Raw genomic sequence first — 288,358 nt, 5'->3', positions numbered from 1 at the left:
AATGTATTATATAATAATCTATATTTAAATTCAGGCAAAGAATAAAACATATTTTTGTGCTTTTATAGAGTTTAAAATGAAATTAACTCTTAATATACCCTGACTATGGCCATTGGTATATATTTTGAGCCAATTTTAAGTTAAATTCTAATAAAAGAAGGAAATATTTGAAAATATGATGATTTTTGAAGAGGATTCAGTGTGGATCCAATGTTATTTTATAAAAGGTAAAAATTCTAAGTTTTGTTTACATCCTGACTATGGCCATTGATGTAAATCATCAACTTAGAATGGATTACCTCTTACGAAATGGGGCACGTGCCATTCGTGTTGCCATTTATGAAAATTTGAGAAATAAAGACAAAGATGCATGAAAGCAAGCAATTCATGATATTTACAATGCTCATTCATTCTATCTAAAACAGGAAATGTAAATTCTCATTAAGATCTAGCTATTACAATATATGAAATTGAATTTATAACTCCAAATAATGATCTTTTCTACATATCTCCTGCAAAATAATACAGTTAGTATGAAAGCAAAAGGGAATTGCACATTTAAAATATACCAAATGTGAGGTGCCCATATGTCAACATATTTATGATTTAAGATGTAAGAAGTGATATGTACATATCTCCATGCATATACACACATACCTACTTACCAACACATATGTATATGGGTATATATATATATGTATATATATGTGTATATATATGTATGTATATATATACATATATATATATATATATGTATATATATACCTATATATAAACCACATATGACCTACATGCAACATAAGTGGATGAAAACAACGCTGGAGTCTACAAGCCTTGAAAATATAGGAAATTATCATGGTAAAGGAGCTGTAAGTTTTAAACATGGTGAAGTGGCAACCATCTAAGTAGAGATGAGTGTTAGCAGAAGAAGAGGTGATCATGGGTTGTACACTAAGATCATAGGTACTGCTATGCTCCTGTGAAAAATTTACAACAGGGTAAGGGCTGGGAACTAATGATAAAGGCAGCTGGGGTGCAGAGCACACAGTGGGTGCTGTGAAGGGTGCTGCTATGAGCATCTGGTGTACTGCAAACGCAAAACACCAATGCAACAGGGTGTTGTGCGGGGATATAGTAACAATTGTACAGATAGCATAGCTATCAGGAGGTAACTGTAGTTATATTCACATGGTAGGGTATGCAGGTGAATGAAGGAAGGAAATGCAGCAGTGTGTGATGGAATGTTGAGGTTGATAAGTGTGGTGTGTAACAGTGTAAGTGCAGGGAATTACTGTATACAGGACATGAGGGTTTTTGCACAAGGGTGTAATAGGCTATGAAGGGATGTTGTAAGGCACAGAGCACCCGGGTTCATCGGTGCTGGCAGCAATTAGCTAGAAATGATTGAAACTTGAATTTAAAGAACGGTTGACTGCATAGAAGAGTGAAGTGGTATTATCAGCTCATTAGGAACCAGGGAGGGTTGTGGAAGAGAGATCAAGCTTGCTTCGACCTTTAGGCTGTCCCGAGCTAGCTGGGCTGGCTAAACTGGAAGTATGCCCTGAGATGGCTGTATATATGGTGGCATCAAAGCAGATGATGCTGGAATAGATGTTTCAAAGCAGATGATGCTGGAATAGATGTTTGCATTATAGACTGCTGTCTATTCTGAATCTGTGGCTTAGATGAACTGGCATGCCCTTGTACCCCAAGAATAGCAAGAATGGAAGGCATGGCTTGAGCGTTTGGTGATTGTCCCAATGATGAAGATTGTTGGAGCTGCTGAGATGGTGCTTGCTAGTTATTTAGCATCTGGTATATGGGTTGTTATGCAAGTTGCTGAGAAGCATCTGAAGATTGAAAGTCATAACGGGAAGGCAAGGGAGGCTGCTGTTGGTGAGAAAATGGTTGTATGTATATGCACAGGAAAGTCACAGCAGGGAGTATTGTGAAAGTGGAAATGTGTAGCAGTGAAGACTACGTTATGAAGAGGTGGCTAGGCTGTTTCAGGATGTAAAAAAAAAGGGGGGGGGGGGGTTGCGGGGTGTCAAAGGTGGTATTGTAGCTGGCTGGAGATGGTTAGTACTGAAGATGAAGTGGTACTGCTGTAAGAGAATGACTTAGTGAGTGGTGCTGGTGTGTGTGAGAGTGCACTAGTGAACAGCAGGTGTATGGAAGTTAGATTAGGCATTGTATAGTGAAGAGGGAAATGATGTAAGGGATGTGAGGAAGTGTTGTGGATATGTAAATGTAGGTGCCAACAATCACAGTAGAACACATTGGCATGAAAACACTTGTGTGTCACTTGCAGGAATGAGGAAGTTATCACAACAAGTATGCGCCCCAATGAGGCTAAGGATGAGAGGAAGCCCACTATTACTGTTTGAAAAATGATAAGGAAGTGGGTGTGAATTTGGTCTACTATGACAATGTTCAATCTGGGAATGGGTCAACTTCATGCCTATTCTGATCTGAATGAGGGACACAATAGGGGATGTTGCCCTGTGTTTGGATGTAGGTAATGGGCTGAAAGCACAGTGTTGCTACTGTAGGGGTTACAGATAGAGGTGAATCTGATTGTCAGAGCATGTGTTTCAATGATCCAAGATCAACATATATATATATATATATATATATATATATATATATATATATATATATATATATATATATATATATATATATATATATATATATATATATATATATATATACCCCCTCCACACACACACACACACACACACACACACACACACATATATATATATATATATATTTCATATCATTTCAGAAAACTGATTTTTTTGTTTTGTTTTTTTTTTAATAAATGAATCAAAACTTTATACCATGAACTATGGATTTCTACCCGACAAATCAATGAACTTTGGCAGCCTTAATTAACTGAGATCGATACAAACTTGATCAGTTAATCTCGACATATTGAGATATGATATACAGGATGATTTTGTGATTGCACACAGCGTGGTGTGCATATATGGTCATATTTAAAACAAGATACTCAAGACAGGCACCCGAACCAGACCTAAAAGATTAGACGCATTGTCTCTTTAAGGATGAAAAGAGCTAGTGCTTGGCTCAAATTAATATGTGTAGAACCTGTAGCAACAATGGATATCAAACTAGAGAACAACACCTGTATAATATGACTAATAACCTGGGCACTTAATAGTGAAAGAGGCAAGAAAGAAACAACTCAAAACTACAAAAAAAAATAATAAATAACCATCCTGCTGTAATAGCACTTTAGTTTCTATGAGGAAATGATGATATCCTTTCTACATGATACAATATTTGAAAAGAGCATATTAGAGCCTCATCTATGCTCATCGTAGCATCGGCATCACCAAACTTACCACAATAGTGGGGTGCTGAGAATATTGTCACAGGTTATCTGTCAGCAAAGAATTCATAACCACCCTCCACATCTTTATCAGGGCCAAAGATGTATGAGACGCCCCTATCATTCATTCCTCATCCCTGGACATCTTTATTTGGATCAGATCACAAAAGATTGCACAACAAACCTGCATCTAGAACATCAGTTAGACGACTTAAATTCCTAATCTGATCTAAAAAAATGTTATGCATGCAGAGATCCCTGGACATCTTCATTTGGATCAGATTACAAAAGATGGCACAACAAACCTGCATCTAGAACATCAGTTAGACGTCTTAAATTCCTAATCTGATCTGGATTATTCAGATCGGGGAAAAAGAAAAACATGATCCGAATAACAAAAAGCGTAAATCGTAAATGAATGTTACAATATAGGGAAATGCGGGATTCAAAATGGAAATCGATGTACTATTACTAAATATTCCTAATGCACGAGAGAATGAACAGAATTTCATGTTTGCAGGAATGAAATTTCAAAATAAATAGCAAAAGAAACTAAGGAAATACAAGAACGAGAAAAAAAATGTCTGAATACGATGAGTCCGTTGATGTTGCCATGGGTGGGTTGATCCTGCTATATGCAGGTCGATTCCACCCACTTGGCTTTGTAATTAGAGAAAAGAGATGAAGAAAATGAAAGAAATTAGAATATTGAAACATTGAGGATAATAGAGATATTTGAAAGAAAAAAAGAAACGATGGTTACTTACCTGCAAAGGAGACACCGTGAAGAGGGATCGATGACAGCCGCTTTGGAAAAGGGGTACCAAAGAGAAGAGATTGAGAGAGATAGGAAAAACCGAGAAGAAGAAGAATCTGATGGGATGAAGGGCGATTGTGAAGGTGAAGGGACAATGGCAGGGTGAACAACGGATCCCTTCATAGAGGCCTGGAGGTCTCTTCTTAAAGAGGCTCGAATCCTTCAGAAGATGAAGCAGTTGGGGATGGAAGGCCATTGATCGGGAGAGAGGCGATGGAGGGTGCGAACAGGAGTGGCCGTTGCAGTTTTTCTCAAATTCCCAAGAGGGGTCTCCTTTTCAGAATTTTTCTAAAAATGGTTTTTATTTTCAAAATGAGGTTTTAAGAGAGGGTTTTAACAAAACAGTTTTCAAAAAGAGTTTTTAATTGCATATTTTTCTGAATTTTTGGAATCTTTCTATTGTTTTCTTTTTCGATTTTCTTATTTTTTTGTTCTTTTCTTGAATTTTCTACATTTTTTTTGTATTTTTTGAAAACAAAACTCTAAAAACTAAGGAATTTAAACTGATTTTACAAAATTTTAAGATATTTACAAAAGAAGGGTTTTTATGAAAAATCAGGGTTATCTTGGGGAAATTTCTTCAAAAAATCGGTTTGGATCCAGGTTTTGAGAAAACATTCGAGCTTTAAGCCTCAAATTAAGGAATGTAACACGATGGATCCAAACGGATACCGGACGAAGTATCTGAGCCTTTCAAAAGGTTATTTTGGTAATTTTGAAAATTTGATTTAAAAAATAGGACAATGAAGCTCAGATTTGGATCTTTTATCTGGATCCGGATCCGAAATTGAGTCAAATATATAAAATGAATTTTAATTTCAGTAAAATTTGAGAAATAAAATGGAATTTAGATTTAAAAGTGACTCAATTACCCAAAAAATGAAGATAAAGGACAAAAAGGGAATATTTATAGTTTTTGAAAAATTTGGGGTGTTCACAATCGCATACGGCTAAATGTGTTGATCCATCTAAATCATAGATCATAAATCATATATCTTGTCATAGCCCTTCTAAATTCAAGTCTCAAGTTATTTATTCAAAACTTTCTTTCCCCTTTAGGTTAAAGGATAAATCTGAATCATTTTTCTCTAAATTCTCATCAAATGTCTATTCTATTTTCCCTTCAGGATAAGGGATAATTCTGAAACCCCTGCAATCATTCCTGCTTCGATCTCTAAATATCTTAAGAATGTCGGTCTCCTTCACGACTCTCAGTTGGAAAACCCAGTCCTCGCACAGGGTTACCTCTCAAAATCTTTAAATCTAAAGATCAAGTTCATTCACAAAACTCAGTCCGCGTACTGTTTGTCTCTCAGAAAGTCTCAATCTTAGATCAAATCATTAAATCAAAGGTCGTTAAATAAAAAAAAAAATCCCAGCTACTTCGTTGGTCGTTAAATGAAAGGTCTCAGTTTTCACTGGTCGTTAAATGAAAGGTTCTAGCTCCTTCGTTGGTCGTTAAATGAAAGGTCCCAGTTTTTATTGGTCGTTAAATGAAAAGTCTCAGCTACTTCGTTGGTCGTTAAATGAAATGTCCTAGTTTTCACTAGTCGTTAAATAAAAAGTCTCAGCTACTTCGTTGGTCGTTAAATGAAATGTCCCAGATTTCACTGGTCGTTAAATGAAAGGTTCCAGCTCCTTCGCTGGTCGTTAAATGAAATGTTTCAGTTTTCACTGGTCGTTAAATGAAAAGTCCCAGCTACTTCGCTGGTCGTTAAATGAAATGTCCCAGTTTATCATTGGTCATTAAATGAAAAGTCCCAGCTACTTCGTTGGTCGTTAAATGAAATATCCCAGTTTTCACTGGTCGTTAAATAAAAAGTCTCAACTACTTCGTTGGTCATTAAATGAAATGTCTCACTTTTCACTGGTCATTAAATGAAAAGTCCCAGCTACTTCGCTGGTCGTTAAATGAAATGTCCCAGTTTTCACTGGTCGTTAAATGAAAGGCTCCAGCTCCTTCGCTGGTCGTTAAATGAAAGGTCTCAGTTTTCACTGGTCGTTAAATGAAAGGTTCCAGCTCCTTCGTTGGTCGTTAAATGAAAGGTCCAAGTTTTCACTGGTCGTTAAATGAAAGGTTTCAGCTCCTTCGCTGGTCGTTAAATGAAAGGTTCTAGCTCCTTCGTTGGTCGTTAAATGAAAGGTCCCAGTTTTCAGTGGTCGTTAAATGAAAAGTTTCAACTCCTTCGTTGGTCGTTAAATGAAATGTCCCAGTTTTCACTGGTCGTTAAATAAAAAGTTTCAGCTCCTTCGCTGGTCGTTAAATGAAAGGTCCCAGTTTTTATTGGTCGTTAAATGAAAGGTTCCAGCTCCTTCGCTGGTCGTTAAATGAAAGGTCCCAGTTTTACTGGTCGAAATTTCCAAAACCATAGATTCAACTTAAGGTCTCATCAAAATCTATATTGAGTGATTATTTCACACAGAATTCATGAAAACTTTGCCAATTTGCTAAAAAAATGTGTTGATTCCAATATTCTTACGGCATAGAAGAATCGCCTCTGCTTACCTCTAGTATTCTTTCCAAAAAGGTGAAACTTTTTGCGAAAAGGGGATAAAATTCAGATCTTTTTCCCTGTTGATCAACCAAAATGATGAAAGAAATATCCTCAGTATGATTAGCGAAAGAATTATTCAATGATGTTGAAAAGCCAGAAGCGAATTGATATTGATCATGGCTATGACGTATATTTAAAGACGACTATCTGGCAATCAGGCAATGGAAATATCTTGAGCGATAAAAAGAATCCACTCGACCAATGCCTCCTCAATCCATATCTTCTCATTCACTTAAAGTTGCAATCAAATATCTGCAAAAGGGATCTCTCAATTGTCGTCAAGATGAAGACGAATATGCGAGCTAGACCCCCGAGGCCAAAGAAGACCTGGATCATCTCCGAGATGAAAAAGTTTGTGACGGATCCTTCCAGAGAAAGTTCATATCACCGTCGAGATGAAAGTGAGTGTGATGAACCTACCGACAAACCTTAAAGGATATTTGATTTCTGCTATCATCTAAAGACTTTTTGAGTCAATATCATCAATAGAATTTCTGAGAAAAATAAAGGATCAGAACATCTCCAAGATGAAGGAGTTTGTGACGTACCCTTCCCCGAAAAAGAGAGAAAAGTCAGGACATCTCCAAAATGAAGGATGATGTAAAAGCCCGAGAAAGCCCCAAATGACTCAAAAGGAGTGCAAAAAGATCATCATGGGAAAACACCTAGATATCAAACTGCCAAAATTGCCAGAAGTCATCTTTTCTCATCCAAAAATTCTTTTATCAATATATTTTCATTACTTGCTTTTATGAAATTAAGAATATTTTTTATCTTCTCATATCAAGGAAATGGATAGCTTCCTTGAAGAAAATCATCAGCGCTAAAATTTTGAATTTGACTCTTAAGACCGAGGAGTTAACCTCGTTGGAGGAAATACTCTATGTAAAAGAGGGAATATCTTTTGCACATACGTGCACATTTTCAAGCAATTGAATCAAACTACAATTTTATCTTATTGGCAAAATTTTCTAGATATTTCAAGAATGAAATAAATATTCAATATTCATTTTGATGCAACCTAGCGTTGTTTATATCTTCCAGAAGAGTTGCCTCATTCAGTTGAAGTATCTCTTCCTGCCCCATCACGGTTTTTTCATTCAAGAAATCCGTGTGGTCATTCCCACTCACGTTAAGGGTCAAAAACCTGAATTTTCTACAAGAGGTCATTGATTTCAAAAGCTATTTCAGTCTCAACAATGAGACGCCCAAGGTCATCCATTTTCCAGGCTTTAGGGAACCCCATTTTTCTCCTTTCGCAAAACCCCTTTCGGATTTATTCGTCCAAACTCTGAAGGTCCCATCATGGTATCTTCACTTGAGGATTCCATTTGGTCGTCCCTTTCAGGTTAAGGGTTAAGCCTGAACCTCGCCCTCCGAGGTATCTTCTTTTTTTAGGTTTGGGTTAAACTTGAGTCTCGTTCCGACGAGGTTCCTCGTTTTGATGAGGTGTTTTCTTCCAGTCCCATCATGGTTCTTCCCATCGAGGAATCCATGCTTTGTATATCCATCCAGAAAGGATCATGCTTAAGCTTCATCTAATGAGGCATTTTTCCAAAAATGTCCCATCAAAGTCCTCATATATTCCTTTCCTCATTCAGGTTATCTTGAGATATCTTCGCCCCATCCAGGTTAAGGGCTAAACTTGAGTCATTCCAAAAGCTGATCTTGTCTCACCCATGAGATTTGATCAAAATTCTTATCTTTCATCATTTCAGGTTCTTCACCCAAAGTCCCATCACGATTTCTTCACTTTTGTTATCTAGTCATATCATTTTCAAGGATTTTGTCTCCCCAAGGCCATTCAGGATAATGTTTTAAGCCTGAAACCGTGTCTTTCAAATAAATTCTTCCACATCCAGTTCAAATCTGCTAACTGGGGCATTTTCAAAATTTGGAGTGTTATCTTTGCCACTAAGCTCGTCTTTCAACCGACTTAGTAGCAAAAAGGGGCATCTGTGAACACCCCAAATTTTTCAAAACCTTTTAAATATTTCTTTTTTGCCCCTGATTCCATTTTCTGAGTAATTGAGTCACTTTTAAATCTAAATTCTATTTTATTTCTCAAATTTTACAAAAATTAAATTTATTTTATATATTTGACTCGATTTTGGATCCGGATCCGATGTCAGAATCCAAATTTGAGCTTTGTTATCCAAATTTTAAATCAAATTCTCAAAATTACCAAAATAACCTTTTTGAAAGGCTCAGACAGTTCGTCTGATACCCGTTTGGATCCATTGCGTTATATTCCTCAATTCAGCATTCAAAACTCGAATATTTTCTCAAAAATTAGATCCAAACCCATCTTCTGAAGAAATTTTCTACAAATGAATTCGAATTCTCAGAAAAGCCTTCTTTTGTAAAGTATTTGTAAAATTTTATAAATTGTTTAGAAATCCCATAGCTCTAGGATTTTGTTTTCAAAAAATACAAAAAATATATATATAATTTCAAGAAAGGAACAAAAAGATAAGAAAAACGAAAAAGAAAACACAAAAATAGTCTTTTAAAAACACCTTTTTGAAAATAAGGTTTTGCGAAAACCACCCTTTTTTTGAGAAAAACCTTTTTGAAAAACCATTAGTTTGCAAAAAATTTTAAAACTAGGGACTCGATCCGTAAGACTCCCCAACGGTCTCTCATTATAAAAGAGACCGCAGGGGAGTCGAAGAGGATCGTCGATCAGCGCCATTCAGAATTGTTTGCTTCTCTGCTCAATCATTTTTCCTCTCCTTCTTCATCAAAAGGAGCCCAGCCGACAGAGAGACATCCTCTTTCTCTTTTCTTTCAAGGTAAGGATTACCCCCCCCCCCTCTTCCTCTTTATTCTCTGGATCTTGTTCTTTCTTTTTTTTTTATTTGTTTGTTTGTTTCTTATTGTGTTCTTTCTCTTCTTTGATTCCCGTTTCATTAGCATTGGTTCAATACCTCTGCTCCATTAAAAGCAGGATATGCAATGTTGACCTGCTCATGGCAGCATCAACCTACATCTCTGCAACAGAATATTGGTTCTTAATGTTTTCTTTTACAGCAATTTGCTTCCGTTTTCTTTCGTTTTTTTAGTCGTTCCTCTGATTCCCCATTTTACTTTGGTTTTTTCATTTCCTGTTTATATCGCAATCCCTTCTTTGATGTTGAAAATTTCATGTTTAATAGTCAAGTCATTCTAGTTCTCGTTGGCGTGGCGGTTTCTAGCATTTGGATATCTTCTTTCATTTGAATTAACCTTAGCATCAGAAAGTAGATCTGCAAGTTTCATAGCTTCACCTCTGCCTCAACCGGGTTTGGTATCCTTGAAATTCCCTGTGTTCCTAATAGTTAGCAAATGACTTGTGATCACCTCTTTTTTTAATTTTCTATTTTTTTTTCGTTTGATTAAACACTCATCGGTGTTAGGGGGTCCCAAATGACTGTCTCGAATTCAAGGTTTTTTGATGATTTGCATCGCTCTTTTAGCCCTGGTTCGCTTTCTCCATAAATTCAAAACAGTGAAGGCCAGCAAATTGCTTCTGACCATTGTTCATCAGCATTGAACAATTGGTTTTAACCATGGCTGTCGATTCATATCATCATTGGATCATCTCAGAATCCCCTTTATTTTAATTTTTTTTCTCATACCCTGTCTCTGCATTTATGGTGTTTAATGGATTGAGTCCAGACCTGCGAGCTTCCTAGCACCAGGTCGGTACCAATGATTTATCTCATTTTTTGCATATGTGATTTCGTTCATTTGCATTTCCTCTCACCTACATCATAATCCATGGAATACCATGCTAATTCTGCATTGATTCTTCCATGAATCGATTCAGAACCATAGTTTTACAATTCTTAGGTTTTGGATTTCACATTTCAATCTACAGTTAACTTATATTTTTTTTGGAGTTTTGGTTTTCAATCTATATTTACGATATCCCATGGTAGTTGTTAAAATTTTTCTGTTTATCACTTTTATGTCTCTATGTGCTTGTCTGATTCACGTTTTGAATTTTTGGGTTTTACCTTTAGCGCTTGTTTTATACTATCATCCATTTTTTTATTTACTAATGCCACACTCGAGTTTCAGTGTGTTCTATATGTTCTGATATGCTTGATTTATCTCTCTTGTCTGATCTGATTCATTTTTTTTACTCACGTTGCAGGTTTCCTTGATGTTATACAATATCATCATCATGTGATTTTTCTTTTTCTTTTTCTTTTTTTACAGCAACTATGCATCCTTGAGTATATTTTCACATTTGTCAATCTCATCATGGTCCACATTTAGATCATTGAGAATTGTGTTATCTCTGCAGTCTATATATTTCAATCCACAGTTAACTTGCATTTTAACCCACAGTTAGCTTGTATGACAACCTTGTATCGGATGTTGTCATACAAGAATACCTTACCGTTGACACATCTTGATCTTGGTATTCTGATTTTTACAAAACAGAAAGCTGTATTGATTGTTTGTTCCTTGTTGAGCCTTGCAAGAAATTACCAGCTGTTCTTTTCCAGGCAAACCACCACTTTGCTTTAAGTTCATACCCTTGTCTTGGTGACAGCCTCTTTTTTTTTATTATTTGGTACTAGTTTTGATCAGCTCATTGCTAGTTGGTTGAGTAAGGATTGTGGTTAGTCCACATCGCCCTTTTTTTTCAGGCTCATAGATGGTGGAATTCTAGTGCGCTTGCAGTTTTCATCATATATTGGTAAGGTAGTGGTGTTTTCTAGACCATGGGTTTTAGTAACAATACAGATTCTGGCATTGAGCAAAACTGTGGGATTCATCCTCCTCCTAGTTCAAATTTTCTAAATGGTAATGGGTTCTTTAGGTTCATATTCTCAAGCAGGCGTCGGGATCGTCAGGTGCTCGAAGGCATCTTGTCTGAAATCTACATCCTGCTCTGCTTTTGAAATGGTTGAATCATTTTCAAGTTGTTGGGATCCTTTGGTGCTAATGGACGGAAATGCTTGTTTTAGGTGTCTTCTCATCATCAGGGCACTCCTTATCCATTGAATGCTGCTGCATTTGAAAACCAGACCAACATTAACCTGGTTCATTATCATTCTAATCCCACTTTGGTAACAGTTGTCCACTTAAATTGCACACATTTATCTCCTGTAAGTGGTACTATTCACTCTGTCACCATACTTTCCCTGCCATTCCACAAAAAGAATCTGTCAGCAAAAAGGTTAATGGTAGAGCTGTTGTCACTATATGGCAAAACCCTGCGGCAACCCCTACTCGCTGCCATCTTTCACCCGTTACATTGCTACAGTTCACCCATTGCCACAACCTTCACCTTTCAATCATACTGTCACATCTTGGTATCCTTCAGCACTACCTTCAATTTCATCATGTTGTTATCTCTTCAATTGCATCCCCTTCACCCACATTGGCTTCTTTGCATTCCTCCCAACAAGCTTTATCAAATGGACACGAGATATCAGCCCCTGTCATATCAACTGTTCCCAATCTATACCCAACAGCTACTGCAAATGTTGCATCCTCAGTAGAAAACAATGCCTCAGAAGATGCTATTCAGCTCACAGAAGCTACTCGACCATCAAGGAGGCTCTATGTGGAAAACATACCAGCATCAACTTCTGATAAAGCGTTGTTAGAATGCTTCAACAATTTTTCTTGTCCTCTTGTATTGGTCATGTCCAAGGAAAGCACCCATGCATCAGTTGTATGGTAAACAAAGAGAAGAACAGAGGCAGCTGTTAAAACTCCTCCTTCCCCCCACGGCCCCTGTGGCAATATATTGCTATTGTCACCTCTATATGTCCAGTCCCTTCATGATAACAACCATCCAGCTCCAGTCACTTGCTACATAGCATTTCCCATCATATGTTGTGCATGTTCACTCAACCTCTCAGCTGCACATATGTCTGTGAAATTCACTATCACAGAACCACTTTGTACTGAATACCCCTTTCCTTAATGTATTTCTTCTTCCCAACACCTGTAAATAGCACTGTTCACACCTTGACACTGCACCAGCCCATTACTCCATTATCAACACACAACTTCTACAATAATCCTTCACTCCCCAAACATGTTATAGCCTACCCTCTCTCTCTTTTTCTTCAACATTTACCTTCATTTGCCATCATGTTCACATTTACCTTAGATGCATAAATACATAGTCCTCGCATATGTATTATGTCATACACAATTTCCATCTAGCAAGTAGGATGGACATTTTCATCTCTCGTTAAAATATAAGCACATGTTCTCTCTCTTTCTCTCTCTCTCTCTCTCTCTCTCTCTCTCTCTCTCTCTCTCTATATATATATATATATATATATATATATATATGTGTGTGTGTGTGTGTGTGTGTATATATGTATATATAAACATGTATTTTCCATATATGTACATTGCCTACATAGATACATATCAGTTCTTAATACAACATCCATCTATTACATATTCAATGTCCTGTGCTAACTCTGTTTTGCAGGAATGTAAACACCCCAACTTTTCACCCTCATCCAGTGTTTGTCCATTTCATGTGTCATTGCATATCATTACATGTATTCTGCATATCATTTCATCGCATTGCATGTCGTTGCATGTCATTGCATCTCATCTTCGAGATCCAGCACTCCTATTTCAAAACATTCAATCCAGATTTGAATTTTAAAGCTTTTATTTCAAAATCAATTTCAAAACCTGGGTTTTTATTCAATATTCTGTCATTTTCCAACCCCAGGACTTTATATTTCGAAATATTTTCTCAAGGAAACAATCTGGATTCATTTCAAATTCAAATTTTAATCGATTTCAATTCACAGATGAGACTCATTGAGGTGGTGTCGATTCTGAATTCCTCTATTCATCAAATTTCTCAAATTTTTGAAAGTTTCAGTCCGATCAGGACTCTATCTCAGAGTCCTAATCTGGTCAGAAGTCTGTTTTGAAGTCTGTTTTACTTTCATTTTTCATTTATTTCTCTTTTTTTTCAAAATTTAGGTCATTTTACAGAGTCCAGTTAGTTCAAAACTCTATTTTAGAGTTCGGTCGAGTTAGGAATCTAACCCTGACTGTGTTTTCTGACTTATTTCATCATTTCTTGATAAAATCTTTCGAAAGTTCTTTCATTTGAATTCTAAAAATTTAAAATCTCAGAGTCTTAAGAGTTCAGGACTCTAACTCGGAGTTCCAGTTCGCTTGAGACCCTATTTTCAAAGATCTTGAATTTCAAATGTCAATTTTAACCCTTTTTCAAAGTCATTTTCAGTGTTTGTTTCAAAATTTCCAAAACTCGATGTGGGCCCACTCAGTTGGCACCATATCCAGAGGAGTTCTAACCTAGTTAGGACCCTATTCCATTTCAAAAATTATAACTTTGAAGTTTGTCTTTGAAAATCCTTTTGAAAACTCCTTCAATTCAAGTTTTCAAATCGCTTTTTGAAAAACTCAAGTAGGGCCCACTCGGGGTGGCGCCATATTCGAGTCAGTCAGGGCTAGACTAAGGTTAGTTGATGTCTTGGTTAGTGTTAGAGGTTTAGAAGAGTCAAAACCATTTTGAAAAACTCATTTTGAAAGTTAGTTTTTAAAACTAGTGTTTTTAAAGGTTTTTAAAGGTGTTTTAAAAAAAAGCCAAATGTAGAAAATGCCAAGTGGCATTACATTTGGGGAATTTTTTAGGAGAGTCTAGGGGTTAATTAGGTATTAAATAGGATAATTTAGGCTAGGGGTAGGATAGTCTTTACACCCCAAAATCGCCCCCTTAGAAGAGTCCAATTTTTTTAAAACATTTGATTTTTAACCTAAATTTTTTTTATAAATAGAAGGCCATAGGGGGGTCGATTTTTCCAACTTGCTTTCCTTGGGATTCTTGGAGCTTCTCTCTCCTCTCCAGCCCTTCCTCCATTGCAGCCACCTCAAGGTAATTATTTTGTTTAATTTTTAGCTTTTATTTCATGTTTTTAATAGTTTTAAATCAATTTTAGCCATTAATCCCTCCTATTTCATGGATTCAACCATGGTTTAACCTCAAGAACCATCAAGAATCAGAAAGAACGATCCAAGAAGGTGATCTAACCCTGTTTTATGTGATTTACAGGGATTTTAATCCATTAGAATTGATTTTAATATGATTCTTTACATTATTAACCAATAAAATATATGATTTACCCCTTTTAATGGGTTAAATCTATGTTTTAAAGGTGTTATCAAATTCCAGCCGTTGATTCCCTGTTTTTATTTTATTTTCATGGTTTATTCATGTTTGTTTTACGTTCTATAGCATAGAAATAATTTTTATTTACTGTTTTATGGTTTATTTTATTGATTTACATTAGTTAATGCATGGTTTTTCAAGTTTCTTAAATTTCTGTGTGTTTTAGGTTTAGAACAGTAAAGATAATGTTATTTCGGATTGAAGTACTCATTTTTTATTTCTGATTTTTTTATATGTGATGCATGCATGAGTTATTGAGTTACTGTAGAAAAATCAGAGGTTTTGGAGCTCTGGAACCCTGTCAAAAAAATCAGACATCAAACCGGGTTTTTAAAGCTTTAAAATCGTGGTTAAAATCAAGAAGGTAACTTGCTGTGATGATATTTCTCTCATCTTATATCCGATTTTAGATCTGTAAAGTGCTATGGATTTACATTGAATAGATCTATCTGCTGTGAAATTTTCGGATTTTTTGATCACTGTTTAGTATTTTTCCTCTTTCAGAGAATCTGTTTTTAAATTTAAAACTCGTTAGGGTTTACCAAAACCCTAATCAGACTTGTGTTGTTTATAAATCCCAAACCACAGATCCGATTCATGATCTGTAAAAAGTGAGTATTGCTATTTTTCTGTATAATGTTCACCATTAAAATTTCAGAGATTTTTGTTTAGGATTGCTATTTATGTCTGTATTTTCAATCTGAAATAGCTGTTTTAATCCCTGTTAAAAGTGATATATTTTAGCTCAGATTGCCGGAAGGGTTTCTCCCTAACCGGAGATGCTTTTTCCGATCTGTAAATTGGGAAATCTTTGTTTTTCTTCTTAGTTAGTCTCTGTAAAATTTCATAAATTGTCATAGAGATTTGACCCCTAGTTCAGGTCTTGGACTGAGACTAGTTGGTGAATTAGGTCAAAATAGCATATTTTTAGGGTTTAATACAATTTTCGGATTAATTCAATGTCAAAAAATTAATTTTATAATTCCAATTCGACATTAGGGTTATAACAAGTGCAGGTACCAATTTTTATGGATTTTGGAATCCATTTAATGGCTGAATTAAGCAAATTGCAAAACCGGGTTCCTGAAAGATCCAAAAACACTGCTAAAATCACAGTTTTTGTGATATTATTGGATTTTCGTGCATAAGCATATATTTTTAGGGTTTAATCATGTTCATAATCATATTAGGATGCTTTAGGTTTAATTTTGTGCTCATTTGATTTCATTTAGTGCATAAAACCTAAGTTTTTACCAAAATCTATTTCTAAAAACCCTGATTTCAAGGCCATAGTCTTGCTATCGGGGGCAATTTGGTCATTTGACCTAAATTTCGAAATCCCTAACCCTAATTTTCATATTTTAATTCATGTCACATCATATTTAGCTTAGTTTATTCCATTCAAATTTCAAAACTTGCATTTTATCAAAATATCTTTCTAAAAACCCTAATTTCAAGTCCATAGTCTTGTTATTAGGAGTATTTTGGTCATTTTGACCCCAATTTCGAAATTTCATATCTTATCTTCCTTATTTATTCAATTTTATTTCATATTTTATCATTTTTATTTAAGGGAATCATGGCAAAAAGGCTTATATCTAGCAAAATCCAACAATTTCCTGATATTGTTGGATAAATCTAGAAAAGCCAACATTTATTCATTAACAAGTTTTCTAGTTTTGCAGGTACATTGAAGACTTTATTTTTCATGTATTTAAATTTCAATAGTGATTTAATTTGTAATTAAACTTTGGAATAAGAATTTACATTTCCTGCTTAGCTTAGGTTGCATTGCATATAGTTTATTTTTATAATTTTAATGTGTGATGGATGATGATTCATGCATATTTTTACAAATTCACCATGGTCTACACGAATGGCACATGCATTAGCTTCTATGAAGTTTATAAACTTGGTAAAATTTATATTTATGGCCATAGTCAGAATACGAATGATACTTAGATTTATGATCTTCACATTAGCCACATTCAGCCTACACTCTTAGGCTAACTTCAAAATGCACTGCATTTCTCAAAAATACAAAAAGTATTTCTCAATTCCTCAAAATCATATTCATTCATTTCATGCATTTGCCAATTCCAATTCAAATTTCAATTCAAAGAAGTTCATTTTCTCAAAATCTCCTAAGTCTTATAGCAAAATCGATTTTCCCAAAAGCATTGAATTTCAAAGAATATTTCAAGTGTTTTTCTCAAGTTCATAAACTCAATTTTCCAAAGTTATGCAGTCAATTTCAAAGTTTGAAGTTAGAATTTTTCTAAGTCTTATTCAAAAGAATATGGATTTGCCAATGATATTTCAAGTATTTCCAAGTTCCAAATTCAAATTTTCTAAGTTAGAATTTCAATTTCCAAGTTTGAATTCAGAGAAACCAAGTCTCTCAGAATCGATTTTCACCAAATGTCAAGGATTCCTCAAAATCGATTTTATTTCTCTCAGAAGTATATTTCAAATACCAATTCACGATTTTCCAAGATTTACATTTTCTAAATATTTCAATCATTCAAAGCAAACATCATGTTTTCAAAATGTGCATTTTCAGAAATTCATAGCACATGCCTAATTCTATGTGCATTTAGAAATTAGAATATGATTTAGACAAGTTGAATAGAGTAGAGCATAAGATTGATCCTTGGTTCAATTACCTCTGTTAAAGGTGGCAGGAACGGTTGAACCTCGTACTGACAGGCGAGTCCCATTCTTCAGAATTATCCCGCATTTTAAAACGGAGGCGAGTTATTTTCAAAAACTATTTCAAAGGTCAGTTTGATTCGCAAAAGTTAAAAATTTTGCGATGATAACAGGTTTGGCGACCGTGATGGGACCTGTCTTTGCCTGATCAATCTAATGCTCTACTTAGTTCAAATTATCCAAATCGATTTCCATGGAATGTCAGCTTTTAATTTATGCTATCATGTGAACCTAGGAGCCTAGACTTGAACCCAGCTGACATGGAATGCATATAGACTAGGTATGGTTTGGTAGGACCATATTGAGGAGAATTATTCATGCTCACATAGACTTAGGTCTAATACAACACTCCTCAATTTAGGAATTGTATGAAAACAATGTTTGCTCAAATATTTCAAAATTCTATCTCTTTAGGACTTAGAGCCCTCTGTTTTCTTGCATGTGCTCATATTTCAAAAATCACCCTACCTATATTGTCCCGGTCTTCACGTTGCTGGGCTCTCTTCCAGAACCATAGTTCGGGACAGAGCCTCACAACTGGGCCACCTATTTGGGTGAAAACCCCCCTGCCACGTACCAAGGGCCATAGTCCAACGTATATCGGCAGGTGCTCAAGGATGTTGGAAAACTTGAACCTAGAACCGAAGAAATTGATTTTATGCCACGTACATCGAGCCTTGGCTTGAGTATATAGGCATAACTGGATTGGATACAGTTGATCTGAACCTTAGAGTTAGGATTAAGGTCCTGCAGCTATTTCAAAATTTGTGCATCTAGAGTCAGCTTTTAGGGAATGTTGTTTGTGCATACTTGTTTATGCAGAATTTGATTGAATATGTTATTTCCTTTTTATTTTCCATATTTTTTTCCAATTTTCTAAAATACTGGACGATTTTCTCAAAATTCCCCAATTTATGTCCATGTACTGTCCATGTTTTTAAACCTTGAATAATTTTCCAAATACTTCATTTTCCATTTATTTCTTCAAACCCTAGACGATTTTTCAAATTTTCCTTAATTTCCTTCAAAACTCCAGGTGATTTCCCATCTTTCCTGTCTTCTGGATCTCGAATTTCCTACTTTATTTTTATCCTGCCTGCATTTTCCTCAAATTTCCTGTATTTTTCTAAGTCTTATTCCAATTTCCATGTCTTCCAGTCCGATGGCATCCAGTCAGCTTGATTCAGTCTTCCCTGAGGGTCACATCTCCTACGAGGTGCGACAAAGTCTTCCCGAACATCGAGTCCTCAGCACCGGATCCTTCTTTCCCCGGTGGTACTATTCATGGTTAAAGAACTTCTCTCGTATGTTTCCGGACCATCTGGACGAGTGTGGATTGGAACTGGCGTCCGCAGTGGGAAAGCAGACAATCAACGGCAACTTGATCCATGCACTAGCAGAGCGGTGGAATCCGAGCACTTCTACCTTCTGGTTTCCGTGGGGCGAGATGACAATACTGATGGATGAATTTTCAGAGATTATGGGATTGCCCGAGCCAGCCGGTCAGCCTGGAGATCCATTGGAGAAACAGTTTTTGATCAATGTCAAGGGTCTGGATCCCCGAGACTCTTTAGCTCGCATGACAGGACGTAAGTCGTGGCCCTTGATCGAGGAAGATGGGAATGAATATGTGGACCTGCTCGAAATCTACAGACAGTATGGGACATTTTTGGAAGTTAGCTCGTTGTCCAGGACAGCTCGAGAGAGAATTCAGCACGCGATGGTTCTGTGCACGGTGGGATTAGCTTTCTTTCCCGATGGACGGAATTACATGGATATCATAATAGTTCAGCTTCTAAGGAGATGGGGAAGTCGACAGACCAGCCGCCTCTCGATAGCCATGGCCGCACTCGCCTTTCTATACCGAGGGTTGACTCGTTTCGCACTCGGAGAATCAATTCTAGTCGAAGGGTGCACCTACGCGTTGCAATCTTGGTTCCTCCGGCATGTACCAGCCCGAGCCAGTTCATTCAGATACAATGGTGAAAAGCTTCATCCAGTTGCGCGATACCGGTTCTTGATCGACAACCTTCAGGAGGAAGAAGTCGTATGGGACTACTTTGATCGTCAGGAATCACCTCACAGATATACTTATGCATATGGCAAGCGATTCAGGCTACTTGGCCCATTCTTCTGCGCATACTATCATCCAGAGCGGTGTGTCAGGCAGTTCTCTCAGAGGCAGAAGCGCGTAGAGATTCGTCCACTAGCAGGGGTTCTGCCAGAATTCGATCTCGCATCAGATCAGTGGTCCGGAGCATATCATTCTGCCAGACATGGCTGGGATTCCTTTGTCAGTCTTACTATTTTTCCTGGTCCTCGTGTATCTTTTGATTATCCGGAGTGGTGGAAAATTGTTTGTCCCCCTCCCCTCTGTCAAGTGTATTATTGATAAAATCATGTTTTTCCCCTCAATAAAATTCCTTTATTTTACATTTCACTTTGGTTTGACGACCTCGCCTAGGTAACAAGGCATATTTTCAGTTGTTTATCTTGCAAAGAATAGCAACGCAATTGTCGTAATCCCAGCGATGACTCAGTGCCTAGTAATGGGATATTATTTCAATTGTCTACCAAAATTCTCAACAAATATTTTTCTCCAAACCAAATTTCCTTCAGAAGCCTAATCATCAGTTCTACCTTGCAGAGAGCATCAGCAATATCCAAGAGAACATTTGTGATACCCGATGGTTCATACAAGATCCAGAAAGAAAACCACATCAGTTGAAGGCGTCGCGTACTCAGTAGCTTCAGAAGAAGAGATGGACTCACCTCGATCAGTCCAGAGTCAGGGTCAGCAGGCGGATGATGGCATCGATCCCCAAATGTACGTCATGTTCAAAAAAATGATGACCAAGATGCTGGCAGAGCAAGCTGAGGCCAGTACTGAGCAAATTCAGACCAAACAGAAAGATAAGGGTCATACCGTCAAGAGTATCAGCAAAAAGCAGAGTCATCACGAGGAAATGTCTGATGAATCAGAATCAGCTGACGATGCTGACAAGGAATGTGAAAATAAACATGAATTCAAAAGGTCAACTCAGGGCCAGAGGTCGGCTTACAAATCCAAAAATCAGTCTGTTGATGACCCTACTCAGTCACAGCTAAAAGACATGATGAAAATGGTCAAAGATCTGCAGGCCCGCGACAAGGGCAAGAAAGTCTTCACCAGCGAAGACTTCTATGATGGTTTAGATGGGGACGACAATCTGGATAATCTCCCCAGAAAATTTATCAAGTTTGATGGTTCTGGCGACCCTAAGGCTCATCTCGCCATGTTTTTCGCTGAATGTTCACGATTCAAGCGTGACAATCAGGCACTCTTCCTTTGCTTCCCTCGCAGTCTGGAGGGAACAGCAGCTAAATGGTATTCGGAGCACATCAACCCCATAGAGCTTAAAGAATTCGATAAGGTGGTGAATATGTTCATCGAGCAATTCCGCTTTAATGCCGAGGCGCTCCCGACCCTCAGTCATCTCTGTGGCCTGAAACAGAGAGAAAATGAAAAGGCCTGAGATTTTATCCACCACTGGAGGTCAGCTTGCAACAAGATGAGAGACCCCATATCAGAAGGGCATGCTTTGTCCTTAATTCTAAGCAATTTCTCGCAGCCTCTAAAAGGCCTCATCTCCACCGCACCATCCAGAACCTTTATAGAATTAACAGAGCGAGCCGAATGGCTCGAATTGAGTATGGAGAATGGTTTCTACGAAGGTTTCACTTTCACCAAGAACAGCGGCCAGAACGAGTCAAAGAAGAAGACTCACTTCACTAATTCTGTCAGTAATAATAAATGGAATCATCGCAAGGGGCAGAATAGAGACTTCTATTATGGGGCAGGAGGTTTAAACAAGAATGATCAGAAAGGGAAGTCGATCCCGCAATTCAGCAAGCCCCTTCAACTAGAGCAGGGACCAAAACCCCGAGAGAAAGTGAAGCACGAAGGATGGAGCTATGAGAGGAAGTTCACTCCATTAGATCAATCACTCAAGACTGTGCTCGAGTACCTGTTGACCAAGGAGATGGTCAAATTGCCCAGGCTGGTCGATCCTTCCGTTCCTATGGGAAAATTCAAAGATCAATTCTGCAAATTTCATCGAACAGTGGGGCACAATACTGAGAATTGCTTCATTCTGAAGAATATTGTTCAGGACCTTATTGATAAAAATCTTCTGGTAGAAGGTGCGGAAGATGAAAATATAGATATTCTAAAAGAGCCATTTCCCCGCCATTCTACATTAGTCATCACCGAACAGTCGTTTCAACCACAGGAGCATATCAGGCCGTGCTCTGAAAATGACATGCAAGCTCAGCATCAAGTCCTGGTATTGCAGCAGGCTCGGTCCAAGGCCCAGAAGATGGACCTTATTTCAGCTTTCGGCAAATTGAAAGTATCTGACAAGCCCACTGGGATATCTCCCGAGGTAGCCAGAAGTATGCCATGGCTCCCTAAGCATCTCATTAAGTCCACCCCAAAGAAAAGCGAGACATCCACTCTAAAGCCTATTACAGCATTATCCAATGTCTCAATTTTGGACTTAACCCAAGCTTCCGCTAAACATCAGCAAGTATTAAATAACCTGTTGCAGAAAATCAAGGTGAAACCAAGCATAACTCCGGAAGACATGGCCCACATAGTCAATCAGGCCATGACTAATGCTCCAGTTACTTTCTCCGATGAAGATCTCCCTAAGCCTCATGTGTTCCATAACAACGCCTTGTATGTTGTGGTTCGAACCAGAGGGATGACAGTTCCTCATGTGCTGATCGATGGAGGCAGCAGCCTCAATATATGTCCGGAAATGACCGCCAAAGCTTTGGGCATAAAAGAAGAAGAATACATTCCAGATCCAATCACCATTTATGGGTTCGACAATCATGGCCAAACAGTGAAAGGAAAAATATTCCTAGAGATCTTCATTGACTACTCGGTCCATTCAATTCTCTTTCACGTAGTCAATGTGCCGCCCACTTATAATCTGCTTCTCGGGAGACCATGGATCCACAACACAAACGCAGTACTGTCTACTCTGCATTAGTGCATCAAGTGGTCAAAAGGTGGTATGATCACGACAGTCTTGGGCGAGGATCCTGAGCAGAGGCTGGCACAGCCCATGGTTCACAGGCCCTCTTTCACTACTGATATCCCTAGCATTAGGGGTATTGAAGAGATCAGCTTCGAAAAAGATTCAGGAATAATGCAGACGGCAGAGCAACCCGAGCATACAGTGGTTGCGACCCGATGGGGAGGCCCACAGTTCTTCAAGATTGGGGGACGAATTGATTACAGCACACTTAAGGATCATCCGCTATTCTCCCAATTTATGAAAGCTAAGAAGGGATTTGATTTGTTAGTAAAGCATGGCTACCAGCCTTTCCAAGGCTTAGGCAAAAATGAAGATGGTCGTCTTGAACCAGTGATTCCTCAGCACTGCCCTAAAAGGGCCGGATTGGGCTTTAATGGGCGAAGATCTCAGAAAGGGACTGTTTTCATTAAGGGAGCGCATTAGAAGAATTCCTTTGTCTTTCCTTTTCTATTCTTTTGTCGGGATGATATCCCATTTCATTTTCATCATTGTCATTTTGATTAATTCTATCTTTCAATAAAGTTGCCAGTTTCCTTTGTCTATCTTGGTGTCATTTGTCTCTTTACTCCTCAATATTAAATCTTCACAAAATTGAAATCATTTTGCTCTTTTATCTTTCCAATTATTTTCAATAAAAGCAATTTATTTCATGATAAGCAATTTCCCTAAATCAATTTATCCTCCAATTTTCAGAATGTCTTCCCGATCTATCAAGAAGCTCGTCTTTAATCCAAAAGCTTGTTCAAAATCAACAATAATTCATCAGGTCAGAATAAGAGCAGAATGTAGTCAAACTGCAAAGCAGTCAGAAGAATCCGCAGAGTTCGATTCAGCTCTTCAGGAACTGCCAGAATTTGCATCGGTTCAGAAGCAAGATGAGCCATCATCCTTAGTTCAAGATCCGACTAAGGATATCAATATCGGATCAGAAGACGATCCTAGAATTCTCAAGATTGGCAGTGGTTTGAGCCCAGGAGAGAAAGAAAGGCTCACTAATTTCCTCAAGCAGCATGAAGAAGTATTCGCATGGACTTATGAGGATATGCCAGGTTTAGATCCGAAATTGGTGGAACATCGCCTCGTTTTGAAGCCTGAGGCGAAACCAGTCAAGCAGAAGTTGAGAAAAATGGATCCTCGAATCGAGCAACAGGTCAAGGAAGGACTTGAGGATCTGCTTAAAGCAGGATTCATTCGAGCAATTGATTACCCGGATTGGTTGGCGAATATCGTAGCAGTTCCTAAGAAGAATGGGAAAGTGTGAATCTGTATCGACTTCCGTGATCTCAATAAAGCCACTCCAAAGGATGACTATCCGCTCCCAAACATTGATCTCCTAGTCGATAGCACAGTCGGGCATGCTATGTTCTCCTTTATGGACGGATACTCCGGATATAATCAAATCAAGTTGGCCGCTCATGACCAATCCAAAACATCCTTTACCACGCCATGGGGCACTTTCTGTTATACAGTCATGCCATTTGGGCTTAAGAATGCTGAAGCCACTTATCAGCGCGCTATGGCCGTTATTTTCCATGATCAGATGCACAAGACTATGGATGCATATGTCGATGATATTCTGGTGAAATCCAAAGAAGAGGAAGATCACATCGAAGCTCTCAATCAAGTCTTCAAGCGACTCATTCTTTACAAGCTAAGACTCAATCCACAAAAATGTGTCTTTGGAGTCGAATCAGGCAAGTTGCTAGGCTTCTTGGTCAGCAAGAAGGGGATAGAAATGGATCCCGCTAAGGCCAAAGCTATCATTGACATGCCGCCCCCGACTAATCTCAAAGAATTGCGTAGCCTTCAAGGACGCATGCAATCAATTCGGCGATTCATTTCTAATTTGGCCATGAGATGTGAGCCTTTCAATCATTTGCTCAGAAAAGGAGTGAGGTTCGAATGGGGACCAGAGTGTCAGCAGTCGTTCGAACGCATCAAGAAATATCTTCTCAATCCTCCTGTTTTAAAGCCGCCAGAATTAGGGAAACCCCTATTGCTATACATTTCAGTTAATCAAGTTGCTTGCGGCGGATTCTTGGCGCAATACAAAGAAGGCAGCTTGATAGAACATGCCATTTACTATGTGAGCAAGACCTTTACGAGAAGAAATACTCTCAGGTAGAGAAGACATGCCTAGCTCTGGTATGGATGTGTCAGAAATTGTGACATTATCTATTGGCGTCTGAAGTCAAGATTCTATCTAAATTAAATCCTCTCAAGTATGTTCTTGAACAACCATTTCTCAGCGGATGAATCGCCAAATGGCAAGTCCTATTAATGCAATACGACTTGGAATATGTCTCTTAGTAATCTATCAAAGGCCAAGCAATTGAAGATCAATTAGCAGATTTTCCTCTAGCAGAGGATGTTAAAGCTGAGGATGATTTCCCCGATGAGCGAATCTGCAATATTCAACAATCCCCAATTTGGAATTTATTCTTCGACGGTTCCAAAAATATGGCAGGCATAGGAATCGGAATTCTGCTAATCACACCAGAGAAAGAGATGATTCCCTTTTCTCTTAAACTGGATTTTCAGTGCACTCATAATATGGCCGAGTATGAAGCTTTGATACAAGGTCTGAAAATTCTACAGGACTTCAATGTCAAAAGAGTGCATGCTTATGGCGATTCTTTGTTAATCGTCAATCAAGTTCTGGCCGAATGGCAAGTGAAAGATCAGAAATTACTTCCTTACCAGAAGATTGTCTCAGCTCTTGCCAACAAATTCGAAGAATTCCAACTTTTTCATATCAAGAGAGATTTCAATCAAGTTGCAGACAGCTTAGCCAATCTGGGATCCATCATGTCTTTCAGGAGTGGAGAATCTTGTCGCTCATTTGAAATTGGCAGACTTGATCAACCCGCTTTCGTCCCAGTAGAGCAGATAAACCAGGCTGAGCAAAAGAAGAAGCCCTGATATCATGATATCAAAAATTTCATTAAAACTGGCAAATTTCCTCCATAATTATAAAAAAGAGAGCAACGAGCAATTCAACGCATGTCTGTTTGATATTTTATTCTTGCCAACGTCCTTTATCGTCGTGGATTCAGTTTTGAGTATTCCAGATGTTTGGACGAAGAAGAAGCCAAAGAAGTTGTGCAAGAAGCACATGAAGGCATTTGCGGTGGTCATGTTGGCTATCAGACTCTCGTCAAACAAATCATCCGAGCAGGATATTATTGGAGAACTATGCAACAAGATTGCTATCGTTTTGTGAAGAAGTGCGTTCAATGTCAGATGCATGCGCCTTCCATTCATGCGTCAGCGACATACTTGCAATCTGTCGTCTCGCCATGGCCATTTTCCATGTGGGCTTTCGATGTTGTAGGCCCCATCACTCCTTCAGCCTCCAATGGTCATAAATATTTTCTTGCCGCAACAGAATATTTTACTAAGTGGGTAGAAGCAGTCACTCTACACACAGTAGAAGGTCGACACGTGGTTTCTTTCATTCATAAGAATATCCTTTGCCGTTTCGGTATACCGCATGATATTGTGTCGGATAATGGCAGTCATTTCAAGAATGAGAGAATGAGGACATTCTGCTTAAAGTTCAAAATTCATCATCATTTTTCCGCTCCTTATTATCCTCAAGGGAATGGTCAAGCAGAGGCCACCAACAAGATTCTGATTCGAATCCTGGAACGAACTTTAGAAACGGGCCGTGACTGGCATGAAAAGATTCATGATGCATTATGGGCATACAGAACCACCATTCAAACTCCAACGAATGCTACTTCGTCAGAACTTGTCTACAGAACTGAAGTAGTACTGCCTCTACATGTTCAGAAACCTGCTCTGAAATTTGCATCACTTCTAGAATTACCTCTTGATCAGTATCAGCAACAGCGACTGGTACAACTTGATTTGCTCGATGAAAGAAGGCTCAGAGCAGCAGAGCATGCTCAATCCTATCGCCAGAGGATAGCCCAACAATATGCAAAATCTGTCATTGAGAGAAAATTTCGGGTCAATGATCTAGTGCTCAGATCAACAGCTTATCTCAGGCACCGCCCGGGTGGCAAATGGTCGCCAAATTGGGAAGGTCCTTATGTTGTCAAAGATGCACTACCTCGCAATTCATATCGGCTCATCAATGCTGATGGAATAGAATTACCAGATCCCATCAATGCTCGACATTTGAAAAAATTCTATACTTGAACAATTTCCTATTCTTTGTAATTCTTCCAAATTTTCTTCAATAATGATCAAAATTCTTTTTCCCAGTTACACTGGGGCATTTTAAAATTTTGTTTTTATCTATAAATGTCCTATATGCAGGCAGGATAAACAAATCTCTCATTTCACGCACTTGTGCATTCATGTGCATCAATTTGCATTCATTTGCATTCAATTGCATTAATAACGATCTGGTCAGTATTGAGATTTCAACTATCAATCCCATCACAATTCCTAACGATTCAAGATTGAAAGACAATCACCAGAACAGAACCAAAATCTAATATCCAAACTGGTACATTTTTAAAATCGGTATGCATACCGGTGTCCTTTCAAAATCGAGCACTCGTGTTAGTGTTCCACTGAATGGTCATGTCAGTTGACCTCTTGAGTTCAGTCTTCGTGCTGATCACTCATCCAAATTCCAAAATTCCAAATTTCCAATTTCCAATTTCCAAATATCAATTTCCAAATTCCAAAATTCAAAATTTCCAATTTCCAAATATCAATTTCCAAATTCCAAATTTCCAAATTTCCAATTTCCAATTTCCGAATATCAAATTCCAAACTTCCAATTTCTAATTTCAAATATCAAAATTCCAATTTCAAAAATTCAAAATTCAAAATTCAAAATTCAAAATTCCAAATTTCGACCTTTTGGTCACCCAATACCAATTCCAAAAATTTCTCTTGCGAGAGACCCTTTGTATAGGGAGAGTTCGAGGGAGCTCGCTCTTTTCGCATGCTATCTAATTCGTTCACTTAGCCCCTTTTTAGGGAGAGTTTGAAGGGACTCGTGTCTTTGTGAACCGTTTGCAAAACAAAATTCCAAATTTCACACAAGGAACCCTTTTTATAGGGAGAGACTCGACGGAGACTTGCTTTCCTTGTGGCCCCATAATTTCAGACTAGGCCATTTCATCATGAAGGACCCTCTTTTCAGGGAGAATGTGATGAACTCGTTCCTTCATGACCAATTTACCAACCTCACCAATTCCGGCCCCCTTTCCATAAGAGAAGCCTAATGTTAGGAAGTTTTGACGAAAGCTTAATTTCTCTTAGAAAGTTCGTTTTGCAAACACCTCCTCTTCAGGGAAGAGAGGAGTAATTTCCAATTCTAATTTCTGAATCTTCTCCTTTGGGGAAAGGAGAAGAGAATTTTTGTCATGGATGTGTGGCGTTGTGCTTCAAATGCTTGCTTTCACAAAAGGATTTCAAGAAAATTTTGCCAATTTGTCATTAAATATTTGTTGATTTCAAAAATCTTTATTGCACAAAATTATTACTTCTGAATACCTCCACTATTACTTCTGAAAGGGCAATGCTTTCACGAAAAAGGATTCAAAGTTCAAAATCTTTTTATTGGCCAACCAAAAGGATGAAGAATAAATCCGCGATATGGCCAGCAAAGAGAATTCAATGTTGTTGCAAAGCCATGAGTGATTGATATTAATCGCAGTCAATGGCACATTTTTAAAGACCATTCTTGAAAAATAAAGCAGTCAAAATATCCTGGGTGATACAGAAAAATCCACTCAATTTTCATATCTCCTCAATCACCTAAGCTGCAATTAAATATCTGCAAAAAGGGATCTCTCAATTGTCGTCAAGATGAAGGCGAATTAAGCGAGTCGACCCCCGGGGCCAAAGAAGATTTGGATCATCTCCAAGATGACCGAGTTTGTGACGGATCCTTCCAGGGAAAGTTTAGATCACCGTCGAGATGAAGGCGAGTGTGATGAGCCTACCGACAAACCCTAAAAGATATTTGATTCCAGCTATCATCAAGAGATTCCCAACCAATGAGCGAATAACTATCAAGATAATCCCTGAGAGAAAAGAAGGATCGGAACATCTCTGAGATGAAGGAGTTTGTGACGTACCCTTCCAAAAAAAAAAAAAAGAGAGAGACAAGTCAGGACATCTCCAAAATGAAGGATGATGTAATTCTCGAAAAATCCAAGAGAGCTCTGATATGCTTAAAAAAAGAGTGCAGAAAGATCATCATGAGAAAAGAATCCCAGGATATCAGACTGCCAAATCTATCAAGAATCTTCTTTAATTTTGTGAAATTCTTTTATCAATATCCTTTCACCAATAGCTCTCGCAATATCAAGAATATTGTCTTTCCCGTCCATATCAAGGAAATTGATAGCTTCCTTTAAAGAAAGCCAATCGCAAGCAATTTGAATTCGAATCTTGATTCTACGGAGTTAAGCTCAGTCGGAGATAATACTTCAGGTAGAAAAGAGGGAATACTTTCAAAACAATGTGCATCATTTTCAATTATTTTGAATCAACAACAATTTTCAACATTTTGACAATATTTTCTGGCTATCCTAGCATAAAGCGAGAGCTTGAGGTTCATCTTTGGTACATCCTGACATCAGTTGTTATCCCTTTTTAGGACTTGATAACGGGAGTTTTCAAGATTCCTTCCCTTCTTTGGTATAATCTGAGCGCACGGGCTCTCAGATTCGCACATTTCCCTGTGTCCCCACTGTCCCACCATAGACAGTCCAATTTCGGCTTGAGGTTAAGCCACCAATTCCAGCAAAAGGCAATTTCAAAAGTTAATTAGTCTCAGCAATGAGACGCCCAAAATCAATCCCTTTTCAAACTTTAGGGACCCCAATTTCCTTCCTTTTGCAAAACCCCTATCGGATTCATTGTGCGGAAATCCGAAGGTTCCATCACGGTCTCTTTTTTTAGGGTTCCGTCCATTTTTTGCCCAATCAGGTCAAGGGTACAAACCTGAGCCTCACCGTGATGAGGTATTTCATTTCCCAATTAGGTTAAAGGTTAAGCCTGAGCTTCGTTCCATACGAGGTATTTCCCGTCCCATCCAGGTTAAGGGCAAAACCTGAATCTCACTTCTTTTTGAAATAAAATTTTCTACTTATTTTCCATTTCATATCTACCATCATCACTTGAACTAATTCTTTCATACCCAGTCAAATTTATCTAATTGGGCATTTTTATGGTTCAAATTTGGTGTGTTTTCTTTGCCACTAAGCTCGGTTTCTAACCGGCTTAGCAGCAAAGAGGGGCATCTGTAAACACCCCAACTTTTCACCCTCATCCAGTGTTTGTCCATTTCATGTGTCATTGCATATCATTACATGTATTCTGCATATCATTTCATCGCATTGCATAGCATTGCATGTCGTTGCATGTCATTGCATCTCATCTTCGAGATCCAGCACTCCTATTTCAAAACATTCAATCCAGATTTGAATTTTAAAGCTTTTATTTCAAAATCAATTTCAAAACCTGGGTTTTTATTCAATATTCTGTCATTTTCCAACCCCAGGACTTTATATTTCGAAATATTTTCTCAAGGAAACAATCTGGATTCATTTCAAATTCAAATTTTAATCGATTTCAATTCACAAATGAGACTCATTGAGGTGGTGTCGCTTCTGAATTCCTCTATTCATCAAATTTCACAAATTTTTGAAAGTTTCAGTCCGATCAGGACTCTATCTCAGAGTCCTAATCCGGTCAGAAGTCTGTTTTACTTTCATTTTTCATTTATTTCTCTTTGTTTTCAAAATTTAGGTCATTTTACAGAGTCCAGCTAGTTCAAAACTCTATTTTAGAGTTCGGTCGAGTTAGGAATCTAACCCTGACTGTGTTTTCAGACTTATTTCATCATTTCTTGATAAAATCTTTCGAAAGTTCTTTCATTTGAATTCTAAAAATTTAAAATCTCAGAGTCTTAAGAGTTCAAGACTCTAATTCGGAGTTCCAGTTCGCTTGAGACCCTATTTTCAAAGATCTTGAATTTCAAATGTCAATTTTAACCCTTTTTCAAAGCCATTTTCAGTGTTTGTTTCAAAATTTCCAAAACTCGATGTGGGCCCACTCAGTTGGCACCATATACAGAGGAGTTCTAACCTAGTTAGGACCCTATTCCATTTCAAAAATTATAACTTTGAAGTTTGTCTTTGAAAATCCTTTTGAAAACTTCTTCAATTTCAAGTTTTAAAATCGCTTTTTGAAAAACTCAAGTAGGGCCCACTCGGGGTGGCGCCATATTCGAGTCAGTCAGGGCTAGACTAAGGTTAGTTGATGTCTTGGTTAGTGTTAGAGGTTTAGAAGAGTCAAAACCATTTTGAAAAACTCATTTTGAAAGTTAGTTTTTAAAACTAGTGTTTTTAAAGGTTTTTAAAGGTGTTTTAAAAAAAAGCCAAATGTAGAAAATGCCAAGTGGCATTACATTTGGGGAATTTTTTAGGAGAGTCTAGGGGTTAATTAGGTATTAAATAGGATAATTTAGGCTAGGGGTAGGATACACTTTACACCCCAAAATCGCCCACTTAGAAGAGTCCAATTTTTTTAAAACATTTGATTTTTAACCTAAATTTTTTTTATAAATAGAAGGCCATAGGGGGGTCGATTTTTCCAACTTGCTTTCCTTGGGATTCTTGGAGCTTCTCTCTCCTCTCCAGCCCTTCCTCCATTGCAGCCACCTCAAGGTAATTATTTTGTTTAATTTTTAGCTTTTATTTCATGTTTTTAATAGTTTTAAATCAATTTTAGCCATTAATCCCTCCTATTTCATGGATTCAACCATGGTTTAACCTCAAGAACCATCAAGAATCAGCAAGAATGATCCAATAAGGTGATCTAACCCTGTTTTATGTGATTTAAAGGGATTTTAATCCATTAAAATTGATTTTAATATGATTCTTTACATTATTAACCAATAAAATATATGATTTACCCCTTTTAATGGGTTAAATCTATATTTTAAAGGTGTTATCAAATTCCAGCCGTTGATTCCCTGTTTTTATTTTATTTTCATGGTTTATTCATGTTTTTTTTACGTTCTATAGCATAGAAATAATTTTTATTTACTGTTTTATGGTTTATTTTATTGATTTACATTAGTTAATGCATGGTTTTTCAAGTTTCTTAAATTTCTGTGTGTTTTAGGTTTAGAATAGTAAAGATAATGTTATTTCGGATTGAAGTACTCATTGTTTATTTCTGATTTTTTTATATGTGATGAATGCATGAGTTATTGAGTTACTGTAGAAAAATCAGAGGTTTTGGATCTAGGGAACTCTGTCTAAAAAATCAGACATCAAACCGGGTTTTTAAAGCTTTAAAATCGTGGTTAAAATCAAGAAGGTAACTTGCTGTGATGATATTTCTCTCATCTTATATCCGATTTTAGATCTCTAAAGTGCAATGGATTTACATTGAATAGATCTGTCTGCTGTGAAATTTTCGGATTTTTTTATCACTGTTTAGTATTTTTCCCCTTTCAGAGAATCTGTTTTTAAATTTAAAACTCGTTAGGGTTTACCAAAACCCTAATCAGACTTGTGTTGTTTATAAATCCCAAACCACAGATCCTATTCATAATCTGTAAAAAGTGAATATTGCTATTTTTTGTCTAATGTTTACCATTAAAATTTCAGAGATTTTTGTTTAGGATTGCTATTTATGTCTGTATTTTCAATCTGAAACAGCTGTTTTAATCCCTGTTAAAAGTGATATATTTTAGCTCAGATTGCCAGAAGGGTTTCTCCCTAACCGGAGATGCTTTTTCCGATCTGTAAATTGGAAAATCTTTGTTTTTCTTCTTAGTTAGTCTCTGTAAAATTTCATAAATTTTCATGGAGATTTGACCCCTAGTTCAGGTCTTGGACTGAAACTAGTTGGTGAATTAGGTCAAAATAGCATATTTTTAGGGTTTAATGCAATTTTCGGATTAATTCAATGTCAAAAAATTATTTTTATAATTCCAATTCGACATTAGGGTTATAACAAGTGCAGGTACCAATTTTTATGGATTTTGGAATCCATTTGATCGCTGAATTAAGCAAATTGCAAAACCGGGTTCTTGAAAGATCCAAAAACACTGCTAAAATCACAGTTTTTGTGATATTATTGGATTTTTGTGCATAAGCATATATTTTTAGGGTTTAATCATGTTCATAATCATATTAGGATGCTTTAGGTTTAATTTTATGCTCATTTGATTTCATTTAGTGCATAAAACCTAAGTTTTTACCAAAATCTATTTCTAAAAACCCTGATTTCAAGGCCATAGTCTTGCTATCGGGGGCAATTTGGTCATTTGACCTAAATTTCGAAATCCCTAACCCTAATTTTCATATATTTAAGCATGTCACATCATATTTAGCTTAGTTTATTCCATTCAAATTTCAAAACTTGCATTTTATCAAAATATCTTTCTAAAAACCCTAATTTCAAGGCCATAGTCTTGTTATTAGGGGTATTTTGGTCATTTTGACCCCAATTTCGAAATTTCATATCTTCTCTTCCTTATTTATTCAATTTTATTTCAGATTTTATCATTTTTATTTAAGGGAATCATGGCAAAAAGGCTTATATCTAGCAAAATCCAATAATTTCCTGATATTGTTGGATAAATCTAGAAAAGCCAACATATATTCATTAACAAGTTTTCTAGTTTTGCAGGTACATTGAAGACTTTATTTTTCATGTATTTAAATTTCAATAGTGATGTAATTTGTAATTAAACTTTGGAATAAGAATTTGCATTTCCTGCTTAGCTTAGGTTGCATTGCATATAGTTTATTTTTATAATTGTAATGTGTGATGGATGATGATTCATGCATATTTTTACAAATTCACCATGGTCTACACGAATGGCACATGCACTAGCTTCTATGAAGTTTATAAACTTGGTAAAATTTATATTTATGGCCATAGTCAGAATACGAATGATACTTAGAGTTATGATCTTCACATTAGCCACATTCAGCCTACACTCTTAGGCTAACTTCAAAATGCACTGCATTTCTCAAAAATACAAAAAGTATTTCTCAATTCCTCAAAATCATATTCATTCATTTCATGCATTTGCCAATTCCAATTCAAATTTCAATTCAAAGAAGTTCATTTTCTCAAAATCTCCTAAGTCTTATAGCAAAAACGCTTTTCCCAAAAGCATTGAATTTCAAAGAATATTTCAAGTGTTTTTATCAAGTTCATAAACTCAATTTTCCAAAGTTATGCAGTCAATTTCAAAGTTTGAAGTTAGAATTTTTCTAAGTCTTATTCAAAAGAATATGGATTTGCCAATGATATTTCAAGTATTTCCAAGTTCTGAATTCAAATTTTCTAAGTTAGAATTTCAATTTCCAAGTTTGAATTCAGAGAAACCAAGTCTCTCAGAATCGATTTTCACCAAATGTCAAGGATTCCTCAAAATCGATTTTATTTCTCTCAGAAGTATATTTCAAATCCCAATTCATGATTTTCCAAGATTTACATTTTCTAAATATTTCAATCATTCAAAGCAAACATCATGTTTTCAAAATGTGCATTTTCAGAAATTCATAGCACATGCCTGATTCTATGTGCATTTAGAAATTAGAATATGATTTAGACAAGTTGAATAGAGTAGAGCATAAGATTGATCCTTGGTTCAATTACCCCTGTTAAAGGTGGCAGGAACGGTTGAACCTCGTACCGACAGGCGAGTCTCATTCTTCAGAATTATCCTGCATTTTAAAACGGAGGCAAGTTATTTTCAAAAACTATTTCAAAGGTCAGTTTGATTCGCAAAAGTTAAAAATTTTGCGATGATAACAAGGAATATATAAGAAGCATGAATTTCTCTCTTGGACTAGAAATTTTTGATATTTTGCAATTCAAAGTTGTAATAAATTAGGTATAAATGAGAAATTTGCATTTCCAGTTCTAGATTAGAATGAATGAGCAATGTAAATATCATGAATTACTTGTTCTCATTTTACTCTTTATTCCAAAAATCTCACAATGGTGAAACACGAATGGCACGTGCACCATTTTTATAAAAGGTAATTAATCCTACGTTGACGATTTACATCAATGGCCATAGTCAGGATGTAAACAAAACTTAGGATTTTTATCTTTTATAAAATAACACTGGATCAACACTAGATCCTTTTTCAAAATTCATCATATTTTCAAATATTTTCTTCTTTTATTAGAGTTTAACTTAAAATTAACTCAAAATATATATCAATGGCCATAGTCAGGATATATTGAGAGTTAATTTCATTTTAAACTCTGTAAAAGCACCAAAAATGTGTTTTATTCTTCATCTGAATTCCAATATGATTATTATATAATACATTTCAATGACCATAGTCAGGAGTGTATTATATCATCAATCTTATTCTAATTCATTTAAAGAATGAAATAAGATTTTCAAAATTTAATTTCAAATTCCGTCTTCATCCATCATTTAGGATAGAATTATATCATATTTTCAAAATTCTTTTTCAAAACTCCAAGTGATCTCAAATATCTTTCCTCAATCTCTATTTCAATTCATTCTTCTATCTTATTTCAAAGATTTAAATTTCGATTTCAAAGTTCAATTTGACTTTGAGATTTCAAATTCAATTTTATATTCAAAATTCCATTTCCAAATTCAATTTCAAAGTTCAATTAAACTTTGAAATCTCTGATTCATCTTCTGATTCCAAATTCAAGCTTTAAATTCGAAGTCCAATTTGACTTTGAAATTCATTTGTATATCCAAAAAATTCAAATTCTAAATTCAAATCAAATTTCAAAGTCCAATTCAAACTTTGGAATTCTAAATTCATCTTCAGGATTCAAATTCGAATTCAAATCAACATCTCAAAATCAAAGTTTTGAAGATTCTCAAAATTCAAGTCTTTTCTAAATTTTAAATTCAATCTGGGCTTTCAAAACCCATATCCATCTTCAAAAGTCCCATTTGGACTTTCAAAATCCAAATCCAAAGTTAGAACCCAATTCATTCTACGATCTAGAATCCAATTCCATCTCAGATCTCAGGCTTCATATCCAATCCCATTTTAGATCCAGAATTCAACTTTATTTTCTGGTCTCAGACTTAAGATCTAATTCCATTTTAGGATCCAGAATCCAGTTCCACTTTGGATCTCAGATTTAAGATCCAATTTCATTTTAGGATCCAGAATCTAATTCCACTTTGGATCTAGATTTCAGATCCAATTTCATATTGGATTTCAGATTTCAGATCCAATTCCATTTAGGATTCCTAAAAATCAACTTCATTTTGGATCTTAGACTTCAGATCCAGTCCCCTTTAGGGCCTTCGAAATTCAACTTCACTTTGGATTTGAGACCTTAGATCCAGATTCAATTCTAGATCTCAAATCCAAAATCTATCTTGATTTCCAGATTTCAAATTCAATTCTATTTTCAGATCACACATGGACTTCTTAAATCCATTTCTATTGTTAAATACCATTTGGATTTCTCAAATCCAAAATTCCATCCTGATTTCAAAGTCCAAAACTAGAATTCAATTTCACCTCAAATATTCATTTTTTCTCCTAAATCCAAGCTTAAAATTCAAATTCAAAGTCCATTTTTGACTTTAAAACTTCATTTCCTTTTTACTTATCTTCCAATCATTCATTTCAAATTCAAAGATTTATTTTTCCAACTCTAATCATTTCAAAGACTTAAAACTTCAAAATATCTTTTCTAATCTATCTCAAGTTCAAGTTAGATTCAATCATTCAGAAATCATTTCTTCACTCCATTATCAAGTTCATCTCAGAAAACTTGGAAATTTTCAAAACATTTTCTCAAAAGAGCATACATCCTTGCATTGCACAAGCATGATTCTTTGTGCATTTAGACTTAGAATAAATTCTTAGATAATATTTAGGCAAAGCAAAAAGGCATAAATTCGACCCTTGGTTCGATTACCCCTGGTAAAGGCGCCAAAAACGGTCGAACCTTGTACCGACGAGCGAGCCTCGTCTCTCCTAATTCTTCCCGCAATATTTTCAAAACGAAGGCGAGTTATTTTCCTAAATATTTTCAAATCAAGGTCAAGTGAGACCGAGCAAAAGAGTTCCTCTTCTCTCTTCTTTTATTTTCCTCTTCTCTTTTCTTTTCCATCTTCTCATTTTCTCCCTTCAAAAAGGAGAAAATAGAGGTTGGAAAGGAAAGAGAAAGGAAGAGAGAGAAATATCACGAGAGGAAAAATTTTGCGATGATCACAAATACGCCCTCCTAGTTTAAAGAAGTGAGTTCCTTGCCACTGGATCACTGCTGCGACATTCTCTTCTGCCTGGACATCTTTCAGCTCCTACAGTTCCAAATTGTCCCTGAGATTGACCTCATCACTTTTCTTGATATTGAGAATGTCTGCTGTAAATGTTGGACGAGGGATCATTGGTTGTGGGAGCCTCTCATCTGGATCTTTCCCTAAAACTGTGGTGATCATGCCACCTTTAGACCATTTGATACAATGGTGGACGGTTGAAAGAACAACATTGGCATTATGGATCCATGTTCGTCCCAGCAAAAGATTGTAGGTGGGCGGCACATTGACGACATGGAACAGTATTGTGTGTACTGAGTAGTTGATAAAATTTTCTAGGAAGATCTTCCCTTTAGCAATCTGCCCATGGTTATCAAAACCATAGATCGTGATTGAATCTAGCACATATTCTTCTTCTTTCAGGCCCAAGGCCTTGGCTATCATTTCTGGGCAAATATTGAGGCTATTGCCTCCATCAATGAGCACATGTGGGACAGTCATGCCCCTGGTCCTTACCACAATATATAGTGCATGGTTATGAAAAGCGTGAGGTTTTGGCAAATCCTCATCAGAATAGGTGATACGCGCATTGGTCATCGTCTGATTCACAATTTATGCCATGTCTTCCGGAGTAGTGTCTGGGTTTACTTTGATCTTTTTTAGCAGTTCATCTAGCATCTCTTGATGCTTTGGGGATTCATGAATCAACTCCGAGATTGAGACATTGGAAAGTGTTGTAACTGGCTTTTGCAACAAATTGGCTCGCTCTTAACTGCTTTAGAGGTTTCTGCTTCTTCTTTTTAATGAACTTCTTGAGGAATCCTGGGACCCTTTTGTTCTCAGCTGACGGGTTCATCTGACTCAGGATTGAGATGATGTTCATTTTCTTGGGTGTAGGCTGGTCCCAATGCAGAACCATGACCTGATGTTGAAGACTTATGTCCTCACTGGAGCATGGGTATATATGGTCTTGTCGTAAGAAAAGATATTCTTAGATGGTTGTCGTGGAATGATTCAGGAATGGAGCTGATAGTATTTTCAGCTTACTTTCCTCTTCATCTTCTTCAAGAAGATTTTTATCGATACAGTCTTGTATAATATGCTTGAGAACAAAGCAATGCTCTGTATCGTGCCCCATTGTCCTGTGAAATTTACAAAATTGTTCTTTAAATCTCTCCATGACTATGGGAGGATCTGCAACCTTGCTGAGTCAACATGTATTCCAAGACCTTTTCTAGGGGTTGGTCCAAAGGAGTGAATGTGTGATCTCTACTCCAATTGATATGTTTGGGCTTTTCTTGAAGATCCACTTTCTGTTGGGGGCCAGTTAGAGGAAGTTTCTCATTGTTCCTAAAGAGCTTTCCTTTTTGTCCCTTGTTTTGGTCTGCCTTTGGGCCACTACCACTGTTGTTCTTATTTCCCTTCCTATCACTACCATGACTATTGCCAGAGATATCGGCTGAATAGGTGAAATGTGCTTTTTTCTTTTGATCTTGGGCATTCTTGACCAGTGTAATGCCTTCATATACTCCATTTTTCATCCTCATTTTGAGCCATTCGGCTCGCTCTGTCAATTCGATGAATGATTTTGATAAAGACATGAAAATGAGGTTTCTTAGTGACTGTGAGAAATTGTTGAGAATAATTTGGAGGGCATGCTCTTCAAAGATGGGGTTTCTCATTTTGTTGCAGATATTTCTCCATTTGCGGATGAAATCTTTGGCTTTCTCATTGTTTTCTTGCTTGAGATTGTATAGATGATTGAGTGTGGGTAGAGCTTCTGTGTTAAACAGGAATCGCTTAATGAACAGGTTAACAACCTTGTCCAAATTTTGCAATTCAATGGGGTTGATGTGTTCTACATACCATTTGGCAGCTACGCCTTCCAAACTGCGAGGGAAGCATAAGAAAAGAGCACGGTTGTCTTCCTTAAATCTGGCACACTCCGCAAAAAACATTGCGAGGTGGGCTTTGGGATCGACTGATTCATCGAACTTGATGAATTTCCTGGAAAGGTTTTCCAAGCTTTTGTCCCCATCCAACCCAACATAGAAGTCTTGTCTGGTATATACTTTCTTACCCTTGTCTCGGACTTGTAAGTCCTTGACCATCTTGGTTAGTGCCTGGACTGGGTCTTCTGTAGGGATCCTCTGTCTGGGTTTGTTTACTGATTCATGCTCTTCAGCCACCTTCTTGGATTGTCGCAGATGTTTCGGGATAAACACAAGTTTTTCTTCTTCGGAATCCTCTTATGCTGATTCCGTATCCTCAGAGGTGTTATCCTGCTGGACTTTCTTTTTACTGATCTTGATAGGCCTTTTCACGGACTTCCTTCTGATCTTGCTTTTTTAGGACACTTTCTTTGGACCTACCCTAGCCTGTTCAGATATCATCTTCGTCATCATTTTCTGGAACAATTTATATATGGTCGAATCAACATCATCTTCCGTCTCTTGACCTTGTCTCCTGAATGATCTGGGAGGATTCATCCCTTCTGCCTCACTGTCGTTGTGTTGTCGAACCGTCTTCTTTCCTGCTCTTATTTGAACCATGATGAAATGTCAATATTTTTTGCGTAATAAAGAAGTGGTTAGAGCACAAAAGAAGCTTTCAAAACCAAATTCTGAGAAAAGGAGAAGAATGAGAGGAATTGGTAGACAATTTAAAAGATTATCCCATTACCATGGATTGGGTCATCACAAGACTTGTGACCATTGCGTCATCATTTTTATGACAACGGAAAAATATGCCTTGTTACCTAGGCAAGGTCGTCAACCATGATATAATACTTTGAAGAGAAATACGAGGAATGTCTCATTACCAGGGATGAGGTCGTCACCAGAATTGTGACCATTTATGCTATAAAATAAAAGAGTAAAATTTGGCCAAAACAGATTTTCAGTAGAGCAAAAAGTAAATTTTATTGATAATAGATTCAGAGACAAAGAGAAGGTGGACAAACAGTTTGCCACCACTTTTGATATTCAGAAGATACATTGGGTTCTGGAAATATGGAAAGAGGAATGAAAGAGTCCCAAGTGTACTTGGTTGTATGGTATGCCCCAGACCACTGATCCGACTGCAGATCGAATTCTGGCATATTACCCGTCGAGAAATGAGTGTTGACACGAACCTGCCGCTGCGAAAACTGTCTGAGACACCTTTCTGGCTGATAATCTATACAGAAGAAGGGGCCAAGCAATTTGTAGTGCTTACTCCTTGCATAAGTGTAGCGAGGAACTGATTCTTGCCGATTAAAGTAATCCCAAACGATCTCCTTCTGATGCAAACTCTCGATCAAGGCTCGATATTGAATGGCTGACTTTGGCTTCTTACTGTTGAATCTGAGGGAACTGGCCTTTGATGGCAAATGTCGCAGGAACCACGACTGTAGGGTATAGATGCATCCTTCTACCAAGATGGTTGCTCCAAGAGCAAAGCGAGCTAAGCCTCGATAGAGAAAAGCTAAGGCGGCCATGGAAACAGAGAGATGACAGGTCTGCTTGTTTCCCCATCTTCGAAAGAGTTGGACAACTCTAACATCGATAAAATTCTGACCGTCTTGAAAGAACGCTAGTCCCGCTGTGCATAGGACCATGGCATGCTGAATTATGTCTTTTGCTGCTCGGAAGAGAGTGTCAACCTCTTCGTAAGCTCCATACTTGCGATAGAGTCCAAATAGGTCGATGAACTGACTTTCACTGATCTCAGTGAGAGGCCAAGATCTGCTCTTTGTTGCTCTGGCCAAAGTTTCGTGAACATCTACCCCTTTGATGTTGATCAGGAACTGTTGCTCGACAGGATCATCTGGCTAACCAGCTGGTTCGGGCAATCCCATAATATCATTGAATTCGTTCATCAGTAAAGTCATCTCTCCCCATGGGAACCAAAATGTGCAGGTATATGGGTTTCACTGTTCTGTCATAGCCTGAATCAGACTTCTGTTGATGGTCTGCTTGCCTATTGTTGATGCCTTCTCTAATCCACAGTCATCCAGGTGGTCTGGAAACATACGCGAGAAGGTGGAGAACCAAGAATAATACCACCGAGGGATGAAGAAATGAGACTGGATAGCCCGATGATCTGGGGGGTACATCCTTTATTTGATAGAAGACATGATCCCGGGGAAAAACAACATCGGTGGAATTGGACGCCATAAGAAATAATAGTGGGGCAAAGAAGAATGAGGAGAATCAGATAGAATGTAGGACTTATGGATAGACTATTGAAGAATAGATATAAACCTGAAAATTTTTGAAAGATCGAGGAAATTTTAAAGGAATTTTCCAGGGTTTTTTTTTTCAAGAAAAATTGATATATAAAAGAGAAAAAGAATGTAGATAGAGGAAATATACACCTGGGTTTTTTAAAATAAAGAGAAAGTTTGAATAATATACCTAACGTTTGGGAAAATGTATGATATATATAGGAGAATTCAAGAAAATATCGCACAATTATAGTTGCACAAAGAAGGATGCGCACACAGCACTCCCTAAATGTTGACTCTAAATGCAATATTTTGAAATGGCTTGTAGGACCTTAATCCTAACTCTAGGGTTTTAGATCATCTGATTCCAATCATGATACGTCGATATACTCAAGCCGAAGTTCGAAGTACGTGGCATATAAAACATTTCTCCGGTTCTAAGGTAATGGCTTTCCAACATCCTTGAGCACCTACCGATATACCTTGGACTATGGCCTTTAGGTACGTGGTAGGGGGCGCTAACCCAAATAAGTGGTCCAGTTGTGAGGCTCTTTCCCAAACTATGGTTTAGTGAGACAGCCCAGCAACGTGAAGACCGGGACAATATAGGTAGGGATGTTTTTTAAAACATGTTAACATGCAATAAAAAATAGATGGCTCTAATGCAAGTCCTAAAAGAGATAGAAATGAATAGAAGCATACACTTGCATACATTGTTTACATTCAATCCCTAAAATTGAGGAGAGTTGTATTTCAGACCTAAGTCTAAGTGAGCATGGAATAATCTCCTCAATATGGTCCTACCAAACCATACTTAAATCCTATATGCATTATGTCAGCTGGGACAGAGTCTAGGCTCCTAAGGTTTGCATGGAAATGAAGTTGACATTTGAAGAATAAATACTTAGAAAATATCAAAGCAAAGCAAAAGGCACAAATTCGACCGGACAAAGACGGGTCTCATCTCGGTCTCCACTTCTGTGATCATTGCAAAAAAATTTCTCTTCTTCCTTTTTAGGGGGAAAAGAGAAAATTTCTTGCAAGGTCTCACTTGACCTTTGGAAAAAGATTTTAAAAATTTACACGTCTTCGTTTTGAAATTTTGCGGAAAAATGGAGATACGGGATTCGCTCGTCAGTATGAGGTTCAACTGTTTCTGACGCCTTTACCAGGGGTAATCGAACCAAGGATCGAATTTATGCCTTTTTGCTTTGCTAAAATATTATCTAAGTATTTATTCTAAGTCCTAGATGCACATTGAATCAGGCTTGTGCTATGATTTTGAACTTGAGAAGAATATATATTTTTAGAAATGCTTCAGAAAATTTGAGATTTTCCAAGTGATTTTGGGAATGGATTTTGAAAACATCCTTTAAGAAACAACCCAAAAATCCAGAAAATGATTTAAAATTTATTGAAGAATACTATAAATTGCAACAATGATTTTCTGGAAGACGCTATAAATCGCAATATTGTAAATTGCAGGATGATTTGCTAAAAGTCATTGTAAATCGCACAATGATTTATGGAAAGACACAGTAAATCGCAATAGCGATTTACTGAAGGATGTTGCAAATCAGATGACGATTTTGAAATTCAAGAATTTGAAATAAAATTTAGAGCATTGAAATCGAAGATCTAGAAATCGAATTCTGAAATTGAATTCAAAATTTAAAGTTGAATTTGAAAATCAGAAGTTAGAATTGAATTTAGAAGTCAAAAGATTGAACTTTAAACTTAAAATTTAAGAATTGAAGAAGTGAAGTTTGAAATTGAAAATATAATTGAATGGAGAGAATTAATTTGAAAATAAGGAATTGAAATTGCATGAAATTGGGAATGAAATTAGAAAAAGGATAACTTTGAAATGAAGACTATTTTTGAAAAAATTATTTCAAAACTCACTTAGAAATTCAAAAATAACTTGAATAATTTGAAAGATAATGATGCAATTCTATCTTAAATGATGAATGTATTAAAAGAAAATTAAAATTAGGTTTTGAAAAGCATATTTCATTCTTTACGTGAATTGAAATAAGATTGAAGATATAATACATTTCTGACTACGGCCATAAAATGTATTATATAATAATCGTATTTAAATTCATTTGAAGAATAAAATACATTTTGGTGCTTTTATAGAGTTTAAAATAAAATTAACTCTCAATATATCTTGACTATGGTCATTGATATATGTTTTGAGTTAATTTTAAATTAAACACCGATAAAGGAGGAAAATATTTTAGAAAAACATGATGATTTTTGGAAAGAGATCCAATGTGGACCCAATGTTATTCCATAAAAGATGAAAACCCTAAGTTTTGTTCACATTTTGACTATTGCCATAAATGCAAATCGTCAACTTAGGATTTAGTCACCTTTTATTAGAACGGTGCTCATGCCATTCGTGTTTCACCATAGTGTTATTGAAAATGAAAATAAAAATGCAACATATTGATTATGAAAAATGAAAAGTTAAACTACATGCTCATTGTAAACACCCCAAATTTTCACCCTCATCCAGTGTTTGTCCATTTCATAAGTCATTACAGATCATTGCATGTCATTGCATGTATTCTGCATAGCATTGCATGTCATTGCATAGCATTGCATGTCATTACATAGCATTTTCGAGATCCAGCACTCCTATTTCAAAACATTCAATCCAGATTTGAATTTTAAAGCTTTATTTCAAAATCAATTTCAAAACCTGGGTTTTTATTCAATACTCTGTCATTTTCCAACCCCAGGACTTTATATTTCGAAATATTTTCTCAGAAAACAATCTGGATTCATTTCAAATTCAAATTTTAATCGATTTCAATTCACAGATGAGACCCATTGAGGTGGTGTCGCTTCTGAATTCCTCTATTCATCAAATTTCTCAAATTTTTGAAAGTTTCAGTCCGATCAAGACTCTGTCTCAGAGTCCTAATCCGGTCAGGAGTCTGGTTTTTAAGTCTGTTTTACTTCCATTTTCAGTCTTTTTCGATTATTTTCAAAATTTAGGTCATTTTACATAATCCAGTTAGTTCAGGATTCTATTTTAGAGTTCGGTTGAGTTAGGAGTCTAACCCTGACTGTGTTTTCTGACTTATTTCATCATTTCTTGATAAAATCTTTTGAAAATTCTTTCATTTGGATTTTAAAATCTAAAATCTCAGAGTCCTAAGAGTTCAGGACTCTAACCCGGAGTTCCAGTTCGCTTGAGACCCTGTTTTCAAAGATCTTGAATTTCAAATATCGATTTTAACCCCTTTTCAAAGCCATTTTCAGTGTTTATTTCAAAATTTCTAAAACTCTATGTGGGCCCACTCAGTTGGCACCATATCTAGAGGAATTCTAATTCAGTTAGAACCCTATGCCATTTCAAAAATCCTAATTTTAAAATTGCTTTTGAAAATCCTATTGAAAACTCCTTCAATTTCAAGTTTTAAAATCATCTTTTTGTAAAAAAAACTCAAGTAGGGCCCACTCGGGGTGGTGCCATATTCGAGTCAGTCAGGGCTAGACTAGGGTTAGTTGATGTCTTGGTTAGTGTTAGAGGTTTATAAGAATCAAAACCATTTTGAAAGTTAGTTTTTAAAACTAGTGTTTTTAAAGGTTTTTAAAGGTGTTTTAAAAACCCAATGTGGAAAAACGCCAAGTGGCGCCACATTTGGGGGATTCTTAGGTTTAGTTAGGGGTTAATTAGGGATTAATTAGGATAATTTAGGTCAAGGTCATATAGGTAACTCCACCCAAAAATCGCCCCCCCCCCCCCCCCCTTTAGAGTCCAAAATTTTCAAAATTGTCAATTTTTAAACCTAACAAATTTTCTATAAATAGATGCCATAAGGGGGGTCGATTTTCCCATCTCTCTCCTATTGGATTCTTGGAGCTTCTCTCTCCTCTTCAGCCCTTCCTCCATTGCAGCAACCTCAAGGTAATTATTTTCTTTAATTTTTAGTTTTTATTTAATATTTTTCATTGTTTTAAGCATGATTTAGCCATTGGCACCATCACCTTCATGGATTAAACCATGGATTCAACCTCAAGAATCAGCAAGAACGATCCAAGAAGGTGATCTAACCCTGTTTTGGGTTATTTACAGGGATTTTAATCCATTAGAATTGATTTTAATATGATTATTTACATTATTAACCAATAAAATATATGATTTACCCCTTTAATGGGTTAAATCTATGTTTTAAAGGTGATATCAAATTCCAGCCATTGATTCCCTGTTTTTATTTTATTTTCATGATTTATTCATGTTTGTTTTACGTTCTATAGCATAGAAATAATTTTTATTTACTGTTTTATGGTTTATTTTATTGATTTACATTAGTTAATGCATGGTTTTTCAAGTTTCTTAAATTTCTGGGTGTTTTAGGTTTAGAACAGCAAAGATAATGTTATTTCGGATTGAAGTACTCATTGTTTATTTCAGATTTTTTTATATGTGGTGCATGCATGAGTTATTAAGTTACTGTAAAAAAATCAGAGGTTTTGGATCTCGAGAACCCTGTCAAACAAATCAGACATCAAATCGGGTTTTTAAAGCTTTAAAATCGTGGTTAAAATCAAGAAGGTAACTTGCTGTTATGATATTTCTCTCATCTTATATCCAATTTTAGATCTGTAAAATGCTATGGATTTACATTGAGTAGATCTGTCTGATGTGAAATTTTCAAATTTTTTTATCACAGTTTAGTATTTTTCCCCGTTCAGAGAATCTGTTTTTAAATTTAAAACTCGTTAGGGTTTACCAAAACCCTAATCAGACTTGTGTTAGTCATAAATCCCAAACCACAGATCCGATTCATGATCTGTAAAAAGTGAGTATTGTTATTTTTTTGTATACTATTCACCACTAAAATTTCAGAGATTTTTGTTTAGGTTTTCTATTTATGTTTGTATTTTCAATCTAAAGTAGCCGTTTTAATCACTGTTAAAAGTGATATATTTTAGCTCAGATTGACAGAAGGGTTTCTCCCTAACCGGAGATGATTTTTCCGATCTATAAATTGGGAAATATCTGTTTTTCTTCTTAGTTAGTCTATGTAAAATTTCATAAATTTCCATGGATATTTGACCCCTGGTTCAGGTCTTGGATTAAAACTGGTTGGTGAATTAGGTCAAAAATAGCATATTTTTAGGGTTTAATGCAATTTTCGGATTAATTTAATGTCAAAAAATTATTTTTATAATTCCAATTTGACATTAGGGTTATAACAAGTGCAGGTACCAATTTTTATGGATTTTGGAATCCATTTGATGGCTGAATTAAGCAAATTGCAAAACTGGGTTCCTGAAAGATCCAAAAACACTGCTAAAATCACAGTTTTTGTGATATCATTGGATTTTCGTGCATAAACATATGGTTTTAGGGTTTTATTATGTTCATAAGCATCTTAGGATGCTTTAGGTTTAATTTTGTGCTCATTTGATTTCATTTAGGTCATAAAACCCAAATTTTTACCAAATATCTTTCTAAAAACCCTGATTTCAAGGCCATAGTCTTGCTATCGGGGGCAATTTGGTCATTTGACCTCAATTTCGAAATCCCTAACCCTAATTTTCATATATTTAAGCATGTCACATCATATTTATCTTAGTTTATTTTATCTAAACTTCAAAACTTGCATTTTTACCAAATATTTTTCTCAAAACCCTGATTTCAAGGTCATAGTCTTGTTATTAGGGGTATTTTGGTCATTTTGACCCCAATTTCGAAATTTCAAATTCCATTTCCATATTTATTCAATTTTATTTCATATTTTATCAATTTTGATTTAAGGGAATCATGGAAAAGGCTTATATCTAGCAAAATCCAGTAATTTCTAGATATTACTGGATAAACCTAGAAAAGCCAACATATCATTACTAACAAAGTTTTCTAGTTTTGCAGGTACATTGAAGACTTTATTTTTCATGTATTTAAATTTTAATAGTGATGTAATTTGTAATTAAACTTTGGAATAAGAATTTATATTTCCTGCTTAGCTTAGGTTGCATTGCATATAGTTTATAATTTTAATGTGTGATGGATGATGATTCGTGCATATTTTTACAAATTCACCATGGTCTACACGAATGGCACATGCACTAGCTTCTATGAAGTTTATAAACTTGGTGGAATTTGTATTTATGGCCATAGTCAGAATACGAATGATACTTAGATTTATGATCTTCACATTAGCCACATTCAGCCTACACTCTTAGGCTAACTTCAAAATGCACTGCATTTCTCAAAAATACAAAAAGTACTTCTCAATTCCTCAAATCCATATTCATTCATTTCATGCATTTGCCAATTCCAATTCAAATCTCAATTCAAAGAAGTTCATTTTCTCAAAATCTCCCAAGTCCTATAGCAAAATCGATTTTCCCAAAAGCATCGAATTTCAAAGAATATTTCAAGTGTTTTTCAAGTTCATAAACTCAATTTTCCAAAGTTATGCAGTCAATTTCAAAGTTTGAAGTTAGAATTTTTATAAGTCTTATTCAAAAGAATATGGATTTGCCAATGATATTTCAAATATTTCCCAAGTTCCAAATTCAAATTTTCTAAGTTAGAATTTCAATTTCAAAGTTTGAATTCAGAGAAACCAAGTCTCTCAGAATCAATTTTCACCAAATGTCAAGGATTCCTCAAAATCGATGTTATTTCTCTCAGAAGTACATTTCAAATCTCAATTCACGATTTTCCAAGATTTACATTTTCTAAATATTTCAATCATTCGAAGCAAACATCATGTTTTCAAATGTGCATTTTTAGAAATTCATAGCACATGCCTGATTCTATGTGCATTTAGAAATTAGAATATGATTTAGACAAGTTGAATAGAGTAGAGCATAAGATTGATCCTTGGTTTTGATGTCACATAATATGATACACTGTCTCATTTGATTTTATGTGATATGATAATATGTTCTCTTGAAATAATGTTATATTATGACTGAATATGTTTTGCCTTAAATCTAACGAGTATTTGATGCAAGGATATCTCACCCAATAAGGATGGAGACTTCCTGTTCAAGTACAACTATGGTGCAATCATACTCCTTGAAGAAAAAGCTTGATGAGCCATGCTTTCCTAAAGTTCAAATGATGAAATCGGCTACCTCAAGATGAAGATTTTTTTTTCTTCTTCTTTAGAATCATATGTAACAGAACCTTCTGGAACTTGCATATTGCATATTACATACTCATTCATAAAAACTATATCATAAAAGTATATGATAGTTTCAAAAAGCTCCTTTTTTGAAAACCAATAAGTGTACCTTCTTACAACCTTTTATGAAAGAAATATTTTGTTATATAATAATTGTACCTTCTTACAACCTTTTATGAAAAAGACATTTTGTCATTGTACCTTACACTATATACAAGACAACATGAAAAAAGGAATGTAGGAAAAAGACAAAAAACATAACATCGACTATATGGAGAAAACAAATAAAATATGTTTTTGAAAAGACTCTAGTTTCCCTCTTTAAAGAAATATTGTTTAAGACAAAAACATAAAAACGACTACAAATAAAATAAGTTTTTGAAAAGACTTTAGTTATCTTTAATGAAATGTTTCTTAATACAAGAAGAAGACAAAATAAACATAAATCGGCTACATATAAGAAAAACAAATATTATATGTTTTTAAAAGGACTCTAGTTACCTTTTTTCATAACCATAGAATGTCGACTTACTTGAAGTCATCATTCTCTCTACAAAGCATTAAATACCTTCTGTAACAAATCCTTTCTAAATATCCTTCCCAAAGAATGTCGACCTACTTTTTGGTCCTCATTCTCTCTGGAGACTTTGAAATACACAACATAAAGAAAACACTTGACATGACTATGTACAAATAAATATCTCAAAGCACTCATAGTACTTACACTCATTTAAAGTAAAGAAGTACTAATGTACCTCAAATCATTAATTAGAATAAAGACAAAACTACAACCCAACGTTCAATGTACTATTGTAAGAAATAGACTTTTTACATAAAATATGTATTACCTAAAAATAATACAACGACTAGTGTACCCTCTATTTCACCTTTATGGAAAAAGGCATTCTCGAACTTCTCTAAAAAAATGTTTTTGAAATGACCTAACATTTCACATTTCAAAAAGTTACAATTCCAAAATGTAACGACTACTTTTTATAAGCTATATAAACACACACATACAAACTATTCAAACCAATGGAATGAAATAGACGTGTGAGCTTACAAAGAGAAAAATTTCTATTCGTGATTAGAAAAGAGAGCCTTGAAAAAGAAAGAGAAAAAGAAAAAGAAAGAAAAGAGAAAAAGTCAAGTCCAGCTCTTTGACAAAGAGTATCCTCTGAGTGACAAACAGAACATTCTTAGAATCCTTCATTCGTGCATTCATATCATTCTGAAGGTTCTATAGGAAGTATTGTAACTCTGTTGTTCACTGTATTCCTTCTTTGTTTAAAGAAGTAGACCTCTGTGAAAGAGGGTGTTGCCCTTCTCTGTTGAGAGAAGAAGACCTCTTGGGAAGAGGGTGTGCCCCTTCTCTGTTGAGAGAAGAAGACCTCTTGGGAAGAGGGTGTTGTACTATTTATCCGGTGACTCGGATGTTATAGTGGAAATCTCAAGTGGTTTGCTTGGGGACTGGATGTAGGTCTGGATATTGACCGAACCAGTATAACTTCTGTGTTTTATGTGTTGTGCCTTATTGCTTAATTATTTTATTTTATCGATCATAATCATATTTCACTATTCACCCCCCCTCTAGTGGAATTTCACAAACATCATATTTTCAAATGAGCATTTTTAGAAATTCATAGCACATGCCTGATTCTATGTGCATTTAGAAATTAGAATATGATTTAGACAAGTTGAATAGAGTAGAGCATAAGATTGATCCTTGGTTCAATTACCCCTGTTAAAGGTGGCAGGAACGGTTGAACCTCGTACCGACAGGCGAGTCCCATTCTTCAGAATTATCCTGCATTTTAAAAACGGAGGCGAGTTAGTTTCAAAATCTTTTTCAAAGGTCAGTTTGATTTGCAAAAGTAAAATTTTGCGATGAAAACAAGTTTGGGGACCGAGATGGGACCTGTCTTCGCCTGATCGATTTAATGCTCTACTTAGTTTAAGTTGTCAAAATCGATTTCCATGGAATGTCAGCTTTTAATTTATGCTATCATGTGAACCTAGGAGCCTAGACTTGAACCCAACTGACATAGATCTGCATGTAGACTAGGTATGGTTTGGTAGGACCATATTAAGGAGGAAATTTTCATGCTCACATAGACTTAGGTCTAATACAACCCTCCTCAATCTAGGTTTGATTGAAAACAATGTTTGTTTCTTCAAATTTTTCAAAATCTCTATCTCTTTAGGTTTTAGAGCCTTCTAATTTGATTGCATGTGCTCAGGTTTTCAAAAACCACCCCACCTATCTTTACCTGGTCTTCACGTTGCTAGGCTTTCTTCCAGAACCATAGTTCGAGACAAAGCCTCACAACTGGGCCACCTATTTGGGTGAAAACCCCCTGCCACGTACCAAGGGTCATAGTCCAACGTATATCGGCAGGTGCTCAAGGATGTTGGAAAACTTGAACCTAGAACCGGAGAAATTGATTTTATGCCACGTACATCGAGCCTTGGCTTGAGTATATAGGCATAGCATGATTGGACACAGATGATTTGAGCCTTAGAGTTAGGATTAAGGTCCCATAGCCATTTCAAAATTTGTGCATCTAGAGTCAGCTTTTAGGGAATGTTGTTTGTGCATACTTGTTTATGCAGAATTTGATTGAATATGTTATTTCCATATTTTTCCCAATTTTCTAAAATACTGGACGATTTTCTCAAAATTCCCGAATCCATGTCCATGTACTGTCCATGTTTTAAACCTTGGATGATTTTCCAAAATACTTCATTTTCCATATTTCATCAAACCCTGGACGATTTTTCAAATTTCCCTTAATTTCCTTCAAAACTTCAGGTGATTTCCCATCTTTCCTGTCTTCTGGATCTCGAATTTCCTGCTTTATTTTTATCCTGCCTGCATTTTCCTCAAAATTCCTGTATTTTCCAAGTCTTATTCCAATTTCCATGTCTTCCAGTCCGATGGCATCCAGTCAGCTTGATTCAGTCTTCCCTGAGGGTCACATCTCCTACGAGGTGCGACAAAGTCTTCCTGAACATCGAGTCCTCAGCACCGGATCCTTCTTTCCCCAGTGGTACTATTTATGATTCAAGAATTTCTCTCGCATGTTTCCGGACCACTTGGATGATTGAGGGTTAGAACTGGCGTCCGCAGTGGGAAAGCAGACAGTCAACGGCAACTTAATCCATGCACTAGCAGAACGGTGGAATGCGAGCATTTCTACGTTCTGGTTCCCGTGGGGCGAGATGACAGTACTGATGAATGAATTTTCAAAGATTATGGGATTGTCCGAGCCAGCCGGTCAGCCTGGAGATCCATTGGAGAAACAGTTTTTGATTAATGTCAAGGGCCTGGACCCAAAAGATGCTTTAGCTCGCATGACGGGACGCAAGTCTTGGCCTCTGATTGAAGAAGATGGAAATGAATATGTGGACCTGCTCGAAATCTACAGACAGTATGGGGCATTTGTGGAAGTTAGCTCATTGTCCAGGACAGCTCGTGAGAGAATTCAGCACGCGATGGTTCTGTGCACGGTAGGATTAGCTTTCTTTCTAGATGGACGGAATTACATGGATATCAGAATAGTCCAACTTCTAAGGAGATGGGGAAGTCAACAGACCAGCCGCCTCTCGATAGCCATGGCCGCACTCACTTTCCTATACCGAGGGTTGACCCGTTTCACACTCGGAGAATCCATTCTAGTCGAAGGGTGCACCTACGCATTGTAATCTTGGTTCCTCCGGCACGTACCAGCCCGAGCCAGTTCATTCAGATACAATGGTGAAAAGCTTCTTCTAGTTGTGCGATAACGGTTCTTGATCGACAACCTTCAGGAGGAAGAAGTCGTATGGGACTACTTTGATCGTCAGAAATCACCTCTCAGATATACTTATGCATATGGCAAGCGATTCAGGCTACTTGGCCCATTCTTCTGCGCATACTATCATCCAGAGCGGTGTGTCAGGCAGTTCTCTCAGAGGCAGAAGCACGTAGAGATTCGTCCACTAGCAGGGGTTCTGCCAGAATTCGATCTCGCATCAGATCAGTGGTCCGGAGCATACCATTCTGCCAGACATGGCTGGGATTCCTTTGTCAATCTTACTATTTTTCCTGGTCCTTGAGTGTCCTCTGATTATCCAGAGTGGTGGAAAATTGTTTGTCCCCCTCCCCTCTGTCAAGAGTATTATCGATAAAATCATGTTTTTCCCCTCAATAAAATTCCTTTATTTTACATTTCACTTTGGTTTGACGACCTCGCCTAGGTAACAAGGCATATTTTCAGTTGTTTATCTTGCAAAGAATAGCAACGCAATTGTCGTAATTCCAGCGACGATTCAATCCCTAGTAATGGGATACTCTTTCAATTGTCTACCAAAATTCTCAACAAATATTTTTCTCCAACCAAATTTCCTTCAGAAGCCTAACCATCAGTTCTGCCTTGCAGAGAGAGCATTAATAACATTCAAAAGAGCATTCGTGATACTCAGTGGTTCAGACAAGGTCCGGAAAGAAAACTGCATTAGTAGAAGGTGTGGCATACTCGATCGCTTCAGAAGAGGAAATGGACTCACTCCGATCAGTCAGAAGTCAGAGTCAGCAAGCGGATGATGGCATCGATCCCCGAATATATGTTATGTTCTAAGAAATGATGACCAAGATGCTGGCAGAACAAACTGAAACTAGTATAGAAGAGACTCGGGTTAAGCAGAAGGCAAAAGACCAGGCAGTCAAGAAAGTTCTGAAGCTATCCAAGAAACATATCCAACAGGAAGATACATCGGATGAATCAGGATCGGTAGGTAACACCGATGAAGAGTATGAAGTTCAGCAAGCATTTCAAAGATCCCCTCATAGACAAGGGACAACCTATAAATTGAAAAATCAAGCAATGGATGATCCAATCCAAATACAACTGAAGGAAATGGCAAAGAAGATTAAAGATTTGGAAGCCTGCGACAAGGGCAAGAAGGTCTTCACGGGCAAAGATTTCTACAAGAGCATCACTCCCGTCAGGAATAATCAAGATTCAAAAAAGACAAATTCTATCAAGACCCACCGCGAGGGGTGCAAGGATAACAAAGGCAATCACACAAGTCAGAAAGAGAAATCTTTAAAGCAGAGTGGAAAATTGAGTCAGCAGAAAGAAAAGATAAAGCGGGACGGTTGGGATTGCAATCGCCAGTTTACTCCTCTTGAGCAGCCTCTCGACGAAATCCTTGAATATATGTTGGCCAAGGAATTGGTAAAACTCTCAAGAGTCACAAATCCTCCCACAGTCATGGGAAAATTCGGGGATCAATTCTGTAAATTTCATAGGGCAGTAGGACATGATACCGACCATTGTTTCGTCTTCAAGAACATTGTCCAAGATCATATCAACAAGAATTTCTTCGTTGAGAATAAGAAAGAATAACAATCGACTGTCTTATCCAAGTCTCAGCAGAAATCAAACACTCGACAAGAGGTGCAGTGTGATGATCCAAACCAGGATCGCAAGATGGCCCCTTTGGATCAAATATTTGAAAGCTTTTTGGAATACATGCTCGCGAAAGATACAGTAAGATCTCCGAAGTCTCATTTCACTCTCTCTACCAATGATAGCAAAAGCAACAAGAAATATTATGATCATCCTTCAGAGGGATCCAAGGGCCAAAAAGGAAAGTTCTCCAACAATGATAAGCCTCACCAATCTAGTCCTCAGCATAAAGGGAAAGATCAAGAAAAGCCAAAGCACAAGGATTGGAATACGGATCGAAAGTTCACCCCTCTAGATCAGACACTAGAGAATGTTCTGAAATACATGCTCGCAAAAGATATGATCCGTTTACCTAAAGTAGCTGATCCTGCAACAGCCATGGGAAGGTTTAAAGATCAGTTCTGCGAATTTCATCGGGCAATGGGTCACGATACCGAGCATTGTTTTGTCCTTAAAAATATTGTTCAAGACGGCATTGACAAGAATCTCCTCGTTGGAGATGAAAAGGAGGACCATCCATCTTGATCATGTTTCTCCCCAATCATTCAAAAGTTGATAACACTAGTGCTTTCCCAATTTCTCATCTTGCTTTTATTATTTCAAAGGGATGATGTAATCCCGTCTGTCTTTCCCTTATTTGTTACCTTTCCTTCAATACATCAATAAAGTTTCAATTTTTCTCGCAAGCTCGGTGCCATTTTTTTTTATTCTCCTCGGCAAAATGTTCTTTTATGAGGAATAACCTCTTTCGAGTCTCTTTTGAATCAATTAAAAGCCAGTTGCCGTGTCACCTTCGGAGAGTGCTCTTCGAACATCAATCATTTATCCTTTTGTTCAAATTCTTCTTTCCCAGTTACACTGGGGCATTTTTAAATTTTCATTTTATCTTCAAAACTTTCTGTATGCAGGCAGGATCATACAAATCTCTCATTTTGCACGCATGTGCACCCATTTACATTCATTTGCATTTGCATGCATTCATTCGCATTCATCTGCATCAATTTGCCTTTGCATCGATTACCCATTCAGGATAAGGGATAAATCCTGAGACCCCGACAGTTGTCCAAGTCATCGTGAGGGTGAAGACTGAAAATTTTCCATCAAAATCAATTAGTAATTCTTCAGAATCCAGTGTTGTGCTGGTAATTTTTCAAAAATTCAGTGTTCGTGCTGGTAAATTTCCAAAACCCAGTGCTCGTACTGGTAACCATTTAAAATCCAGCGCTCGTACTGGTAGCCTTTTAAAATCCAGTGCTCGTACTGGTAACCTTCCAAAATCCAGCGCTCGTACTGGTAATCTTCCAAAACCCGGTATTCGTACTGGTAATTTTTCAAAACATAATGCTTGTATTGGCACATTTTTAAAATCCGGTGTTTGCACTGGTACACTCTAAAATTCAGTGCCCACTAATTTAGTTTTCCTCCGAGATTCAAGTTCCAACTCGAATTTTCTTTCCCTCTAACCGGTTTAAGTTTCCCTGTGGGATTCAAGTTCCGACTCGAATCCTCTTTCCTTTTGATTAACATAGTTTTCCTTCAGGAATTCGAGTTCCGACTCAAATTTCTTTTCCTTCTAACCGGTTTAGTTTTCCTTTGGGATTCGAGTTCCGACTCGAATTTCCTTTCTTTCTAATCGATCTAGTTTTTCTCAGGAATTCGAGTTCCGACTCGAATTTCTTTTCCTTCTAACCGGTTTAGTTTTCCTTTGGGATTCGAGTTCCGACTCGAATTTCCTTTCCTTCTAATTGATCTAGTTTTCCTTCAGGAATTCGAGTCCTGACTCGAATTTCTTTTCCTTCTGACCGATTTAGTTTTCCTTTGGGATTCGAGTTCCGACTTGAATCTTCTTTCCCTCTATTTGATCTAGTTTTCCTTCGGAATTCGCATTCCGACTCAAATTTCCTTTCCTTCCAACCGGTCTAATTTTTCTTCGGGATTCAAGTTCCGACTCGAATCTTCTTTCCTTTTGGTTAACCTAGTTTTCCTCCGGAATTCGAGTTCCGACTCGAATTTCCTTTCCTTCTAACCGGTTTAGTTTTCCTTCGAGATTCAAGTTCCGACTTGAATCTTCTTTCCTTCTAGTTGATCCAGTTTGCCTTTGGGATTCGGGTTTAGACTCGAATTTCTTCTCCTTCCAAATTGATCTACCTTTCCTACAGGATCCGAGTTCTGACTCGAATTTCTTCTCCTTCCACGATGGATCTAGTTTTCCTTCAAAGATTCGGGTTCCGATCCGAGTTTTCCTTTCCTTCAGAGTTGGTCTAGAAGATTCGAGTTCCGACTCGAATACTCTTTCAAAATCCAATTCATCTAGTTTTCCTTGAAGAGTTGAATTCCGATTCGAATCTTCCCTCAAAAACTCAGTTTAGCACCTGGTCCATTCAAAGCTCACAAGTTGGAATCATTCCTTCTTAAACTATGATCCTTAGGTTAAATCCCTATGGAATAGATAGTTCGTAGGTCGAATCCCTACAGAACCCATGTCGTTCTCAGTGAACCAATGCCATTCTCAATTGAACCAATGTCGTTATTAGGCTAAATCCCTACAGAACCCATGTCGTTCTTAGTAAACCAATTCACAATTTCGACTGTTTTAGCCAATCAATTTCAAAAATTCCAAATTCCAAACTTCCAATTTCTAATTTCAAATATCAAAATTCCAATTTCAAAAATTCAAAATTCCAAATTCCAAATTTCGACCTTTTGGTCATCCAATACCAATTTCAAAAATTTTCTCTTGCGAGAGACCCTTTGTATAGGGAGAGTTCGAGGGAGCTCGCTCTTTTCGCATGCTATCCAATTCGTTCACTTAGCCCCTTTTTAGGGAGAGTCTGAAGGGACTCGTGTCTTTGTGAACCGTTTGCAAAACAAAATTCCAAATTTCACACAAGGAACCCTTTTTATAGGGAGAGACTCGACGGAGACTTGCTTTCCTTGTGGCCCCCCAAATTTCAAACTAGGCCATTTCACCATGAAGGACCCTCTTTTCAGGGAGAGTGTGATGAACTCGTTCCTTCATGACCAATTTACCAACCTCACCAATTCCGGCCCCCTTTCCATAAGAGAAGCCTAATGTTAGAAAGTTTTGACGAAAGCTTAATTTCTCTTAGAAAGTTCGTTTTGCAAACACCTCCTCTTCAGGGAAGAGAGGAGTAATTCCCAATTCCAATTTTCTGAATCTTCTCCTTTGGGGAAAGGAGAAGAGAATTTATGTCATGGATGTGTTGCGTTGTGCTTCAAATGCTCGCTTTCACAAAGGATTTCAAGAAAATTTTGCCAATTTATCATTAAATATTTGTTGATTTCAAAAATCTTTATTGCACAAAATTATTACTTCAGAATACCTCCACTATTACTTCCGAAAGGGCAATGCTTTCACGAAAAAGGATTCAAAGTTCAAAATCTTTTTATTGGCCAACCAAAAGGATGAAGAATAAATCTGCGATATGGCCAGCAAAGAGAATTCAATGTTGTTGCAAAGCCATGAGTGATTGATATTGATCGCAGTCAATGGCACATTTTTAAAGACCATTCTTGAAAAATAAAGCAGTCAAAATATCCTGGGTGATACAGAAAAATCCACTCAATTTTTATATCTCCTCAATCACCTAAGCTGCAATTAAATATCTGCAAAAGGGATCTCTCAATTGTCGTCAAGATGAAGGCGAATTAAGCGATTCGACCCCCGGGGCCAAAGAAGATTTGGATCATCTCCAAGATGACGGAGTTTGTGACGGATCCTTCCAGGAAAAGTTCAGATCACCGTCGAGATGAAGGCGAGTGTGATGAGCCTACCGACAAACCCTAAAAGATATTTAATTTCAGCTATCATCAAGAGATTCCCAACCAATGAGCCAATAACTATCAAGATAATCCCTGAGAGAAAAGAAGGATCGGAACATCTCTGAGATGAAGGAGTTTGTGACGTACCCTTCCCAAGAAAAAAAGAGAGAAAAGTTAGGACATCTCCAAAATGAAGGATGATGTAATTCCCGAAAAATCCAAGAGAGCTCCAATCTGCTAAAAAGAGAGGGCAGAAAGATCATCATGAGAAAAGAATCCCAAGATATCAGACTGCCAAATCTATCAAGAATCTTCTTTAACTTTGTGAAATTCTTTTATCAATATTCTTTTACCAATAGCTCTCGCAATATCAAGAATACTTTCTTTTTCGTCCATATCAAGGAAATTGATAGCTTCCTTGAAAGAAAGTCAATCGCAAGCAATTTGAATTCGAATCTTGATTCTACGGAGTTAAGCCCAGCCGAAGGTAATACTTCAGGTAGAAAAGAGGGAATACTTTCAAAACAAAGTGCATCATTTTCAATTATTTTGAATCAACAACAATTTTCAACATTTTGACAATATTTTCTAGCTATCCTGGCGTGAAGCGAGAGCTTGAGGTTCATCTTTGGCACATCCTGACATCAGTTGTTATCCCTTTTAGGACTTGATAACGGGAGTTTTCAAGATTCCTTCCCTTCTTTGGTATAATCTGAGCGCCTGGGTTCTCAGATTCGCACACTTCCCTGTGTCCCCACTGTCCCACCATAGACAGTCCAATTTCGGCTTGAGGTTAAGCCACCAATTTCAGCAAAAGGCAATTTCAAAAGTTAATTAGTCTCAGCAATGAGGGGCCCAAAATCAATCCCTTTTCAAACTTTAGGGACCCCAATTTCCTTCCTTTTGCAAAACCCCTATCGGATTCATTGTGCGGAAATCCGAAGGTTCCATCACGGTCTCTTCTTTCGAGGATTCCGTCCATTTTATGCCCAATCAGGTTAAGGGTATAAACCTGGGCCTCCTTTGATGAGGTATTCCATTTTCTGCCCAATCAGGATAAGGGTATAAACCTGGGCCTCATTTGATGAGGTATTCGATTTTCTGCCCAATCAGGTTAAGGGTATAAACCTGAGCTCATTTGATGAGGTATTCCATTTTCTGCCCAATCAGGATAAGGGTACAAACCTGGGCCTCCTTTGATGAGGTATTTCATTTTCCGCCCGATCAGGTTAAGGGTTAAACCTGAGCTTCACTTTGATGAGGTATTTCATTTTCCGCCCGGTCAGGTTAAGGGTCAAACCTGAGCTATGTTTCTACATGAGGTATTTTCTGTCCCATTCAGGTTAAGGACAAAACCTGAATCTCACTTCTTTTCGAAGTAAAATTTTCTCCTTATTCTTCATTTCATATCTATCATCATCACTTGAACTAATTCTTTCATACCCAGTCAGATTCATCTAACTGGGGCATTTTTATAATCCAAATTTGATGTGTTTTCTTTTCCACTAAGCTCGGCTTTCAACCGGCTTAGCAGCAAAGAGGGGCATCTGTAAACACCCCAAATTTTCACCCTCATCCAGTGTTTGTCCATTTCATAAGTCATTACAGATCATTGCATGTCATTGCATGTATTCTGCATAGCATTGCATGTCATTGCATAGCATTGCATCTCATTTTCGAGATCCAACACTCCTATTTCAAAACATTCAATCCAGATTTGAATTTTAAAGCTTTATTTCAAAATCAATTTCAAAACCTGGGTTTTTATTCAATACTCTGTCATTTTCCAACCTAGGACTTTATATTTCGAAATATTTTCTCAGAAAACAATCTGGATTCATTTCAAATTCAAATTTTAATCGATTTCAATTCACAGATGAGACCCATTGAGGTGGTGTCGCTTCTGAATTCCTCTATTCATCAAATTTCTCAAATTTTTGAAAGTTTCAGTCCGATCAGGACTCTGTCTCAGAGTCCTAATCCGGTCAGGAGTCTGGTTTTTAAGTCTGTTTTACTTCCATTTTCAGTCTTTTTCGATTATTTTCAAAATTTAGGTCATTTTACATAGTCCAGTTAGTTCAGGATTCTATTTTAGAGTTCGGTTGAGTTAGGAGTCTAACCCTGACTGTGTTTTCTGACTTATTTTATCATTTCTTGATAAAATCTTTTGAAAATTCTTTCATTTGGCTTTTAAAATCTAAAATCTCAGAGTCCTAAGAGTTCAGGACTTTAACCCGGAGTTCCAGTTCGCTTGAGACCCTGTTTTCAAAGATCTTGAATTTCAAATATCGATTTTAACCCCCTTTTCAAAGTCATTTTCAGGGTTTATTTCAAAATTTCTAAAACTCGATGTGGGCCCACTCAGTTGGCACCATATCTAGAGGAATTCTAATTCAGTTAGAACCCTATGCCATTTCAAAAATACTAATTTTAAAATTGCTTTTGAAAATCCTATTGAAAACTCCTTCAATTTCAAGTTTTAAAATCATCTTTTTGTAAAAAAACTCAAGTAGGGCCCACTCGGGGTGGTGCCATATTCGAGTCAGTCAGGGCTAGACTAGGGTTAGTTGATGTCTTGGTTAGTGTTAGAGGTTTATAAGAATCAAAACCATTTTGAAAAACTCAATTTTGAAAGTTAGTTTTTAAAACTAGTGTTTTTAAAGGTTTTTAAAGATGTTTTAAAAACCCAATGTGGAAAAACGCCAAGTGGCGCCACATTTGGGGGATTCTTAGGTTTAGCTAGGGGTTAATTAGGGATTAATTAGGATAATTTAGGTCAAGGGCATATAGGTAACTCCACCCAAAAATCGCCCCCCCTTTAGAGTCCAAAATTTTCAAAATTGTCAATTTTTAAACCTAAAAAATTTTCTATAAATAGATGCCATAAGGGGTGTCGATTTTCCCATCTCTCTCCTATTGGATTCTTGGAGCTTCCCTCTCCTCTTCAGCCCTTCCTCCATTGCAGCAACCTCAAGGTAATTATTTTCTTTAATTTTTAGTTTTTATTTAATATTTTTCATTGTTTTAAGCATGATTTAGCCATTGGCACCATCACCTTCATGGATTAAACCATGGATTCAACCTCAAGAATCAGCAAGAACGATCCAAGAAGGTGATCTAACCCTGTTTTGGGTGATTTACAGGGATTTTAATCCATTAGAATTGATTTTAATATGATTCTTTACATTATTAACCAATAAAATATATGATTTACCCATTTAATGGGTTAAAACTATGTTTTAAAGGTGATATCAAATTCCAGCCATTGATTCCCTGTTTTTATTTTATTTTCATGATTTATTCATGTTTGTTTTACGTTCTATAGCATAGAAATAATTTTTATTTACTGTTTTATGGTTTATTTTATTGATTTACATTAGTTAATGCATGGTTTTTCAAGTTTCTTAAATTTCTGGGTGTTTTAGGTTTAGAACAGCAAAGATAATGTTATTTCGGATTGAAGTACTCATTGTTTATTTCAGATTTTTTTATATGTGGTGCATGCATGAGTTATTGAGTTACTGTAAAAAAATCAGAGGTTTTGGATATCGGGAACCTTGTCAAACAAATCAGACATCAAATCGGGTTTTTAAAGCTTTAAAATCGTGGTTAAAATCAAGAAGGTAACTTGCTGTTATGATATTTCTCTCATATTATATCCGATTTTAGATCTGTAAAGTGCTATGGATTCACATTGAGTAGATCTGTCTGCTGTGATATTTTCAGATTTTTTTATAACAGTTTAGTATTTTTCCCCTTTCAGAGAATCTGTTTTTAAATTTAAAACTCGTTAGGGTTTACCAAAACCCTAATCAGACTTGTGTTAGTCATAAATCCCAAACCACAGATCCGATTCATGATCTGTAAAAGGTGAGTATTGTTATTTTTTTGTATACTATTCACCACTAAAATTTCAGAGATTTTTGTTTAGGTTTGCTATTTAAGTTTGTATTTTCAATCTGAAGTAGCCGTTTTAATCACTGTTAAAAGTGATATATTTTAGCTCAGATTGCCGGAAGGGTTTCTCCCTAACCGGAGATGATTTTTCCAATCTGTAAATTGGGAAATCTCTGTTTTTCTTCTTAGTTAGTCTCTGTAAAATTTCATAAATTTTCATGGATATTTGACCCCTGGTTCAGGTCTTGGATTGAAACTGGTTGGTGAATTAGGTCAAAAATAGCATATTTTAAGGGTTTAATGCAATTTTCGGATTAATTTAATGTCAAAAAATTATTTTTATAATTCCAATTCGACATTAGGGTTATAAAAAGTGCAGGTACCAATTTTTATGGATTTTGGAATCCATTTGATGGCTGAATTAAGCAAATTGCAAAACCGGGTTCCTGAAAGATCTAAAAACACTGCTAAAATCACACTTTTTGTGATATTATTGGATTTTCGTGCATAAGCATATGGTTTTAGGGTTTTATTATGTTCATAAGCATCTTAGGATGCTTTAGGTTTAATTTTGTGCTCATTTGATTTCATTTAGGTCATAAAACCCAAATTTTTACCAAATATCTTTCTAAAAACCCTGATTTCAAAGCCATAGTCTTGTTATTGGGGGCAATTTGGTCATTTGACCTCAATTTCGAAATCCCTAACCCTAATTTTCATATATTTAAGCATGTCACATCATATTTAGCTTAGTTTATTTTATCTAAACTTCAAAACTTGCATTTTTACCAAATATTTTTCTCAAAACCCTGATTTCAAGGTCATAGTCTTGTTATTAGGGGTATTTTGGTCATTTTGACCCCAATTTCGAAATTTCAAATTCCATTTCCATATTTATTCAATTTTATTTCATATTTTATCAATTTTGATTTAAGGGAATCATGGAAAAGGCTTATATCTAGCAAAATCCAGTAATTTCTAGATATTACTGGATAAACCTAGAAAAGCCAACATATCATTACTAACAAAGTTTTCTAGTTTTGCAGGTACATTGAAGACTTTATTTTTCATGTATTTAAATTTTAATAGTGATGTAATTTGTAATTAAACTTTGGAATAAGAATTTATATTTCCTGCTTAGCTTAGGTTGCATTGCATATAGTTTATAATTTTAATGTGTGATGGATGATGATTCGTGCATATTTTTACAAATTCACCATGGTCTACACGAATGGCACATGCACTAGCTTCTATGAAGTTTATAAACTTGGTGGAATTTGTATTTATGGCCATAGTCAGAATACGAATGATACTTAGATTTATGATCTTCACATTAGCCACATTCAGCCTACACTCTTAGGCTAACTTCAAAATGCACTGCATTTCTCAAAAATACAAAAAGTACTTCTCAATTCCTCAAATCCATATTCATTCATTTCATGCATTTGCCAATTCCAATTCAAATCTCAATTCAAAGAAGTTCATTTTCTCAAAATCTCCCAAGTCCTATAGCAAAATCGATTTTCCCAAAAGCATCGAATTTCAAAGAATATTTCAAGTGTTTTTCAAGTTCATAAACTCAATTTTCCAAAGTTATGCAGTCAATTTCAAAGTTTGAAGTTAGAATTTTTATAAGTCTTATTCAAAAGAATATGGATTTGCCAATGATATTTCAAATATTTCCCAAGTTCCAAATTCAAATTTTCTAAGTTAGAATTTCAATTTCAAAGTTTGAATTCAGAGAAACCAAGTCTCTCAGAATCGATTTTCACCAAATGTCAAGGATTCCTCAAAATCGATGTTATTTCTCTCAGAAGTACATTTCAAATCCCAATTCACGATTTTCCAAGATTTACATTTTCTAAATATTTCAATCATTCAAAGCAAACATCATGTTTTCAAAATGTGCATTTTTAGAAATTCATAGCACATGCCTGATTCTATGTGCATTTAGAAATTAGAATATGATTTAGACAAGTTGAATAGAGTAGAGCATAAGATTGATCCTTGGTTCAATTACCCCTGTTAAAGGTGGCATGAACGGTTGAACCTCGTACCGACAGGCGAGTCCCATTCTTCAGAATTATCCCGCATTTTAAAAACGGAGGCGAGTTAGTTTCAAAATCTTTTTCAAAGGTCAGTTTGATTTGCAAAAGTAAAATTTTGCGATGAAAACAGGTTTGGGGACCGAGATAGGACCTGTCTTCGCCTGATCGATTTAATGCTCTACTTAGTTTAAGTTGTCAAAATCGATTTCCATGGAATGTCAGCTTTTAATTTATGCTATCATGTGAACCTAGGAGCCTAGACTTGAACCCAACTGACATAGATCTGCATGTAGACTAGGTATGGTTTGGTAGGACCATATTGAGGAGAAAATTTTCATGCTCACATAGACTTAGGTCTAATACAACCCTCCTCAATCTAGGTTTGATTGAAAACAATGTTTGTTTCTTCAAATTTTTCAAAATCGCTATCTCTTTAGGTTTTAGAGCCTTCTGATTTGATTGCATGTGCTCATGTTTTCAAAAACCACCCCACCTATCTTTACCTGGTCTTCACGTTGCTAGGCTTTCTTCCAGAACCATAGTTCGGGACAAAGCCTCACAACTGGGCCACCTATTTGGGTGAAAACCCCCCTGCCACGTACCAAGGGCCATAGTCCAACGTATATCGGCAGGTGCTCAAGGATGTTGGAAAACTTGAACCTAGAACCGGAGAAATTGATTTTATGCCACGTACATCGAGCCTTGGGTTGAGTATATAGGCATAGCATGATTGGACACAGATGATTTGAGCCTTAGAGTTAGGATTAAGGTCCCACAGCCATTTCAAAATTTGTGCATCTAGAGTCAGCTTTTAGGGAATGTTGTTTGTGCATACTTGCTTATGCAGAATTTGATTGAATATGTTGTTTCCATATTTTTCCCAATTTGCTAAAATACCGGACGATTTTCTCAAAATTCCCCAATCAATGTCCATGTACTGTCCATGTTTTAAACCTTGGACGATTTTCCAAAATACTTCATTTTTCATATTTCATCAAACCCTGGACGATTTTTCAAACTCCCCTTAATTTCCTTCAAAACTCCAGGTGATTTCTCATCTTTCCTGTCTTCTGGATCTCGAATTTCCTGCTTTATTTTTATCCTGCCTGCATTTTCCTCAAAATTCCTGTATTTTCCAAGTCTTATTCCAATTTCCATGTCTTCCAGTCCGATGGCATCCAGTCAGCTTGATTCAGTCTTCCCTGAGGGTCACATCTCCTACGAGGTGCGACAAAGTCTTCCTGAACATCGAGTCCTCAGCACCGGATCCTTCTTTCCCCGGTGGTACTATTTATGGTTCAAGAATTTCTCTCGCATGTTTCCGGACCACTTGGATGATTGTGGGTTAGAACTGGCGTCCGCAGTGGGAAAGCAGACAGTCAACGGCAACTTAATCCATGCACTAGCAGAACGGTGGAATCCGAGCACTTCTACCTTCTGGTTCCCGTGGGGCGAGATGACAGTACTGATGGATGAATTTTCAGAGAATATGGGATTGCCCGAGCCAGCCGGTCAGCCTGGAGATCCATTGGAGAAACAGTTTTTTATTAATGTCAAGGGCCTGGACCCAAAAGATGCTTTAGCTCGCATGACGGGACGCAAGTCTTGGCCTCTGATTGAAGAAGATGGAAATGAATATGTGGACCTGCTCGAAATCTACAGACAGTATGGGGCATTTGTGGAAGTCAGCTCGTTGTCCAGGACAGCTCGTGAGAGAATTCAGCACGCGATGGTTCTGTGCACGGTAGGATTAGCTTTCTTTCCAGATGGACGGAATTACATGGATATCAGAATAGTCCAACTTCTAAGGAGATGGGGAAGTCGACAGACCAGCCGCCTCTCGATAGCCATGGCCGCACTCGCTTTCCTATACCGAGGGTTGACCCGTTTCACACTCGGAGAATCCATTCTAGTCGAAGGGTGCACCTACGCGTTGCAATCTTGGTTCCTCTGGCATGTACCAGCCCGAGCCAGTTCATTCAGATACAATGGTGAAAAGCTTCTTCCAGTTGCGCGATACCGGTTCTTGATCGACAATCTTCAGAAGGAAGAAGTCGTATGGGACTACTTTGATCGTCAGGAATCACCTCTCAGATATACTTATGCATATGGCAAGAGATTCAGGCTACTTGGCCCATTCTTTTGCGCATACTATCATCCAGAGCGGTGTGTCAGGCAGTTCTCTCAGAGGCAGAAGCCCGTAGAGATTCGTCCACTAGCAGGGGTTCTGCCAGAATTCGATCTCGCATCAGATCAGTGGTCCGGAGCATACCATTCTGCCAGACATGGCTGGGATTCCTTTGTCAATCTTACTATTTTTCCTGGTCCTCGAGTGTCCTCTGATTATCCAGAGTGGTGGAAAATTGTTTGTCCCCCTCCCCTCTGTCAAGAGTATTATCGATAAAATCATGTTTTTCCCCTCAATAAAATTCCTTTATTTTACATTTCACTTTGGTTTTACGACCTCGCCTAGGTAACAAGGCATATTTTCAGTTGTTTATCTTGCAAAGAATAGCAACGCAATTATCGTAATTCCAGCGACAATTCAATCCCTAGTAATGGGATACTCTTTCAATTGTCTACCAAAATTCTCAACAAATATTTTTCTCCAACCAAATTTCCTTCAGAAGCCTAACCATCAGTTCTGCCTTGCAGAGAGAGCATTAATAACATTCAAAAGAGCATTCGTGATACTCAGTGGTTCAGACAAGGTCCGGAAAGAAAACTGCATTAGTAGAAGGTGTGGCATACTCGATCGCTTTAGAAGAGGAAATGGACTCACTCCGATCAGTCAGAAGTCAGAGTCAGCAAGCGGATGATGGCATCGATCCCCGAATGTATGTTATGTTCTAAGAAATGATGACCAAGATGCTGGCAGAACAAACTGAAACTAGTATAGAAGAGACTCGGGTTAAGCAGAAGGCAAACGACCAGGCAGTCAAGAAAGTTCTGAAGCTATCCAAGAAACATATCCAACAGGAAGATACATCGGATGAATCAGGATCGGTAGGTAACACCGATGAAGAGTATGAAGTTCAGCAAGCATTTCAAAGATCCCCTCATAGACAAGGGACAACCTATAAATTGAAAAATCAAGCAATGGATGATCCAATCCAAATACAACTGAAGGAAATGGCAAAGAAGATTAAAGATTTGGAAGCCCGCGACAAGGGCAAGAAGGTCTTCACGGGCAAAGATTTCTACAAGAGCATCACTCCCGTCAGGAATAATCAAGATTCAAAAAAGACAAATTCTATCAAGACCCACCGCGAGGGGTGCAAGGATAACAAAGGCAATCACACAAGTCAGAAAGAGAAATCTTTAAAGCAGAGTGGAAAATTGAGTCAGCAGAAAGAAAAGATAAAGCGGGACGGTTGGGATTGCAATCGCCAGTTTACTCCTCTCGAGCAGCCTCTCGACGAAATCCTTGAATATATGTTGGCCAAGGAATTGGTAAAACTCCCAAGAGTCGCAAATCCTCCCACAGTCATGGGAAAATTCAGGGATCAATTCTGTAAATTTCATAGGGCAGTAGGACATGATACCGACCATTGTTTCGTCTTCAAGAACATTGTCCAAGATCATATCGACAAGAATTTCTTCGTTGAGAATAAGAAAGAATACCAATCGACTGTCTTATTCAAGTCTCAGCAGAAATCAAACACTCGACAAGAGGAGCAGTGTGATGATCCGAACCAGGATCGCAAGATGGCCCCTTTGGATCAAATATTTGAAAGCTTTTTGGAATACATGCTCGCGAAAGATACAGTAAGATCTCCGAAGTCTCATTTCACTCTCTCTGCCAATGATAGCAAAAGCAACAAGAAAGATTATGATCATCCTTCAGAGGGATCCAAGGGCCAAAAAGGAAAGTTCTCCAACAATGATAAGCCTCACCAATCTAGTCCTCAGCATAAAGGGAAAGATCAAGAAAAGCCAAAGCACAAGGATTGGAATACGGATCGAAAGTTCACCCCTCTAGATCAGACACTAGAGAATGTTCTGAAATACATGCTCGCAAAAGATATGATCCGTTTACCTAAAGTAGTTGATCCCGCAACAGCCATGGGAAGGTTTAAAGATCAGTTCTGCAAATTTCATCGGGCAATGGGTCACGATACCGAGCATTGTTTTGTCCTTAAAAATATTGTTCAAGACGGCATTGACAAGAATCTCCTCGTTGGAGATGAAAAGGAGGACCATCCATCTTGATCATGTTTCTCCCCAATCATTCAAAAGTTGATAACACTAGTGCTTTCCCAATTTCTCATCTTGCTTTTATTATTTCAAAGGGATGATGTAATCCTGTCTGTCTTTCCCTTATTTGTTACCTTTCCTTCAATACATCAATAAAGTTTCAATTTTTCTCGCAAGCTCGGTGCCATTTTTTTTTATTCTCCTCGGCAAAATGTTCTTTTATGAGGAATAACCTCTTCCGAGTCTCTTTTGAATCAATTAAAAGCCAGTTGTCGTGTCACCATCGGAGAGTGCTCTTCGAACATCAATCATTTATCCTTTTGTTCAAATTCTTCTTTCCCAGTTACACTGGGGCATTTTTAAATTTTCATTTTATCTTCAAAACTTTCTGTATGCAGGCAGGATCAAACAAATCTCTCATTTTGCACGCATGTGCACCCATTTACATTCATTTGCATTTGCATGCATTCATTCGCATTCATCTGCATCAATTTGCCTTTGCATCGATTACCCATTCAGGATAAGGGATAAATCCTGAGACCCCGACAGTTGTCCAAGTCATCGTGAGGGTGAAGACTGAAAATTTTCCATCAAAATCAATTAGTAATTCTTCAGAATCCAGTGTTGTGCTGGTAATTTTTCAAAAATTCAGTGTTCGTGCTGGTAAATTTCCAAAACCCAGTGCTCGTACTGGTAACCATTTAAAATCCAGCGCTCGTACTGGTAGCCTTTTAAAATCCAGTGCTCGTACTGGTAACCTTCCAAAATCCAGCGCTCGTACTGGTAATCTTCCAAAACCCGGTATTCGTACTGGTAATTTTTCAAAACATAATGCTTGTATTGGCACATTTTTAAAATCCGGTGTTTGCACTGGTACACTCTAAAATTCAGTGCCCACTAATTTAGTTTTCCTCCGAGATTCAAGTTCCAACTCGAATTTTCTTTCCCTCTAACCGGTTTAAGTTTCCCTGTGGGATTCAAGTTCCGACTCGAATCCTCTTTCCTTTTGATTAACATAGTTTTCCTTCAGGAATTCGAGTTCCGACTCAAATTTCTTTTCCTTCTAACCGGTTTAGTTTTCCTTTGGGATTCGAGTTCCGACTCGAATTTCCTTTCTTTCTAATCGATCTAGTTTTTCTCAGGAATTCGAGTTCCGACTCGAATTTCTTTTCCTTCTAACCGGTTTAGTTTTCCTTTGGGATTCGAGTTCCGACTCGAATTTCCTTTCCTTCTAATTGATCTAGTTTTCCTTCAGGAATTCGAGTCCTGACTCGAATTTCTTTTCCTTCTGACCGATTTAGTTTTCCTTTGGGATTCGAGTTCCGACTTGAATCTTCTTTCCCTCTATTTGATCTAGTTTTCCTTCGGAATTCGCATTCCGACTCAAATTTCCTTTCCTTCCAACCGGTCTAATTTTTCTTCGGGATTCAAGTTCCGACTCGAATCTTCTTTCCTTTTGGTTAACCTAGTTTTCCTCCAAAATTCGAGTTCCGACTCAAATTTCCTTTCCTTCTAACCGGTTTAGTTTTCCTTCGAGATTCAAGTTCCGACTCGAATCTTCTTTCCTTCTAGTTGATCCAGTTTGCCTTTGGGATTCGGGTTTCGACTCGAATTTCTTCTCCTTCCAAATTGATCTACCTTTCCTTCAGGATCCGAGTTCTGACTCGAATTTCTTCTCCTTCCACGATGGATCTAGTTTTCCTTCAAAGATTCGGGTTCCGATCCGAGTTTTCCTTTCCTTCAGAGTTGGTCTAGAAGATTCGAGTTCCGACTCGAATTCTCTTTCAAAATCCAATTCATCTAGTTTTCCTTGAAGAGTTGAATTCTGATTCGAATCTTCCCTCAAAAACCCAGTTTAGCACTTGGTCCATTCAAAGCTCACAAGTTGGAATCATTCCTTCTTAAACTATGATCCTTAGGTTAAATCCCTATGGAATAGATAGTTCGTAGGTCGAATCCCTACAGAACCCATGTCGTTCCCAGTGAACCAATGCCATTCTCAATTGAACCAATGTCGTTATTAGGCTAAATCCCTACAGAACCCATGTCGTTCTCAGTAAACCAATTCACAATTTCGACTGTTTTAGCCAATCAATTTCCAAAATTCCAAATTCCAAACTTCCAATTTCTAATTTCAAATATCAAAATTCCAATTTCAAAAATTCAAAATTCAAAATTCAAAATTCCAAATTTCGACCTTTTGGTCATCCAATACCAATTTCAAAAATTTTCTCTTGCGAGAGACCCTTTGTATAGGGAGAGTTCGACGGATCTCGCTCTTTTCGCATGCTATCCAATTCGTTCACTTAGCCCCTTTTTAGGGAGAGTCTGAAGGGACTCGTGTCTTTGTGAACCGTTTGCAAAACAAAATTCCAAATTTCACACAAGGAACCCTTTTTATAGGTAGAGACTCGACAGAGACTTGCTTTCCTTGTGGCCCCCCAAATTTCAAACTAGGCCATTTCACCATGAAGGACCCTCTTTTCAGGGAGAGTGTGATGAACTCGTTCCTTCATGACCAATTTACCAACCTCACCAATTCTGGCCCCCTTTCCATAAGAGAAGCCTAATGTTAGGAAGTTTTGATGAAAGCTTAATTTCTCTTAGAAAGTTCGTTTTGCAAACACCTCCTCTTCAGGGAAGAGAGGAGTAATTCTCAATTCCAATTTTCTGAATCTTCTCCTTTGGGGAAAGGAGAAGAGAATTTATGTCATGGATGTGTTGCGTTGTGCTTCAAATGCTCGCTTTCACAAAGGATTTCAAGAAAATTTTGCCAATTTGTCATTAAATATTTGTTGATTTCAAAAATCTTTATTGCACAAAATTATTACTTCAGAATACCTCCACTATTACTTCCGAAAAGGCAATGCTTTCACGAAAAAGGATTCAAAGTTCAAAATCTTTTTATTGGCCAACCAAAAGGATGAAGAATAAATCCGCGATATGGCCAGCAAAGAGAATTCAATGTTGTTGCAAAGCCATGAGTGATTGATATTGATCGCAGTCAATGGCACATTTTTAAAGACCATTCTTGAAAAATAAAGCAGTCGAAATATCCTGGGTGATACAGAAAAATCCACTCAATTTTTATATCTCCTCAATCACCTAAGCTGCAATTAAATATCTGCAAAAGAGATCTCTCAATTGTCGTCAAGATGAAGGCGAATTAAGCGAGTCGACCCCCGGGGCCAAAGAAGATTTGGATCATCTCCAAGATGACGGAGTTTGTGACGAATCCTTCCAGGGAAAGTTCAGATCACCGTCGAGATGAAGGCGAGTGTGATGAGCCTACCGACAAACCCTAAAAGATATTTAATTCCATCTATCATCAAGAGATTCCCAACCAATGAGCCAATAACTATCAAGATAATCCCTGAGAGAAAAGAAGGATCGGAACATCTCTGAGATGAAGGAGTTTGTGACGTACCCTTCCCAAGAAAAAAAGAGAGAAAAGTTAGGACATCTCCAAAATGAAGGATGATGTAATTCCCGAAAAATCCAAGAGAGCTCCAATCTGCTAAAAAGAGAGGGCAGAAAGATCATCATGAGAAAAGAATCCCAAGATATCAGACTGCCAAATCTATCAAGAATCTTCTTTAACTTTGTGAAATTCTTTTATCAATATTCTTTCACCAATAGCTCTCGCAATATCAAGAATACTTTCTTTTCCGTCCATATCAAGGAAATTGATAGCTTCCTTGAAAGAAAGTCAATCGCAAGCAATTTGAATTCGAATCTTGATTCTACGGAGTTAAGCCCAGCCGGAGGTAATACTTCAGGTAGAAAAGAGGGAATACTTTCAAAACAAAGTGCATCATTTTCAATTATTTTGAATCAACAACAATTTTCAACATTTTGACAATATTTTCTAGTTATCCTGGCGTGAAGCGAGAGCTTGAGGTTCATCTTTGGCACATCCTGACATCAGTTGTTATCCCTTTTAGGACTTGATAACGGGAGTTTTCAAGATTCCTTCCCTTCTTTGGTATAATCTGAGCGCCTGGGTTCTCAGATTCGCACACTTCCCTGTGTCCCCACTGTCCCACCATAGACAGTCCAATTTCGGCTTGAGGTTAAGCCACCAATTTCAGCAAAAGGCAATTTCAAAAGTTAATTAGTCTCAGCAATGAGGCGCCCAAAATCAATCCCTTTTCAAACTTTAGGGACCCCAATTTCCTTCCTTTTGCAAAACCCCTATCGGATTCATTGTGCGGAAATCCGAAGGTTCCATCACGGTCTCTTCTTTCGAGGATTCCGTCCATTTTATGCCTAATCAGGTTAAGGGTATAAACCTGGGCCTCCTTTGATGAGGTATTTCATTTTCTGCCCAATCAGGTTAAGGGTATAAACCTGGGCCTCCTTTGATGAGGTATTCCATTTTCTGCCCAATCAGGATAAGGGTATAAACCTGAGCCTCCTTTGATGAGGTATTTCATTTTCTGCCCAATCAGGTTAAGGGTATAAACCTGGGCCTCATTTGATGAGGTATTTCATTTTCCGCCCAATCAGGTTAAGGGTATAAACCTGGGCCTCATTTGATGAGGTATTTTATTTTCTGCCCAATCAGGTTAAGGGTATAAACCTGAGCCGCATTTGATGAGGTATTCCATTTTCTGCCCAATCAGGATAAGGGTACAAACCTCGGCCTCCTTTGATGAGGTATTCCATTTTCTGCCCGATCAGGATAAGGGTATAAACCTGAGCCTCATTTGATGAGGTATTCCCTTTTCCACCCAATCAGGTTAAGGGTATAAACCTGGGCCTCATTTGATGAGGTATTTCATTTTCGGCCCAATCAGGTTAAGGGTATAAACCTGAGCCTCATTTGATGAGGTATTCCATTTTCTGCCCAATCAGGATAAGGGTACAAACCTGGGCCTCCTTTGATGAGGTATTTCATTTTCCGCCCGATCAGGTTAAGGGTTAAACCTGAGCTTCACTTTGATGAGGTATTTCATTTTCCGCCCGATCAGGTTAAGGGTCAAACCTGCGCTTCGTTTCTACACGAGGTATTTTCTGTCCCATCCAGGTTAAGGGCAAAACCTAAATCTCACTTCTTTTCGAAGTAAAATTTTCTCCTTATTCTTCCTTTCATATCTATCATCGTCACTTGAACTAATTCTTTCATACCCAGTCAGATTCATCTAACTGGGGCATTTTTATAATCCAAATTTGCTGTGTTTTCTTTGCCACTAAGCTCGGCTTTCAACCGGCTTAGCAGCAAAGAGGGGCATCTGTAAACACCCCAAATTTTCACCTTCATCCAGTGTTTGTCCATTTCATAAGTCATTACAGATCATTGCATGTCATTGCATGTATTCTGCATAGCATTGCATGTCATTGCATAGCATTGCATGTCATTGCATCTCATTTTCGAGATCCAGCACTCCTATTTCAAAACATTCAATCCAGATTTGAATTTTAAAGCTTTATTTCAAAATCAATTTCAAAACCTGGGTTTTTATTCAATACTCTGTCATTTTCCAACCTAGGACTTTATATTTCAAAATATTTTCTCAGAAAACAATCTGGATTCATTTCAAATTCAAATTTTAATCGATTTCAATTCACAGATGAGACCCATTGAGGTGGTGTCGCTTCTGAATTCCTCTATTCATCAAATTTCTCAAATTTTTGAAAGTTTCAGTCTGATCAGGACTCTGTCTCAGAGTCCTAAGGACTCTGTCTCAGAGTACTAATCCGGTCAGGAGTCTGGTTTTTAAGTCTGTTTTACTTCCATTTTCAGTCTTTTTCGATTATTTTCAAATTTTAGGTCATTTTACATAGTCCAGTTAGTTCAGGATTCTATTTTAGAGTTCGGTTGAGTTAGGAGTCTAACCCTGACTGTGTTTTCTGACTTATTTCATCATTTCTTGATAAAATCTTTTGAAAATTCTTTTATTTGGCTTTTAAAATCTAAAATCTCAGAGTCCTAAGAGTTCAAGACTCTAACCCGGAGTTCCAGTTCGCTTGAGACCCTGTTTTCAAAGATCTTGAATTTCAAATATCGATTTTAACCCCTTTTCAAAGCCATTTTCAGTGTTTATTTCAAAATTTCTAAAACTCGATGTGGGCCCACTCAGTTGGCACCATATCCAGAAGAATTCTAATTCAGTTAGAACCCTATGTCATTTCAAAAATCCTAATTTTAAAATTGCTTTTGAAAATCCTATTGAAAACTCCTTCAATTTCAAGTTTTAAAATCATCTTTTTGTAAAAAAACTCAAGTAGGGCCCACTCGGGGTGGTGCCATATTCGAGTCAGTCAGGGCTATACTAGGGTTAGTTGATGTCTTGGTTAGTGTTAGAGGTTTATAAGAATCAAAACCATTTTGAAAAACTCAATTTTGAAAGTTAGTTTTTAAAACTAGTGTTTTTAAAGGTGTTTAAAGGTGTTTTAAAAACCCAATGTGGAAAAACGCCAAGTGGTGCCACATTTGGGGGATTCTTAGGTTTAGCTAGGGGTTAATTAGGGATTAATTAGGATAATTTAGGTCAAGGGCATATAGGTAACTCCACCCAAAAATCGCCCCCCCTTTAGAGTCCAAAATTTTCAAAATTGTCAATTTTTAAACCTAAAAAATTTTCTATAAATAGATGCCATAAGGGGGGTCGATTTTCCCATCTCTCTCCTATTGGATTCTTGGAGCTTCCCTCTCCTCTTCAGCCCTTCCTCCATTGCAGCAACCTCAAGGTAATTATTTTCTTTAATTTTTAGTTTTTATTTAATATTTTTCATTGTTTTAAGCATGATTTAGCCATTGGCACCATCACCTTCATGGATTAAACCATGGATTCAACCTCAAGAATCAGCAAGAACGATCTAAGAAGGTGATCTAACCCTGTTTTGGGTGATTTACAGGGATTTTAATCCATTAGAATTGATTTTAATATGATTCTTTACATTATTAACCAATAAAATATATGATTTACCCATTTAATGGGTTAAATCTATGTTTTAAAGGTGATATCAAATTCCAGCCATTGATTCCCTGTTTTTAATTTATTTTCATGGTTTATTCATGTTTGTTTTACGTTCTATAGCATAGAAATAAGTTTTATTTACTGTTTTATGGTTTATTTTATTGATTTACATTAGTTAATGCATGGTTTTTCAAGTTTCTTAAATTTCTGTGTGTTCTAGGTTTAGAACAGTAAAGATGATGTTATTTCGGATTGAAGCACTCGTTGTTTATTTCTGATTTTTTTATATGTGGTGCATGCATGAGTTATTGAGTTACTGTAAAAAAATCAGAGGTTTTGGATATCGGGAACCCTGTCAAACAAATCAGACATCAAATCGGGTTTTTAAAGCTTTAAAATCGTGGTTAAAATCAAGAAGGTAACTTGCTGTTATGATATTTCTCTCATATTATATCCGATTTTAGATCTGTAAAGTGCTATGGATTCACATTGAGTAGATCTGTCTGCTGTGATATTTTCAGATTTTTTTATCACAGTTTAGTATTTTTCCCCTTTCAGAGAATCTGTTTTTAAATTTAAAACTCGTTAGGGTTTACCAAAACCGTAATCAGACTTGTGTTAGTCATAAATCCCAAACCACAGATCCGATTCATGATCTGTAAAAAGTGAGTATTGTTATTTTTTTGTATACTCTTCACCACTAAAATTTCAGAGATTTTTGTTAAGGTTTGCTATTTAAGTTTGTATTTTCAATCTGAAGTAGCCGTTTTAATCACTGTTAAAAGTGATATATTTTAGCTCAGATTGCCGGAAGGGTTTCTCCCTAACCGGAGATGATTTTTCCAATCTGTAAATTGGGAAATCTCTGTTTTTTTCTTAGTTAGTCTCTGTAAAATTTCATAAATTTCCATGGATATTTGACCCCTGGTTCAGGTCTTGGATTGAAACTGGTTGGTGAATTAGGTCAAAAATAGCATATTTTTAGGGTTTAATGCAATTTTCGGATTAATTTAATGTCAAAAAATTATTTTTATAATTCCAATTCGACATTAGGGTTATAAAAAGTGCAGGTACCAATTTTTATGGATTTTGGAATCCATTTGATGGCTGAATTAAGCAAATTGCAAAACCGGGTTCCTGAAAGATCCAAAAACACTGCTAAAATCACAGTTTTTGTGATATTATTGGATTTTCGTGCATAAGCATATGGTTTTAGGGTTTTATTATGTTCATAAGCATCTTAGGATGCTTTAGGTTTAATTTTGTGCTCATTTGATTTCATTTAGGTCATAAAACCCAAATTTTTACCAAATATCTTTCTAAAAACCCTGATTTCAAAGCCATAGTCTTGTTATCGGGGGCAATTTGGTCATTTGACCTCAATTTCGAAATCCCTAACCCTAATTTTCATATATTTAAGCATGTCACATCATATTTAGCTTAGTTTATTTTATCTAAACTTCAAAACTTGCATTTTTACCAAATATCTTTCTCAAAACCCTGATTTCAAGGTAATAGTCTTGTTATTAGGGGTATTTTGGTCATTTTGACCCCAATTTCGAAATTTCAAATTCCATTTCCATATTTATTCAATTTTATTTCATATTTTATCAATTTTGATTTAAGGGAATCATGGAAAAGGCTTATATCTAGCAAAATCCAGTAATTTCTAGATATTACTGGATAAACCTAGAAAAGCCAACATATCATTACTAACAAAGTTTTCTAGTTTTGCAGGTACATTGAAGACTTTATTTTTCATGTATTTAAATTTTAATAGTGATGTAATTTGTAATTAAACTTTGGAATAAGAATTTATATTTCCTGCTTAGCTTAGGTTGCATTGCATATAGTTTATAATTTTAATGTGTGATGGATGATGATTCGTGCATATTTTTACAAATTCACCATGGTCTACACGATGGCACATGCACTAGCTTCTATGAAGTTTATAAACTTGGTGGAATTTGTATTTATGGCCATAGTCAGAATACGAATGATACTTAGATTTATGATCTTCACATTAGCCACATTCAGCCTACACTCTTAGGCTAACTTCAAAATGCACTGCATTTCTCAAAAATACAAAAAGTACTTCTCAATTCCTCAAATCCATATTCATTCATTTCATACATTTGCCAATTCCAATTCAAATCTCAATTCAAAGAAGTTCATTTTCTCAAAATCTCCCAAGTCCTATAGCAAAATCGATTTTCCCAAAAGCATCGAATTTCAAAGAATATTTCAAGTGTTTTTCAAGTTCATAAACTCAATTTTCCAAAGTTATGCAGTCAATTTCAAAGTTTGAAGTTAGAATTTTTATAAGTCTTATTCAAAAGAATATGGATTTGCCAATGATATTTCAAATATTTCCCAAGTTCCAAATTCAAATTTTCTAAGTTAGAATTTCAATTTCAAAGTTTGAATTCAGAGAAACCAAGTCTCTCAGAATCGATTTTCACCAAATGTCAAGGATTCCTCAAAATCGATGTTATTTCTCTCAGAAGTACATTTCAAATCCCAATTCACGATTTTCCAAGATTTACATTTTCTAAATATTTCAATCATTCGAAGCAAACATCATGTTTTCAAATGTGCATTTTTAGAAATTCATAGCACATGCCTGATTCTATGTGTATTTAGAAATTAGAATATGATTTAGACAAGTTGAATAGAGTAGAGCATAAGATTGATCCTTGGTTCAATTACCCCTGTTAAAGGTGGCAGGAACGGTTGAACCTCGTACCGACAGGCGAGTCCCATTCTTCGGAATTATCCCGCATTTTAAAAACGGAGGCGAGTTAGTTTCAAAATCTTTTTCAAAGGTCAGTTTGATTTGCAAAAGTAAAATTTTGCGATGAAAACACTCATTCATTCTAAACTAAGCATAAAGTAAACTTCTCATTAATTGAATTATTACAACCTTTGAATTGATACAACAATTAAAAAAGAGATAACAAAAATAGGAAATCCTGCAAAATGAGCAAACTTGTTACAAATAAGTGTAGGCTTTTATGGATTTTCCCTCAATCATTGAAAAATTGAAGAATACATCCAAAATTAGCCTTTTATGCCTCAGAGATAAAGAAAATTAATCAAAATAGACACATAGGATGCATGATTTCATGAAAACATTTGAAAATAGTGCTTTGGAGTTTTGAATTTTTGAAATTGGGGCTTTAAAACATATAAATACATTTTAAAGCTTGAGTTCAAAGTGAGTTTAACCTTGAAATTGAGATTTTCAGGAAAATATATTAAACACGATTGAAATAAAGGCAAATAAACTCCAAAGTTTGTTTGAAGCTAACTTGATAAAAAACATTTTTTATTTATGAAATATATGAATCATGTTTGAAAATTGAATTTAAGAGTGATAAAATGCCCAATTTAACTTCATTTTAACAAAGCAATACCTTTTTATAAAATCAATTTTTGAAAGATGCAATGTATGAATGGTCAGTGATCTTAGAAATTTCTAAAATGATATGCAGATGCTTAACAATTTGACGAATGTTGTAGAATTAAAAATGCCAAGCAATCATCTAAGGAAAACCTGAATTTGGATTCTCTTATCCAGATAAGACGAGATTTTGCAGAATCAGGATTTTACAGGTGAACCTGTCAGAGCATTCTGAATGGACAAAAGTCTTAAACGATTTGATTTTAACTCAAAATGAACCCCTAGATTCACAACACCGCAAGAAAGTATTCCTTTTTTACAGAATATCAAAATCACTTCTGAAACTAGAGTTATGATCAAAACATTAGAGCATTAATTTCAGAAACTAGAAATTGGATTTTAACAGACAGGTTTCAGTAAACTGGATGTTACACAGATTAAATAGATCTGATTTCTCCTAAATTTGAAGTAAAAATTGCTCAATTTAATCAAAAAACAAACTCAATTTACATAACTGAAAAATCGATTTTGGTTTGAAAATGGCGACTTCGAGAAGTCACTGTTTCTAAATAGAAAATGAACCTGTTACAGAATTTAAAGTTCTGTAAATTAGTCTCAGTTTTTAACAAGTTTGAGATATCAAATTAACATATAAAGTTATAAAATTTTCCAGATATAAACGAGACACATAGAGGGAAAAAACCTTTTTTACAGATTTGGAAAATGATCTCCCGTTGGAGAGATATGACTCTTACAAAAATGAACTAAAAACCTATGTCACTCAAATAAGACAGACTGATAGGGGTTTGATTTTTTATTAAAATGGGGTCTCAAATGACCATAAAATTACTGAAATTTTACAAGAATAAACTAGACTTCATAACAAAGACACCACTTTTTACGAATTTGAAATCCGATCTCTGGTTAAAGAGATATTACCCTGACAAGTTGGTCCTAATTCGGGTAGCGATTTACAGCGATTTGTATCACAAATCGCTGCAGTGTTTAGCGAAAAACACTACAAATTGCTATAGTGAGGTCCAACAACACTATAAATCACTGTGAGTTTCGTTGAAGACCCGAAAATACTATAAATCATAGTTAAAAGATCAGACAACACTATAAATCGCTGTGGGGCTCGTTGGAGACCCAAAAATACTACAAATCATAGAAGAAAAACCGGACAGCACTATAAATCGTTGTGGGGCTCGTTGGAGACCTAAAAACACTATAAATTATAGTAGGGACTCATTGAAGACCCAAAAAATTGTAATAATGATTTGCTGAAGAATGTTGCCAATCAGATGGCGATTTGTTGGAGTGCTACAACAGTCATGATATACGGGCCAAAATCAGAACATATACAAAATCTGGATACTGGGTTATGGTATTTAATAAAAAAAAATAAGCAATTTACCATAAAAAATTCTGAAAATTTACAAAGAAGAGCTAGACATATAAACAAAGAGAACCCGTTTTACAGAATTGAAAAATGATGTCCCATTAGGAAAATAAAATTCTGACAAAATAGATCAAAATCTGAACCGTTAAAATAGCATAGGGTGACAGGGTTGTGGTTTTTGACCCAAAACAAGTATGAAAACATCATAGAAATTGCTGAAATTTGTCATGAACAAACTAGATTCAATTTTAAAAACACCCCTTTTATGGATTGGAAAGATCATCTCTGGTTAGGGAGAAATCATTCTCGCAAGTTGGTCCGGATTCTGCTAAAATCCTGACAGTGCAAAATAACAGGTTCTGAATCTCGATTTTTAAAGTGGGCCAAACAAACTCATAATGATTTGATTTTTGGTGGAGAGCATTAAGACATATGTATGAAGTTGAAGTAAAAAATTCAGATCAAAATGTGCTCTGATTACATACAAATCGATAGATCTAAAATGCATCAGAATTGAAAATACAATCTAGGAAGCAACTAAACATGATGAAAGCAAACTGCACATGCGTAGATGTTCAAACATGAGATCTAATGCCTTAAAACATGAATGAATGCATGGATAATGAAAAATTAAGACAGAAAATGCATTAAAAGAAAACCAAAATGGCTGAGGCACAAATCTAACTTGTTGTAGCCCATTTGGAGGAAGGATTTGATCTAAAAAGATCAAACAACTTCAATTCTTTTGGCTCAATCAATATATGTTAAACAGAGATTAAAATGCAGCAAATAGGAAGATGAAAACTCAGATTCTAATCTATTAATCATGCTATGACAAGAAATTTAAAGGAATAGAAGAGGAGTGCTCACCTTGGCTGAAGGGGTCTGAGAGAGAGGGCTGAAAACTTCTCCAAATTTCATAAACTCCAAATGAAGAGGAGAGATGAGAGAAAGAGACTGTTGACCACCAATCGCCGAATGTCCCTCTCTTTTTTCTTCCTTATTTCGTCTTCTTATTCTTCTTTCTCCTTCTTTTCAGCTCATTTTTTTGCTTCTTTTCTGCTTATTTTTTTCCTTATTTTCCTCCTTCGTTTCCTCCTTTTTTTTCTTTCTCTGTTTCCTCCTCCTTTTCTTCCTGTTTTTCTGGAGGGTCTAGGGCTGAGGCGGCAATGGGCTCGTATAGGGTTGACGATTTTTCTTTTAAAAATGAATTTTAATAGGTTTAAAAATCTATAATAAAATATGAATAAAAAAGGAGGATAACGGATCTCAATTGGATCCGAGATCCAATTTGATTTTTGACTCCAAATTGAGTTAAAACCGGATTCAGATCGAATTTTAAGAAATTTTGCAAAAGTACTGAATTTAGGATTGAAATTCAAGAATTGTTTTTGAATTGGGGATAAAAAATGGATTTTGAAAGTGGATCTGGATCTGTTTTGATATTTCAAAATCCAAATTGAACTATAAACTGGATCCATGATATTTTTAAAAGATTTTTGCAAAATGATGGATTTGGATTTCAAATTTAAGAATTTAAAATTAGAGCAAAAATTGTATTTTGAAAAGGATCTGGATCTGAGGTTTTGAATAAAAACTAGATTTGGATCTGGATCTCGATTACAAATCAAAATAAGAGAGATTAGTTCGAATTGGGTTCGAACCTTGGGAATGAATTTATAAAAATGAAAAATCCAGACTTATGATGGAGTTCGAATTTGGATATTAGATCAAACCTGGAAACAAATCTTAGATATTAGATCAAAGCTTAAAAAATGAAGTTGGATCTCGGATAGCAGATGAACTTGAGATCATGAATTGATTCAAATATACTTCTGAATGAATCAGGAATTCAAAAAAGGGGGTTCGGCATCTATAGAAGGGGGTATCCGAAATGGATTTGAAAATTTTGGGGTGTTTACACGATCCCCCAACAAATCGATGCCTTGTGCTCTCGTAAAATGTCTATCAGTCTCTGTTTTTGCTCCTCTGTGAGCAGTGACGAGATTATCATAGGAAAAGTCTCACTAACTCTAAGGTATGCATACTTGAGTGAATCTGGTAAGGGTTTCAGCTCAAGTTGTGGGGGAGACTCTATCGATGATTTAGCTGGGTTCTCAGCAAGTGGTGGGAGAGACTCAATGATCCTTCTTCAATGAGGGGGTCCTGACGATGCTAACGACACATCTACACTAACTCTACAACTATCATCTTCTGTATAATACATATCAAGGGACTCCTTTGTCATATACAACTCTGGTTGTGCTTCTACTAAATCTTGTGCTATATCAACCTGCAAGCACTCCATATCTCCCATTGGACCCATCGCGGCATTGAAAATGTTCAGCCTAACCTTTCGGTTGCCAAACGACAAGTCCATGACTCCGGTTCTGCAATTAATGCAGGCATTGGCTGTCGCCAAAAATGGTTTGCCCAGAATGATCGGAGTCTGGTGCTAGCTATCAATTCCCTCTATGTCAAGGATAATGAAATCAACCGAAAAATAGAACTCATCCACTTTCACTAGCACATCTTCTAAAATACCTCTTGGTACCTTGACAAAATGATCTGCTAGCTGGAGTGTAATCGGGGTCGATCTCATTTCTCTTAGCTCAAATGAATCATAGAAATATCCGGGCAGGATGTTCATGCTTGCTCCAAGGTCAAGCAAGGCACGTTCTATCTGGATGTTTCCTATGGTGCATGCGATGGTCGGGGCTCCAGGGTCCTTGAGCTTTGGTGGGGTCTGGTGCTGAAGCACTGAACTCACCTGCTCGGTCAGATGGACCTTGGTAGAAACTCTTCCTTTGAATTTCCTCTTCTGGGTACAGAGTTCCTTGAGGAATTTGGCATAAGCTGGCATCTGCTGGATGACATCTAGCAAGGGCAGGTTGATCTGTACATGCTTGAAGATCTCAAGCATATCCTAGACCTTCGTGCTTTGCTTTCCTCTGCCAATTGGAGATTTTAACGCTTTGGGATAAGGTGGTTTTGGAATATACATCTGGAGGTCCTCCTCTTTGTGAGAAGGTTCACTCCTATCCTGCTCCTGAACTGGGGTGGAGGACTGAGCCACAGAAGATGGTATGCTCGATTCTGGCTCATCTGTCCTCACTCTACTCTCGACGTGATACTCACGTCCGCTCCTAAGGGCCATAACAACTTTGACCTATTGTTGTGACTCTGTTATGTACAGGCCTCTTGTCATTGGTTCTTTGCCCTTTGGGTTCATCACGACCTGACTCGACAAACTGCCCTCAGGTCTCCAACTTATCGCTTCTGCTAACTGCCCCATCTGCGATTCTAACTTCACAATGGATTGAGTATGAGAACTCAAAATCTGACTGCACTTCTCGAAGGCATTCTGATTAGAGGTTTTCACCTCTTGGAATGCTTGGAGAAGTCTCTCCTCGAAAGAAGTCTGTTGAGCAGACTCTTGTGAGATCTGAAGAGAAAAAGGAGTGGTCTAAGGAAAACTCGGCCTCTGAAATGTCTGAGTAAACGGTGACGAACGAGCAGGCTGAGAGGGGATGAGCTGAGTAGAAGTTTGGGAATTTTTCCATGAGAAGTTAGGATGGTTACGCCACCCCGGGTTATATGTAGATGAATATAGGTTGTTCGTGGGTCTAGCGTAACCCTGAGAGGCCTGAACTTGCTCTTGCACAAATTCAGGATACTAAGCTGCCGAAGGGCATTCAGTGATCGAATGTGCCAGACTGGCATAAAGAGTACACACCTGATGACTGGGAGATGGGCTTGTGAGAAGTTGATCCAGCTTCTACGAAATCATATCTACCTTGCATTGCAATGCAGTAGATGGACCAATCTTGAGAACGCCATCTTTCTTGGGAATGTTGGGTGTGGGTCTATCAAACTGAGAGCTAGAAGCATGATGGAGGGAATTCTCTGCTAAAGCGTCAAACAGTCTCCATGCTTCATCTTCACTTTTCAACATGAATGTCCCCCTGCAAGAAGAGTCGATCATCTAGCGGTTCCTGTTAGACAATTCATCGTAGAAACTCTACACCAGTTGCCATCTCGGCACCTGATGATAGGGACACTTTTTAAGGAGATCCTTTATCCTCTCCCAGGTCTCATGAAATTTCTCGCCATCTAGCTCTGAAAAAACTAGTGATGGCTCGCCTATACTGGTTCCTCCAACCTATGGGAAAGTATTTTCTCAGGTACTCCTGCAGCAACTGATCTCAAGACCCTATTTCGACAGAATCTAAGGACTTTAGCCAATACTTGGCCTTATCCTTCAATGAGAACGGGAACAGGGTTAATCTCAAAGCATCGTCATCAAAATTATGCATCTTCACTATAAAACAGATTTCAAGGAACTCATCAAGGTGCCTATAGGGATCCTCATGACTAAGGTCGTAGAAGGATAGTGAAATTCCACTAGAGGGGGTGAATAGTGAAATACGATACAGATTGATAAAATAAAATAATCAGACAATAAGGCACAACACATAAAACACAGAAGTTATACTGGTTCGGTCAAAACCCAGACCTACATCCAGTCCCCAAGCAAACCACTTGAGCTTTCCACTATAACATCTGAGTCACCGGATAAATAGTACAACACCCTCTTCCTCAGAGGTCTTCTTCTCTCAACAGAGAAGGGGCACACCCTCTTTCACAGAGGTCTTCTTCTCTCAACAGAGAAGGACAGCACCCTCTTACACAGAGGTCTTCTTCTCTCAACAGAGAAGGGCACACCCTCTTTCACAGAGGTCTACTTTTTTCAACAAAGAAGGAAAACAGTGAATAACAGAAAGTTACAATACTTCCTATAGAACCTTCAGAATGATATGAATGCACGAATGAAGGATTCTCAGAATGTTCTGTTTGTCACTCAGAGAATACTCTTTGTCAAAGAGCTAGACTTGACTTTTTCTCTTTTCTTTCTTTTCTTTCTTTTCTTTCTTTTCTTTTTCTCTTTCTTTTTCAAGGCTCTCTTTTCAAATATCAAATAGGAATTTTTCTCGTTGTAAGCTCACATGTTCATTCCATGTTGAATAGTTTATTTGAGTGTGTTTATATAGCTTTTAAAAAAGTAGTCGTTACTTTTTGAAATCGTAGCTTTTTGAGATGTGAAATGTTATGTCATTTCAAAAACATCTTTAGAGAAATTCGAGAAAGTCTTCTTTCCATAAAAGTAAAATGTAGGGTACACTAGTCATTGTAATATTTTAGGTAATACATATTTTATGTAAAAAGTCTATTTCTTACAATAGTACATTGAACGTTGGATTGTAGGCTATTATGTAGTTTTGTCTTTATTCTAATTACTGATTTGAGGTACATAAGTACTTCTTTACTTTAAATGAGTGTAAGTACAATGAGTGCTTTGAGATATTTATTTGTACATAGTCATGTCAAATGTTTTCTTTATGTTGTGTTTTTCAAAGTCTTCAGAGAGAATGAAGACTACAAGAAAGTCGACATTCTTGAGAAATATTTAACAAGGATTTCTTACAGGAGGTATTTAATGCTATACAAAGAGAATGATGACTTCAAGTAAGTCGACATTCTATGGGTTTGTAAAAAGGTAACTAGAGTCTTTTCAAAACCTTTATTATATTTGTTTTATTTGTGTAGCCGATTTCATGTTTTGTCTTTTTCCTACTTTTAAAAACATTACTTTTCAAGTTGTCTTGTATATGATATAAGGTACAATTATTACATTTTGAAATCATGTCAAAATACCTTTTTCATAAATGGTTGTAAGAAGGTACAATTATTAGTTTTCAAAAAGGAGCTTTTTAAAACTATCATATACTTTTATGATATAGCTTTTATGAATGAGTATGTAATATGCAATATGCTTGTTCCTGAAGGTTCTGTTACATATGACTCTAAAGAAGAAAAAAATCTTCATCTTGAGGTAGCCGATCTCTTCAGTTGATCTTTAGGAATGCATGGCTCATCAAGCTTTTTCTTCAAGGAGTATGATTGCACCATAGTTGTACTTGAACAGGAAGTCTCCATCCTTTTTTGGTGAGATATCCTTGCATCAAATACTCGCTAAATTTATGGCAAAACATATCCAGTCATAATATAACATTTTTCAAGAGGACATATTATCATATCATATAAAATCAAATACGACAGTGTATCATATTATGTGACATCAAAACAGAGTTTCCCAACAGATGAGAGCATCTGAATGATACTAGCCTTAATCTCATAATGAGACCCTTCTACATCGGGTCTCCGAATGCAGGATGCCTGGACATAGTCTGTAGGAGTGAAGTACTCCCTCAGAGTGCAGGGAGGAACTGGAGCTGGAGGATCCATATCACCCATTGTTGTTGAACTTCGAGGAGAATGTAAAATTCTCTCTGGGTTGTCAACAAAAGGATGTAATGGAGTACCCAAAGCTCTTCGCCCCTGCATACACTGGTACTAAGACCAGATGTATGGAACGACATAAATCTATCTAAACTAAACTAATCTAAATACTGCAATTAAAATCACAAAAGGAAAGAGTAAATAACAATACTACTCTAACTATGTCAGGATTAACTAACTATTCTATATGAATACCAGAACAAAATCTAATCTAAATCACCAAAATAAAAAGATATAGGAAATCACAAACTATGTTCGCTAAAACCCATTTGTCTAATCACTCCTTGAAGTATGCATTCCAGTGAATCCTAGGAAAACAGTAAGTGAATCCTACATTTACTAACTATGTTAATCCTACTGACTAAAACAAACAAAAACAACTAACTAAACACATATTAACAAATTGAAATCGTAGAAATAACATAATATAATCGTCGTTCCCTGGCAACGACGCCAAAATTTGGTTGAGCTTTTTGCAGTGGTATTTTTAAAACATTATTTTCATTAAAAGCATTTGGAAAATCGTCAACCAAAGATAATAAAAACTGACTTTCCACGAATGTGACAAGTACTGGTCGAATCCTCAAGGAACGGGAAATATTCAATTTACTTCTAAAAATTTCAATTTATTAATATCAAACTATTCATCTAAGTTGAACAATACAATTCTACTGAAATTACAAACAAGAAACTACAATTAATTAGAAACAGATTTCTAAAGTCTTCTCCAGATCGCCGGGGGTAATTTCATCCTTTCACCACATATGCATTTGCACTCTCATTCTGAATTCACCTTTTGACCTGTTGTAAACTTTATCAACCTAAAACACAATAAGACATAAAATTAGTGCACAATTATAATAAATGATTCTAAAAATTATATTAATCTAATTCTACGAAAAATTACTGAACTAAATTATAATTAAAAATCAAAATTAACTAGAATGTCATTTCTCATTACATCAACTAATGATTATGAATCTAACTAAGCTAATTGCTGCAAATATACTAACTAAAATGCAGAAAAGCAATAAAAACTACCAAAAATCACACAACTAGTAAAATGACTATTTTGCCCTCAAATAGTGTAATAGTGCATTTTGATAGGTTTTCGCAAACAGTGAATTTGAAGGAGCAAACAAAGTCTAATTTTTACAATTTTTCTTTTTTTCTGTTTCTGACAGATTCAAGAATCTGTTAGATTTTACGGATTTGAAAAAATCATCAGGAAGCTCCAGATATAAGTGTTTCAAATTTGTACAAATTCTGGAAATCGTATGTCCCGAAATTTAAAAACGCGAAAAAGCTAATTTTGAAAAACGCTTAAAAGTCAGACCAAATCAACTCAAAATGAGCTGATTTTTGGTCTTCTGATAGTGAACACGCAGAGGAAGAGAATAGAATAAATTTTTTGGAAAAACTCAAAAAAATTGCACATAAAATGATGAGTGTAAGTTGATGCAAAAACCCGGTTTTTAACTCAATGCACTATTCATTTGAAAGAATCCACTACATACACCACGACATTAAATTACCTATAAAAACAGTCCTAAACACCTCTAATAAACTGTTAAACTACAGAAAAATGGACTCAATAAAACTAACTAAACAAGCATGCAAGCACTTAAACAAATTAACTCTAAATTTACTCTAAAAGACATGCTATTATTAAACTAATATAACTAACATGCAATTATCAATTAGAATGTCTAAGTTAATAAAATTAACTAACCTTAATAGACTCACCTTAATGTAAGCTAACTATTTAACTAAAAACACAAAAATTAAATCCAAAGCTAACTTGAAATTAATGTTAACACGAACTTCAACCTAATGTTAGTTGATCAACTTTGCTAGGGTTAATTACCTAACTAGGGTTAGTAAGGGGGACAGTTTAGAGTTTAGCTTTGACATAGGCTCACGCCACCCTAGATGGACCCACTAGGGTTAGTAAGGCTTGGACTTACTAAAGAAGGATACCTACACGATTTTGGTTAATTTCTAATAACTAACCTAATTACTTAGAGATTAATCAATTAGAATTGGTAACTAGATATATAATCCTAAAACAAGATTTTAGCCTAGAAATAAAATTGGTAATTAAATCAAAACCACTATAAAGACAACTTACTTTCCTAAATTACTAAACACATTTTTGAAAGCCTAAATCAAAGTCAAAACCTACTAAAATCGTTAATGCCATATCTATACTATGTCAAGCTATGGAATTAAAAGAGGGCATATAAATACTAAGTGGCGAATTTGGAAAATGAGTGGACCCCATGCATTCTTGCCTTAGGGATTCATTTGGAAGGATTGTAAAGTCAAACTCGGCAAGCTCAATGGGCCCACACAGTTTCAATTTTGCATTAAAATGAGATAGACAATTTGAAAAGCTTTCCCAAAATCTTGCACACGAATTTTAGAAAGGGAATTGAAAATCAAAATTATTTCCAAAATGGAAAAGAGAGAATGATTCTATCTTGGTTGGACTAGAAGAAGGGGTCAAAACTTGCCTCAATTGAATTCCACGAATTTGGATGGGCTACCACACATACCAAAATCGTCCCTTAAACAAAAATAACAATATGCCCTTCGTACTAAAATGCAAAGTTGAATGATATGTTAGCCTAGGCTCTAACTACCTACCCAAACCAACATCTACCCAATTGAATATAAGGGTACGAATGGGATGTAACACACAAAAACGTAAAATGCTATTTTGGCTAAAACACACAAATCTAAATTACTTAATTAAATCTTAAAACTGACTAAAACTAAATACAATGAATCTGGACCCTAAACTCGAAACTACAGCCATGGCTGCCTTCTCCTATAAAGAAAACGACAGCCATTAACACCCATACAACGACTTTTCTAATTCACGCATACAAATTATTTTATCTACTAACACAACAAAGGTAAAACGATATTCTAATGTAATCTAAACTAAGCTATGGCTGGATATGATTCTAGTAAATCTAACACACTAACTAAACGAAATTGCTGTAACAACAAAATATTTTATCAAAATAAACAAAACTGGACATACATCAAAATCGGCTAAGATGGACTTAGCCAATTTTCCTATTGGACTAAATATCAAAGAATTTGACTCTCTAAAACACCTTAGAACTCGATCTAAACATGCAAATGACAGTGGTTTTTGCTGTCAAACAAACAGAAAATAGAAAGGAGGTTTGAGGTTGAGGAGAATCGACCATGGGTAGACTCGATTTTATCTAAAAGAAAATAAAGAAGAAGACTACTAACCTCTTGGGCAGTCCGATGAGTGGTGGGGAAGGATGAGCGATTTAAGCCATGGACTTTGCTGCCAAACTCGTTGTGGTTGTGATTCTCATCCACGTGGTTGTGTATGGTTGCAAGGATATGGCTAATAAAGGGTGTTGAGCGGTGGAAGTGAACGGGCTGCACCCAATGGAGAAGAGGGTCGGAATGGGAAGAAGACGACCTTTCCAAGTGGTGTAGACAGCACACCAGCTGGGAAGAGCATCCACGTTGATCTGCAACCCTGCAAAAATACAGCAATCACACGTTAAATGATTAACACGATGGTGAGGAAGAAGATGGCGGAAAAAGCAAAACGTGAAGGACAAGAAATAGTAGACGAAGAAGCATCAATGGAAGTGGCATGTAAAGGACGACATGGAGGAGGAAGAGGAGCTCTGACTGGTCCCAAATCTCAAGGCAAAAATGTCTTAGGGTTTTCAAAAAATCATATTTAAACTTAAGCTAAAGTTTGCACAAATTCAAAAAGAGGTTTAAAATGAAATGAAATGCTAGGCGCCTCTTTTAAAGTGAGTTTTCTGAAAACAATTTATAAATTAGGTTTGGATCACAGGTGAGTTGGATTGTGATGTTTATGAACTGATCCAAGACCCAAAATGGGTTATTTGGGTCAGATCTTGATTTGAATTACCTTGAAATCTGTGTCCAAGCACTAAAAGTGCAATATCTCACTCAATTTAACTCTGATTTGATTGAAATTTGAACCGAGACCTCTTTATATCTAAATACATCCATTCATGGGTTCTAAGCCTTAAGAACATATAAAAATGCATGAATATTATATTAAAATGATGTGCATTTCGTGCATCATCACAACTTATTGGATTTTTACACTAGTGGCCCAGATTTTACTATATTCTGCATTAACCACAGGCGGGATTCTTAAAAGACATTTTGGGTGTCGACATTGGTAAGTGAATCTTGATATGTGCTGACCATGCTCCTTTACAAAGTAATAGGGTTGATTGTGGCATATTCGTAATGAAGTATATTGAAGCAATATACAATGGATGAGAACCTGGTTTCGACACTGTATGCTCTTTATTATCCTTTGTTATTGGGGACTCAATTTATATATTGTTTTCACATTATATTTTTGTTGCAGGATGATATACCAGGATTCTGCATCGAACTATGCCGAAAATTGACTGAGTTTCTAAATACGGAAGAGAAAAAGAATCAGCCAGTAAGAGTACTTACAAGGCAATGAACGACACAACCCCTTCAGAATTAATATGATGTACAGAGATTACTAACAGATTTTGTAGACTGTGTATACCAAATTTTGTATACGGATTTTGTAAGAATGTATACAAATTATGTAAATCTCTTTGGGTTGAAATAAAATTTTAATTTTACTAAACACGCGAAAAGGTTGGACTATTATTTGCCACCTCTATAGACGACTACTCTCTGTACATGTATCTCTACTTATAATTTAAGAATGTTTGTTGTAATCGTTGTAATGTTTAAGAAGTTTGTCTATGTGAACAAATCGTTGTAATGTTCGCCATTCATAAATAAACATCCTATAAGCGATTAGAGATGTGTATTGTTCAGAAGTCGTTGTAATTTTCACCCTCTGTGAATGAAAATTGCAAAAGGGATTAGCGATGTATATGGTGAACAAAGGCTTGTAATATTTGCCCTTCGTAAATGAACATCCTATAAAAGATTAGAGATGTGTATTGTTCAGAAGTTGTTGTAATGTTGACCCTTCGTGAATGAAAATCACAAAAGGGATTACAGATGTATGTGGTGAACAAATGCTTGTAATGTTTGCCCTTCGTAAATGAATATCCTATAAGCGATTAGAGAAGTGTACTATTCAGAAATCGTAGTAATGCTCACCCTCCGTGAATGAAAATTGCAAAAGGGATTAGCGATATATGCGGTGAACAAAGACTTGTAATGTTCGCCCTTCATAAATGAACATCCTATAAAAGATTAGCGATGTGTACTGTTCAAAAATCATTATAATGCTCACCCTCCATGAATGAAAATCGCAAAAGGGATTAGTGATGTATGCAGTGAACAAATGCTTGTAATGTTCACCCTTCGTAAATGAAAATCCTATAAGCGATTAGATATGTGTATTGTTCAGAAATAGTTGTAATGCTCACCCTTTGTAAATGAAAATCGCAAAAGGGATTAGTGATGTATGCGGTGAACAAAGACGTGTAATGTTCGCCCTTCGTAAATGAACATCCTATAAAAGATTAGAGATATGTACTGTTCAGAAATCATAGTAATGCTCATCCTGCGTGAATGAAAATTGCAAAAGGGATTAGCGATGTATGCGGTGAACAAAGACTTGTAATGTTCGTCCTTCGTAAATGAACATCCTATAAGCGATTAGTGATGTGTACTGTTCAGAAATTGTTGTAATTTTTACCCTTCGTGAATGAAAATCGCAAAAGGGATTAGCGATGTATACGGTGAAGAAAGGCTTGTAGTGTTCGCCCTTCGTAAATGAACATCCTCTAGAAGATTAGAGATGTGTACTCTTCAAAAATCATTGTAATTTTCACCCTCCATGAATGAAAATCGCAAAATGGATTAGCCTTTAGTGTTTAGGGTTTAGGGTTTAGTGTTTAGTGTTTAGTGTTTAGGTTTTAGGTTTTAGGTTTTAGGAATTAGGGTTTGGATAGTAGGGTTTAGGTATTGGGTTTAGGGTTTAGGTAGCAGGGTTTATGGTTTATTTTTTAGGGTTTAGGTATTAGGGTTTGTGGTTTAGGGTTTAGGTAGTACGGTTTATGGTTTATGGTTTAAGGTATAGGTAGTAGGGTTTAGGGTTCAGTGTTTAGGGTTTAGTTTTTAGAGTTTAGGGTGTAAGGTTTAGGGTTTAGGCATTAGGGTTTAGGGTTTGTGGTTTAGGGTTTAGGTAGTAGAGTTTAGGGTATAAGTAGTAGGGTTTAGGGTTTAGGTTTAGGGTTTAGGTTTAGGATTTAGGGTTTGGAGTTTAGGGTTTAGATAGTGTGGATTTAGGGTTTAGATAGTAGGGTTTAAGGTTTAGGGTTTAGGATTTAGGGTATAGGGTTTTGAGATTAGGGTTCAGGGTTTAGTGTTTATGGTATAGGGTTTTAGGTCTTAAGAAGCGACCGTGACAACGATATATCAATCGTTGTCTTTGCAAACGATAGCAATATATAATATCGTGATTTGATGAGCTTTGTGTTTTAGGTTTTGGGTTTAGTTATTGGGGTTTAGTATTTAGGGTGACAAGCTTTGTCTATATGAATGATAACTTCATGCTGATTTAAGTCATAATTGCAAATCGATATCGTTGCAACGATTTATCCTATCGCGATTTATTTTGACAAGCTTTGTCTAAGTTAACGATTTTCCTATCATGATTTACACAATGACATATAAAAGATCAAAAAGAGGTTGAAAAACAAATCCACACGAGATGTGCTATCGTGATTTGACTGCTACGTCATATCGCGTTGATTAGTTTTGTAAAAGGTAGATGAAATGATATTTTTTAATTTAATTAATGTGCAATGCAATTTATTTATTTGCGCTTTTTGAAAACTGGTGTTATTTTTTAAAAACTGTCGGTCTGTGAAATGATGTTTCCTTTGTATATGAATGACATGTCGCATAAGTTCTGGATGGTGTGGCTTCGCTTTGCTTCGTGAACAAGGAACAGACAAACCGACAATTCCTTTATAAATGACGTGTTCATGAATTAAACATATAACCTGCTTTATCGCAAATGGGGTATCGATATCGATGAACGAGAAAATGATAGCTACACGACCAGCGATGACGATTCAGGCATATATTGTTTAAACATTGCGTCGATTTTTTTCAAAATTTATTTTTTTTATGTCGTTTATGCGATTTGTGTTGTGTAATGTATAAGAGAATTTCAATATTGTTTCTTGAATATTCTGATGATGTCAATGGAACATCCACAAAAGGCAGTGCCCGAAAACTCAGCAAAGAGCTCCAAGATAACATCAAATGGATGCAAAACGAATATGCAGAAGGGAACACTATTAGTAATTTTGTACGTATGAAACCACTATTAGTAATATACTTATGTATGCCATAGTATGTATGTTAACAAGTTAATATTTGTTGTAAACAGACTATATCTGATTTCGTCAAGTATATTCAAAGCAACGCAACAACCAATACTAGATGCATTGTCAGCCCTTATTTCATGGTATATCGGTTCTATTTTATGTTTATTTTGTTTTTTGATTTATTCTTGTTGCTTTGTATTTTAACATTGCAATTATCAGTGTTTCGGTCAACAGAGTAACGTACGTCGATTGCCATACTCCATTGGATTTCAAGATGGACTACCATATTGGGTTAACGATGATCATTGCGGAGACTTTTGGTCAAGTGAAAAAGTAGGTGAACAAACCTCTTGTACAAGGTTACGACATAATAGTCTTAACACCGTTTGTACGATCGATTTGCAGATATTGATTCCTACACTTTGGCAAATTGAAGCATATTGGCTCTTATACGTGATGGATTTAAAAGAAAAACAACTATGGTGATACAATTCATTGGAGTTACACAGTGGTGTACGTCATGACGTTTTGCATTTCGAAAGTTTCCATCTATAAGGATGTCATATCCTGTACGGAGGTCAAGAAATTACTTATTTCTGCATGAACCACAGGTGGGATTCGTTAAAGACGCTTTTGGTGTTGACATTGGCGAGTGAAATTTTCGCTCAGCAGAAGATGCTCCTTTATAAAATAATGGCGTCGATTATGGCGTATTTGTAATGAAGTATATTGAAGCAATATACAATAGACGAGAACATGATTTCGTCGTTGTATGCTGATTTCGAGCAATATTACCCTCTATTGTTGGGGACTTAATGTATAAATTAGTGTCACATTACATTTTTGTTGCAGGCTGATATGCTTGGATTCTGCACAGAACTATGTGGAAAATTGATGGAGTATCTAATTGCGGAAGAGAAAAAAACTCAGCCGGTAAGAATACCTACAAGGCAACAAACGACGCGACCCTCCCAGAAGTAATGTGATGTACATCAACTTCTAACAGATTTTATGTACTATATAACTAAATTTTGTATAAAAAAATTTATAAGACTATGTATACAACATATGTAAATATCTCTATGTTGAAATAAATAAAATTTCAATTTCACTTAACACGACAAATAAGTTGGACTGTTATATAATAAAAGCAAATCGTTGTTATGTTTGGCCTTCATAATTGAAAATCGTAAAAGCGATTAGCGTTGTGTAAAGTAGAAATGAGCTATTTTCTTTAACGTGACTTTCTATAAGTGAATAAATCTATTTTAATCAATGTAGCACACAAATGTCACTAAACAAATAGTTAATGATCGACCTTCATAAATTAATAATGAACATGTGTTTATATAAGGCTTTAACAATTTGCACAAACATTCATAAATGGTGATCACGATTTGCAATGAGGTTTGTCTTTAAGACAATGAGCTTTGTCTAAGTGAACCATAAGTACCATCATGATTTACACAATGACGTATGAAAGCTATGTGCTATCGCGATTTGCTTTTACGGGTAGTGTCTATGTCAACGCAATTTCATAATCGCTTTTACGGGTGATTGGGTTTCAGGGTTTAAGGATTTTGGGTTTTACTTTAATGATACAAAACGAGTTAAATTCTTAAACATGAATTGATTTTGTTCGCAAATACAAACAAAGACATATCGTTCTCATCGTAACTACAAATCCATATTATTTACAACTACATTCATATAGAAAAAATATTAGTATTTAGTTATAATATCAATGGGAGGACAATTTTGTCGAATGCATATCTATCTTTTAGAGACTCAAATTTTTACAAAAGAGATCACCAAAACATTTGTATCATTCATCGTTGCATCCTTCTATGTTGAGGATACATCCTCTGCAAGCAAACGAGGTCGAGGAAAATGGCAGCTCATTGCACCATTTTTGTCAGACCGAGGCCGATTCTTAGAGACTCTAGCATTGGTGCACTCTTGACAATAAGCTTCAAAGGTCAGGAACCATTCTCTTGAAGGAGCAGAAGGGTTATATGATAGATCGCTCACTCTACGTATTTGTCATGAAGCATATCAAAGATTAGACAAATATTTTTTCAACTGTGAAGTATGGTTTGTGAACAATGTAGGGTCTGGCAGTAGGAATAGATCAAATAGATGGACATTTGCATCACCCCTCTGTCTAACAAGAATAGGTAGAAGGAACACAGAAGAACAAAGAAGAAAGAAAAATACAAAGAAGAAGAAGAAGAAAGAGAAGAAGAAAAAGAAGACGAAGGCGGAGGAGAAAAAAGATGAAGAAGAAGAAGCTGTGTTGCTGCAGAAAAGAAAGAGGAAGAGGGGTTAAATAGATTAGAGTTTTAGACCTGGACAACGGGTCGGGTAGGGTAGGGTAGGGTAGGGTGATGTCTTCTTTATAATTGTTGTAATTTTGAAAAGATTTTTATATGTAAAACATGTGAAAACCAGACATCAAATAATAAAAACCGGTTCTCACTAGTGAATGAGACTGGGTCGAACTCACGGAACGGGAATATTTCGTATTCAAACATGCAAATCTAAACTAATCTTTATTGCCGTATTATTAAAATGTAAAATGTTCAAGAAAGGTAAAAACAACTAACTATTACAACAAATGAATACCCTTCGCAGAGGGCGTAAAGTGCAATATTTATAAACCCAATTCAATTCATAATTCTAAACTGAAAAGTAAAAATCTTCTATCTTCGTGCTTTGTGTTACTTATGCACTTCAGCTCCACTCCTGTGCGATTCTGCACAAGTCAAAAGAACACGAGCAGTACAAGATACTAATAGAGAATACGCTAAGTAAAATACACTAATTAAATGCTAACAATGAAATCACAATTTACTAAGAAATGCTAAACATGTAACTACTTAAGCTAATAACAAAGTAATTAACAACACTAATTAAATCTAGCTAATTACTTACTAACATCTAACAATTAACTAATATTCAATTAACTAATGTCTAATAAAAACAAAGAATGGACAAAATAGGAGATTTATGTAATGAAAAGCAAAACAGTAAATGAAACAGTAACAAAATAGTGAAATTCAACAACAAACTATGAAATGCTAAACAGGGAAAATTATTGGACGAAGTAAATTGAAAAAAATGAACATGAAATAAAAATATTTAAAACAAAGAATGTAGACAATCAGAGAAAACAAGAGTCTGAAATGAAAAGAATGAAAACAGAGATTTTAATAAAGAAAACGATACATGAATTAAGAGTAAAACAGGAATTTGATTTTAGAAACTGAAAAATGAACAAAGATAGGAAAATCAGAAAAATTATTGAGTGAATAACAACACAAAATCAATTATTTTTAACACAGTTCTTGCAAAATATCACATCTACAATTAAGAAATTAGAAAGCAAATCAAGTTAGAATTTCAGACACTCGTCGGAGTTTAAACAGTAACAACTGCCAGATTCTGAGTAATTGGTTGATATCAGTTGATCAATAACAACTGCCAGATTCTAAGCTTTAATCAAATGATGAATCAGCTCAGATCTAAACTTTGAATAACTTCACCGTGAAACAGAATTTCACGGTGATGAAAAAAAAATTCCGGTGATCAGAGATTGAAAACAAAACTCATCGATTTCAGTCGATCAAGATACTCACGCAAGCTGGAATCAATTGAGAATCAACCAGACATTTACCAGAAATAACAATAGCATCAATTGGAAATAGCAATCATGAAATGAATTTTCACGGTGGCTCAAGAATGAAACCACCGGATTCACATTATCACGATAATCGTGAAGTTATTCCGGCTACATCAGGGGATTCTGATCAGCATCTACGACAGATCCAGAGATTTCAGGCAACTAAACATTGTATCCGTATCCCGACAGGTTCTTTACAGTAGTCCAGAGTTTCGATCAGTACCAGAAATAAGCTTTGAAAAAGAATGATCGCCGGGAAAAAATGGAAATCGATCCAGATGATCGATCAAATTTCTGTAGAAATGTGTTGAAATCCGGCGATAGATTTCAGATCAAGTTCCTGCAGAAATATTGAAATCCAATGATTGCACAAACATTTCTGATGATTTGAATTTAATGTTTTATCAGGACTTCAAATCCAAGCAAACCGGAAACTGATTTCACGGCTACATGATGCATATAACATTGAATACTAATAAGGTTAAGCAAGTCAAAGAAATGATTTAATGAATCACAGTATAAAAGCAATTACGGTTTGTTATTTGCTTATACTATGCATGGGGTTGTTACTTACCATGCCAATAAAAGAAATGACATGTCATACATGTGTGTTGACGATAGCGTTTTAATTATATCTATGGTGCTGTGAAGCGAGTTTAATAGAAATCGCTAAATGAGCAACTATTTGAATATAAAAATCACCACCGCAAGCGCGTAAAAATGTATTTCTGCATACACACATTTTAAAAGTCTTTCTACAAATATCTTACAAATATATATTACAAAACACATAATTCTTACAAATCGATATACATATCACATAATATATTATAAATCAATACGACAATTCAACATAATACCTTACAAATTGATACTACAAAACACATAATATCCTACAAATTGATAAATATATCGCAAAATATATTACAAATAAATACAGAAATTCAGCACAATAGCAAACAAATCGATATTAAAAAACCAAACAATATCTCACAAATCGGTAGTATGTTACTAAAACCGCAATTTGAGATACAATGCATATACTGAGTGAATGGAGGATACCGTATGGGGTAGAGGCCCTTCCTCGCATTTGTAAACAAGCATTCTTGTCAATAGGTCCCAACGTCTTACAAATATCGATAAGTTTCCAACCATCAAAAGGACAAGATCCACCTGCAATAACAAAACAACGCTTCAATCGCACTCAAGACGACATATGTTCTTCAACGATAACATGATGACATGAAAAGATACTCACGACGCCTTAATGACACTGGTTGGAATGTTTGTGTGTCATTGCTTTCTTCCATAATGCCTAACGACAATGAAAAAGAAGAGAAGCCTGTAAAAAGAGAAGTCCGGCAAATTCTCCTATGACGCCCGCCAATGATCGAACCAGTCGATCGCGAACACAGGAATGTTTTGTAACACAAGGCAAGAACGAGAAGGCGACAATGTGTTGTAAAACAAACTAAAAAACAAGGCGGGAACCTCGACTTGAGACGATGACAAAGTTTGTGTTGTCAAAGGGAGCTCCTGTTACAGCAGATGGCGCAAAAGTTTACTGGTTTGGGCAAAAGCAAAACGTTTGGACTTTGAAGAGTTAACATCATACTTTCTGGATGGAAGGCTTTTTTTGTCCTTTTCTCGAACCGTCGTTTCTCTTTTATTGAATGAAGGATATTTTTGTAATTTTCTCGAACCGTCGTTTCATGACGAGCATAGCAGGAAAGGGTATTTAAGTCTTTGCAACTGCACCAGATTCTGATGCCAAGTGATGCCGACACACACGGGGATACGAGCTCCATGAGCTCTTATACATGGCACTCATTGGGACCCCTGAACACGAGATGTAGCTAACGGTCGTCTTCGGGGGAGAACACACACCACCCTCTCGTAAAAGAGGTAGGAGTCTTGAAAAAAATATAAATGGTAAAGGAGGTAGGGGAAACAAAAAACATATAATATTAGAAATATGACAAACTAGATATTTTGCATGTTTCATTTCCTAAAGATAAGGTGGCTCAAGAAGCCCAACCTTTTACGTCAAAGTTGAGAAATGCTTTAGATGAGTCATATGTACCTGCAGAAACTAAATAAAGTGGCCTAAAACCTACTTCAAAATATAGCATCAGCTACTTATATGTGCCATCAGAACCGTCCTCACAAGTTTAGAATGTAAGAATTTCTATTGATAATAAAAACTAAAGCCTTAAATTTTGTGATGAACCAGGTTTTTGATAACCAAATGATCAAACCTTATAAACTTTTAACTTTGCCGTTTGATTATATAGTCCACAAGTTTAGGAATATTAGAGAAAACACACTCTTAATATTTTAAATAACAATGAATAAAATAAGAAGAAAATGAAATAAACTCACCATGAGCTTGGACTAGCCCTCCCAGGTTAGTTGATGAGCACATAATGTGGTAGCACATGCTTATGGAGGTTTGTGTCTAGCATAGTGGACATTAGGAATAGACCTAGAATTAATAAGTAGGCTAGCGAATTTGGTAGAGTGGTAATGCCTAGGCTAAATATATTTTTCAGCGCAACAATGGTTTCTCACTCCAGTTTTAGTTACCTAAAACAAGGAGGTTTGCGTCCCTCTTTGTAGTTTTTTTTATTGGGTTATGGACTCAAGTCAATGGAAGCAGATCAGGTCATGCTGAACATGAGCGTTTTTGCTCATGCCGACAGCGTGGCCATCCGATTTGCATTTTAAAAAGCTCAAAAGTCAACAAAACCACGTGGCATTCATCCAAAATGCAAACAGACGGCCACGATGTGGGCATGAGCAAAAAAACTCATGTTCAGCATGACCTGATCTGCTTCCCAAGTCAATTGGTAAGGGACCAAAGTATTCAGATCTAAACATTACACAATAGGCTGGATCTAATTGGTCAAGGAGATGACATGTCATTGTGTGATTGGCTGAAGTTGAATGTCAATCTCTCACTAGTTGGATTGCTTTTTCTTAGAGGTTAATAAACTTAAAGTGGGTTTGGTTAAATGAATATAGGACTTAGAAAAGTTTATCTTTAAGAAGTTGAATGGTTCTTGGTACCTTTCAAGATCCTCTAGAAGAAGGATAAGGATGCTAGAGGCGTGTGTATGAGACTTCCAGAAGCTTTTCAGGGATTGAGTTTGGATATTTCAGTTTTTTACATTGCAAATCAAGTCGTGCTCTAGATCCATCATGACATCTTAATTTGTTTTGACCAAAACTCCTTATCAGATGTCAGAATCAAGACACATTTTAGTGTGTTAAAAGATATAATTCTTTACTTTATTGTTCTTTTATGTATACAGCTAATTCCATCTTTTTTGGGGGTTAAATATACATTAAAAATGGGTCATACATGAAAACAAGTCACTTTGTTTTTATCATAACTTTTCATCTCATGAACATATTGACTTGATTTTGTCTTGTTTGGAAGCGAACACTTTCTAGTTTAAATCATTTTTTGAACAAAAACAATGAGAAATCCATTTCAAAGTTAAAAAATGCAATTGAACCAAAACTTGTAATGTGAAAGATCCAAAATACCTTGTATACAAATCATGGGGTTGCTAATAGTACCGAATCTTGAATCACCAATTCAAGAAATATTCAAATCATTTACATACACTTGTGTATAAGTGTTTTTTACTACGAGTTAATAATAGTAATTAATGAATATCAACTTTTTTCCTCACCTGATTTTTTGTTTTAATTTTTCCTAGTCTAATAAACCACCAACTAGGGATAACCACCATTTATCTATAGTACATACTCTCTTCCTTACACAAGGAGTAACACAAGCTAGTAAGAAGGACGACATATATTTTTTTTCTAATGAAATTCCCAATCCACTCAAGCTGAGATTAATAATCTATCAAAGGAACATCACTTTTAGGAGAGATGCCACGTGGATTGATTACCCTTAAATCAGATAGCACAATAACTTGCCAGCTAGAAACCCGTCACATGGGTGCGCAGGGATGCTAATGCACCTATGTCAACTTGCCCAGATACGGGTGGGGCTGTCAATAGGTTGGGCATGTAACAAGTACTTGTATGGGCAAAAAGATGTGGACTGGAATATTATTGGGGTCGATCCAAACACGGTCCAAGTAATATATGAGCCGACTTTGGGTTATGATCTTTGCCAGATATCCGAATCTACATGAGTGTTTTATATGTACTTTTAGTAAAAGTAAGCTTTTGAAATTATATGAAAGGGGGTTTTTGGGATTTCATTTTCAGGCACGATAAATACCGGATCGAACCTGACCAAAGTAATATATGAGCCGGGTTTGGGTTATGATTTTTGTTGGATATCTGACCCAACACTACTTTTTTGTGGGTTATCCAACCGACTCAAGTGCTTTATATGCAATTTTAGTAAAAGCGTGTTTTTGAAATTATATGATTCCGTGTTTGAGATTTCATTTTCTTGACCCACAAAACCTGAATCCGAATTCCGACTTATTTGGGTGGGTTCGGATTTACCTTGAATACCAAACCCGTTGGTGCGGCTTGAGCATTTTTTTTTTTAATGTTTTTTGTTCTGGTCAACGGGATAGAGCTATTTCGTTCGTTGACCAATCTCATGAAATAGGGAGGGGGAGGAACCCAGCCCCAACCCCAACCCCAACCCCACGCACCATCTTCCCCGTTCCCGACCCAAAGTCACCCTCCCTCTCCCCTACGACACCCTCCCTCTCCTCTCCTCTCCGGCGGTGGCGACTCTCCCTCCGGCGAATCGTTCCTCCGGAGACCTCGGCGATCGGAGGAAAGGATTCCAGCGAACTCCGGCAACCTAGAGAAGGTAAGTTTTGCTTTTATATTCCTTTTCTTTGCGTTTTTTGCTTTTATAACGAAAAAAAGGGAAAATCCCAAAATTTTCCTGACCGCCATTTATTTTTTTCCGGCCGGAGGTATGGGTTTCCATAATAGGCAAAAGCCCTTTGTTTTCGTAAAAAGAGTTTAGTTATCTTAAGTGTATTATGCTAAATTTTTTATTAGGGTTACACTTATGTCGTTCTTTTCTGTCTTTTCTTATTTTAATGTTTGTATTTTAGAAATATTTGAGTTGTTGTGTGGTTTCATTTGAATGTAATACGTTCCTAATTTCCGTTTGCATTTGTAGGGTTTCTTAAGTTTTTTTTTTCCTGTTATTTCCTTCATTTTTGCTAGGCTTTAATTTTCGTTTGACTGTATTTCATACTTGCATTCTAACCATATTTACTGTTTATATCGGTTAGTTATGTTTTGCTGCTTTTGCATTTACTTTAGTTAACTTTTTTACGAAAACAAATAATCAAATGTGCAGTTTATTTACATTTTTTTGTGAAAGCAAATATGTAGTTTGAATTAAACTCAGTTTATTGAATTGTTATGAATTATATAAATATATATAATTTAAGAATATATAAATTATAAAATGTATTATATAATTATATAATACATTATGTACACACACACACGCCCGCACATTTTCTGAATTTTCATGTGCCTTACCTCTGAACCCGCACCCATGTGACATAGCTGAAAACCCTTATGTGCTCACTTGGGACAAAAATTTAATGATACACATAAGACACCAAATATGTAGTTTCTCAGAATTGGCCTGGATCCCTTATAATTCTCCATGGTAATCATCTGGGATGGAACTTTATCAATAGACTCAAGCCAGGCTGGATCTGTAGACATTTGGTTTGGGCCATGATCCTGTATGGTACTCTTTGGCAAATAGGGCGGCCACCAGTTCATGAAGGATAGAACATAAAAGGACTGAACAGCGAGATTTCCTTCTTGGAGCACCTTCAAACTATACGATCCTCTTCTTGCTTACTGTATTATAAACAAAGCCAACTTTAATAGCTCTCACTGAGGGGGGCGTTTGTTCAACATCTTTCTTATGAAAGAGGGTAGTGGAGCCTGCTCATTAAATGGAAAACTTGCTCTTCCTATGAACACTATATTACACTCCTCCCATGGAAAAGCATTTTCTCTCATAGCTGTCTCATGGGAAAGTCCCTTCTTGTGAGTGAGTGTATAATAAGAGACCCCAACATCCCTCCAAAAGTCAAATCCCATTTGAAGTTGACATCACACATCATCCACCCAGCCAGCATTAACTATGATAATATCTTTCTTTTGGGAAAGATAAGGATTAGGAAATCTATCGTCAAGAAGTACTACCTAACTAAGGATTTGAGCTGAGCTTAGTATCCACCTTGAGCGTGCGATAAGTGTGCAAACACATGATGCAATGAAAAAACAAAAAAGTAATCAAGCACACAAGACAACGAATTTATGTGATTCGGCAAAACCGCCTACGTTCACGGGGAGAGTATGCGAGAATTTTTATTGAAACTGGAAAGTATGCGATGTTACAAGGCTCTCAAGAACAAGAAGAAATACACTAATATGCAGCCACCATGGATTACCTCAACCCTACCAATTGAAACTGAAATCTGCCCCACCTTCTTTCTCCTCCCTTGTTGCAATCTAAACAAGCAGCCCTTCACCCTTGTGAACAAAAACCCTCAAAGAACCTCTATTGAAATTAACACCTTGGAACCAACCTCTATACCTCTTTATATAGAAGTCTCACACTAAGTTTCTAAAACAAAGAGGGAAACCCTCGGTGAGGTTTTCTTGGTGGACTCTATTTAGGGTTTCCTTAGTCATATAGGAGAGGGACTCTAAGTGGTCCCATGTCTTATGTGGTAAGACAAAGCCACATCACCCCAACACACCTATCTCCCACCTTCATTACAATTATTTGATTACTTTGTAACACTTTATACTATCCTCTCCAATTCCAAAAACAATTTGTCCTCGAGGGCTGTCATGGTAGATCCCCAATTGAAAGTCCTTGAGGATTGTGAAGGACTCCTTAGACACATGGTTTGACATCTAGTTGGTGATCTTGTTTCTTAACAACATGCCTGTTGACAATGTCAAGTTGGTTGGAAAAACCTCCTGCACACTAGGGATAAATCTACTTTCCTATTGTAATGAGTATTCATAAAATATGTAAACATTCAATGGTAATTGAGGATTCAAAACCTGGGAAGCATTATCAATCAGTCACCATAAATAAGGATCCAATGGCTTCCAACAATTAAGCCATCCTCGCCATGGTGGAGTGGTAGAATTGCAATTGAAAATTGAGCCTGCCCATGTTGCCCTTTGTAATGAAATGGACTAAATCCAAGAACGTCGCTTATGGACAAACAAGAACACACTTCAATCAAGTAGAATACTTGATTGAATCATCCAAACCACCCTCACAAGGGTAATATATATATATATATATTATTGAAGTGGAGGAACTCTCCAAGAGATACATTCAATGCAAGGCCTTAATGGCCTATTTATACATGAGCAAGAGAGGGGGCAACTCCAAGTGGCTGTTGGGTCTGCCAGCTCCAACAACTAGTTGGAGCTGTCCTCTCAGTCTGGAAAAGGCTGACAAAAGCAAAAATAAATAAAAAATAAAAAGGAGAATAGTTAGCCCCTAATGGGCTGACACCTATTATAGGAAAAGACCGACATACCCCTAATGGGTATTTCAGTTTACATTGAATATAAATACATATATGTATATGTATACATATACATATGTGTATATCTTAACACCCCACCTCAAACTCATGGTGGAACAACAGAGAGTTTGCAAAGTAGGAAGTGAAATCTAGGTGACGGTAGCGCTTTGGTGAAGAAGTCCACGGGTTGATATTCTGATGGAACATAAGGCAATGTGATAGTATTTGGCAGAAATTCTTCACGAACATAGTGGCAATGCATTTCAATGCGTTTTGTTCTCTTATGGAACATATGATTGCTTGCAATATATACAGCGCTCTTGTTATCACAACATAATCTGGAGGGTTCTGTGATGTGAATTCCCAAATCCTCCAGTAGTTGTCGCAACCATACTAATTCAGACGTAGTCGTTGCCATGACGCGATATTCAACTTCAGTTGAGGAAAGATACACCTTCTGTTGCTTCTTGCATCTCCATCAGATTAAGGAGTTACCTACAAAAACACATAAACCAGTAGTTGAACATCTATCATTCACATCTCCTTCTCAGCCAGAATCAGAGTATGCGATGATTTCTAACGAGAACGATGATGACAAAAACAATCCATGACTTATGGAATTCTTAATATATCTAATAATTCTTATTACAACACTCATATGTACTGTAGTGAGAGTATGCTGAAATTGACTGACAGAATGAATAGCATGAGAAATATCAGGACGAGTAATAGAAAGATAAGACAAAGCTCCAATCATTTGTTTGTATGGGGTTGAATCTTGCAGAGGTTCTCCATTATCTTTTTTCATTTTTGCATTTATGACCTCTGGAGTGTCAACTCGTTTTTCATCTAAGAGTCCTGATCTCTCAATGATCTTTGCTACATACTTAGTCTGTGACAAAAAATAATCACGAGGTGAGTAAGCTACTTTAATTCAAAGAAAATATCGTAAAAAGCCAAGATTTGTCATATCAAAGTTGTCTTTAAGCACATATTTGATATGATTTACTCCCTGCTTATCGCCTCCTGTGATTATCATATCATCTATGTAAGTAGCAGTATAACTATCCTTGCATTGAAAGACTTAACAAACAATGCAGTGTTAGTAAAACAAGATTTAAAATGAAGTTGGGTCATCACATTACTGAACCTATCATACCAATCTTTGGGAGCTTGTTTTAAGCCATACATGGTTTTTTGTAGCTGAAGAGTTTTCTCATGTGCTAAGTTCAAACCTGGTGGAGGATCTATATAGAACTCATCGTCCAGATTACCATTCAAAAAGTCATTTTTTACATCTATTTGAAATATAAGTCATTTTTTAATCAATGCTATAGAGATAAGAGTTCTAACAGTCGTTATTCGAGCAACTGGGCAAAGGTTTCATCGTAGTCAATTCCATATTCTTGACTGTATCCCTTAGCTATCAGTCTAGCTTTATATCTTTCCAATGTCCCATCATATTTAGTTTTTATTTTGTAGACCCATCTACATCCTATAGTTTTCCTTCCTTTAGGTAATGTTTGGATTTCCTAAGTTTTTCCCTTTTCTAAAGCTTCTAATTCATCATTCATCACTTTAATCTATTCTTGATGATTTTTAGCTTCATGGTAAGATGATGGTTATGTATATGAGTGTATAAACATGAGACATGATTTATATCTAGGTTCAAAGGAATCATATGATACACATCTACTAGAGGCTTTTGAAATTCTTACCGATTTTCTAATACTAGTAGAGTCTACATCTTGATTTTGAGAGTATCTTTCTAAATCAGATGGTGGGTGATCTTCGGTATGTCGAGTATAGGTTTGTATGTTATTATGAGATAGGTCATCGTTAACATTCTCACTTGCATCATGAGTGTCTTCATTTTCACTCCCATGCTCATCATGAATGCTTTTGCACCTTTCATGTTCGTTGACAAGGTCAAAAAGAAATAAATAATCATAGTTCTTTTGGATTTTTTCTTTGTTAAAACCATTTTCATTTTCAAGAAAAGTAACATTTCGTGAAACATATAATTTGTTCCTTTCTATATTATAACATCTATATCCCTTTTGATTTTCGGCATAGCCTAAAAAGACACAAGAGATTGCTTTTGAAGAAAGTTTGTCATCCTTGTGAGTAAGAACAAAACATTTACATCCAAAGACTTTTAACCTTTTATAATCGAGAGATGTTCTAAACAATTTTTCAATAGGGGATATATTTTCAATATTTTTTGAAGGCATTCTATTTATCAAATAAACTGCCGTAAGGGCGTCTTCGGCCCAAAACATTTTTAGAACATTTCTTGATATAATAATTGTTCTAGTGGTCTCAATAATATGCCTATGCTTTCTTTTAGCTAGTCCATTTTGTTGAGGAGTGTATTATGGGCAAGATATAATGTAGTAACTCAAATGGATTTTTAGATATAAAGTGACTTGGCCTTAAGGGTAAAGCTTTCATTTTGCCAAGAATGCAATCAAAACCAAATATTTTTCTTTATAATTAGTAAGAAATGAAAACAAATGTAATTTGGACACACTAGGACATCCTAGTCTTTTGTGCCAATTTTTTATATCTTTCTTTTTCACAAAATTACAAAAAGATTGTTTTGATAACTCAAGATTGGCCATTACATAGAGATCCCATTTTTTATGGCCTTGCCCAATCAACTTCTCGGACTGGAGATCCTGTATCAAACAATCATTAGATGAAAATAATACTTTGCAACCATGATCCTTAATTTGTGAAACAGATAAAAGATTTAAATTTAATTTTGGCACTCTAATATTTGGTATGTGAAACTTTAGTTGTTTTTGAAAAATCTCAAAACTTTTGATTTTTAAGGATGTTCCATCGGCAGTTGAAACATAAAAATTATTTGGGTTAGAATGACATTCGGATAATATAGACTCATTTGGAGTCATATGAAAAGAGGCACCGAAATCTAAGATCCAAAAAGTCTTACCAGGGTCACCATTTGTAGATACGACCACCCCCAAAAAGGAAGATGCTTAAGTTTTGAACATTGGTTGTAGTGCCTCCATTAGTTGATTGAGCTGATGCTTTTGGAGTTGTTTACATCATTCCTTTCAACCGAAGCAACTCTCTTATCATCTCGGTGATCCTCTTTTTTTCTTTTGGGACAAAAAGGTTTGACGTGTCCCGGTTCATAAAATATGGTAGTATATGATTTTGCCACCTTTTTTGTATTCATGATCGCCTCTTTTGTCACTTCTTTTATAGTTGTTGGGGATTCTCCCATTCTCATTCTTTATAAAATGAGGAGGTTTGTAACTCCTAGTATGATTACCGGGCTTTGACATAGTAAGCACGGTTTCTTCATCCTTTGAAATGGATGACTTCTTTAATCTATTTTCTTTCATAGTCAATTCCTCAAGAGTTTTGACTATGGATGACACACCTTCTCTATGAAGGAGAGCGGACTTAGTTCCCTCAAATTCGGGCCTAAGCCCATTCACAAATTGGTAGAAATGCTCCGTTTTAATTTGGTTTTCACGGAGTTCTATATCTTGAGGTCAACGCCATGTTGGCTCAAGAAGAGCTAATTCATCCCAAATGAGAGAGAGCGCATTGTAATATTCTCTAATACTCATCTCTCGAGTCATAGTTCTCACCTTATTTTGAACATTACACATGTGGGCAGTATCTTTAAGACTATACATGTCTTTAAGATATTTTCATGCATCATTAGCGAATTTTGATAAACTAGAACATTTATGAATATCCACACTATTGATGAGCCATCCAATTATCTTGGAATGACCCATCCTCCGTTCTTTCCATTTTCTCTCATAATCGGAAACAACTTTAGACATTTCCTCTCCTTAAAGAGCAACTTTTTTTCCATTCTCAATTTTGGTGAGAATGAGTTTGAGTTCTTTTTTGGTAATGTCCACTAAACCCCATAAGCCTTTTTCCCATATTTTGTGCTTTAGTATGGATGCCCACATCACATAGTTTGTATCATTTAGGCGTACGAGCATGAAGACGATTACTTCCCTTCATTCTCTATTCTTTTACAACAAGAAAAAAGAGATGTAGAGAGAGAAAAGTCAGAAAGAATGAGAGAAAAAAAATACGAGATTTGTTTGAGAGATGATGTGCTTCCCGATGCCACGATTCATTGTTTTCGCCAAGCTCACGATCCTCCTCCTTTTGATGCTTATCACGATTCTCCTCTTGGAACAACGCTTCAAGAGCACCAAAGCTCTGATACCATGTAATGAAATGCACTAAATCCAAGATCGTCACTTATGGACAAACAAAAACACACTTCAATCAAGTAGAATACTTGATTGAATAATCCAAACCACCCTCACAAGTGTCAAAAATATATATTATTGTAGTGGAGGAACTCTCCAAGAGATACATTCAATGCAAGGCCTTAATGGCCTATTTACACATGAGCAAGAGAGGGGGCAGCTCCAAGTGGCTGCAGCTCCAACAACTAGTTCGAGCTGTCCCCTCAGTCTGGAAAAGGCTGACAAAAGCAAAAATAAAAAAAAATAAAAAGGAGAATAGTTAGCCCATTAGGGGCTGATGCCTATTATAGGAAAAGACCAAAATACCCCTGATGGGTATTTCGGTTCACATTGAATATGCGCACACGCACACGCACACATACACGTACACGTATATTTTAACACCTTAACCTCCAACTGTTCATTACCCATAAACCGCCATCTATGTAACAGGGATTCGGCTAGCAGGGTGTCGCACCTGTGTCGACGCGACTCGACGTGGGTGCGGTCAACCCGACCCTATTTTCTACATTTTTGCCCCTGCTGCACCCCCGCACCCAAGGTTTTTGAAAGTGTCGCACCCCCACACCCGCACCCGCACCCGCACCCGCACCCGCACCCGCACCCGCACCCGCACCCATGTGACATAGACCGCCATTCTGTTTTTAAGTATTCTTAGCTACATCAGCCATGAGATGAAGGTTATTATTTTCAACGACAGGTCAATATTTGGAGCAAAATCTCTTGCTAGGGCTTAAGTTTTTGCTCATCTCTCATTTCGATATTATTGCTTTCCACCGGCTCTTAAGGTTCGTGCCCGATTAAGTACAAGGGCCTCAACTTTGTTACGAGATCTCCATTTCAATTAAGAACTGCAGAATGCAGATAAAGGGTTCTACTTATAGCTCACACTCGATATCATAGGGTTTGTGCAACCTAAATTCCTTCTTCAGATCCAGCCTTTGTTCTTCACTTTTTAATTGGATATGAATGGCTCTTGCAAGGGATAACACATTCTCAGAGACATCATCATAATCAAATAGATGGATCACGTGTTTAGATAAATTGCAGATATGGAAAAAAATTGCAATAAGAAAACTAGTTAACCAAATTATAGAAAAACATGGTCTTACAGTCACGATTGCAAAACTAGTATATGTGCCTGAACTTTTGTTAGAAACTGGGTGGAAATTTTCGCTCCCTCAATGTGCACCATTAATATGATTACTCGGAGAGCTCAAGATGAATGATGAGAGAAAATAAGGGAAGCCGTGTTCAATCCTAGTTCTTCCACCTGAACACTTCTTTCAATTATTGAAAAGATAGAGCCAGAGGAAACTATCTGTGGTTTTCACCCAATAATACATTTATATCATGAAAATAGATGTTGCAAAGGGGGCTGGGAGGTGGGTTGGGCGGTTGATTGTTTTACATTCACCCAAATTGTGCTGGTTGAGTAGACTAGAGAGGAAGATGGTTGGGTGAAAGGGAAAACTTTTTTGATCATTCTAACTCATTTTAGTGAAGAATGAAATTGAAATTTGTAACTGCTAGGATAGTGTGATTGTAGACGTTCTGGCTTGTCCATACAGTCATGGTGGCAAAAGGAAATCATAAACTCCTAACTGTATCTCACAAATATTCTGCTTTTTTAGCAGGTTTCTTATTGACTGAAATAGAGGGGTGGTGAGGAGATCACTTTTCCTCAATAAATAGAGAGGCAAGGAGCTCACTTTTCCTCGATAGTGTGCCATCTAATTTCTTTCTCAGAGGAGTTATCCAACAACAACAACAACAACAACAACAACAACAACAACAACAACAACAACAACAACAACAACAACAACAACAACTACGCCTTCATCCCAAAAAAATTGGGGTCGGCGATATGAACCAAAAAAGAAAATCATTCTGGGTCTTCCACATGAATCCTTTTCCTCCAATCATTTCTATCCAATGCCATGTCCTCGGTGAGGTTCAAAGCATTCATATCCTTTCCTAACATCTCCATCCATGTCTTCCTAGGCCTACCCCGGCCTCTTTTAACTAATATATTTTCCCATTTCTCCATCCTTCTAACTGGAGCATCATTAGGCCTTCGCCTAATATGTCCAAACCACCGTAAACGATTCTCTCTCATCTTATTTTCAATGGGTGCAACGCCTACCTTCTTACGTATCTCCTCATTCCGAATCTTATCTTTTATTGTATTTCCACACATCCATCTAAGCATACGCATCTCAGCTACACTCATTTTTTGAATATGATGTTTCTTGGCAGCCCAACATTCCGTACCATATAGTAAAGCGGGCCTAATAGTCGTCCTATAAAACTTTCCCTTCAACCGCAATGGCATTCTACAATCACACAACACTCCAGTTGCACTTTTCCATTTCATCCACCCAACCTTTATCCTATGATTTACATCTCCATCAATTTCTTCATACTTTTGAATGGTAGATCCCAAATATTTGAAACAATCGCACAACCGGTATACTCCCATCACTACTTTGTTGCTTACTAGACCGACATTCCATATATTCTGTCTTACTCTTACTCAACTTAAAATCTCTTGCTTCCAATGTTTGTCTCCATAATTCTAACTTAGCATTAACCCCAGCTCTAGACTCATCAATCAAATCTCAGAGGAGTTATCCAAGTCAAAACAATTTCCAAGTTGGCTAGAAGCTATTCTTAGCTCTCTGTAAGTCTCAAGATTCCAGCCAATGAATTATGCTTGTCCATGTGTTCTAAATGCACTTCTCCTGTTGCTTTTTGACCTGTCCTTTTCCAACAGTGTAACTTATAGAAACCAAGAGCAGCATAGGGAGCATTAGGATGTCTATTTTGCACTAAGAGTGATTGAATAATCCATATGACCTGGAGCTGGAACATAGTTCTCGAAAGTAATGACAAAGTGGGAACTTATGTTTGGAGTTTGGACATTTGCCCTCAATTTGTTGCTTCTTTTTCTTTCATGTGTTTAACCTTGTAGTCATTGGATAATGGTTGTTCATGTTAACTACTAGGCAGCATCAAATAGAACAACAAGAGGTTTTTTTTAAGCCATTATAAGCTGATAAGGTATTTCACATCATAGACCAGGATTGCTAAGCTTCTTTTGCTATACCCTCTTACAGTTAATGGAGCTTCTATTTGGCGAGATAGCTTTCCCTCATCACTCTTTCTTTCCTTTTTAGTGTACATATCTATATTGTGCTCTTTTTACATGAATAGGTGGTGTCAATTTGATATCTACTTCTATGTCCTTGCTGCAGGTGTATCTTCCTGGTCTATATTCTGTAGATAATGTACTTCCAGCTTTTGAACTTTTCTGCATTCATTCTTGTATAAAGAATTACATGTTATACATGATACCTAATCCATTATCCTCTCTTATGCTTCATGTAATTTTGTGTCAAAACTCAAGGTTACTTTTGTTATACCCGTGCTTAGTTGTCTCTTGAAAAAGATTGACTGAGATCAGTCTATAGTTGAAATGATGTATTGGGAATAAATTCTGAAGTTCTTGGTAGCATTCAACAGAAGTTTCTTATCTTCTAAATATATGGGATTTTCTTTAAATCATTTCATTTAGGTGGGTGAATTCATTCTTACAATTTTCTTTGGCGATTTTGTGTTCCTCGATGGCCTTTATGCTTCAGTTTTTCCTTGTGAGCATAATACTAATTTGTTGACCTGCATGTTTGGCGTAGATGATTGAATGCATCATTTATTTCAGGGAGATTTGCTCTGCAACATGCTTGTTACTGATTTCATTCGAAGAAGAAAAGAGTCCTGCTTTAGTGAAGAGGTGCATATGCTGTTTGATACCTTGGAACTCATAGGCTAGGAAAGACTTTATACATGCCTTCACGAGTGGCTCGAATGAAAGGCTGTGGAACTATCAAGGTTTTATGGCTCAACAATCTTCTCGTCTTCATCGCTTGCTTACGTTACTGGACAGTATCCTTTTTTCCTTCATTACAGTATAAAGTTATCTTTTGATTGACTGACCCTGCTTTAGTATTAAGCTCTCTCTCTCTCTCTCCATATATATATATATATATATATATAAAGGAGGAGACTGGTAACCATCATGACGTCTAAGTGATAATGAACCCAAAATTGTATTATGCTTTATCATGTTTCAAGGAAGTTTCCTTTACCAACATTTAGCTGGTTCAACTCAAGCAACGAGGTTTGCAGCTGCAAGGCAAATTGGTGATATTGGAAGGGCACATCCAGAGGACTTGAATCCTCTCTTGAAGAAGGTTTTGATTAAGTTCAACTTTATTTTGTGTTCCAGAATATTTTATTAGCTTCTTATCTGCTCTATATAGCTCTCCCAATTGCCAGTTTTTGGTAAAATGTGCTACTCTGTGTCTGTGTGATCAAGCTATTCTAGTTGGACAGCATGGATATGGTTCTGTCTCTCCTGAGGCAGCTGAGAAACTGTTAGCAAGGATACTGATCATTCTTTGTGATTGATTTGTTTTTGTTGATAGACTTTCATGCAAATGTTTCAGTGTTCATTCAAACAAGATTCCATGTAGTCTCTTATCTGTGCATAATATCTCTGTGAGATTAGTTTTCTTCTTTTGCACTCGGTCTGCTTGTTTTGTATCCTGTTTTGTTCTATGCTGCTCAGCTATATTCTGCTGTGGTGTGATGATCTATTGGCCAGCATATATCTGGATAATGTATCTGGGTAGTTTTCTTATTGTATTTGCCCAAGATTTTCTTACCAAGCTATAGTCACATTTCCGACTCTGGCTGCTTTTATTGGCTTTCATGTGTCCTATAAGTGACATGATTACCTGAGCTGCATAGCTGGTCAGTGGTTTGCCCATGATCCAGCCTGTCTGGGCTAGGTTTTTTAGCCTGCCTGTTGACAGGCCATGGCCAAGCTGGGCAGGCTTGTTGCCCGTCCCTATAGTAACAGAGCGTCTTGCCCACTCAGGGCAGACGCGTTCTGACTGGTGAGTGTTATTGTAAACCAATGATATTTTGTGCATAAATTTCTTTTATGGAGTCACCATCAAAGGGGACATTGCAGAACAAAGAAATGAAGAGCTGTTGCTCCAAGTGTGGATGATACCATGGATTTGGAGAAAAATAGTTCGCCTTCCCCAGAGTCCTAATATCTAATTACATCATGGTGGCTAATTTTGGTCAAATTCTTCCTATTGCTCATCACTGTTAACTTTTGGTGCCATGGCTTCTAACAGTATCTTATTTTCTTTGCTGCTTAAAAACATCATTTAGACAATGGCTGTTGCAAGTCTGTGCTTATCTTTATATGTGTAACCCTGACTAGGGCTTGGTTAGGACACAGAGCAATATATGCTATTCTTCTCATCCAGAACTTATGTTCTTAAACTCATAGTCTTGATCACTCCTTGATCTATATGACTAAAGCATTGCAGCATCAGAAGTCCCAAAATAATCAACAGAGCACATAAATTTGAGCTATTATGTTTCCTTTTATTTTCAGGAGAAGTGCAACATTGAACAATGTATATGACTAAGGCATTGCAGCATCAGAAGTCCCAAAATAATCAACAGAGCACATAAATTTGAGCTATTATGTTTCCTTTTATTTTCAGGAGAAGTGCAACATTGAACAATGTGTATTACTGTATTAGTATTCTCTATAATGATTTTTTTCCAGTTGCTGATAGTTGCCATATTACACAAAGCTTTTCAAATTTTTTTCTTTCTTCTGGCATTTGTGATGACAGACTGCCCTTCCATGTCCCTGTTCAATGTAGTAATGCAAGTTTTCTTCTGTTTATTTGTAGATATCTCAATACCTTCGTAGCAAGAATTGGGATACTAGAGTTGCAGCTGCTCATGCTGTGGGGGCTATTGCTGAAAATGTTAGACATACATCTCTAAATGAACTAATCTCATGTCTTGAGTCTGAGATGCTTAAGGCTGAAGTCTCTGACGATGTGAAGGCCCTTGTGTCTGACTGGTGTAGTGCTAATCCAAAACCCATAGCTGGCCTCTCTTTTGGAAGGTTAAGTCTACACAAAGTTCTGCATCTTTCCATGTCTTGTATTTTTATTCTATCTCTTTCCAGCATTTATATTTGTGAGTATAGCTTTTGTCACTTCTATGTGATTTCCAATTGAAGTACAGACAACAAAGTCCAATAGAAGTTATTTTTATTAATTTTATTTTCATTTGTTGTTGCAGCTTTGACATAGGCAAGGTGTTGGAGTTTGGTGCTCCACTGTTGGCATCTGGGGGCCAGGTATTGTGGGCCCTTTGTTTGGGCTGTATAACTATTTTTGCTTATTATTTGTTACTGCCTTCAAAAAACTTATTTGTTTTTTAAGACATATCTTGTGTTCATGGAATTGCTACCTTTTGCATATTGGATCTTATTTTGCTATGCAGATGCGTCTACTTATTAGACATTTGTTGCCTGGTCTTTCTGTTTCCATAGAGGCTGTAACTTATATCCATATGTATTAATATCGCTAATATTTCCGAGTCGGGGAAATGAGATTATCCCAGAGTTACCGGAAGCTTCTTAGATAGGTGGGAAGCTCGCTTCGGAAGCATGATACTCCTCGCTTCCGAAACTTGATGATAACCTTGATTCCCCCACGCTTCTTCTAGGCTTTCCACACACTTCATTTATTCATCTTATATGTTCTCTTACTCAACTTTTCATGTTTTTGTGTTTTCTCTCACTCACTTCCATGTGCTTTCTCTAAATTGGTAATCATCATTTTTAGATTTTGTTAAAAATTTAATTCTTACACTAAAAAATCATGAAATTTAATATTAGTCACTTTTATTTTAGTTTTTATTTGTGTTTCATTATTATTCACATTCAATTATTATATTTCTTTTTTTCATTCCTCGCTTCCCGCTTCCTATACATTTTAAAATGCATCGCTTCTCGCTTCCGCTTCCTGTATCGTTTCCCGCTTCCGCTTCCTAGTCTGGCAACCTTGGATTATCCTGACATATTCTTAAGTTGTCTCACCAGGAAAGTTGTTACTTTGAGAAGATAGCCTTCTCTCATGAAGATAACTATGCAGTGAAAACTCAAAGTCATTACTTGATTCTGAAGCATCATCTCAGTTCTTACTTTTTTATAAGATCATTTGTAGAAATAATGAGTTTTAGTTAACTGCATGAAGATAACCTTCTATTTATTCATGTCAGAACCTATTGATGATGCAAAATGTTGTCAACCAGGAGATGCCTTGGAGCACCACAAGCATGGAACATGCTATTATCGCAATATATGTTAAAATTGGATAAAAGTTTTCTAATTCTGGTCATATAGTGTTGAATGAAATTCTGCAGCTCAAATCAAACAGGTAAACCTTTTAGGTTTGCTGTGTCCCAAGAAGTATCCTATTCTTTACCAAACATCTCAAAGTCTTAAGCCTCTCCTCAATTTCCAATTTTTATTTGAGAAACCTCTTTTGTGCTAGCTTTTTTGTTTTTGGAATTGCCTTTTAAGTCATGCCACTCGTAACCCATCACTAAAGCTTCTCAGGTCAAATCAAACAGGCAAAATTTCTAGGTTTGCTGTGTCCCAAGAAGTATCCTATTCTTTACCAAACGTCTCAAAGTCTTAAGCCTCTCCCCAATTCCCAATTTCTATTTGAGAAACTTCTTTTGTGCTAGCTTTTTTGTTTTTGGAATTGTCTTTTAAGTCATGCCACTTGTAACCCATCACTAAAGCTTCTCTTGTTACAGTTTCTGATTGGGTTGAAAATTGGTCAGAGCATAGTTGGCAAACTCGGCGAGTTGACCCAGATCAGACCCCAACTGGGTCATGATTCAGGACTGCCAATCCAACCCATTAAATAAATTTGTTTATCATGTATTTTATTATTTTAATGCATAATTCTTATATAAAGTCACTTGTTATGAAGAATCTAATATTGTTCAATGAAAAAAGTTAATAATCATGTGTAATTATATGTTTATGTAACTTAGCTATTGACATATTAGCTTGACGTTTAGTTATTTCCATGTCTTATTCATGTGCTTACACTATAAAATATAGTGTCCTGACTCGTCCGAGTCACCGAGTCAACCCGCTGACTCGTGACCCAGCAGGGGTCCGATCCGAGCCTGAGTTGAGAGTTTGCCAACTATGGGTCAGAGGCATAGCCATCGACACAACCAACATCTTCAGTTGTTGGACATATTCAAACTGGATAAGATCATGACCTTTGTTGATATAGATTGTACCGCAATACACAAAATAAAATGGCGTTTTCTCGATCCCAGCATCATGTGGAGTCTATCCTGACTAGATCTGAATCAGCCATGTAGTCTGTGATTTTGGTTGGATACTGTGTCAAATAGATACTCCATTTTCAATCTCATGCATATTCCCTTGTATCATAGTCATAACGGAGAACTCCATGAAATGGGCGTATCCTCATATGTAGAGCCATAACCATTTGACATAGGTTGGATATTGTCTTGATAGACCAAATGGAGTGGATGCAATTTGCCCAAACTTTTCTCATGGAAACCAGGGCATTCTGAATTCTTAACGTGAGAATATGCTTGACCTGAATCCAAGTCTGATATTTGCTAGCCTTGTTCATATCATAGTCACAGTATCAGCTTTTTTCTTTTTCTTTTTTTTTTTTAAATATCACCTATAAAAATCCCTTTTTTGGAAAACAATTTAAAAGTAAAATATCACATTTTACCGATATTATTTCAGTAAATCATGATATTTTCAGTCATATTTACTTTTATATTTCTTTTCAACACTTCAAATATGTTTTATTCTTCTTTCTTTTATATTTCAATTTTTTTGTAACTTCTATTTACATTTCTATAGAAGCGTTATTGTCTAAACATATTCTTTTCTCACCTATTTCTGCTATTTTTCATATTTTTAAAAGCTTTAGTTGTCTACATTTTCCCGAGATTTATTAAACCATCTTATATTATTGAGTTTTTGGCTTTTTGCTTGCCAAGATATAGCCGAGATCGATATTTGTGGCTATGATCATCGGTGACTGAATACATAATTGGACCCTATTTGTGGTCCATACGTAAAAATGTAGGATGGTGGTTGTCCTGCTGGTTTGGACCTTGGAGCCATTTTGGCCAAAACATCAATATGAAATAAGGGGTGTTTCTAGCTGGATTGCGGATAGCATCACTAATAAACAAATAACTGAGTAAAAAAAAACGAAGTGACTTCCAGATGTGTACATGCATGTGTGTGCCATGCATTCGAGCATGTATGCATGTGTGTGCATGTGCATGCACGAGTGTATGTGGTACGTGTGTGCGCCGACAGTAGATAGATCAAAATATTCTTCCCTAGTGCTTATCAAGATCTCTGGGTACTTGATGTCCCAAGGTCAATGGATCCTTGTCCCATGGTGAACAACCTGTCACGAAGTGGCACGGATCCTGAGACACAATCGAAAGACAAACAAAAAGGATCTAAAGCATAAACATAATTCTTTTAACCAAAGATAAGAAGGAACATATTTATACACCCATAAGAACACCAAGAAATAAAATAAATAATTTGTATTAATAACAAATAAATAAAAAATTACAAATGAACCTCACTCAAACACACCCCATATCTTCATCCATCCTCTCTCACCTATACAACAAAAGGATGAGCAATATATAGATGCCTATGCTTGCATTTGTGCACGTGCGTGTTCATGCATGAGTGTATGTGGTATGTGTGTTCGCTGATGATAATATCAAAATACTCTTCCCTAGTGTGTATCAAGCATAGTGACACATTTTTATTGGCAAAATCTCGTTTTTAAAAAAGTTGCGAGAAATTGAAATTTTTTCATAAATCTTGTGTTTTTTTCGACAGAATCTTGGCAATAAAAAAATAAATTAAAAAATATAAAAATTAGTTTTTATAAGAAAATATTAATAAAAAGTATTTAAAAATAAAAACATACATTTTTTTCAGGATAAATAGCCGTTTAAAACGTAAATATCACGTTTAAATTGCGGTACTTACGTTTTTTTCATAAATCTCATGATATTTTGAAAATCTCGCAAGAAATTACCGTTTTAAACTTTCAGGCAATTTCTCGCGAGATTTTAGTAAATCTAGCGATATTTGTCACACTGGTATGGTATCAAGATCTCTGGGTATTTGATGTCCCATGGTCAATGGATCCTTGTCCCATGGGGAACAACCTATCATGAAGTCACACGAATCCTGAGACATAATTTAAGACAAACAAAAAAGATTTAAAGCATAAACATAATTCATTTAACCAAAGATAAGAAGCAACACATTTATACACCCATAACAACACCAAGAAATAAAATAAATAATTTTTATTAATAACAAATAAACAAAAAATTATAAATGAACCTCACTACAAAAACACTCAAACACACCCCATATTTATCCATCCTCGCTCACCTATACAACAAAAGGATGAGCGATATATAGAGGAAGACATAATGCCTAGTTTGACTGACTAGTCAAACTAGCCGTTAGAGCTAGTCCTAACGTCAAACTAGCTGTTAGAGAATATCCAAACAGCTAGTTTGACTATTCAAACTAGCCATTAAAGCAAATCCTAATGGCTAGATTGCTGTTACAAACCCCAACGACTAGTTGGTCAATCTCATTTGTCCAAAAAGAAAAGTAAATAAATAAATAAAATTACAAAATTTAGTGATCTTAAATAATGATTAATAATAATAAAAATAAAATTCCTATTCTACCCTAAAAACATACAATATGCGTACTTATCCTAAATTATCCTTATGCTAAAATCTAAATCACAATAAGTATTAGAATTACAATGAGAAAGAAAATACAAAAGAAATACAAGGAAAAATACCTATAAGTACACCTTAGTATATTTAGGTATATAATACAATGGATATATGTTAACACAACATTGCTGACCATGGTTGCATTCTAATTTTCCTGAAATGAATGGTATTCTGATTTAATATACTATTATCATATATCATTATGTAGCAAAGTTGGAGTGCTTACTTATTTCTCTCAACAGTGGTGTCATGCAAGCCATGTTTGATGAGTTGGACAAGGGCTGTAAATTCATCATCTGAGCAATCCTCTATCATCTGCTGTGTCCATCATTAACTACATCACCACAGGGTTCTTGTTTAAAGAAAAACAAAGAAGGATTCTTGGTTTTATGACCTTCAGTCTTCTAGTTGGGCCTGAAATACTTCTATGTTGGTTCATGTGATATTGTGGATTGGTAGGATTTGCACATGAATCTAAAATAGTAATTACCATGAAGTTAGATAAGATTTCTTCTTTGTCTATAGTTGTGAATCTTTAAGATATGCAAATGGACTCTTCTAGACTAGAGGGGGAGATTATTAAGATAAATGAATTTGAGAAAATGGACTGTTACATGGAGTTAAGTTACACCTGTAATTCCATCAGTTAAAACTAGTAATTCTGTAGGATTATATTGTAGTTTAATTAATTAGAAGATTATAGAATGCATAATGTGTTTCTTTACAACATGAATATTAGTGCGGCTAGATGGGCCAGGACCAATACCTGACGCAGCTCAGCCTGGCTGGGTCAGATTGGTTCACATTTAAACTGCACAGGTCCAATTAATCTTGACATGAGCTGAGCATAAAATTATCTAGTTGATCTTGACATGGATTGGCTAGATTCATTGTTAACATCGTTGTATGGTATTGGTATGTGACTTTTAGCTGCAGGGTGCTGCTTGTGTGTGCACCTAAGCATAATTTTTTTTATACTTTACAAGGAAAATCACGTTCTTTTTATTGTAATTCTTGCTTGTCTTGATCAGGTGATTTAAAATCTGGGTTCCTGATTATAATTTATTATTTTCTTCTGATGCAAAATAGTTACAAGTCTATTTGGTACTTTTGTGAGATTAAGTCTTGTATGTAATGCCCTGATTATCTAGTTGATCTTGACATGGATTGGCTAGACTCATTGTTAACTTCGTTGTATGGTATGTGACTTTTAGCTGCAGGGTGCTGCTTGTGTGTGCACCTAGGCATATTTTTTTTTCATACTTTACAAGGAAAATCACCTTCTTTTTATTGTAATTCTTGCTCGTCTTGATCAGGTGATTTAAAATCTGGGTTCCTGATTATAATTTATGATTTTCTTCTGATGCAAAATAGTTACAAGTCTATTTGGTACTTTTGTGAGATTAAGCCTTTTATGTAATGCATGTTATCTGTCTTACTAATCCATGAATTGTTTGATCCAGGAGTATGATGTATCCAGTGAAAATGGCAAAATCACAGGCGAGCGTTTGGCTCATCAAAAGCAGAATCTTCGCCGTCGATTGGGTCAGTATGAATTCATTTACCTTCCATTACTTGTGTGTATGTGTGCATGTATGCATGCATATATGATGTGCAATGATCTTTCTTGTTCTTCGGGTGGAATTAGAGGTGGGCATTGGGCTGGCCCGGCCCGTTTACTAACGGGTCGGGTTTTGGTCTGGTTCTTAACGGGCTCGGGTTTGAAGAGAAGCCCATGGCCCGGCCCAAACCCATTTATTTCCCTTTATTTCCATGATATGACACAAAAACCTAATTCTTAATTAGTGCTACTAATTAGGTAAATAGTAATAATTAACAAGTAACAAGTTCCCATGCAACTAATTAGGTAAATAGTAATAGTTATCCAAGTTACTATACAAACAACAACAACTACGCCTTCATCCCAAAACAATTGGGGTCAGCGATATGAACCAAAAAAGAAATTCATTTTGGGTCTTCCACATGAATCCTTTTCCTCCAATCATTTCTATCCAACGCCATGTCCTCGGTGAGGTTCAAAGCATTCAAATCCTTTCCTATCATCTCCATCCAAGTCTTCCTAGGCCTACCCCGACCTCTTTTAACTAATATATTTTCCCATTTCTCCAACCTTCTAACTGGAGCATCATTAGGCCTTCGCCGAATATGTCCAAACCACCGTAAACGATTCTCTCGCATCTTATTTTCAATGGGTGCAACACCTACCTTCTTACGTATCTCTTCGTTCCGAATCTTATCTTTTATTGTATTTCCACACATCCATCTAAGCATCCGCATCTCAGCTACACTCATTTTTTGAATATGATGTCTCTTGGCAGCCCAACATTCCGTACCATATAGTAAAGCGGGTCTAATAGTCGTCCTATAAAACTTTCCCTTCAACCGCAATGGCATTCTACGATCGCACAGCACTCCAGTAGCACTTTTCCATTTCATCCACCCAACCTTTATCCTATGATTTACATCTCCATCAATTTCTCCATACTTTTGAATGATGGATCCCAAATATTTGAAATAATCATTCACCGGTATATCTTGCTCACCAAGCTTCACTACACTCCCATCACTACTTCGTTGCTTACTAAACCGACATTCCATATATTCAGTCTTACTCTTACTCAACTTAAAACCTCTAGCTTCCAATGTCTGTCTCCATAATTCTAACTTAGCATTAACCCCAGCTCTAGACTCATCAATCAAAACAATATCATCAGCAAACAACATACACCACGGTACATTTTCTTGAATTGATCTCGTAAGCTCATCCATCACTATCGCAAATAGGAAAGGGCTTAAAGCAGATCCTTGATGTAACCCAACCGTTATCGGAAAATTGGTTGACACCCCTCCACAAGTGCGGACATTGGTTACTACTCCTTCATACATATCTTTAATTATACTAATGTACTTGAGAGAAACACCTTTCTTCATCATTGTCCACCAGAGAACGTCCCTAGGTACTCTATCGTATGCCTTCTCTAAATCAATAAAAACCATATGCAAATCTTTGTTCCTCTCTCTATATCTTTCAATAAGTTGTCTAAGAAGATGTATAGCTTCCATAGTTGATCTTCCAGGCATAAAACCAAATTGATTCTCCGATATCATGACAACCTTCCTCAACCTAGACTCAATCACCCTCTCCCAAAGTTTCATAGTATGACTCATGAGTTTTATACCACGATAGTTTGTGCAATCTTGTATATCACCCTTATTCTTATATAAAGGCACCAAAGTACTCTTCCTCCACTCATTAGGCATCTTATTTGTTCGCCAAATCAAGTTAAAAAGATTTGTCAACCATTCTAAACCTTTCTCTCCCAAGCATTTCCAAGCCTCGATAGGTATACCATCTGGGCCAACTGCCCTTCTTGATTTCATTTTCTTCAAAGCCTCTGCAATTTCTTTCTTTTGAATCTTGCGCATGAAGTCACGATTTATCTCATGAAAAGGAATGGAGAAGTCTCCAAGATCTTGAGCATGACTATCATTAAATAGCTTATCAAAATAATCTTTCCATCTCTCCTTAATCTCCTCATCTTTGACTAAAACCCTTTGCGTTTCATCTTTGATACATCTAACCATACCCAAATCCTTCGATTTCCTATCTCTCATCTTTGCAAGCCTATAAATATCCTTCTCGCCTTCTTTGGTATCCAACTTGTCATAAACCTCCTTATATACCTTAGCCCTCGCGTTTTGAACAACTTTTTTAGCTTCCTTCTTTGCTATCATATACTTCTCCAAATTCTCATTATCACGACTCTTACTTAGATTTCTATAACACTCTCTTTTAACCTTAATAGCTAATTTGACATCCTCATTCCACCATGATGTATCCTTACCTAGTGGTGCACCGCCTTTAGACTCACCCAATACCTCCTTAGCTACCTTTCTCATACCACCCGCTATCTTATTCCACATTGATTCTGAATCCTCCTCGAGACACCAATCAACTTCCTTAACTACCTGCTCTACAAACATTCCTTGTTTAGCTCCTTTCAGTGCCCACCACTTAATTCTAGGATCTATCCTATGTCTATCCCTTTTGCGGCATTGTCTAATTCTAAGATCTAAAATTAAGACTCTATGTTGTGTAGCTACACTTTCTCCTGGTATAACCTTACAATCGATGCAACAACCCCTATCTCTCTTTCTAAGTAGGAAAAAATCTATCTGACTCGTATTAACCCCACTTTTAAATGTTACTAGGTGAGACTCCCTCTTCCTAAACCAGGTGTTTGCTAAGATCATATCATAGGACAAACAAAAATCTAAAATCCTTTCTCCACTTTCATTTCTTTCTCCTATACCATAGCCTCCATGGATATTCTCAAATCCATCCCTACTAATGCCTACATGTCCATTAAGGTCACCGCCGATGAAAAACTTTTCTCCATAAGATGTCTCTTGTACTACTCCATCTAAATCTTCCCAAAATTGATGCTTAATGGAATCATCTAAACCTACTTGAGGTGCATAAACACTAATAATATTAATAATATCCATACCTAATACTAATTTAATAAGTAAAATTCTATCACCCTTCCTACGGACCTCAACTACATTATCTATAAACTGACGACTCATAACAATCCCTACTCCATTCCTATTCCTATTTATTCCTGTATACCAAATCTTATATCCCCAAGGTTCTATCACTTTAGCTTTCTCACCTACCCATTTGGTCTCTTGAAGACATAAAATATCAATCTTTCTCCTACACATAACATCTACTAACTCTACCAACTTACCAGTTAAAGACCCTATGTTCCAAGTGGCTAACCTAATTTTATGGTCTTGGACTAACTTCTTTACCCCCACCCGTCCAACAAAGTGAGGGAACCCTTGCCTATTTGACACCACACCCGGGCGCCGGTGTGACGCGTCGCTTCTGGGCGACGACCTAGCAACCCTTGCACATTTATCACTGCCTCCGGGCCTAGAGAGTACAGCGCGTCGCTCAGTAGGGAACGCCCCAACGAAATTCTCATATTGTTTCATTTTCATAGGATATGACAAAGTTTTTTATGCTGGCTGTCACAGGCCTACCGCAACCCTCCTCCTTTATCCGGGCTTGGGACCGGCAGTGTATAACTACACAGGCGGAGTTATCCAAGTTACTATGTAATAGTTAATTTTTAATTTTTTTTATATTATTAAAAAAAATAATAAATAACTCATGCCCCATCTATAATATCAGATATTTATATCTTCTGCAGTAGGCTAGGCCTAGATTGCGTGTTACATATTTCCAAATTTGTATATATGAGTGACCATTAACTTAGGCTTGATGGTATTAGTATTAGGATTGATGCTTATGTAGATGACTATTCTGAGTTCAGTCAGTATCAGAATAGAACATTAGTTTACATGAATTATAGATAACAAATTCTTAGTTAATCACATTTTTCTTTTATATTTTTTGTTTGAAAAGAAAATGTACATATTTACTAAATCTTACATGAAATGTTATGTCTTAGATTATGCATTGTTTACAGAAATTTCTTGGACAATTTCTCTTCTTTGAATTATCTATCCCACACACACTCTCATGTTATCTCTGCAAATTTCAAGCATTATATCAATCCTTTGAGAATCTTGTTTTATCAAATTTCAAAATTAGAACGCGACTAAATCTGCTCTTCTGAGCTTGGATTTTTGTAATATGGGAAGAACTCATGTGAAAAGCGCTATTATGATACGTTGGAATACATGGGAAGACGAGTGAAGGTGTGATCACAGCAAGGATGATAAATTGACTTTAGGAAGGGAATGATTGATGTTCACCTGAAAGTCTCTAGTAGGATACATTAGAAACATGTGAAAGTCTCGAGTAGGATACATTAGAAACATGCAAAATCTTGATTCTGTCTGCTAAATTTGTGCCTGGTTACAAGGCCAAATTGAACATCTTCCCTAAAACATTTATAGCTTTGGGCATGTTTTCTTGGCCCCAAACGAGATTCATCCTCTCATGATTGTGAGAGAACCACTTATTTGCTGCATTTCTCACTTGCAGGCAAACATGAAAAGATGAGGCAGTGATTCAAAATCACATTTGGGGCCATTTTACTCATTTCTCATGTGATTTCAAATCACATTCTCCACCGTGTGATTTGTAATAATGTGATTTTGAATCACGAGATGCATATGGGCCCTCTGTTAAACAACATATCCTTCAATTACAAAATCAGCTCTATGGATTTCAAGGAGCATCTGTGATATCTTCTACATTTAAACAATCAATATTTGATGTGTACAAATTATCTGTTCATTTGCAATTTTGCATCTTATATTTGGTAGTTATGGAATGAATTTATTGAAGCCTTCCTTAAAAGAAAAAAAACAGACCTTGTAGCCTGTTGTGATTTTGTTACTATGTTGTAGTATTATCCAAGGCAGAGCTAGTTTCTTCTTTGGACTATGCTTGCCTACATGATTTCCATTTGCGCATGCTTTTAGAGCTATTTAGTTATCCTCTAGTCCTAAAAGTGTCTATTAAAAAGTGTACCTTCCTATTCATGCTTCAGGTTTGGATGTATGTGAACAGTTTATGGATGTCAATGATGTGATACGTGATGAGGATCTTATGGGCCAAAAGATCTATTCACATGACGATGGTATAAACTATGGATATCATACATACCAGTCTGGACAGCAGATACATCAACTTGTTGCAGGTATGATGCCTAGTTTCATGTCTAAGAGATTAAGTGCGAGGGAGTTGAATCTTCTGAAGCGGAAGGCAAAGGTAAATGTAAAAGACCAACCAAAAGGTTGGTGTGAAGATGATGATGGTGAGGCACAACTTTCACAAAGCTTTTTGTCCCCGAAAGCTGGATCGCTAGAACCACTAAGCTCTGATAAGGTAGTAAGCAAATGCTCCATTCTTGCTTGCGTTGTGTTTTTTTTATGGTTGAGTTCTCATCTATTCAAATGATCTGCAGTTGTTCAACATGGTCATATGCTTCTATGCTTTTGTTTTCCAACATTCATGAAACATCATTATGCTACATTCATTTGAGAACAAAAATGATTTTTTCAAATGTATGTTCGACTGTGTAGAACTATGTGCAGTTTTCTTTTTTCCAATTAGCAAGCTGGGGTTTGTTTGGTTTTGTCCATTTCAAGGAATAATATATGAAGAATTTTCCACACTTCTCAATTACAGAAGCTTGCCTTTCCGAATGAAAAAGTCATCAATGTTTTTGCAGTGAGATGCAAAGCATCAAAAGGTGAAGAAAAGGACACCCAGCACCAGAAACAAACTCTCTTGAACTAGATCAAGAACAGATGGATTTAACATGCCCCATCCTTGAAAACATGCCTGCACAAACAGCCCTAAGGGATATAATCAACTCATCATCATGAGAAGAACCATAAAATTTTTTGACACGTGTTCTACACTTACAAACTTCCAGATGTCCTTCCAAGCTTTTCACAGTATGAGATACTGCAATGAGACTATCATCAACAGAACTACTCACTAAAAAAACTACTTTCCACCAAGTTCCCTCTGTTGTCTATGTGGGAAACTGAATTTGAAAGCTGTTGTATGGGTGTTTTCAAGAATACTATTATATGTCCTTCATTGATCCAGGCCCACATGTCTCTGAACATCCTTGTTAGTTTTCCACGTGTACAACACTAACAAAGAGGTACTGTTGGCAGTATCTTGCATTATCATGGTAAGTGCCATTCCTTGAGGACAGTGTCCAGATTTTAAAAACAAAAGCCAACTTTTAACTTGTAAATCTCCAAGCAACAAATTTTTTGATTGAGATGCATCAAAGAACTTCATAGTTGACATTAGAGTAATGAGCTTTTCTTGCCATCAGACCATTTGACTGCATTGTTCCTAATGTTTACTCCAAAATTACACTGACAACGATGTCCTCAATGGATTTTCTGTAGACTCACAAAGAACATCTGCTAGGAAGAGAAACATTGTATTACTGCAGTATATCTTGAATAAGCAGCCTGCCATTTGAATGCAAGATGATGAGAATGTGCAACTCTTGATTGGTGGTTCCGGCTCCAAATTTGCTTTATCTAATGTTTCAATGCAGCATATCCTGAATAAGCAGCCTACCATTTGATGCAAGATAATGAGCACATGCAACTCTTGAATGGTGGTTCAGGCTCCAAGTTTCCTTTGTCTAATGTTAGAACATGGTATTTTTATGGATCCATTTGAAAATTATCTTATGGAAACAATCTTAAGATTCTCATCCAACCAAATCAGCCTATCCCTTCTGGTGTAAAAGAAAACCTGCCACCATCTCCTGTTCAGAGAATAGGTTGTAGGACCTCAATATACTTAACAACCTTGACTTGGAGGCATAATCAACTCTTTCTTGAAGTATTCATCATTTCCTGATATGAAAACAGTCAATGAGCGGTTGACCATACCAACTACTGACTTGATCCTCGTAGCCAGACCACCTTCTACCTTCTACTGGCTTATTTCTAACTGTAACCTGTGGCTCATCAATCCAAGAATCTCAAACCCAATATTTAGATGATTGAAGTCATCTTTTAATGTTTAGATCAAAGTCAAACAAAACAATCTTGATGAGTGTAACACCCCCAAAATCCCGAACTTGTAACTTTTTAGAATTTTTTTGAAAGCCTTGTTATCATTCATTTATCAGAGTTTTAAATAGTAATTCAGCAGAAAATGGTATTTTTAAAATAACAAGTCAACGGACCTCGGGCACATTACTTGCGAAACCTTTTCTTTACCCAACCAATTTGAAACTCCGTACATTCAAAACTAAATAAATTAAAAAATGCAGTTTTAATAATTTAGAGTTTATACAAAAGAGGATTTTTCAAGAAAACCCTCATGCAAAATTATAGAAATGTCCTCAGGAGCGAAACGTCAGGGAAAAAGTCTCATCTTGATACCATCACGTCATCGTGCCATCGCTTGTCGTGCCGACCTAATCTATCATCTGTACCCATAAGACGGGTCAGTTTCATGAAAAACCGGTAAATACACAAATATAACAATTTAGAACAAAACTAACATATGCTTTTAGAATACATGATATGCAATTTAACATAAGGAAAGTGAGCATGCTAATCTTGTTTCTGTATCGTTTCAATATTATCAGATGTCTATGAAAGATGAGTATAATAAGCAAAATGAGCAAAATGAGTATTATGAGCAAAATGAGCTTGCTAATAAAATTCAGAACCCAAACTAATATATACGTAGTTCCTTTCGCCGTCTGCAAGTCAAAATAAGTAAAATGAACATAACTTTGTTTCGATATTAGCTGTCCTTAAGGTACGTGCAGAAGCGAAACATAAAAACAATTGAGACAGTTCGAGGGTTTGTTATGCTATGTATTTTTGATACCTCGAACAACTAGCTGAGTCCGTTCCTAAAGATACGGTCGGTGACCGAGAGGAAATTTTCTAGAGACATTCGTAGTAAAGGATGCATCCAACTTCTGCAAAAGTCAATGAGATCTACCACCTAGAATAATTTTTGATAGTCCCGTCCCCTAACTCCGATGATTGGGGACACCGAGTCATTTGCCCGAGTGGTGGTTGTTAACAACTTGTCCATCGGAGTTTTTATACCATTCTATCATCTCTCTTGAAAAAAATAAAGAGACGAATGTGTATGTCAGGTTCTCTTTCAAACCAAATCGATCATCTTACCTGTGAAGGCGATGATCACCATTTATGTGATTTCAATAATGTGTATTTTGCACGGTTCGAGATTACCATAAACCTCTCATCCAATCATTGTAGTACTAACATACCGTGCATGTCTGATAGTACCGCTACGAGAAGAGGGGTATAGGCTTCTCAGAAAGAAACCCCAGTTTGTGTTGTGAAAGAAATGATGTAACCATTTTAGTTTAATTTGACACAAGGTTGCCAGACTAGAAAGCAGAAGCAGAAAACGATACGGGAAGAGGAAACGAGAAGCTATGCATTTTAAAATATATAGGAAGCGGGAAGCGAGGAATAAAAAAAATGTAAGAATTGAATGAGAATCAAAATAAAACACAAATAAAAACTAAAATAAAAGAGACTAATATTAAATTTCATGATTTTTTAGTGTAAGAATTAAATTTTTAACAAAATCTAAAAATGATGACTACCAATTTAGCAAAAGCACATGGAAGTGTGTGAGAAGAGTCAGAGAAAACACATAAAAAACATGCAAAGTTGAGTAAGGAACATATAATAAGAATAAATGAAGCGTGTGGAAAGCATAGGAGAAGCGTGCGGGAATTGAGGTTCTCATCAAGTTTCGGAAGCGAGGAGTATCGTGCTTTCGAAGCGAGTTTTTGGGAAGCGAGCTTCTGGGAAGCGAGCTTCTGGGAAGCGAGCTTCCCAGCTATCTAAGAAGCTTCCAGTAACTCTGATTTTACATGCTCTGGTCTTTCAAACCAACTCGAGCATCTTGCTTGTGAAGGCGATCATCACCACTTGTGTGATTAAAACTTTTATATCAATACGCAATTTTCATGTTACGAGATCGCCACGAATCTCTCATCCAATTATCGTGGTATCTGTTAAAAAATATATATATATTGTAACTGAAATACCCAGTAAGGGTATTTCAGTCTTCTCACTGTAATAAGTGTCAGCCCATTAGGGGCTGACAACCCTTTTTCACTTTTTTATTTTTTGTTTTTTATAATTATTTGTTTTTGATTGTTGGGCCAACTCCAATATAGCTATTGGAGCTGCTCCCAACAGTCATAAATATGACCGTTGGGAGTAGCCCAACAGCCATATTGGCTGCCCCCTTTAGCCTCTTGTATTATAAATGGGCCTCATGGCCTTTGTATTATTTCATCTCTTTTTCAAGAGAGTTTTGTGTATGCAATATACTTTCTCATTCGACCCTTGTGCGGGTGGTGTGATTATTCTATCAAGTGTTCCCACTTGATTGAGGTGTGTGTTCTTGCATATTCATCGGATTCAATCCACTTCATTACATGGTATCAGAACTTGGGTGTTCCAAAAGCCGTTTTTAGAGAAGATCGTGACAATATCAAGAGGAGGATCGTGAGCTTGGCAAAATACAACAAATCACGAATTGTTGCATCGGGAAGCGAACCACTTCGAAAAAAAAGTCTTGTATTTTCTTCCTCGTTCTCTCTTTCTTTTTCTTTCTATCTCTATCCACTTGTTATAAATGGAGAATGAGAGGGAGGTAATAGTCCCCACTCCCATACGCCTAAATGATACAAACTATGTGATGTGGGCATCCATAGTAAAACATAAAATATAGGAAAAGAGACTTTGGGGATTGGTTGACGACACCGAAAAGGAGCCTAAACTCATTCTTACAAAAATTTGAGAATGGAAAAGAAGTTGCGCTTCAAGGAGAGGAAATGACTAAAGACATTTTCGACTATGAGAAAAGATGGAAAGAATGGAGGATGGGTCATTCCAAAATTATTGGATGGCTCATCAATAGTGTGGACATCCACAAGTGTTCTAGTTTGGTGAAGTTTGACTTCACTAGTGATGCATGAAAATACCTTAAAGACATGTATAGTCTTAAGGATATCACACATATATGTAACGTCCAAAACACCAAAACAAAGTAAGGACCATGAACCAAGAAGAGATGAGCATAAGGGAATACTACAATGCTCTCTCTCTCATTTGGGATGAATTGACTCTTCTTAAACCAAAGTGGCATTGCCCACAAGATGTTGAACTCCGCAAAAATCAAATCAAAGCGGAGCATTTTTATCAATTTATAAATGGGCTTAGGCCCGAATTTGAAGGAACTAAATCCGCTCTTCTTCAAAGTGGAGGGGTCCCTTCTATAGTTGAAACTCTTGAAGAATTAACGATGAAAGAAAATAGATTGAAAAAGCCATCCACTTCTAAAGATGAAGAATCCGTGCTTGCTATGTCAAAGCTCGGAAATCATACCAAGAGCTATAAACCACCTTATTTTTTAAGAAATGAGAATGATAGAAATCCCAACAACTATGAAAAGAGAGGTGATCATGATTTTAAAAGGAGTGAAAAAATTATTTGTTATCATTGTTATGAACCGGGACACATCAAACATTTTTGTCCCAAAAGAAAGAAGGAGAATCATAAAAAAAACAAAAGAGTGACTTCAGTTGAAAGAAGTGAAATAGACGACTCCAAATGCATCGGCTCGCTCTCTTTAGCTCAACTAATGGAGGCACTACAACCTATGCTTAAAGCTCAAGCTACTTCTTATTCGGGAGCAGCCATATTTACAAGTGACAACCATGGTAAGACCTCTTGGATCCTTGACTCTGGTGCTTCATTTCATATGACCCCTAATGAGTCTATATTAACCGAATGCAAGTTTAATCCAAATGATTCTTGTGTTTCAACTGCCGATGGTACATCTTTGAAAATTAAAAGTTTTGGTATTTATCAAAAAATACCTATCTTTCACATACCAAACATTAGAGTAGTACCCAAATTAAATTTAAATCTTTTTTTTGTTTCTCAAATTGCCGATTGGGTGAGGCCATAGAAGAGGAGATCTCTATGTCATGGACAATCTTGAATTACCAAAACAACTTTTTTGTAATTTTGTAGAAAAGAAAGATATAGAAATTTTGCACAAAAGACTAGGACACCCTAGTGTGACCAAATTACAATTGTTTTCATTTCTTTCAAATTGTAAATAAAAAATTTTTGTATGTAAAGATTGCATTTTTGGCAAAATGAAGTCTTTACCTTTTGTACCAAGACACTTTATAACTAAAAATCCATTTAAATTAGTGCATTCGGATGGTTGGGGACCGGCTCCGGTCGTGTCCAAAGGAGGTGTTTCCTATTATGTTGTGTTTGTAGACGATTATAGTAGACACTCTTGGATACTCTTTCTAAAAGACAAATCAGAAGTATTTGATTGTTTTAAAAAATTTCATAGTTATATAAAAAATCATTTTAAAACCAATATTAAGATCTTTAGAACTGATTTCGGGGGAGAATTTGTGTCAAAAGAGTTTGGAAATTTTCTTGACCTAAATGAGATTGTTCATCAAAAATCGTGTTCATACACTCAATAAAATGGACTTGCCGAAAGAAAGCACCGACACGTTATTGAGACCACTAGAACACTTCTAGTATCTAGAAATGTTCCAAAAGATTTTTGGGCCAAAGCCGCCCTTACGGCAGTCTATTTGATAAATAGAATGCCTTCAAAAAATATTGAAAATGTCTCTCCTATTGAAAAACTTTGTAAAATGTATCCTGATTACAAAAGGTTGAGGATCTTTGGGTGCAAATGTTTTGTTCTTACCAATAAGAATGATAAACTCTCTTCTAAAGCAATTCCTTGTGTGTTTTTAGGCTATGCCGAAAACCAAAAAAGATATATGTGTTATGACATTGAAAGAAACAAATTGTATGTTTCTTGAAATGTTACATTCCTTGAAAATGAAAACGGTTTTAGCAAAGAAAAAATCCAAGAGAGTTGTGATTATTCATTCCTCTTTGACCTAGTCAATGATGAGTGTGAAAATATTCATGAAATTGAAGATATGCATGAGGCAAACGAGAATGTGAGAAGAAATCTTGATGATATAGACCTATCTCACAATAATTTACAAATCTATGCTCGACGTACCGAAGGTCACCCACCATGTGCCCTATAAAGATATTCTCAAAACCAAGAAGAAGATTCTTCTAGCCTTAGAAAATCAATAAGAATTTCAAAAGCTCTTAATAGATTTGTATCATATGATTCTTTTGAACCAATGTATAGATCATGTCTAATGGCCATTCACTCGTATTTTGAACCTCAATCATATCATGAGGCTAAACATCATCAAGAATGGGTTAAGGCCATGAACGATGAGTTAGAAGCATTAGAAAGAACAAAAACTTGAAAAATCCAAACATTACCTAAAGAAAGAAAAACTATAGAATGCAGATGGGTATACAAGGTAAAAACCAAGTACGATGGAACATTAGAAATATATAAATTTAGATTAGTGGCCAAAGGATACAATCAAGAATATGGGATAGACTATGATAAGACGTTTGCCCCAGTTGTTCGAATGACCACTGTTAGAAGAAATGACCTATATTTAAAACGGATGTTAAAAATGCATTTTTAAATGGTAATCTGGATGAAGAAGTGTACATGGATCCTCCACCAGGCTTGGCTTTAGTACATGAAAAACTCTTCGGTTACGTAAGACCTTATATGGTTTGAAACAAGCCCCCAAAGCTTGGTATGATAGGTTTAGTAATGTGATGACGCAACTTCATTTTAGATCTTGCTTTACTGACACTGCATTGTTTGTTAAGTCTTCTAATGTAGGAATGATGATCCTACTTCTTTACGTAGATGATATGATAATCACAAGAGATGATAAGCAGAGAGTTAACCATATCAAAGATGTGCTTAAAACCAACTTTGATATGATAGATCTTGGTTTTTTACGATACTTTCTTGGAATATAAATTGCTTACTCACATCGTGATTATTTTTTGTCACAGACTAAATATGCAACGGAGATCATTGAAAGATCAAGACTCTCAGATGAAAAATTGGTCGATACTCTGGAAGTCATAAATGCTAAAATGAAGAAAGATGATTGAGAGCCCTTGCAAGATCCAACACCCTACAGACAAATGATTGGGGCTTTGTCTTATCTTTCTATTACCCGTCTTGATATATCTCATGCTATTCATTCTGCTAGTCAACTTCAGTATGCTCCCATTACAGTACATATGAGCGCTGTAATGAAAATTGTTAGAAATATTAAAAAATCCATTAATCTTGGCTTGTTTTTATCCTTCTCCTCCTCCTCACTGTAAGTCATTGCATATTCTAATTCTGATTGGGGAGGAGATGACAATGATAGACGCTCAACCACTGGTTTATGTGTATTTGTAGGTGACTCCCTAATTTTATGGCGATGCAAAAAGCAGCAGAAGGTGTCACTCTCCTTCACTGAAGTTGAGTATCGTGCCATGGCGACAACTACGTCTGAGTTAGTGTGGCTAAGACAACTTCTCGAAGACTTGGGGGTTCATATTGCAGAACCTTCAAGATTATGTTGTGACAACAAGAGCGCTGTATACATTTTAAGCAATCATACATTTCATGAGAGGACGAAACATATTGAGATGGATTGCCACTACGTTCGTGAAGAATTTCTGAGAAAAACCATCATATTGCCCTATGTTCCGTCTGAATATCAATTAGGATACTTCTTCACCGAAGCGCTTCCGTCTCCAAGATTTCATTTCTTACTTGGCAAACTCTCGATTTTTCCACCATGAGTTTGAGGGTTTTTTTTTTTAAAAAAAGTAAATATATATATATATATATATATACATGTATTGTAACTGAAATACCCAGCTAGGGTATTTCAATCTTTTCACTGTAATAGGCATCAGCCCATTAGGGGCTAACAACCCTTTTTCACCTTTTTATTTTTTGTTTTTTATAATTTTTTGTTTTTGACCGTTGGGCCAGCTCCAATATAGCTGTTGGAGATGCTCCCAAATGTCATAAATATGACCGTTGGGAGCAGCCCAACAGCGATATTGGCTGCCCCCTTTAGCCTCTTGTATTATAAATAGGCAAGCCTCATGGCCTTTGTATTATTTCATCTCTTTTTCAAGAGAGCTTTGTATGCAATATACTTTTTCATTTGACCCTTGTGTGGGTGGTGTGATTATTCAATCAAGTGTTCCCACTTAATGAGGTGTGTGTTCTTGCATATTCATCGGATTCGATCCACTTCATTACAGTATCAACATGTCGCACATGTCTCGTGATACGGCTTACGATAAAAGGGGTATGAGTTTCTTAGAAAAAACTATTGAGATTGATGCATTGTTCCCATTCGGGTCTGGGACCCCATCCATATGTGTGTATGTTATTGATAGGTCTGGGTCGTTTATTGTATTTGCGTCTGATATAACATACCAGACCCAACCCGACCCATATGTTATGTATATATTAAGAACATAGGGCACAATACAAAATAACATAGAAAATATTCTTCAGTCAGCGACTCCTGCATAACGATTCCTCTTTCTCTTCTGCGTAAACACCTTCTAGTGTGATTTCTCACATGGTATCAAAGCAAGGCTTCGTCTCACATCTGGTTCAAGTGCGTGAAGTTGATCCCATACCTTGTCTTGAGAGATCGGTCTTCACATTCCAAAGCCATCGTTTGCGTAGTTTTTTCAATACAAGAAAGGGTTCATTGCTGGATGCGTCTCACGTAACGTTTGAGCAACACTTTACATTTGAGGGTTCATTGCTGGACGCCTCTCACATAACGTTTGAGTAGCACTTCAGATAGACTACTACTGCTGTGTCAGATTGCTTGCTGCGTCGGCCTTCTCCAAATTTCTTTCTTTATGGATTCCCCTTCTCTTCCATCGAGCTTTCTTGGTCAACTCATCTCTGAAAAACTCATTAATTCAAATTACTTAACCTGAAAGAGGCAAATTTTGCCTTTTATTAGAAGCTTGGATCTCTCTGGACACCTTGATGGGATAGTTCATGTCCCACCAGAATTTGTTTTGCAAGAAGAGCGAGATGACAAAGGGGAAGTTTCCAGTAAATTAGTTCGAAATCCAGATTTTACGACGTGAAGGAGAAAAGATCAGGCAATTGTGGCCTACATTACTTCTGCTTTGTCTCAGGAGGTATTGGTGGCCATTCCAGATGAGTGTTCGACCATGGAGCTTTGGCAAACATTGGCACAAACGTATTCTCAGATCTCAGAGGCTAGAATTTTATATTTGAAAAGAGAATTTCAACTTTTGCGAAAGGACTCTCTATCTGTCATAGAGTATATAAATATAGTCAAGACCATTACGAATCAGCTAGCCTTGGTGGGTTGCGAAATTTCCGACAAAGATAAGGTTCAACAAGCACTAAATGGACTTGACCATGATTATCACATGTTAGTCACATCTCTCCTGTGTCTACCTTCATTGCCTAGTTTTGAAGATCTTCGTGCAAAGTTGCTACAGTATGATGTCTTTTCAGATGCGATGAGATGGCTTTAAATTCAAACAACCATGAAGTACTAGTCACAGGGATGATGTCAGGCAGGGGACATGGAGGTTTTTGGGAAGGACGTGGACAGGGAAGGATTGGTCAAGGGGGTCGTGGATTACTGCCTACCCCTAACATGCAACCTAATTCTTTTACAGGGAACCAAAACTCTAGGAATGTACCAACTTGTTTTCAATGCAACAAAAGTGGGCATATTAAAGCGAATTGCTGGTTCAATCCACAAAATAAAAGTAGATTCAATAGTGCTGGGTCTTCAGCTCGAGGAAAGTCAGGGGACGGATCTAAGGATGATGAAAAAGACAATGTCAAGAATCTCCTCATATCTGCACTTTCAGTATTAAGCTTCAAACAAAGTGAGCAAAGGACTTGGTATATTGACTCTGGGGCCGCTGCCCATGTCACAGGAGACGTTGGTAAGATTTCAAAACCTGTTCCTTATCATGGAAAATACAGTATTAAAACTCTATCCTATCTCTCATGCTGGAAATGTTGTTCTTTCATTACTTAATTCTTCCCTACTTTTATCTGATGTTTATCATTCTCCCAACATTGTCAAAAATATTCTCTTTGTTTCTAAACTTGTTGACGGTACTAATTCTTCTGTTGAATTTACTCCTTCTGTATGTGTCAAGGACCTTCTCACGAAGAAGACACTCATTGAAGGAGAACGACAACGAAACATGTATGTCCTCAAGGAAACCACCACAGGTAGGCCCCAAACTCGGAAATTGTGTGACCTCTCCCAAAAGTAAGATAAGACCGGTGAGACGGGTGACCGCCACGGGTAGGCCCTAAACTTAGAAATTGTGTGACCTCTCCCAAAAGTAAGATAGGCCCTCAGTGTCAGGGTACTACGTTTTTATTGATGGGAATCTTATTGCCTGGAGCAACAAGAAACAACGAGCCGTTGCACGGTCTAACACTGAGGTTGAGTATCGGTCTATGGCAGCGGCCACAATAGAAGCTACATGGTTGAGACATCTCTTAACTGAAATAGGAGAAAATGTTCTTCCCACTACCCTCATGTGCGACAACCAGAGTGCTATACAGATCGCATTCAATCCCATCCATCACAGTCGCACGAAATATATAGAGATTGATCAACACTTTGTTCTACAGAAAATTGAAGACAAGGAAGTTGAACCAACCTACATTTCGACAGCAGATCAAGTCGCTGACTTGTTCACCGAGGGACTTACAAGTGTAAAATTTTGGTTTTTAAAGAACAAGTTGTCCATGGTACAACACCATGCACAACTTGAGGGAGAGTATTGAGATTGATGTATTGTTCCCATTCGGGTCTCGAACCCGATCCATATGTGTGTATGTTATTGATAGGTTTGGGTCATTTATTATATTTGGGTCTGATATAACATAACTGACCCGACCCATATGTTATGTATATATTGAGAACATAGGGCACAATACAAAATAACAAAGAAAATATTCTTCAGTCAACGCCTCCTCCATAACGATTCCTTTTTCTCTTCTGCGTAAACACCTTCTGGTGTGATTTCTCACAGAAATCCCGCCCAATTATATTCCCATGCTCCCAACCGAGGATATCCAGGTTATATGGGATATTAAACTGAAGTTTGTAAACACTTCTTCCTGTTGTACCGGTTTGAGAAAAACTTAGTTGCAATTAGGCAACCCTCGAGTGTTCTAATTTGCTTTTCAAAACTACACATATTTGAATGCTGGATTCATGCAAGAAATTCCTTTTCTTTCACGTTTTAGTGCACATTCGCAAATCCGTGTCTTTTGTAAAGAGTAAGCATGATACATGGTAAGGAAAAGTACGTGAAACTATGTCTTCAAAAACAAGCATAAGGCAAGGTGGGCAAGAGTACGCAAAACTGCGTACCTTACAAGGTTGTATATATATACGTATAATACATATATTACATAACGCATGCTTGTGCACATTACAATGCGACAACAATGTGTAAAGCAAGACTCGATGTGCGAAACCACACATCGAGCTAAATAAATGCGTAAGCAGTGCACGAAGTACGAAATCGTACCTCGGCTAATTTAATGAGTAAGCAATGCATGAGGTACGAAACCATACCTTGGCCAAATAAATGCATAAGCAGTGCACGAGGTACGAAATCATACCTCGGCCAAATAAATGTGTAAGTAGCCTGTGCACATGATAGCGCGACGACAAAGTAAATGACATAAAGCAATGCTCGATATGTGAAACCACATATCAAACTAAATAAATGCGTAAGCAGAAGCCTGTGCACGTAAAAGCACGACGACAAAGTAAATAATATAAAGAAAAAAAGACAAGGATCACAAAATTGCGTCCTTGAGTTAAAAGCATACGTATATATATATATTTAATTATTTTTATTTACAAGTTTTAGCATTGTCCTTTCTTTGTTCTTCATGCAACTTTTCCCTACCTTGTAGAATGTCAGCGTTGTTGACGTTTTTGGGCATAAGTGATAAGCGGCTCGTGCCTCGGAGCGTGCGTAATATCCGTTGTGCCGATAGGGTGCGCTAAAGGGTTCGTCGTACTGCGTAACAAGAAAAAGAACCACGCGCTGGCATTGCGTTTGGGTTGAAAAGGATGAAACCCGACCCTGGCCCGGGTCGCTAGGTTGAGCTAGGCCCCGGGTCGGTGTGCGCCGAACCGAGCTCCCTTTTGCGAGTGAGCCGGTTAGGCCCCAACCGAGCCAGGCTTGGTTTAGCAAAAAGGAAAGGGTGGGGTGGGCTCGGCTACTAGAAAAGGGTGTGGTGCCCCTCCATGCGAAACAAGAAGAGAGAGAGAGTGAACAGGGAGAGAGGGGCTGCGCCCCTCCCCTACTAAACGAGACACAGAGAGAGCAAGGGGGGCTGCACCCTTCCCCTGCTAAACGAGACATGGAGAGAAAGTGCAGGGAGAGAGAGCAGGGGATGGGGGGGGGGTTGCGCCCCTCCCCTGCTAAACTTGACAGGGAGGGAAAGTGCAGGGAGGGGGTAGCGCCCTTCCCTGCAAAACTAGGAGATCGAGAGAGGGGGTGAGGTTGGAGGTCGGCAACCTCCTGTCGGCCCCCTTGCAGGGAGGACAGAGAGAAAGAGAGAGGCAGAGAGAAGAGAGAGCAGAGAGAAGGGGGTACACACCTGCGGCTTCGTTGGGGCTCTGACGGTGGTTGGAGGTCACATAGATGGGAAGAGAGTGAAGGAGGAGAGCGGGGGATCGGGGGGAGAGAGAACGGGGAAAAAGGGAGCGGTGGTTCCCTTTTTGCGTAAAAGGGGAACCCCCTAGTGTTTATATAGAAAAATACGGGGGTTAAAAGCTTTGGTCTGGATCCGGTCTGATCCAAGCTGGATCCTAAATAATTTTTTTTTGAAAAACTGAGTTTTTACAACCTACACCTCTTAAAAGAATTTCGTCCTCAAAATTTCCTTCAAAGGTTATCTAGAGAGATCGTAGTCTAAGTTAATCGAGGTTAACGAGGATGCCCAACACGTGTGTGTGAACCCAACATAAAAGCTCTTAAAGTGATCAAGACAACTCACAATGAGTTTCTGAGAAAAGTTTTGGGCTAATAATTCTGTTGAACAAAATTTATGCGTGATTTCATTGATAAACCTTTGCTTGACAAAATTTGTACCGAATCACAAAAAGTCTTAACGTACAACTATTAGAGTTTTTATTCGCTATCCTCTACTTGTTCCATCGTGGCAGCATAGACGCGACCTAACACTTCTTTTTGTGGTTGCTGCTGAGGTTGTTGTTGTTACTGCTGACCTTTGATTGCGGTTTGTCTCTGCCAATCTGCTCCTTTCTTGCGACAATCTAGAACGTAATGTCCCATCTTCCCGCAATATAGATAGCCTCCAGTGTCTCAAAGGCACGATTGTCCAGGATGAACATAGTTACACTTTGGGCATGATTGACTTGGCTGTTGCTGTGGCTCGATTCCTCTATCTTGATTTTGCTTCTTAAATGGGGGTCTCTGCGTTTTGCCGTTAGTATGTTATCGTTTGTTGCTTCCAGCATTCCCAACAAACTTTCTAACTTGCCCACCCTTAACTCGTTCCCAATCATCGTTCAAAAGAGTGGCTGTCGCAACTATGACAAAGAAAGTTGAGGGCATACTGTTCAGGACCCGATGACGGAGTCCTTCCTTTAGTCCCCGAATAAATTTTCCAGCCCGCTCACGATCATCTTCGAACAGGTCGGGACCGTATCGTTGCAAGTTTTGAAAACTTGTGGTGTAATCTACTAGACTCGAGCTACCTTGACATAACTCCAAAAATTCTATCTTCTTGTCTCGGGAAGGTGGGGGAAAGAAGTTTACCAGAAAGGCACTACTGAAAGCATCCCAAGCTATGTCACAGGGATTCGGCCAACCAGGTGCCGCACCCGCATCGATGCGACGCGATGCGAAGCGGGTGTGGCCAACCTGACCCTCGGTGTGGTCAACACACCTAGGGTCATTTTTGTCTAGTTTTTAGACTAAAAAAAAATCCCCGATGAAAAGGGTTGTGAAGAGGAGGATTAGGGCAATTTGTTTTTGCCCTAATCCTCCCTTTCTCTCCTCCTGAAGCCGAACCTCTCCGTCGGACCTCGACTCCGCTGCCAACCGCTCCGCTGAACCTCTCCAGGTATGCCCCCGACTCCCTCTGCTCTCCTCCTCTCCTCTCCGTCTTTCCTCTCTCCCTCTTAGAATGTCGGGGAGGGGCCCGACGTCGTCGTGGCTGTGAGCAGTGCTAATTTGCCACGAGGTGCTTGGGTGTTCGACTTCTCAACATGTCCATCGTGCACATGGTTGTGTGCACGACTTGTGCTTCTTAGGTCTCTGTGTTTGCTTTCCCTTTGCCGCAGCAGAATCGTGTCCCTACTCGGTGCTAACAACTCAACTGCAATATATATATATATATATATATATATATATATATATATATATATATATATATATATATATATATATATATATATATATATATATATATATATATTTGCCGCACCCCCGCACCCAAGGTTTTTGAAAGTGCCGCACCCCCGCACCCACACCCATGTGACATAGATCCCAAGGAATAACTGTTGCTCTTGGGAAAAGGATACCCCAAGATGCATCCCACCATTTGCGAGCATCATCCTTCAGCCGATAAGTACCAAAAAGTGTCTTCTTTTCATCAGGTACCAACATTACCTGAAAAGCACACTCGGTCTCCTCAATCCAGTTCTCGGTGAGCTCCGGATCGGCCCTTCCAACAAAGGTTGGAGGATCTAGTTTCAAATTTTTTTCGCAAGTAATTATACCTCGAAGATGGTTCGCCGTAGTAGTTGTAGCCTGATCCATTTGAGAATGAACTTGACTTTGAATTGCGTTGGCCAGTGTGCTGAGGGAGTTCATGATGAATCCCCGTTGCTCTGACCATTCGTTAGTCGAATCACCATTTATACTTTGCGTCATCCTTTATTCGCATCGAAGGATATGTAAGTTGAGATTTATAATAATTGTGGAAAACAAAACATTTATATATACTACGAATCATTACAAAAACCCAGCATTGCTGATTGATTATGCAAAAGGTTAAAATATGTCGGATAAGAGTTCGTTGACTTTACAAAAGGCATCTATTGACTCGATCATCTCATTGTATGACATCTAAACCGAAACATATTTCTTTAATAAGAATAGATACAAACTAATTTAATCAATAATACTTACAGTGCGATGCAAATACCGGATGATCAAGAGTCATTATTTTCCTTGACACTTTGATACCAAATTGTAACGCTCCCAAAATCTCGAACTTGTAACTTTTTAGAAAAATTTTGAAAGCCTTGTTATCATTCATTTATCAGAGTTTAAAATAGTAATTCAACAAAAAACGGTATTTTTAAAATAACAAGTCAACGAACCTCGGGCGCATTACTTGCGAAACCTTTTTTTTACACAACAGATTTGAAACTCCGTTCATTCAAAACTAAATAGATTAAAAAATACAGTTTTAATAATTTAGAGTTTATATAAAAGAGGAATTTTCAAGAAAATCCTCATACAAAATTATAGAAATGTCTTCAGGAGCGAAACGTCAGGAAAAAAGTCTCATCTTAATACCATCACGTCATCGTGCCATCGCTTGTCGTACAGACTTAATCTATCACCTGTATCCATAAGACGGGTCAGTTTCATGAAAAACTGGTAGGTATACAAATATATCAATTTAGAATAAAACTAACATATGCTTTTAATTCATACATGATATGCAATTTAACATAAGGAAAGTGAGCATGCTAATCTTGTTTCTGTATCGTTCCAATATTATCAGATGTCTCTGAAAGGTGAGTATAATAAGCAAAATGAGCAAAATTAGAATAATGAGCAAAATGAGTATTATGAGCAAAATGAGTATTATGAGCAAAATGAGCTTGCTAATAAAATTCAGAACCCAAACTAATATATACGTAGTTCCTTTCGCCGTCTGCAAGTCAAAATAAGTAAAATGAACATAACTTTGTTTCGATATTAGCTGTCCTTAAGGTACGTGCAAAAGCGAAACGTAAAAACAATTGAGACAGTTCGAGGGTTTGTTATGCTATGTATTTTTGATACCTCGAACAACTAGCTGAGTCCGTTCCTAAAGATACGGTCGGTGACCGAGAGGAAATTTTCTAGAGACATTCGTAGTAAAGGATGCATCCAACTTCTGCAAAAGTCAATGAGATCTACCACCTACAATAATTTTTGATAGTCCCGTCCCCTAACTCCGATGATTGGGGACATCGAGTCATTTGCCCGAGTGGTGGTTGTTAACAACTTGTCCATCAGAGTTTTTGTACTATCCCATCCTCTTGACGAAAACAAAGAGACGAATGTGTATGTCAGGTTCTATTTTAACTGACAACCCATTCTACATGCTCTGGTCTTTCAAACCAAATCGAGCATCTTACCTGGGAAGACAATGCTCACCATTTATGTGATTTCAACAATATGTATTTTGCACGGTTCGAGGTTACCATAAACCTCTTATCCAATCATCGTAGTACTAACATGCCGTGCATATCTGATAGTACCGCTACGAGGAGAGTGGTATATGTTAAAATGTAAACTGTAATATATATATATTATTTAATATTATTATATTTTCGTTTATTATTTTCTTTTTCTATTTTTCTTTATTTTCTTTTTTAGCATCTAGTTCAATAGAAACTAGATATTTGATCCAGTCAAGTTCCAACAGCTGTTGGACTGTAGTCCAACAACTATAATAATAAATGCTGTAGTCCAATAGCTATATCAAGAGACGTTGGAATCCAACGTCTCTTTTGGAGAGCTCAAAATGAGCTCTCCTCTCTCTTCCACTTTTTTGTATATATAGGGGTGAACCCCTTCAATGTAAAACAACCATGCTTCTTAGGCATTTTGTTCATGAATAAAGTATTATTTATTTTTAAGTGTTCTTCCTTTTATACCCTTTCAAGGGTCATGCTTGTAGTGTCTCCAATAGACACTTGTTTGTAAGTTATTTGTGCATTTGTTGAAGACCATTTCTTTACATGGTATCAGAGCTACGGAATCCTTAGATCTTGAAGTGCTTCTGCCTCGATTTCCGTGCCACATTTACAAAAGGTGTTTCATCACCTTGTTTTTGGCTCAAGAAGATTTGTTTGAAGAAAGGCGAACTTGTGCTACAAAAAATTTTGGTTTTGTATCCTCTCTTATTCCTTTGTCTACTTTTTTTCTTTTCTTTTTATTTTTCTCTCTCTCTCCTTCTATTTATTCCTCTCTTACCCTTGTAAAAGATGGATGACAATGATAAGATCACCATCATTCCTATGAAGCTAAATGATACTAACTATGTAATGTGGGCTTCGATTATGAAGCACCACATTTGGGGAAAAGGTTTATGGGGTATAGTGGATGGTTCCGATTTGGAACCTAAACTATCTCTTACCAAGAAAGAGGGTGATAAAGAGGTTCCTCTAACGGAAGAAGAGAAGAGTAAGGCGTTAGCCACTTATGAAAAGAAATGGAAAGAATGGAGGATAGGGCATGCAAAAATTATGTCATGGCTCATCAATAGTATAGACATTAAAAAATGCTCTAGTCTAGCTAAGTTTGAGCATGCCGATAAGGCTTGGGAATACCTCAAAAACATGTATTCCCTTAAAGATATTGCACATGTATGCAATTTACAAGATAAAGTTCGGACAATGACTCAAAAAGATAAAACTATTCGAGAATGTTATAATGAGTTGTCCGAACTTTGGGAAGAGTTGGCTCTTCTTGAGCCCAAATGGCATTGTGTCGAAGACATCGAGCTTCGCCAAAAGAAACTCGATATGGAACATTTCTATCAATTTGTGAATGGTCTAAGGTCGGAGTTTGAATCCACCAAATCGGCCCTTTTACATCATGGAAAAATTCCTTCTATTGTTGATACTATAGAAGAGTTCACTATGGAGGAAAATAGACTTAGAAAAAGTACTCCAAAAGTTGATGATGACTCCGTTTTAGCTGTATCTAGACCGGAGAATCATACTCGTACTTACAAGCCGCCTCATTTTGGAAGGCAAAACGGCGACTTTGATAAAAGAAAAGTTATTTGTCATCATTGTCATGAACCGGGGCACTATAGGCCTCAATGTCCAAAGTTAAAAAGAAGAGAAGAAAAAAGAGTTGCATCTGTTGAATCTGAGTCAAAAGATCAAGATGCATCTGTGTCTATGCCTCAACTGATGGAAATCCTTCAACCTCTTCTCAAAGGGGTATCCTCTTCAACCGAAGCCTCAACTGGAGCGGCAGTTGCATTTTTCCCCGGTCCAGGTAACTTTCCTTGGCTTTTAGATTCTGGTACTTCTTTTCATATGACCCAAAATGTTAATAGTCTATCCGAATGTCTTAAAAATAACTCAAGTGTGTCAAAGGTTTTTACAGCCGATGGCACATCTCTTGAAGTAAAAGGAATAGGATGTTTTGAAAATCTTCAAAAATCCAAAAGATTTTTTATCCCAGAAGTTAGATATATCCCTAAACTTAATTTGAATCTCTTATCTGTCTCGCAAATATCTGATTATGGATGTAATATCTCCTTCTCTTCTCATGGTTGTTCGGTACAGGATCGCCAGTCAGGGAAGCTGATTGGGGAAGGCCATAGAGAAGGAGGACTTTATTACATGGACTTTTTGGAATTACCCAAGAATGCATTTTGTTATAATATTCAGAAATTAGAATTGGATTTATGGCACAAAAGGCTTTGCCATCCTCATATGTCTAAAATTCAATATTTTTCAAGTTTGGAAAAATTTTGTAATTCTGAAAATTTTTCTTGTAAAGACTGCATTCTTGGCAAAATGAAAATGTTACCATTTCTTAGTAGAACTTTTGTTTCCTCACGACCACTTGAGTTAATACATTCGGATGTTTGGGGCCCCGCACCAGTTATTTCCAAAGGTGGTTATACATATTATGTCATTTTTGTTGATGACTTTTCTAGACATACTTGGATTTATTTTCTTAAACATAAATCTGATGTCTTTGCTAACTTCCAAATATTTCATAAAATTGTTAAAAATAAGTTTCAAAATGATATTTCTGTTTTTCGCACTGATTCAGGGGGAGAATTTATGTCCAACGAATTCAAAGACTATCTCAATTTACATGGTATTACACATCAAAGATCATGTCCACACACTCCACAACAGAATGGCCTAGCCGAACGCAAACATCGACACATTATGGAAACTACTAGGACATTGCTAATTGCAAATCAAGTTCCAAAAAGTTTTTGGGCTGAAGCGGTCCTAACTGCCACCTACCTCATTAATAGGATGCCATCTTCCTCATTAAAGAATAAAACTCCAATAGAAAAGCTTGTTAATTTAACTCCAGATTATTCTAGATTAAGTCTTTGGATGCAAATGTTTTGTTTTCACCAACAGAAATGACAAACTCTCTCCTCGTGCAATCCCATGTGCCTTTTTAGGATATGCTGATAATCAAAAAGGCTACAGGTGTTTCGATTTTCAAAATGACAAATTATATGTGTCAAGAAATGTATCTTTTTTGGAAAAAGAAAGCTTCTTTGAATTTGAAAAATCCAAGGATGTCACTGAATACTCGTTTTTAATTGATCCAACTTCAAAATCCAATGAATGTGATGTTGGATGTGACCTTAACAATGATCAAAGTCCTATTGTTGTTGAAAATGATGATAATAAAGAGCAAATCCATAGGGATGTTAGTCTACAATATTCAAGACGTGAGAGCAAAATCTTCCATGTGCATTACAAAAATACTCTGAAGTCTCACCTAGAAGAATGTCTAGAATCTCTAAACCTCAAGAAAAATTTGTGTCTTATGAATCTTTTTCACCCACGTATAGGGCCGCCATTACATTAATGCAATCATATGTTGAACCATCATCCTATTCTCAAGCAAAAAATCATATAGAATGGATAGAAGTCATGAAAATAGAATTGGATGCACTAGAAAAGGCCAATACTTGGACGATACAAGATATTCCTCCGGGTAAGAAACCTATAGGTTGTAGGTAGGTATACAAAGTCAAAACCAAAAGTGATGGGACCCTGGAAAGATATAAGGCCCGTTTAGTAGCAAAAGGATATGCCCAAGAGTATGATATCGATTATGAAGAAACATTTGCTCCTGTGGCCCGTATGACCACTGTTAGAACTTTAATAACCTTGGCCTCCATTAGAACATGGCCTATCTTTCAATTAGATGTCAAAAATGCTTTCCTGAATGCGAATCTCGTTGAAGAAGTATACATGGAAGCCCCACCTGATATTAGTATCCCTAAGGGTAAAACTCTTCGTCTAGAAAAAGCTCTTTATGGTCTTAAACAGGCTCCAAAAGCCTGGTATGACCGATTTAGTCATGTTATGCTTGATATTGGTTTTCAACCTTGTTTAACTGACACTGCTTTGTTTGTTAAGAAATCTGATGCAGGCATCATTATTCTTCTTCTCTATGTGGACGATATGATCATCACCGGAGATGACAAACAGAGAGTTGCAAATATCAAATCTCTTCTTAAAACTCACATTGAAATGACTGACTTAGGTTTATTAAGATATTTTTTAGGCATTGAAGTTGCTTATTCCCCTCGGTGGTATTTGATATCTCAATCTAAATTTGCTCTTGATATCGTTTCCAGGTCTGGAATTACAGATGATAAGAAAGTAGACACTCCAGAAGTTGTCAATGTTAAAATGAAAATTGATGATGGAGAACTTCTTGATGATCCTACTCCTTATAGACAGCTTGTTGGAGCTCTTTCTTATCTTTCCATTGCTAGGCCAGATATAACTCATGCGGTTCATACAGTCAGTCAGTTTCAGCATGCTCCCACCTCCGTGCACATGTGAGCGATTTTGCGTATTATTAGATACTTAAAATCTTCTCTTTCACGAGGACTCTTCTTGTCTGCTTCATCTTCATTAAAATTTAATTACATATACTGATGCTGACTGGGGAGGTGATCCCAATAATAGACACTCAACTATTGGTTTTTGTATGTCCCTAGGTGAAACCTTAATTTCGTGGAGGTGCAAGAAGCAACAGAAAGTCTCCCTTTCCTCCACCAAAGCTGAATACAGAGCCATGACAACCACCACTATGGAGGTTGTTTGGCTCAGACGATTGCTAGCGGATATGGGAGCTAAAGCAATGCAAGCTTCAAAGATGTGCTGTGACAACAAAAGTGCGATCTACATTGCAAGCAACCGGACATTCCATGAGTGCACTAAACACATTGAGATGGACTGTCACTATGTCAGAGAGGAATACTTACATGAAACCATTGATCTGCCATATGTTACATCAGAATATCAATTAGCAAACTTCTTCACCAAGCCTCTCGCTGCTCCCAGATTTCACTTCCTCTTAGACAAACTTTCGCTCATTGTACCGTAAGTTTGATGGGGAGTGTTAAAATGTAAACTGTAATATATATATATATATATATTATTTAATATTATTATATTTTCTTTTATTATTTTCTTTTTCTATTTTTCTTTATTTTCTTTTTTAGCATCTAGTTCAATAGAAACTAGATATTTGATCCAGTCAAGTTCCTCTTGGAACTTGACTGTGCAAATAGCTCCAACACCTATAATAAATGTTGTTGGACTATAGTCCAACAACTATAATAATAAATGCTGTTCGACTGTAGTCCAACAGCTATATTAAGAGACGTTGGAATCCAACGTCTCTTTTGGAGAGCTCAAAATGAGCTCTCCTCTCTCTTCCACTTTTTTGTATATATAGGGGTGAACCCCTTTAATGTAAAACAACCATGCTTTTTAAGCATTTTGTTCATGAATAAAGTATTATTTATTTTTCAAGTGTTCTTCCTTTTATACCCTTTCAAGGGTCATGCTTGTAGTGTCTCCAATAGACACTTGTTTGTGAGTTATTTGTGCATTTGTTGAAGACCACCATTTCATTACAGTATAGGCTTCTAAAAAAGAAAGCCCAACTTTATTGTGTTTTGAAAGAAATGATGTAACCATTTTAGTTTAATTTGACATGCTCTAGTCTTTCAAACCAACTCGAGCATCTTGCCTATGAAGACGATCATCAACACTTGTGTCATTACCACTTTTATATCAATGTGCAGTTTGCATGTTACGAGATCACCACAAATCTCTTATCCAATTATCGTAGTATAAACATGTCACGCACGTCTCGTGCTACTCCTTACGATAAAGGGGTATGAGTTTCTTAGAAGAAAGCCCACCCAATCATATTTCCATGCTCCCAATCGACGATATCCGGGTCATATTGGTTATTAAACTGAAGTTTGTAAACATTTCTTTCTGTTGTGCCGGTTTGAGAAAAACTTAGTTGCATTTAGGCAACCTTCAAGTGTTCGAATTTTCTTTTCAAAACTACGCATATTTGAATGCTGGATTCACGCAAGAAATTTCTTTTCTTTCAAGTTTTAGTGCACATGTGCAAATTCGTGTCTTTTGTAAAGAGCAAGCACAATACATGGTAGGAAAAAGTACGCGAAAGTGCATCTTTAAATACAAGCGTAAGGTAAGGTAGGCAGGAGTACCCAAAACTGCATACCTTACAAGGTTGTATATATATATGTACGTATAATAGATATATTACATAACGCATGCCTGTGCACATTACAGCGCAACGACAATGCATAAAGCAAGACTCGATGTGCGAAACCACACATCGACCTAAATAAATGCGTAAGTAGTGCACGAGGTACGGAACCATACCTTGGCTAAATAAATGCATAAGCAATGCACGAGGTACGAAACTGTACCTCGGCCAAATAAATGCGTAAGCATTACACGAGGTATAAAATCGTACCTCGGCCAAATAAATACGTAAGCAGTAGCCTGTGCACATGATAGCGCAACGACAAAGTAAATGACATAAAGCAATGCTTGATATGTGAAACCACATATCGAACTAAATAAATGTGTAAGCAGAAGCCTGAGCACTCAAAAACGCGACGACAAAGTAAATGGTATAAAGAAAAAAGGACAAGGATCACAAAACTGCCTTAAAAGCATACATATATATATTTAATTATGTTTATTTACAAGTTTTACCATTATCCTTTCTTTGTTCTTTGTGCAACTTTCCCTTGCCTTGGAGAATGTCAGATTTGTTGGTGTTTTCGGGCGTAGGTAATAAGTGGCTCGTGGCGCACATAGAATCCGTTGCGCCGATATGGTGCGCTAAAGGGTTCATCGTACTGCGTAACAAGAAAAGGAATCACGCGGTGGCGTTGCGTTTGGGTCGAAAAGGGCGAATCTCGACCTAGGCCCGGGTCGCTAGGTTGAGTCAGGCTCCGGATCGATGTGCGCCGAGCTGGAAAATGGAGGGGTCCGAGGTCACTCAGGCAAGTGAGCCGGTTAGGCCCCAACCGAGCTGTATTCGGTTCAACAAAAAGGAATGGGTGGGGTGGGCTCGGCAACTAGGCCGAATTCAGCCGCAACCAAAGAACCATACGCGGTGGGGGTAGGGGTGGGCTTAGCTACCAGGCCGAGCCCGCCCCCAACCCACACATTAAGGGGGTGGGGTGGGCTCGACTACCAGACTGAGCCCGGCCCCAACCCGAGAATAGAGAGAGACCGAGCAGGGAGGGGCGACGCCCCATCCCTGCGAAATGAGAAGAGAGAGCGAGAGTGAGCAGGGAGGGGGGGTTGCGCCCATCCCCTGCTAAGCGAGACAGGGAGAGACAGTGCAAGGAGAGAGAGCATGTGGGAGGGGGGGGGATTGCTCCCCTCCCCTACTAAACGTGACAAGGAGAGAAAGTGCAAGCAGTGGGCAACGCCTCTTCTTGCAAAATGAGGAGACCGAGAGAGGGGGTGAGGTAAGAGGTCACCAACCTCCTGCCGGCGCCCTCGCATGGAGGACAAAGAGAAAGTGAGAGGCAGAGAGAAGAGAGAATAGGGAAAAGAGGGTTCGCACCAGCGGCTCCATCGGGGCTCTGGCGGTGGTCAGAGGTCACGTTGAGGGGGAGTGAGTGAGAAGGAGGAGAGAGGGAGAAGGAGGAGAGTGGGAGAGAGAGAAGATATCGGGGGGGGAGAGAGAGCGGGAAAAGAGGGAGCGGGGGTTCCCTTTTTGCGTAAAAGGGGAATCCGACCCAAAACGATTTTTTTTTGGAAAAACCGAATCTTTACAATGAGAATTCTAAATCTAAGGTCTTATTAAAACTCACATCACAAGATTAGTAGGCTAAGTTTGAATGTTCCAATGCGAGTGCACCCTTCCTCTTCAGAAGGGCACAAATGCAACCTGTTAACATTCACACCTATGTCACATAGGTGCGGGTGCGGTGATGCAGCACTTTAAAAAAACTTGGGTGCGGGAGGGTATATATATGTGTATAAATTTGTTAATATTTTAATATATGTATATATAAAACTTATCTATAAAAAAAACTCTCAATAAAAAAATATGTTTTTTCACCGGAAACAATAAAAGATTTAGAAGTGTTGCTTAACCAAACTTTTAATCGGGTATTGCTTAATCAGATTTGGATTTATATACATTTAATACAAAAGTCCATTCCAATGCAGTTTTCACTTTTTTTTATTAATGCATTTAATACAAAAGTTTGACCTACTCGGTTTTCTCCATTCAATACAAAAGTAAAGTATATTTAATACAGAATCCGACCTACTTGGTTCTCTTCACTTAATATAGAAATTCATTCGAATGCAGTTTTCACTTTTTCTATTAATGCATTTATGACAAAACTCTATAAAATGTATAAAAGATTGTAATGACTCAACTTTTATGGCAAAACTTTTTAAAAACAGTAAAAGAATGTATGTGGCTCAAAACATTAATGCACATCTTTTCAAACTTTCAAAGCTTTGTATATGGGACAAAACTTTAAATAAATTTTTTTTTTAGTGTACCTATTTTGGACAGAAATAATCCTGGGTGCGGGTTGACCGCACCCAGGGTCACATTGACCACCAGGTGTGGCACCCGCACCCGCACCCGCATCACATCGACGCGGGTGCGACTGCCTCTATGCCGAGTCCCTGTGACATAGATCCACACTATTTCATAAGAACTTTCTAAAGGAATTATCAAGGTAATAAATTATGCTTGAGGACTACTGAATGTTAACATCCAGAAAATTGCAATATTGTCGAGGAAAATGAATAAGAAATGATTTAATAAGCACAAAAACAAATTTTAACCTCATCCTCCTAAGCCTATCGCTAAGATTCTCTTCCATCTTCTTCACAATTAAGGGAACATCAAGGTACTTTAGAGGCAAAGAACCATTGTCTGATGCTAATTTATCTACTTCAAAAGGATTGAATCACCTGTATTGACACGATTTACACAAGTGCAGGTATGGCAAACATCATAGCTGGTTGTGGGTCAACAAGTTCCAGTGGCAGTCAACTTGCACCTGAGCATTTTTGTCCAGTATCGGACTCGGTCAGCTCTGACTATGTCCAAATCCTTCCAAGTTTAAAAAGCTTAAAAACTATTAACTTATAGTTTTCATTAGTAACTATATCACATTAAAGTATTTTTTGTTCATTTGTATAATTGTAAATGCGTCTGATGGTGTGTGTGTGTGTGTATAAATATATATATATATATATATATATATATATATATATATATACCTCTGCACCCTTTCACCCATTTTTTTTAAAATTGCCGTGTCCTACCCACTATCACCTGCACCAGGACCCGGGTGACAGAGATAAGATATATTAAACAGAACTGTTTTTATCAAGTAATTTTTCTAGAGCAAATACTAGGATTCTTTTGGTGTGTAATCAAGAATAAACAGATGAGAAATAGAGGGTGCACACCCTAGAAGGAATAAACAACTCTGGGTAGGATAGACATGAGAAGTTGTTTTGGAAGCCTTTCCATCACCAGATTCTTTTTTTTTTAATGACAAATTTCCTATCATATGATGTCCTACATCACAAGGCTTAGTTTATAGGACTAAGTCCAAAGTAAATATCAGGTCTTAACAACTTTACTACTCCAATGATCCTGCCAAGTCTTCTTAAAGACCTAATTTTTCTTGCAGGGCTTTTAATCTTCCTGCTGAGCGCATGGCTTTTTTCTTAGTTCATGCATGTGTTATGCATATGCACATCCACATACATGCTCTACTAACTTTTTATAATTATAAGGGTCTTTATTTGGCATTTTGCTCTTCATATATTTGCTCCTTGCAGGTTTCCATAGAAACTGTGGTAGACCATGACAATTCTGAGCAAGAAGGGTATGGGAGGTGGCCATTCAGTCACTTTGCTGAGCAGCTCATCCATGACATGTTTGATCCCAGTAAGCTTATTGTATGTTTTTCTCATTAAGATATCTCCTTCTCTGTCTATCAAGTGACTGTATGCTACAGTTTACTCTTGTTTCATATGCATGTTCAGTATGGGAAGTACGACATGGAAGCGTGATGGCTCTGAGGGAAATCCTTGCTCATCAAGCAGCTTCTGCCGGTGTCCTTGCACCTGATCTGTACTCTGAAGTTTCGTGTTCTGTTGAAATTGATGATAAAAATAGGCTTAGTGGGGTAAAAAGAGAGAGAGAGATTGATTTAAATGTCCAATTAATGACAGCTGAGGCTGAACCTTTTTTGAAGAGACAAAAATCAGAGACTGATCTCTCTACAGACGTCAAGGTGGCTCAGGGTGTACAGCTGAAGTTTGAGGATGATATGTCAAGCTTAAAGCAAGTGCAAGACAGCGGTGGATTAAGCATAGGTTCCATTAAGGTTGAGCCAGAATTAGATTCTATTGGCTCCTATTTCCCAAACAGACTGCCTCAGGAAAATCACATAACACAAGATGCTTCTTTAACGAAAAATTATAGCCCATGCACAATGATGGATGCATTATCTAATCTTCCAGCAGATTGTAAAGTAGCAAAGCTGATAAAACTGGCAAGGCATTCATGGACAAAAAATTGGGAGTTTCTCCAAGACTGTGCCATTCGCTTGGTTTGTGTTCTATCTTTGGATCGGTATGTTTGCGACCTTGCTTGTTGTAATGCTGTGTTTTATCCTTTTCTTGTGCCATCTTGCATAGTTGAACTAGTAGTTATTACTGACTGCATCGAGATATCAGATCATGACCTGTACGGCTGTACCCATTGCCCTATTGTCTTAGCTATAAGTGAAGCTGCTTGTTTCTTGGTCTGTGTGGAGCATCATCATCAAATTTTTCTGACTGCCGTGTTCCAAAAATTTTGACCTTTGAATGCTGCCGCCTGCTTGTGTGGTTACTTAGCTGTTTGCTGTTGCAGATTTGGGGATTACGTTTCTGATCAAGTAGTTGCTCCTGTTCGTGAAACTTGCGCCCAAGCTCTAGGCACTGTTCTTAAGCATATGCATCCTCCACTAGTTCATGAAACATTGAGCGTCCTACTACTTATGCAGGTAATTCTTTTAATTGTATGTGTTGTAAGAATAAATTGCTAAAATGATTCTTTCACAATTTTACAATTTTCTGGTTTGGCCTAAAGCCTGTAATTTCTCGCAGCACCGTCATGAATGGGAGGTTCGGCATGGCAGCCTTTTGGGTATCAAGTACTTGGTTGCTGTTAGACAGGTTTTCTTTGGCCTTTCCTGTGTCTATGCAGATTTTTTGTTTTACTGAAGTTTTTTGCTCAGTATTTTCTTGCATATAGTCTAGTTCTATTTCAAATATGTGCAGATTTTCGGTTCTCTAACATCACATAGATGCAGTCAACTCATGGGATTGTTAAACCAATTGACTAACTGCAAATCCAAAATTGTAGAACAAATGTACATTTCCAACAGATTCAGATTACAAGAACAATAGCTATTGTTGCTCTTAAAGGGGGGCCTTAGTTTTGCGGTAATTCAGGTCTATTATAGTTTTCAAAGGAACATATTGTCACTCAATATTGATGATGACTGCACACTTTTATATGTTATTTGTAGATTACGTGAAGCTCGTGTTGGAACTGACGGTAAAGTCCTATAAGTAATTTTTTTGGAAGTTAATAGAATGAGGTCGGGGTTAGCTGCATGGTTAAGATCACACTATCATAATTGAGGGGTCTCCGATGGAGGTTATCGCCCATCCTACCCATCAAAATGGAAAGAGGAAAGAAAGTAGAACAAAAAAAAAGGAAAATACTGAATGAGAACGTTAGCAGGTCATGGAAATAGAATATCCTGAAGCTTTTTGTTAGAATTAGCTGAATATTAATAATTTTGGTGGCTCAAATTGCAGAGCGTTCAAAACAAAAAGTTGTGCAAGTCATAGCGAAAGGACATAGTGCACCGTATCAAGTGAGAAATGTGTTGTAAATTGATTGAAACTTGGATGTATAATCTTGTTTAAAGTTCATGGAATGTGATCATTTAAGCGTGAAATCATCATCCGAACACCCAAGGCTAAAAGATAATTGGGAAGGACAAGGGGACATCTAGTTTTATATTTTCGTGGTTAAAATTTCAGTAAGCTGCTGCTGAACAAATTATCTAAACTTTCTAGTCCAATTTCTAAACAATATATCGAGGAGAAAAGTGAAAAGGGGATCTTTCATCTGCAGTTTTATATTGAAATGTACAAGGTTTATCAAATGAATCATCAACATCAATCTCTTTGTTCTGGACCGCCATGTTTTTCACTTTTTGCATATGATGTATATACCTCTTTGGCACTCTTTAGTGCTATATAAATATCCTTTGGCCTAAGCACCTTTGTATACTTCGGTAACGAGCCCCTCTCCTCTTTATCTATCACTCTCTCTCTTTCTTTATGTACTTTGTTTTCACTTGCTATAAAGAAAGTTTATGCATCCTTGCCTCCTTGCTCTCTTTGTGTTTGTGTATGCTCGTACTTTTGCTTTTGCTCCTGCGTGTGTGTTGAGAGCTTGCTGGTGCACTTAAAAAGCCTGCTTTCGGTGTTCGTGATTGATCAAGGCGCCATCACGGGGGCCTTTACTTTAAGCCCTTGACAAGTTGGTATAAGAGAGCTTTGTTGACGTTGGGATTGACAATGCCACCGCAGAAACACAACATGACTTCTTTACGTTCTCAGGTTCCTTCTGAAGAAGAGTTCATGCCTGATGACCGAGTGTCAGCTATCGTGCACCGTGTCGACAAGCTGACGGGGACTGTGACCAACGTGGAGAAGTTGGTTAATGTGTCTAATGCTGCCTTTGTGACGCTTGATAATGAGATCAGACCACACTATAAGGAGTAGAGGACTCTGTGAAAAGTACTACACAATTAACTCCAAATATACATGCACTGAAACACACTGAATTTATAAACAAACGGGCTGCAGCTGTTTTAAATGAAATCTAATCCTAAACTGACCTAAAACTAATCAAGAATCAAGAAGACAAAAGCTAAATCCTATAATAAGAATAACGATCTACCTAAATCATGATTTTCCAATGCTTAAATAAGGAAAATGGCTAAACTACTTAAAACAAAATATTTTTTTTTCTTTTTATTTTTCAGATGCAAGATATGAGCTAACCTAATCTAAATATGCAGATGCTGCGATGCTATGCTTTATGCAATGCGAAACAAAAACTATGACGAAAAAGAGGGAGAAGAAACGACCTGTCGCGGATCGCCTCCAATAGATGGGTTGAGAAGAAGATGGTTGATCTCACCTGCACACACGCCTCCCCGACGAAGAAGAAGAAGTTGCCGACGACGAAAGGGGTTCGAAGCAAGAAGAAAAAGAGGAAGAAAAAGAAGAAGAAAAAGAAGAAGAAAGAAGAAGAAAGAAAAGAAGAGGTAGAGAAAGAAATCAACAAAGGGGAAATAGAGAGAGCAAGGGAGAGAGAGAAGAGAGAGGAGGAAAGGGGGGGGGGGGCGTGTTTTCCAATGCTGGAAAAAACGTCCCCTCCTTCTTAACATGTACTATTTATATTATAATATTAGGTTAAAACAAGTTTTTCAAAACAAGTCCAAATACTTTCAGTAATTTTCAAAAAGAGGTCTTTTGAAAAACATGTTTCAAAACTTCCTAAACCAATGAAAACTTCTACTTAAATTCTTCTAAACTAATTAAAACTCTAATTAAAAATTCTTAAACTAAATAAAATATTGAAAAACGCAGGGCAAGCTTTGAAATACGCGATTTTATGCTGATTTCTATTCAAATGCGGTTTCTCGAAACTAACGATAAAAATGAGGTTTTAAAGAGATTTTATCATGGATCATGCATAAAATAAGATGAATAAAATGCGAATATTATGCATGATCAAGGTTCACAACCGTAGTTACCAAGGAGCACCAAGATTGGTGCTTGGACCTAAGACCATTGATACCAAAATACTCCAACCTATTAATTACATAAAAGAGTATTGCAAATGCTTCTAGGAGGATGAAAAGTTCAAGAAGAAGCTTGCCGAGATGATGCAGATGACTAACCGTATTAAGAAACACACTCTCAAATTTGTATGTGAGCTTGTTGATGCAAAATCTCAACTAAAAGAAACCAAATTTGAGCCGGAAGGGACTGCGCAACCTGTTCGGTGAAATGTTCGAACTAGGTGAGGCTGCTTCCTATGGGACTCCATGAGGTACGAGATGGTTGAAGCCGAGTGACAAAATGGGTCTGAAGGGTGGAATACCGTAAGTTGCCACATATTCAATGTAATGTTTGAATCAGGCCAGCAGGGTGGGACCGCGTGCCACTAGAGTTTAGTTATGCCTAGTGAGTCCTTGGAACATCCCTTGTAGCTGAATGTGCATCACCATGATGGAGATGCAGGGTACCCAACTTCGAACATGAGCTTCTTCACTCATGATGTGGGTTGACTCCATCGCAATCATTCCTCTTGCAATACTGCGAGGAACCCAATCCAACACAACAAAATTGCGATTCCCGTCAATCTATGAGGAATTTTGCGGCATAGTTTGTTGCATTGGATTCACAATTTAATTTCCTAGCCAACTACGCAAGCCACAACCCCAAATTTGGCCTATATTGTTCGCAAAATGCAAAATACTCAAAACTGGATACTCTGATTCCTATAGTTATTGAGAGTGACTATGCATCGACCATTGCGAGGATGACCACATCAGATGGGGATTCAAGTGAAGGGATAAAACAAGGCATGTCTGAAGCATCACACCTTAATGCTTGACGTGGGTACACCAAATTGCAATAAGAGCCCGATTCAGTTTTGGGCAAAATGAGTGTTGATATGACCTTGTCGATTGTTCCCCCTACCAGCTGCAGGTCATCATTACGGCAAGTCGTTGGTAAGGTTACAACAATCCGATTTATGTTGTGTTCAAGGCGACATTTGGTACAATTGACGTCAAATTATTTGGGCACCATCTGAGATGCCACTTAGATGGCTGACTTAAGGCGAAAGGAGAATATCCTACCCATGTGTTTGATCCAAGAGGAGAGCTTGATTACAAAGATGTTTCCTCGAGTTCTTGCCTTGAGGATAAGGTGGGTTTGAGAGGGGTGGATTGTTAAATACCCTTTTTTGCTCTAGGTTCTGTAACGACCACAATTCATACCCCTTGAAAATGCGGATTTTTTTTAATTTCGGAAACAATCCCAGAAACCCGGGGCCTTTACAGTTCCACTCCCAATTGGATAAAACAACCAACCACAATAGAGCTTACAATTATCATCCATACCAAACCAAACCTTTATTGAAATACTGATTAATAAGTCTAGAGACAGTCCATCTGTCATCCGTCTAGCAAGTGCGTGACACCCATAACTTTCCCAGAAGCCAGTCGTTTCACTGATCACCTGCGACTGCGAAAAACCATATAAAGAGGGGGTCAGAAATCCGAAAAATTCTGCGTACATATCCCTCTAATGAAATAAATGAGCATAAAGAACACAAATATGATTTCATGCAATAATTAAGAGGAATACAGTTATGACAATTACATAATTCAGTTAAGCATTCATGCAACAGGGAGCATCTATTAAACATGAAGAACATTAATCAATAACGAGAATCATAATGTAAGTAAGCAGGATATTTAACATGCATTAGAAATTAAACATCATGCATCCACCAACATGTAACAATTAAGGGAGCAGATAAAATATGCATGTCTCAATGCATAGCAGGATTATGCATGATTTATGTGGAATGCATGAACACTTTATTATCTTTCCTTAAGGTTTTCCTTTTTCATATGCATGCTCTATTAAATGCATACAATTTACGTTTCTCTTTTTAATTACCGTTGCCCGCGGATACACCAAACATGTAAAATTTCTCCGAGGTCAAGTTAGGTTCCCATGGTAGCTTAACACAATTTGTATTTTATTACTGGGTTTCAAACTTAGCCCTCGACCGAATCACCTTCGGAACATTATACCTCTACATCTAATGTCGGGGATACTAGACACACTCCACGCCCACAAGTGCCACTTCCTTGGTATACCAAACAACAACTCTGTCGAACACACCACCCTCAGGTTAAGTGGCAGACTCTCCTTAAAACCGTGGCCAAGAGAAAGAACCTCAATATCGGGTTCATGGGTTAAAGTAAAACACACAAAGTTTTTTATCCTCGTGGTCCCTCAAAATCGAACCTCTAAGATGCCCATTCTTCAGATGGGAGATCTCAGTTTATACATTACACTGTTCCTTTTTCATTATCTTTTAATTAAATGCCATTATTAAGTTTTGCAATTCAGCATGCAAAAACAAAGGGCAAAAGCTCGCATCTAACCCTGCAAAAACCATCATGGGACTCCCGCTCGTGAAAACACATAGAACAATGCAACATAGTGTAATAAAAAGAAAGGTGATTTTGGCGATGCAATTAAAAATACATAAAGAGGGAGCAAACCATAGCTCAAGGCCCACCCAACCTACGATGATTCATTTCGATCATCGATGCACCATATGCAAAAACCATAACACAGGCAATATATGAAATGATGTCAACATACCTCCAAATGCACATTCATATATCTGCCCATTTAACAATATGCATGAAATATAACATTCATATGCATGTGTTTGTTAAAATGTACCCATCAATTGTTGTAATTAGACATATTTTATATATATAAAAGATGATACATATATATATATATATATATATATATATGGTATATATGTATATGTATCCTCCTATTTATATATATAAAATATATATTTTCCTTTTGTTTAGCCGTAGGGGTATTTTAGTCTTTTCTTCTGTTTTACGCACATTCACTTTATGAATGTGATTGTAATTTATTTTATTTTTCTTTTTCTTTTATTTTTTATTTCTTTTTTCTTAAGTACCAAAAGGTACCTTGGGGGGCCCACTCAAATAGACGTTGGGCCCCTTCCAACGGTCACATTTGTGACCGTTGGAGGGGCTCCAACGTCTATGAGTGGAGCCCCTCCAAGGCTCCTTTTTGTTGTTATAAATAGGGGCTCTCCCCTTTGTATTTCTTACTTCTTGAGGGAGCTTATGCTCCATTGTAATGGGGTTTTTACCCCTTCTCCATTATTCTTCAATGATATGCAACTTATGACTTTATGTCATATTTTTCCCTTTTTATGGGTTTTATGTGTTAGCACATTATGTGCTTATGTTGTTTCCCTTTAATGGGTATATTTGCACTTCACGTGCATAGATATGGGTTCATTATTGAACCCAATGTATTTCAAGTCACTTTCTAACATGGTATCAGAGCGAGGTCACGATGGGTTTGTCCTTTGGTGCAACGGAAAGCGTGTCGCTCAAGAAATGGTGAAGTATTCATTGCTCTTCCTAAAGTATTATGCTTTTGAAGTTATTCGGTATGTATCCCTTTTCTTAAAAGTATTATGCATTTGAAAATATGTTTCTTGCATATAGTTTGTTCATTTAATGGTCATGATAGTTGAATTATTTCTTTTCACATTTCGTGTGCTCATATATTTTGAAAATATCTCCTTTTAAATTTGGTGAAATCGTTTGTTGTCCAAATATAAAATTCGTGTTTTTCGAACTACTCATCGCATATAATAGTAATTTATGTTTTTAAAAATTACCTTCAATTATGTGAGATTTATAGTTCTTATATAAATATTTCATGATTGACCTATAAGTTAACTTTTAAAAATTATATATATGATTTCTTGCTAAAATAATGATCTTTGCTTAAAAATTTTTAACTCTCATATGAACCCTAATTTGATTCGAGTTCCCCTCTTGATTATGGATTTTAGTGCATTTTTGAAAAAATTGATATAATCATTATATGAGAATCTCTCACATCTAAAATCTTTGTTGAATCCTAAAGTAGTTCTTGTTAATGATGACTTATAAGAACTCCTAAAAAGTTTTTCAATGTTTCTTTTTTGAAAAATTATCTATGATAAACCATTAGGAAAGATTGTTTTAAAAGGAATTTCCCACATAGAGTGCATAGTTCATCTATTACATCCTTTTTTGGTATAAATGATTTCATTTTTCATCCTTATAAACTTGTTGGTTTGTATTTTTCATAAGGTTTCGAAACCTCTTAATAATATCTTTAAAGATGCCTACATTGGCCATAATATGGTTTTCTTTGTCCTCAATTGCACTTATCAAGCATGTAATTACATAATTAAAATTTGAGAATTTCAAGCATTGCTCTTTTTATAAAGTGCATACTTGCTCACTTTTGTGTATTTTTGTATTTTGTGCACATTTGCTTCTCAAATATTTTGCGCTTGTATGCATTCCCTCTTTTTTATGATATACATGCCTTAGTGCATGTTTGTTTACACCTTGGTGTGTATTTGTTCAAGTATTGTATGAGTGCCTTCGTGCACATCTTTTATAAAGCCTTGTGTGCTTACATGTGTATTGTCTCTTCGTAGACATTTTTTGCATTATGGAGCCTTTATGCACATTTCTTTTGTGAAAAATATAATGAATTTAGATATTGAGTTCTTGTTAAATCATTGTAAGTGCTTATAGCACTTTGTATGTGTCCGCATATCTCATCACAATCAAAGAATATTTTAAAATTGTTGTATGGGATTTAATTCCAAATCTATAAATTTTCAAGTGTTTTTTGAATATTCTTTCCTTGAGTATTGTGTTAAAGCCTTCTTTGTGAACCATTACGGTTCTTATGATTTCTTTGATTAAAAGCTTCATTGTCTTGATGAATTCTTTATGTTGTTGTGTTTGTTGCTTAATAAGTCTTTTTTGGTACAAGACTTCTTTTGAAGATTAAGCATAATTCGTGTTTATGCAAAATTGTTTTGATGGATTATATTGGACCTTTGATTCAATTTGTTAATCGGTCCTCTTGGTAAAAACTTTTATTTGGAAAATGATTCCTTATGTGGTTACTGCCCTTTTGTGGCACTTATATTTGTCCATCACATGTTATTTAATGCATCATTTATTTGGCCTTATTTTTGTTATATTAGAGATGTTTGTCGAGGTGAGTTATGGGCACCTCGTGTTGTATCATTTTAGATTGTCCACCTTCCATATTATAGATGGTTGTTGAGGTGAGTTATGGGCACCTTGGGACTCTAAAATGATTTGTTATTTGATCTCTAATTATGAGTGTGTCACTCATTTTTTCTCTTGTGGCCATTGATATTATGGATGCCTCTATGTAAATGTAATGGACATATGGTGTTTGAAACCTTAAATGTTTTAAGGTATATTTAAAATCAAGGTGTTTTGGGATTATAGCCCAACCTTTTATTTGTTTAAGAATCTTATGAGTGCACTTGCACATTTGTGATTTCGTATGTTGTGCTTGTTGTGCACATGTGTTGTGTTTTTTCACAAGTGTTCTTGGTGTGTGTATGTTCACACATTTGTTCTCAAGAATATTATTTTATCGATTGTAGTATCTTGTTGAAGATACTTTTTACATGCATTTATTCCAAAATGTTATTGTTATGAGTATTCTTTTTTAAAAAGAATATTGTTTCATTCAAGGTTTTATTTATATGTTGTCATTACAAGCTTTATTGCCTCAAAAGTCCTTTCCTTTTATGCCCATTATCTAAGTGTCATCATATGTAGACAAGAATTTTATTACACCTTCGTGTGTTTTTAGCCCTTTGTTGGCTTTTGCTCTCTTGGTCTAGTAGCTGAACACACTTGTCTTGAGTGATCTTATATGTAGACAAGACACGTTGATTCACAACATCGTGTGTGATCTTAGTCCATGTTGGCGTTTGTGTTCTTGTTCTAGTCGCTTAGATGTATGCCCATGGTTGGCTTATTTCACTCATTTCAAGTGCCATCTTATGTAGACAAGAGATATATTATGTTTTAGCCCATGGTTGGCTTATTACTCTTGTTCTAGTAGCTGAACATACTTGGTTTTAAGTGCATTTTTACGTAGACAAGAGATACTTTTTAGTCCATGTTTGAATGTATTCTCTTGCTCTTGTCGTAGATGCACTTATTTCAAGTATTATTATATGTAGACAAGAGGTTCGTTTACACACCTTTGTGTGTGTCTTTTGCCTTTAATGGTTTTATATTCTTGATCTAGTAGCTTATACACTTGATTTATAGGTTTTGGAGGACTAATGAGGAAGTTGTTTGTAATGAATAAACTATTATTGAAATTTGCAAAATTCCATTCATGACTTGTGTTTTTCAAGTAAATCATCTTTTTGATATGCATATCAAGTTGATTTCTTAGCATTTAATCTATATATTAAGTGCTTATGGTTTTTGCCACCCTTATATGTAAATTTTTTTTTTTATTAAGTGTGACTTTCATAAATGTTTTTAAAAAACCTTGTGAACTCTTGGGTTTATTTTGCCTAAAGTATGCTTGGAGACTTTGTTTCTCTTTTTTGGATCTTCACTACATGTTTGAAGCATGTTTTAGTTCTTTGAGTATCAATTCATATTATGATTCGTATATGCATATGCTCTTTATGGCCTTTTTTGGGCTCTCATTCAATAAAGCATATGTATGTTATGCCTCTTCGTAGGCTTCTTGTGGTATCCCTTAGTGGATCATTTTGTTATTCCCCATTATGGGGGTTATATTTGTCCAATGGTGGACCTTATGAATGCATTATGCATTCTTGTAATTTTTGCATAATTTGCTTCCGCTCATTTTGTTTTAACATAATGTATGATTTAGAAACTTTAGTTTTCTAAATTTTTTGTTTCATACTAAAGTAACTATCATATTATGCATAAATTTTGCACCTTGTTAGGAATGTTCCTTTTTGAGTAAAGTGCAAAGATATTGTTTACTTGTTCTTTGTTGTTTTCTTTTCTCAGGATCTTGGAGATAGAACAAAGGGAAGTACCCTGGATGGTTCGGGAAATGGGTTCATCATTTGAAGACAATTGGAGAAAGGCTATTTCAAGTTTCATTGCATCCTTGCCGAAGCCTCTTGGAGTCGCCGAAGCCTCGTGGAGTTTTGCCCTTTTTTCAATCTTTTCGTTTCCCTGCAAAGCTTGAGGGGGGGTGTTAAAATGTACCCATCAATTGTTGTAATTAGATATATTTTATATATATAAAAGATGATACATATATATATATGGTATATATGTATATGTATCCTCCTATTTATATATATAAAATATATATTTTCCTTTTGTTTAGCCGTAGGGGTATTTTAGTCTTTTCCTCTGTTTTACGCACATTCACTTTATGAATGTGATTGTAATTTATTTTATTTTTCTTTTTCTTTTATTTTTTATTTCTTTTTTCTCAAGTACCAAAAGGTACCTTGGGGGGCCCACTCAAATAGACGTTGGGCCCCTTCCAACGGTCACATTTGTGACCGTTGGAGGGGCTCCAACGTCTATGAGTGGAGCCCCTCCAAGGCTCTTTTTTGTTGTTATAAATAGGGGCTCTCCCCTTTGTATTTCTTACTTCTTGAGGGAGCTTATGCTCCATTGTAATGGGGTTTTTACCCCTTCTCCATTATTCTTCAATGATATGCAACTTATGACTTTATGTCATATTTTTCCCTTTTTATGGGTTTTATGTGTTAGCACCAGAGTTACCGGAAGCGCCTAGCTAAAAGGGGAAGCGCGCTTCCCCGAAGCGCGCTTCGGAAGCGCGAAACGTCGCGCTTCCGAAGCGTGGGGGGAAGCGTCCCCCTTTTTTTGGGAAGCGCGCTTCCCTTTAATGGGGGACGCGTTTCCCTTTAATGGGGGACGCGCTTCCCTTTAATGGGAAGCGCGCTTCCCCCACGCTTCCCCCTCGCTTCCCCCACGCTTCCCCCACGCTTCCCCCTCGCTTCCCCTGTTTTTTCAAATTTTTTGTATTTTTTATTTTTTATTTTTATTTTTTTCGCTTCCCCCTCGCTTCCGAGACGCTTCCTGGGTCGCTTCCGAGACGCTTCCTAGGTCGCTTCCGAGAGGCTTCCCGAATCGCTCCTAAGTGGTCCCACGCTTCCCCGCTTCCTAAAATTTTGAAAGTGCCTCGCTTCCCGCTCCCGCTTCCCGTATCACTTCCCGCTCCCGCTTCCTCAACTGGCAACCATGGTTAGCACATTATGTGCTTATGTTGTTTCCCTTTAATGGGTATATTTGCACTTCACGTGCATAGATATGGGTTCATTATTGAACCCAATGTATTTCAAGTCACTTTCTAACAGTGTTCACTATTTAAGTACATGTGCTTTTAAAAAACCATTCTTTAAACATGCTTTCATTCGCGAATCACCTCAATTTGGAAAAGTGAACATTCATGTATTTGGGTACATGTGCAACACACATTAATTCATGTATGCATATGCACTCCAAATAAGCTTCATACAACATTATGATTAAGCATACCACGTCGATTTAACCTCATGGAACTTTTCATTCATAACATGCATTAAAACCAATATACATGTACATAGTCAAGATTTAGAGATTTAACATACATTCAATGTAACCATCCACATTCATATTTTTAACTATGCATCATCTCAACTAGAGCATATGTTTATATGCCAAGTACAAATCAATATCATGTTTAAACATGCTCTTAAATGCAAGTTGTAACGGCGCATAACTTAAGCATGTCATACCACGACAAGGTATGCGAAAAATTCCAACCTTAGCATGTATAAAAAGCATAAGACATGCATATAATGCAAACCCTGGAACGTCATATCTATATACGATTTAAGCTTTCAGTTTTGGCGAAAAAATATAATAGATTAACCTTTTTTTTTTACATATGCCCAGCCGACTACTCGGCTGGGCTCAGCTAACCGCATAGCTTGGCCTGTCAGGTCTGACAGCTAGCCTACAGAAAAAGACCCTTCCCTATTTTTTTTTTATAGGACATGACCCCGCCGACTCAGTCAGCTGGGGTCAGGTAAAAATACCCAACTGACCCAATCGGCTGGGTCAAACACACAGCCCAGCCCACCCAGTCGGCTGAGGCTGCCTGCCCAACAGACTCAGTCGACCGTGGATCGGCTGGAGCCCCAAAGCATCACCACAACGTTCTCTTTTTTTTTTTTTAAAAAGGGATGATAAAATGCAGGAAACCAGCCATGGGGACGATCCATGGGTCATCCCCCATGCTTCGTGGAGAAATCCACCATGAAAACGCTTTTCCCTTGGATTCCATAAAAAAAAGCATAAAATCGAGCTGGAGTTCGATTTCTCATCTATTTTCAAAAGAGGAGACCCATACCTGAAACCGGCGCTTGGGGGCTGCGACTGTTGCGAGAAGGGGATGTTGCCAGTGCTCCAAGGTCGTCGACGATCAATGGCCACCGGGAAGCCAGGTCGTGGAAACAGAGCCGCAGGAGGAGGCGAGGCATCCGGCGAGGTCGTCGGTAGCCAATCGAGAGAAAATACGGGGGAGAGGGAGGAAGACAAGGAGAGTGAGGGGAACCAATTCGGGATCCCCCTTTTGAAGGGGAAAGCCTCAGAAAGGGAGGAGACGACCTACTTCTCGGCGGCTGCCCTCCGACCCCCCCACCCCATTGCGATTTCCTTATTGCGGGGTTAGGGTTCACTCCGAACCCTAACCCTCTCTTTTTATTGGGCAACCCGTATCGGGTTGCCTTTATCTACCTTTTTTTTTTAAGCGGGGCGCGGTCCAGGTCCTGACCCGAGACCCGAAAACCAACATATAGTTGGGTCTGCACCTCACCCATACGATGAGGATCCATAAGTTGGATCCGAAGGGATCCAACAGTGGATCCTTGAGTTATATATATATATATATTTTCTATGTTTATTATATATATAATAATATTATTATTATTTATTAAATATTTCTTTCTTTTCTAATAGGTTTACATGATATTATATGTATTTTTATCTATGGATCTTTTATGGGTCCTGGATCCGAAACTTGGATCCCAGACCCAAATCAAATAATTTATGCATTACAATAGAAAAAAAATTCAAACAAATAACAAACATACGGTTATTACAGGTTCGACCTAGGGAATCCGCTCCAGTTGGATCCGTTCTGCTTGAAGATTCACCAGAGGAGCCGCTCAACATGAGTCCAACTCCAAGTGGGACTCTACGAGATTTATCAGACTTTGCTGGATTTATCAGAGTCCAACCCTATCTGGAGTCCTACCAGGCTGGGATCTGCGAAAGTTATTAGAGTCCAGCCTAGCGTGGAATCCTACCCAGGCTGAGACTATGGTGAGACGCCCCTCCTAGAATCCCATCTAGGGTGGGAGTGTTCCTGTGTAGCTTATATGTAACTTATCTTCTTCTCTAATGTATTCTATAAATAGGTCTGTATAGTTTTTCTTTAATGAAATTTATTGAGTTATAACTCTAAATTTCATTCATGGTTTGTGTGTGTAATTGCACCCCGTAGAAAGGATTCTGCCTCCTCACCCATACATCCATCCTCGCTCATTGCTTGCCAGTCGGGAACGTATTTCTCCTTTCCAACCGTGTCATTGCCATCTGCCTTGTTTTCCGAACCCACAAGGTGAGACTTCATTCTCTCTCTTTATGTTTTCTCCCCTGGCTGTCTCCCAACCCCGAGACATGCCCAACCCTAGCTGCACACGCTTTGTTTCTTCACGAGCTTGGATCTGTGCTCCGCTAGGCCCAGATCGATAGAACCAATCCTCTGGGAGTCTGGTTCTATCATCCCTCATTTTATTGTTCTCCTTTTCCAGGTTCCCCTTTTTAACATTGCATGAATCTCTGTCATAAGTATTTAGACAAGTCTCTATGCGACCCATTCAAACCATATCATGTGGCACTTGCTTTTCTTTTGTTTGCTATACTTTTGAACTTCCAACATATATCTTAACATTCTTTGTTACTTGATGCCTCCATCCCAAGATGTGCTACTTTTGTGACATGCTTTCTCTTACTATCACTTTTCAGTTGCCTGAAGCATAGCACCATATGAGAATATTTCTTTACTATTTTCTATTAAATATGTTAAAATAGCATATATAACTGTCGATGGCTTCTTAAGTAAAGCATGCAAGTTATTGGGAATGCAGTATAGATATAAAGGTGAAATCTATTTCCCAGACGTGCATCAAGCACACTACACTTAAATTTATAAATTTATGTAATCATGCACATAATAAAGCTTTCTGAATCAAATTCTTAACATGAACTTTTTATCCCAAAATCGCTATATATCTGCCATGGTATACCAAATTTGAAGTTGTAGCGCAAGCAAACATTAATGGTAAAATGTGGGTCTTTCTCATTACAAGCTATATGTTCTGGGTCCTTCGATTGTAAGGGAAATCATGGGCACCATCATAATCGTCCTCAATCGTTGGCCCATCTAAATGGGTTCAACTGATGAAACAGTTTTTTCAAATTGATTTCCTGCTAAATCTAAGTCTTCAATCACTTGATGCTCCTATAAGTCGTGTCTGAGTATCTGACTACCTTTCTTTCATGACATTTTTGACCTTTCCTCTTCTCATCACGTCAGAATCTGCACTTTATCAACTTTTATTGCTTGTTTTTAGCGTACATGGGACATGCAAAAACAGATAAGGTGTACCTTTTTTTTTGTTTTTTTTAATCTATCCTGGCAAAGCATTCTGTAATGTATTTTCCACGTGCATTCTGTAAGATATTTGTCGAAAATGTCTCAAAACATGCACTCGATCTCATTTCTTCGTCACCTAGCACTCAGTAACACATAATGGTGTAGGCCTATCACTGTAGTAAAAAGTTTTAGTCCAAGTGTGGATAGTTTCTCCAACTTTATCCAATGCCCCATTATATTTGTGCATCAATGGCTCATCAAATAAAAGCTTTTTCTTTTTAAGTTGTTGGACCATCTCCGAATGATTGGGCCTAGTACAATAGGCATCCCATTGAAAATAAGATGAGAGAGAATCATTTACGGTGGTTTTTGGTTCATATTGCCGACCCCAATTGTTTTGGGATGAAGGCGTAGTTGTTGTTGTTGGACCATCTCCGAATGATTGGGCCTATTACAATAGGCATCTCTTGTTTATTTGATCATGTTGGTTGTTACACACATTACATCATAGTTACAGGAATCACGATTCCTAGGAAGCGAGAGTGCCGATTCTCGTAAAAGAGAATCTCGATTCCTAGTCACGGGAATTCAAATTCCCATGATTGGGAATCCCGATCCTTACATGGAAGTCCCAATTCTCATGATTGATAATCTTGATTCTCTCAACAATCCTGATTCCTATGTTCACACAATTATGCATATTGCTTTTTAAATGAATCCCCATATCACTTCCTGCTTACTTCCCGCTTCCTGAATCCTCTAAAATTTAAAGTAACTATATCCTGATTGCCATCTCTTCCTGGTTTTGATTCCCACCCTGGCAACTATGCATTAGATAGCTTCTTTTATTAAAAGTTGTGTTTGACTTGTAAGATGCTCTTTTGATAACAAGGAACTGCTGCATTATTCAGTTCTTTTATTACTGCTATGATGTTGCTAGAGAAATCCATTCTCTGTAAAAGGGAAAAAAGAAAAGCCTATTAGTTTATCTTCCTAAACGTTTGGGTTTTATTGACCGAGCTGAATAGTGGTTGGTGATGGCTATGAGCACTTTCATCTTCTAATGCCCAGAGGCATTGCAAATTTACTTTTTCTTATCTGATACCATTAAACATTGTTTGATGCTTTTTAGCATGTTTTTTAGTTTAGCTTTTCTGGAATGCTTAATTTCCTTTAAGTTGTTTTTGAAAGGAAACAAGGTCCTTCAAACTATATTTACCAAAATAACAAAGTGGATACTTAAAGAGTTCCACCAAAGCACCAAAATAACATTCACAAGCCACAAAATGGGCTCACACACAAACACCCCACTAAAAGGTCCAACACAAGGAATAAAAATAATATTTTATTGATAAAGACTATGCAAAAGCATACATTTGAGAGGGGTTTCAACCCTTATATATACACAAACATGAGAGGGTCTAAGAGAGTCGTTGGGAGGGTCCAACGACTCTTGTTGACTAGTTCAAACAAGACCAAAAAACTAAAAACCTAAATATCTTAACCTAGTTGCTAACCTAGTTATATATATATATGTGTGTGTGTGTGTGTGTGTGTGTGTGTGTGTGTGTGTGTGTGTGTGTATTTACATTTTTAACACTCCCCCTCGAACATATGGTTGAATAATCGAAAGTTTGCTTAGGAGTAGCGAGAGATGTGGTGAAGAAATCCTCCAACTGGTATTCTGAAGTAACATAGGAAAGATCAATAGTGTCATGTAGATACTCCTCTCGTACACAGTGTTTTAAAACTCGCCGAGTCAACTCGTTGACTCGGCTCGGCTCGCCCCTCCAGCAAGTCAACCTGGCAAGGCAAACTCGGGCTTGACTCGGCCTGACTCGGCTTGACTCGGTCTGACTCGGGCGAGTTTTGGATTGTTTGAAATTTGTTTTTTGAGTTTCAAATTACAGTTTCGAAATATACAAGTACATATATTTTAACAAGGGTTACCCCCAAATTTTGTATAAAAAAGAAAATAAAAATCATTTAAAGATAAAAAAGCATTTAAATCCATAGAATAAAATCGCCATGTTGTTCGAACTACTGTTCACCCTGTGTTATCAACTTATTCTAGCAAAATATTTTAAAGAAATGATTCTCACTATATATGGCGGGTCAACTGTGCCTATGGGAAGTCACATTTAGGTTTCATCATCCATTTGTTATGTGAACAAGCATTGTACATATTCAAATATTAGTAGTCTTTTTATAGTTGTGCCATTAATATATTTCCTGCATAGTTTTATACATGAGAAAATTGCTTATTTATGTTGATATTGGGCATTCTGTAAACTTTCAATATGCACATATATCCCTGTTTTACATTTATGGATTTGTTAGAGAGGGAATTAAAACTTTTAAAACAAGCTAGCATATATGATTGGCCATTTTAGGAACCTTAGGTAGTAGCAGGTTGAACTCATGGTGACCAAATCCTCTAATTCAAGTCATGAATTAGTCAAAGTGCTTGTATAGATATCAAATTCAATTATTCAAGCAAACCTCTATAGCTCTTTGCAGTTGTTTTTATATTCTTACAGACATTTGGAGACTATGTTTACTCAAAAACATGGTTTCAGACAAATTATATATTGTTTTTCTTTTAAAATCAAAAGTTAACAAAACCTGGTCCGAGTCACGAGTCAATAAAGAACGAGTCGAGTTCCGAGTCACGGGTTTTAAAACCTTGCTCGTACATAGTGACAGTCTATGTCACATGGGTGCGGGTGCGGGGATTCGACACTTCCAAAAAACCCTGGTGCGAGGGTGCATATATATATATATATATATATATATATATATATATATATATATATATATATATGGGGGTCCAGGAGGGGCCGCCCCTGGCGGGGGGTTATAAGGGGACAACGCCCCCCCTCCAGATTTTTTTTTAAAATTCCGCAGCCCATTTCACAGGGCAAAAATTTTTAAAAACGAAAAAAGTGCACCAAAATGACCCTGGGTGCGGTCAACACACCCAGGGTTGGGTTGACCGCACCCGCACCCGCGTCGAGTCGACGCGGGTGCGTGCGGCACCCTGCTAGCCGAGTCCTTGTGACATAGGTGCCAGTTTATCTCAATATGTTTGGTTCATTCGTGGAAGGTCCAGTTGCTGATAATGTAGATAGTACTTTTGTTGTTAGAACACATTCATGATGCTCCTTTAGGTTGAACTCCTATATCTGCCAGCAATCTTCTTAGCCAGATCACCTCCATAGTGGTAGTAGCCATGATTCAATATTCTGCTTCCGTCGAGGAGAGAGAGACTTTCTGTTGCTTACATCATCTAAGAAAACACAAAAACCCGTGGTTGAGTATAAGTTATTGGGATCACCTCCCTAGTCAACTAAGCAATCAAATCTAAAGATGAAGAAGCAAACAAGAAAAGTCTTTGAAAAATAGAAGTTTTGATATATCTTATTGTAATGAGAGAGAGAGAGAGAGAGAGAGAGAGAGAGAGAGAGAGAGAGAGTTAAGTTTCATTAGGTGTATTCCCATTCTTTAAATAGGGATTAGCCAAAATATCAAATGGGGACCGCATACTTAAGAAATTATAAAAGATATGTAACCAAAATAAAAAATTACACATAACCACTCATCGACAGTAAATAATTCTCTTCACACTCCCCCTCAAGCTGGAGCATAGATATCAATCATGCTCAGCTTGGTGTAGCATTTGTTGAATGCAGAGCTTGCGAGAGGCTTGGTGAAAACATCAGCAACCGGATCTGCAGATAACACATGATTTGTAGTAATATACCCATTTTGTACCATGTCACGTATGTAGTGACAATCCACTTCAATGTGTTTTGTCCTCTCATGAAAAACAAGATTATTAGCTATATAAGTAGCAACTTTATTGTCACACATCATCGACATAGGAGATGAAATCTTCACTTGTAGGTCATGCAGTATGAATCAAAACCACATCATCTCGGCTGTAGTCTGGGCCATAGCTCGATATTCGGATTCAGCACTAGATATGGCTACCACTGTCTGCTTCTTACTCCTCCAAGAAACCAAGTTACCTCCCACAACAACACAAAACCCATTTGTAGACTTTCTGTCATCAACTGATGGTCAGCATCTGAATAAGCAACAACATCAAGTATAGAGCTTCTCGTGAAGAGAAGGCCTTTACCAGGAGATAACTTTAAATACCTGAGAATCATCATTGCTGCATGCCAGTGTACTTTCGTAGGCTTATCCATAAATTGACTTACTTTGTTCACCAAACAACACAACAACAACAACTACGCCTTCATCCCAAAACAATTGGGGTCAGCGATATGAAAACAACAACAACTACGCCTTCATCCCAAAACAATTGGGGTCAGCGATATGAACAAAAAAAGAAATTCATTTTGGGTCTTCCACATGAATCCTTTTCCTCCAATCATTTCTATCCAACGCCATGTCCTCGGTGAGGTTCAAAGCATTCATATCCTTTCCTATCATCTCCATCCAAGTCTTCCTAGGCCTACCCCGACCTCTTTTAACTAATATATTTTCCCATTTCTCCAACCTTCTAACTGGAGCATCATTAGGCCTTCGCCGAATATGTCCAAACCACCGTAAACGATTCTCTCGCATCTTATTTTCAATGGGTGCAACACCTACCTTCTTACGTATCTCTTCGTTCCGAATCTTATCTTTTATTGTATTTCCACACATCCATCTAAGCATCCGCATCTCAGCTACACTCATTTTTTGAATATGATGTCTCTTGGCAGCCCAACATTCCGTACCATATAGTAAAGCGGGTCTAATAGTCGTCCTATAAAACTTTCTCTTCAACCGCAATGGCATTCTACGATCGCACAGCACTCCAGTAGCACTTTTCCATTTCATCCACCCAACCTTTATCCTATGATTTACATCTCCATCAATTTCTCCATACTTTTGAATGATGGATCCCAAATATTTGAAATAATCATTCACCGGTATATCTTGCTCACCAAGCTTCACTACACTCCCATCACTACTTCGTTGCTTACTAAACCGACATTCCATATATTCAGTCTTACTCTTACTCAACTTAAAACCTCTAGCTTCCAATGTCTGTCTCCATAATTCTAACTTAGCATTAACCCCAGCTCTAGACTCATCAATCAAAACAATATCATCAGCAAACAACATACACCACGGTACATTTTCTTGAATTGATCTCGTAAGCTCATCCATCACTATCGCAAATAGGAAAGGGCTTAAAGCAGATCCTTGATGTAACCCAACCGTTATCGGAAAATTGGTTGTCACCCCTCCACAAGTGCGGACATTGGTTGCTACTCCTTCATACATATCTTTGATTATACTAATGTACTTGAGAGAAACACCTTTCTTCATCATTGTCCACCAGAGAACGTCCCTAGGTACTCTATCGTATGCCTTCTCTAAATCAATAAAAACCATATGCAAATCTTTGTTCCTCTCTCTATATCTTTCAATAAGTTGTCTAAGAAGATGTATAGCTTCCATAGTTGATCTTCCAGGCATAAAACCAAATTGATTCTCCGATATCACGACAACCTTCCTCAACCTAGACTCAATTACCCTCTCCCAAAGTTTCATAGTATGACTCATGAGTTTTATACCACGATAGTTTATGCAATCTTTTATATCACCCTTATTCTTATATAAAGGCACCAAAGTACTCTTCCTCCACTCATTATGCATCTTATTTGTTCGCCAAATCAAGTTAAAAAGATTTGTCAACCATTCTAAACCTTTCTCTCCCAAGCATTTCCAAGCCTCGATAGGTATACCATCTGGGCCAACTGCCCTTCTTGATTTCATTTTCTTCAAAGCCTCTGCAATTTCTTTCTTTTGAATCTTGCGCATGAAGTCACGATTTATCTCATGAAAAGGAATGGAGAAGTCTCCAAGATCTTGAGCATGACTATCATTAAATAGCTTATCAAAATAATCTTTCCATCTCTCCTTAATCTCCTCATCTTTGATTAAAACCCTTTGCGTTTCATCTTTGATACATCTAACCATACCCCAATCCTTCGATTTTCTATCTCTCATCTTTGCAAGCCTATAAATATCCTTCTCGCCTTCTTTGGTATCCAATTTGTCATAAACCTCCTTATATACCTTAGCCCTCGCGTTTCGAACAACTTTTTTAGCTTCCTTCTTTGCTATCATATACTTCTCCAAATTCTCATTATCACGACTCTTACTTAGATTTCTATAACACTCTCTTTTAACCTTAATAGCTAATTTGACATCCTCATTCCACCATGATGTATCCTTACCTAGTGGTGCACCGCCTTTAGACTCACTCAATACCTCCTTAGCCACTTTTCTCATGCCACCCGCTATCTTCTTCCACATTGATTCTGAATCCTCCTCGAGACACCAATCAGCTTCCTTAACTACCTGCTCTACAAACATTCCTTGTTTAGCTCCTTTCAGTGCCCACCACTTAATTCTAGGATCTATCCTATGTCTATTCCTTTTGTGGCATTGTCTAATTCTAAGATCTAAAATTAAGACTCTATGTTGTGTGGCTACACTTTCTCCCGGTATAACCTTACAATCGATGCAACAACCCCTATCTCTCTTTCTAAGTAGGAAAAAATGTATCTGACTCGTATTAACCCCACTTTTAAATGTTACTAGGTGAGACTCCCTCTTCCTAAACCAAGTGTTTGCTAAGATCATATCATAGGACAAACAAAAATCTAAAATCCTTTCTCCACTTTCATTTATTTCTCCTATACCATAGCCTCCATGGATACTCTCAAATCCATCCCTACTAATGCCTACATGTCCATTAAGGTCACCGCCGATGAAAAGCTTTTCTCCATAAGATATCCCTTGTACTACTCTATCTAAATCTTCCCAAAATTGATGCTTAATGGAATCATCTAAACCTACTTGAGGTGCATAAACACTAATAATATTAATAATATCCGTACCTAATACTAATTTAATAAGTAAAATTCTATCACCCTTCCTACGGATCTCAACTACATTATCTATAAACTGATGACTCATAACAATCCCTACTCCATTCCTATTCCTATTTATTCCTGTATACCAAATCTTATATCCCCAAGGTTCTATCACTTTTGCTTTCTCACCTACCCATTTGGTCTCTTGTAGACATAAAATATCAATCTTTCTCCTACACATAACATCTACTAACTCTACCAACTTACCAGTTAAAGACCCTATGTTCCAAGTGGCTAACCTAATTTTATGGTCTTGGACTAACTTCTTTACCCCCACCCGTCCAACAAAGTGAGGGAACCCTTGCCTATTTAACACCACACCCGGGCGCCGGTGTGACGCATCGCTTCTGGGCGACGACCTAGCAACCCTTGCCCATTTAACACTGCCTCCGGGCCTAGAGAGTACAACGCGTCGCTCAGTAGGGAACGCCCCAACGAAATTCTCATATTGGTTCATTTTCATAGGGTATGACAAAGTTTTTATGCTGGCTGTCACAGGCCTACCGCAACCCTCCTCCTTTATCCGGGCTTGAGACCGGCAGTGTATAACTAAACAGTTATACACAGGCGGAGTTACCTACTTTGTTCACCGCCAAAGAAATATTTGGTCTCGTAACTGTGACATATAATAATTTTCCCACTAGATACTGAAAACTCTTACTACCCACTAAGTCTGATTTCTCATCATGTAAGTGAATTTTAGGATCCATAGGAATATGTGTTGGTTTGGCCCCTAACATTCCTGTTTCTTTTAGTAAATCGAGTACATACTTCAGCTGTGACAAAACCAACCATTCTTTGCTTCTTGCTACTTCTATGCTCAAGAAGTATCTGAGAGGACCAAGATCTTTTGTAACAAAATGTTTTTGCAGGTGTGTTTTAGTATCAAAGATATCTTTCATACTACTCCCCGTGAGTATGATATCATCTACTTACACCACCATAACTAGTCGTTTTAATGAAAAGTGAATGATCAGAAGCTGACCTTTTAAAGCCAAATACAAACATAACATCATACATCTTTTGAAACCATGCACGCAGACTCTGCTTCAGGCTATATATGGCCTTGTTGAGTTTACACACTTTGCTACACTCCCCCTGAACCTCAAACCGTGAGGGTTGCTGCATGTAGAATAGAACCCCATATAGGAAAGCATTCTTTACATCAAGTTGAGATAGAGTCCACCCATAATGCACTACAACAAATATAACAAGCCGTACAGTCCCAAGGCGTGCGACTGGAGAAAACGTCTCAAAGAAATCAACACCATACGTCAGTGTGTAGCCTTTAGCCACAAGCCTGGCTTTGAACCCTTCAACTGAGCCATCAGACTTGTATTTAATAGTATACACTTACTTGCAACCAACGACATCTGCATTTGTAAGAGGATCAACCAAATCTCACGTGTGCCTGGTGATTAATGCATCCATTTCCTCCTGCATCGCTTGCTTCCACTTGATATCTAATAGGGCCTCTTGATGGGTAAGAGGAACGAGTATAGCTGATAATGCAAAAATAAACTCTCATATGATTACCATGTCTCGCCTCTGTAACAAATTGAGAAATGAGATGCATGGTGCACTGTCTTCTTCCCTTTCGTAGGGCAATCAATCTGTCATCATCAATACCAAGAAGCTCAATTGTATCAGGATGGCTTACCTCTGGAGAAGATGATGGGGAAGGCTCTGAATCATGAGTTGGTCTACGAGTATAAACCAAAGGAGGATTATGGAATTGAGAAACAGGATCACCTTGATTAGAAGATGGCAGAGGAATAGACTCTAAAGGAAAATGAGGAATAGGGAGAGGAAATGTGTCACCTTGGTCAACCTGTAATCGGGGAGTAATACTTGAAAAATAAGGAACAAACTCAAAGAATGATACATCCGCACTGATATACTCTCTACGGGATAGAGGATCATAACACCGATACCCTTTTTGGTTTTTGGGATATCCAATGAACATACATTTGTGGCTTGGGCACCAAGTTTGTCATGGCCAAGTCCAAGTTTTTACACAAAGCAAACACACCCAAAGACTTTAGGAGAGATAGATAACATAGGGGTATTGGGATATAGGATTTGTAATGGTATTTGTTCTCCCAACGAGGAAGTAGGCATTCGGTTGATTAAATAACAAGCGGTTAGAATTGCGTCCCCCCAATATAAAGCAGGTACATTGGATTGTATCATGAGGGTACGAGCTACGTTAAGAAGTTGCCTATGCTTTCTCTCAGCCACCCCATTCTGTTGGGAAGGATGGGCACAAGTAGTTTGAGGTTTAATACCACGATCACGATAAAATTGTAATAATCCCTTAGTTTTGAATTCAAGAGCATTACCAATGCAGACTATCTTGACATGAGAATCAAACCAGAGTTACCGGAAGCGCCTAGGTAAAAGGGGAAGCACGCTTCGGAAGCGCGAAACGTCGCGCTTCCGAAGCGTGTGGGGAAGCACCACTTTTAAATGGGAAGCACACTTTTAATGGGAAGCACACTTCCCTTTAATGGGAAGCACGGTTCCCATCACGCTTCCCCCGCGCTTCCCCAATTTTTCCAACTTTTTTGTATTTTTTATTTTTTGCTTCCCCCTCGCTTCCTAGCTCGCTTACGGTTCGCTTCCTAGGTTGCTTCTGAGACGATTCCCGACTTGCTCCTAAGTGGTCCCACGCTTCCTGCTTCCTAAAATTTTGAAAGTGCCTCGCTTCCCGTATCGCTTCCCGCTCCCGCTTCCTCAACTGGCAACCATGAATCAAACTGAGTTTTTATTTCAATGATCAATGACATAAGAATATTTGAAACTTCAGACCTTTCTTTTATTAAGAATACCAATGACAATCTTGAGAAGTCATCAACTACAACTAAATAATACCGACACATTAACCTACTTGGAATCCTACTAGGACCCCATACATTAGTATGAAGAAGTTTAAACAAACTCGAACTAGACAGACTCTGACTAGACGAAAAAGAACTCTTGTGATGTTTGCCCAACTGACAAGCTTCACACTGGATGAAAACAAATGAAGGAATCTGAGGAATGACTCGACGAAGCTTTGGCAAAGGAAGATGTCTAAGACAAAGATGCCACTGTAGAGGACTAGAAGGAGAATCGACAACAGAGAGAACAGATCCCACTGTCTTGGTGTAGGTAGTAGAGGCCACCTTCCTCGTACCCTCCACCAATCCTCTTCTCCGTCAGCAAATCCTGAAAAGAGCAACAAACTGGATCAAATATCACCCTACAATTTAGCTCCTTAGCAAGACGACTAACAGATAATAAATTTTGAGGAAAAAAGGGAGCATGAAGGACATTAGAAAGATGTAGGGTAGGAGATATATCGACATCTGCTTGACCTACTACAGGTGAGGGACTTCCATCAACAAGCATGACATTACGATGTTTAGAGATAGAATCCAACTTCGAAAAATTGTTGGATTGCCCACATAAGTGTCTAGAAGCTCCTGAATCAATAATCCATCTACTACCTGGAGAAGAGAAGCTACCACCTGCAAAACACGCAACATCTGCCACAGGAGAAGGGGTACTCGAGCTTCAAGGACGATGAGCTAGTAATTTGTCATACTCTGCACGACTAAGAGTAATTGAGTCATTGGTGAAACCAGGTATCGTCTTCGTTTCTAATTTTGCAACCTGAGCATTAGGCACATTCAGCTTTGGCAAAAGTGCAAGGAGCCAACCATTTTTGTCCCAACATCTGTCCTCTAGATGCCCTGATTTTCCACAATAGGTGCACTGAAACCTACCTCTACCTCATGCCCCTCGTCCACGACCTCTTACTCTTATGTTGACAGGTATACCACGATTGCGACTTGCAGTGATTGTTAGGGCAGAAGATTGTGATTCGGGTTGTGATTGAGGTAGAGTAATGGCCAATCTACTCAAACGATTATAAGCTTCAGCCAAAATAGGAACATTTGAACCAGCTAGCATTTGAACCTTGGCCACAGAATATTTAGAAGCCAGACCTGTAAGAAACCTCACTACCATAGTCCGTTCTTGATGACTTCTCTGCTTGGTACAACACAATGGCCTCAGTCTCTCAAAAGCTGACTTTACTGATGCATAGTATAGTGTTAGAGTCTGATCTCCTTGCTGTAATTGATAAATTTCTTGTTCAACTTGAAGAATTCGACTTACATTTGTTTCATGCGAATATGTGTCTCGAAGGTTGTATAATAAATAAGTCCATCTGCAATATGAGGCTGCACACTATTAATAATCCAAGACATAACATTAATAATCCAAGACATAACAATGACATTATCCTCTTCCCATGTTGCATATTTTCCTGATTTTTCTGATGGCTCATGTTCCAGCAAAATATGTTTTTTTTTGATGACCTGAAACTGACATCATAAAAGTGCGAGACCATCGTGCATAATTAGTGTCATCTAATTTGATTGATGACCCATAAGAAAATGGGTTCACAAAAGCTTTATATTCTCCAAGTCCTTCAGTCTTGAGATCCTTACTCAGAATTTGGTAATCAGCCATTATTTGTAAATCTCTCGACAGATGTCAGGCAAATAAATAAAAAAAAACACACGACACCTAGCACCAGCTTAACCCCTAGACTACAGAATATATATAATTTTCCCGTCTGATCTGATCAACAAACACTTGCTGGTTTATAAACAATTTCCAGCAGTGAACAAAATAGACACAAATGGACCAACAATCAGATCAGACACTTCCACATAATTATCAAACTGCCACAACAGATAATCACGACATGAAATCACACCCTCAGATCCCTGTCATAGGAATCAAGTCTGATTTTATGACTGAATCGCTACCATCAGACCAGTCTACTCCATACGTTGTCATTCTGAACTCAGGCACCATCGACTCCATGGCCTCCTTTAAAAAACAACAACAATTATACTAACCTGCCGACCATATCTTTACACAGATCTGCGTGAATCTTATGCCCACAACTGCCTTACAGATCAATCAGATCCATGCCCCATTCAGATCAATGACCGATGTGAATCACACCACTGCAAAGTCAAATCTGCGACCATATCTGATTTACTTCTACACTTTTCAGATCTGCGACAGGTCCTTTTCACGACCACACAACTCACGGCTAATGCACTCAGATCTGCAACTAGATTTGATCCACGACTTCATCTTCAACCACAAGATTTAGATTAGCTGTTAGATCTAAATCACGTCCACAACATCAACAGCTTTCAGATCTGCAACAGGCCAGATCTGAATCAGGTCCACGGCGTTGACTGCGACATGTCTCTTTCCTTTTTTTTTTCAAGAATTGCATCAAAGGTTGGCTGCAGCTTTGATGATCTCCAGACGCCACCCTTGATGATCTTCAGCTGCCCAAAGATATGCCTAGCTTTGATACCATGTTGCAGCGTGAAGAATAGAGAGAAAGAGAGAGAGAGAGAGAGAGGAATGATAAAAGGGAGAAAGTTAAGTTTCATTAGGTCTAATCCTCTTCTTTAAATAGGGATTAGCCAAAATATCAAATGGGGACCACATACTTAAGAAATTATAAAAGATATGTAACCAAAATAAAAAATTACACATAACCACCCATCGACAATAAATAATACTCTTAACATATCTAATAATACGCAAAATTGCTCCCATATGAACAATGGTGGAAGCATGCTGAAACTAGCTCATTGTTTGAACTTCATGCACGATGTCAGGCCTTTTAATTGAGAGATATGACAATGCCCCAATGAGTTTTCTCTAAGGAGTTGGGGTTTCAAGTGGTTCCCCTACCAAACCTCACAACAATATCTGAAGCGAATTTAAATTGAGTAAGTAAATGCCCTCTAGATGAATAAGCAACTTCTATACCAAGAAAATATTTTAAAAGTCCCACATGAGTCATTTTAAAATGTATTTTAAGAAGCCTTTTAATATGTTCAACTCCGTGTTTATCACTTCCAGTGATGTTCATGTCGTCCATGTAAAGAAAAAGAATAATAATACCTGCAATACAAATCTTAATAAACAAAGCTGTGTTAGTTAGACAAGATTGAAATCCAATATCAAGTATAACTTGAGTAAACCTGTCATTCCAAGCCTTTTGAGTTTATTTAAGGCCATACAAAGCTTTATCTAAACGAAGAGCCGTTCCTTGCTGTGCCTCCATGTAGACTTCTTCAACCAATTTACCATTAAGAAACACATCCTTAACATCCATTTGATATATAGGCCATTTTTTCATAGAGACAAGGGCTACTACGATTCTAACTGTGGTCGTCCTAGCAACAGGTGCAAAGATTTTCTTATAATCTATTTCGTACTCTTGGGAGTATCCCTTGGTAACCTAAGCTTGATACTTAGGTGAAAAGGACTCATATGACACAAATTTCCTAGGGGTTTTTGATACTCTCGATGACCTAGTTTGTATTTCTACATGGTTTTTATTAGTATATTTTTCAAGGGCACATGATGTTATGAACTACTACGCTTGAAATATTGAATACAATTCTGATTTTGAGATTGTTCTTCACTTATTTCATTATCATGAGATTCTTCTTCACTCACCATATCGTTTATGATATCCTGATCTTCATCAAGGTCAGCATGACAAAAAATAATTTTTTTCTCAAACTCATTACCTTGTTTTCCATAGTGATCGTTGTTTGGTCTCCCGTAATGTGGTAGTTTGTAAGCATGAACATGGTTTCCCGATCTAGATACGGCTAAGACCGAGCCATCATCATCTTTAGATGACTTTTACCTTAGTCTATTTCCTCCATACTTAGCTCTTTAATGGTAACTTCGATAGAAGGGAATTTTCCTCTATGAAGAAGAGTCAATTTGGTAGACTCAAACTTCGGTCTTAGACCATTGATGAATTGATAGAAGTGCTCCACACCAATTTGTCTTTGACAGAGTTTTCTGTCTTCAAAATAATGGCATTGTGGCTCAAGAAGAGCCAACTCATTCCAAATGTCGGACAATTCACTAAAGTATTCTCTAATATTTTTCCTTTTAGAGTCATAGTACCTACTTTATCTTGCAAGTTGTAAATGTGTACAATATTTTTAAGAGAATACATTCTCTTAAGGTATTCCCATGCTTTATTTGCATGTTCAAATTTAGCTAGACTCAAGCACTTCTTGATATCAATGTTACAATATCAACACTACTAATGAGCCAAAACATAATCTTGACATGCCCCATTTTTCATTATTTCAAATTTTCTCATAAGTGGTCATAGCCTTGGTCTTTTTTGCCTCCGTAAGAGGTACTTCTTTTTCTCCTTCTATCTTAGTAAAGATTAGTTTGGGTTCTAAATCCGAACCATCCACTAATCCTCACAACCCTTTCCCTCATGTAAAGTGCTTCATGATTGAAACCCATGTTGCAAAGTTTGTATCATTGATCTTGATGGGTTTTAGGGTGACATCATCATTGTCATTCATGTTTACAAGGGCTAAGAGAAAGAATAGAAGATAGAGAGGAGGAAGAAAAAGAGGAGATAATAAAAAAATCACGAGCACTCCACCACAAAGAGTGCACGTCCAATGAAAAACACAAACACACAAGCACTCCACCATTAAGAAAGATACAACAATCTCTCAAACACTTAAATAAATTTTGCAAAAGAGACTATTTCTTCAAAATCTTGAGTGGCATGCTTTCCAATGCACCAAAAAATCAGCTTGATCTTCAAGCTGTGATACCATGAAAGGTAAAAAGGTCATCCAAAAGATATTTACCAAAACAAAAAGGTGGACACTCAAAGAGTTTCACCAAAGCACCAAAAGGACATTCACAAGCTACACAATGATCTCACACAAACACCCACTAAAGGGGCAAACACAAGAAATAAAAATAATATTTTATTGATAAGGACTATGCAAGAAGCATACATTTGAGATGGGTTTCAACCCCTATATATACACAAACATGAGATGCTCCAAGAGAGTCGTTGGGAGGGTCCAACAACTCTATTTAGAGCCGTTGGGACTCCCAATGACTCTCTTGTTGACTAGTTCAAGCAAGACAAAAATAAAATAAAAACCAACCTAACTATCCTAACCTAGTTACTCATATATATATATATGTGTGTGTGTGTGTGTGTGTGTACATATAAATACATATATGCACATATGTGTTTATACTATATATATTTACATTTTTAACAGTTTTGTATGCAGTGGTGTTGTTGTTTGTGTAATAATGACAGCTACGACTATTATTCTCATTGATGAATAAATTTTGTGCTTTTTAGTATTGTGTATACTTTAATGTCCATGGCTGGATTTTCTATTGATTACTTTCAGATGGCATGGGTTTGCTTGTCAAGGTAGTAATTATTTATCTGTTGCCAGATATCTTTTGGAAACTTCTTATGGTCTATCTGTTACAGGAAATGCTTTATAAGTTACTTGGCTTTGTTCTTCCTTCATGTAAATCTGGTCTGGAGGACCCTGATGATGATGTTAGGGCAGTTGCTGCTGAAGCCTTGATACCTGCTGCTTCTGCTATAGTATCCTTTATGGGGCTACAATTACATTCAATCATTATGCTACTTTGGGACATATTACTTGACCTTGATGACTTAAGCCCATCCACTAGCAGGTATTAATTTTCACATCTGATCATATTTTGCATTTTGTTCATTCATTTTTTTTCCACTTAGTATTAACATTTGCCTGCCATGCATTGTTTTCATATTTTGTTGAATGTATCACTTGTATAAATTTGTGCAAGTCTCAGGTACCAAACTACGTCTATTTTCAGGAAAGCAAAAGAGCATGAGCAAAAGTGCCTTCCGTTTACTTATCTAAAAGAATTTTATTTGATTCATTCAATTAACATAACAACCCATGCATATTCTTGCTATATTAATTTACAATTTGATTTCTTCAGTTTGTGTTTTGCTCACTTGAATCCTTTATGCACAACTGCTTGTCTTGGCCTTCTTATTGTGCTAACATGACTAAATTCGTGACTCCCTGAAATTTGGCAGTGTGATGAACTTATTGGCAGAGATATACTCTCATCCGGAAGTGGCTTCAAAAATGCTAGGAGCATTGACCTTGATAGATAAAAAGAATTTAGATCTTAATGAAACCCTCCAAGTTGGAGAAAATGGAGTGAAAAATGAGGGCAACCCATATGCATTATCTTCTCTGGCACCTCGCTTATGGCCATTTATGAGACATAGCATCACTTCAGTTCGTCATGCTGCTATATCTACTCTGGTAAGTTTCATGTTACTTTTCCTACATGAAAAAAAGAGGATATCCATTCTTAAAATCTACTGCTTGTTAGTGGTGCTTCCTGTGGTGGGGATTTTGACTTTTAGTCAAAAGATATACTGTGTGTGTGCGTGTGCACCTGGGCACACACTTATTATGGACGGTTTATTATGACGGGAATTTTTTCTTTCTTTAAATACAAGCTTTTGAGTCTTTATCTGTAAATTTTACATGGCAGACTCCCATAATCTGGTCTCCTTGATTTTGCTTTCTATGGAGAGGCCTTATAGTTGGGGGGGGGGGTGTGTGTGTGGTCAACGGGTTGGGTTTACCTGAACCTGACACAAACCAAACCAAACCCTATAGGGTTCGGATACGGTGATAAATAATAGGACCCGATTAAGACCCGGGTCCGGACCTGAAGGTCCGATTAAAACATGGACCTGGGTATAGTTTGTGAAATTTTATACCAGACCTGGACCTGACCCGGGTTGGGATTAAGATCCACAAATTTTCAATGTAAAAATGATAAAAAATATGGTTTTACTGGGTATGATCTGGGTCTGGTTCATGTAGTTCTTATCGGGTCCGGGTATGATTTTTCTTATAGTGGACCTGACTAGACCTGGGTCTGGACCTGATACCATACTCGAAAACCGGGTCCAAGTCTGGTTTCACTTGGGTCGGAACCAAATCTAATCCATTGACACTCCTAGTTATAGGACTTGATATTTGAAGGTGATGACTGGGTGTGGGTGCACACATGCTCCTGTGTGTTCTTGAGTGCAAGAGGGAGTGCGCATCTAACAGTTGTGGGTACAGGATGTATATATATATATATATATATATATATATATATATATATATATATATATATATATATATATAGTGGGACCAACTTATCTATCGTCAGAAATCAATCTGTATACAGGTTTTTCTGGCGATAAATCAATCAATGGCTATGAATGCATCATTTTTTCTTGACTCAAAGAATGCCAAGGTTGATTCCAATAAAATTGATCATGCTGAACACATCTATGAGGTTGGATTGAGTCAAAACAACTTGGATCGTGAACTTCGAACTAGATTGTAGGTAGAAACAATAGTCACATATATCGTTCAAGGTATTTTCTCGGCTAGGGGTTTTCTTTGAGAGTTTCAAAAGTTATTTTTTCTCCGGAAAATCTCGGGAGTTTAAAAACTTGAATATATATAAAAGAAAATAATGGTCCTGCATTATTTTTGTTACAAAAATATCAAGAAATAAGTTTGAAAATATAAAAGAAACAAAAAATAGAAAATGTATGCTTAAAATATAAAAAATGGGTTTGTTTTAAAAAATATCGTGATATATCGTCGATAATATCGGCTGATCTTAAATCACCGATATTATCATGATATTTTTGAAGTGTCGGCGATAACAGTGACATTGGTACAAAATACTATATATATATATATATATATATATATATATATATATATATATAGAGAGAGAGAGAGAGAGAGAGAGAGAGAGAGAGAGAGAGAGAGAGAGAGAGAGAGAGAGAGAGAGAGAGAGAGAGAGAGAGAGAGCACTCAAATTTTCACCATTTTTTTAAAATTCTGACAAAACAGATGGTGGGGACTGGCTTTTGATTCATGTGATTCCGACATGTAAGCAAGTTTTTCTAATGGTTGACAAATCAATGCCCATAATTTTCTGAAGTTCAATCAGTATAAAGTCTTTTTTTTTCTTCGAAAAACACGAACCAAGGGTTGGTTCCTTGCAAATGGAACATGTTGGATACATCCATATGGTCGAATCACCAAAAAACAGTGTGGAACAACGGTGCACTCTGGTTGTGCACACCCACCCCTTATTCTATCTATTTCTCTCTCTCTCTCTCTCTATATGTATATATGTATATATGTATATACGTATACATGTATATGTGTATATACATGTATATATTTATATTTATATTTATATTACTTGGACATTGACACAGGTGTTGTGTCGGACACAACAGGTCTTAAAAAACTAGATACTTGGATACGACTCTCTCTCTCTCTCTCTCTCTCTATATATATATATATATATATATATATATATAGAGAGAGAGAGAGAGAGAGAGAGAGAGAGAGAGAGAGATTTAAATAATTATGCACACAAAACCATAAAATATAAAATGCACATTTCTTTCTCATTTGTAATATGATCCTTCATGATTTACACAATATATATAGATATAGATATAGAAGAGAAAAAAAAGATATAAAAATTATGCAAAAAAAATCACAAAATATAAAATGCACGTTCCTTTCTCATTTGTAATATGATCCTCGATGATTTACACAAATGTCAATGACATAATGTGAACATGTAAGATTGCAAGTACAAAAACAAATCATTAAGAGTTCAAGACTTATCAACAACCACACCTGTAAGGCAAAACATAGAGTAACAAAAACATATGCTCTTAACGAAAAAGTCTCCACAAAGCTGGACATCTGTGTCCATGATGCATGAAAGAGGATATTCGTATGGACAATCGCTGGACACGGCGTGTCCAAACACGTTTTGAGGTGTCAGACACTCAACACACTTGTCCAAATTTTTGGACACTTAATTTTAAAAACGGTGTGTCGGTGCCGTGTCCAAGCATGTCTTTGTTGGTGTCAGTGTTGTGAAGTGTCCGACACCGACACTTTAGCCTTGGTGAAGTGTCCATGTAACATAGCTGTCAACATTATGCACAATGTAGTAAGAAACTCCATTCTTTTCACAAATTTTGAATGTGTTTTTTTGGGTTGTAAATCTAATCCCACAGATGTGATCTACATGGTTTGATTTGTAGAAAACATGATTGTGAACCATGTAGTTGTGTCATGTAATCAGGTTTTCCATGGCTAACAGTGCACTAAAATTTTATGACTCAGAAAAACATGCTTTTACGTCAATATGCTACAATTTAAGATGCAATCCTTGACAAACAACTACATGATTCATATTCTCCAGGAAGGGAATAAAAAATGAGAAACGTGTTGGGAAACGGTTAACGAGACTTTCTAAAATTCTTGAGAAATTGGAAACATGATATATATATATATATATATATATATAGTGTGTGTGTGTGTGGAGCAACAATGCAAATATCAACAATAAGTTTACATAATCTTTACTTTTTTACAAATATTATAATAAATAATAATAATTAGTATTAGACCCGCTTTACTATATGGTACGGAATGTTGGGCTGCCAAGAGACATCATATTCAAAAAATGAGTGTAGCTGAGATGCGGATGCTTAGATGGATGTGTGGAAATACAATAAAAGATAAGATTCGGAACGAGGAGATACGTAAGAAGGTAGGTGTTGCACCCATTGAAAATAAGATGCGAGAGAATCGTTTACGGTGGTTTGGACATATTCGGCGAAGGTCTAATGATGCTCCAGTTAGAAGGTTAGAAAAATGGGAAAATATATTAGTTAAAAGAGGTCGGGGTAGGCCTAGGAAGACTTGGATGGAGATGATAGGAAAGGATATGAATGCTTTGAACCTCACCGAGGACATGACATTGGATAGAAATGATTGGAGGAAAATGATTCTTGTGGAAGACCCAAAATGAATTTCTTTTTTGGTTCATATCACTATCACTGACCCCAATTATTTTGGGATGAAGGCGTAGTTGTTGTTGTTGTTGTTGTTGTAGTATTTTTTTTTGAAATATATGATTACATTGATTATAACTGCAATAAGTATTTGAAATTTTGAATAACAGATATATCTCAAATTTTCATTGTAAAAAGAAATTTCTTATTTAAAGGATACTTGCAACAAATGTACGAAAACATGTTTCCCATAGAAAGTAAGTAGGTTTCTCATGTGATGTGAAACTGGTTTCCCATGATTTTTTAGAAGTTTCCCACAAGTTTCGGAAGCGGTTTCCCAGGAAATGAGTTTCCCACATGTAAGTGGAGTTTCCGGTAACCCTTAACAGACCACGCTGAATATATCTACAAGGTTACTTTGACTAGACAAAGATTACACATATGATTTCTAACTAGATAGTATGATACAATCGAAAACAGAAGGCATATTTATATGTATATATAGGGTTAATCTAACATTAAACTAGTTGTCAAACAATACCCTTAAAGAATGGCATTTTTGAAAATGCATGGTTACTTTTTGAGGTAAAAAAAGGTAACGTTGATAGATTCATAAATTTACTTTTTGAAAAAGGTGTTTGACTTTTCATTTTATTTTAAGTTAAAAAGACATATAATGCCCGAAAAAGTAACCATGAATTTTAAAAAACACCATTTTAAGGATATTTTATTCATTTTAATATGGCTGAATATAGCTAATGTTAAACACAACTAGTTTAATGTTACACACACACACTCTCTCTCTCTCTCTCTCTCTATATATATATATATATATATATATGTGTGTGTGTGTGTGTGTGTGTGCGCGCGCGTGCGGATAGCATTTGCTACCCTTTTAGGTAAGGAACCCCCTAATTGAAACTCATGGGGGGAGGCTGTTTTGACCAACATGGATTTGTTCAGCATGGTCAAGATAGTAGGAATCGATCCTTGGATCATAGTTTTTTGATGTAAAAATATGTTCTTTTGAGGCTTGAAAATTGGTACAATATAGGTTGTTGATTTTTCAATCCTCGTAAAATTTGTCTTTTGCATAAATAAACATGATCCAAAGGTCAGTTTCTACTAAATATAATATGTAGATCAAGGTTGTAAGTACCGTATCGTTACCCATATCGGTCAGGCCCAAAGTAACACCGTATCGTATCATATCCTAAATTTTTAATAAAAAAATTTCAAAAAATCCAAAAAAATTAGGAAAAATCAGAAAAAATAAATTGTACAAAATACAACCATAAAATCACATTTATGTCTCTATGAGCTACATAAGACATCATCAATAGAATCATGCATACCTCACAAGAACAATGCCCCACATAAACAAAATAATCACAGTTATAAAATACGTTTCAAAAAAAAAAAACATTGAGTATCGTACCGTATCGTACGATATGGTTCAATACAGGGGTGCATCGCACAATACACCGATATAGGTACAATACACACCCGTATCGAGATACGAGTATGTATCATATTGTTTTCCCCCTGAAGTAAAGATACGTATTCGTACGATACAATATGATACTTACAACATTGTTGTAGATCACATCTGGAGGATTAGATGTGCAAAAAAACTGAAAAAATAAAAATATAAATTTTTTCACTAGGAACATTATCCTATATATATGCTTATTTTTTAATTCAACCGCTAGTCATGCTCAGGATCTTGGAGACTTCTCCATTCCTTTTCATGAGATGAATCGTGACTTCATGCGCAAGATTCAAAAGAAAGAAATTGCAGGGGCTTTGAAGCAAATGAAATCAAGAAGGGCAGTTGGCCCAGATGGTGTAATACTCCAAAATTTCAACTTGTGATTTCGAAAACATTATCGAAAAACCTTTCAAAGATTTAAAGTTTTTACTTTTAAAAGCGACAACGGAACACATTTAGAAAGGAGCACAAGTCAACAATCCTGGGTACGTTAGCTGAAAAACCATCATTCATATGAACGACAACTTAAAGGAATTGAGGAAATAAGGCAATAGATTAAAAATCTGCAGTTTATTACAAAATAAGCATTTTCACAAAGTTCAATAATCTAAAGAAAAACTCCAAAACTCAGAGCCAAGATGCCAGCAGAAAAAAGAGAAATCTTGAGCCATGTTGCACCACGTCATCGGCCGCTTGTGAAGTCTTACTCATCACCTGCCCATGAAATGGGTCAGTTTCATAACAAACCAGTAGGTGCACGAATAGATAAAGTAGAATAAAAATAAAACATGACATTCATGAGATAAACAATTTATTACATTAAAACAACAAGTACAATTGTAATCTATTCTAGCAAGTGTAACATATGCAAAGAACTATTGTTTAAAACATTTCAAGCAGTGTAACTCTCAATCATCTACAACTATTTAAAAAGATATTCTTTAAGTTCTGATATTAACTGGCCTGTGGGTACGCACAGACGCAAAACGTAGAAACATGCGAGACCGATCCAGGGGTTTATTATGTCAGGTGTTTTCATTAACCCGGATGACTGACTGAGTCCGCTCCTAAGGGGACGGTCAACGACTAAGAGAGTAAATCCCCAAAGGCATTCGTGGCCCATGGATGCATCCAACTTCTGCAGAAGTACCTGAGAGTTACCACATAGGATAATTTATGGTAATCCCAATTCCCCTAACTCCGATGACTAGGGAAACCGAGTCTTTTGCCCGTGTGGTGGTTGTTAACAACCTGTCCATCGGAGTTTTTGTACCATCCATCCTCTCCCTTGATGAACCGTGAAGGTCGAATGGGTACGACGGGGGTTTCTTAACCGCCGCCCCATTCTACATGCTCTAGTCTATTAGACCCACTCGTGCATCTTGCCTGTGAAGGCGAGTTGTCACCATTTATGTGATCTCAACATTGTGCTAAATGCACGCATCGAGGTTGCTATAACCTCATCATCTAAACATCGTAGCACATATGGGACATACTTGTCCAAAAGTACGATCATACCTTCCTAGAGGTACGACTACGATGAGCGGGCAACAATTAATGTTTTATGATTCTTTTGGTTTATACATGACTTGTATTGCTCTTTGAGCAGTTGGCCTGTGGAGGTAGACATTATCTCATTGATATCTATAAGGTGTTGATTGCCCACTTCAGGGTACTTCATTACCTCTCGTAAAACTTATATCGTACCTGTCTTAAGGTCCGGTTATAGTAGCAATTGTCGTGAGTTTCTTTCTAGAATGAGTCTACCCATAGAGTTTTACATTAAGCATGCAATTTTAAAAGAATAAGGATGAGGAGACGCAAAACAGACAATCACAAGTTAAGTAATCCTACAGATAAGCATGTACGCCTAATAAACTATTCTATCATAGAGTCCTTATATTTTATTTCATTCATACAAACCCTTCGTGCGACTTTCCCCTACCTCGGGATGTCGTGCAACTGCGTGCGTCTACGAGTGTAGATGATACGAGGCTCAGGCCGCGGAGCTAGAACGGGGTTCGATGCGAGGTATGCAAAAGTGTGAAATATTCAATTAAGATAATATAATTTAATGGTGCGACGGGGGCATGGGTAGGATTAGGCGACTGGGAGTGAGCCCCTGACAGCCGACGACAGCGGGGCGACGGGGAACGAGCCCCTGTTGAAAACAGAAAGGCGGCAAGGAGCGAGCCTCTTCCGACAGCATCGAGGTGGCAGGGGGCGAGCCCCTACGGACAGCGGCGAGGCGGCAGGGGGCCAACCCCTGCCGACAGCAACAAAGCGGCAGGGGTCGAGCCCCTGCCGACAGCACCGAGGAGGCAGGGGTCGAGCCCCTGCCGACAAAAACGAGGCGGCAGGGGGCCAGCCCCTGCCGACAACAGCGAAGCGGCGGGGGTCGAGCCCCTGCCGACAACACAGAGGTGGTAGGGGGCGAGCCCCTGCCGACAGCAGCGAGGCGGCAGGGGGCCAGCCCCTGCCGACAACCTCGAGGCGGCAGGGGGCCAGCCCCTGCCAATAGCAGCGAAGCGGCAGGGGTCGAGCCCCTGCCGAGAGCAGCGAGGTGGCAGGGGGCGAGCCCCTGCCGACAGCAACGAGACGGCAGGGGGCCAACCCCTGCCGACAACAACGAGACGGCAGGGGACCAGCCCCTGCCGAAAACCTCGAGGCGGCAGGGGACCAGCCCCTACCGACAACAGCGAAGTGGCAGGGGTCGAGCCCCTGCTGACATCAACAAGGTGGTAGGGGGCTAGCCCCTGCCAATAGCCGAGAGGCGGCAGGGGGCCAACCCTTGCCGAGAGAGAGAGAGAGAGAGAGAGAGAGAGAGAGAGAGAGAGAGAGAGAGAGAGAGAGAGAGAGAGAGAGATCAGGACGGGGGTGACAGGGGGGCAACCGACCTCCCGTCGGTTGCCTGATCAACCACAGGGGAGAGGGGGTGTCGCAGGGGCCATTAGCCCCCTTCCGGCACTCCGGCGAACCCCCAGAGAGAGAAGGAGACGACAGGGGCCCCGTAGGCCACCTGTCGGGCCTTCGATGGGCACACGGGAGGTGGGAGGCGTGACAGGGGTCGTGCGCCGCTTGTTGGCCTCCCAGTGAACCCTCAAGAATAGGGTGAAGAGGGAGGGTACGGAAGGGGCCATCGGCCTCCTGTCGTGCCTTCCAACGAGGTGACAGAGAGGGAGGTGAAGAGGGCGTACCAGGGAGGAGACCGACGGCGGTGGCCGACGTCGTCGGCTTGGGTTGCACCGGCGACGACGATTGGTGCTGGTGGCGTGCACAGGGAAGGAGGAGGGGGTGGGCGCGAGGGGAGCGAAGAGCTTGGAGAGGGAGGCGTGCCTCCCCTCGCCCTCCTACGCTGCTCTTAAAGGGGTCAGGGGGGGGGGGCGATGAATGGGGAAACCCCGGTGGGTTTCCCTAATCCACCCGATATCGCAGGCGGGGTGCGGCGCTCGTCTCGAGTCGGGTTTTTAAAAACCTTATCGAGAATGGGCCCGGGTCCGATACAATTTTTTTTTAAATCGTGGGTTTTACATCCTACCCCTCTTAAAAGAATTTCGTTCGCCAAAATTTTTATTGGCTTGAAGAATCAAAATACAGGTTAGGATATTTTTCCCTGATATCGCTCTCAGGTTCCCAAGTACATTCGTCAATTCCATGATGTTGCCACCGAACCTTTACAATGGAAATGGTCTTTGATCTTAGCACTTGGTCATGACGATCTACGATCTCCACAGGTATTTCTTCGAATGTCAAGTCCCCTCTAATGTCCACATCGTCATAATGAATGATGTGCGATGGATCGTGAACGTACTTCCTCAACATGGATACGTGAAAAACATTATGGATCTGAGCATACTGAGGAGGTAACACCACACGATGAACTGCTTCTCCAATCCGCTCCAGGATTTCGAACGGTCCAACGTATCTATGACTTAGCTTTCCTTTCTTCCCGAACCGAAATACGCTCTTCGTCGGAGATACCTTAACAAAAACCATCTCGCCAATTTCGAAGGTAAGCTCTCGTCGGCGTCTATCTGCATAACTTTTCTGCAGACTCTGAGCGGTACGGAGTCGTTCTCGAATCATTTGCACTTGTTGAGTATAGTGTTGCAAGACTATAGGTGCCTCCAATCTTCGTTTGCCAACCTCGTCCCCGTAGACAGGTGATCGACACGACCTCCCATACAAAGCTTCGAATGAGGCCATCCTGATGCTCGCATGATAGCTGTTGTTATATGCGAATTCCTCCAGACTGATGTGGGAATCCCACTCTCCCTTCCAGTTCATCATACAAGCTCGAAGCATGTCTTCTAAGGTTTGAATCGTACGTTTCGACTGTACGTCAGTCTGAGGGTGAAACGCAGTACTGAACTTCAACTTTGTGCCCAAAGCCAGCTGAAGTTGTCCCCAAAACCTCAAAGTGAATCTAGGATTACGATTAGAGATAATCGAGACCGGAACACCGTGCAATCTCACAATCTCTCTAACATAGAGATCAACGAGACTATCCAACGATTGATTGAGACAGATAGGCAGGAAGTGAACAGACTTTGTGAGTCTATCGACAATCACCCAAATCGCGTCATGCTTCCTCCGCGTCCTCGATAGGCCGACTATGAAGTTCATGGTAACATCTTCCCACTTCCATAGAGGGATCTCTATCTGCAGCATGACCCCACCAGGTCTCTGGTGCTCGATCTTGATCTGCTGACACGTCAAACACTTTGAGACATACTCAGTCACGTCTCGCTTCATACTGTTCCACCAATAACTCCGTTGTAGGTCCTTAAACATCTTCGTGCCGCCAGGGTGAATGGTGTATCTAGACTTGTGGGCTACCACAAGAATTTTATCTCGTAAGACTGGGTCCTCAGGAACCCAAAGGCGCTCCTTCAACCATATACTTCCATCCTCCTTCAGACGAAAAAGTGTATCTGCCAGTATCGCTTGAGCCTTCAACTTCTCGTAGCGTGCATCCGTCTTCTGCCCATTGATGATCCTCGCTAGTAGCTCAGGTTGAGCAACAAGGTGGGATAAACCGATTGAACCCTTAGTGATTGCGAAAGGTTCCCAAGAGGCTAGGTCTTCGACCAACCTCCATCCAAAAAATAAGGCATTAATCGAAACTTCCGGTGCTTTGCGGCTGAGGGCGTCAGCCACGGCGTTCGCCTTTCCTGGGTGGTAGGAGAGGGTGAAGTCGTAATCCTTGAGGAATTCAAGCCAACGTCGTTGCCTCATGTTCAATTTTTTCTGCGAAAATAGATACTTAAGGCTCTTTTGATCGGTGAATGCTTCAAACTGCTCCCCATACAAGTAGTGTCGCCATATCTTTAGTGCGAACACAACTGCAGCTAACTCTAAATCATGAGTTGGGTAGTTCTTCTCGTGAATTTTAAGTTGTCGAGAGGCGTAAGCGATCACTTTCCCATTCTGCATTAGCACGGCCTCTCGGCCTGACTCAGAGGCATCAATATAAATCACGAATCCGCCTTTATTAGAAGGTAAGGTCAAAATAGGAGCACTGGTAAGTTACTCCTTCAATAACTGAAAACTCGCCTCGCACTTCTCGTCCCATAAGAATCTAGCCTCTTTCTTCAGCAATTTCGTCAGGGGTAGCACAATTTTTGAAAAATCCTGAATGAATCTTCTGTAGTAACCCGCTAGTCCAAGAAAACTCCTGATATCACATGCGTTCTTTGGTTGCTGCCAACTGAGTACAACCTCAACCTTTGCAGGGTCCACAGACACTCCTTCCTTAGAAATAACGTGTCCCAAAAAGCATAACTTCTTCGATCCATAATTCACATTTAGAGAACTTGACATACAAACGTTCCTTTCGTAGGGTCTCCAACACGATGATTAGGTGTTCCCGATGTTGTTCTCGATTTTCTGAGTACACCAAGATGTCATCAATGAACACGATCACGAATGTGTCAAAAAATGGCTTGAACACCCTATTCATTAAGTCCATGAAAGTTGCTGGGGCATTGGTCAGTCCGAACGACATGACCGTGAGCTCGTAATGTCCGTATCTCGTCCGAAAAGCCGTCTTAGGAATATCATCATTCCTAATTCTGAGTTGATGGTATCCAGACCTAAGGTCGATTTTCGAGAAAACTTTAGCCTTCTGTAACTGATCGAACAAGTCTTCTATATGCGACAATGGGTATTTGTTTTTTATCGTGGCCTGGTTGAGCATTCGATAGTCGATACACAGACGCAAGGTCCCGTCCTTCTTCACAAAAAGCACATGAGCTCCCCAAGGAGATACACTGGGGTGAATGAATCCCTGATCCAACAACTCCTGCAACTGTTTCTTGAGCTCCTCAAGCTCAGCTGGCGCCATCCTGTAAGGTGCTTTAGAGATTGACGTCGTACCTGGTAGCAATTCAATATTGAATTCTACCTCACGAGATGGCGGAAGTCCCGACAGCTCTTTAGGAAAAACGTCGGGATAATCGCGATCAACATCCAGCTCACCGATGTGAATAGACATTGGATCCGATTGGATAACACTAACCAAAAAGACAGTACATCCCTTCCGCAAGAAGTTCTGCGCCTTTAGCGCCGAGATCATCCGACTTGCTCGTACAGGTCTCGGAATTCTGAATTCTACTCTCGGAGAGCCTGGAGGTGATAAAACAATCTTGCCATCACGGCAAACTATCTTGGCATGATACTTGTGCAACCAATCCATGCCTAGGATGACGTCAAATTCTGTCATCTCAAGCAAGATGGCACAAGCATGCAAGTGCCGCTCTGCCACAACTATGTCCAATTCAGGTATGTAATTGGCGCAAACTGTGTTCTTCCCAACGGGGTTATACACGTCTAAAGCATTGCCAAGTGGTTTTACAGTTATGTGCAATTGTTCTACAAATTTTTCTAAAACAAACGAGTGGGTGGCACCACAATCAAAGAGTGCAAAAGCTGCTTGACCAGCAACAAGAATGGTACCTTGAACGAGATCCCCTTTTGTCAATTGTTCGACCGTGGCTGCATAAACTCGACCCGACTCTTTGACACTGCTTGGTTGTGCTCGCTGTTGCTGTTGATATGGTGGTCGAGAAAGCTGAGATACGTTGCCGCTTCGCTTGAGGTCATCTGTTGCTTTTTTTCGGCAGTCGCGTATGAAATGACCCATCTTGCCACAGTACAGACATCCGCCAGTGTCCCACGGACAAGATTGTCCTATGTGAGGCCTCTTGCACTTGGGGCAGTTATCTCCAGACGACTGTCTGGGCGGTGGATGGCTCTGCTGTCGTTGGTGCTTTGCTGGAGGGAACTGTTTCTTCCCTCCCTCAGTCTTCACAGGTAATGGTGGTCGCTGCCCTGGGCCGCCAGAATAGGTCCTCTTCTGATCACCATCTGTCGCGGGTGACTTTTTCGCCTGTACACTCTTTGAACGCTCCCAATTTTCGTTCAGTGGGGTGGCTGCTGCTACAGCCGCTGACAAAGTCGCGAGTATGCTGGTGAGAACCCTATGCTTGAGTCCTTCCTTCAGTCCACGAATGAACTTCCCAGCCCGCTCATGATCATCCTCGAACAGGTGAGGACAATAGCGCTCCAATCGTTGAAATTTGGCGACATACTCGTTCAAACTTAAGCTGCCTTGGCACAGCTCCAGAAATTCCACCTTCTTCTTTTCTCTCACATGAGGAGGAAAGTAGTTTTCGAGAAAAACCCTCCTAATGAATCACCTCAGCACCTAGGAACTGCACCTCTCGGGTAGTGTCCCACCACTCACGAGCGTCGTCCTTCAATCGAAAGGACTCGAACATCGTCTTCTTATCGTCAGGAACGAACAAAACTTGGAACACCCGTTCCACCTCTTTGACCCAACTCTCCGCCAAGTCAGGGTCAACCTTGCCAGAGAAGGTAGGAGGGTCAAGCTTTAGAAAATTTTCATATGTGGCGGTTGGTGTATTCCCAACAAGAGAACCCGGATCCTGCTGGGGGCGACCCTGGCTACGAATCGCCTCTGCCAAGGAGTTGAGGGTATCCATCATGAATCCCCTCTGCTCACGCAACTCATCAGCCATGCTGTTGCTTGAGTTTCCCGTCATCCTTAAAAAGTAACCAAAGATAAGAGTTAAAATACCGAAGAAGCACAAGAAGACATAAGTATAGGAGCAAAGGCAAAATATAGGTCTTTATTACGAAAGTCATTTATTTCGAATCCAGCCGTGCTGATACACAAGCAAAAGTTCTATTATGTAATTATAAATGAGTTCACAGACTACAATAAAACTTGATAGGTGCTACCTCCCCTTAGGGACGACTAGAGTACGTCCTAAGATATTCCCTTCTATTGCCTGTGTGCCTGAATCTGCGCTTAGGGGTGAAGGGAGGTGGTTCCCCATAGGAGGTCTCTTGCCCGTAGAGGGGCGTCGCCAGATTATATTTCGGTGAGCCAAGACTATAACTTGAAGAATCAGTCGTAGGCGGGTATGTGGGTAATACACCGCCCACTGGGTCTGCTGGAGGTGGTGGTTGCTCGCTTGCAGTCAAAATTGCGATCCTGCCATCATGCTCGGCCTTGCAGAGGCAAACATCCATGGTGTGCCCTGATTCTCTACAGAAAACACACTCCTCTGCTAACTCAGGAGGAACATAATCTCCTGATGACTCTTGTGGTACCTGCTGGCGCACCAGAACATGCGAAGGCGCGAAACCACCTTCTCGAGAAATTGTAGCGAAACTTATAACGTACCTGTCTTAAGGTCCGGTTATAGTAGCAATTGTCGTGAGTTTCTTCTAGAATGAGTCTACCCATAGAGTTTTACATTAAGCATGCAATTTCAAAAGAAAAGGATGAGGAGACGCAAAACAGACAATCACAAGTTAAGTAATCCTACATGTAAGCATGTACGCCTAATAAACTATTCTATCACAGAGTCCTTATATTTTATTCCATTCATACAAACCCTTCGTGCGACTTTTCCCTACCTCGGGATGTCGTGCAACTGCGTGCGTCTACGAGTGTAGATGATACGAGGCTCAGGCCGCGGAGCTAGAACGGGGTTTGATGCGAGGTATGCAAAAGTGTGAAATATTCAATTAAGATAATATAATTTAATGGTGCGACAGGGGCATGGGTAGGATTAGGCGACAGGGAGTGAGCCCCTGACAGCCGACGACAGCGGGGCGACGGGAAACGAGCCCCTATCGAAAACAACAATGCGGCAGGGAGCGAGCCTCTGCCGACAACACCGAGGCGGCAGGGGGTGAACCCCTGCCGACAGCCTCGAGGCGGCAGGGGGCCAGCCCCTGCCGACAACAGCGAAGCGGCAGGGGTCGCGCACCTGCCCACAACACCGAGGCGGCAGGGGGCGAGCCCCTGTCAACAACAGCGAGACGGTAGGGGGCCATCCCCTGCCGACAGCCTCGAGGCGGCAATGGGCCAGCCCCTGCCGACAACAGCGAAGCGGCAGGGGTCGAGCCCCTGCCGACAGCACCGAGGCGGCAGGGGCCCAGCCCCTGCCGACAACAACGAGACGGCAGGGGGCCAGCCGCTGCCGACAGCAGCGAAGTTGCAGGGGTCGAGCCCCTGTCAACAACAACGAGACGGCATGGGCCAGCCTCTGCCGACAGCAACAAGGTGGCAGGGGGCCAGCCCCTGCCGACATCCGAGAGGCGGCAGGGGGCCAACCCTTGCCGAGAGAGAGAGAGAGAGAGAGAGAGAGAGAGAGAGAGAGGGCAACCTACCTCCCGTCGGTCGCCCGATCAACCACAGGGGGGAGGGGGTGTCGCAGGGGCCATTGCCCCCCTGCCGACACTCTGGCGAACCCCTAGAGAGAGAAGGAGACGACAGGGGCCCCGTAGGCCACCTGTCGGGCCTCCGATGGGCACAGGGGAGGTGGGAGGCGCGGCAGGGGGCGTGCGCCGCCTGTCGGCCTCCCGGTGAACCCTCAAGAAGAGGGTGAAGAGAGAGGGTACGGCTGGTGCCATCGGCCTCCTGTCGTGCCTTCCAACGAGGTGACAGAGAGGGAGGTGAAGAGGGCGTACCTGGGAGGAGACCGACGGCGGTGGCCGGCGTCGTCGATCGACGTCGGCGTGGGTCGCAGCGGCGACGACGATCGGTGCTGGTGGCGTGCGCAGGGAAGGAGGAGGGAGTCGGCGCGAAGGGAGCGAAGAGCTTTGAGAGGGAGGCGTGCCTCCCCTCGCCCTCCTACGCTGCTCTTAAAGGGCACAGGGGGGGTGGGGATGAATGGGGAAACCCCGGTGGGTTTCCCTAATCCACCCGATATCGTAGGCGGGGTGCGATGCTCAGGAAGAGGATTTTCTTAAAATCCTCTTCTCGAGTCGGGTTTTTAAAAACCCTATCGAGAATGGGCCCGGGTCGGGTCCGGACTCGACTCGGCCCGGGTCCGATACAAATTTTTTTTAAACCGTGGTTTTTACAGATGGTATACCTATCGAGGCTTGAAAATGCTTGTGTGAGAAAGGTTTAGAATGGTTGACAAATCTTTTTAACAAGATTTGGCGGACAAATAAGATGCCTAATGAGTGGAGGAAGAGTACTTTGGTGCCTCTATATAAGAATAAAGGTGATATACAAGATTGCACAAACTATCGTGGTATAAAACTCATGAGTCATACTATGAAACTTTGAGAAAGGGTCATTGAGTATAGGTTGAGGAAGGTTGTCATGATATCGGAGAATCAATTTTGTTTTATGCCTGGAAGATCAACTATGAAAGCTATACATCTTCTTAGATAACTTATTGAGAGATATAGAGAGAGAAACAAAGATTTGCATATGGTTTTTATTGATTTGGAGAAGGCATACAATAGAGTACCTAGGGATGTTCTTTGGTGGACAATGATGAAGGTGTTTCTCTCAAGTACATTAGTATAATTAAAGATATGTACGAAGGAGTAGTAACTAATGTCCGCACTTGTGGAGGGGTGACAACCAATTTTCCTATAACGGTTGGGTTGCATCAAGGATCTGCATTAAGCCATTTCCTATTTGCTATAGTGATGGATGAGCTTACGAGATCAATTCAAGAAAATGTGCCGTGGTGTATGTTGTTTGCTGATGATATTGTTTTGATTAATGAGTCTAGAACTGAGGTTAATGCTAAGTTAGAATTATGGAGACAAACATTGGAAGCAAGAGGTTTTAAGTTGAGCAAGAGTAAGACAAAATATATGGAATGTCAGTTTAGTAAGCAACGAAGTAGTGATGGGAGTGTAGTGAAGCTTGTGTCAGAAATATCCACCAGCAAGGGTTAGAGATGAGATAAAGAGAGAAGAGAGGGGTCGGCGGCAATAGGGTTTTCCCTCTTTTACTTAATATTTATAAGTGTTGTACATAGTATAACATTACACAAGAAGTAAAAACTAATTACAAACATACCACCGCCCACGCATCCCAAGATGGATCCTTGGAATGTGGTGCGGGTCAGATCCATGATCTAAAACTAACAGCCTCCCTCAAATTGAGTATGGTCTTTGATTATGCTCAACTTGCCTTTGAGTGCCCAAAACTGATGAGTGGATAATCCCTTGGTAAAGATGTCAGCAACTTGCATATCTGACCGAACATATGCAGGTTCAATTTCTTTTTCTTCCACCTTTTGCCTAACAAAATGTTGATCGATCTCGATATGCTTCGTGCGACAATGAAGGATGGGATTGAAGGCAATATTAATAGCACTCTGATTATCGCAAAGAAGCATAGAGGATGAGATTGGTTCTTGTAATTCTTGCAGTAGATGTCTCACCCATGTAACATCGGCTGTTCCTGCTGCCATTGCACGATATTCTGCTTCAGTACTAGATCGCGCCACTGCCTTTTGCTTCTTGCTACTCCATGTTACAATATTATTGCCGATAAGAATGCAATACCCCGAAACTGTTCTTCGCTCGTCAGGATCACCCGCCCAATCCGCGTCTGTGTAGGTGAATAGTCGATGCCCTGACATATAAGTTGTGTCCTTGGTGTACATCAAGCTATCTCCAATCGTACCCTTTAAATACCGAAGGATCCTTTTTACTCCTTCCATATGTACATCTGTAGGAGCATGCATAAACTGTGAAGCCTGATTGACAGAGTATGCTATGTCAGACCTAGTGAATGTTAAGTATTGTAACATCCCTACAACTCGACGATACAAAGTAGGATCATGATAAGTAGTGCCTTCTTTTACACTTAGCTTATGATTTAGAAGGCAAGGTGTGCTAATTGGTTTACAATTCTCCATCCCTGTAGCAAGTAAAATATCAATGGTGTACTTATGTTGGCTCAATGTAATAGTCTCATGTCGACTATCAACTTCCACACCCAAAAAATATCGCAAGGGACCCAAGTCTTTCATCTTGAATTTAGTCATCAGCATAGACTTAACCCAAGATATGTGAACCTCATCACTCCCGGTAATAATGATGTCATCAACATATATAAGCACCCAAACAATAGCTGAATCACTTTTGAATATGAACAATGAATGATCTAGAACACTTTTAGTGAACCCATGATGCTGGATCTCCGTGGAAAAACTCTCAAACCAAGATCGAGAAGCTTGTTTCAAGCCGTAAAGAGAGCGTCGAAGTTTACATACCCAATTGGATGAATCATGCATACTATAACCAGGTGGCTGCTCCATGTAAACTTCTTCCTTTAGTTCACCATGCAAAAAGGCATTTTTAGCATCAAGTTGACTGAGTGACCGTCCATGTTGTAATGCCAATGCAATGATAATCCTGACGGTGTCCAATTTTACGATTGGGCTGAACGTTTCATCGTAGTCCTGCCCATACTGCTGTGTGAAGCCTCGTGCGACTAGACGAGATTTATAGCGCTCAACACTGTCATCCGGTTTGTGCTTGATCTTGTACACCCATTTGGACCCTACAACATTCTTGTTATCTGGCCTTGGTACAATTTCCCATGTATTGCATTTATGCAATGCTTCCATTTCCTCATTCATCGCCTCTACCCAGGCACGGGAATGTACAACATCATGAAAAGAGGAAGGTTCTGTTTCTTGGGACACTCTCGTTAGAAATGTTTGAAAATCCAAAGAGAAATTGTTATAACTTACCCAACGATCTATAGGATGTCTAAACTGAGTGGAACGTCGTAGAGGAGTCTCATCATTGACTGGATGAGCTCTACGAGAATAATCAAGACCAGAAAAACGTGAGGATGTTGTTGTAGGAGGAATGTCTTCCATATGCGGTTCCACATCGAAAGCATATGGTTCATTGTCTGTCAATAAAGATGAATCCTCATAAGGCAACAAGTCATATAAAAGTGAGTCACTAAGCCAAGGATCATAACTGTCCTGTGTATTTGTGGAAGACGAACCCAGAGTGTCAAAATTTTCATCATCAAAAACATTTCTAGATACCCGAATTTTGCCTGTATGAGGATCATAACACCTGTATCCCTTATAGTCATCTGCATACCCAAGAAACTTGCACTGTACAACTCTGTCTTGAAACTTATTTCTCAATGAATGATCAATGTTACACAACCAAAAGGATGTAGTTCTTCATATGATGGATGACAATTATAAAAAACAAAGTATGGAGAATTATCTTGAAGGATGGTCATGGGCAACCTGTTGATAACGTAAACAGCTGTATGGAAAGCCTCGGTCCAAAGAGAGAAGGGAATACCCACAACGTGCATCATGCTCAAGGCTGTCTCAACAATATGCCTGCGTTTTCTCTCAGCTACTCCATTTTGTTGAGGGGTATGAGGGCAAGAAATGTTACGTGTAATGTCATGCTCCTTCAAATATTCACTAAAATCATGGGATATGTATTCTCCCCCCATCACACTGGAAATATACAACATTGGTATTGAATTGGTTTTGGATTAGTGCATGAAACTGTTTAAACAACTTGAAAACTTCATGTTTGTTTTTCATGAAGTAAATCCAACTAAAACGAGTGTAAGAATCAAGAAAGAGTACATAGTATCGAGATCCAGAAAGAGAGGCAGTGGGCACAAGACCCCAAACATCTGAGCATATAATCTCAAAAGGCTTTGTTGCTCTTTTATTGATACTATGAAAAGGAACTACATGACTTTTGCATAAATGACAACTTGGACATTTTGACTCTAAACTGACTGCGGGTATTAGACCTTTAGCAGACAACTTGTGAAGAAAAACTTGACTACAATGACCCAAACGAAGATGCCATAAGTCTGGCTTATTTAGTTTTAAGACTCTAGATGAAGAACTATGATCTGTGGATCGACTCAAAAATATTGGAAAGGAAGGAGCTGAAGAAGCCACGGCTACGGAAGACGACATCTTCAAAGGCACATGAGATTCTTCAAAGACGTACATGTTCCCGCACCGTTCACCTTTAGCGAGCGTCTTCTTGGTGAAGATCCATAAGATAAACAAAAGGAGTAAATTCAACGGAAGAATTTGTTTCATCAACTAATTTAGACACAAATAGAATATTCTTTTGAATAGCAGGCGTGAGTAAGACATTTGACAAGGGTAATTGAGATTCAGGCAAAGAAAGGGAGACATTTCCAGTGTGAGAGATGGGGTGGTGAGATCCATCTCCTATGACTATAGTGCCATTTCCAGTGTAAGGAGTCAAGTGAGAAAATTTACCTGCATCAAAAGTAACATGTGCTGCTGCCCCTGAATCAATATACCATATACCATCATCATTTTGACGCAAGTTCATTTGATTGAAAGTAGTCATAAGGATATTTTGTACGTCTTGTGGAAGAACTTGTCCCTGAGGAGTGCGTGCAAACGTCAGAGTTGCCCTCTGCCCTGACCTCCCTGTTTTGTTTCGGTTTTGAGGATTGTACCAACAATTTGCTTTAACATGTCCCCGCTTGTTGCATAGAAAACAAGTAGGAACACGTCCCCCTCGTGGTACACTGCCTGAGCCAAGGCCTCCTCCAGCTGGTGTAGGTAGTAATCCTCCTTTGTTTATAGTTGTTCCATTTGGACGAGGAGTAAATAAGGCTCCTGTTTGAATAGACGTATGTGCCATAATCACAGGATGCATATCATCTGACGCGTGTTCTTGATTTAAACTGACCTCATATTGCAAAAGCTTAGATTGAAGATCATCAAAACATGGAAGAACTGAGACAACCTGGAGTGCTGTGCAAAACATGCGATAGTCAGGTCCAAGGCTACCTAATACCTGTTGTACCATGTCCTTATCTGATACAGGACTTCCAATGGCAGCTAACTAATCTCTAATAACCCTGACATCCCCCATGAACTCTGTAATAGATTTGTTTCCTTTTCGCATGGATTGGAATTGCCACTTGAGTTGCAAAGCCCGAGATTCAGAAACCTGAGAAAAGGAATGAGCTAGTCCATTCCACAACTCGGCAGCAGATTGATCATCAGAAATAGTTTGTAAAACACGACCAGAAAGTGTGGAAGTTATGTAAGCAACTAATGTCTGATCCCGTTGTACCCATATGTCATAAGCAGGATTGGTGGTTCGAAGTTGACTCACCTTCCCATCTTCACCTGTTATTTCTTGCATGATATGTGTAGGTGGGGCGGGTGATCGCCCATCTAGATGCCCATAAAGACCATGTCTGCGAATAAAAGGCACAATCTGACGTTTCCAAAGTAAGTAGTTATCATGAGATAACTTGTGGGTCATGAGGTGAGTAAGAAAACTAGGGTTCAACTTGGAATCCATGGATTGTATGAAGAATGAGAAGCCAAAAACTGTTCTAACAGTGTATTGAAGAGGAGACAACAATGCTGTGTGCTGAAAATAATATCACCACATACGTTATTCAGAGAAAGCGGAAAACAACAATGCTGCTGTGTGCTGAAAATGATACCAGCACACACGTTACACAAAGAAAAAGAAACAGCAATGCTGCTGGGTGCTGAAAAAGATATCAGCACACACGTTACACAGAGAAAAGGAAGCACCAATGCTGCTGTGTGCTGAAAAAGATATCAGCACACACGTTACACATAGAATAGTAACGTGCCAACCAGAAAAAGGGAAAGAATCAGAAATATTTTGGGGAGAAAACAAAAACTCGGCAGACTGAAACATGATGTTATTTCAGCGAACCAGAAAAAGGTAACGTGCGTACCAGAAATATTGAGAATGAGAAGAACCAAAAAAAAAGAAAAACTGGAATGACGTGAAAGATTTATAAGAAAAAGGAGGAGAGAAGCAAAACTGATTAAGGAAGAAGGGACAAAAATAAACCTACGTTCTTTAGCAGCACGTGTTGGTCTTTAGAGGCCTTCTAGATGATTGATTTCCGCGCCTATGCTTTGATACCATGTCAGAAATATCCACCTGCAAGGGTTAGAGATGAGGTAAAGAGAGAAGAGAGGGGTCGGCGACAATAGGGTTTTCCCTCTTTTACTTAATATTTATAAGTATTGTACATAGTATAACATTACACAAGAAGTAAAAACTAATTGCAAACATGCCACCGCCCACGCATCCCAAGATGGATCCTTGGAATGTGGTGCGGGTCGGATCCATGATCCAAAACTAACAACTTGGTGAGTAAGAAATACCGGTGGATGACTGTTTCAAATATTTGGGATCTATCATTCAAAAGTATGGAGAAATTGATGGAGATGTAAATCATAGGATAAAGGTTGGGTGGATGAAATGGAAAAGTGCAACTGGAGTGTTGTGCGATCGTAGAATGCCATTGCGGTTGAAGGAAAAGTTTTATAGGACGACAATTATGCCCGCTTTACTATATGGTATGGAATGTTGGGCTGCCAAGAGACATCATATTCAAAAAATGAGTGTAGCTGAGATGAGTATACTTAGATGAATGTGTGGAAATACAATAAAAGATAAGATTCAAAACGAGGAAATACGTAAGAAGGTAGGCGTTGCATCCATTGAAAATAAGCTGAGCGAGAATCATTTACGGTGGTTTGGACATATTCGGCGAAAGCCTAGTGATGCTCCAGTTAGAAGGATGGAGAAATGGGAAAATATATTAGTGAAAAGAGGTTGGGGTAGGCCTAAGAAGACTTGGATGGAGATGATAGGAATGGATATGAATGCTTTGAACCTCACCGAGGACATGACTTTGGATAGAAATGATTGGAGGAGAAGGATTCATCTGGAAGACCCAGAATAATTTTCTTTTTTGGTTCATATCGCCGACCCCAATTGTTTTGGGATGAAGGCGTAGTTGTTGTTGCTAGTGAGAAAATGTAATATTTTTTATTTTCTCCACTTTTTTGCTCATTTGACCCTCCAGATTTGATATACATGTTAAGTTTAGTAGCATAGTCCGCTATATCGTTCAAGGTAGTTTCTCATCGAGGGTTTTTCTCAGAGAGATTTTCAAAAGTTTGTTTGTTTTCAAAAAAATCTCAAGAGTTTAAAAATTTGAAAATTATAAATAATAACAAAAAAAGATAAGAAAATAATAAGTTTTGCATAATTTTTTCAAAAATATAAAGAAACAATTTATAAAAGGTTTTAAAAATATAAAAGAAACAAAAATATAGGAAATGCAAGAAATATGAGTTTTTCCCCAAAAATATAATGATATTGACACAATATTTTTAACTTTTGGTCAATGTCACAGGGATTCGACCAACCAGATGCCGCACCCGCGTTGATTCGACGTAACGCGATGCGGGTGCGGCACCCAGTGCTGTCAACCTATCCCTGGGTGAGGTCAATGCACCGAGGGTCATAAATGTCCAAATTTTGGACTTAAAAAAAAGAGCCCTGTGAAATGGGCTAAGATGAGGATTAGGTCAAAACACTATAGAATTCCCAAATCAAATCGAAATCCCGAAGAAGAGGAAAAAACGAAGCAGATCTGAGAAATGAAAACCAGAGACGGGAGAAGCAGAACCAAAACCAGAACCAATGCGACAGACGACGTACCTCCGAAAATCCGAAATAGGGGGAAGAAGCTGAGAGATTCCGCTCGAGATCGGCGAGAATCGACTGTCGGGAAGGGATGGGGCGGACGGATCCAACGATCGAGACGTGTCGAGAATTCTAGGGTTTGCTCTTGCTTCGTTTTACTGCTTGTTCGTCTCTCTCTCTACGTCTATGTGGCATCGGCTAACATTAGGTCCAAATTAACCAGGGTTTGAGTTCCGATGAATTAACTAAATTGAGATGGACATTTGGGTTTGCCTCGTTTTGGAAACTTTGCCCTTCTCGTGGCGTTTGAATATCCCGAGAATTCCCGAGTCAGCGGTTTGGTTTTGGGTCGGATATCCGAACTAGCCTGTATCCAATTAAACCGATTTCTTAAGAAAAGATACACATCGGATCCGGGTTCGGTCTCAGTATCTTACATCCGAATCCAGATCCGATTATAGAACCAACAAGATCCAACTTTGGTTAAACGTAATGTGTATCCGATTAGCGTAAGCTTTGAATGCATTCGGATGGGATCAGTGAAAGAAAGGAGCCTTCAATCTCCACGTTTACCTGTCACAGAGAAAGAGAGAGAGGGGAGAGAGAGAGAGAGAGAAGAGAGAGAGATTTCAGAGAAAGGGGTTCAGTCAATGATCGGCTGACCCTATCATTCTATTAAATGTATTAAGTAAAGTAAAGCTAGGGTACAAAAATACCCCTTTTGTACATGTTAATTTACATATACACCAATTGGGTCTGAACCCGATCCAATATATAAATGGATCGGGTCAGACATATACACGGTGATGACTTCTTTTCGGCCACCATGCACAACTTGCTTTTCAGAAATCAAAATCTGTCCTTCGTCAACCCTTTAGTGAGAATGTCAGCAACTTGTTTTTCAGTTGGCACATACATAGGCTCAATCTCTTTATCTTCAACCTTTTTTCTAATAAAATGTTGATCTATTTCAATGTGCTTTGCTCGACTATGGTGGATGGGATTGAAGGACATGTTGATGTCACTTTGATTGTCACACAACAATAGTGACCGAGCAATCGATTCTCCCATTTTTGTCAGGAGATGTCTTATCCATGTAGCCTCGGCCGTGGCAGTGGCCATGGATCTGTATTCAACCTCAGTGCTCGATCTAGCAACCACCTTTTGTTTTCTACTGCTCCAGGATATCAAGTTTGTCCCAATGAAGCTGCAATAACCGGATACTGATCGTCGTTCGTCTGGATCACCTGCCCAATCAGCATCAGCATAAGTGACGATCTCATGGCCCTCATGGCCCGCCTGGATCTAATTCCCTTTTCTTGTATACCATCCCATCACTAATTGTACCCTTCAGGTAACGAAGTATACGTTTGACTGCCTCCATATGTGACATACGAGGTTCATGCACAAACCAGGATACCTGGTTAACCGAATATACTATATCAGGTCTAGTAAAAGTTAGATATTGCAACATGCCAACTAAGCTGCGATACTTAGTGGGATCTTCATATATGTCCCCTTCTTTTGAACTCAGTTTCTGATGAATGACACTTGGAGTTGTCAACGGCTTACAATCTGTCATGCCTGCTCTGCTGAGAATGTCCAACGTGTATTTGTGCTGAGTAAGGGTGAGTGTATCATTTCTTTTATCAACTTCTACCCCAAGAAAATATCGCAGCTCTCCCAAATCTTTCATCTTAAATCTCTGATTTAATAACTTCTTCACCTGCTCAATGTGACTTTTACAGTTCCCTGTGATGATGATGTCATCTACATATATTAATAGGAAAGTAGTGACTCCTTGTTCATTGTGAATAAATAATGAGTGATCTAGAAGGGACCGAGAGAAGCCATGTTGTTGTATCTCTAGAGAAAAACTGTTGAATTAGGAACGAGAGGCTTGTTTCAAACCATAGAGTGCTCTCTTTAAATTGCATACATATTCTTTGACTTCTCGTTCTGCATATTCAGTGGGTTGTTCCATGTAAACTTCCTCTTTTAAATCCCCGTGCAAAAAAGCATTTTTTACATCCAGTTGGCTCAATGTCCATCCATATTTAATGGCTAGACCCAACACAATGCGAATGGTCCCCATTTTAACTACAGGACTGAAAGTTTCATCAAAGTCTTGGCCTTCCTCTTGTGTAAATCCCTTGGCTACAAGTTTAGCCTTGTACCTTTCAATGCTCCCGTCTGGTTTATACTTTATCTTGTACACCCATTTTGACCCAACAACATTTCTGTTTTGTGGCCTGAGTACAATCTCCCATGTTCCACATTCATGTAGAGCTTCCATTTCTTCATTCATTGCTTCTACCCATCTTTTAGAGCTCGCAGCTTGATAGAACATGAGGGGCTCTTCCTCTTTACTTATGGATGTCAAAAACAACTGAAAATCCAATGAATTTTTTTTATAACTTATCCACCTGTCAAGTGGATGTCGAATCCGTGAGGATCTTCTGATATCCATTGTCTGTGAAGATGGATCCGTACTCGTACAAGAGACGAATGAGGGCTCTTTCTCTCGCCGGGTGTACACAATACCTTTATACCTTGCTGGTTCCAAGACATGTGGAACAGTTTCTTCCGTTTGAGTTCCATTTGCTGATTCCTCATGTGTCTCCTTCTGACTGCAATTTTCTGGACAGTCTACTTTACCATTTGAAAAAAGTTCTGAATTTAACCATGGGTAGTATACCTCAATGCTGGGGCTTGAGTTATCAGCATGAAGGGTTGAATTAGCATCCTGAGCATCAAAGTTCATCTCATCGAAAATTACATTCCTTGATATCTTGACACTCTTACTCAGAGGATCATAGCACCTGTATCCTTTGTAGTCTTTTGCATATCCTATAAACCTGCATTTTAAGGCTTTATCTTGGAACTTGTGTCTGAGTGAGCTGTCATTGTGAACATAGCAAACAAACCCAAACACACGTAATGCATGATAATTAGGTTCAATGTTGTGAGAGGCGTACGCCTCAGTACCTGAAGCGTACGCCTCAGAGGCGAGGCGCACGCTCAAGGTACTGAGGCGTTGCTGTGATGCGCCCCTCATCAACCTCCGACCAGTTGTGACCACCGACCACCGGAGTTGCTGTGCTGCAGCTGCTGCTCAGTCTTCTCCGACTACCGGACGACCGACATATCCCTCGCTTCCGTACCAGCTGGGCGGGTGGTCCTTCTCTTACTGCCTCCCCTCCCACCGCTTCACTTCCATTCCAGTTGTGAGAGGCGTACGCCTCAGTACCTGAGGCGTACGCCTCAGAGGCGAAGCGCAGGCTCAACGCCTCGCTTCGCCTCATCGCATTTAACAACCTTGATTAGGTTGTATGCCAAAAAGAGAGAAATCTGGTGACTTATTTTCTAAGATACTCATGGGCAATGGATTTATCACATGGACTGTGGAGTGAAAGGCCTCAGTCCATAATGATACAGGAAGATTGCTCCCGTGCATCATGCTCATTGCAGTCTCTATAATATGTCGATGCTTCCTCTCAACAATCCCATTTTGTTGAGGTGTATGCGGGCAAGACACTCTTCTCTTTATCCCATTATGTCGAAGGAAACCAACAAAGTCATTTGAGGAGAATTCACCTCCTCCATCACACTGAAAATTGAGAATGTTGGTAGAGAAATGATTTTGAACAAAAGAATGAAATCTTTGGAACAATCCAAAAACTTCTGATTTGTGCTTCATAAAAAATATCCAAGTATAACGTGAGTAACTATCAATGAAAATAAGATAGTATTTACTGCCAGAAAGAGAAGTAATTGGGGCAGGACCCCAGACATCTGAACAAATGACCTCAAATGGCCTTGAAGCTCTTTTATTGATGAAAGCAAATGGTAAGACATGACTCTTACATAAAAGACAACTAGAACACTTTGTATCAACGACCTCTGAACTCAGACTGGACTTAGGAATAAAATTATTCAAGACAAGTTTTTCAATAAAATGACGACCACAATGGCCAAGACGACTATGCCAAAGTCTTGGCTTATTACATTCAAAAATATTAAATATAAAATCAGAATAAAAAAATTGACGTTGGTGAGGCTTCAAGGATGAATAGTCGGAATGAATGGAGGAAGGATCTTCTTGAAAGATATACATGTTGCCCCATCGTTTTCCTTCAGCGAATGTCTTCCTCGTGCGAAGATCCTTGACATAAACAGAAGAGGGAGTAAATTCAACTGAAGCATTGGCATCATCAACAAGTTTTGAGATAGAAACAATGTTCTTTTGAATATTAGGTGCATGGATGACATTTGGAAGTTTAAGAGAGGACTTTGACATTGATATAATGGCATTTCCAGTATGTGAGATTGAGTGATGAGATCCATCTCCTGTGACTATGCTATTCTTACCAACATAAGGAGTAAGAGTCAAGAGTTTACCTACATCACCTGTGACATGAGTAGCTGCTCCAGAGTCGACATACCAAATTCCTTTATCATTTTGCTTCATATTCAATCCTGCCAAGGCTGCCAACAACAACTCCTTTACTTCTCCATCCTTCCTAGCCTCTGCTTGTGGAGCTTTCCCTTTGTTTTGAGGATTAAACCAACGATTTGCTTTAATGTGTCCTTTCTTGTTGCATAGAAAATAAGTGGGAATGGGTCTTTGTCCTTGTATATTGGGTGTCGAAAGTATGCCACGACCTCCATAGGTGTTTCTCCCTTGGCCTCCTTTTCCTCGAAAAGATCTTCCTCGTCCTCGGCTATAATTCATTCCCATAGCCAGCACATCTTGTGTTCCTGAATTCCCATGAGAATCTTCAGAAGATCCTTTAAGAGTCATCTCATATTGCAATAATTTCGCATGAAGATCTTCAAACTTTGGAAGTTCTGGTAAACATAATAAGGTAGTCGTCATAACATGATAGTCTGACCCCAATCCACTCAAGGTTTGTTGTACTTTATCCTTTTCACTGACAAGACACCCAACAACAGCCAGCTGGTCCGTGATGCCTTTCATTTTGTTCAAGTATTCCATAACAGACATGAAATCTTTCTTCAGCATTTGAAACTATCGCTTAAGATACATAATTCTTGCCTCAGAAATTTGTGAATACGTCTGAACTAACTCATCCCACAGTTCCTTGGCCGAACAATCATCAGGAAGAGCAATAAGGACTTCCTGTGAGAGAGTTGAAGTGATGTAGGCCACTAACGATTGATCCCTCTTCATCCAAGTAACATATTCTGGGTTCTTAAGAAGAACAACATATTGTTCTCCTTTATCGTTCCCCTTTTCCTATGAGAGGAATTCTGGAGGCGGTGGAACAGATCCATTCAGATGACCAGAGAGGTCCTGACTCTTTATAAATGGAATGATCTGTCTTTTCCAGGTTAAGAAATTGGAGTTATTCAATTTTTCAGAGACTAGTTGACCGAGAAAGTTTGAGGACAGACATGACTGTCCATAAGAGGAATCCATGAAAACCTGGACTGACACTTAGGTATATCACAGCAGAGGACTCGACTAACAAGGTTTTAGGTATATCACAGCCGAGGTCTCGGCTGACAGGGCACTCGGCTGACACTTAGGTATAGATCAACAAAGATGGGAGATACAACAGTTCCAGAACCCACGAAAACATCAGTTTTGGAATCACGCACAACTATTCCAACATGAGAGATACAGTAGTTCCAGAACCCACGAAAATAGCAGTTTTAGAATCACGCACAGCAGTTCCAGAATCCACGAAAACAGTAGTTTCAGAATCACGAACTCAAAAATATTTTTCACACAGCATAAATACTTCCAGAACCCACGAAACAACAGTTTCAGAATTACGAACTCAGAAATATATTTTTCAAAATCACGAACTCACCGTGAATACTTCCAGAAAGGGTCGATTTAGAATCACGAACTCACCGTGAAAAACTTTCAGAAAGGATCGACTGTCACCGTGAAACAATCACCGTGAAAAGGATCTGTCTTTTACCGTGAAATCGAGCCACCGTGAAACGAAGGCAGCTCTTCACGCACAGTCGTCATGCTGCTCTGATACCATGAAAGAAAGGAGCCTTCGATCTCCACGTTTGCCTGTCACAGAGAAAGAGAGAGAGGGGAGAGAGAGAGAGAGAAGAGAGAGAGATTTCAGAGAAAGGGGTTCAGTCAATGATCGGCTGACCCTATCATTCTATTAAATGTATTAAGTAAAGTAAAACTAGGGTACAAAAATACCCCTTTTGTACATGTTAATTTACATATACACCAATTGGGTCTGGACCCGATCCAATATATAAATGGATCGGGTCAGACATATACACGGTGATGACTTCTTTTCAAGCAGGACCTACATGATCAGACTACTTCATATTGTGATCTAAATTCATATTGGTATTTTCTGTTTAATCCACATTTGGTTCCGGTCAAATCAGATATCTTTTACTTTTTAATTGCATCTAGTTCTATCATTTACACATTGAATCTAATTCAACTATACCACATTGGATCTAAGTTTGGATCAAGATTTAGATTCAGGATTGCTGTCCACTTCAGATTTGGATTTGAATCAAACTGGATCTGGCTTAGATCCAATCCTTTTGCATGGTCCAGATCTAGGGGTGGCTATTCCTTTAATGGATTATGCCAAACTCTAGACTGTGTGTTTTTATTATTAACTTTGCATCCTACAGCTAAAGATGTGGATGGGTTGGGTATATTTGATTGACCTGGCCTAACTCATTCACAAATACAAGTTGGTTCCCTCTTGGCATGACCAAACTGGGCTGGGGTTGTGTGGTGTTATCAACTTATGGTTTGCTTCAATGTTGTCAGAATCAAGCTGAATTAGCCTGAACCAACCGATTCTAACTTAATCAGTAGGTTTGAATCGAATAAGTTTGAACCAAATTGGTTCTTGACTTCTTTTATTAGTATACTATATAATTTACTTCTTTTCTGCTTTACTTATTTGATTGTTTCTATAAAATAGTTAGGTTGAATTAACTGTGGTGTTAGTTTTTATGATGGAGAATAGAATTGTAGATTGTTAATTATTTATTGCATGCATGATGATATTATGATAATTATTTTTTATTTCATTAGTGTTACTGATGCTAGCTGTTAAAACTTAAAAATTATATATATATATATATATATATATATATATATATATATATATATATATATATATATATACCCTCCCGTACAGCCGCACCCCCGCACCCAAGTTTTTTTAAAGTGCCGCATCGCCGCACCCGCATCCATGTGACATAGCTTTTGGTGCAAGATATTCCCGATATTATCGGCTACCTTGAAACAACAGATACTGTCGCGATATTTTCAAAATATTGCCGATAAGAAACTGACCTTTGGATCATGTTTTTCTGATATATGTCAGATTTAATGTGGGTTGAAAAATTAACGACTTACAATTTACCTATTTTTTAAACTTAAAAATTATATTTTTACATAAAAAAACTATGTTCAAAGGGTCAATTCCTACTATTTTGACCATGCTGAACACATCCATGAAGTCAGATTTGGTAAAAACATCCCCCCCCCCCCTATGAGTTCCAACTAAGGAGTTCCTTACCCACTAGGGTAGCAAATGCTATCCCATATATATATATATATATTTATATATATCAAAGCATATAAAAAAGCAGAATTGTGCTTAATAACTATCGGGATCATAAGATGGATACAATTGGTTAAGTTTGAAGCTTAGATGACAGGTACTCAAGAATTATGTTTGAAAACTCGCCGATTCAACTTGTTGACTCAGCCCGGATCGCCCATTTACTAGGTCAATCCAGTGTGCAGGCTTGTTCTGCACATAAACTCGCCCTGACTTCGCCCAAGACTAGGTTGACTCGGCCAAGTCAACTGACTGATTAGTGACTCGGCCGGGTCATGCAGTGGCACACATAGTTGGCAAACCCGGTGAGTGAACTCGGTAATCTCCTGAGTCGACCCAGATTCAGACCCCAACTGGGTCACCGATTCCGGACCACTTATCTGCATGCTTCTTATGTGTTTTTTGTCATGCATTTTGTGGTTTTAATGCATAATTCCTATAAAAGAATACTTGTTATAAGGAATCATATGTTTTTAAATCATAAATATTAACAATTATGTATAGTTGAATAGTTATATTACTTAGTCATTGATGTGATGTGCTAAATTTAGTGATTATATAGTATGGATTTTGATTTTTTCCATATCTTAACACTGGAAAATGCATAGTCCTAACTCGTCCGAGTTACCGAGTCAACCCGCTAACTCGCAAGTCAAGGGTTGGGCGATCCTAATCCAAGTCACGAGTTTGCCAACTATGGTGGTATATGCAGAAACTATAAAAGGGCTAACAAAACCCGATATGAGGGTTTCCTCCTCTTCAGCTTGTTCCTTTCCTCCCGAAGCTCTGTCCCACTCCCCACTCCTCCTGTGGCAGCAAGGTGTGAAAGGAATCTGGCCTCCGGCAAATTTTTCCAACGAAATATTTGGCAACAATGACGTCTGGGTGGCGAGTTAAGATCAGATCCTCATTTCTCTCTCTCACTTTTTCTTATTTTTTTATGTTTTCTTTTGGGGTTTTCACATTTCCAACAACCATCTTGCCAGCCCGCAACTGCAAAAAATGTGTCTGCGTCTCTCTCTCTCTACCGAAAAAGGATTTGCTCTTTTTTGGGGGTTTTCCTTATCTCTTTAGGATTTATTACAAGAAATTGCAGCTCTGTTTTTGGGTTTTTTTATGTTTTTCTTTTTTCCCTCGATCTCACGCTTTCACTCACCTGAAAACAAAGCTCTCTCTCCCATGCCCACAAGAAGGTTTTTTCTGTTTTTCTTCACTTTTCGTAAGTTTTTTTGCCAGGCTTATAGTGTTAGCGTCATTGATTCAATATGACTATGATTGTATGGCTAGATGACATAGTTGTAGTTCAGTTTCGTTACTGAATGACTAGATGTAGCTTAGTTGCAACGTAGCATGATGTTATCTGATTTATTTAGTGATTTTAGAAGTAATGATGCCATTCTCTAAGTGTTTTTGCATTTATCTGATAATAATGCATTATTTCTTGTATAAAACTAAAAGTTAACAAAACCTGGATGAGTCACCGAGTTGACCCACCCGAGTCACGAGTCTGTACAGGACGAGCCGATTCCTGAGTCACTTCCCGAATCACTGGGTTTTCAAACCATGCTTAGGAGTACCCAAGTACTGGTAGGAGACTGATATGGGGGCTTTGTAAAAGTATCCATGTTACACAGGCAGGTGTATCTGTATGCTTGCGTGTCTGCATGGGTTTGCGTTTATTCTTCTGAGTGTTTATGTGCCTGCATTCCTTTGTGTTTGCACTTTGTCCTACCATTGCAGGGAAAGCCCGTAGTATATCAATTCTGAAGAAAGATATTTGAGTGTCATCAGTGTCATTTGATATCTGTGCCTTATATTTCAGTAACTCCGAATGTGCTATTTAGATGTAGTTTAGCTTTTAATTCATAACATCATGAACAGGAGAGGTTGCTCGAAGCTGCACATAGTTGCTCATCAGAGTCCACATTGGTTAGTTTCTGGCCTGCTTCTATTTTGGGTGAGACACTTCAAATCGTTTTTCAAAACTTGCTTCTTGAAGCAAATGATGAGATTTTGCGATGTTCCGAAAGGGTCTGGAGGCTTCTTCTTCAGGTTTGTGTTTTCCAATTTTAGGTTTTTTGCTTTCTTAATATTCTACAAAAACAATACTGATTTCAAGTTTTTATTTTCAGTGTCCCAGCCAGGACTTGGGTGCTGCAAGGTCCTATTTTTCTTCGTGGCTGGAACTGTCCACAACTACATATGGTTCTGCATTAGATGCTACAAAAATGTTTTGGCCTGTAACTTTACCGAGGAAAAGCCAATTCAGAGCTGCTGCAAAGATGAGGGCTGTAAAGGGAGAGAATAATTCTCGTGGAAATTTCGATTTACAGTGTGGGAAAGGGATTCCGTTGCAAGAGCAAGGTGCAGATGTTGCCATCAATTCAACAAAGATAATTGTAGGTGCAGACAGTGAAAAATCAGTCACCCATACTAGGGTAACTACATCGGAAGCATTGGGTGTTTTTGCATCCAGGTTGCCAGAGTTGTCAGTGCAATATATAATTGAGCTACTGTTGAATGAGCTGAATTCTTTATCAGGCGTACAGCGGCAGGTAGCTTGACATTTTATACTTTTGGCTATTTATTTTTTCAAGGTGGGTCAGTTTAACTCAGTTTTTACTCTATGGAAATTCTATTTTTCATTGGTCTAGGTGTCCTCAATGGTCCTGGCTGCCTGGTTTAAAGAGCTGAAAAACCAAGCTTCATCTAAGATGCAAGCCATCTTGCTTGGCCTTGCCCATCCTCTTCAAAAACTTCTTTTAGATTTGCTGTCATGTTCTGATCCAGCATTTCCTACAAAGGGTTCAGTTCATCCTTATTCTGAGCTAACAAGAACATACAAGAAGATGCGGAATGAGGCCACTCTTTTATACGGAGCAGCTGATTCATCTGGGCTTTTCGAGCATGTTTTATCTACTCTCTCTGTTCCAATGGAAACAATTAGTGTGGATGATGCAATCACTTTTGCTTCAAAACTAGTGCTGCTAAGTGAGCCTTCCCATGCAGATGGAATTATGGAGAATCATGCTTTCGATGATGTGGAGTCATCAAAGCAACGGCTGTTGTCAACTGCAGGATATCTGAAGTGTGTTCAGGTACCTGTCACTCGTGCTCCTGTCTTCTTTGTGTGTGTTTCTCAACCTCCAGCATCGCTTTGGTTGATGCATAGAAGTTCTCAACTTCTTTTCAACACTTAGCAAATAATCAATTTCTTTTCTGCATGCATTGGATGAGGTTTTCACAAGATCTGATGGGGTGTTCCCCAATTCTGAGATCAGCTTCTATTTTAATAATATTCTTCAGTAACACTATGTGATACTATGCAATTGGACTGATAATATGTTTCGTTGTTTAGATATCAAAGATCCTCCTAATACCTTTGCTATGTTTTTGCCTGCTAAACCTCTTGCACAGCTTTCAATAGATATTGAATTATTGCCTTCCAAGGAGACTATATTTTATGGTTTGCAAGATCACAGTGCTCCTATAATGAACCAAAGTATGACCATACTCTTCGAAGTTTGTACATGTATGATCAGTTTATTGTCAGTATATTAACTTTTGGCTCTGTTATATTTTTATAGCCCATAATTATTGTACCAGTGTGCATATTAAGTGTGCTTGCGCTATTCTGCAGATACAATTCCCCATACAGTGCCATTAACTGACCATTAACCTGAGATATACTGTCATATAGGCGTCGTCTTTTCTTTCGTACATCCATGTTGGCATGTTGATCAAATCAAGGTGTACAGCCTTAGAAAGTCTTTAGCAGGCATGCAATTAGTTGCATCCAACATTGCACTATCACTTCATCCGTACCTATTCTTAGAAATGCTAGCTTTCCTTCGATTATTATAGCTCATGATATTTTTTCCTCACTCGTTTCTGTACGTAAATAATTTTGCAGAGCAACTTGCATGTTACAGCCTCTGCTTTAGTGGCAGGTGCAGTGGTATGGATGTCAAATCTTCCTGCCAAATTGAATCCAATAATACTGCCTTTGATGGCTGCAATCAAAAGACAACAGGTGAACACAATTTAGTCATTAAGATAGAGGATTTTTCTTGTTTGCTAGAATTCCGTAGGTTGCTTACTGATCTATTTTTTTTTTAATAGGAAGAAATTCTGCAAAAAAAAGCAGCAGAAGCGTTAGCAGAGCTTATTTCTTGTTGCATCTCTCGTAAGCCAAGTCCGAATGAAAAGTTGATTAAGAATTTATGCACTCTAACATGCATGGATCCTTCTGAGACACCCCAAGCAGCAGTCATAAATTCAATGGATATTGTGGAAGCTCAAGAATTGTTATCTTTTAAGAAAACTAAAAACAGTGAGAAGACCAAAGTCCATATGTTGTCTGCTGGGGATGAAAGGTCAAAGATTGAAGGCTTCATAAGCCGGAGAGGTTCAGAGCTTGCATTGAAGTCTCTGTGTGACAAATTTGGTGCTTCTTTGTTTTATAAGCTCCCAAAACTGTGGGATTGTCTTACCGAGGTGATTAAGCCATCCACTACTGAAGCCATGCATCTTCCCCAGGATGCACTAATAGCTCAAAATATTGAGAAACTAGAGGATCCTCAAGTCCTAATTAACAACCTCCAGGTCTGTTTTTCTTTTAACATTTTACTGAAATGGTTATGGTTCTTCTATATGTGACCACTTTTGGCATTTTATTTTGATTATTATGATTTTAAATTAAGTAACCTTGTTACTAATTTCATTCATAAGCTACTGCTCTGCACTTATACTTTAATTAAAACACGAGCATAACCAGGGAAGCTATATCCTTGGTTTAGCCTCTTAGTGTAGCATTGTAGAGGGATGGCTTGAAATCCACTCCAATAATATCAGTCAGGTTAAGGCAACTAGTTTGCTTTGTCTACCTAGGATAAGAAAAGACATTGTAAGGGTGTTTTCAAACAATACTGGAATTTCTTTTATCTATTATGAGATCTGGTTGAAGTCTCCACACCAGTGTTGTGAAAAGCGTTGAGGCGTAGCGAGGCGCTCCACCAAAAACCGAGGCGAGGCGTAAAGCGTAAGCCTCAATTTTTTTTTGAAAACCTTAAAAAAATTATAAAAATATCTAAAAGTACAAATAAATAAAGAAATGCTTTATTGATGAAATAACAACCAATAAGAAATAGAAAATCTCAAATAAGTACTTAAAAATATGAGATTAACATATAAAAGTAACTAAAAACTGATTACATAACTGGAAAATATATGAGATTAACCTACAAAAGCTAAAATATATGAGATTATTCTAAAAAATATGAGATTAACATATAAAAGTAACTAAAAAACTGATTACATAACTGGAAACTATATGAAATTAACCAACAAAAGTTAAAATATACTAAGAAACTTATTACATGACTGAAATAACTGGAGAATATATGAGATTAACCTACAAAAATTAAAATATATGAGATTATTCTAAAAAATATGAGATTATTCTAAAAAATATGAGATTAACATATAAAAGTAACTAAAAAACTGATTACATAACTGGAAAATATATGAGATTAACAAAAAAAAGTTAAAATATACTAAGAAACTGATTACATAACTGAAATAACTGGAAAATATATGAGATTAACCTACAAAAATCTTGTTGATTATGTCTAAGAAATCTTGTTGTACATTTCTTTTTTTTTGCGCCTCACGCCTCATGCTTGCGCCTTGAGGCAAAGAGGGCTGTGCCTCAAGGCGAGACGTGCCTTTTGTACCTCAAGGCGCGTTTTTTATAACACTGCTCCACACGAAAGGATGAAATGGAACACAACACTGAAGTTGAATATTGTTACGAGTAGATTTGATAAATAAGTGGAGCTTGGGCTGTTCGGGCGTGGGCTCGGCTCGTTAACTTGTCTTGTTACGAGCCAAGCTTTGGGAGACGATCACGAGCTGGCTCGTTTTCTAAAAATAAATTTTAAAGTGTTTTAAAGCTTGATAATTTATAAAATTTATAATATGTGTATAGTATATATATTATGTATAATACATATATAATATGCATTTTATGTAATATATAATATATGTATAAAATATATATTATGTAGAACAAGCCTACTTGAGCCGTGCCGAGTCAAGCTCTTCATGTTTGTGTGAAAATATCTTCAAGAAGATCAAGTTCAATGATGACTTGATTAACCCATTATATTCACAACGAACAACATGTGCACAAAGGCACAAAATAACACTCAAAAGAGCACAAATACACAAAGACATAAAAAAGAATCTTTTGATGAGAGGGAGAGCTTTTCAAAAAGCATTAAATGTTACATGGGGAAGGACCCTTATTTGTAGACAAAATGGAACCCAAGGAGGGGCACCCATATAGACGTTACGACCGTTGGAGGGGTCCAACGTCTCTATGGTGGACCCCTCCTATATTATAATAAAAAATAAAAAACAAAAAATAAAAAAAATAAAAAAAGAAGAAAAGCATATTCAACTGAATATGCGTGTTACATGTAAAAAAACTATTTTACTCCTCGGGGGTATTACAAAAACAACAACAAACAACAACCACAACTACGCCTTCATCCCAAAACAATTGGGGTCGGTGATATGAACCAAAAAAGAAAATCGTTCTGGGTCCTCCACATGAATCCTTCTCCTCCAATCATTTGTATCCAATGCCATGTCCTCGGTGAGGTTCAAAGCATTCATATCCTTTCCTATCATCTCCATCCAAGTCTTCTTAGGCCTACCCCGACCTCTTTTAACTAATATATTTTCCCATCCTTCTAACTGGAGCATCATTAGGCCTTCGCCGAATATGTCCAAACCACCGTAAACGATTCTCTCTCATCTTATTTTTAATGGATGCAATGCCTACCTTCTTACGTATCTCCTACCTTCTTACGTAAACGATTCCCATTTCGGGGGTATTACAAAATTATATATATATATATATATATATATATATATATATATATATATATATATATATATATATATATGAATTACAATTTAACACCCCCTCAAACTTACGGTGCAATGATAGAAAGTTCGCCAAGAAGAAAATTTAATTTAGGAAAACAGAGTGCCTTAGTAAAAAAATCAGCCAGATGATATTCTGATATTACATAAGGTAGATCTATCACTTTCTTCAAATATTCTTCTCTAACGTAGTGACATTCCATCTCAATATACTTTGTGCGCTCATGAAAAGTGTGATTCTTGGCAATATATATTGCACTCTTGTTATCACAAACAACTTCGTGGGTCCTTGAACATGAACCCCAATATCTTCCAACAGTTGGCGAATCCAAATAATCTCCATGGTTGTAGTTGCCATGTCTCGGTATTCGGCTTTAGTAGATGATAGGGATACCTTTTGTTGCTTCTTGCATCTTCGAGAAATTAAAGATTCACCTAAGAACACATAAAAACCAATAGTGGAGTGACGATTATTTGAATCACCTTCCCAATCAGAGTTAGTATAAGCAATTAGATTTAAGTTAGAAGATGGAGATATAAATACTCCCTTTTTTATGGATCCCTTTATATATTTGATAATTCGAAGAATTGTACTCGTATGAACTGATGTAGGAGCATGTTGGAATTGACTTGCAACATGTACATGTGAAATATCAGGTCTAGTGATGCTAAGATACATCAAAGGTCCAACAAGTTGTCCGTATGGAGTGAGATCTTTTAGAAGAACACCATCATCAATTTTTAAGTTTGTTCATACCACTTTAGGGGTTTCACAAATTTTATCGTCTGTAATTCCTGACCTGTCAATAATCTCAAATGCAAGTTTAGGTTGAGATAAGAAATAACCCATGTGAGGATAGGCAACTTCTATGCCTAAAAAGTATGAAAAAAATCCTAGGTCTGACATTTCAAAATTTTCTTTTAATATATACTTAGATACTCTTAATCTCTTTAGTATCGTCTCCTGTAATTAGCATGTCGTCAACATATAATAATAAAATCACGATTCCTGCATTGGATTTTTTGACGAACAAGGCAGTGTCAGTATAACATGAAGTAAAACCATTTTTCTATCATTAAGTTATTAAACCGATCATACCAAGTCTTGGGAGCTTGTTTCAAACATTAAAAAACTTTTCAAAGATGAAGAACTTTACCTTTAGGAACATTCGTATAGACTTCTTCATTTAGGTCACCATTTAAAAAGACATTTTTAACATCCATTTGATATATGTTCTATTTTTTAATTGAGGCAATAGTAATAAGACACCTAACAGTGATCTTACACGCAACAGGAGTAAAAGTTTCATCATAGCCTATTCCATATTCTTGAGTATACCCTTTGGCAACTAGACAAGCTTTATACCTTTCAAGAAACCTATCACTCTTGGTTTTGACCTTAAAAACCCACCTATATCTTATTGTCTTCTTTCTACTAAGTAGATCATGAAATTCCTAAGTTTTAGCTTTTCTAAGAGCTCTAAGTTCATTATCCATGGCTTTCCTCTATTCTACAATTTTCTTGGGTTCTTCAGAGTTTTTAGGTTCTACATATGAATGAATGACACTAAGACAAACTTTATGTTTAGGCAAAAAAGATTCATAGGATATAAATCTAGAAGAAATTCTTTTAGCTCTTTTGGTCCTACGAGAATTTAGATTATTTGTTGAGGTAGACTCACTAGTTTCACTATATTTCTCAATCGCACTTCTAAAAGTATTTCTATCTCTATGTGTATAGATGATAGGATCAATAGATATTTCTACTTCGGTAGGTTGTTCAAAAGATTGATAAGGAGAATTGTTATTCTCTTCAATATTTTCATTATCACTAAGAGCATTATATAGGATTTCATCATCACTGGAAATATCATCATTTCTACATAATAACTGAAACAAAAAAGAGTAATCCATATTATCTCTATGAGATTCACATTCTTCAAAACCACTAACATTTTTTAAAAATGTTACATTTCTAGAAACATATAATTTATAATTTTTAATATCATAGCATCTAAAACCATTTTGTGTTTCAGAATATCCAAGAAATGTACAAGGGATGACTTTTGGTAAGAGTTTATCATTTTTGTCGGTAAGAACAAAACATTTGCATCCAAAAACTCTCAATCTGTTGTAGTCGGGTTCTTTATGATATAAAATTTTAAAAGGTGAGATCTTATTTAAATTTTTTGAAGGAAGGCGATTTATAAGATAAACGGATGCAAGAGCCGCCTCGACCCAAAATCTTTTAGGAATATTGTGAGAAATAAGCAAAGTTCTAGTTGTTTCAATAATATGTCTGTGTTTTCTTTCGGCTAAACCATTTTGTTGAGGTGTTTTGGGACAAGATTTTTGATTGACAATTCCATTGATTTCAAGATAATTTTTGAATTCATTTGAAAGATATTCACCTCCAGAGTCTGTTCTAAGAATTTTTAAGTTACCATTAAATTGATTTTTAATCAACATATGATATGTCTTGAAAGATGCAAAAACCTCATGTTTATGATTAAGAAAATATATTCAGTAATATATAGAGTAATCATCAACAAAAATAACATAATATGCAAATCCTCCTTTAGATGTGAACGGTGCCGGTCCCCATACATCCGAATGCACAAGCTCAAATGGTTTGGTTGTGAACATAGATCTTAGTTCAAAAGGCAAACTTTTCATTTTTTCAAGAATACAATCATTACAAGTGAAGCCACTTTTATAAAGATTTTTAACAAAATGTAAATAGGAAAGCTTGATGACATTGGGATGCCCAAGTCTTTTATACCAAACGTTTATATCTTTGTGTTGGGTAAGATTACAAAAAAAATGTTTTGGAATTTGTAGAAACTCCATGTAGTATAGATCTCATTTCCTAGAGTCTTCCTGAATCAACTTTCCGGACCCAACATTTATTTGATGAGAACTTAACATCACATCCATGATTCGAGAATTGAGAGATCAAAAGCAAATTTAAATTTAATTTTGGTATAAATCTAACTTTTGGAATAAAAAAAATTGTTTTTCAAAGTTTTCGAATCCTTTGATCTTAATAGAAGCACCATCTACGGTTTAAACAAAAGAAGGTAATACATTTTTTGTGTATTCAGAAAGTGCAACAGTATTTGGAGTCATATGGAAGGAGGCACTCAAATCTAAAAGCCAAGGGGTCTTATCTGGAGGAGAAGAAGTTGATATGATGGCATCGAAAATGGATCCTTTGAAGAGAGGTTGAAGGGCCTCCATGACTTGACTCAATAATAATGCTCCATTGTTGAAATTAGATAAACTCTACTCCTTTTGTGGTTGAAATGTGATAGACATGGCCACCTTCTTCTACTTTGGACAAACCGACTTAATATGTCCCGGTTCTTTACAAAAATGATAAATAATTTTTCCTTACTCCCTTCCTTGGTTCTATCTTCCACTTTGGCCACCTTCTTCTCTAACTCCTTGATTTTGATTTTGAAATTTGTTGAAGTGAGGAGGCGTATAGCTTTTTAAATTGTTTTCCGGTCTAGAAACGACATAGGCTCCTTCATTCTCATCCTTGGTTGAAGGCATAACTAAAACACTTTGATTGGATTTACTAATTCCTATTCGAGTTTCCACTTAGCTTAGTGAGAACATCTTCTAGAGGTGAAGAAGTGAAAGAAGATAAAAGAGATCTTATTTGCTCAAATTGGGGTCTAAGCCCATTCAAGAAATTAAAAAAATCGCCTTCTTCTAATTGTTTGTGTCGTAGCTCAATGGCTTTTCCACTCCATTTTGGTTCAAGGAGAGCGAGTTTATCCCAAATAAATGATAATTCGGCAAAATATTCTATAATAGTCATTTTTCTTTGTTGAAGGGTTAAAGCCATTTTTTGAAGATAATATTTGTGAGATAAATCTCTCGAGGTATACATCCTCTCAAGATATTCCCAAATTTGAGATGACTTTCTTGAATTTTAAAATATTGACATTAATCCTAGTCTCAACTGTAGAAAAAATTCATGAAAGAATTTTATAATTTTTCATTTCCTATTCTTCATATTTCTTATTGTATTCTTCAAAAGCCTTTATTTTTTTCTCTCCTTCAAGAACTTTTATTTCTCATTTTTCAACTATAGTAATTTTAGGCTCGGGTTCCTGAATCGTACCTTTGATGTAGCCCCATAGCCCTTTTCCCTTGATATGGGCTTCCATATTTCCGGCCTAAACATGATAGTTTGAGCCATTGAGTTTGAATTCGAGAGAGAAATGTGAATATTTTTCTATCATGGAAAAGCTTTTTGAGAGACAATAAAATCTTCAAGATTGAATACACACAACAGTTTTTTCTTTAGCTATTCTTGTAGCACGCCAAAGAGGAAGAAGTTTGCAAAAACTTTCCATGCCAAAATAGAAAAATGAGTAGTAGGCACATTTTTCGAGACCACAACCACGATCACGCTAGCTTCTCATAAACCTTGCTCTGATACCATGTGAAAATATCTTCAAGAAGATCAAGTTCAATGATGACTTGATTAACCCACTATATTCACAACGGACAATATGTGCACGAAGGCACAAAATAACACTCAAAAGAGCACAAATGCACAAAGGCATAATAAAGAATCTTTTATTGAGAGGGAGAGCTTTTCAAAAAGCATTAAATGTTACATGGGGCAAGATCCTTATTTATAGACAAAATGTGACCTAAGGAGGGCCACCCATATAGACGTTATGACTGTTGGACCCCTCCTATATTATAATGAAAAAGAAAAAAAGAAAAAGAAAAAGAAGAAAAGCATATTCAACTGAATATGCGTGTTACATGTGAAAAGACTATTTTACCTCTAGTGGGTATTACAAAATAATATATATATATATATATATATATATATATATATATATATATAAATAGATACATAGACATATATATGAATTACAATTTAACAGTTTGTGCTCAGCTCATTTACCGAAATGAGCTGGCTCATAGCTTGGCTCGCCGAGCTCAAATTTCGAGCTGAACTGAGCCAAGTAAAACAGCGAGCTGTTTGTCTCGTTTCCCTGCCCTAGTTATGCGAGGTGTTTTCCAGTATTGGCCAATTTAAATCTAGTGGGACCTAGGTCACATCTATACGGTATGGGTGAACCAGTGCAACATGGATGTGTCTAGTATGACCAGCATGTTTTCTAAAGTGCAGGCTCCCATTATCTGCTCTCATAATCCCATTATCATATACCATTATATAAGGTTGCTGAACAGCTTTATGTCTCTTGATATGACAGTTGTAAGCCCTGGGAAGCAGTGCATTTGATGGTTTGACAAATAGAGGTTTACAACTTGGTTCTATTAGTATAATACTAGCCTTTTCTTTTTCCCATCCTTTCTTTGGAAATGTGAGGGCTGGGTGAGTGCATGTATATTTGGAGTTAATTGTGTAATACTTTTTTCATTGCATGTAATAGTTATTATATGGGGAACTAGGTATACTTCAGAAACAGTCTAGGTGTTTAAGTGCATGTTTGTTATATGAGATAGTTGAGGATAAATATACCATTTCTTTTTTCAATATGTATATTTTAAACATGGTAAACCTTCTTATGCTATGCTATTGACATCATACAGTAAACTGTAAAGAACTATACTATGTTGTAAAAAAAATTCTATTATGATATTTAAGATTCCATCACTATAAAACCATCTTAATCATAAAATGGGTTTATTTAGACTGATTTATTCAATTATGTTGTGGTATTTATCTATGCCAAACTACTAATTGTGTTGATGCTTGTGCTGTACACACCCAAGTTCACTTGTTGTAAATTACATTCCAATATGTTAACACCACCTTTGATATCTAAGTTGAACCTGTTAAGTAGTTTTGATTTTTCCAAAGTGAGGAACTTGGATCATACATTTGTGGAAATCTACCGGGGCTGAATATGATCCAGCTTGATTAAATTAGAGAGCATGTTTATTTTCGTTCTCAGTTTCAACTACATAATTCCATTTGACTTGCTTGTGATTTAGAAACTTGTCAGGCTACATCCTGGCAGCTCATGTGCAGTTTTATTTTTGTCTTTCTCCATATATATTAGTAATTCTCTTCTTACAGTTGCTCATTGGTTAGTTTATTTGTCCATTATTGATATTCATGCCTTCTGTGTGCATGCATGTATGTGTGCAACAAAGATAAGGGTAGAGCTTGAATTTTTTTGGAAAATGGGATACAATGACATGGATTTTTTATTTTTTAATTAGTAAACTACTATTTTTTGATATTTAATATATAAAAATGTATTTTTTGAAACATTATTAAAAAGTTAACATAACATTAAATCATATCAAAATAATGTTTGCGCATGTTGGAGTCGAGGCACTCCATGGTTACTGGTAGATGACATATATTTGTGTATGCTAACTGCTTTTTGCATTTTCTGATTCAGTTTTTAATCTCTGCTAATTGTTTCATATTTCATTCATCAATTACAAACTTTTAATTATCTCTCAGTTAACAAACTCTTTTTTGAGCTGCAGGTGATACGTTCTATTGCACCTTTTCTGGAAGTCACGCTAAAGAAGAAATTGCTCTTGCTGCTACCTTGTATATTGAGTTGCTTGCATCATCAGCATGTTGCAGTAAGGTTGGCTGCTTCAAAATGTATTACTCTGATGGCTATGACAAATACGACCAGTGTGATGGAAGTTGTGATGGAAAGAGCCATACCTATGTTGGGGGACTCTACATCTGTCTATGCCAGACAAGGCGCTGGCATGCTTATAAGCTTGCTTGTTCAGGGATTAGGGGTTGAACTTGTACCTTATGCACCTTTTCTTGTGGTGCCTCTTCTAGGTTGCATGAGTGACAGTGATCAATCTGTAAGACAGAGTGTCACAAGTAGTTTTGCAGCCCTTGTTCCTCTGCTACCATTGGCTAGGGGTCTCCCTCTTCCTACTGCACTAAGTGAAAGTTTGTCTAGGAATGCAGATGTTCAATTTCTAGAGCAACTACTGGATAGCTCTCATATTGATGATTACAAACTTTGCACCAAATTAAAAGTGACACTAAGAAGGTATAGATAGAATGTTGGATTTATCTTTTTCTCATTTACTAGGCAAGAAGATTGTGACTAATGTGAAACATTATTCAGTGATTATTCATTTTTTAATCTCTTGTTACTTGGCCCCTGTTAGATCCCAGATTATATAATTAAATGCTAACAAGCATTCAGTAGTTATTCTAACGATTTTTTTTGCTGCTTGTAGGTATCAACAAGAAGGCATAAACTGGTTGTCTTTCTTGAGACGGTTTAAGCTTCATGGGATTTTATGTGATGATATGGGGCTTGGTAAAACACTTCAGGCATCAGCTATTATGGCATCTGACATAGAAGAACATCGGGCTTCTAATCCAAATAAGGATCAATTCCCATCGTTAGTTATATGTCCTTCAACATTAGTTGGACATTGGGTCTATGAAATAGAGAAGTATATAGATCAATCTGTAATATTACCTCTTCAATATGTTGGCTCAATTCAAGAGCGCACCTCACTTCGCAATAATTTTGGCAAGTTCAATGTTATTATAACCTCGTATGATGTTGTCCGGAAAGATATTGATCATCTACAACCAATATTATGGAATTATTGTATCTTAGACGAGGGGCATATTATTAAAAATTCAAAATCAAAGATTACATGTGCAGTAAAACAGTTGAAATCTAATAACCGACTCATTCTGACTGGAACCCCTATTCAGGTTACATTTTAATTATCTTAGCTGATATTTTATTTTTCCGGATGCAAGCTGCTTTTTGATATCAGCTGTAAAGTGAAATTCTTACCTCCTGTTGGTTGCAGAACAATGTGTTGGAGCTTTGGTCGCTTTTTGACTTTCTGATGCCTGCGTTTCTTGGAACTGAGCGTCAGGTACTTATTAAATTTATACTACTCAAAATGTTCAACAGATACTGTCTTTTCGTAATCATATTTTACGCTTCTATCATTATTGATCTTTTAAGCATCTTCTATGGATTTAGTCAGTTGTAAATGGTCACCATGAGTCCATGCTTAAGATATATCAATAGGATCCTGTTTCTAGACCTTGCAATCGTGTCAGGGAACATAGTCACGGAAAATCCAATGAATGTATACTCAATTGTCAAAAGCATATTTTGGTGTACGGGTGTTGAGTACCGATTCCAGCTCAAGCCCTGGTAGGTTGACCCTACCCTAATTAGACTTATGTAAATGTTGGGTGACTGGGTAATGACCAGCCTAGCTCCATGTGTGTTGATTGTCATCCAAGCTTAGCTGAAATACTTGAGAGATTGTTCTTGTGCTCCCTAGGTTCACTTGCATTCCTCGTAATCAAAACGGTTGGGTGTGAAATCCTATTGACATTGACTCCATTTTCAACTATAGTGTGTTTGACTGTAGGTTTGGTGAGAGTACATGTTTGAGCCTGAGACATGGTGGGTGTACCTGACCGATTGGTTCTCAGGGTAAAGGTGGGTTCAGTCCAGGTATTGGCAAACCCGGTTCAAATCCTGTTAACTTCAATTCAATTATTAATTTATCACTAATGGTGTAGGAATGCACTGATACATGTCCGAGCTTGAGACATGGTGGGTCTACCTGAGGTGGCTGGAATATGTGAAAGTTTGGTTATGGTCTGCCTGTTGACCAGCCTGACTTGACACACATGCCCACACATGGACATGTATGTTCATGTGTCTTTATCCGCGAATTCTTGTTTAAGCAAATCTTAGAAGAAAGCAAAAAGTACTTGTTTTCTCAAGAAAACCTTAGGATGGTATCTAACATATAGAATAATGTAATCTGAGAAAGATGAGAAAAAGAGGAAACAAAAGTTTTCTTTTTTCATTTCATTGAAAATGAACTATGGAACCAAATACTTGTTGAACATCATGATAGAATCTCTTCCATGTTATTCTTGTTACTACAATCTTTCTATATCTTCAAAATGTCAAAGATATTTGCACAGACGTGCATACAGGGTGTTGTGTGTGTAAACAGCTTAGAGTGACACTCACTTTTTATTACTCTAATGAATTCCCAAAGGTTAAATTACTGCTGTGTCTTACATATCTGTACCAGAGAAAGCTACTAATTTGATATGAAGTTTTAATTTCATTTGTTGGAGCCATATTTCCCCAAAATAGCAAACCATTTTTAAAAGGTACATGGGAATATTGAAATTACTTGGTGGTAATATAATTGCACTGTCAATTTTGCTTGCCTTGAATGTACTCACTTGGTTATTGTGCCAAGTGAATTTGGTATTGTCACTGGAGATATCTGGGAGTCTATAGTCTGCCAACTCCTTGTTAAATTCCAACATAGCTTCATTATGGCAGCTGGCTCCTTTTCGCTCCTCTACCCATCTTACTATGTTCCAATCTCCTACGGGTCACGGAAGTTCATCTAATGGCTTTTGAGAGCTTTCCAAAGATCACTATCACTGCCATTGTAATCATATCCATAAATGTTGGTAATAGTGAATTGCTTATTGACATGGTCCACCAAAGCTGTAATCAATTGTTCTGCAGTGAGCAAGACATCTGCACTTGACTTTTCCTTGGATCGTAAAAAACCATGACGTGGCTTAAGGGTGGTTTATTAAAATTTCTGAACATATGAAGAGTAGGGAAGGATCAATTTATTTTATGAAATGCATGAATAGAAATTTTTTTTTGCTAACAAAAAATTAATCGCAGCATGGGCTTCAGAATGGCTAGCTCAATCTCCTCTAGCACCCATCTTCATTCAATTCTCTGAATTTTCCAGGCTAGGCACTTCATAGATAGAATTAAATTAATTAGGTTGGGCCTGAGCTCCCTCTCCAAATCATTTGATATTTCATTAATATTCATTGAGTTCTCCATGCGTTGATGCAGTTGGTGAGATTCATTGAGTAGATTGTCCTTTAACAAGTCCAGCTCGGTTCTCCTTTTCCTATATAACTTGGTCTTTGAAGACACAGAGATGCATCATTCATGTTTTGCAATTGCTGCTAAAAAAATTCAGACAAGTCATGGACCTTGGATCTAGGACCCGATTTTCGATTGATGGACTTGGACCCAGAACTGTGAACCACATTCTCAATCTTATGATGGAGACAGCATTTTTTTTACTATTTTGGATAGAAGAACCATTAAGATTCTCTTTCCTATGTGGCATTTCCTTGATCCCTCCACTTGCGTTCCTGCCTAATAGAACATCTCATCATTATTTGGTTCATCTAGATAAGTGTGTGCCTCTAGAAAACCCCCTTAATAAATGAAGTTTGCATTTATATCTATAGAATGGTTGTCATTTTGAAAGTGAGCGTATCTTACTTTTAAAGTTTTTCTTTATTTTCTGATTATGATTGCTCATTTCCGGTAATGAAATACTCATTCTGTCATTTCCTGCTTCAGTTTCAAGCCACTTATGGAAAGCCATTGCTTGTGGCCAAAGATTCAAAATGTTCTGCTAAGGATGCAGAAGCAGGTTGTCTAGCTATGGAAGCATTGCACAAACAGGTGCTTCTTACATGTGGATTTCTTGTGAAAAATCTGAACCCCCATAGAATGTCTTAACTCTAGCTTTATGTGTCAATGGAACAGGTTATGCCTTTCCTACTCCGTCGAACAAAAGATGAAGTTTTATCTGATCTTCCTGAGAAAATTATCCAGGACAGATACTGTGATCTGAGTGCTGTTCAATTAATGCTTTATGAACAATTTTCCAATTCTGATGCAAGAAGAGAGATCTCAACACTAGTGGAATCACAGGATCAGTTGACCATCTCAGAAGGAACTACTCCATCTAAAGCATCTACACACGTCTTCCAGGTATGATTAGGGTAGTGATTTTGATTTTGGGAGTGGGCTCATTTACATATCATCTTTTGGAGGTCACTTATGCTGAACTCTAAATGCCAGGCTATCCAATATCTGCTAAAAATTTGTAGCCATCCGCTACTTGTCCTTGGTGAGAAGCCTCCAGAGTCTCTTTTGCGTCAACTTTATGAGGTGATTCCTGTTGGTGCTGACAATATGTCATGTCTGCATGAACTCCAACACTCCCCCAAGTTGGTTGCTCTTCAAGAAATACTGGAGGAATGTGGAATAGGCACAGATACAACCGGCTCTGAATCTGCTATTTCTGGTGGTGGGCAACACAGGGCTTTGATTTTTTCACAGCATAAAGTACGATTCTGGAGTATCTTCTAATTTTTGTCAAGTTTTGCAAATGTGTTATTTCACTAACCTTCTTGCCCCATTCCGTTTCAGTCCTTGTTGGATATCATTGAGCGAGATTTGTTCCAAACACACATGAGGAGGTTAGCTAAAAAACAGAGACCTTCCGTCTCATTGGTTTCTGTGTCTTAGTGCAGTTGGATTCAGTGGTTTCCTTTAGATTTTGTGTTTTGAAAATTTTGGAAGGAAAACAAGTTTGCATTTTGTCTTCTATCCCATCTTTTATCTTCTGGAGAACAAACTATTTAGGTATTAATAATAGCTAAGTCTTTGTATGAACATGACACTAAATTATTAGATTAAAATGCCTGACATGTAAGGTGGGAGGGAGGGAAGTATTTTTTATTTTGCAAATACTTTGAAGTTCAGATTACTTGCTAGAGAGAGCTGTTATTACATCAGATATAAAATGCTGTATTATGAGAGTTTGTGGCATTACTATTTTAATTGTTAGACTTGGAATTAAATACAGGATTGTAATGGAAGAGAAGCTAACCTAATCTAGTTGAATATATACATAGTACTTTATACAATGCATTTTCTATTTATTTTTTGTTTTCAAGTAGAGAAGACAGATTTATGTAAATTCTTTATTCATAAGCAACCTGAATGTGGATGCCATTTTTTTTAAATTTTTACTCGGAGAAACTGCTCCAGTCGCAGAGACCTAGCCGCGCTGGCTCAGCCTGCCGTACTTACGGTCTCTGTCCATGTCAGCGTAAAAATCTGAGGGCTTACCTACCCCAGGGAGTCACCAAGCTTCGGCTTACACAAGGGGTGATGCCCATGGGATTTGAACATAGACTGCCTGTCAAACGGTCTGGCCCATCTCACTACGCCAAACCCCTTGGTCTGAATCTGGATGCTGTTATAGAGAAATTTTTGCTTTACATGATAAATATCAGATATTGTCATAAAATAAAATTTCACCACGCATTGGTCAATATTTCGTGTACTCTGTAAAATAAGATTCTTAGAGAAAACGGTGCTAGATTCATGAAATAAGTGAGGAATGATACGAGGGCTCTTGATTGAAATCCATGAGAAAATATTTGTTTGGATAATGCATGGCAGAAATGAAGTTAAAAATCTTCCATTAGTAGTAGCAATCGACCCTGATTTGCGTGGAAGTTTTCATTCAGAAGTATACATGGAAGTACGTGTGAAATTATCTCAGCAGTGAGCTACTGAGATGGTTGAGATTGACGATGGACCCTAGAAGATGACAATTTCTAGCAAACCTTAAAAAACCATTTAAATTGCCTATGAATGAAGTAGATTACGAAGGATGTGAAGTAAGTTTCACGCACACCCACTCTTGAGGTTCATCATGTACAGGCTTGGTTATTAGCTATTATTGTTATATGTTATTGGTGAATCGTTATGTTATGATCAACATCATTCTAGAAGCTTATTTTCAATCTATTGACATAAGAGGATTTTGGTTCCTATGTTAATGTTCAGCACAAAGTTGTGGCTCAGTAAGGCTTTTTTTTCTGCTCATTTTATATCTTTGGCGAACATAACTGCTTCTCTTGTCTGTAGATTAGTTTTCCTTCTTAATGTGCATATGCATCCACACCCCCACACGTATAGGCAAAAAATGGTTGCTTGGGAAGCCATTAGGTCTTGAAACAACGTAATTTGCTATTCTCAGCGGTCCAATGTATTTTCTTGCGTACTTATCTTTATGCAATGTATATAGGTGATCCTTATTTGTATACTATTTTTTTTCCTGTTAGAGAATCCAAGTTCAACTTACACTGTTGCTTGATATATATGGTTTCCTCTGCCTGCAGTGTCACATATTTGCGACTTGATGGATCGGTTGAACCAGAAAAACGTTTTGAAATTGTCAAAGCTTATAATTCAGACCCTACTATTGATGTTCTCCTGCTCACGACACATGGTGTGTAGAATTAGTTTTATGCAAGCTTTTTTCTTTTATTTTTTTTGTGATAAGCAACTGGAGTTAGGCAGACATTTTTATGCAATCCATTGTTAGTGTAAATCTAATATTTTTGTGAATGAATTTCAGTTGGAGGACTTGGATTGAATCTTACATCTGCAGATACCCTAATTTTTATGGAGCATGATTGGAATCCGATGAGAGATCATCAGGTATCATTTTTTCGTCCTTTCATAACAAGCTTGCTGCAGTGATTTCTATAACTGCATTTGTATTATTTTTACTCCAAAACTTTCTTTGTTGGCTTTTAACACCATGATATCTTTTCTTCCCCAGCAATTCCTGATACCATTATGGTACCTTACATTTATTGTAGCGGCAAACATTATTTTCCTAATTTTTACATATATTACTTCTCTAATTGAAATTTTAGGAACCTATTCCAAAATGGATCTATACTTTTTTGGTATTTCATAAGTTTATGAAATTACCTTAGTGTTTTATGATTTGTTACGGTTAGAAGTTTTGAACTTGATGGCATCAACTAAGAACAGTAGTCTGAAGAATTCCATGTATGGTATATGGAGCTATTTGTTGATGCCAGTTGGCATACCACTTGGTGAAGAATCACCAAAACTGTGTAGGTTCTGTAGCATAATGCCTTACCAAAGGGTGATGTGGAAAAACTTGAGCCTGAGTATGATTATGATTTTATATGATCAATGTGAGAAACATCAAGAAATAGGCCACATACTCCCTTTGATTTCTGAAAACTTGGGGACTTCACATTGTTCCACATCAGTTGAGCAAGGAGCGCTACTGAACTAACAAAATGAATAGCATGAGAAAAATTCAGGTTGTGAAATACTTGAAGATATGGGATTTCCATAGATCTAGGCTTCGTACTTTCTTTTATGAGTATCAAAATTCGTTGCACAATTAAGTCTGCTGCATGCTTGTGTTTGGACAAGTGGTGTCATCTTTCAAAATAAACAACCCACAAGCCTAGGAAATACCTAGAAGTTTCCGTCTTTCACTTTAGACCAGCTTATTTAAGGCTGCCTCTATAAGCATCAGCAACAACACGTGGGTATCATTCATCTTAAGTGATCACATGCATGTGGATCCCTGATTGTATGATTCAATGTACATCAATTTGAATTGGTAAAAATTTGTGCTTGAAGATTCACCATTTTCTCTTCCAGTTTTCTATTTATTGGATATGAATTGTATCTAGGCATTTATCACTGACATGTGACCTTGGTACAATTATTTTTGATATGTTTCTGGGTGTTTGATTAGGCTATGGATAGAGCACACAGGCTGGGGCAGCGCAAAGTTGTCAACGTCCACCGTCTCATTATGCGTGGAACCATAGAGGAGAAGGTCATGAGCCTCCAGAGGTTTAAAGTTTCAATTGCAAATGCTGTTATAAATGCAGAGAATGCCAGCCTCAAAACAATGAATACCAATCAGTTGCTAGATTTATTTACTTCAGCAGAGATTGGTAAAAAGGTAATCACTGAACAATTCTTGTTTACATACATCTTACTAGAAGCATCAATATCTCACTGGATTGCAATGCTGGGCAGCCTTGTTCTTCCAATGCTGACCAGGATATGATTGACAAGAAAACTTCAGTTGGAGGAAGGGGATTGAAGGCTATGTTAAATAATCTGGAGGAGCTCTGGGACCAGTCACAATATACAGATGAATATAGTCTCAACCAGTTCTTGGCAAGGCTGAATGGCTGAAATTGATCAGCTATGTAAAGTGTAAATTGAGTGAGGAGTTCATAGGCTCAAGAATTTTGACATTTGGTGAAATTCTTTTTTATGTAATTTATCTGTAATCACATGTAGAGCTAACAGAACAGATGCAAGCCAGCCTCATAGAATGTGCTAATGTAAATTATGCAATTATGCACATTGTATATAACAATTGCTTTTTAGTTCAATTGGAGTCCATTGATTCCACAAATTGTCCTGCATTAGCAAATCATTTTGATGTTGTATCACTATCATCAAGGCCAATGAGGGGGCCGTACAGGAGGAATGTAACTCTAGGCATTGCCTTTCTTTTTCTTCTTGTGAAGGGCCTTTTAAATCTTGTATAAACAGTTATTTTTCTATGAAAGAGAATGGAGCTAAGCTATGTTTTTTGCGAAGAAAACTAGTGTACGCTTTGTTCATAGCATTTCATAGAGAAATTTGTTTTCCCTGAGGCCTTGGAAAAAATCTAGCAATTTCAAAAAGTATATTTTCTTTCGAAAAAAGAAAAGAAAGTTTACAGAAGTATAACAAAATAAAAAATTATGGGAACAAAAATCTTTTTATTTGTTTTTTTTAAGTTCAAAGGGTTCAGAGGGGATCAGGTCGGGTATTCCTGATGGTGTTACCGTAATTGGTCTTTTGAATGCTGTTTTATTTATGGAATGATCGACCCTGACAGTAAATTGCTGGCATTTCAGACGGGCCCTCAAAATTTTCAGTTATTAATGCTCTAGATGGATGGTATGTAGAGCATTTCAAAAGAACAGTTGATGTTGAAAACCAAAAACTGTGGAGGTTCCGATGCTCAGATGAACGGCATCCAAAGGACCCTGACAGTGGCACTGTTTCTGACCTGATCCTCCCTCATTGTTATTGTAATAATAATGCTAATGACTGCTGATGGTGGCAGCAAGAATTTTTTTGGAGAGAAGGTAGTAATGGTTGCAATGATCAAACAATCATCATCTTGACTGTTGGCGAAAAGATAACGAGTGAAAGAAATATCATACATGAGAGGAGGTTTGGCATAAATACAAGACTTTTGGAGACCGATCCGACCAAAGTAAGCATAATGAGGTCAGACTATATTGATGATGCAGTAGTTGATTAATGCTTTCTTAGGCTGTAGTTGATTAATATTGCTCATGGGATCTGAGCCCAAACCCATCTTGGTCACTACCCCAAGCCTAGATTCCATCCCTGGATGTTCTGAGCTAGCATGAACCCGACCCATTGTTTGCAGGATCTGAGACAAGCTAGAGCCAAATGCACAAGGTGGTGCGAAGTTGAGCCTTGCCTTGAAGCTTCATTTAATTATATGGACCAGGTTAAAGAGTCTCTTCAGCCAAATTGGATTACTGATTGATTTCATGTCCTTAGAAAGCAAAAACTGTACCATCAAGCCATGCTAGTATGTAGGGCGAATCCAACACCCATAATTTTTTAAATCTGCATTTACAAGCTTGATTGATTGGCTGGGACCTCCTACACTTCATGTCTTAAAAGTTCGTGAATAAAATAGAGAAGAGGGCTAGTTCAGTGCTATGAAGATCACCAGTAGACCCATTTCCTTATCAATATGATCTCCATATCACATGTTTCCAATCCCACTTGTTTTGCTTGTATTTGAGAACATAAAAGAATCACTATATATATATATATATATATATATATATATATATATATATAGGGAGAGAGAGACCAACAATCCAAATTTGTCATCTACACAGAGGACTTTAAGGTATCAGTCAATCAGAGGCACTTCTGACCTCGTTATACGTATCTTGCAAGGATGATCAGCACAAGGAGGCTCCTAGAGATGTCTAGAAATGGCAGAAGATAACTGCAAGAGGGAGGAGAATAATCTCACTTGGGGGTGTGCATAAGAGAAGCAAATTGGTGACAATGGCACACCACACACATGAGCCATTTTGTGGCATATGCAGCTGATGGCAAAAGGTTCATGATTCCCCTAACCTATCTCACGATCCCAGTCTTCCAAGATCTATTGAAGATGTCCGAGGAAGAGTTTGGTCTGAAGATAGATGGTGCACTTGTGTTTCCCTGTGATGCTGCATTCATTTTCTATGCCATGTTGCTTGTATGCAATGACATACCTGGAGATCGAAAATGCATTGCTGATCTCTCTAAGCAGTGGTAGACGCTTGCAATCATCTGCTTTACATCAAAGCCACCAATGCCAACACATACCCCTTGATGCATTTTGAGTGAAGAGTCAATGCATCTATACAAAAGTGGAAAAAAATATATCCACAAGTCATTCATGTACAATATAATTTTTTTGTTAAATGACTACGGCTAATTTAATGTGATTCTCTAAAAATCTTACAATTTTTTATATTCTCCCGATGTCAAAAATCACAAATATGCGATATCGTTAGGACACTTTTACCCTTTGCAACTGTGAATTTATGCATTTTTGTGATAACATTGTACCGCCCGTCGAATATGTCCAACACCCATTTAAACCAGAATCACAAGTTTTTTTTTTATGTGAATTTAGACCTCACAAAAATTAATTTGCGAAATCTCGATGAAATTGAAACCAATAAAATCACAAATATCCTACTCTTTTGCATATAATAAAAAATTTTGCATCAAAAAATTTATGAAACATCTCTCGCAAATAACAAACTTTCACATATATCCTGAAATCACATAAATTTATGTGTGAAACACTTACCACTAATTTTACAAATAACTTATGTTTTCATATATATTGCACGCTCTCGCATGAAGTTATTTGCGAATCTCCCGATATCGCAAATATCATACTTAAATTTGCGAAACTATGACAAATATGCAATATTTCACTGAGCTTGATCTCTAATGCACCCAAAAATCAGCTTGATTTTCGAGCTCTAATACCATGAAAAGGAAAAAGGTCCTCCAAAAGATATTTACCAAAACAACAAAGTGGACACTTAAAAGAGTTTTACCAAAACACCAAAAGAACATTTACAAGCCATGAACACACAAACACCCACTAAAAGAGCAAACACAAGAAATAAAAATAATATTTTATTGATAAATACTATGCAAGAAGTATACATTTGAAAAGAGTTTCAACCCCTACATGTACACAAACATGAGATGCTCCAAGAGAGTCGTTGGGAGGGTCCAACGACTTTAAATAAAACCATTAAGCCTCCCAACGACTCTCTTGTTGACTAGTTTAAACAAGACAAAAAAAACCAACATAACTATCTTAACCTAGTTACTATATATATATATATATATATAACAATTGGTGGACTATTATTCTCATTGATGAATAAATTTTGTGTTTTTTTGTGGTGTATACTTTAATGTCAAAGGCTGGATTTTATATTGATTACTTTCATATGGCATGGTTTTGCTTATTTGTCTTTTGCAAGATATCTTTTTGAAGCTTCTTAAAGGTCTGTATGCTTTATTCTTCCTTCAGGTAAATCTGGCCTGGAGGACCCTGATGATGATGTTAGGGCAATTGCGGCTGAAGCCTTAATACCTGCTGCTGCTGCTATAGTATCCTTTATGGGGCTACAATTACATTAAATCATTATTCTACTTTGGGTCATATTACTTGCCCGTCCACTAGCAAGTATTAAATTTCACATCTGATCATATTTTGCATTTTGTTCATTCATTTTTTTTCACTTAGTATGAACATTTGCCTGCCATGAGTTGTTTTCATATTTTGTTGAATGTATTACTTGTATAAATTTGTGCAAGTCTCGGGTACCAAACTACGTCTTTTTTCAAGAAAGCAAAAGAGCATGAGCAAAAGTGCCTTCCGTTTACTTATCTAAAAGAATTTTATTTGATTCATTCAATTAATAATCCATGCATATTCTTGCTATATTAATTTACAATTTGATTTCTTCGGTTTGTGTTTTGCTCACTTGAATCCTTTAACAACTGCGTGTCATGGCCTTCTTATTGTGCTAACATGACTAAATTCGTGACTCCCTAAAATTTGGCAGTGTGCTGAACTTATTCGCAGAGATATACTCTCAGCCAGAAGTGGCTTAAAAAATGCTAGGAGCATTGACCTTGACAGAGAAAAAGAATTTAGATCTTAATGAAACCCTAAAATGGAGTGAAAAAATGAGGGCAACCCATATGCATTATCTTCTCTGGTACCTCGCTTATGGCCATTTATGAGACAGCATCACTTCAGTTCGCCATGCTACTATATCCACTCCGGTAAGTTTCATGTTGCTTTTCCTACATGAAAAAACGAGGATATCCACTCTTAAAATAATCTACTGCTTGTTAGTGGTGCTTCTTGTGATGGGGATTTTGATTTTTAGTCATAAGATATAGACTGTGTGTGTGTGTGTGTGTGTGCACCTGGGCACACACTTATTATGGACGGTTTATTATGCTGGGCATTTTTTCTTTCTTTAAATACAAGCTTTTGAGTCTATCTGTAGCTTTTTTCATGACAGACTCCCATAATCTGGTATCCTTAATTTTGCTTTCTATGGGGGTGTCAACGGGTCGGGTTTACCCGAACCTGACCAAACCCTATAGGGTCCAGTTATGGTGATAAATAATAAGACCCGATTAAGACCCGGGTCTGGTGGTATAGTTTGTGAAATTTTATATCAGACCTAGACCTGACCCAAGTTTTGATTAAGACCCGGGTCCAAGCCTGGTTTCACCTGGGTATCCTGCCGTCTCCGCTCACTCGCACGTGCACCTCCCTTGCACATGGCCACTTCATCCAACTTTGGCACCTCCTGCATCCTGATTTCATGAATCCAAGCGGCCTTCTTGACTCGACTTCCCTTGTAAGACCCACAAATTCTGAGAAAATTTTAATTGTTTTAAAAATAATTGTTGAAAAGTTAAAATAAACTAAGGGTTTGTGATTAATGTAATTCAAAAAATTTAATTTCGCGAATTAAAAACCTACAGGGATTTGGATCTTGGCCCACTATCGAAAATATCCAAAATCCACTATTTATGGGAAAGGGATCCAGTACCTGGATCTAGTTCATAGACAAAATCCAAAATTTGAATAAAAGATATAGAAAAAAATATATTAGATATATATGGGTCAAATTTTGGTAATTGGACCCGGATCTCAAAGGGATCCAAATTAGATCTGGATCCCAAGACCCAAAATCCAAATTGATTTGCGGTATGTGTATGGATCAATGTACAAGGGACTGGATCCAACATGGATCCAGACTTTAATGATAAAAAATAAAATGAAAGTAGTGGTAGATATAAAATTTAATACATGAGATGAATTTTATAAAGTGTGAAATAATTACATAGTAAATACATGAGATGGACTTATATATATATATATATGAGAGGTAGAGTTGACGTTAAAGAGAGGAGTGCGTTCTCTCTTGTGGACCCCACTTGAACCAAAGAAAAGAAAATAAAAGAAAAAATATAATATAATATAATAAAATTCAATAAAGCCAATTAGAATTTTTTTTACTTAAAGATGGTGGGATGTAGTAATGTAAGGGTTACAACAACCAGAAGAGGTGGGCTGAACCACACCCCCATTCACGTGAATGGCGGCAAGTTACAAAACATGTAGAAAAAATATATATATGATACGATGGCTCTCGAGTTCTTAAACCTCCCACCCACTTCTATCTCTCATTAACCCATACGTGAATAACACCCTAATCTAACTCCCTCCCCTCTACACTAAGGTGACTCTTGGGAAATGAAACCCTCGAGCTATCACTAACTTATTTTGTAACCTCAAACCTTTCCTTCTCTATATAAAGCTACATGAGCCCTCATTTTTTCCATACTCTCCTATGTATCTATCTCTATTTTGCTATAACTAGATCGTTGCAATTGTGACGATAGTCAGCTGGGTTCACGGCCAACCACTCGAGTCCAACCGGCTCTACATCGATTTGAGGTAGGTACTCTGACCTAAGTATATGCGTGTGAAAATATGGCTCTATGAAATGTTGATTTTTCATATTGTTAATTTCTGGAAATGTTCATTTCGATCAGCCATATTGTTGTTTGACATAAAAAATTGCTTGGTGTTTGACGATTTTCTTTTCTATTATGAACTTTCAAAAATTTTGTTTTGAACAACCATGTTAATTGACATCGAACATTGAATTGCTATCTACCGATTTTTCCTGTAGTATGTTTCTTTAACAACACATGTTATGTTGGGAATAAAATGTTTAGTAAGTAATTTCTTTAAAATGATATACAATATCCTTAATTTGTGAAGTAAGCATGCAATTAAATTTGGTTTATGCATGTAAGAATAGACTGTCTTGTTGAAAAGTTTTTTATGATTTACAGGCATCTATGTGAATGCGAAAGAAAGGAAAAAGGAAAAAAAGAGAAACATGATTATAGTTTTTTATTTAGACATTTTTTGTGTAAAAATGGGATTGACGATATATGTGTAATCTGCATTTTCTTGAACAGTCCATCCCGTGTTGGTTTGGTTTTAGAAAAAAATATGCAAAGCATGATTATGTTTAAAATAACGATTTTCATTAAATCGGTCTTAAAAAAGAAAGAAAAAAGTCACGTGTGATGGAACTCGTGACTGACGGTTAAAAGTTGAGTGACATGCGAGTTGTTCAAGGTATTTGATGAAAAAAAAATAATGATATAGGTGTTTTATTAATGACATAGTGACCTGCGAGAGATTTAGTTTTTGTGGAAAATGATATCTATGTATGATTTCCAGCTTTTTAATCTATGATTTTAAAGTATGGGTTTATGAAAAATGACATGATAAAAATTAGTAATTTAAACTATATATGATATGTAATTAAGTAGATTAATTTGGTTCAAAAAATAATCATGACTTAATTTGGATTTTGTATACGTTGTAAGTTATGATAAAATTTGGTAACATTTGTCTTGCCTATGTGTTTTAAGGCTGCATGTTTTCATTAAGTGAAGATTAATGATTATGTTAGCTTCTTGTATATGATATGCATTTTTTATCATAACTTGTATGGATTGTTAAGATATATCATAACTACGATTTGATGAATACGACATGAATATTTCACCTTATAGAATGGTGCGGTTATTCAAATAAGAAAAGTTAACTTTTGATGCATATTGCGTGACAACCAAATGTATGGTTAGTGCATGATAGATGTGGATTATTTAGAATGTTAAATGCATTATGATAAGAATGGGATATACATGCACGTTAATTGGCAAAATACAAAGAAATTGTGAATGTGATAAACAAAATGCAAAGAAAGTATCACAATAGATCTATTGAGAAACAATTCCAAAGGAAATATATGTGAGGGTGTGCAAGACCAAGATTAGGGACTTGACTAGGGTGGTAAATCTCTGGGAAAAGGTGCATTATTCAAGACAGTAACCCACTAGAGTGGTAAATCTCTATGAGGAGGTGCATTATCCAAGACCAGGTAATCAACTAGAGCAGTAAATCTCTATGAGAAAGTGTATCATCTAAGATCAGGTAACCCGTTAGGGTGGTAAATCTCTGTGAGGAAGTGCATCATCTAAGACCAGGTAATCCGGCTAGAGCGGAGACCCAAGACCAGGTGATCCAGAGTGAAATTAATTTTCAAGACATAATAAATTTCAGCGAATATGACTTCAACTGAATGAAAAGACTGATATATTAGGTTGAGGGTGTTGGGATTTCTCTCTCGAAAAGTTGTGTCTCTCACCTAGAGCAAAAAAGGATGTGCAAGGCCAAGGTAATAAGAGATAAATTGTTTGAATGTATCCCTTGGTTGTGTCTCTAATTCGGATATTGTCTATGTCATACCCATAGAGATTCTTAAACAAGAGAAATAAAGTGTATTGCGCATTTTGTCAAAGCATAGCATGCATCATTTAAGCAAGATCACCTAAATAAAAGAATTTTAAGCCACCCATGTCATAGATGGATACTCCACTGTATTCGTAAGTCAAGCATAATATACTTTGTAACACCCCAAAATTTCTATCTCAAAAATCATATTTTTTAAAAAAAAATAGTTTTATAAATTACAGTAGAAATTCGAATAGAATAAAAGCTTTGGCGTATTATAGGTCTATTATATCCTTTTCAAATACACTTTAAATTTAAAATTGAACATTCACAAATAAATAAATGTTCATTATAAATTTTGAATTAAATAATATCAGAGTTCTTTCAAATTAAATAATTATCAGAGTCTTTGAGCACTTGTGAATGCTCGCAATCCAAAAGGGGAAAGGTTTGTTTCGGTTCCCGTCACAACCTTCCACCATCGCATGGTTCTGTATTCGCTACTTGAAAAATATTTAATAATAATAGGGTCAAAGTAATAACTTCTTAGTAGGGCAGAACTATTGAATACACATAAATTAAAACACGCATGCAAAAGATTAATCTAATACTCACACATTCAAACATCAATTAACACGCTAAGTACATACGATGCAACACTCTATATGACTTTCAATCACACGGGACTAAATTGTTTGTGTAACACCTCAATTTTTAAATCCCAAAAATAGTGGATTTTTTTTTTTGAAATACTTTTGAATGCTTTTATAAAATTGCAGCAGAAAAATCAAATGGGACTAAAACTTGGCACACTACTTCTTGTTTACATTCACATTCACACATGTATTTAAACTTAGAAATTAAACATTTATAAATGGAATAAAAGTTCATACATGTCCAAATTAATAATAAATGTCCACATAACAAATTAAATTAATTTATCAGAGTCTTTGAGCAACTAAAATTTGATCTCAATTCAAAATACTCAGAGATTAAGAAGGGCATGGCTCAATTTTCATCGCAACCTTCTGCCATCGCATATGAGCTCACTTACTTCCTTAAAAACATTAAAATCCATAGGGTCAAACAATGCTTGTCTCAGTGGGGTAGAATTATACTAAACATGTAAATTAGAATAAGTAAGCAGGAATTGCTATAATTTTTTATGCATTTAACAAAATTAAATACAACAAAATTTAACATGTATTGCAATTATCTCTTGTAAGTGTACAATTGCGAAATTTAACATTTATCAATCATTTATTTAAACTTAAATAATTAAAAATACATGCACTAAACATTGCAGAAGTCATTCTTATGCATGAATTGATTCTTATGTTTAATTATCTTTTCTTTCTTAGACGATGCATGCTATGCTATTCTAATACACATATATTTAGGTTTCATTTCTTAGCCGTATGGCTACAAACACAAGCATATACCTGGATCAGGGTCATGGTGTAGGCTATGTTTTCATATATTGGTGGATTTGGCTTGGTCGGACACCTTTCACTAGTACCAGGTGAGGGATGACAAGAGCGAGAGAAGCTCCCAACACTACCATCCCGATGCATCGAACATCCACTCATGAGTTTCTTCTCCCTATGCTATATTTTATTGCAAAAGATTTTCTCTATCTTTGTGGTTAGGAAGAAGCAACCTTCCGTGCTCAAAACATATTTCTACGAAGTCATAAGTACCGCTTGCCATCTCCTTGCAAGCCCTTGCTTTAGTGTTACATGCTTTACTTATTTAAATTAAATATCTTACATGAAACACTATATATGAATATGGTGTAAGTTTTATGAAATAGATTTTTAAAAAGATATTTTTTAATAAAAACCGTTTTGTGCAAGTCAGATACCAAATAATAAAAAATGGCTCACACTAGGGTGAGATCTGGGTCGAACTCAGGGAATGAGAGAAAACTTTGTATTCCACTCAAGAACAAACTTTATTGCCTTGAAAATAAAAATAACTATTACAATGTGTACCCTCTTGCAGAGGATTCAAAAATAATAATAAATGGTTTTATTATAGACATAAATTAATAAATTAAATAACTCTAATCTAAAAAAAAGGGTTTTTAGTTGCTTGAGCTTGTAGTCCCTTTTATCTTCATTGATTCCCTCTTTTGCTTATTTTTCTCAAATTTTATTGGTTGATGACCCTTTTTAGGGCTCGAAGGGCCTTTTGAGGGGACCATTTGGGGGATCTCAGAAGGCTTTTTAGGGACACTTTTGAGGGCCTACCACATGTATAACCAATTCCCTACAAAACACAAACACAAACACAAACACAAAACAAAAATGAAACAAAGAAAAACTAGACAAAAATTCAATGTTAGTTTGATAAAAAATCACCAAATAAGAATCCAACTAACATATAAAACACTAACTAACATGTAACAAACAAACTCACTAAAAGACAAAATAACAAACAAACTAACTAAATAACAATAAAGAAACTAATTTGTAACAACCAATTTAACAATCTAACTAAGCTAATCAAAAATCAAGATTTGAGCTACTATTAATTTAACTAAACAAGAAATACATAATTCAAAAAAAAACTAATAAAATAAGTTCAAGACTCTAACTAAAACTAATTATTCAAGAAAGCAAATAACAAAATACTAACTAATGTAATGACTGTACAAATTTAACTAACTAATTAATCAAATCTGGAAAATAATGAAAACTAACTAACTTAAATAGCCTATCTAATGTACTTACATTAAACAAGAAAAAATAAGAATCGACTAATTGACTAACCTACCCGGTTTACATGCAAGATTGAAATCAAAAGCTAAAGTAAATCAATGAATAAAATCTAAATCTAACTACTAATGAATGCTGGAAATAATAACAAACTGAATTAAAATATCTAACTAATTGATTATCAATGCACATAAACGAATAAAATTTTTTATCGGCTATTATGTATTTAATAAAACTAAAGCTATTATGACTACCAAATTGAAATTAAAGATAAACAAAACAACGTGCATTAAACTACTACTAACTAATGAATTGAATAAAAATAAACTGCAGAACACTACGATTATTTTACAAAGAAAACAACAACTACTTTACTAAATAAACAGAAAACGATAAAAGCATGAATCGGCTAACATGATTAAATCTAATCTAGTTTTAAATTAAACTAATTTATGTCTAATAAAATTAACTAATTAATTCTGACCTAAAAATAGTAATTGACGTGAATTTAAAATTAAGAACTAACTATAAAAGAAATACTACTATCCAACTCAACACAAAAATCAAGGAAATCGGCTAGACTAAATTAAACTATTTTATTTTATTTTATTTTTTTATTTTTTCAGATGATGAAAATAAAACTCATCTAAACTATATGCAATGGATATGCAACAACTAAATTAAACTATATGCAATGATGAAACATGATGAATGTATGCTATGAAAGAAATAACAACTAATCTAGAGAGTAAACTATGGAGAGACGAGGTAGAAGAAGAAAACCTCACAATTCACTTCTGATGGAGGGATTGAGAAGATGAATGTGGTCTTCCTTTGGGCTGCACATAGCTTCGATGATGGGGACAAGAAGAAGCCAGCAAAAGCAAGGATTAGATGAAAGATGAAATAAGAAGAAAAAGAAGAATTGAGGGAGGAACCGACCAAGACTAAAATGGGGGAAGAAGAGAAGAGAGGGAGGGAGATAGCACTGCATAAAATCCAAGAGAAAAATGCCCCCAATGGCTGAAAAAATACTATTTATATTGAAAACATTAGGTCAAAACTAAATTTTTTAAAAAGTCCAACTAAATTTTAAAAATTCTAAAAACTTTTTTCCTCTAAAAACATGTTTCATAAAAACAACTTCTAAACCAACTAGGATATTAAATAACAATTCCTAAACAAATTAAACTACCAATTAAAAAGTCCTAAACTAATCAAAACACTGAAAAACGCAGGGAAGAGCTTGAAATATGTGATTTTACCTTTATTTTTGAATTTAAAACAGTTTCTTAAAAACACTAATAAGAATGATTTTTAATGCAGTTTTTTGATGGATCATGCATAGAATAGTATGAATAAAATGCAAAAATTATGCATGATCAAATTCTTTCATGCTTATCGTTTGCTAGTCCTCGAGTAAATTGACCACAAATAACAAAAAGCAAAAACAAATGAACGAAGCAAGACAAAAACCTAACTCACTTTTGTAGGAATCATGATTGCATTTAGCGTATGCAACAAGCCCTTTAAATCCCTGTGTTACCCCAATGGAGGAGTAAGGTCTCGTGAGGTTTTGTAGTGATTCTACCTACAAACATCTTTGTCATGTATACATAAAGATTTCAACTTCACTAAGTATTAGGCAGTTAAGGAGTTTGTTTTCACAAATATTTCATGCCATTACACTTTCAAGACATATTTAGAGTCTTTACCTGCCGCCACAAAATAAAAGTTTTTTCTTTTACTTTTTTAAATATCGTAATCAATTATGTTTTATTCTCGAAAAATCAAATACACGTCATTATTTATTTCTCATCACTTATATGCTTTCTGCACAGGTTTCTCAAAAATTATTCCTAAGCAGTGAACTTTATCTTTATGCTCTTGATTTTCTTTCTTTTTTTCTAGATTTTTAATTCTTTCATACTTTTCTTTCTTTTTTTTTATTGAGTACTATATCAAATTTTCAGTTTTTGTGACTCGTGTAACGAGCTTTGGGTCAGTGACTCCCATGCTAGATGACCTTAGGGTACCAGATACAAAGTACTCCTCAGACTTAATTGCTCGAGTCACTTGACCATCAATTTTCATAGTTTACGTATAGCTTGCTTCTTGTCATATGAAAGGTCAATATCTATTAGGCACTCTATAAACTCCATGTAATGGGATTTCAGACCGGTGACTCCCAAACCAAATGGCTTTAGGGCACCAAGTGTAAACACCTCTCAGGCTCTACTTGCTCGAACCAAATAGGCCACAGATATCAACCTAGACAAAAAAGTGATTTCCTTCATTATTCTTTTTGACATGGAAATCAAACACTTCAACTTGTGTCGAAGCCCAACTACTGGAGAATACGAAGACATCAAACAACTAAACATATGCTCTTTTTCACCTTTTTAAGTTCTTCTTTTAAATGTTGTTCATTTGCTTAGTTTTCAAAAATAAGCCATGCATATTCATACTTGTGATTCTAAATAAAACTCTAACATGCATCTACCATCATTTCTTTGAAATCAACATAAGCGATCACGGTTTTCTAGATTAGTGTCAAAAAAATTTTTGTGGGGCTTAAAAAATTCTCTAATGTTTTTTGTGGGGCTTAAAAAATTCTCACCGAGGACATGGCGTTGGATAGAAATGATTGGAGGAAAAGGATTCATGTGGAAGACCCAAAATGAATTTCTTTTTTGGTTCATATCGCTGACCCCAATTGTTTTGGGATGAAGGCGTAGTTGTTGTTGTTGTTGTTGTTGTATTTGCTATTTTATGAGAAATGGTTGTTGAAATATTTTCATGCATTTTGCGTTGTATATGCTTTAGTTGCATGAGTTATTCCATGATTAATTATTTTTCATAATTTGCATAAGGTTATATTTTTTCTAAGCATATATTCAATAAACAAATACATATTATGTTTTACTTGTATTGCCCTTTGTTGGCTCTTTGTATTGTCCCATAGTGGACTTGTGCTTATGCACTTTTATGCTTGTATTGTGCCTTCGTGTCTTTGTGTTGTGACTAGTATGTATTTTTGCACTTTGTTTTTGTAATTCCGCATATTTTATTACATGCTTTTCTAAGCATTTCATTAGTGAAATCTCTTATGTGTATGCCCATATTGGCTATTCTGTGTATTTGACACTTAGTATTATCTTTTGAAAAATTAATGTTTTTTTAACACTCGTCTTTTATGTCTTCCGCTGTGTAAAATTGTCTTATGATTTTAAGTCTTTTGTGAGTTCTTTCTTTAATAATCATGGCCTTTTTTGTGATAGATATATATGTACATGTTTTTTGTAAAATAACTTTATCATTGTTTGCATCTAGAGCTGGGGTTAATGCTAAGTTAGAATTATGGAGACAGACATTGAAAGCAAGAGGTTTTAAGTCGAGTTAGAGTAAGACAGAATATATGGAATGTCGGTTTAGTAAGCAACGAAGTAGTGATGAGAGTCTAGTGAAGCTTGGTGAGCAAGAAATACCGGTGGATAATTGTTTCAAATATTTGGGATCTATCATTCAAAAGTATGGAGAAATTGATGGAGATGTAAATCATAGGATAAAGGTTGGGCGGATGAAATGGAAAAGTGCAACTGGAGTGTTGTGCGATCGTAGAATGCCATTGCGGTTGAAGGGAAAGTTTTATAGGACGACTATTAGGCTCACATTACTATATGGTACGGAATGTTGGGTTGCCAAGAGACATCATATTCAAAAAATGAGTGTAGCTGAGATGCATATGCTTAGATGGATGTGTGGAAATACAATAAAAGATAAGATTCGGAACGAGGAGATACGTAAGAAGGTAGGCGTTGCACCCATTGAAAATAAGATAAGAGAGAATCGTTTACGGTGGTTTGGGCATATTCGGCGAAGGCCTAATGATGCTCCAGTTAGAAGGATGGAGAAATGGGAAAATATATTAGTTAAAAGAGGTCAGAGTAAGCCTAAGAAGACTTGGATGGAGATGATAGGAAAGGATATGAATGCTTTGAACCTCATCGAGGACATGGCATTGGATAGAAATGATTGGAGGAGAAGGATTCACGTGGAAGACCCAGAATGATTTTCTTTGTTGGTTCATATCGCCGACCCCAATTGTTTTGGGATGAAGGCGTAGTTGTTGTTGTTGTTGTTGTTAAAAAATTCTCTAAAATGTTAGATTGTGTAAAACATTCATATAAGATCAAACTCATTCCTTAAAAATCTAATTTCTATGAGTTTTTCATCAATGCAAATACATGGACAGAAGAAAAATATTTGGGTGTACAAACTACACCCTCTCCCAAGCTTGAATGACACTGTCCTCAATGACACTCTCCCATGCTCACATTAAACTAAATGAATGCACACTATGGAACAAAAGACATGCAAGGAAAGGAATAGAAGTCAACGGATCCATGCTATGGCATCTGTCATGTTACCTGCAACTCATAAATTATATAAAAAAAGAATGAAATATATACATGATCTATCATCCATGCTTAGAAACAAAAAGAAGCAAAAGCTACTAGATTACTAAAATTATAACAACAGATGGGCTGCCTCCCATAAAGTACTAAATTTTACGTCTTTAGCAAGACAAATCTCTGATTACTCTTTATCATCCACGAGATTAATGGACTGATGGTCATGCTCAATCTGGAGGTCTCAGATATATTGTTTCATCTTTTGCCATTTCAACCACATTACCCCCAATTGGTCCTAGACTCACCCTGTGGTAGCCCTTCTTTTGATGTTCAATAATGTCAGCATTTACACCTAATTATAATTCAGTGTGTAGTGTGTGGATGAGTGGTAGAGCTACAACCTACGAATTTTGTCATGCCATTATCTAATTATGAATCGACATGATATTCATGTTCAATGGTATCTAGCAGGGGAAAGTTTATAGGAGTATGCTCAAAAGTCTCAAGCATTCTCTACATTTGAGCTTCCTGCTTATTGAAGATTCTAGGTTTCTCTAAAGCCTCAGAAAAAGGGGCCTTGGGTATATAGAATTTGGAAGGCTCAGATAGAGAGGCCCACCCATTTTTCTAGGATGTCTCAATAGGGACTGACTGCTCAACAATTTGTCTCTCTCTTTCTTCTATAGTCTCCCTGGTTCTATGAAATTTCTTCCTGCTCTTGAGGGTAGTAATGGCCTGGACCTACTCGTGGTGTGAGCTAGTCATGTGAAGACCAGAATGCATGGGTTCTTTGCCCCTCGGGTTGATAGCAAGCTGACTAGGAAGGCCCCCTTCGTGGCGCCTACTCAAGCCCTTATCCAACTATCCCATCTGAGTCTCTAGCTTGGCTATTGACTGAGTATGGGAATTGAGGTTGGCCTTTATGCCAGAAAAGGTCTCGAGGAGCCTCTCTTGAAAGGATTGACTCAATGTGGGTTCTTGAGGAGGAGGCAAACTAAGCTGGGAAGGAGGCTGTGGGAATGTGGGCCTTACGCAACTTTATGAAAAGTTACCTAGTCTAACCTATGTCTAGGAAGGAATGGAGGATGGGTCATGTGAATTTATTCACCCAAAATTAGAGTGATTTTGCCATCCTAGGTTATAGGTAGATGCATATTGATCATGCACTAGTCTGACAAAACTTTGGACAACATTCACCTACTCCTGAACGAATTCAAGATAGAGTGATGCTGTCGAACAGTCAGAAATATAGTGTGCAGGGCTAGCACATAGCTCACACACTTTACTCACATGATTTATTGAAGTTGGGTTGGCTAGCAGTTGGTCAACTTTTCTAGTCAACTGGTCCACTTTGATTTGCAATTCTTGGTTGGACCAAACTTTAAAAATCCCTCCCTTTTTAGGACCACTAAAAGCAGATGTGGTTCTATCAAATCTCGAGGATAGGGCATGGTGCATAGAGTTTTCACTCAACGTTTTGAATAGGGCCCATGCCTCATCCTCGCTCTTGAACTTGAACATGACTCTACACAAAAAATTAACCATTTGCCTGTCTTTCTCAGTCAGGCCATCATAGAAGTACTACACTAGTTATAATCGGGGCACCTTGTGGTGAGGGCACTTCCAGAGTAGGTCTTTCAACCTATCCCAGGTCTCGTAAAACTGTTCTCCCTCAATCTGAGAGAAACTAGTGATAGCCTTTCGAAATCGGTTCGTCTTGCCAATAGATAAGTATTTCTTGAGAAAATCTCTCTGCATCTGTTCCCAAGCTGTAATCTAAATTGTATCTAAAGACTTAAGTCAATGCTTGGCTTTATCCTTAAGGGAGAACGAAAACAAGGTCAACCTCAGTGTATCATCTCTAAAATTGTTGATCCACACCGTAGAGCAGATCTTGAAGAACTCATCAAGATGATGATAGGGATCCTCGTTACTAAGGGCGTAAATAGATGGTAACATCTGGATAATACTGGGCTTGATCTCGAACTGGTCGACTCCTTCAGCAGGTCTAGCAATGCAAAAGGTGGGAGTGTATTCAGTGAGAATGAAATACTCTTGGAGGGGACGGGTCAACTGTTGATCCTCAGCCATGGGGCCAGATCGATAGGCTCTCCTAATGATAGACTCAGGGTCCTCTACTAGCTCAGCCAACTTGGGGTCAAGCGAGCATCGCCCTTGCATACACCTGAGGGTAGACCGATGTAGTAACCGTCCTAAAGAAAGGTGTTCTACCTAAACCTAGCGTGCACATGTGATCAACCACACAAAAAATGAAGCAGGCAAAATAACAAAAATAAATAAAGCAAGAAACACGCACCACTCACGTGCACCCAAACAGATATTTTGCAGAAAGCAAACTATGTGCACAGTACCAATCATGCACGATCACCTACTAAGGGGGTAACCTACTAGGTGGGCCGTGCAAGAAAAGTAAATTGGTTTCTAGGGCTCGCAAGGAATGTGGTTCTACAAATCCTACTGACAAAAATAAACTAACAGTCCTAATTAAGGAACAGAAATATAAACTCACAATCCTAAATAAATAACAGAAAGGAAACTAATAGTCCTAAATAAAATGAGAACAGACAAGAGGAAATAAAGTGAATTCTCATTTCAACCGTCATTCCCTAAAAAACAATGTCAAAAATTTGGTGCAAGTTTTATGGAATAGATTTTTAAAAAAATATTTTTTGATAAAAATAGTTTTGGGCAAGCCAGACACCAAATAATAAAAATCGGCTCACACTAAGGTGAGATTCAGGTCAAACTCAAAGAACGGGAGAAAACTTTGTATTCCACTCAAGAACAAACTTTATTACCTTGAAAATAAAAATGACTAAAAATAACTAACTATTACAATGTATACTCTCTTATAGAGGATTCAAAAATAATAATAAATAGTTTTATTATAGACCCAAATTAATGAATTAAATAACCTTAAACTAAAAGAAAAAGAAAAAAGGGTCTTCAGTTGCTTGAGCTTGTAGTCCCTTTTATCTCCATTACTTCCCTCTTTTGCTTATTGTTCTCAAACTTTATTGGTTAATGGTCCTTTTGAGGGCTCGAAGGACCTTTTAAGGGGACCTGAGAGGGCTCTTTAGGGACACTTTTGAGAGCCTACCACACATATAACCAATTCTCTACAAAACACAAACACAAAACAAAAATGAAACAAAGAAAAATTAGACAAAAATTTAATGATAGTTTGATAAAAAATCACAAAATAAGAATCTAACTAACCTATAACACACTAACATGTAACAAACAAATTCACTAAAAGACAAAATAACAAACAAACAAACTAAATAACAATAAAGAAACTAATTTGACAATCTAACTAAGAAAATAATAGACTAAGCTAATAAAAAATCAAGATTTAAACTATTATTAATTTAACTAAACAAGAAACACATAATTTTAAAAAATTAATTAAATAAATTCAAGATTCTAGCTAAAACTAATTATTCAATAAAGCAAATAACAAAATATTAACTAATCTAATGGCTGTACGGATTCAACTAACTAATTAATCAAATCTAGAAAATAATGAAAACCAACTAACTTAAATAGCCTATCTATTGTACTTAATTACATTAAACAAGAAAAACAAGAATCAGCTAATTGACTAACCTACTCGATTTACATGCAAGATTGAAATGAAAAGTTGAAGTAAATCAATGAATAAAATTATAACACCTCAAATTTCCAAAATAAAGTTAGGTTAAAAATTTTATGAATTTCTTTTCTTTTTCTTTGCAGCAAAACTTAGAAAAGGTTTTAGTAGCAAAAATGAATGATAATGAGTCGTCGGTTTTAGAAAACTCTGAGCAAGTTATAGGTATGTGGCCATGCACTCATTGACCACCAAGGTATTCCATTTATCAAAATAACTTGTTTATTACAAACATCACTGCTTGGAAAATTAGTATTTAGTTTTATAAAAAAAAGCAGTACAACACTGTCTGAAGAAACCCTGAAACTCAATGCCATTTCGCTCTGCATATCGTATCACAGGTTCAACACTTGTAATCCTCATTAAATGGGGTCAGAACCATTACTGGTCTGATAAGCAAGCATTCATCTACAACATTTAATCAACTCAAGAAAATGCACAGACCATTCAGGGTCACAATTCACAACAACGATGCTCAAGTCTCCACAACTTAGCGTATTTTGCGAGAGCCTCCTCCGGGTTACGAGTTGAACATTTTGCTCAAGTCTCCAAGACTTGGCGCGAGCCTCTTCAGGGCTATGATTGAACATCTTGCTTAAGTCTCCACGACTTAGCGTAGACCTCTTTAAGGCCTCATTTAGGATGTCAAACTCAAGTCTCTAAGACTTGGCACATCCATATCCCACAAATCCAAGCGTGAGTTCCTCAAGCTTAGCTTAGTTGTGTGGATACATGGGTTTTTGCCCTATCGGTCCAGTAGTATACCAATCATGACACATTTCTCACGGTTATGCAAGACTTAATAGAATAACGTCCATTCATTCATACACTCATACATCACTGAACCTAAATCTAATGCATTGTTTTGATATTAACCATTCACCCCCTGGTACACGAGAGAAGCTAGAACTTCATCATCAATGCGATGCTCTGGGAGTTTACTATTCTATGTATTTTAGATACCCCAGAGGCTTGTTGACCCTGTCTATGGTAGGTAGGTAGAACTCATACCAGAATAACCCTACCAGACCAGTTCAGATGCATCTTCTACTGCAGTAGTTGGGTTCAATCCTTAGATATTTAAAGATAACCATAACCTCCAAGCCTCCTGAGTGATGAGAAGTTCCTTGAACTCTTTGGTTCATAATCAAATACATGTCACTCATGGTTGTACCATCACCGTCTTCCACGATAAGCAATAGTCTTGAAGGCGTCTATCGGTCTAATCATTACTTTTCAGATATTCAAATGACATTCGAGCAAGCTAGTGCATCCCACACTGAGAAAATATATACCCGACCCCATTCAGTAATTCCCAGCATGGTCCAACCATGGGGTCCTGCGACCTTAAGTTTTATTCATATGCATGTTTGACTCTACTCTCGGTATCTACGGTCATCATGAGCACCTCACCTCTTTTGGGTGGACATAGAACTTTGGCTCTCCGACCCTTACAAGTCTAGTTATACAGTAGTATTTTCCATGAGCAAGCACATGACACGATCTCAACAGATCGATTGCTCGACGTATATCATCGCAACGAGATCTTCGCCTAGTCAAGGCACACCAATTACTCTGACTTTTCGGCCTTTACGAGTAAAGTGCCCTTACAATCGAACATAGGAACAAGTCATTCTGCCATCATTTCGACAATGGGGCATCCTCGTGCCATTCAACTGATCCAGGCAAAATCTTTTGCCAACCATTTCGACAGCACTTCCCCTGCTTTGACAGCAGAAGTGTGACGACCCTTTCTACTTGGTAGAAACTATTTGATAGAATTTTGACAACATTTTCTCTGTATGACGAAGTAACATGCTATGTTCTTTTTGAGCTTTGTTGAGCTGCTTTAGAAATTTCAGTAGCACTTCCTCTCTTTGATAGAGAAAACATGTGTTTCTTTTATGCTCAGTGTGCATCTTTTCAGAAATTTCAGTAGCATTTTCTCTCTTTGACGGAGAAATCTCTACGCTTTAACTCAGAGATAGATGTGCACCATTGTGCATACTTTGAATTCATCAAGGTTCATTGGAACCTTGGGCCTTAGCCAGGACATGCGCAAGTGACTTAGATTTTTATGAAAAAGCGATTTTATGCAAAAATAAAGCCTTTCTAATAAGGGCTTTATTCATCAAGCAAAATCTTGATCGAGGAGCAACAATGAAATCACATTGGTGATTTAGAGTTGATCTTCATTTAAATGCTCATTTATGCATAGCTATATGTAATATAAGTAGGAGCCTATGCTTTATAGTGTGGCAGCATAAATGAAGACATATTTAATGTTTGGTGGTGTAAACACCCCAAATTTTCACCCTCATCCAGTGTTTGTCCATTTCATATGTAATTGCATATCACTACATACATTTTTGCATATCATTTCATCGCATTGCATAACATTGCATGTCATTACATGTCATCCCATCTCATTTTCGAGATCCAGCACTCCTATTTCAAAACATTCAATCCAGATTTGAATTTTAAAGCTTTTATTTCAAAATCAATTTCAAAACCTGGGTCTTTATTCAATACTCTGTCATTTTCCAACCCCAGGACTTTATATTTCGAAATATTTTCTCAAGGAAACAATCTGGATTCATTTAAAATTCAAATTTTAATCGATTTCAATTCACAGATGAGACCCATTGAGGTGGTGTCGCTTCTGAATTCCTCTATTCATCAAATTTCTCAAAATTTTGAAAGTTTCAGTCCGATCAGGACTCTGTCTCAGAGACCTGATCCGGTCAGGAGTCTGTTTTGAAGTCTGTTTTACTTCCATTTTTAATCTTTTTCGTTTGTTTTCGAAATTTAGGTCATTTTACAGAGTCCAGGTAGTTCAGGATTCTATTTTAGAGTTCGGTCGAGTTAGGAATCTAACCCTGACTGTGTTTTCTGACTTATTTCATCATTTCTTGATAAAATCTTTTGAAAATTCTTTCATTTGGCTGTTAAAATTTAAAATGTTAGAGTCCTAAGAGTTCAGGACTCTAACTCGGAGTTCCAGTTCGCATGAGACCCTATTTTCAAAAATCTTGAATTTCAAATGTCAATTTTAACCCTTTTTCAAAGCCATTTTCAGTGTTTATTTCAAAATTTCTAAAACTCGATGTGGGCCCACTCAGTTGGCACCATATTCAGAGGAATTCTAATTCAGTTAGGATCCTATATCATTTCAAAAATTTCAATTTCAAAGTTTGCTTTTGAAAAGCTTTTGAAAACTCCTTCAATTTCAAGTTTTAAAATCGTTTTTTTGAAAAAACTCAAGTAGGGCCCACTCGGGGTGGTGCCATATTCGAGTCAGTCAGGGATAGACTAGGGTTAGTTGATGTCTTGGTTAGTGTTAGAGGTTTAGAAGAGTTAAAACCATTTTAAAAAACTCATTTTGAAAGTTAGTTTTTAAAACTAGTATTTTTAAAGGTTTTTAAAGGTGTTTTAAAAACCCAATGTGAGAAAATGCCAAGTGGCACCACATTTGGGGGATTTTTAGGATTAGCTAGGGGTTAATTAGGCATTATTTAGGATAATTTAGACTAGGGGTAGTTAGGTAACTCCACCCCAAAATCGCCCCCCCCTTTAGAGTCCAAAATTTTCAAAATTGTCAATTTTTAAACCTAAAAAATTTTCTATAAATAGAGGCCATAGGGGGGTCGATTTTTCCCAATTGGCTTTCCTTTGGATTCTTGGAGCTTCTCTCTTCTCTCCAGCCCTTCCTCCATCGCAGCAACCTCAAGGTAACTATTTTCTCTAATTTTTAGTTTTTATTTAATGTTTTTCATTGTTTTAAACATGATTTAGCCATTGGTACCATCATCTTCATGGATTAAACCATGGATTCAACCTCAAGAACCATCAAGAATCAGCAAGAACAATCCAAGAAGGTGATCCAACCCTGTTTTGGGTGATTTACAGAGATTTTAATCCATTAGAATTGATTTTAATATGATTCTTTGCATTAATAACCAATAAAATATATGATTTGCCCTTTTTAATGGGTTAAATCTATGTTTTAAAGGTGATATCAAATTCCAGCCATTGATTTCCTGTTTTTATTTTATTTTCATGGTTTATTCATGTTTGTTTTACGTTCTATAGCATAGAAATAAGTTTTATTTATTGTTTTATGGTTTATTTTATTTATTTACATTAGTTAATGCATGGTTTTTCAAGTTTCTTAAATTTCTGTGTGTTCTAGGTTTAGAACAGTAAAGATGATTTCTCATGTGATATCATTTCCAAGATTTACATTTTCTGAATATTTCAATCATTCAAAGCAAACATCATGTTTTCAAATGTGCATTTTCTGAAAATTCATAGCACATGCCTGATTCTTTGTGCATTTAGAAATTAGAATATGATTTAGACAAGCTGAATAGAGTAGAGCGTAAGATTGATCCTTGGTTCAATTACCCCTGTTAAAGGTGGCAGGAACGGTTGAACCTCGTACCGACAGGCGAGTCCCATTCTACGGAATTTTCCCGCATTTTAAAAACGGAGGTGAGTTATTTTCAAAAATCTTTTTCAAAGGTCAGTTTGATTTGCAAAAGTAAAAATATTGCGATGATAACAGGTTTGGCGACCGAGATGGGACCTGTCTTCGCCTGATCAATCTAATGCTCTACTTAGTTCAAATTGTCAAAATCGATTTCCATGGAATGTCAGCTTTGCTTTATGATATCATGTGAACCTAGGAGCCTAGACTTGAACCCAGCTGACATGGAATGCATATAGACTAGGTATGGTTTGGTAGGACCATATTGAGGAGAATTATTCATGCTCACATAGACTTAGGTCTAATACAACACTCCTCAATTTAGGAATTGTATGAAAACAATGTTTGCTTCTTCAAATATTTCAAAATTCTATCTCTTTAGGACTTAGAGCCTTCTGTTTGATTGCAGGTGCTCCTGTTTTTCAAAAATCACCCCACCTATATTGTCCCGGTCTTCACGTTGCTGGGCTCTCTTCCAGAACCATAGTTCGGGACAGAGCCTCACAACTGGGCCACCTATTTGGGTGAAAGCCCCCCTGCCACGTACCAAGGGCCATAGTCCAACGTATATCGGCAGGTGCTCAAGGATGTTGGAAAACTTGAACCTAGAACTGGAGAAATTGATTTTATGCCACGTACATCGAGCCTTGGCTTGAGTATATAGGCATAACTGGATTGGATACAGATGATCTGAGGCTTAGAGTTAGGATTAACGTCCTACAGCCATTTCAAAATTTGTGCATCTAGAGTCAGCTTTTAGAGAATGCTGTTTGTGCATACTTGTTTGTGCAGAATGTGATTGAATATGTTATAGTCATCTCCTTTTATTTTCCATATTTTCCCCAATTTTCTAAAAATACTGGACGATTTTCTCAAAATTCCCTGAATCTATGTCCATGTACTGTCCATGTTTTAAGCCTTGGACGATTTTCAAATACTCCATTTTATGAAATATTAAAACCCTGGACGATTTTCATGAAATTCCTCTATTTCCTTCAAAACTCCAGGTGATTTCCCATCTTTCTTGTCTTCTGGATCTCGAATTTCTTGCTTTATTTTTATCCTGCCTACATTTTCCTCAAAATTCCTATATTTTCCAAGTCTTATTCCAAATTTTCCATGTTTTCCAGTTTATTCTGATGGCATCCAGTCAGCTTGATTCAGTCTTCCCTGAGGGTCACATCTCCTACGAGGTGCGACAACGTCTTCCTGAACATCGAGTCCTCAGCACCGGATCCTTCTTTCCCCGGTGGTATTATTCATGGTTCAAAAACTTCTCTCGTATGTTTTCGGACCATCTGGACGAGTATGGATTGGAAATGGCGTCCGCAGTGGGAAAGCAAACAGTCAACGGCAACTTGATCCATGCACTAGCAGAGCGGTGGAATCCGAGCACTTCTACCTTCTGGTTCCCGTGGGGCGTGATGACAGTACTGGTGGATGAATTTTCAGAGATTATGGGATTTCCCGAGCCAGCCGGTCAGCCTGGAGATCCATTGGAGAAACAGTTTCTGATTAATGTTAAGGGTCTGGACCCTAAGGATGCAAGTCTTGGCCATTGATTGAAGAAGATGGAAATGAATATGTAGATCTTCTCGAAATCTACAGACAGCATGGGACATTTGTGGAAGTCAGTTCGTTGTCTAGGACAGCTCGAGAGAGAATTCAGCACGCGATGGTTCTTTGCACGGTGGGATTAGCTTTCTTTCCCAACGGACGAAATTACATGGATATCAGAATAGTTCAGCTTATGAGGAGATGGGGAAGTCGACAGACCAGCCGCCTCTCGATAGCCATGGCCGCACTCGCTTTTCTATATCGAGGGTTGACTCGTTTCGCACTCGGAGAATCGATTCTAGTCGAAGGGTGCACCTATGCCTTGCAATCTTGGTTCCTCCGGCATGTGCCAGTCCGAGCCAGTTCATTCAGATACAATGGAGAGAAGCTTCTTCCAGTTGCGCGATACCGGTTCTTGATCGACAACCTTCAGGAGGAAGAAGTCGTATGGGACTACTTTGATCGTCAGGAATCACCTCCCAGATACACTTATACTTATGGCAAGCGATTCAGACTACTTGGCCCGTTCTTCTGCGCATACTATCATCCCGAGCGGTGTGTCAGGCAGTTCTCTCAGAGGCAGAAGCGCGTAGAGATTCGTCCACTAGCGGGGGTTCTGCCAGAATTCGATCTCGCATCAGATCAGTGGTCCGGAGCATACCATTCTGCCAGACATGGCTGGGATTCCTTTGTCAGTCTTACTATTTTTCCTGGTCCTCGTGTGTCTTCTGATTTTATAGAGTGGTGGAAAATTGTTCGTCCCCCTCCCCTCTGTCAAGTGTATTATTGATAAAATCATGTTTTTCCCCTCAATAAAATTCCTTTACATTTCACTTTGGTTTGACGACCTCGCCTAGGTAACAAGGCATATTTTCAGTTGTTTATCTTGCAAAGAATAGCAACGCAATTGTCGTAATCCCAGCGACGACTCAATCCCTAGTAATGGGATATTATTTCAATTGTCTACCAAAATTCTCAACAAATATTTTCCTCCAAACCAAATTTCCTTCAGAAGCCTAACCATCAGTTCTGCCCTGCAGAGAGCATCAACAATATCCAAGAGAACATTTGTGATACTCAATGGTTCATACAAGGACCGGATTGGGCTTTAATGGCCGAAGATCTCAGAAAGACACTATTTTCATTAAGGGAACGCATTAGAAGAATTCATTTGTCTTTCCTTTTCCATTCTTTTGTCGGGATGATATCCCATTTCATTCTCATCATTGTCATTTTGATTAATTCTATCTTTCAATAAAGTTGCAAGTTTCCTTTGTCTATCTTGGTGCCATTTGTCTCTTTACTCCTCAATATTAAATCTTCACAAATTTGAAATCATTTTGCTCTTTCATCTTTCCAATTACTTTCAATAAAAGCAATTTATTTCATGATGAGCAATTTCCCTAAATCAATTTATCCTCCAATTTTCAGAATGTCTTCCCGATCTATCAAGAAGCTCGTCTTTAATCCAAAAGCTTGTTCGAAATCAGCAGTAATTCATCGGGTCAGAATAAGAGCAGAATGTAGTCAAACTGCAAAGCAGTCAGAAGAACCCGCATAGTTCGATTCAGCTCTTCAGGAACTGCCAGAATTTGCATCGATTCAGAGGCAAGATGAGCCATCATCCTTGGTTCAAGATCCGACTGAGGATATCAATATCGGATCAGAAGACGATCCTAGAATTCTCAAAATTGGCAGTGGTTTGAGCCCAGGAGAGAAAGAAAGGCTCACTAATTTTCTCAAGCAGCATGAAGAAGTATTCGCATGGACCTATGAAGATATGCCAGGTTTAGATCCGAAATTGGTGGAACATCGCCTCGTTTTGAAGCCTGAGGCGAAACCAGTCAAGCAGAAGTTGAGAAAAATGGATCCTCGAATCAAGCAACAGGTCAAGGAAGGACTTGAGGATCTGCTTAAAGCAGGATTCATTCGAGCAATTGATTACCCGGATTGGTTGGCGAATATCGTAGCAGTTCCTAAGAAGAATGGGAAAGTGCGAATCTGTATCGACTTCCGTGATCTCAATAAAGCCACTCCAAAGGATGACTATCCGCTCCCAAACATTGATCTCCTAGTCGATAGCACAGCCGGGCATGCTATGTTTTCCTTTATGGACGGATACTCCGGATATAATCAAATCAAGTTGGCCGCTCGCGACCAATCCAAAACATCCTTTACCACGCCATGGGGCACTTTCTGTTACACGGTTATGCCTTTTGGGCTTAAGAATGTTGGAGCCACTTATCAGCGCGCTATGGCCGTTATTTTCTATGATCAGATGCATAAGACTATGGATGCATATGTCGATGATATTCTGGTGAAATCTAAAGAAGAGGAAGATCACATCGAAGCTCTCAATCAAGTCTTCAAGCGACTCATTCTTTACAAGCTAAGACTCAATCCACAAAAATGTGCCTTTGGAGTCGAATCAGGCAAGTTGCTAGGCTTCTTGGTCAGCAAGAAGGGGATAGAAATGGATCCCGCTAAGGCCAAAGCTATCATTGGCATGCCGCCTCCGACTAATCTCAAAGAATTGCGTAGCCTTCAAGGACGCATGCAATCAATTCGGCGATTCATTTCTAATTTGGCCATGAGATGTGAGCCTTTCAATCATTTGCTCAGAAAAGGAGTGAAGTTTGAATGGGGACCAGAGTGTCAGCAATCGTTCGAACGCATCAAGAAATATCTTCTCAATCCTCCTATTTTAAAGCCGCCAGAATTAGGGAAACCCCTATTGCTATACATTTCAGTTAATCAAGTTGCTTGCGGCGGATTCTTGGCACAATACGAAGAAGGCAGCTTGATAGAACATGCCATTTACTATGTGAGCAAGACCTTTATTGATTATGAGAAGAAATACTCTCAGATAGAGAAGACATGCCTAGCTCTGGTATGGATGTGTCAGAAATTGAGGCATTATCTATTGGCGTCTGAAGTCAAGATTCTATCTAAATTAAATCCTCTCAAGTACGTTCTTGAACAACCATTTCTCAGCGGACGGATCGCCAAATGGCAAGTCCTATTAATGCAATACGACTTGGAATAGGTCTCTCAGCAATCTATCAAAGGCCAAGCAATTGCAGACCAATTAGCAGATTTTCCTCTAGCAGAGGATGTTAAAGCTGAGGTTTATTTTATTTATTTACATTAGTTAATGCATGGTTTTTCAAGTTTCTTAAATTTCTGTGTGTTCTAGGTTTAGAACAGTAAAGATGATGTTATTTCGGATGGAAGCACTCATTGTTTATTTTTGATTTTTTTATATGTGGTGCATGCATGAGTTATTGAGTTACTGTAGAAAAATCAGAGGTTTTGGATCTCGGGAACTCTGTCAAAAAAATCAGACATCAAATCGGGTTTTTAAAGCTTTAAAATCGTGGTTAAAATCAAGAAGGCAACTTGCTGTGATGATATTTCTCTCATCTTATATCCGATTTTAGATCTGTAAAGTGATATGGATTCACATTGAGTAGATCTGTCTGCTGTGAAATTTTCAGATTTTTTTTATCACTGTTTAGTATTTTTCCCCTTTTAGAGAATCTGTTTTTAAATTTAAAGTTCGTTAGGGTTTACCAAAACCCTAATCAGACTTGTGTTAGTCATAAATCCCAAACCACAGATCCGATTTTAGATCTGTAAAAAGTGAGTATTGTTATTTTTTTGTCTACTGTTCACCACTAAAATTTCAGAATTTTTGTTTTAGGATTGTTATTTATTCCTGTATTTTCAATCTGGAATAGCTGTTTTAATCCCTGTTAAAAGTGATATATTTTAGCTCAGATTGCCGGAAGGGTTTCTCCCTAACCGGAGATGATTTTTCCGATCTGTAAATTGGGAAATCTCTGTTTTTTTTTATAATTAGTCTCTGTAAAATTTCATAAATTTCCATGGAGATTTGACCCCTGGTTCAGGTCTTGGACTGAAACTGGTTGGTGAATTAGGTCAAAAATAGCATATTTTTAGGGTTTAATGCAATTTTCGGATTAATTTAATGTCAAAAAAATATTTTTTATAATTCCAATTCGACATTATGGTTATAACAAGTGCAAGTACCAATTTTTATGGATTTTGGAATCCATTTGATGGCTGAATTAAGCAAATTGCAAAACCGGGTTCCTGAAAGATCCAAAACACTGCTAAAATCACAGTTTTTGAGATATTATTGGATTTTCGTGCATAAGAATATGTTTTTAGGGTTTAATCATGTTCATAATCATATTAGAATGCTTTAGGTTTAATTTGATGCTCATTTGATTTCATTTAGTGCATAAAACCTAAGTTTTTACCAAAAATCTATTTCTAAAAACCCTGATTTCAAGGCCATAGTCTTGCTATCGGGGGCAATTTGGTCATTTGACCTAAATTTCGAAATCCCTAGCCCTAATTTCATATTTTTAATCATGTCATAGCATATTTGGTTTGAGTTTATTTCATTCAAATTTCAAAACTTGCATTTTATCAAAATATCTTTCTAAAAACCCTAATTTCAAGGCCATAGTCTTGTTATTAGGGGTATTTTGGTCATTTTGACCCCAATTTCGAAATTCTATATCTTCTCTTTCATATTTATTCCATTTTATTTCATACTTTATCATTTTTATTTAAGGGAATCAAGGAAGAGGCTTATATCTAGCAAAATCCAACAATTTCCTGATATTGTTGGATAAATCTAGAAAAGCCAACATATATTCATTAACCAAGTTTTCTAGTTTTGCAGGTACATTGAAGACTTTATTTTTCATGTATTTAAATTTCAATAGTGATGTAATTTGTAATTAAACTTTGGAATAAGAATTTACATTTCCTGCTTAGCTTAGGTTGCATTGCATATAGTTTATTTTTATAATTTTGATGTGTGATGGATGATGATTCATGCATATTTTTACAAATTCACCATGGTCTACACGAATGGCACATGCACTAGCTTCTATGAAGTTTATAAACTTGGTGGAATTTGTATTTATGGCCATAGTCAGAATATGAATGATACTTAGATTTATGATCTTCATATTAGCCACATTCAGCCTACACTCTTAGGCTAACTTCAAAAATGCACTGCATTTCTCAAAAATACAAAAAGTATTTCTCAATTCCTCAAAATCATATTCATTCATTTCATGCATTTGCCAATTTCAATTCCAATCTCAATTCAAAGAAGTTCATTTTCTCAAAATCTCCTAAGTCTTATAGCAAAATCGATTTTCCCAAAGACATTGAATTTCAAAGGATATTTCAAGTATTTCCCAAGTTCCAAATTCAAATTTTCTAAGTTAGAATTTCAATTTCCAAGTTTGAATTAAGAGAAACCAAGTCTCTCAGAATCGATTTTCACCAAATGTCAAGGATTCCTCAAAATCGATTTTTACTTCTCTCAGAAGTACATTTCAAATCCCATTTCACGATTTCTCATGTGATATCATTTCCAAGATTTACATTTTCTGAATATTTCAATCATTCAAAGCAAACATCATGTTTTCAAATGTGCATTTTCTGAAAATTCATAGCACATGCCTGATTCTTTGTGCATTTAGAAATTAGAATATGATTTAGACAAGCTGAATAGAGTAGAGCGTAAGATTGATCCTTGGTTCAATTACCCCTGTTAAAGGTGGCAGGAACGGTTGAACCTCGTACCGACAGGCGAGTCCCATTCTACGGAATTTTCCCGCATTTTAAAAACGGAGGAGAGTTATTTTCAAAAATCTTTTTCAAAGGTCAGTTTGATTTGCAAAAGTAAAAATTTTGCGATGATAACAGGTGGGGAAAAATAAACTAAATAATTTGCAGAAAGTAAATACATATATATTTGCATAAAGCAGGAGCCTTGACATCGTTCGACATGATGGTAATCTTAAATGCATAATTTAAATTGCAGAAAGAAGGTACCTTGGCATCATTTAACATAACATCAATCTTAAATGCATAATTTAAATTATAGAAAGCAGGAGCCTTGGCATCATTCTACGCGATGATAATCTTAAAAGCATAAGCAAATATATATATATATATATATATATATATATATATATATATATATATATATATATATATATATATATATATATATATATATATATATATATATATATATATATATATGCAGAAAGCAGGAGCCTTGGCATCATTCGGTGCGATGATAATCTCAAATACATATATACTGCCTTAAGCATGAACTTTTATCGTAAGATATCCAACGATAGTAGCAAGGAGATGCACGTAAACACCAAAGTGTCCAAGAGGGCGTAAACCAAGGACTAGGGTCAGATATTACTTCAGAACATATATGATATATATCATAATACAAATCAACAAATACTTCAGAGAGAGTGATCAATGAATAAAACTTACCCTCCGATCGGTGAAGAATGGCTCTAGAACACTTTGTCTGCTTCGAAGTGGGTTCAAACCTTCCTTTGAGAGGTCAAACTAGGTCAAATGAGTTTGACCTAGTTGAGAAAGAGAAAGAGTAGGTCAAGCTGCTAAACCCAAGTGGTTTGAACCAAACTGGGTTCAGTCCAAGTCAACTAGGTTAGGTAGGTTCAGACTTAGCCCAAGTAGGCTAGGTCTAAGTTAAGTAAATCAAACTTAGGTTTAGGACCAAAAAGGACCTTGACTTTTGACTAGACTCAGCTAAGTTCAAGTCAAGTCAAGTGGATTTGGATCAGGTCAGGCAGACAGGCAGGTTCAAACCAGGTCAGGTAGGCTAGGCCAGGTAGGGGAGGTTCTAGAAAGAGAAGGAGAGCAAGAGAGAAAGGGGGGGTCAAAAATATGAGAAGAGAGAGAGAGAGAAGGGGGCTATTTATAGCCCAAGCTCACCTCCTTTCTAGAATTTTCTAGAAAGGCCTTTTCCTTTCTTGCCCTTGGCTTTAAAAATATTTTCAGAAGGTTCCTTTGGTGTGGGGCCCACATAAAAATTCCATGGGATATTTTGTGAGTCCCACAAGATATTTTTTTAAGAAATATTTTTGTGGGTCTCACCAATATTTTTGTAAGTCCCACAAAAATTTTGAGTTTTCGGTGTTTTTTTTTTCAAAAAAAATTGAGTATGTCATTCTCTTCGTATCGATGTAACTAAGAAAGCTGGCTCATACAAATCTTCTAAATTTACTCAGAAAAGAAGTTATGAATCCCTGACTGTTTAAGCATATATTCATGAAGATATGAATATTCTAAGTATAATTGGTTTGTTGAAATCAATTCGATTCGTATTTCGGGTTCATATGCTATTTTCACTTAAAAACGTCTCATGAATTTATTCAGGAATTTTGCTAAAAAATTGTGGGTCTTACATCATTACCCCCTTAAAAGAATTTCATCCTCAAAATTTCATTAATAGGAATAAGTGAATAGCTTAGAATACTTATCCCGTATGTTGGATTCAGGTTTTCAGGTGCAATCGTCGATGTCATGATGTTGCCATCTCACTTTAACAAGTAGAATGACCTTAGTTCTTAGCACTTGTTCTCGACGATCCACGATTTCAACAGGTTTTTCTTCCATCATCATATCTTCTCGAATGTCGATATCTTCATGTTAGATGACGTGGAAAGGGTCATGAACATATTTTCTAAGCATTGACACATAAAATACATTGTGTATCTGTGTATACTATGGTGGCAATGCTACTCTATACGTTGTCTATTTGATCCGGTTTAAAACCTCGAAGGAACCAATGAATCTGGGGCTGAGCTTTTCCTTCTTTCTAAAATGGAACACACTTTTGGTTGGGGAGACCTTGACGAAAACCTTGTTTATAACAAAAAAAATGAGCTCCCTATATCGTTAATATGCGTAGTCCTTTTGTCGGCTCTTAGCAGTCAGTAGCTTCTTTTTTATCATATGGGTCTGCTCGATGTAATGTTGTAGTACAATGGGCGAGTCCAAGGTTTACTCACCCACTTTGCCCCAATGGATTTGTGATCGGTAGGGTCTTTCATACAGGGCCATCCCAATGCTAGTGGAATGACCATTGTTGTAAGTGAATTCAGCCAACGCTAATTGGGAATCCTAATCCCATTTTCATTCCAGTATACAGGCTCTTAGTATATCTTAAAGAGTCTGTATGGTTCGCTCAGATTGCCTATCAGTTTGGGGATGAAATGCGGTATTGAACTTGAGTTTCATCCACAAGACTCTCTGTAACTGCTCCCAAAAATGAGAAGTGAAGTTTGGGTCACAGTCAAATATGATCGATATCGGTACTCCATGGAGACTAACGATTTCCCGAACATAGATTTCTGCCAATCTTTATGTTGAATATCTGGTGATGATTGGTAGGAAGTGAGTAGACTTGGTAAGTCTGTCTACAATCACCCATATAAAATTGTGTTGTCTCTTGGATTGAGGTAATCCTATGATGAAATTCATCGTAATACCCTCCCATTTTTATTGTGAAATTTTGATCTATTGCATGTGTACACCTCAAATTTTCCTTATTCATTTTCAAACACCCCTTTTCAACAGATGCCAACCTCTGTAGGTCAGTGTAGGAGTCTAGCCCTAGGGCAATTCCAGTTTAGGTGTCATTTCACCCATTTTCATTAAAAAAATCACCATTTTACCCCTAGGTAAGCTTAGATCCCTGACAATTAGATTTAGTCAAGCTCATTTTTAAGTTCAGAGCAGTTAGAATGCCAATCATTTCTAGCTCACCTGAGCTCATAATGAGCAAATCCTATTCATTTCTGACCATTTCAGCTAAAATTGGTTTATTTTCTCAGAAATGAGCTTAATTCTAGCTTGAATTGTAGCCAATTATCTTCGAGTCAGTTAATCCCAGTCGATCCTATTCTCCTGAGTCTAGCTTGAGCTCACCAGAAGTTCAAGTGACTCGGTTCTAGTTCAAATCCATTTTCCATAGTGTCGGAGTCTACTTTGGCCCATTTCAGCTCATTTCAGTTGAGCTGGTGTTTGAGCTTTGGATTTAGTTCATCTCAATATTACTGACTTCCATTTTAACTTAAACCCAATGCATTTCTGTCATTCACTTCACTCCAGTGGTCATTTCTCACCATTTCTCTGAGAATTACATCATTTCTCAATTATTCAACCATAGTTTTTGTTTGAGTCAGTGTCATTTTAGTTCAACTGAGCTCAGAAGCCTCAGGATTTAGTTTAAACTAGTTGAAACTAGTTCAAACCTCGTTTCCAATGTTACTCTATGCCCGACAGGGGCAAAATCATTCCTCGAATCATTTTATCTGAAGCATCATTTGATCATTTCTTAAGCTGGTACAACTGCTAATAAGGGCTCAGACCAGTTCCTTTTCTGAAAATTTTAGATATATTCAAGACCCATTTCATATTTGGACCAGATCCAGTGTCTGATCTGAATCCAATTATCAATTTTCATCCTCGAACAGGAATGTTCAACTCCTTGTCTCTGCCAGGGGTCTTGGACTTTAAATCCCTCGCCTAGGGTTCATATTTTGCATCTCATTTCACACCATTTTGCATCATTTCATATCATTTTATACCATTTCATATCATTTCACGTCATTTCTTGTCATTTTGTGACATTTTATTGCATTTCAAAGCATTGCATGTCATCTTCGAGATCCAATGCTCTCATTTTCAAAATTACCAAATCCAGGCTCAATTTGAAAACCAATTTCGAAAACCTGGGCTTTCAAAATCAAATTTTGCCATTTGGCTAACCCCTAGAGCTTCATTTCAAAATATATTCATCATAAGATTAGCTTGAAGTTGTTTTAAACATGATTTTATTCTTATTTTTAAATTCTCTAAATTTTCTTTAAGTGGGGCCCACCCTACAGGGGGTGCCACACTCTAATTTTTTATTAAACTCTACCCTTCTCACATTTCAAAATAATTTTTTTTAGCAAATGTTAGTATTTTAAATATCTCCTACAAAAACCTTGTTTTTAAAACCCTTATTTTCAAGTCCTTTTAAATATATTTCGAAAATCAAGTAGACCTGCTTTGGTGGCACCACTTGTCAATTTCTCTATTTTTTTTTAAAATTATTAATTTTAAATATGCCCAGAGGAACCACCTCACCTCTTGGAGGTCCTTTAGGTCTCTCCAAGAGGAGGTCAACCCCCTTTTTCTTCTTATCTTTATCTTAAGCCATTAAGCAGAGTCCCACTTAGGTGAGACTCTCCCTAATGGAAATTTATAAAAGGGCCCTCTCTTGATCGACCCCCTCATTATCTCCTCTTCTCCTTGCTTCCTCTCTCCCCTCCTTCAAGCTCTCCTTTTTCAGCAGCTCCTCCATTGTTTCAGCCCCCAAGGTAAAATTTCTTTTAACTTGTTTCATTATTTTTATTAGTTTTTATTGCTTTATTTAGTATTTTAGCCATTGTTGCCTCCCTTGGTATTGGATTTTAGCCTTCTTTCTATTCAAGAATCATTGATATGATTCAAGAACATAATCTAATGTTGTATTATAGTGATTTTCATGTTTTTAATCCATTAAAATAGCTTAGATAATTATTTTTTATGTTTATGCCAAAGAAAAGATGAGATTTGATCCCTCTATGGATCAAATCCCTCTTTCAAGGGCTAAATCAAATTCGTGACCGTGCTACCTTGATTTTTTTTTGTTTATTTCAGCATATTCATTTTTATTTTATTTGTTCAAGCATCAAATCATGATTTGTTGCATCATTTACATGTTTTTTTATATTTTACATGCCTAGATTAGGGTTATTTGTGTGCTTTATCGGTAATATATGAATCTTGATTCTGGCCATGCAGGAACGATATTATTTCATGTGTGTTTTTTTGTCAATGAAATCTGATTTTTTTATAGTTGAATCATGTATGTATCTGTGATACTCAGTAAAAAAATTGGATTATTTTGAATTCTGTAACTCTGTGTAAAAAATCATAACCGAAACCTAATTTTTGCACCATGAAAACATTATGCAGAATCAGGGATGGTTTGTCGAGGTCATATCTCCCTCGTCGAAGATTGTATCGATGATCTGTAAAAAATTATGTAAAATTTTCAGATTTTTCTACGATTGTTTACTATTTTTACTTTATTATAAACCAGAATCTGTTTCTCAGAGACTGTTATACATTGTTCAAGCCCTTGGTCAACTTGTTGAATCGTATCTCCCTAACCGAAGATGCTATCGACAATTTGTAAAAAGGAGTGTTTTTATCTGCATGTCTACTATCTCCTATGAAATTTTCATAAATTTTGATTCTGTTTTGCTATATTTACCTGCACCCAAAACCAAACCTGTCTGTTTTATCTTGTTATGCAGAAGCCAGAATCAGGTACATATTGCCGGAACGGTATCTCCCTAACCAGAGACGCTTTTTCTGATATGTAAAAAGGTTTATTTTTGTTCATCTATATAGTTTTTCCCTGTAAAATTTCATAAGATTTCATTATTATTTGGTATCTGATTTGGGTCTGACACTGTAACAGGTACGTGCCAGCAGGCAAAATTGCATATTTTTCTTTCTTTCTTTAATTTTCATATTTAGATAATGCCAAAACATATTTTTTTATTGAATTTTAATTTTAGGGTTATTAGAAATGTCCATGTCAATTTTTATGGATTTTGGAATTCATTTGATGCATTGTTTAGTTAAATCATGAAAACAGGATGCCCGCGGAGTCCTGATTCAATTAAAACACTGGCAAAAATTGATATTTTTCAATTGTTTGGAATTTTTCATGAAAAGTTTTATATTTTTAGAGTTTGATCATGTTCATAATCATATTAAGATGTACTCCACTTGATTTGGTGTTGATTTGAATCAGTTTGATCCCTGGATTAAACAAATTACAAAAATCTTTTCTGAAAAACCCTATTTTGCAATAAAAGTCAAATTTTAAGGGTATTTTTGCTATTTTCCCCAAATTCTGAATTTTAAAATTATTTATTTTTATTACTTATTCAATTCTTCATCATCCTTTATTATGTTTATTTTAGAGAAGCATGAAAAAATGCTTATATCCGGATAAATTCCTTAATTTCCAATATTGTTAGATAAATCCAGAAAAGTCAACATTTTTCTACTAACTGGCTTGCTAATTTTGTAGGAATATTCAATATTGTATTTTCTTTTATTCCTCCTTCTTTTCTTGAATTTATTATTAATGTAAATTATAATATTGGAATAAGAATTTAATTTTCTACTTAGATTAGGGATGCATTGCATATAGTTTATTTTCAAATAATGTTATTGTGTGATGGATGATGATTTATGCATATCCAAATTCACAATGGTCTACATGAATGGCATGTACACTCGCTTCTAAGGAGTTAATAAACTTAATTGAGTTCGTATTTGTGGCCATAGTTAGAATACGAACAATATCGAGATTTATCATCTTCTTTTAAGCCACAAGCAACCTACACTCTTAGGCATTTTCAGAAATCATTGCATATTTTCAAAACTTTTCTAAGTATTTTCTTCTTTTAGAATCAAATGAACTATGTTCAATGTATATTCGTGGCCATAGTCAGGAATATATGCTGAGTTTATTTCATCTAAATTCTATAAAGCAAAAAAATTCTTTTGTCAAAGAGTTTCCATAGATTCTTCAGAAAATATTTTCTCAAATTGCATTCATGCATCATCTAGGTTATATTACATCATGAATAGTTTTTCACAGGGTTACACACCCATCCTTTTGATCAATTCAAGAGTTCAAAACTCAAAAAAATCAATTTTCTAAAAAATCTCCAAAGTTTTTTCATAATTTGGTTTTCTAAAAAAGATCTCCTTTTCTTCAAAAATCAATTTTCCCTTTCTTCAAAAATACTTCTCAGATGTGGCTCACGATTTTCAAGGTGTTCTCTTTTACAAAAATTTATAAATATTCAAAGCATACATCATATTTTAAATCTACATTTTTTTTAAGTTCATAGCACATGCCTGATTCTTTGTGCATTTAGGAATAAAACCATGATTTAAACAGTTAAGTAAAGCAAATCACATGATTGATCCTTGGTTCGATTACTCCTGGTTATGGCATCAGGAACGGTTGAACCTTGTACCGACAGGCGAGTCCCATTCTTCAGAATTTTTCCGCATTTTAAAATGGAGGCAAATTATTTTCAAAATCTTTTTCAAATGTCAGTTTGACTTGCAAAAGTAAAATTTTGCAATGATAACAGGTTTGACAACCAAGATGGGACCAGTCTCCGCCTGATCAATCTAGTGCTTTGCTCTATTCAACTTGTCAAAATTGTGTTCTACAATCTCAACTCAATTTCATGTGAACCTAGGAGCCTAGAATCAAACTCAGCTGACATGGATTTCATGTAGACTTAGGCATGGTTTGGTAGGACCGATTGAAGAAGCTTTATTCATGCTCACATTAGACTTATGTCAAATGCAATCCTCCTCAATATAGGAATTGATTGAAAACATTGTTTGCTTCTCAAAAAAATTCCAAATTCTACTTCTTTTGGTCATTAGATCCTTCTGTTTTCTTGCATGTTGATCATATTTTAAAAACAATCCCACCTATTCTTACCTAGCCACCACGTTGTTGAGCTTTCTTTCAGAATCATAGTTTGGGACAAAGCCTCACAACTGGGCCACCTATTTGGGTTGACCCCCCCATGCCATGTACCGAGGGCCATAGTCCAAAGTATATCGGCATGCGCTCAAGGATGCTGGAAAACATCAGCCTAGAACCAGAGAAATTATTTTTATGCCACGTACATCGAGCCTCGGCTCGAGTATATCGACATAGCATGATTGGACACAGATGATCTGAGCTTTAGAGTTAGGGTTAAGGTTCTACAACCATTTCAAACTTGTTCATCTAGAGTCAGCTTTTTAGGGAATGTTGTGTGAGCATACTTGATTGTGCAGGATGTGATTAAATGTATCTTAGTTATTTCCTTTGATTCTTCTTTATTTTCTCATGCTTTTCCAATATTTTTTTTGAAAATCTTGAACAATTTTTTAAAACCGCTTATTTTCCATGTATTTTCTTACATTCTCTTTACAAGGATTTCACAAAACCCTGGATGATTTTTCCAAATCCTCTATTTTTCCTCAAAACTTCAAGCAATTTTCTATCCTTCCATTCCTTTGGATCTCAAATTTCCAACCTTGTCTCTATCTTGCCTGCAATTTCTTCAAAAAAAAAATCATGTATATTTCTCAAGTCTTGCCCTTATTCCTTCTTTGTTTTCCAATCTATCTTGATGGCATCCAGTCAACTTGATTCTGCCTTTTCTGAGGGTCATATCTCTTACGAGGTGCGGCAAGGTCTCCCTGAAGATCAGATTTTGAACGCCAGATCTTTCCTTCCTCGGTGGTACTATTCCTGGCTTAAAAACTTCTCTCGTATGTTCCCAGACCATCTGAGCGACTGCAAATTGGAACTGACAGTGACAGTTGAAAAATAGATCGTTAATGACAATTTGATTCAAGCACTGGCAGAGTGGTGGAATTTGCACACTTGTATCTTCTGATTCCCATGGGGAGAGATGACTCTACTGTTGGAAGAATTCTCAGAGATTATGGGTCCACCTAAGCCAGCTGGTCAGCCAGAGGATCCATTAGAACAATAATTTTTTATCAACGTCATGGGACTCGACCCCTGAGACGCTTTAGCCCGGATGACTGAACACAGATCGTGGCCACTGATAGAAGTATACGAAAGTCAATGTGTTGACTTGTTTGAGTTATACCGACAGTATGGAACTTTTGAAGAAGTCGACTCCTTATCCTGAGCAGTGCGAGAAAGGATTCAACATGCAATGGTCTTGTGCACAGTAGGACTAGCCTTCTTCTAGGATAAACAAAACTATGTTGACATCAGAATAGTATAGATGTTGCAAAGATGGGGAAGTCGGTAGACCAACCGTCTCTCGATCGCCATGGCTGCACTTGCCTTCTTATACCATGGATTGACTCACTTTACACTCAAAGATTCACTCTTAGTAGAAGGGTGCATTTACGCGTTACAGTCCTGGTTCTTTCGACATATGCCAACTCAAGCAAGTTCTTTCAAATATAACAACCAAAAACCATTACCTACTTCTTGGTACAGATTCTTGATCGAGAACCTCCATGAAGAAGAAATCATGTGGGACTACTAGAATCACCCCCTTGATACTTATGCGTATAGAAAGCGATTCAAGTTATTCGAACCCTTTTTCTCCGTCTATTATCAACCAGAGCGATGTGTCAGATAGTTCTTATAGAGGCAGAAGCGCATTGAGGCTCGACTATTGTCAAGCATTATGCCAAAGTTTGATCTAAAGTCTGCTCAGTGGTTTGAAACATACTATTCTGCCAAGCATAGCTGGGATTCTTTTGTTACCCTCACTATTTTTCCTGGTCCTTGAGTGTCTTCTAATTACCATGAGTGGTGGCAGATTATTTGTCTGCCCCCTCTTTGTCAAGTTTATTATTAATAAAATCATTTTCCTTCAATAATTCTCATTTTATCATGGTTTTACGACCTCTCCTAGGTAACAAGACATATTTTAGTTTTCTATTTCCTTTACAAGAATAGCAACGTAATTGTCATGATTTCAGCAATGACCCAATCCCTGGTAATGGGATATCCTTCAAATTGTCAACCTGATCCTTATCAAATATTTTTCTCTATTCATTTTATCCTAAACCGTTCTTCAGAGTCTAATCATTTGTTTTATCCTACAGAGAGCATTTGCGATTTTATATGGTTTAGATGGGATCCGATAAAAAAACCACACCCATCCAGAAAATCAGCTATTCCTCCGCATCCGAGCAAGAAATGACCTCTCCACGATCTGCCAGAAACCAGAGCCAGCAAGCCAATGATGACATTGACCCTCACATGTACTCGTTGTTCCAAAAGATAATGGACAAGTTGTTGACTGAACAGGCAGAGGACAATTGAGGCAAGATTCCCACCAAAAAAGAAGGTTAAGGGACGTACAATGAAGAAGCATATGAAGATTTCAAAGAAGCAGGTTCAGCACGATGACTCCTCTGATGAAGCAGAGTCAGTGTGGGATACCAATGAAGGAAGAAAGCCACCATTCAGACTCAGGAGATACTTCAAAAGTCGGTCGACAGATCCAAAGAGCAATCAGTGGATGACCTAGTTCAGGCACAACTGATGGAGATGGCCAAAATGGTCAAAGATTTGCAGGCCCGTGACAAGGGCAAGAAGTTCTTCATGAGTGAGGACTTCTATGATGGATTAGAAGGGGATGATAGTCTCAAGAATCTCCCTAGGAAATTTATCAAGTTTGATGGTTCTGGCGATCCTAAAGCCCACCTCACCATTTTTTTGCTGAATGTGCCAAGTTCAAGAGAGACAATCGAGCTTTATTTCTTTACTTTCAGCGCAGTTTGGAGGGTACCACTGCTAAGTGATATTCAGAGCATATCAATGCCATTGAGTTGAAGGAGTTCGACAAGGTGGTCAATTTATTAATTGAATGATTCATGTTCAATATTGAAGCACTCACGACTCTGAATCACCTCTGCAATCTGAGGCAGAAAGATAATGAAAAAGCCAGGGACTTCATTCGCAGGTAGAGGGGTTACCTGCAATAAAATGAGAAATTCGATCTCAGAGGAGCATGCACTCCAAATTATCCTGAACTTCTCACAGCCACTGAGAAGTCTTATATCTCCATCTCCATAAAGAACCTTCATTAAGCCGACAGAGCGAGCCGAATGGCTCGAACTGGGAATGGAAAATGGAGTTTATGAGGGTATCACCCTTGCCAAGAACAATAGTCTGCAGAAGTCAAAAAAGAAAACGCATTTCACTTACTCCGCTGAGTCAAATGATGGCAAGAATCATCGTAAGGACAACAAAAAGCCATTCAGTTATGCAAGCTCCAACCCTGTCAAGAATGAACAAAAGGGCAATTTGCTCCCACAGATCAATAACCCCCCCCCTCAGCGAACAGTCCAGCAAGGCCATAACCACAGCAAAAGGTGAAACACGTAGGATGGAGCTATAACCGCAAGTTCACCCCCTTGGATCAATCACTCGAGACTATGGTCAAATATATGCTCACAAGTGAAATGATTAAGCTCTCGAAGATAGCCAATCCACCCATTGTCATGGAAAAAATGAAGGACAAATTTTGCAAGTTCCACCGGGCAGTGGGACATGACACCGAGAATTGCTTCATTCTAAAAAACATCATTCAGGATTATATTGATAAGAACCTTCGGGTTGAAGGTGGCGACGATGAAAAAATGACTATTTTGAATCAACCATTTCTCTAACATTCAGTAGTGGTAATATCAGATCATCCATTCTAGCCACAGAATCACATTCAACCGTGTTCTAGTAAAGATATTCATGTACAACATCAGGTCTTGGTGCTACATCAGGCCCAGTTCGGTGCCCAGAAGATAAACCTCATCTCAGTTTTCGGTAAGATGAATGTATCAACTGAACCTGCCAAGGTATCTGCCGAAGTTGCGAGGAGAATTCCACGGTTTCCTAAGTGCTTCATAAAGACTGCTCAAGAAAAGAGCAAGGCCTTAGATGAAAATGCCAATCTAGTTCAAAGGCCGATTACCGCTATAAACACCCCAAATTTTCACTCACCTTCCAGATATATCCATCAATCATCACATTTCGGTTCTCCGAAACCAATGAAGGGCAAAATGGTTATTTTTTGAGATTGAACCTTGCAGAAAGTCCTAAATTCCATTCTCGAGTCTCAAAACTTCTCCATTTAAACTCAGAGACATCTTCAAACTGCAAATTTTCAAAATCTCATGCTTGACCAGAAGTCAGAATTTTCAAATTCAAATTCAGAGTGACAATCTTGTAGAACCTGTCTTTGCATAGCATTGCATGAGCATTTCATATCATTTCACTGCACAACATGTCATTTTGAGATCCAGAACTCCTGATTTTCAAAATTGTCAATCCAGATTTGATTTCTAAACTTTTCAAAATTGATTTTAAAACCCTGGGTTTTCAAAATTATCAATTCTTCCCATTTTACCCCCAGGACCCCGAATTACAAAAAGTTTTCTCAAGAAAACAATCTGGATGGTTTTGACATTTCAAAATTTTGCCAGTTGAAAAGAGGGGGACACAATTTCAAAATTCATAAGATCTTATTTCAAACTTTTACAAAAAGGCTCCAAATTTCCCTACTTCTTTCAAAATTTCGCCCTGAAGAACCATTTCCTTCCAAATTTTGAAATCAAGCCAAATTTTGCTTCGTGTTTTCCAAAACTAGCCTACTATTATGAAAATTCCAAAAACATCTCATTTGGCTTTTATTTCAAATAAGTGACGTGGGACCCGCTTCGAAGCGGTGTCACACTCAAATTTTCAATTATTTCCCATATTTTCAAAACAGTGCCCCTCCGGAAGTGGCATCGATTTATAAAATTCTTTTATTTTGATTTAAAAATAATTAGTGGGCCCACGTAGGTGGCGCCCCACTAAGGCTCCCTGCCAAGAAAAGCAAAATTTTATATATTTTTTTTATCTCAAAAAAAGTTTTCAAATCTAGCTGAGGTGGCACCAACTTAAAAAAGAAAAAAAGAAGAAAAAAAACAATAAAAATTTGTTTTTTTATTTTCTTATTTTTACCTTTTCGGCCCCAAAGGGCGCCACCGTAAAAAAGACCCCATTTTACCTAAGTTTCAAATATCATTGTAAGAATAGGAGTCATCCCCTCTCAAAACGGCGAGCCCCCTTTCTAAAAAAGATTTCAAAATTTTTTAAAAGTTTGTTTTAAGAGTTATCAAGATCGGCTAAAGGGGAGGAAAAGGGGGGGTGTTTTGAAGCATCGACTATTAAAGAAAGAGGGAAGGTCCAGCAAAGCCATCGACGATTTCCATTAACCCCCAGCTCTCCTCTGTCCACGAGCTCCTGCTCTCATCTTCTTCACCCAGCCAGCTTCTTCACTTTGCCTTCAGCTCAGCAGCACGCTCCAAAGGAAGACAAGTCCCCGACAATTGGCATTCTGGAATCTTCTCGTCAACCCTTGGGGGTCCAGCTCACCTTGTAGGAAGAGCTTCTTCAGCCCCTGCTGAATCAAGGTAAAGAAATCTCCTGTATATCTGCAACTCTGCAAATTCGTTATCTCATTCATACTGCATATATGGTAAATCCATTATATTTGTTAATGGGATTTACAGTCATGGTCGTTCATGCGTCGTGAATCAGGGATGCCTCGCAATGGCATCACCGATACCTCCAAAAGGTAGGCTTTAACTGCATTTAGGCCTGATTTGCTTTCAAAATCATAACCCTTACAAAACGATAGTTGCTTTTCAATAAAAGTTTTCTTTTTTTTTTATTTTTAGACTCATATGCAAGCTTTTACTTCATTACATGTCATTACCTTCATCAAATTATCATAAAATCAGTTTGTGCAGGAATTTCTTTTACACTGCAGATACTTTTGTTTTCTTAAAAGCTTCATTCCCATGTCTGTGATTACAGTGGCAGTTTCTTGAGTTCTTTTATTTTTTTTATGTTCTTATCTGATTTCAACCTAGCATAACTTTTTTTTTCTTTCTAGTCATACCTGCACTTTCTGGGGTTAGTTGTCAGGGAGTTATAATGTCCATCGACATCCATAAGGATGATTCGTACAACAAATGAGTGCTGATCGGCTAAAGCACTACAATTAAATTTAGTTATATCATTTTCACTTATGTCAGTCACGTTTATGGTTGTGTCTTCTAATATTTCTAATTCCATGTATTTTTTTTTGTTTGGTTCAATTTCATATCTTGTGTTCTTCCATTCGGTTGTATGATGAAATGCTCAGTCACGCTTTCAGCTATCCTCGTTTTCAAGTAAAAATACAATGGTCATTAAAAAGAAGATCATTTTTTTTTTCTTTTAGCTGTGGATCTCTCTGGCACATCCTTAGTGGGTTGTAGATGATCAGATTAGCAAAGCCATTTGAGGGTGGTGCCAGCATCCCGTTTTAGTCTACTAATTTGTTGTAAATAGTAGCTTGAAACAAATTATGGATTCATTACAGCAATACAGGGTATCCTATTCTAGTTCTTGCTTTGATCTCTTTTGACCCATAAATCAGTATGGAGTAGTTCCCCGGCTAGTGTTAGAAGGACTTCATGTTCATAACCGATGAACCTTGCAGTTGGTGATAGTAACTGCAACCTGTATGAAAATGCTGAATAGTAAGGTGGTGCGATCAGTAACGTCAGTTTTGCATTCCTAAAATGTCATTTTTGCTTATTTCTGTCATATATCAATTACTAGCCACTTTGCATGAATAATCTTTCTAACATTATCCTGTTGTCCCTTATCACTACAGGTAACTCCCTAACTGTTGTTACATTAGCTGCAAGTGCTATCGTGATTTCCATTTCATTGCCTACCTACCTGAACTCCTTGTTAGTTATCTGCCATCTGTGACTCCCATGATGAATGATAACATTCATAGCTGCGTGACCCCTTTCATTTCACAGGCTTACTGCCATTACAAGAATGGTATACCTCAATGTACACATTCCAGTTTTGTCGTATCACTCTTATCTTACATATATAATCATCTTATCTCTGTATCACCTGTAACATGTAACTCATATGTACAGTTGTTGCCGAAACTTGTAAAAATAAGAAGGTGTTTCCTTGTTAACACCCTGATTCCCAAGTTATTAAAAACTAGCATATGGCTGTGAGGTTAAGAGTCGGTTGAACTCCATCAGACCTTTACATTACCCGCAGATTATGTCGATGGTTGGTGTTTGCACACTCTACGGTAGCTCATAGCCATGTCATAGTAGCCCCGCCACAGGTTATATCTTTGCATTAGTCTGGTCGCCACCCATGTTCCTTCCATTACCCAACTTATTTCCTGCACATTGTATATGTTGTATCCATTTTCTGCTGCAGGTACCCAGTCTTGATAACTGGCCATGTTCGTGGATGGATATTTTAATGTCCATTCACGATTTCTGGGCAATCTTTTGTATGCTTCGCTATGGATATATAGGGAAGCTCCATACTCATTTTTACTGGAAATTATGTTATAATTTGTGCATTACGGCTTTGTGAAATCACCTACAGAAACTGTATATACCTGTATTTTCTGATTTCACCCATTATATATGAAATTCTAATTCTTATAAATATTTTCTCATTATATATATATATATATATATATATATATATATATATATATATATATATATATATATATATATATGCTTCTATGTATAGAGATATCTTCATGTGCACTTGTTTTCATATACAAGTATTTATGTAAATATTTTCTTTTTCTTGTCCTTTTTATAAATACACCTTCATTATCACATGCCATTTAATACAAATTCAAGCATTTATACATGACCATGTATATCTTCGTTGTATATATTACATATACATACCCATTTCCTTGGGTATCTTGTATTAACTATCATTTTGCAGGAAAGTCTGGAGGATGCAGACTATTTTAATTTTGAATTTCTTTTATTCATTTTGCTTTATGTCAGAGATGTAATAATTCAAGTTCGGAATAATATTTACTTTTATTGCTTAGATTAGGATGCATATCATGTAGTTTGATTTTGTAATATCCTGATCTTATGAATCATGCATTTTATTTCAAAAGCACTATGGATGTACACGAATGGCACGTGCACCAACTCTTAGAGAGTTGATGAACTCGGTGGAGTCCATATTTACGGCCCTAGTCGGAATATGAACGAGACCCAGATCCATCATCTTTCTACTAGTCACATTGAGCCTACACTATTAGGCTATCTTAAAAATGCACATCATGTTTCCAATTTTTCAAAACATTGTGAATTAACTCAAATAAAACCCTGAACATATTCATGGCCACAGTCAGAATATGTGAAGGATTTACTTTGGCTTGATACCCATTTTCCAATAAAATCTTCTCAAAGTGCATTCATTCACTCATATCATTTGCATCATGAAATCATTGGTTTTCTCAGGATTTTCTTAAGAAAAATTCATTCTCAAGAAATCGATTTCTCAAGAAACTTTGAGAATTTTTCAAAATCAGTTTTCCCAAGTCAAGTTTTTCCACAGTTTTCCATGGAAAAGGGTTATTTCCTCAAGATTTTCAAAAGAAGTCTCTCACCTTTCTCAAAGATCAAAATAGATTTCCAAGTATTTCAAGGCTAAGATTCTCAGGATTTCAGTTTTCCGAGTTTCAATTTTCCTTCCCCAAACAGGTTTTCCAATGAATTTCAATCATTTTTCAAAGAAAGCTTTCAAAACTTGAAGCTTTTCCTGACAAGCATTTTCCCTTCAAATGTTTTCCCTTTTCTCAAGAATTCTTTCTATTTTCTCAAGATTTTTATCCATTCATGATTTTTCCACACCTTTATGAACTTTCTCATGATTTCAAAACCCCTTTCATCTGAGTTTCCTGAGAAATTGACTTTCCCTGAGAAATATCTTTCAACTCCCAATGTTTTCTGAGCATACATCATGTTTTTCCTACTTTCATTTCCCAAAATCTCATAGCACATGCCTGAATTCTCTGTGCATTTAGGATAGAACACGATTTTGATTATTTAACTAAGTCAAGCACAATTTTGGTCTTTGGTTCGATTACCCCTGTTAAAGGTGGCAGGAACGGTCGAACCTCATACCGACAGGTCGAGCCCATGGATTTTCTTGCAAATTTTCAAAACGGAGGCGAATATTTCAAAACAAATTTCCAAAATCCGGTCAAGTTTGAATCGCGAAAGCATTTTCCTCTCTCTTCCGCAGGGAAGGGAAGACGGGAATTTTTTTGCGACGATAACAACCGCCCTCTCGAATGTGTCAATTCTTGAGTTGGCGCATACCTCGCCCAAGCATCAGCAAGTCCTGGATGATTTATTGCAGAAAATCAAAGTAAAGACAGGCACAACTCCTAAAGGCATGGCCCATATCGTCAACCAGGCCATGACCAATGCCCCTATCACTTTTTCAGATGAGGACCTGCCGAAGCCTCATGCATTCCATAATAATGCTTTATACATAGTCGTACGAACCAGGGAAATGACCGTATCCCACGTGCTCGTTGATGGAGGTAGTAGCCTCAATATTTATCCAGAAATGACCACTAAGGCTCTAAGATTGAAGGAAAAAGAGTACCTCTCTGATCCCATCACCATCTACGGATTTGATAACCATGGACAGACTGTAAAGGAAAAGTTTTTCTTGAAGATTTTCATCAACTATTATGTCCATACGGTCCTCTTTCATGTCGTCAACGTGCCCCCAACATACAATCTTCTTTTGTGACGAACATGGATTCACAATGCAAATACGGTGTCATCCACCCTCCATCAGTGCATTAAGTAGTCCAAGGGTGACATGATCACGACAATCTTGGGGGAAGATCCAGAAGATAGGCTGCCACAACCAATGATCCCCAGACCAACCTTCACAACTGATATCTTTAGCATTAGAGAAAGCGATGAGGTCATCCTCAGCGAAGGCCTTGAAATATTGAAGCTAGAGGAAGCGCGATCACCCGAGCATATCACAACAATGGTCTGATGGCAAGGACCACATTTTTTTTAAGATCAGAGGTCGTCTGGATTACAACACTTTTAGAGATCACCCCTTGTTCCCGCAATTTGTAAAAGTCAAAAAGATATTTGATCTTTTATTGAAGCGCAGCTATCAGCCTTGCAAAAGCTTGGGCAAGAACAAAGATGGTCAGCTAGAGCCAGTGATTCCTTTCCATCATCCGCACAGAGCAGAACTGGGATTCACGGGAAGAAGATCCCATAGAAGCACCTCGTTCGTCAAGGGGACCCATTAAGTGCATCTGTCGTTATCCTTTTTCACTATATTCCTTTGATTTCCTCACTCTGTAGGGACGATGTCCCATTTCATTTCCTTCTTTTCATTGTCATCATTTTATGCAATCCTTCAATAAAGTTATCAATTTTTCTCACCTGTCTGGATGCCATCCTTCTTGTCTCTCTTTGCAATTTGTCTTTATAAATTTGTTATAATTGTCTCTTATATTTTTGTAATTTGTCTTATAATGGACGATTTTCCTGAATACTATTCTTTTCCGAGATTTTCAGAATGTCTTCTAAATCAATAAGGAAGCTCGTTCTTAATCCAAATATTTCTCCGATTGTTTCGAAGCCCACAAGGATCCATCAAGTCAAAGCAAGAGCAGAGGACAGTAAGGCAGCAAAACAGTCAAAAGAATCTGCAGAGTTTGACTCGTCTCTCCAAGAATTGCCAAAGTTTGCATCAATTCAGAAGCAAGATGAGCCATCGTCCCTAGTTCAAGATTCGACCAAATATATTAATATTGGTTCAGAGGACAGTCCAAAGATTCTCAAGATCGACACGAGTTTGAGCGCGGATGAGAAGGAAAGGCTCATCGATTTTCTCAAGCAACACCAAGAAGTGTTTGCATAAACTTATGAGGATATGTCGGGTCTGGATCTCAAATTGGTTGAGCATCGCCTTATTTTGAAACCAAATATTAAGTCGGTCAAGCAGAAATTGAGAAAAATAGATTCTCGAATTGAGCAACAAGTCAAGGAAGGACTTGAAGACCTACTCAAAGTCGGATTCATTCGAGTCATAGACTATCCAGATTGGCTAGCAAATATCGTGGTGGTTTCTAAGAAGAACGACAAAGTTTGAATTTGCATCGACTTTTGAGATCTCAACAAAGCTACTCAAAAGGATGATTATCCACTTCCCAACATTGATCTCCTGATCGATAGCACGACAAGTCATTGTGATTGTTGCAATTTTTTTCTCTTTTCCTTTTCCTCCTTTTCCTTTTGAGGGGAAAAAGAAAGAAGAAATAGAGAGAAACTCTTTGCAGGGTCTCACTTGACCTTTTGAAAAAAGATGTTTTGAAATTTACTTGCCTCCATTTTGAGAATTTTGTGGAAAAATAGAGAGACGGGGTTCGCTCGTCAGTATGAGGTTCAACCATTCCTGGCGCCTTTACCAGGGGTAATTGAACCAATGATCGAATTCATGCCTTTCACTTTGCCTAAATTTGTCTAAGTGATTATTCTGAAACCCTAAATGCACATAGAGTCATGCTTGTGCTGTAATGTATGCTTTTTGAAGATATTTCAGAAATTTGGATTTTCCAAGTGATTTTGAAATAAGTTTGAAAATATCCTTGAAGGAGTGATTTAAAATTTTAAATTTGTTTTAAACTTTGAATCCAAGTTTGAAATAGATTTGAGAACAAAGTTAGAAATTCTAAAAGTTTGAGTTTTGAAGAAAGATGAACTTGAAACTGGATTGGATTTTGGAAATTGGACTGGGAATATCCTTTTAGAAATGTCCTTTGAAGTTTGAAAAATGGCTTTTAAAAGGTTGAATTTTGAAAGGGGTTCTGCTTTGAAAACTTGTAATTCTGGATTTAGAAATTGGATTCAGAGTTTGAGAATTTTGAAATATGAAATTTACTAAAAAAATTTGATTTTGAATTGAAAATCAAGATTAGAATTCAATTCTAAGTTTTGAAATCATAATTGAACTTGAAATTTAAACTGGGACTTGAAATTAGAATTGATATTGAATTTGAACTTCGAATTTGGAATTTGAATTTGAAATTTGAAAAATTTGCTGCTGTAAATGCATGTGACAACATGCTATGAATGCATGTGAGGTCACAACAGCCATAGGCTGCTGTGAAAATATAGTGAGGATGTTAATATGTAGTGAATGCAATAATATAAAGGAATGATATGCAACAAATTTTTGATAGTGCAGGGAATGGAATGAGAGCATGCTAGGACTTTCTCATATCAGTCTATTTGAATAGCAACCCACTAGCCGAGTGATTAGCAAACACTTGTTCATAAAAGCAATGGCCAGACCTTGCACCATGCCCCTATCAGACATTCTTTGTGCAACGCCACATGTTGGAGCAAACCCAACAAGAAAAATAGGGTTTTCTTTCACAATACTTTTGAATCCACCCCCTTTGTAACAGATAATGCAGATATGCAACTAAGAAGAAGTAATATGAAAATATAAAGTAAACTAAAATGCCATTGTCCAATGTGCAGATTAAATTAAACAATGATGAATTAACTATATGCATTTGATATTGATGTTGTAGTTCAATGCTAATTGAATCTGATCATGCAGACATACTTCTGAATGGCAAATGCTTCAGATGCTGGAATTGATGCACATGAACATGCTGATGAAGATCGGTGAACAGAAATCAGATGCGATGAAGATTGATGTGCAAATGATAGAGATACAGAATATATGCAGGATGATGTGCTGTGAAGATGGTAAGTGATATGCCGTGAAGACAACAAGTGATACTGTGGAAATGTGCAGCAATATATATGGTAAAAAACTCGAGTGTTGTGCCGTGAAGATGCACATCAACATATTATGAAAACCTCAAGTGCTATGCTATGGAGGTAGACAACAATGTACTGTGA

The 288,358-nt window shown here is 37.3% G+C and overlaps 2 protein-coding genes across 4 annotated transcripts; one reads left to right on the top strand and one right to left on the bottom strand.

The window, feature by feature from the left end:
- Positions 1–81,887: 81,887 nt before the first annotated feature.
- Positions 81,888–82,355, bottom strand: LOC149843038 (uncharacterized). The gene has a single exon (XM_090000816.1). It carries the CDS (start codon positions 82,353–82,355, stop codon positions 81,888–81,890), a length of 468 nt encoding a protein of 155 aa, XP_089856942.1.
- Positions 82,356–101,462: 19,107 nt separating this feature from the next.
- LOC149843037 (TATA-binding protein-associated factor BTAF1-like) lies at positions 101,463–237,607 on the top strand. Of its 3 annotated transcripts, none has more exons than XM_089999552.1 (29): positions 101,463–101,636; positions 112,363–112,586; positions 112,800–112,894; positions 114,425–114,645; positions 114,825–114,882; positions 120,866–120,947; positions 125,957–126,294; positions 153,137–153,245; positions 153,344–153,935; positions 154,218–154,350; positions 154,454–154,522; positions 184,175–184,386; positions 184,778–185,012; positions 217,415–217,585; positions 217,666–218,088; positions 218,188–218,631; positions 219,447–219,566; positions 219,656–220,138; positions 228,989–229,524; positions 229,718–230,210; positions 230,312–230,380; positions 232,894–232,998; positions 233,083–233,310; positions 233,401–233,667; positions 233,752–233,801; positions 235,518–235,627; positions 235,757–235,839; positions 236,930–237,142; positions 237,220–237,607. In XM_089999552.1, exons 2-29 carry the CDS (start codon positions 112,538–112,540, stop codon positions 237,379–237,381), a joined length of 6,150 nt encoding a protein of 2,049 aa, XP_089855678.1. In that variant the 5' UTR covers positions 101,463–101,636; positions 112,363–112,537; the 3' UTR covers positions 237,382–237,607. The 3 variants fall into 3 exon arrangements, with proteins under 3 accessions (XP_089855678.1, XP_089855679.1, XP_089855680.1); XM_089999553.1 differs by having other exon boundaries at positions 112,337–112,586; XM_089999554.1 differs by lacking the exons at positions 101,463–101,636; positions 112,363–112,586; positions 112,800–112,894; ... (2 more) ...; positions 120,866–120,947; positions 125,957–126,294 and having other exon boundaries at positions 153,160–153,256.
- Positions 237,608–288,358: the final 50,751 nt, after the last annotated feature.

Source organism: Nuphar pumila, chromosome 3 (genome assembly GCF_984573655.1).
Source record: "Nuphar pumila chromosome 3, dmNupPumi1.hap1.1, whole genome shotgun sequence".
Taxonomy (NCBI): domain Eukaryota; kingdom Viridiplantae; phylum Streptophyta; class Magnoliopsida; order Nymphaeales; family Nymphaeaceae; genus Nuphar; species Nuphar pumila.
Note: the sequence above shows the minus strand (reverse complement) of the source record. Positions and strands in the feature narration are given on the sequence as shown.

Bases quoted from the DNA above. Each gene is read 5' to 3' on its own strand.
- LOC149843038 (XM_090000816.1), bottom strand. From the start codon at position 82,355: ATGCTTGAGATCTTCAAGCATGTACAGATCAACCTGCCCTTGCTAGAT.
- LOC149843037 (XM_089999552.1), top strand. From the start codon at position 112,538: ATGGCTCAACAATCTTCTCGTCTTCATCGCTTGCTTACGTTACTGGAC. The intron at 120,948-125,956 runs GTCAGTATGAAT...TTCATGCTTCAG, and splicing joins GAATCTTCGCCGTCGATTGG to GTTTGGATGTATGTGAACAG. The intron at 217,586-217,665 runs GTTTGTGTTTTC...TTTTATTTTCAG, and splicing joins TCTGGAGGCTTCTTCTTCAG to TGTCCCAGCCAGGACTTGGG.